Source organism: Sceloporus undulatus, chromosome 2 (assembly GCF_019175285.1).
Source record: "Sceloporus undulatus isolate JIND9_A2432 ecotype Alabama chromosome 2, SceUnd_v1.1, whole genome shotgun sequence".
NCBI classification, from domain to species: Eukaryota; Metazoa; Chordata; class Lepidosauria; order Squamata; family Phrynosomatidae; genus Sceloporus; species Sceloporus undulatus.
Window position 1 is genome coordinate 258892338 of NC_056523.1, and position 288358 is coordinate 259180695.

Below are 288358 nucleotides of genomic sequence, written 5' to 3' on the forward strand. Positions count from 1 at the left end.
GAGGAGGTAGGGAGAATGAGATGCAAAGGGGAAAGGGAAGCTGTTACTTAACCTGAAGGCACCTTTTAATGCTACAATCCTGTCAAGCTTGGTATCCCATTAATGTGTATGTGTGCGCACGCATGTATGCACATCTACACACACACATTGCACTGTGCATTTCTGCTGGGAGGGATGAGTACCTTAGAAAATTATTCCTAGAGGCATCATCAGATTATTGTTGGAAGGGAGGGTATGGAATTCTACATTTTAGCAAGAACCTCTTTCATCCAGTTCACTTTTGGATTTAAAATTGGTAAGCCAAAGAATAAACTGTCAACAGGGGTATATTTTGCAAATGTTTCCCATTATACGGTAAGAAAAGCAGGTAGAACTAGAAGAGATTAAAGGGCAGGACTGTCCTAAGACTTTCTGCTGCCTGTGGCAAAGAATAAACCCCATCAAAGTGCACAGTAACCATAGGCCAGACAAATTATTGAGTTACTTGAGACAGGCACTATCACCAGTACTATTTCATGGAACTGCAAATAGAATTAAAATAAATTAAAGAATTAACTGTTTGTTGTCCCTTCCTGACACTCATAATCTGCTGCCTATGGAGTGTGCATTTCACTGCTAAATGTTATGTTAGGGTTGTTCTGGTTACCTCCCACCCTTGCTACTGTATCTTAGTTTGGACACAAAGTGAAGATCTTTTTATTCACTCTGCCTTTTTAATAAATAAATAAATAAATAAATAATCATATTTTAATTGAAGGGCTTATCTCATTCTGCTTTTATTTAGGGATGTACACATCTTTCAATCTCAATTTTGTGGAGTTTCTCCCAAATCCCACTTGCATTTTTGTCCTGTACTTTTTTGTGAGACTGCATTTTCTTCCTATGCTGAAATTCGGAGAATTTATTTTAGGAATGTTCCTAATTAGTTTTTGGGGGGTTTTTTTGGTCAAAATTTGCCTCTTTTTGGTCAATGGGCTAAAGCCTTTTTGGTCAATGGGCTAAAGCCTTTTCTCAATGGGCAAAAGCCTTTTTCTACCCCTCTGGGTGTTTATACCACAGTTTTAAAAAACCCATTGATAAAAAAGGTCCTTTATAGTTATTTTCTCATACACTCCTCGGCCTTATCTTTCCCTCTGTTTGTTAGCTAAAAGTTTTTTTTTAGAAGAATCAGTACTGGGAGGATGGCTAAGGAGGGTGGGAGACATTCAGTACTGGACTGAAGCACTTTGTTGACAGTAGACGATACAGTAAAGCTTGGCCTGGGAAAGAATGAGATTTAGTCGATCCTACTATAGCTATATGTGCTTGCCTACAGCAGGCAAGGGATTCTGGAGCACTTGCCTCCAGAATCCCTTATTGAACATGCATGGCCAGCAAAACATAGAGAAAAGGGGAAAGGAGATGAACCTTTGTCACCAGCTCCTCCCAGTATGTTAAAGCAACATAGATTTATGAGTTTGACCATCGAAATAGAAACCAGAAGGGGGAGTCTGGTGAAATTGCAGATTCAGGGATTCCACAGGAAGCAGCCATAGCAATTAAAGTGGAATAATGGCAGTATAACAGCGTAGTGTGATACTGTCCACTGTTGATGCTGGGAGGCAGAGTCAAGCTCATTTCCTAATTCCACAAAATGCTATAACAGTGTAGGGCAATACTGTATGTAGTGTGTGGGCTTGCATTGTACTGCTTCAGTACTCCCTGACTCCACATCTGCCTCCATTTTTGCAGCCATTATGGTGGAAGGCCCACATCAAACTTGAATATTAGCCAAAGGTTCTCACTTGCAAACAACTTCACTGGCCACCACTTTATTTGCCATTGTCATTGATTACAGATGTGCTGTGTGATAGAGCTGAAAGCAGGGAGTATTTTTAATGTGAGGGAGGCTCAACATTGCCAGGCAGTTTGTGATTAATCTTTTCAGCTTGCAGGTACTTGCAGGGGGAAGGCGAAATACTTTTCTCATCCAGTATCATTCAAACTTCCTTAAAGCAGAAGACTCTTACAAGCACAATGTATACTTAGAAATGCCCTCCATGTATCCAGTGTACCTTATTGCTAAGTAAGGGTGCATAAGCTAGATTGCAGGCCGCCTTTATTATTCACCAGAGGGTTCAAAAACAGTCACTCTCTCAATACAGGTATATCTCAGTTAACAAAGTAGATGTGTTCCTGGCCATCACTTTTTTAACAGCGTCTTTGGTAACAGAAGCAGCAATGATAGGGCAGGAATAGGGATAGGTTCCTGCACCACAGAAAGGAAGAGCAGTTCAACATTTTTCAGCATATTTTTCATTTGAAAATAACATACACATGTGAAATTAAACTCTCAAGCATTACATAGGCCTTATGCATAAGTAAACAAAAACATTTTTTAATCTTATTGAGACCGCTTGAACACTTCTTCCAAAATGCATCCAGGAATGACTTTTGCTTTCACCAGCTCCGCTATATTTTTATTATTTCTGATTTGCTGGCAAAACATACAGGTATATGCTTTTTAAAAATATGAGTGGGGTACCTTGAGGTAGGCTGGTCTTCCATTTTCTTTGTGTTTACACATGCTCAGTGAGAGATTCTGGAGGCTGAAGCTTTTTACTTTACCTCTTGTAGGCAGGTACACAGTTGAACACAGCTACAGTAAGACTGGCTAGAGCAAAAGCTTTATTGCAGAGACAGTGCTGTAACCTGCCACCATTTGTCCAGTCCTTCTTCATCTGCCCCTTGCTCCTGCTGCTGCTAAAAAAAAACCTTCCCACTAAACAAGGGACCAGGAGGAAAAGGAAGGCTGGACAAGTATAACAATGCTTTGTAGAAAGGAGATTCTTTTAGAGGCTTTAGTGCTTGATCATACAGTACATTCTGATTAAGGAGGAGATTGTTGAGGAGGTTCATCTACATAGTTGTTGAGGAGGGTCATCTATACATAGCTTGGGTTGTTATATCGTTTTAAGGGTTTTAAACAATTTTATCTTTTAACTTATTTTTATTCTTTAATAAGCAATCTATTTTAGTATTGTAATAATTTAATTCTGTTTTAATGTATCACTTTTCTATGTTTTTAATTGTATTGTTCTTTTAAAGTTGTGAGCTGCTCTGGGTCCCAGTTCTGGAAAAAGAGTGGGATATAAATCATCATACATATACATACATAGGAGATTTGATGCAATGTTGCCAGGTCATTTCAGGATGGCTCATCCCCTCAGTCTAGACTCATGGAATTCAGGCCCCCCCTGCTCCACCTGTTGTGGGGTCAATGGCTAAAAGTTATACATCATTTAGCCAATCCTATAATACTTCTGTATGGGTAAATCAGTTGCACTTAAGGTTCATGGGAGCCAGCATGGCGTAGTGATTTGAGTGTTGGACAACAGCTCTGGAGACCAGAGTTCGAATCCCAGCTTGGCCATGTAAACCACTTAGTTACCCTGGACAATTCACACTCTCTGAGCCTCAGAGGATGGCCATGGCAAAACCCCTCTGAAGAAACTAGCCAAGAAAACCCCATGATAGGGTCACATTAGAGTCACCATAAGTCAGAAATGACTTGAAAGCATACAGCAACAAAGACTTATGTAGGGTTGTGCTGTAAGACATTTTTTCTCTTGCAGGATGGTGGTGTAGGCAATAGAAGAATCTACTGGATATTCTTTGGATTGATCACTTACGAATATATGTAAGAATTTGAGAAAGTTTTCTTTTGGGCTGCAGGATTAAGCAAGTCGCTAGGTGGCAGGAGTGTAATATAAATTAAACCATGTTGCAACCCTCAAAGTCTTGTTTTAATCTTTTCCCAGTTTCCATTAGATGGCAGCAATGCAAACCACTTCAGATCTGCCAATAATGGCCTTAAAGTCAAAAAGGATTTTATCCCTACTGTCAAACACATAGAAAGAAGCTCTGTTAAGAAACGTTCATTATTGGCTTCTTTCCTGGAAACTACAGAACTTTTGCTTTTGGGTCTCCACCCACCAACCTCAGTAATGTATACAAATACATTTCTTTTTTTATGTTGCCTGCAGTCCATTTTAAAGTAAATGTACTAAAGCTGAAGGAGAAAATCAGTTAAGCAGTTATTTTTAGTAGTATTAATACTCTATAGTGTGAAATATATACTGCTTAAAATTCCATGAGATATTTTATAGATGAAAAAAGAAAAGCTTTCAAGGATTGTGACCTGATTTCTACACTGCTGCATAATATAGTGGCACCATTAGTTGCTTAGCTCTAAAAGTATTATTTAATTGTAAATTGTTCTTACTGTCTTTCAGTTTGGATCTGCTCCAATTTCTGCAGTGGAATTCCAATTTCTGTTCCACATTTGTTCCTCTGCTTTATTTAATATGTCAGGATAGAGTGGCAAACAAAACACTACACTTTGCTGGTAAATACCTCAAGAAGTCTTGATGACACAACCAGAGATAATGTATTTGAAGTATAGGGATTTGGAAACCGTGACTCTATCAACATTCTCCTTAAAGAATGATCCCTTGTGTAATTACAATCAAATTCCCTAAGACTATTGGGTGTTTCCCACAACAAGAAATGTACCAGAGGTCAGTCCCACAAGGAATATCCAGAGTCAAAGTGTTGTTGTGTCTGTATGCATGCTGAACACACATAACAAAACTCAGTGGAAGCCAAATGAGTTGCAATTTTCATTGCTAAGGCATGGAGCAAATATTGTGTCCACCCATAAGCAATGCCCATCTTCTCTCAAGTGCTCACCCCAACTTTATTAAACAGCATTCTCTGAAGATGCCAGCCACAGATGCTGGTGAAAATTCAGGAATAAACTCCTCTAGAACATGGCCACATAGCCTGAAAAAACCCACAAAAACTAGTTTCCTCTTGCATCTTTTACTCGTCTAATCTTTCTGATGGAGACAGGGAAAAAATGTGGTTTTATAAGACTTTGCCTATATTTTTGTCAGAGAAACATACATACGTGTGCACATGTGTGCATACAGACACACACAATGCCTTGAATCCTATGCTGAGACAAAGATGAGATATTAAATAAAATGACATGACAAAAATACCTATTTGGCTTTAGAAATTCCCCTGTGGTATTGATCTCTGACCCATTTCAATAACACCTAGTTCACCTTATTGGAGTGATTGCAGTTGTGCATATCACAGCATCCAAGTGTGTGGCCTTCCCATCTGAGCTGGCCTGGAGCTCTTCACAGATTGTAGAGTTTGAATTTTCTTGGATTACATGAGTGGTGTTGTAGTTGTGACCATACAAATCAGATTAATGTGCTCTAAAGTAGAGGATCTAAATCACAGGCAATAATCTATCAATTGCTGTTAGCCAAGATAGCAAGGGAAAACCTCCATAAGGGCGTAATATGGCACTGAATACCTGTTGCTGGGGAACAAACTATGGGTTGACTATTGTTCTCATATTCTTATTGTGGACTTGGCCACCATGGCAAATAGGATAGTGAGCTAGATGGTTCTGGTTCAGCACAGCTCATCTGTTGTTCTTAATATAAGAATTCTCAGTTTTCTGGTTTATTTATTTTTAGAATTTCTTCAGGAGAATAGTTTTCAAATTTAGGTTCTCAACTGTTGAGTTTCAGCTTTCAGAATCCCTGAGCATTGTCTATGTGGGCTGGGGCTTCAGGGAACTGAAGTCCAACTTCTGATTAAACAAACAATTGCAGAGACACATGATGCCTTGTTGTTATTACTGCAGTACAGATTCTGCTGCAGGCTATCATTGAGGAGAATAAATTGTTGAATAACATGCATTATAAAGTTTCTGAGTAGCTTGCCATCTTCCATTGAGGTGTAATTTCAAGGTCATTATTGTCCTGGAATGTCTTGCTACTGATTTCAATTATGGGGTATAGAACTGAAATAAGTATACTTGAACAATTGAGTGTGTGGTGTGTGTGATGTTCTTAGACAGCTGAAGAGCAAACAATAGAGCTGGGCAAGTTTCCACTGAAATCAAGAGGACTAAATCAAGACTGACATATCCTGTTGGTCTGAGTGGGAGCTGAGTTCAACTAACAAAGGACCTGAACAGACAAGCCAAAATAATGATGCTTCGGGTCACTTTGGAGGTATGCTGTTTAAATGACACATACATCTTAAGAGTCCAGAAGCTGCACCAAAACTGCACTCCAGTCCTTAGGACTGGAGCATGGCTTTGGCACAGCTTCAGGCCTCTTAGGACACATGCATCATTTAAATAGCATACCTCCCAAATGACCCGAAGCAACTTTATTTTGGTCTGTCTGTTCAGGCCCTTTGTTAGTTGAACTCAGCTCCCACTCAGACCAACAGGATATGTCAGTCTTGTTAATAGGCTAGAATCCTGGTGTTTTGCTCGTGTGCAAGTTCCCTTAAAGAGACAATGGGAATTTTTGTCCAATATAAGATGTTTGTATTCAGTTCAAAGTTGCAGAAGCAGAGGTAAACATGTGCTGCCATTGATCATGAAGATGTACTTAGCGATGTAGGTGCACATTTGGTTACATGTATGCAAATTCAGTTGCAAAACATTACCATTCTGCACAAGATTTGATGCCTAACTCTACATGGGGAGCTTTATGTTACCCAACTTTGATGCAGGAACTTGGCCATTTTATTTCAACCTTACTGTACCATATCCCCAAACATTTATTGGCTGAATTTGGCTGTATCAGGTAAACAGAATGCAAACAGTTGCTGTAACTATTGTGATGCAAACCAGCAATACCAGAAAAAGCATGATTAGACAACACCTGGAGCGTTTTCTTTCTCGCTCTTTCTTTTTCAGCAAGGTATCATATCCTGGAGTGTAAATGTCTTCCATCCAGTAGTGGATATCATTTGGATTTTCCTATAAGAAAATTAATGTAGTTTACTGATGTTTACTGACAAATGAATTACAACCACCTTGGACTCATCTCAGATGCATAGATGTGCCCAATAACACAAACCAGGCCCTCCACTGCCTTCTACCTCTGCTTATTAGCATGAGTAAAGCAGACTTGTTTTGTACTGAAAGAGACCCAGAGACCATGGCTGCTGTATTAAGGCCAGAGTCATCCTTTATCAGAAATGACAAAAAACTGATAATTCCCAATATCCCCAGACCCAGAACCATTTCACCCCCTTATGTTCTCCTTTCTTCTGAACCTCTTGCTTATATTTGAGTTTGTACAAGTACTCAACTGAACCAACAATACAATAACAATACAACAATAAAGTCCCGAATTCATATGTTTAGCTGATAGTCCAGTGGGACTTCCTTCCCCTTTTCTCTGTATTCTTCAAAACTTGCTTCAGTGAATTTCCCATTACAGTAGAGCAGCTTTTAAGGCTACACTAAGAGCCCAAGGAAATGAGGAACCATTACTCTTCCCTCCCAGTTCAATTGACAGAAGCAAATCCACCAGCAAAATAACCCCATTGGATCCTGGCCATTCTTTCTGGTGGAAAATATTCTTCTCTAATGGTAAATTTAGGCTGTACCTTTAGATAGTGAGCCAGGGTAGAGTTTAGGGAATGCCTGTCATAGTCTTGAACAGTCCAAGATGGATTATTTTTCCTTTCCTGCAAGGTATCATCAGTAAAGACATCATTGTACAGAGGATTACTCTTGATGGTTGTTTTCAAGGTGACAGGTGTAATGTGTTTTCCAAGGGCTCTGTCAATCATTGCTGGATGGAGCTCACTGAGATGCACAACGGGCTGTTCATGTACATTTTTCTTTTCTTTCTGTGGGTTATATGATATAAAGAAAGCTGTCATCTACATTCATCTCAAAAAAGATTCCCTCTCCCACAGCCTTGAAACCCTTCACATTAATAATAAGCCAATTCTTGGAGCATTGAAAAATGCCTCCTGGGGGAAGCAGCATCATTGCTTCATGTAATATGGTCACATTATTGTAAAAAATATGACTGGTTCTTTAACAAGCTTGTCACAGGAAAGCCTTGACTGTGATTCAATGACTGTTCATAGCATTCTGATTAGAATTTGGCTGAAGACAAAGTAACTTGATGCCAAAACAAATGTTTTAAAGCAATAATTTACCTGTATTGGAAAGCCCCAAATCTCTAAACAGGCAATAATATTTCCTTGTTCATCACCACATTAACTATATAGAATGGGTCACTATTACTTCCATTTTTCACTCATCAAAATAGAAGCTAAATATAGCTGTCTCAGCAGTATTCCGTGTCACATTGACTGAGGACCCTTTCATACTATACAATTATAGCACTATGATTCCACTTTAACTGCTGTGGCTGCATCCTATGGAATTCTGGGGTTTGCAGTTTGATGTGAAGCAATGGTTGCTCATGGAATTCAGATTAGAATTAAAGTTCTGTGACTAACAATTCTAAATACCACCTGCTAAAATGCAAACCCCAGGATTCCATAGGAGGTATCCACAGCAATTAAAGTGGAATCATACTGCTATAATAGTGCAGTGTGAAGGGGCCCTGGGTCAGGTTCCCATTTCTTAATTTCCAGATTCAGTTAACACAGTATGCTGCATTTCACAACAGACAGTATGTATCCTAGCAATAGCAGCTTCATTTATATACCGCTTCGTACCACCTAAGCAGTCTCTAAGCAGTTTACAACTGTAATCTAATTGCCCCCAACAAACTGAGTACTCATTTTAACGAGCTCAGAAGAATGCAAGCCCAAGTTGAGCCTGAGCCCTTGGCTGGTATTGAACTCGCAACCTTGTGGTTTGTGAGTGAGTGACTGCAATACAGGCATTTAACCACTGTGCCACAAGGGCTCCTCTGTGAAGAAGCCCTAAGTAAAGAGTAACAAATATAGGCTAAGAGAAGACAAGGTGGGTCTTTTGCAAAGCAGAAAAGAATGAAGCAAGATAAACCTGCCAAAAACAGTACTGGGAGAATGAGTGATAAAGCTGTACCTAATGATGGATTCATTTCCCAAACTGTTGTCTGCACCTTGTCTCTCATACAGTGGAGGCTGTTGGCTCTGATTAAATGAGTGAATCCACACTGGGATTTAGTCAAAATGTTAATGGAGCTGTTCAGTGTGCTGAGATGATTTGTAAGATGGGGTCTTGGATACCTCCTTTAAATTTTTGACTAAAGCCACGAGCAGATTCCTCTTCTTCCCCAACACCAGAGTCACTGGCATCCATTGATCCCAACTTGAAGAATTACGGAGCACAGAAAGCATGGAGAGAGAAATGTCAATTGATGTCACTAACGTCAAAGAAACCTAGGTCATTGCTGACACCAGTAGAGCCTGCTGTTACTGCTGTCCATATCCAACCCACTCCCCCACCTACCCCGATACAGCTGGGTTCCTTAGAGAGACAGGATTTGCTTTCTGGGACAAACCTGCATGGCCCAGGCACTGAACTTACTCTTGGTGCTGGGCTCATTGTCTGATTGCCATCCCAGTGACTAGATTCCAGGGATAACAGAAGAATCAGCACCTGGGAAAGTCCATTCTAAGACAGGGTTTCTAAACCAGGGATTCTGCAAGAGATCCCTAGGCATTCCATGAGAAAATGTAACTGTAAAAAAAAAGATAAATGTTTTTGAATAGCAGATATGATATTTTTTATGCCGGGGTTTCCAAAGACCTGAAAAAGTATTTCAAGATTTCCTCCAGGGTGAAAAGGTCAAGAAAAAATTGTTCTATGTACTAGAATCCTCAGAACCTCCAAGTCAGCACAGCCCTTCTAGCTAGGGGATTCTGGGGGTTGTTGTCCCAAAAAGTAAGTATTTCATGTTCTGCAAATAATCTAGAATTGTTGTTGATGATGATATTATGGTAACCATTTGTCACACCTACTCAGAGATTAATTCATACTTTCTGGAAGGGGGGACAGGAGGTGTTTGACTTAATTATTTTTTATCATGCAAACAATGTATCAGTGGGTGGTGGCAAGAATGAATGAAGGAAGGAAGGAAGGAAGGAAGGAAGGAAGGAAGGAAGGAAAGAATATCTCCTCTTGCCAACTATTCTTGTGCACTGCAAATGAAGAAAGATTTAGTTTTTCATTAGGATGGTTTTGGTCTTAGTCGTGCTTTATGGTACATCCATTAAACTCAATAAGATGTCTGTTATTATCAATGCGTCATTGATTTCAATGGGACCATTCTGAGTGTGGCAAGAGAACTGTATCATTTGATCCATGTCTAGTCTAAGCATCTAAAGCAGAAAACATATATTTCGCATATTGCATGTAAACATGTATTCTGTTAATTGCCTTCAAGTCGATCTCAACCCATGGTGACCCTGTGGATGAGGCATCTCCAAGACTCCCTGTCCTCCACTGTTCTGCTGAGTTCCTGCAAAATCATACCCGTGACCTCCCTAATAGAGTCCATCCATCTAGCATGCAGCCTTCCTCTCTTTCTACTTCTCTCCACATTTCTTAGCATTGTTTTGTGTCTGAAGTATGTCAGCCTCAGTTTTATCATCTTGGATTCCAAACAGATTTCTGGCTTGATCTGCCCAAGGACTAGTGTCAGTTTCATAACCAGATCAACCTCATGGCCACAAACAGTTTTTTGTAGTCATGTTACATATGACAATAGACCCTTCATTCTCTTCTCCCTCCTTTTGCCTGTAGTAGGAAATGAAATCTCAGAGAGAAAATATTTACAAAGATTTTTCAATGCTTAGTTCATGGTTCAAAAGCAGTGTGGGCACACACAGTGAGGTCAGAGAGAGAGGATGCATTTGCTAATGAACAGCACTTCTCGGGGCAAGTCAGATGAAGGAGTAAGTGAGCCATAAATAAGACAAGGCAAATGCACAGACTCCAAAGGCATATAGGCACGCATCTATCTATAATTACCCTCAATGAGTGCTGGAGGGGGAATCGATTTGCAGTGCCCGCCAGCTCCAATTTTAGCTCCTGTCAGTTTCCATATGTCATTCCTGTGACATGACATATCCGTTGGTTATACTGTCTTGCATGTCATATTTGTGGCTAGAATTAGGCCCCTTTTGCTCAACCCCCCCTCCCCTTTTTTTCTATTACAACTACACCAGCATTTTGAATGGTCTCTTCATGGTGTCTTCATTCCATTTTACTATGAAATTAAAATTCTTCAGTGATGCTAATGATGTTTCAAGCTTGATGGTTGGCTGGGGAAAAGAAAAAACTACTTTACCAGCAATGTTCGTTTTGAATGTGTGTAGAGATGGTAAAAAGGGAGGAGGGGGATTGGATCATGTCTAAGGGGCTACAGATACAGCCCCGAAGGGGTGGCCTGGAGCCGCCCCTGTTACAACCAGATTGTGGCCAGGGCAATCCCATGCTGTGGCCCCAATCTGGCCTTTGCAGGGTGCAAAAAGGAGCTGCAAAAGCGGCTTCTTTTTGTGCCCTGCAAAGGGTGTGATAGCCACGTTGCTGCTGCTTGGTGGCGATCCTTCGGCCCTGCATTGTCTGTACGCAGTGCTGGAGGAGTGCCTTGGTGCTGTGGGCCATGCAGTGCGGTGCACGGTATCATGCTGCCCTGGGAATGGAGCCAGGACATGCATCATGGAGGCGCCACAACCCAAGCCAGCTGAAAATCCCAGTCTGCACAGCCCCTAATTTAGCAATGTCTTGGTCCCATTGGAATCAATGGGATTTATATTATGCCACGAATATTTTTCCATTAATGTCGGTGGGTCTAAAGCATGATTAACTTGGGGACTCTCCAGACTGCCCCAAAAGGGTGGGCTGGAGGTGCCCAGTTTTCCTCCAGAGGAATGCCACAGCAGTCAAACTGTGCAGCATCCCTCCGGACCAAAGAGAACCCGGAAAAAAAGGGTTCTTATTGGCGTGTGCGGACAACATCATCAGTGCGCCATTGGTGCACTGTGACACGTTCATGACGCAAGCACGGCACGTGGAGGTGCAGATGTGGTGGTCCGCGGAGGTGCGGATGTGGTGCCCTGCTTGCGTCATGGACATGTGGCCCGTATGGTGGGATGTTGGCATGATGGTGGCGGCGGCACGTTGTAGGGTTCTGGAGCATGCAGTTGCTGCGCGCTCCAGAACCCTAGAATCAGCATGGCCATGCTGCTTCTCGGCTGTCTGTCTCGGGCCTTAGTTTGGATTCAACCTGGTGTGATTTGAATGTGATCAGTGTATACAGTGTAAGGTAGTGGTGGCAGTGGTGGAGGAAGATGCAAAGCTTATTGAAATTTATTCTGTGTGATGACATGAAAGTATTTTTAGGTAACCTATGTTCTTCCAATAAGGAGTAACCTTAGCTTAGTGAGAGAGAACATGCCTTGTATCCAGATGGTCACAGGTTCAATCCCTACCATCTTTATTTAGCAGGGGATGGAATTAAAAATATCAGTAGTGGGTGCAAGGAAAGAACTGTCTTTCACCAGGATTGTAGAGAACTTACTGTTGTGAGTCACAGTAGAGAATTTTGCCCTAACTGGACAAATAGTCTGGATTGGTATAAAGAAATATCAGGCTTGTGATCTTCCTGAGACAACTTGCCTGGCTGTATTTAGAAATGGAATGCTGGACTAGATGGATCAACAAGGCTATTCTTCTCTTAATGAATTTAAAGCTAGGGCCAGTCCAATCACTTTGTGGGTTTATTTGCCCAAAATGTTCATTGTAATCATCACTTAACATGGTTAAGTTGTAGTATCCCATATGTTTAAATCCCTATTTATCTCAATACCACAAAACAACATTTTTGAAGCATATCCATGGACCAGTGCAGCTGTGCACCCAATCTAATATAGCCAAAATTAAAGTGAGTTCACAAGGAATATAATCATCCTCACCTGCAATGGTTATGGGAATTGAACTATAATCTCTACAAGGTTTGGGGACCTACCTACAAAACAAGTTTATGCATACTCTGTGCCACTTTTTCCTTTTTTTTTAAAAAAAAAAAATCAAGTTGGTAGACTGGAAACATAAATGGAAAACTGGTGAAAGGATTTATATTACATTTAGTCTGCACTGGGACTATTAGATAGACAAAGCAAGTAAGTAACTATTTATGGAAGCCAGATGTTAAAACAGGGTGTTCAAGCAAGGAAGGGAGAGAGGAAGTTTGTTTCTATCACAAAATTCTCCACCTGGACTTCTGGCTATTTACCATTAAAGGGAAAGCCTGCAGGCAATTATTTGTTTGAATATGAGGATCAGATATCCTATCTGCCAGTGCAATGTCTGGATCTGCTTTGTGCAGTGCATCTGTATGTTCATCCAGACTGCTCTCACAAACCAAGCCTACACATTCTCCTGGAATGAAGTGCCTATATGTAATTGAACTGTTCAGTATTTAGGAATACAACCTTATTTGTTTGTACAGCCAGCCTCCCATATCCATGGATTCTTTATCCACTGATTCAACCACCCACAATTTGATATAAATGCCAAAAAGCAAACCTTGATTTTGCCATTTTATATAACGGACACTATTTTACTGTGCTATTGTATGTAATGGCATTGGAGCATCCACAGATTTTGATATCCTACAGCGATCTACTGTCTTTTCTAGTGAGTCATGTCTTTTCATGATGTGTCTGAAGTACGACAGTCTCAGTTTAGTCATCTTACTTCTAGGGAGAATTCAGGCTTGATTTGCTCTAACTCATTTATTTGTATTTTTGCAGTCTGGGGTATTCATGTTTGAAGATGTAAGTCCCCAAGCGGATTCTGGCAGTTATTGTTATGCTGCTAAACTTGCTTTGCCATCTCTCTCATGTCCTTGACACTGTTCATTTGTCTGTGTATTGATTCAGTAAACTAAAATAATCTTTTAATATTGTACTCATAACAGGAATGATTCACATCTGTGTTTGGTTATTGGTTGTTGCAGTTTTTAGGGATTAGAGGAAATTGGGAAGGACTAGGCTTTCAGTGAAAAAAAAATTACCAGATTTTATCCCTGACATCTCCAGGCAGAGTTGAAAATGGCTCCTGTCTGAAGTCCCAGAGACTGAATTCTTGTCACTTTAAGCAATGCTGAACCTGGAGGCCAAATGCTTTAAACTTGATCTATGCCTGCTTGATCTATGCCTAAACAAACCACAGACTCCAGGATTTATATGCTAGAACTCAGGCTATTAAAGTGGAATAGCAACATGATAACTGTGTACTGTGAACAGGCTCTGGGTTGTTCTGCCCATGTGTATCAAAATGATAAGGCAGATTTGACAACTGTACCTGGGAGTGGGGAGCTGTGTGTTAAGAGGAAGGCTCTTCCTCCATGAATTAATGAGAAAGAAGGAAAGAGGGAACAGTAATATTGGCAGTTGGGACTGGTCAGTGGGGAGAGGCATTCAGCCTGCGAGAGAAGGTAGTAGATGCTGCCTTAAGTCTATCCTTGCTATATATTCATCCAAGTGATGTACTACTCTGTAAGTGACCACAGTGTTAGTATAGTATGGGTACAGGTTGTAACAAGTTTCTTTTCTTCCTGAATATATACCATATTGATCCTTGTTTTTACAACTTGAAAACCTACCTTTGTATCTAAGTGTAAACAAGCCTCATTCTGAATGTTCAGATAATCCTGTGATGTAATTTTAGGTATTGCTGTCTTGCAGACCTTTCCCATGGTGTTTGATATTATTTACCTTACTTGCTTTGTCTGGACATTAAGCATTAGGGGCAGTACCAGTTCCACTAATTGAACAGACCTTGAGTGCATTGGGCATGCCGCATCAGCAGACTAGCTATCTCTGGATTGGAGCATCCATGGCTTCCTATGATGATTATTTAATAGTGTGTGCTTGCAGTTGTGCTGATATGGACCCACACATGTTGCTGCCCAATAATAATATGGGGCTGGAGCATCTGTGTTTTTCCCAATCTGCTGAGATTCAGTTTCACCACCCATGTATGGGGAAAAACAGGTGGCAACAAAGATACATCCAAGTCAGCATGTCCACCAAGCACACACCACCACTGAATAATATGGGGTGTAGTAAGCCACAGACTCCCCAATTTATAGATAGATAGCCTGCCAATATGGCCATTGTATGCGTTGTCATGGGGAAGTGGTACACGGCTTGAGTCCAAGTTATTTGAAGGACTGTATCTCTCTTTATGAGCCCCTTAGAGCTCTAATATCATCTGGAGAGGCCTTTGATGTGGTTTGATAATGTAGAAGGAGGATATTAAGGAAAGTTTAAAAGGTCCATCGTATTATTGAGGTTCTAATGTTAATCAGATCCTGGCACTGTTGAGTCTTCATGAAGAATGTCTTTCCAGAATGTTTGATGTTGTGGTGGAGGTTAAATCTGATGCCAGGTATTGTTGATGCCATCAACTGCATTATTTCTACAGTGTAGATGCACCCTTAATGCAGTTTGAAACCACTTTAACTGTCATGACTCCATCCTAGGGAATCTTGGGATTTGTAATTCATTGTGGCACTAGAGCTCTGACAGAGAAGGCTCAATGTTTTATAAAACTACAAATCCCATAATTCCATAGCATTGTGCCATGGCAATTAAAGTGGTGTCAAACTGCATTATTTCTGCAGAGCAGACTAGATCTGTGTTCTCCAGATGACCTTCAATATTCTCTTAATATCCCTCCTGCTAAATCAACCAATGAACCAACAGCTAGACAGAGACCAAAAAGGATAAAGAGATCTAGGTTGCATAAAAAAGACTTATTGAAAAGGAGCTTCTTTGTCACAGGTTTTGGTAACTGAAATATGGCTGTAGTGACAAATCCATTTCTGCTGTGGGATAATTACAGATTAAACTACCTCAGGGCTTATATAGTAAACTAGAAGGAGAAAAGGCAAGGGGGGATGGTATTTTTAAAAGGCCTCTGTTCCATTAAAGAACCTGAACATTAAACTTTTTCCCTGTTAAACTAATATCACTGTCAGGCTATCTGACCTCAAGTGTGGTGTAGACCTGAGAAAAATGGTTGCAAATTTAACTTGTGTTATAAAGTCTGTGGACCATCTGCAATGTTAAGAGGAGAACTGCTTACTTCTTAGAAGTTTCATGAATATGAACTAGGTTAATCAAAATTACCCTGGGCCAACTAGTGGCAATATGCTGTTGAACAAGAAGTTGTCAGGATTATATCATTTGCAGCAGGACTCAGTGTCCATCTTAACTGCTGCTCACATATCTATATAACTGAATCAGGATCAAAATGTCTAAGAGTGTGTTTTAGCAAAGAGATCAAAGAAAAGGCTCTCAAGTGGGACAAGCATTGTTTTCACATACATGCGAAAAGGATTTGGCATGTTTTAATTGATTTTTTTGTCTGATATTTGGTAGAATGAGATATAGATAAAGTGAGGAAGTCTACCCAAAAGTAGATAAGCATAATTAATCTAAAAACAACAGTTGGTCTGAGATGCAAGTTACTTCTCATCTTAGCCTCTGAATACTGGAAATAAATGCAAACACTGCTAGGTTGAGGAAAGACCTCTGTAAGCAAAGAAGGAAGGGCACATTAATATGAATGATTTCTCTGTCATGTTCCTGACAGGCTCACATGCACAGGAGTGAGATACCATGGCCTAAGAGGCAACTGTTTGTTAAAATAAAATGAATTCCAGGGCAGAGAATTTAGGTTAGTCTCAAGGGTTAATGACTTCAGGAACCTGGAGGTCACTCACATCTCTTTTGAAATGGAACACCCCTCTCCTACTCTGGCATTAACTAACCCTTCACCTCATTAGCCCTTGCCGTGCTTAAACAAAACATGCTATTCAGCTATGATTGGCTGTGTACAGTGCGCACATCCTGTCTGGTTCAGTTCTTGTAATCTATTCCATTTGAGATTTTAAAATGAAAGTAGGATAATTTTCAATACGAAATCCCATGCATATTTATTTTAATTTTACAGAAATTAATCAGACTTACTCCTTACCAAATATGACTAGCATCAAGGCATAACATTTTTGGTACTCTTTCAGAAATCCTTACATTCACTGAGGAATGTGTTTCTGTTTTATTTTACATTTTAATAGTACATTCTCCCAGAAGTCTCTTTGGACTTTAAAGCACAAGATAAATTTGTTGCTTTTTAATGGATCTCTAGCCATTTAAAACTGTGTGGCTGGGCTGGACAAAGTAGAAAACCTCTGAATTCATTTGGGGGGGGGGGGCAGACATACAGACAGACCCCCCCCCCCCCCCCCCCCAGGAATGAAACCTGCCAAGAAAACCCTGTGATAGCCATAAGTCAGAAACAATTTGAAGGCACACAACAACAACAACAACAACAACAAGCATACCCAGCTTATTGTAACCATCATGAATTGTGAGAGAAATCTTAATTTCTGAATGCTGGGAATAAAGGATCCTGGCACATGGGCTTGAAGTGTTTGTATATTTCAAAGGAGATGAATAAGTGTACAATTCAAGGAAATGATTCTTTAGTTATTTCTCTCCTCCTCAGTTCATTATTATAATCACCTCTTCATTAATTTGATAATGCCCATTAAACTATCTTTCCATCTCAGACAATAACCCCGTAAATAGCAATATTTATAATGACTGTTAATGATTATTTTGAAATGGTAGCACAGGATTAACAGTAGCAACCCAACAGTCTTCAGCTGCATATTTTCATGTCTTTCAGTTTGCTTCCTTTGGATTGATTGTAAGTTTGTTGGGCAGACATTCAAATTACAATGCCATACATAAAGGCTGGCAATCCTCTGACCCACCAAGTGTTGTCGGACTGTATATGCCATAACCCATAGCCACCATAGGCAATGATAAGGAATGCTGGGATGTGCTGTCTCACAACAGTTGGAGGGCTGCATGGCTCCCACCACTGCCATTTACTAATAGGTACCCAAAACATTTTATACATCATGCCAGCTACAAAAATACAGCTATTGAACATGTTAGTCAAAAGTGCACGTGTGATACTGATCAAATAACCCTCTTGGAAATTGCTAAAATATAAAGCTTCAGAACTTGGGGGAAAATTCTGTAATAACTATAACAGCAACATATTCTATGGAATTAGTGGTGAGCCAAACTGCTTACCTGTGAATAGACTCTATTATGCCATTGCTGTTCTCCAGGAAAATGTGTTTCTGGAAAATTTGCCAGCCAGGTTTGTAAAAAGATTGAGGTTTTTGCTAAGGACTTTACATCTAGCTGGAGGAATTTATCAGGGTGGTTATTATTTGGCAATGCAGAGAGATCCATGTTTCCCTCCTACATTCTCTGCTGTTCCTGAGAGCAGCTACTCTTTTCTTGTATAATTAATTAAGTGAACAACGATACTGATACTGCCTTTCTCTTACCTGAAACCATAGCTGATGCTGTTTGATGTCAGACAGGCTCATTTCCTATTGTCTGCATATACTGTAAAAAGGATCAGCTTAGCTGCTTCCTTTAAAGCATTAACTTCTGTTTTCAAAAGCAGGTTTGAAGTGCAGGAAAAGCTATGTGTGTGCCCATTAATTGTGACTGGGAATCCTGAGGCATTTGAAAGCACAACAACAGACCTCTATATTTGCATTTGGTGTTTCAAAGGAGGCAACTTTGAGGACAATCAAAAGCTGTACATTTCATTAGGAACTACAGAATGAGTTTTTTTGTAGCAGACAAATATTTTGTAGCAAAAATATTAATATGGTTTACCATAAATATATAGAATATATGTGTGTGTGTGTGTGTGTGTGTGTGTGTGTGTGTGTGTGTGTTATATTATATTGCTACAGAAAACTTCTCATTCTGGAGTCTCTAATCTGAAAATAAAGCTGGAAAAGGAAAGGAAAAAGAAAGAAACAAGGCGAATTGGAGTGTATGGAAAATATTGGAAATAGAAGGTAATATAGTAATCAAGTGAGAAGGTAAGGGGAGAAGAAAGGTAAAATAGCTAAAAAAAACAAATAACAACCCGACACCTAGGGTGGGAAGTCAGGGGAGGGTAAGGAAGAAAGAGGGAAGGAAGGGAGGAAAGAGAGAAGAAAAAGGGGGAAAAGGAAGGGGGAGCACCGAAGGCATTGATGTTTCTTCTCTCTCTCTCTCTCTCTCTCTTTCTTTTTTAGATATTTTAGTTTTTGTTATTATAGATATTTTAATTTATTTTACATAACGGTTTAAGTTCAAGGGACATATCTGGGGGTAAAAAGATTATTGAGGAAGAGGGAAAAGAATAGGGACAGAGAATGGGGAAAGAGAAGTAGTGGAATAAGAGGACAGAAAGAGGGAGAAAAAAGTCAGAGGTAGAGAAAAGCAGGATATAGAGAGAAGGATAAAGCAAGTGAAAGAGGGTAAAGATAAAATGAGAACGTAAGAGGAAGTAGAAGAGAGGACAGAAGAAGGGAAACAAAAGCAGGAGAAAAGATACTGGTGGGAGGGGAGTCATTCACACTAGTGTTTTTGTAGCGAGGAGATCCAAGGAGATTCGATGATGCTATTCCGAACCAAAGTTCACACTATGTTTGCCATGATCTCTTTGTGGCAATTTAACCCTGTTGATGTTCACATTGTATTGATTTAAAATAGAGCCGCCATATCGAATGCATCCAATCGTTCTTGTTTTTTTAAATAAAACTGTCAATAAAATGATATGCATCTGCGTCATTCTATTTCTACTGTCATTGTTGGTAACGTGACTCTACATCAGGACATGGGGAGATTCTGAAGTCCGGGGGGGGGGGGGGGGGTTCCAGGAAAAGGATGGAGGGATGGAAAGAAGGGGGCCAAACAACACCCTCTATTTACTCCCCCTGCCAATCCCTGGCTGGGAATCACAGGAGCCTTCCTCCGTGGGCCTAGTCAGGAGAAAGAGAAGGGGGGATGAGATGGCTACAGGAGGATTTTTGGCCAGGAAACCCCCTGCTCCATCCCTCTGGTGCCTGGCTGCAGCTTCCAGGAATTCAGTTGCAGAGAGGAGCCCAGCTAAGAGGCTGTTGCTTCTCCCTAGCCTGTCTCAGCTTCAGAGGATGGCGATGGCAACCCCCCCCCCCCCCGGAACAACACTTGCCAAAAAACCACTGCCATAGGTTCGCCTTGGGAGGGGAGTCACACTATCTCAGCTTCAGAAGATGGCAATGGCAAGCCCCTCTGAAGAACCCTTGCCAAGAACCCCTTGGCAGACCCTCCTTGAAGCCATGCAAATGTCAAACTTAAAAAAAAAACAACCCACAAGCTGCACCATGTTCCTAAACTTTGTCGACGTCTGGTCATCAGGCATTGGTGCAAGTAAAGGGGACTAATTCACTGGCAGAAGGGGAAAACAGCTGCACGGTGGTTTAAAGGGACCACTTGACAGCTTTGGAAATTTAAATCCTCTGGATTTAAAGAGCTGGTATTTTCACCTACCAACCAAGAGCACAGAGAGGAGAAAAACAATGGCAGTTTACCACCAAGCCAAGACTGTGGGATGAGATGGATATGTTCTGCCACTCTGTCCTCCCCTCTGCCCATTACCTATCCTGGGTGCCCCGAATGGAATCAGAAGTGTGTTCTCATTGGCGGCTCCTTAAAAAAACAAAACTGGTGCTTTTGACAAGACACAGAAAATGCCTTGGTATAAAAAACACTGGGTTAAGGGGGATTTGTGACCCCTTGAAATTCGGGTCAGGAAAACCTGGCACAAGTATGAACGATCGCCTTTTAAAACAGTTTGCAAACCGGATTATAATGTGGTGTGAATGGGTCAAAAGAGAAAAATAAAGTAAGTGAAAGAAGGTACAGAGAAAGTGAGAAAGTAAGAGGAAGTAGAAGAGAGTAGAAGGAAGGGTGTAAAGAAAGGCAAATAGGAATAGACGAGAGGGAAATAAAGAAGTATTAAAGGGAGAGGGTAGGAAGGAGTAAAATGATAGAATTGCTGCCTGCTTTTTTTTATCAAATTCTATCATGTATTATTTTATATGTATTTTGCTATTATTCTGTAGAATGTATGCCATTGGCAGGTTTATTTTTATCTATTTTATTGATTGTGTGTACAGTGCTGTGCAAATCTACAGTGCTATATAAATAAAGTATAATAATAATAATAATAATAATAATAATAATAATAATAGAAGAAGAGTAAAAGAGATGTAGAAAGAAAGAGAGAGGGAAAAATAAAATTTTAAAAGAAAGTGTGAAAAGAATTAAGGTTTAAGATGGGGATATATTGGAAAGGGAAATTAAGAAGGTAGTAATAAAGGAGGGAGAGGGAAAAGAATTATAAGGAATTAAAGACAGAAAGAAAAAGAATGGATAGTAAAAATTATTAAGAATTTAAAATAGATTAGTAAATGAAACAAGGGTATAAGAGATGAAATAAGGTTGGTTTGAATAAATGTAAAAAGTTTACCACTAATCTGTTAAAGGATACAAGGAAAGAAGAAAATAAAGAACAATTGGAAGAACTGGAAAGCATGTAAGAGACAAGCATAGCAACACTATACAGAAAAGAAGAAATGAACTGGATACGGCTATGTAATAGAGAACATAACGAGCTGATATGTGATATGTAGAAATGTAAATAATGGTGGGAAAAAGTGTTGAATAAAAATAATAATTCTGTAGTCTCTAATGGAATTTACAGCTTTTGATTGTCCTCAAATGCACTTCCATCTTTATTACAGTGAGAAAATTCTGTCTAGCAATATACCCACTGTGTTAGTATGGCTCATGGTACATATTGTGTTAACATGCCTCATGAACAACATAGAACTAAAGATAAAGATGCCTTATTTGAAATGAGATGGAGACTTCTGAATTAAAGGTATAGGTAGAAGCTTTCACACTACACAATTACAGAGTTATTATTCTACTTCGATTGCCATAGCTACACTGACAAGATCCTGAATCACAAGTTACAGTGTGTAACTTTCTGATTTATGTTGCTGACATGATATACATTATATTAAAGAGTTGTGGTGATGTGCAATGGGGCATCACCCAAGATATCCTGTTGGGCATTGGGGGCTCCCATTGCACAGTGGGACACCATGAAACATGGAGCCATTTTTCTGGATAGATGCAGGGCACTATCATTTTCCATTGCCATCTGTTCTGGATTACCAGTTCCCCACAGCTCTGTTGTGGGGAGCAATGTCCTCTCTTCCTCTGGTATCATTATGCATGGCATCCTTTGTTGCAACATGACTTACTTTTGTGCATCACAACCACTGCACAATAACCATGATACTCACTCTGATTGTAAAATAGTGACACAGCTACAACCATGCTCCACTCCTGGGAATAAGGGCATTGCACAATCCTACAGCTCTGGAGTGTGCAATCCTGAGTAGGTTTATTATATTGTAAATTCCCAATAGGATGACACTCCACCAACACAAGAAAACAGAAACACACATATAAGCAGAGGAGTTTATAGAATATAGATATATTTATTAAAGGTGTAAAAATCAAATGACACATGTACAATATTTTCTCATAAGGAAAATGTTGTCTTGTTCACGTTTCACAAACCTGTAAAACTGTATTTTTATAAAGATCTTTTTAAAAAAAACCAAGGAATTTAACACACAATTATTTTCTAAAAAAATTTTTTTTTATTTTAAAAAAACCTGAAAATTTAGTTCAATTTATGGTACACATTAGGTTTCTCCTCTCTGGTAAATCTCCTCTCTGATAAACCAAGAGAATACACATGAGCACAGACAGCTAGACTTGTATCTCTTGCTTAAAATACTTAAACACAAATGACATATTAAAACAGTACTGAGTTCTTTCATAGGATGTTACAAGTTCTAGAACGGTGTTTCTCTACACTACATTAAACAGTGCAACAGAGATTCAGTGTAAATCTTTACAGTGTTTAATTGATTCAATACTTGTGTTCAAGTATATGTTCATGCACATGATTAAAATCCCTACTTTGCCATTTTGTCTATTTTTGTTCATAAAAGTTTCTAAGTTACAGTAGATCATTTCCTACAGTATGTTTCCAAGGGCACAGAGAAACCCTATAAACATGAGGTGTCTCAGCAGCCCCAAGACGAATTCATATGGAGAATATGATGTAGCCTCTCTTTGGAGACGGCTTCCCAGAACATAAGAAAAGCCACAATGGATAAGATCAAAAGTCTATAAAATCATTTGATTCACACAGGAGCTGACCAGTTGCCTATGGGAAGCTCACAAGCCAGACAAGACTGCAACACTTCCTTGTGAACTGAGATCCCCAGAAGCTATATACAAAACTGAATGAAGTCTACAGTATTGTATATGTATGGTGACTAATAGCCACCTTTGTACATTTGTCCAAAAACCTGTAAAACATGTTCAATGTGGCAGTGATAATAACCACTTTGGGGGGCAGCAAACAGTTTCCTAAGATGAAACTCATTGAGTGAAAAATGTGCTGCTGTGGTTATGAAAACTGATACTGGGAAGCTGTGGCAACATCCAGATATGTTCTATGTCAAATTTTATATTTATCATGCAAATACATCTCAGGGGTAAGTTTGGAATGTCCAATAAAGTCCTTAGTAAAATAAGAATTGATTTCCTAATACATTCTGTAATATAACCTGTTCAATGTTGTTAGCTTAACTCACCCCAAAACTTGTTGTAAAGATATCTGAAGTCTGACTTTGAGCACCAAATATATGACTTTGAGCACCAAAAAATCACAATAAAATAAAGTGAATTTTATTTTTGGATACAGAAAAATTAGTCACCTAAACAAAAAATAAATTCAGGGTAGCTTGATGGCTTCTTATCAGGAACAATGCAGGGAACATTTATGGGAGATGAAGTAACATTCATTTTAAGTGATCCCATCTAGCACAACTAACCATGAACTTGCTACTTCTTTCTCTTTGGGGCTTGGAAGTGGGAAAAGAATTTACTGTACTGAATATAAACATTTAAAATAGTAATTTAAAAAAACTTCTGTTAAATGTATCCAAAATAATTCATATAAAAATTAACCATGGAAACTCTGAGCATAACATGAAATAAAAAGTCTTGGCAGGCAAAAATAAATTAATTTGATTAAATTATATGTAATCTGATAATATTTGGTCTGAAGAAGCGTGCTTGGGTGTGTGTTTATAAATAATGTGACTGTGAAGAGCTGACAGCTAACCAGAATGCCTGCCAGGCGTCAACTCTTTTGCTGCATTTTTTGCGCATAAAAGTCCCTGCATGTCTCACAGCAACGTTGATACCATCTCATGTCCTGACAGAGGTTCTTCTCCCGTATCACTCGGCAGTATACAGGCCACTGGTCTCCCAGACATTTGAACGTTAAGGCAGCTGCAACATAATACAAAATCAAAGAGACATTAAAGACCACTTAATGGTCTTTAAAAAGCATTTAATATGTTCAGATTCATACCGTGGATGTCTCCATTGAGGTACAGCACATAAATTAGCCATCAAATGTGCAATGAAAATGAAACCAAAATGCATTCCTGAGAATAAGAATCCTTGTGTTCAAGCGGGATTCAGGAAAGGAAGCAGCACTAGGGACTACATTGCAAACATATGATGGCTAATGGAGCACACCAGGGAATTCCAAAAGAACATCAGCATGTGCTTTTTAGACTATAACAAAGCCTTTGACTGCATAGATTATGAAAGGCTATCAAATGCCCTTAAAGACATGGAAGTGCCAACATGTCTGACAGTCCTGATGAGCAATCTTTACTCAGGACCAGAAGCTATTGTCAGAACAAAACACAGAGAAACAGGACTCATTGGAAAAGGCAATAATGCTGGGAAAGGTGGAGGGAAGTAGGAAAAGAGAAAGGCCTTCTTGCTGTAAAATACCCCACTCGTCATTCACATTGACTAATGAATTGATTCAAAAACTGACCTTTTTCAGCGGGTTACTGATCACATCATAGGAAATCGATTCCAATCCACCTCATGTTCACACTTGCGCTGAATCAATTTATTGCAAAAGACGCAGAAAAAAATAAGCATCAAAAAGACGGATGTTAAATGGGTCTAGCATAGGGGGCCCCTCGCCAAACTGCTTCAGTGATTCAGCTCAAGTGCAAACAAGGGTCATTTAAACCAGTTTATAATGCAGTGGGAATGAGGCCTCTGAGGCAAACTTTATTTGAATTCCATGCAACTATCAAAGATCTGGGACACTGCTTGCAGATGAGGTTGCATATGGTCTAGGAAGCTGTGCAAGGTTAGATGGTTCTGGAGTATAAGCCTAACATTTCTTACCCACAGCATGAGCTAAAGTGAAAGAAATTCATTGTGGCTCCATAACTCTGATCATAGGATAGCTAGGAAACATAGCTATTACATGAGGAATGGCAAGACATGATTGGAATGACAATTTATTGTGTAATGCTTACCTAATCTAGGAGATGTAATAGTGTTCACATTAATTTTTTCATTGCAGGGTTGCAGGTGGCAGGGTCTGTAGGCTGCAGGCTTTTCAGAGGAGAAACATTCATTACCATGCCTTCCTGTGATCTTGTGCATGCACTGGATTACTCGTGACTGCATACCTTTGCCACAGGTGATAGAACACTGCAAAGAATGTAAGAGAGACACAAAACTAAATCTTTTTATGCCCTTAAAACCAGATTTCTTTCAAATTGGATATTATGAAATTGGGAAATAAACACTCACTAATTGTTGTTGCTGCTTGTGACAGATTCCCTATTTGAGGTTCTAACCCTTTGGCACCTACTACTCACTCTTCCCTATTACCCTTAAAAAACCCATTCTGGGTCTGGTACTTGGGCCCCAAGATGACATTTATAACACATAAACTGATTGTTGAGTTCAGTGTGGCAGTGTGTGTCTGGTCCTCCTTATTAATGGTTAAATCAAAATAACAATGTACAATGTACAGATTCCTTTCCCTATAGCGCCCCCCCCACACACACACCACATTCCAAAGATGGCTTTGCTCAAGCTGGCCAAGCTCCTATCATCACACAGGTGCTGTTGTTAATATAGTGTGATCAATGTACAGAGCACTATACAAAAATCAACTAAAAATACCAATCTCTACCAAAGACACATGTCTAATAAAATCAGAAAGTGATATAAGGACAAAGATGAGTGCACTAATCTCAAATCAAATTACTGTATAGCATTCCAAATATGACAGATTATACCATACCACCTACACCATTCTTGATATGTCTGTGATTCTATATCCCTCTCCCTCTCTCTTGAATGAAGTTCTAGATTAATAGCTAAAGAAAGAAAAATTCTTAAAGCTTTCACGTACTTTTTGAATGGCCCAGGTATAACCCTCAGTCAAAAACTGATCTGAAGGTTTATGTAAAAATGACTTGTGAAGAACTATATACATGTATGTCTTTGGGAGAAAGCCTGCAAACCCTGGAATGGTTTCCAGAGTGTTGCTATTGGCATTCCTCCATTCAGACAAACATTGCTCCCTCCAATAGCAAATTCAGATGGTGAATGCCAATAAGACTTTAGCCAAAAAGGGGCCACTGTAAAGCAAGAGGGAAGTATCAACAGGCTGAGGGAAATCCCAAGGTTTGCAGGAGTATCTAAAGATCTTCAGTAAAAATCCTGAAGCAGCAACAAAACTACAGTACATCCCAAGAAGAACTGATCATACTTGGAAGTCAAAGTATACCATGTAGAACATCATATACCTAAGTATTTTAAAATGTTGATCCATTGATAAATGGCACGAATTTAGTGATTTTATGGAAAAAACATATGATGCTTTTGAACCATTGCATATGATCAGCTATATTACAATATGTTCACAATAATTTGTATATTACTCCAAAAATAATATAATTCTAGTGCTTTTAAGGAAAAAGTACATAATTTGTCATCTATGCTACTGCACTTTTTAGTGTACTTTTTCAATGATCTAAGAATTTATTCTGGTTTGTGATTAGCATTCATCCCATGGAAACCTTGTAAATCACAGACCAACAGCCACAGTCACTGACAGTCTCAGTCAGGTTTTGTAAGCTCAGGGCCACAACTCCTTTGATTGAATCAATCCATCTGTAATTATTATTATCTGTAATGTGCTCCTCTTCTTTTCCTACTGCCTTCCACTTTGTTAAACATTGTTATTTTCTAATGAGTCATGGTATCTCACGATCTGTCCTAAGTACAATAGCCACAGTGTTGCCATTCTAGTGAGAGATCAGACTTGATTTGTTGTAGGATCCATTTATTTATCTTTTTGGTAGCCCGTGGTATCCAACACCACATTTCAGCATTCTTCATTGTCCAGCTTTTCCAACCATAGATTAAAATTGAAAATAATATGGCCTGAAAAATCCTGGCTTTAGTATCCAATGATGTATTTTTACACTTGAAGCTATTGCCCAATTCCTTCCAAGTCCTAGATTTCTTCTGATTTTTTGACTCCATTTTGATTAATGACTGAGCTATAGTATAGAAAATGTTTAACTACATTAGTGTCTTCACCATCCACTTTAGAATTATGTAAATCATCTGTGGTCATTTTTTTGTTTTCTTATGTGCTTTTGCACATTCTTCCTTAACTGTCATCAGAAATCATTCCTTTCTTCTGCAAGTAAAATAGCTTTATCAGCACTATGTATGGTTTATTTCGTAGCAACAGCTGGATTAAGATTTTTGATTTTTATAAGAATGTCGAGAACCATTTCTACATTTCTAATTATTACTACCTACACAGAAAGAAAAGACAAAGATTGATAACACCCATCCAGCCTTCATCTTCAGAAAGTGCCACTTCAAGGCTCTCCAGCAGTTTTGAGGCATTGGCTCTCATTAACACAAGCTTTCCCTCTCTGCATCAGGAAATGTTGTGGTCTTCGCATCAACAAACTAGAGTTGAAGATTTATGTGACTAGGGCACTCCTGGATCCTAATTTTGTGGCTGCAGATTCCCCAGTCACCCCTAAAGCTCCCAAGTCTCCCTAAAGTAAAATAATCTTTTTGGTTAATTTTGGGATGATTTTTACCACCTCAAGCAATTCAAAATAGCACCAACCCCCTCACTTTAGTCACCCATCCACTCCCAGAAACCTCCCAAAAAAGCAACCCCACACAGCATGAAAGCATGCCCAGAATTGATGTTACAATTGTTGCACCTAAATGCAACAGTTCAGCCCTCATTGCCTATTCTTTGGTTAGAGCCTCTCCTTAGTCCTCTACTAACATTTTCTAACATTAGAAAGGAGACAATATGGTTTTTTTTAAAAAAAAACTAAAATAACTATCTCTGATGAACTATGTAGAAGATGAAAATGTAGTAATTTCTGTACTTTTGCAGAACGTTCTCTATATGCTCCACTGCACAACAACTGATGTAATGAATCCAGAAATGACTTCCCTCCAGAGGTCCAAGCAAGCAGTATATATGCAGTGTATATACTGTTGTTGTTACAAAATTATACATGAGTCACATTTTGACACATCTGGCAATTCCAAAAAGTGTGAGAATTAATTCATGTCTAAGTTTGAACTTATATGGGGACATGTACGACATTTCAATATATCTGCTTCTCATGTATTCTTGTGAAACATTCAGTTATGGTAATGTACCTATGTTCAATTCGACTGGAATGTAATCAATAACATTTTTAATGTAAAACAATTTAAGGACTTTGCTCCAAACATGACTTTACAACAAGCAGATGAAACATGAACCAATTTCAGTAAATTATATTTAGGCACAGAGTTAACCACGGGCAAAGCAGAATCAATTGTGCACATAGCATATTTCACTGTGCACTCCCCTTCTGAAGCATTTCACTTCTGAAGGACTTCAGCAAAATGTCTGTACAAAATACACTGATTTTGATTAAACATAAAATATTATAAATAGCCTGAGTTTTTTTCTGAAAAGGAAGGGCCAACATTTGTTCAAATTTCTGCAAGTGGAATGTAATCCTTTAAAATAATGTATTTTAAAAAATATCCAACACAGTCAAAATACAACAGTAAGTCCATCCATTCAGATTCCATATCAGGTAGTATCTTGGCTACATATTAGAGAACTTAACCAGAGTCTTGGGTAGGGTGTTGAAAATTTTGATAACTAAAAAAAGAATGCAATCCTAGGGTTGCTGTAAAATTGTTCAAACACCAAGTCATGTAGAGCATTCTGGATGCTACAAAACTGAATCCTGGATAAAGATATTTGAAAGCCATTAAAAAGAATAAGAGGTGGGTTTTTTTTAAAAAAAAATCTACATAATTCAAGTCAATGAACTGTAGGAATTATATCAAACAAACAAGACTTCAACTTGACACCCCAACATTTATCCAAGATTCTCTTTCCTCTACTTGCCAGACCCATATATTTTAAAGCCAATATACAGTCCTTAGACCAACAGCTGAGGAAGGTGCTGTAATGCCATAGCCACTTCCAGCTGGCCTCAGTAAGAAGTAAATTAAGGAAAAAATTGTCACTGGCAAAGAGCAACATTTAAACTGTGTACCCCAGCCAAGACAATAGGCAATCACTGCCAAGTTTGATAAAAATCTGCAGATGGAAGTACCAATCTGTAACAGTGTTAACAATATACATTGGACAACTTCTTCCAAGAACAAATGATCAGTTTGGTTGCAGTCCGCAAACCACTTGTTCCAGAATTATTACAGAGAGAACATAAGAGCACAAGAAGTGCCTTGCTGGATCTCACCAAAGGCCTTCTGAAACCAAACCAGAACAGAGCGTTAGAAGACTAGAGGTTACAAGTTTGCATGAAAGGATCTGACTTAGAAAAAAATAGAGAAGATCTAACAAGGTAGTATGCCTCCAGGTCCAAACTAGAAAAAATATAAATACAAGAAAAAAGAAAACTGAGGATTTTAAAATAGATATTGAGATTTTTTAATTCTTCTGTTTCCTGCTATATTCAAAGCTAAATAGCTACAAGCAGAATTAAGCTCTACTGCTGTAATCCACTATCAAAGACTGTGAAAATATGGGAAGGAAAGAATTTCTAGGCACTGGAAAGGATCTCCCACACAGGTTATTTTTTAGGCTCTTAGGATACTAAAGTTGTTGCTGAAATCATTTTTTCCTGAGTTTCAACTCTCATAGGGTGTTTCTGGCAAGATTTATTCAGTGGAGGTTTGCCCTTGCTTTCCTCTTAGGCTGAGAAAGTGTGACTTGACCCAGATCACCTGGGAATTTCCATGGCAGAGTGTGGATTCAGACCCTTGTATCCCACAGTTCTAGTCCAACACTGAAACCAAGATCCCAAATAACAAGATACTTAGTTCAGATTTAATTCAGTTTAGCAATTATGAAGACACAATTATGTCACATTACAATTATAATGAATGTTGAATAATACCATTCCTTTTGTGGTATAATTAGTTTTAGTTATCTTCATTGTTACATAGGTTGTGTGGACTCATTCCTTGTGTATTTGGTACCATGGCCCAATGGCAGTATTCATCTTACATTTCTACAATTAACTAATTACTCAAGTATTATTTAAGAAAACGAAAAATGTTTTCTTTAAAAAACATAAAGGTATAACAATACCTAATCAACAGTGACTTGAATGGTAATAGAGGGGCAAAGCAGATGGCCGAGAAAGCATGGTCTGATGCCACTTCGGCTGCAAGCAAATTGAGTCCATGGCGATTGCATGGCCCATTCCGAAAGTGGGCCACTGCAGCTGTACCTAAGCCACATGGCCAGGAACCGGATTATCCTTTTATCCTTTTTGCTTCAGTCTAAAGGACTGGAGCACAACCTCAGCACAGCTTCTGGCCATGTTGGAAATGTGTGTTATATAAACGACACAGCCGGAAGCAACTTCTTTTAGCCCATGTGTTTAGGGCCTAAAGTAATTAGGTTTTTAAAGATCTTTTTCTAAGTTCTGTTTCTGCTCAAAATCTTTTCACAGATTAAAAAAGGCTGAACATCATCCTTTCCACAAATAATCTGGGAGAAACATGGGGAATTTCTCTTTCACATCCTCTGTTTCATTTTTTTAAAAAAATCCTTCTGAAGAAGTACATCATAGTTAAAATTAAAAACACACCCATGCACCACATTTCCTTATTTTATACTCTGTAGAGGATCATTTCAAGAAGCACTATGAGCTGTCTAGGTTTCAGAAAAATCAGATAAAATGTTAAAAAATTGGAAGCAGCAGAGGTTTTTCTTCCCCTTTCTCCACTGCTTTTTCAGGCATTTCCAACCCATTTTTGATGATGAGATAAAGAAATGTCAAAAAAACTAAACCTATTCCGTTCGTTTCTAGTAATCTGTTACCAAATATGGATGGCAACATTACAATCTGCTCTCAGTGTTAAGGTTAGCATAGAATCATAGAGTTGGAAGAGACCACAAGGGCCATCCAGTCCAACCCCCTGCCATGCAGGAAATCCAAATCAAAGCATCCCCAGCAGATGGCCATCCAGCCTCCGTTTGAAGACCTCCAAGGAGGGAGACTCCACTACACTCCGAGGGAGTTGGTTCCACTGTCGAACAGCCCTTACTGTCAGGAAGTTCCTCCTAATGTTGAGGTGGAATCTCTTTTCCTGCAGCTTGCATCCAGCATGATTTTTAAATTCTGGAGCCATCATGCAAATCATGAAATGATAGTCTGTCACTGGGACAACAATGACAGCATCTTCCTTCCAGCTCCTGCTACCTTTCCTGAGTCCTTCAGCATTCATATGATCAATATTTACTTTTACTCAATATTTATTATGACATAATTGGAATTAACAAAGGCATATTGGACTTGCTTACCTGCTGCCAGGTACTTCTTTATAGCTGGCTAGTTTCCTTTTTTAATCAAAAATTTTAAATGGGTTACATGGCATTTAAAAAGTTCAAGCTATAGCACTAGTATAATGAGATGTGAAGATATGAGATCTTTGCAGTGAAAATATGAGATCTTTGTGGGACCTGTCTATATAATTAATTTAAGCATCTAATAAATAGGTCTCATGTTCACAGCTGGAAAATTAACCTTCTGATCATACAAAAAAGAAGATGGGTTGTCTTTCCATTCTAAAAATGTCTATTTCTCAAGCTCACCAACTTCCCCACATTTGGGCCAAATATTGAATAAAAAACTGTACATGTAAAATGGAAGTAGCCTTCTGATCTCTTCTGTGTCTGAAATTCAGTCAACAATCAGAAGGCCTGGCCTGCTACAGGAACACCAATTGGGCTCCATTGCCGTTGCCCATTCAGTAATATTTTAAATTTGCTTTGTAGTTAAATGGAATGTTTTATACTGTTGTTTCAGCTATGTGTATTTTTTAAGTTTTTATCTTTTAAACTGTTGTGAGGTGTAGGATAGGAGTTAGGAGGGCTTTGAACATTGCTTGAAAAGTGATGATCATATATTTTTAATAATACTTACATATATAGTTTTCAGGCTTTTTGGGATATAAGTATCTCCCCATACGAACCTGCTAGAGCCCTAAGATCTTCCGGGGAAGGCTTTATCTCAGTCCTCCCACCATCACAGGCTCACCTGGTGAGGACACGAAAGAGAGCCTTCTTGGTAGCTGCTCCTGCCCTCTGGAATGCCCTTCCACAAGAAGCAAGGCTGGCCTCCTCCCTGCTTGCCTTTTGTTGGCAAGCAAAAATAACTTTATTCAGGCAGGCTTTAGATTTATAATCATGGGGTAAGTTGAGAGTTTGTTACATAGTTTTGGAGCATCATGATTTTAGTGGGGTTTTAATGTCCATAATTTTATGTTGTTTTTAGATTATATTTTAAATTGTTTTATTGTAATATGTTTTTAGAATTTTTATTTGTGAGCCACCTTGGGTCCCTTTCAGGGAGAAAGGAGGGATGGAAATCAAATAAATAAATAAAATTTAGGGGCCTTCTCTTCTACTGAAGATTTTTTGACCTTAAAGTATTAATTTCATTTCAATACATGTATCATATTCCAGTTTTCTCTTAGCCTTCATAAATTACAATACACTTATTGTACTAATGTTTACTTTCAGTATCATCTAATGAATTAGCTAACCATTTTGGGGGCAAAATCAGCTTTCAGTTAAACAATTCTTCACACTTACATAAACTTCCATTTGCATTTAAAGGTTAAATATTTCTTGTAGCAACCATATGTTTCTTGTATTTGTTTTACACTCTTCTCCTTCATATGTTTATCCAGAAATCCCCTTGGTTTCAATTAGGCTCCAAAACTAAATCTAATGCTTTTTTTTTCAAGCTGTTTCTTATTCTTTCAAAGTCTATTTAGAATTGTAGATTCTCAAAAATTCCCCACAAGCCCAAAGAGTATGCTTTTACTGCAAATATATCATTCCTATCTATACTTTGTCATTAAAATTGGCTCTGAAAATTCAGGATATATCCTTTTAGCAGCTGGATGCCTCTTTGAACTTGTTCTGCCAGCTGTTTCATTGCCACAAGATGTGATACTTTATCTTGCTTTGATCAGCCTCTTCAGAAACCTCCTTATTGCTGTAGTTAAATCAAGGCCTGGTTATAACTCCAGGTATGTGGCTACATACAACATGCTGATATAGATTACACAAAGTTGTGTTTTTAAAGCATCAGTATCCTATGTTCAAAACTGCTGAATAACTGGGCAAATAAAGAACTGCTCAAGTCTAAACATATGTCTTTTATATGCTCATCCTATTAGGATGCTTATTTTTAACTCTATTCCTGCATGGTAAAACATCTTTCTATCTCTATATTTCCTTTTAAAACTTACAATATTCTGTTCTCTTTTTAAAGTGTTGCTGTTGTGTTGTGTGCCTTTCAGTCATTTCCCACTTATGGAGGCCCTTAGGTGAACTTATCACAGGGGTTTCAAGGCTTAAAGGGTTTGGGGTTTTGTTTGTTTTGTTTTGTTTTGTTTTTTTGGCAATACTTGTTCAGAGGGGGTTTGCCCTTGCTTCCCTCTAAGGCTGAGAAAGTGTGTCTTGTCCAAGGTCACCCAGTGGGTTTCCATGGCAGATCAGGAATTTGAACCCTGGTCTCCAAGTGTCCTAGTCCAACACTCAAACCACCACACCACACTGGATCCACACTTTCTTAAGTACTTTGATTTAAGAAAATTATGCTATTGCAGCACACAAATTTTATTGCACTGGTTTCTCTTCATAGCATGTTCTACAGTATTTCATATCAAGAACATCAATACATGAGGTGTATCTATGGGATATGTTGCTGTGTGCATTGAAGTCCTTTCTGACGCATAGCAACCCTAAGGTGACCTTACCATGGGTTTTCTTTGCAGAATTTATTCAGAGGGGGTTTGCATCCCTTTCCCAGAGGCTGAGAGAGTGCGACTTGCCCAGGGTCAGCCAGTGAGTTCCCCGTGGCTGAACAGGGATTCAAACCCTGTTTTCTATAGTCAAATTCTTAAACTATAACACACTAGTTCTCTATCTATAAGAGGTGCCCATAAATAAGAGTTTCTTAATGGTCAACTGATATTTTAGGTTACTGTAATATTAGAAATTTTGGGAGTGAAGGAAAGTTTCATTGGATAGCAGAATTCTGATTTGGGTGGACAATGCCTTCCAACTCCCCCCCACCACCACATACACACACACACACACACACACACACACACACACACACACAGAGCAGTATTCCTGATAATATTCTCTTCTGGTCCTCACAAGGAACTTGTGTACAGCTATTGTACAGTATCAGGCAATAGCCTATGTCATGAACTGGCCCTCTGGATTAGGGGTATGGCTCCATCATAGCATCTTTTCTTCTATTGCTTCACAATATCCAGCATGTGGAGAAATTACATTTTTGACTGGCTATGCTGACTAAGGTGTTCTGGAAATTGTATTAATAAATACCAGAATTTTGGCTAGTTCTGACAACAGGAAAAAAAATATGTTTGATTTTTGTAGCCTAATCTGTGGTCTGAGAAACTGGACTTCCTTCTTGACAGTTCTGCCCCTCCCCAAGTAGATGAATAAAGCTTATCTGTTGTGCCCCAGGAAGAAAGTTCAACTCAGTGTTGTCTAGGCAACATTGGGATGCTTTTCTCTCTTTCCACACTGCATCCCATCCCGGCCACACAGAACTAGAAAATAACTAAAAGTCCCTGTATTACTGAGCAATCATCAAGTAAATCCCTGTCTTCCTGTGATACACTGCAACGAACCCCAGCACACTACCTTATCTCCTTATCTTCCAGAATTGTTCTGAGATACACTAGATAGCACTAAAAGATGGGAAACATTGCCTTCCTAATACCCTGAGAATATATATAGTTGACAGTTCCTGTCTTTATGCACTGCGACTATGGAATATGGAACAGCCATGGAGTATTTTTGAGAGATGGGGGGTATTTTAAAACCGAACTGAAGTCTAGAAACGGTATGTTTCTTAAGTACTACTACACAGAAAAAAATGACAAAAGAACTGACAGAAAAAAGCTTTGTTCATCAACTGGATAAAAACTTGCATGGCTACTTGGAACACAATGTAATGCATAGCCTATAATAAGGGTGGGTAACTGGAAGACTAACGGGATGCATGAAGACCTTGGAGGGTCACACCTGCTCTTGCAATATATTCCTCAAACATCCCCTATGGGACATGAGGGCACTTCCTGAGCACCTAGAGGACATTTTAAAATAAAACAAATTTATTTTGAAAAAATTCACAAAATGTCATTTTTACACTTGGGAGTTTCTGAAGGGCCCCAAACATGTGTAAATGCCCTCTACACCACCTAGACATCATTTGGGAGCATTTTTGCAAAAGGGAAAAAAAGTGACCCAGGGAGATCATGAGAGGTTACACTTTACCCACCCCTGGCCTAGATGTTGTTTCACTATAACATGTCTTATGTTACCTTACCCACCCAGTACTTGCTGTGCTTCCATCTGGGTAGGAGCAGCAATAGTCTAGAAAACAGGGCTGACATGCACTTCAGAAAGAAGGGGGGGGGGGAAGAGTACACAAGCTAATTGGTTCTGGAAATTGTATCAACTAGAGATCTTTCCACTTCCCGTTAGCACAAATGACATGCTTCCACTTCCATTTATAGGCTTAGGTGGGAATTTCAACTCTCACTGTTCTGTTTTCTGTCAAAAGCAAAATACCATCTTCCTTCCTTGAGGGGATTGTGTTAGGAAATGTGTTCCTGCTAGATAAATTGAGACTCACAATGCATAAGCATCATTCTGGTTTTACCTTGTAGAATATTGCATCCCAACTGCAACAGATACTAATTCAGTTTTCCTGAGGTAACATTCCTCAAGCTTTATTGTAGACATTTTAAGATAATATTATCATATGGTGCACAATATAAATGTTTGTGTCTCTAAGCAAAGTGCACCACTACAATACATATTTTTTCTACTGAAAAATACAAAATTTCACTCAATAGGTCTCTGTAAAAAGAGGGAGTAGTTACATCTCCAAGGACAGATGATTACAAAATAAAAAAATCTGAGTTTTACCTGCAAAATAGCAAATTTAGGGCAAAGTTTTGAACTATATAGGCGGGATACAGACGGGCAAAAAGGGGTGTGTTCATGATGTCATGAAGGTATAGCCTTCAGACGGCCCTTAACTGAATGCCGCCATGAACACGCTCCCCGCACGCCCCAAGCGGAAAGAAGCGGCATTAAAAAGGTGTTGCTTTTCCCCGCTTCTTTTCTATATAGTGCGCAGCTGCGCATCTCAGTCTGTAAGCTGCTGCACCGGTACGCCAGAATTGCTACACCGCTAATTTAAGTTGCCCATTTAAAAGCTCCGTGTCTGCTGCGTCGCATAATGAGTCGGGGTCCTGGAACATGCGCAGTTTGCAGTCAGGCTTTAATTGCAGCGTCAGCTGCCATGCAGGTGTGGAAGCTGCAGCACAGCTGCAGCGCATTTTAAGACTCGTAACCCTAACCCTAACCCTAGAGCAACATGTACGCATGCGCTGCTAGAATCTTGGAAAGTTTGGAATTTAAAGTGCACCCCTACACACATTCCTGCGCCATTTTCACCTAACAATAAAAAAACGCTAAAACTTTAAATATTTACATATGTACAAGGGAGGTGATGGGGGATGGCAGGGGGACAGCGGTGGCAGCGGCAACAGCTGTGGCTCTGCATTGCAGATTCAGCAAGAGCGCAGGGACCAAAGGAGAGGAGGCATCCATGATGCTGGTGACACTGGCAACGTGCAAGCGGACAAGGATGCCAACACCAGCTGATCACTAGCTGGCAGGAGACCACCTTTGTTCTTGGCCAGGGCGGGGGGGAAAAGTTTAAAGGGGCTTGGGTGCTTTAAATGTGCACATATGCTTTCTGCCGCCGGTGCTGAGCGCCGCAGCTGCGCATCCGCCAGCCGGCAAAAGGAAAAAAAGCCCCGTTTTTGGCCGCCCGTGCAGAAGCTGCCTCTCTCTTTGCAGCATCCTGCAAGGCGGCGGTATGGAAACTGCGGGTCAGAAACAGCCCCAGGTGAGGCGTCTTCACTGCCCCCCATGTGGAAGCCCCATACACCTGAGCCACGCCCCCGGGGCGGGCGGTCTGGAGGCTCCGTATTCAGCAGAATACACCTCCAAGACGTCTTCCCCTGCCCGTCTGTATCCCGCCCTAGTGTTCAAATTGCCATTGTCTGGGGTGCCTGGCAGAGGTGGGAATCGGGGGCACTGCGCTCCAGTGGTTCCGGTCCTACCTCTCCGGGAGGTCCCAGATGGTGCAGCTGGGAGACGTGTGCTCCGACGAGAGGCCCCTTAAAACTGGGGTCCCTCAAGGGGCCATTCTGTCTCCCATGCTATTTAACATTTACATGAAACCGCTGGGAGAGATCATCTGGAGACATGGGGCGCGGGGTTATCAGTACGCTGATGACACCCAAATCATTTTCTCTATGTCTCCGACTGATGCAGTGACTGGGGATGGTGTCTCTCCTCTCATGGCCTGTCTTGAGTCAGTAATGGGCTGGATAAGGGAAAACCGACTCAAATTGAATCCAGAGAAAACGGAGGTACTAGTGATAGGTTCCCCTGGTCCAGGAATGGCGGTGGCTCCACCTGTCCTGAACGGGGTCACGCTCCCTGTGAAGGACTCCGTGCGCAGTCTGGGCGTGCTTCTTGACTCGTCGCTTCACCTGACTGCCCAGGTGAATGCGACGGTCAAGAGCACCTGTCATCAGCTTCGGCTGATTCGCCAACTGCGCCCATACCTGGCCCAGAGGGACCTAGAAACTGTTGTACATGCTCTGGTAACTTCGAGACTGGATTTCTGCAATGTACTCTACATGGGGCAACCCTTATACCAAACTCGGAAGCTACAATTGGTGCAGAACATGGCAGCCCGGCTGGTCACTGGTGCCCCCAGGACCAGCCATATAACACCGGTTTTAAGGGATCTCCATTGGCTGCCCATTCGCTTCCGAGCCCAATATAAGGTGTTGGTAATTACCTATAAAGCCCTAAATGGCTTGGGCCCAGGATACCTAAAGGACCGCCTCTCCCCGTACATTCCGCCTCGCACCCTCAGAACGTCTGGGCAGCAGCTACTGAAGGTGCCTGGGGCCAGGTTAGTCTCCACGACTCGGAGGACGTTCTCCATAGCTGCCCCAGCCCTTTGGAACGCGCTGCCCACTGAGCTCCGCTCGTCCACTACCCTGGCCCAATTTAGGAAGGATCTCAAAACCTTCCTATTCCAGCAGGCATTCCCCGAATAAATATCCTGTGGGCCTCCCTCCTCTTTCGTGGCCAAGAGGCTGGGCTATGGGGCTTTTTACTGCTGTCTTGTTTTAACTGTGTTTTAATTGTGTATGATTGTTTTAACCTGTTGTGAGCCGCCCTGATCGTAGGAAGGGCGGCATATAAATAAAATTTTATTATTATTATTATTATGAGCAGTATTCACTAATAAGAGACCGTTCTGTCCAACTGAAAACCAGTCTACACTGATTACACAATCATTTCTACTGAAATTACTGATTTAAGCATTGAAAGGTCCAGAGTTGAAAAACTAGTGTTACGTTGTCAATTAAAAAAAAAAAGAATGACAGACTTGTTTGGGAAATGAAAGGCATAATATATTGGTAAGCTACAAGGGTGCTGGGCAGAAGAGCCCAGAACTTGAAACCTAAGTGCTAGAGTCTACTAAACACAAAGGGTGCTCTAAAATGATGCGTAAATATTCAGAACCCATTTGTGGGCTGCACATTTGAAAGACATTTCTCCAAACTGGGTGGGAGTTTGCACTGCTGAAATGCACCTCTCACATCTTGCTATGATGGCCAGAACTGCTTCTGTAATTTAACTAATTATCTCACTGCTGACATATTCCCAGCCCCATCTGCAGACTGCTTCCAGGTCACTTACTTCTGCTGTCCCTCCATCCCTTTTTTCCTACAACTGAAGCAAATGATAGTAAGCCTATCTGGAGTGGAGCCATGTATAGCAACTGCCGCCACTACCATATATAGTACAAAGATGAAACTTTAAAAACAAAAACTAAATGTTTGGGAAATAATATCTTCTTGAAACACAGAATTTACCCCATTTTGAACCTGAATTCACTCCCCTTGAGCTGTGTCCATTTGGTAAGCTGTACTCAATAAAAATGGTAGCCAGTATGATCAGAAACCTTTGCCCAGTAGGCATTGTGCGTACAATGTGTCTGATTTGAAAATATGCTTGCTGTGATAAAAAAAAATGTACTGTCTTTGTTATCTGCATAAGATACTATGAAGAACAAATTACAGAAATTATTTTCTGATTTTGCCTTCTCACTTATGGAAGCCTTCATTTCATTTAGAAATGATTTCTAGAAATCATTCTACGCTATATACTCCACTATAGATATAGTACTGTGTGGTTGTCTCTGCCTCTTATGACACAACACTTGTTGCTTTCCTCAGACATTTTTAGTTAATGCATATGCTGTATCTTTTATTCTGAAATGCTTTCTTTTACACTAAAATCACATATATTTAAGGAAGATAATGAGTTTTATCCAAATCACACTAAGAAATCTTTGGCCGGAACAAGTTATCCTATTCTAACATGAACAAGAGAGTCAGTGTGGTGTAATGGTCTGAACGTTGGGCTAAGGGTCGGAATCTCTGCTCAGCCATGAAAATCTACTTGGTGAGCTTGGACAAGTCACATGCTCTCAGCCTCAGTGGATGTTAAAGGCAAACTGCCTCTGAACATATGTTGCCAAGAAAACAACCTTAGGGGTTTCATAAGTCAGAGACAACTTAAAAGTATACAGTGACAACAACAGCAATAACTAGATGAACAGCTCACACTCATCTGATTACACCACCAGGTCACACACAATTCACTCATTCATCTTCTCCAGAAACAGTGACCTAACTCATTGCTAAAACCAGGTTGTGTTACCAGTTTAAAAACTATTAAAATGGTGGCAATGTCATAAGTTTCAATTAGATTCAGTGAGATAATGTCAGTTAGATTTGTGGAATTCTGTTCCCAGAATTTAAAAGGGCTAATTGTTTTTTTATTAGAAACCAAAGAACTAAACCAAGGCTACTTACCTTGTCAATACAGCAAATTTCAAATTTCTCTTCTGAGGGTTTGTTATATTATTATTATTATTATTATTATTATTATTATTATTATTATTATTATTATTATCCTTTATTTATGAAGCGCTGTAAATTTACACAGTGCTGTACATACAATCTTTTTAATTAGACGGTTCCCTGCCCTTGGGCTTACAATCTAAAACATGGAGTTCTGAACACAGAAGCCACCATGTTATGGATCTCTGCGTCCCCCTCCACTCCTGCTGAGCTGGATGGGACCCCTTGAGACCACCCTTTTTATCTAAATAAACCTTGCTGATGCCACCACCAGATAAATTAGCTTCTCCGCCCTTAGCAACATATCAGGACTTTGCTGGGGAATTCCACAGATGTTTTCCTTTGCCAGCTTAGGAAAGAACTAGGCAAGCAAAAGGCACATGAAAAGGAGTGCAAGAGGCAGAGTACTGTAAAAAAAAAAAACCACCTTATTCTAAACAATGAGTTCTAGAGCAAAAAGCATATTACTAAATTCTCTCAGCCTCAGGGGAAGGCAATGGCAAATCTCCTTTAAACAAATCTTGCGAAGATAACTCCATGATAAATTCACCTTAGGGTTATTGTAAGTCAGACATGACTTGGAGGCACACAACAACAACAACAACAGCAACAACAACAATGTGACTTCAGGTTGCCTTTTGCTTTACAGTGACCCCATGAATCTTATATGAAAATCTTAGGGAAGAAATACTCAGAGGTCATTTGCCATTGCTTTCTTTTGCCTATATATTTATATTCAGCAGCTTTCACTGATAATTTGAATAATGAATGTGGAATCATTCCCATCTTTCCTATTTTTTCCTATAATGGCTCTAGCTTGTGTTAGGTAATTATGCTGCAACAGAATAAGAGTTTTCAGATTCAAAATGTAAGAAATGCACCTTCTTATTCTCATGGCATATCTTTAATGGTGTGTGTGTGTGTGCGTGTGTGCTGGCCACAGAATTTCTGATAAATATTTTACTTTATTTTACAATATTTTCCTTTGCAGGAAAGGTCATTTGGTGACCCTCTTTCTCTTTTATTGCACTTGGGAAACAAGGAAGCAATTTAATCCTCAGCAATCCTCTTGTACTGACAGCTTTGTTTTCAAAGTTCTCCACTCTAATGGCTCTCTTTAGACCACACTTCTTGTTCAGTGACTCCCCAGGTGACTGTCAATTGTCAGGATGCATTTAGGCTCATATATTCAATGTTCTCCTTTGACACTAGCCTTAGGGATCTGGCATGCACAGAAAGTATGGTGCTGTGAAGCTGCTGGAATTGTGAAGAGAATAATACACTTTACAATTCTCTCAAAAGCATGGAAATGCAAGTAAGCTGCTTAAAAAGTCCACCAACTGATAAGCAATTTACTATTGTCTCCTATGTTCTTAGCCCTTCTAAGTGATTTTCCTAAACTACAAAGCCATGCATACTTCCTATTTCTACTGAAACCAGTTGTATCTGATTCTGAAGAAACTTATTAGGATCTGGATGTAAGACTTGTATATACATACAGAAAACCACATACACAGTGCTTAGCACTACAAAGGAGTATAGAAAGGTAAGTATTGCTATATCTATAAAATGTACCACCTATTAGGCTAGAAAGAATTTCATATTGCCTTAGCTTTCAACAGCTTCTAGCTGGTGAATTTATGTTCTCCCTGCTATTTATTACCTATAGGGTGTGCACAGGTCTTTGAATAAGAATCAGTAATTTCTTGGAGTTTCTTTAATAGAATCTCAAAAGTATTCACAAAGCAAAGTTGGTAATTGGATTTGCCTGTAATTTGGGAGTTGCACTGATTAGTAAATAGGTATGTAGTTGTTAGATAACTCACTGGAGATAACTATTTGTTTCTATTTAATTCCTTTTTTGAAAAGTGAAAGTAAAGTCAAGTTATCCTCAGGGCTTCTGTGAATCACATTCTCAATTTTTTGTACCTATGCAGAGCCCCTCAGAAATGTGTAGCGCTCAAGTGGTGTTCAGTGAAGGACTGAGGATCCTCTCCTTTTTGTGTCCCACAGTGACAGCAACTCAAGTTCTCTAGATACGGTTTTATAAGGCTTTATCACTTTTTCCTGTTTCTTCCTAATCTTCCACTTTGTTGGTAATGTTAATATTCTTATTTTGTTTTTCTCTTCATATGAGCCCATTTATTTATCGATCTGTCCATCCCATCATACCTTTAGGCTCATGGTACGAGTAATCTTCTCCTGACCCTTGGTCTCCAGACCCTTCATTTAAAAGTGTGTTGAATATTGTAATAAAATTCTCCAATGAGATAGCCACCTCTGTTGTCTCTTTTGTTTAGGGGAGCACCACTTCATGGAATAATGCAAACATTAACAGCATTTTATGAAGTGAGGACTTTGGAACTGTTTGTGTAGAATGGTGCTCTCTGGTGTGAAGGGGTCTACTTTCTGAAGGGATCTGGCTTCTGTCATTCACTGAAGAAACAAAGTTTCTGTCAATATCTTTCACTGTATTTCTCTGACACTACGATGATTTTATCCACCATTACTTTGACATTGGCACAGACCAGGCTTCAGCCACAGCTGTTCCCTTGACACTAAAACAGAGATTAGACCCTAAGTAAAGAAGGTCTAAATCTCCACATTGCACAAAGAGGAGGAGGAGGAGGAGGAGGAGGAGGAGGAGGAGGAAAGACATGGACAGGGAAGCTGAATCCAGATTGGCCCAACCACACTCTTCAGGCAAACTCCCACTACCACCTCAGCACTGACTTCATGCCCAACTGCCAAACCAGTGCAACAGTGAACAGTATTGACTATGCCTGACATCAGACTGATACATTAGTGATTCAAGATTCCAGCTCAGACATTGTCCTCACCAGTTCTGATTTTTCAGTATCTGCAACATATACTTGAATTGCTCTCTGATGGTGTATGATTTGTTGCTTTCTTTTCAGATGACAAGCTACTGACTTCTTCATTCCACTGGTTTGGTTGCAGCTCTTTCTCAATGGTTAGGTTTAATCAAACCCGTAGAGGACAGCAGTTTGTGTGATTTGACTGAAGATAGTTCAAAATATCAGATACAGGTAAGCCAGAGTGACATAGTGGTTCGAGTACTGGACTATGACTCTGGACACCATGGTTTGATTTCCCACTCAGACATTAAACCTACTAGGTGACCTTGGGCAAGTCACATGCTCTTAACCTCAGGAAATAGCAAACTTCATTTGAACAAATCTTGCAAAGAAAACCCCATGATAGGTTCACCTTAGGGTTGTCATTAGTAGGAAATGACTTGATAACAACAAACCTGTTCTTACACTATAGTTGCAATTTAAAAGTGGTATAACTACAACTTTTAAGTTGCCCTTTTATGTTTATGTTTTATGTTTATGTTTTATGTTTATTTTTACAAATTAGGGGTTGGGATGTACTCATGATTTTTAAAAAAATACTTCCTTTCTACATGCAATGTGAATTGTTGCTGTAACAGGAAAGTGTGGGCTAAATCATTTATTAGTCCTACATGGAATAAACCAATTGATATGAGTGGGATTTGAATTAGTTGTGATTAACAAGTTTGGTTTTTTTGGAATAGGTCTATTCTAGATGGAAGTAACATTATAGCCTTTTGGCTGAAGAGCAGATATAAGTAAATAAATAAATCAATTAGATTTATCTCTATAGTGTCAAATAACAATCTTTGTGTGTCCCCCATTTACACACCTATCCATTTTTGAACTGACAATCTTAGCAATTAGTAGAGCATCACCATCACCATCAGCACTATAGAAAACATTTACTTCTGAGAAAAAAATGAGGGGCTTTGAACTACAACTATAACCAAATACTTTTACAAGTAACATTCCACATTATGGATTTGTCTACTATTATCCCCACATATTTCCCTCCTGCTGTCTGTCACCAATGCAATTGCCATTCTTAATTTCATGCACATAAATCCACATATAAATGGGCTTAAAATTGCTACTATATGTAAACTGACACGGTAGCATCATTTATAGGAAGTGACAACAGCAGGGACCACACAAGTCCAGAGGGAACGGATGCCTCCAGTTTATTCACTTATTGTTCACCCCTTGATGCAGCCTCTTTACTGAATAATCTGTTTCATGTTGATTCCTGTCCTTTCCACTCAGATCAAAAAATTTTGTCCCCTTTTAAAAGAAAATCTCAAATTCTTATTATTCTGAATATGATAAAGCATTCAACTTTGAGCTCTTTGCCATTCTTTCTATTCTTAACTTCCTTTTGTTTAAGTAAATCTATTTTCTATCCTGCTTGTATGTAAATTGTACCAACTACCAAATGCTTTCCCACATATTCCTCACTGCAACCATTATGACAGGAGAAAAGCAGGGATTAAAATCAGAGCTAGAAACTATTCAAGACCAGCAAATATAATGTCAGTGTTTTAATGAAACTGACAGGACCATGGAACGTAAGAAACTTGAGTTTCTTCTTTTGTAACCTTTTATCCTTTTCCGTCTATACAGAAATCACAAACAATGGAAAACATTATCTAGGTTATACTTACCTGGAGCATTTTAATCAAAATTGACCCTCGTTTTGTTATAATTATTTATACTATGTTTTACTAATCCCTTAGTACCAATTTAAAATGATGGCTTAGAAGCTCCTTATAAACATGGTAAGCCTCTTGTTTCAGTAAGAACAAAAAAAAAAAGGCATTTGCATTTCTTAAACTATGCTTTGGCACAAGTTTGAAAATAACTTGGCTTGTCTCAAAGAAACAGCCTCCTATCAATGTCAAGAATAATCCTCAAGAGCAAAAACAATGGACACCAGATTGAGGGAAGTCAGTAATCAGTGAGCAAAGTTTTGCAATTCTCACTTTTTACCTAACTTTAATTATATTACAATATAATCCATGGCATAAGTTTGTTATGTACTAGTTTGGACGTAGAACCACATATCCAGCTAGGAAATCCAAGTGCAGACAAAGCTGAATTTATTTTTCTACAATACATATTATTTTGGTATAAATCTGGGAAAATCTCAACTGTATGAGCCACAATTTTATGAGATATCAGTACAGGTTTACCCAGTGTTTAGTTAATAATTCATCGAACTGCAACTGTGAAAGTGATACACAGTATTAGAAAATGCTTCAGATAACTTTTTATTAATTATTTTTGTTAATTATAAACTTTCATTTAATGCTTTCATTTAATTAAAACAAAACATGAAGAGGTCAAACAGAAAGCACGGTAGGAATATGGACATTACCACTCCCTTTCTGAACCACTCAGATCTGGATCAGCTGAAATACATGCACCAGAATCAAATGCTCCCATGATTTGGCACAACTAATTCTAACATGATCCGGTCAATAATAAACACAGTAAAAAAAAATGCTGGGCCTCTTCCTGAGCTAGCACCAGTCATTCAAAAACCAAAGCCCTTTGAACACTGCACAATTCCCCAATCAACTTTAAAACAGCCATATCCAAGAACAGTACCCAATTACACATATACAGCTCATAGCCCACCACCCTCCCTGGAGTACCTGAACACATGAAGTAAGGCATGGGACTATTCCTGCTGTTTTTAGAGCTGACATCCTTGCTCTCACATACTAGTATATAGTCCACCTTTTTGCTATTAAAAGGAGAGGGCATTCCGGCATTACACACACACTCAACTATCTGTCACCTACTTTCTTCTGGACCACACCTGCTCCAACAACTATCACAATTTTATTCCACTGTTCTGTTTAAACTGCATTGGTCTTGGCCTTTAATGGAAACTACCATTCAGTAACTGACAACATTTTGTAAGTTTAACTTAACTGTCAGTATAAAATATAATTTTTCAAGCATGTTGCACCTTAGACCAGTCGCCCATTCTCCAAACATAGCATTTAGAATAGTCTTCACAGTCTTCTGCTTCTCTGGGCCTTGTAGACAAAACACATTTCTTCCGAGGATTGGTACACCTCACAGTCCGGTGTCGTACACCTTTTCCACATTTTACAGAACACTGTTGAGAAATACTAGAAATGAAACAAGGTATGTACACACTACCTATATTGATGTTTCCTACAGGCAATACTAATTTTTATCATCTTGAAAGCACAATGAAATGGACAAAGTACACATATACAGGGTTTACCAAATAATATTCAATGTAGCAACTCTGCCAAACAAAGTTTACAATGCCTGGATCAAAGAAACCTGCATTGTGAGGTCTGAAAAACGCTTCTGGAAACAGGAAGTCCTATCTAATCAGAGGCTGGTTTACTTAAAGTCAGACCTTTCTGATCTCTCCTATAAATGACACAGTCCATGTAACTGCAAGAGGATACATTTTTATTTTGTTTTGTATAAATTGTTTTTTATATACAGTGAGCCCGCGCCATACGCAGGCTCATTATAGGTGGCTTTCAGCATACGTTAAAACTGCCCGACAGTAAAAACAATGGTGTGTTAGCCCGCAGTGCGCACATACAGCTGTGTGGTGAGCCCAAGCCTCATTCTATCCAATGGGGCTTGAGCACACACGCTTTTTGCTTTACACGGGGGGGGGGGGGGGGGTCCAGAATGGATCCCCATGTAAAGCAAGAGAGGACTGTACGTACACTGGAAACCTGGAATCCACTGGAAGAAAAATTCTAAATGAAATATGAAAAGAAATAAATGGCATGCCAAACAATGCATATACTGCACCTCTGACCACACTCCAGCCTCCCACACTGTCATGCAGTCCTGGCCTTCACAGCGCTGTGCTGACGTGGGTTTGGGGACAACACAGTCTCTCTCCCGGGCTCTGATCAAGGTTCCATTTCTTAGTTGCTGAGTGCAAGCTACTTGTCTATTCTGGGTTCCCTTCCCGCATGTCCTTGAACATGGTGTCCATTCTGTCATCATCCATCTACATAAAAACCAGGGGAGAAAAAACCTAATCAAGGGCTGGCATCTTGTTGATGCTTTACACATGTGTAAGCTCCTTTTATACATGTGGATGTACCTTTTCAACTGACATGTTATCTCTGCACTTAGTTGAAGGTTATGAAAGCAGTGTTTCATATGGAGTGCCATTGTACATCATAATGCAGTGCATATAGCATATCAAATAGTGTGCACCAATTGCATCGTCATACATTGTGCATTCATGTGCAATGCACATTTGGTTGTTCAGTATCACAATTCTGTAACATGGTGGAGCACAGCAACTGATTAATACTTCGATGAGTGTAACATTACACTATTTCTCTAAAGTTTCTTCCCAGTCAGTTAATTCAATATTAACTCCTCAAAATAATTTCTAGTCTAGTTTGATTTTAAAATAAATTTTAACCCTTTGCAGAGATGGCAGTCTTCTTTACTACAGTACCTCCTGAATGTTACCAAAGCAGAGCCTCTATGACCTCAGTCTAGCACTAGAAATTTGACTTGATGATCTAATATTAACAGAATTGATTGGAACTGCTGGTTAGTTTTCACTTGTGACAATTTGCTTCTAAAAGCAAAATTTCCACATACATGAATATAAGACCTCTGACAGTGGCTCGAAACATGTAAAATAATATCTATGACTGCTGTTGATATATATAGCAAAATGTAATGATAACAACACTAAGAAATTACTTATCAGCATTCATATTATTTTTCTATTTTAATGACTATATTATTTTTTAAATAAAAGACATCATTATTTTTATTCCATAGCATTAAACAACAAACAAATTATTTATGTCAATTCTATAAATGACAGTAGCAAATAACAGAGAGAACTGATGACCAATTAAAGACTCACAGGCCACAATTACCCACATCCTATATCCTCACATAATCTTCTGGGTTGTGGTGCCTAGTACTTCCTCCCAATGCCAAAGGACAGGACATGCCAGAGACTTCTGTGTTATTTCAAAAGCCTCTGTGGCATCCTGTCATTTCATTTGGTGAGTCCACCAGATCAGAAATTGCCACTTCATATCTGTCTGAATCTCCATTATTTGACTTATATCACCTTGTCTGGCATGGCTGTTCATTGCACTTTCGAATTTGTGGTTCAGGTTTTGTTAAATATTTGCATTTCTTGTTGTCCACAAAACTGATATTCTTATTCATAATCTTTGTGCAAGACACTGTTGTCTTTCTTTCTCCTGGTAAGACACAAAACAAAGATTTATCGAAATAAAGGAAACTTATGATTCTTAGGCAACTGTTTTCATTAAAATAATGGCCAGGAGCCAAAGAACTACTTCATGCATGGTTAGCTCTTCTTCCTTTGAACAGCAGACCCTCTTGTGATATCACAAACTTCCTTTGAAAGTTGCTCCAGTTTCAAGAGTGATTTGCCATGGAACATAGGGGGCTGTCTTTAGAGAAACACAAACCCCCTTGGCACAGGGAACTAGCTCTGTAATTCTTTGACTCCAGTCACTGCCTTCAATGTTTTTTGAACTGACAGAAGAAAATAAAGATCTAACTGAAAAATTAGACTCCAGCACATAAATTTACCCTCCCCCAAAAATATTTAAAAGAAACACGTATTCTAAAATAAGCTCAGAAATGGACTTCACTGTTTCTCTCCAAATAGAATTTCAAAACAAGGAATCAATTTAGAATGAAATAAACTCAACATAAACACCGTTACTCTCTCATATTACTTAGTGATGTATAATAAATTCTGCAAAAGTTGTCTTTTGTTTTTCCCCCTAGAAACTGCTAAAAAGTGAGTTTTTAAAAAACAATCATCTCTTTAAGACTAGCTTTGTTAAAACATTTGAAGCACAGTTTGGGATAAAAATGCATGATTTCTAAACTCTTTGGAAAAAGCATCAACCATTACATTAATTACCACAGAGAAAAATGCTAATTTGTCAAGGCAATCAAAACCATTACCTATACAACCATGTAAAAGCAGCTATTCTGGAATAAATGTGTTATACTGTTGTTGACTTAGGAAAAGAAGGCATACTTCTGCAATACCATGCTAAATGGGGCTCTGGAAATATAAGATACAAAATGTTTGGGAAACCTACTGAAAATGATAATGTGCTAAAATGATCTTAAGCAGCTGTACCGCAAAAGATCAGATTAATCACAATTGTATGACAACTAAAGAAGAGCACTGTTTTATATATGCACATGGATCACTGCAAAAGGAAAAGGGAAGGCAGTATGTTTAAGATTCATTATCTTGTGTGTCCCCAAACAGAAAAGAGATAACACATTATACCTAAATAGACAAATTATAGAAGAACAAGGACAAGTTGAAATGCTTTCCTCCATTTTGTCAATCTATTTGCAGGGAGTGAGGGTTAGTGGTCAACAGTTGTGGGAGAATTTCAATGTTGGGGGCAAACTTCCACTGGGAACTTTCTGCTCCTCTCAGAAAATGAAAACCGCAGATGTCTCTAGACAATGCAGCTTCAGGGCTCTTCTAGGAGAAAATGGCATCCACTGAGAAGAGCTCCAGTGCGGTTGCAACTGTTATAAAGAGAACAGTGACCACATACATATGCATGTGAGGGTACACACAACTGACCTTACTTAAGTTGGATAAATTCACAATGCTATGGTATCCCAGAACAATGCCTCTAATATATCAGAACCAAAGGACTCAGGTATGGGCTGTATGTAAAATAAAGCACTATATTCATAAAACCCCACACATATTTAAGGGATATTGAATCTCAGCTAAAAGTTTTGGTTGAGAGATATTTATTTATTTATTTTATATGCCACTTTTCTCCCTGAGTGGGACCCAAGGTGATTTACAGCAGGAAACAAAACAAAATCCACAATGCAGTCTTTAAAAACAATGAAAACAGTCCCAACTGAAACAATATAAAATCATTTAAAACATATAAAAATATAAAATTAAAACTTCCTAATAAAAAAGCCTCCCTGGAGTGGTTATACAGTATATTAAAAGCCTGCTGAAACAAAACAAAGTTTTGTTTTGTTTTCTGCTGGTGAAAGCAAAACAGCCCAGCCTAGCCTTTCACAGGAAGGAGTTCCGGAGGGTGTGAGCAGACACTGAGAAGGCTGTCTCTTGTGTCTTCACCAAGCGAACCTGGGATGGTGACAGGACCAAGAGAAAGCCTTCCCCTTTCAGATAGTATGGGCCAGATCTGTATAGCACTTTATAGGTCATGACCAGAACTTTAAATTGTACCTGGAAAGGAAGTGGTAGTCAGTGACATTGTTTCAACAAGGGATTCGTATGCTCTCTTTAATCACTTATCTTTCGACAAATCAAATTTCTTCTTTAATAAGACCTGTATTGTCACTGCCAGACAATGCATCTGCCTGTATTGCCTAGCAGTGAAAAAATACAAAGTGAATTAACTAACTGAATAAAATGTTTAAGGTAATAAAATGTTTTCTATGACAACGGTATTGGCACTACAGTGACATTAACTACAGCAACAGTAGATGTGCAGAAGCAACAACAACAAACATTCAAATATTAAAGCAAGAAATAATTTATGTATGCCTCAGATTGTAAAGCACTATTACCTCCTCCACATACAGCATCACAGTCTTCCCAACCTGAGTGTGTCCACATAAAAAGTGGTTCAGATACTTTTGAGCTCTGATTCTCAGGGATGGGGTCCAAGGGAATAGTGTATTCATAGTGTAGCCCATAATTTTGATCTTGAAAAAGGAGGACCTGTAATATATAAAGAAATAAAAGCTAGGGATCACGATGCATGGACACAAACAAGGAAAAATATGGCGGGAGGGCAGTATAGCTTTGCAACAGAGCACATACTTGATATGCATAACATCTCAGTTTCAATCAGAGTCAAAAGGATTTCTGGGAGCAGATCTAAAATGACTAATGTCCCCAAGAGCCACTCTCAGCAACAGTAAAAAGTATTAGGTCAGAAAGACCTACGGTCTTAATCACAGTAAGGTCACTTCATCTGTTCACATCGGCACAAGAGAAAAATACTTGTGCTGCTCACCATTTGATCCAAGGTGGAGAGAAGCTATTCCACCTTCAACAAAAAATATTTAAAAGATGTATTCAGTACCTCATATATAAAAACAAAGGGCTAATACTTCTGTGTATATGTATATGTAACACAGCTAGTACTACATATAGACAAAAGTTCAATATTTGAGAAGGGCTACTATTATACATCATTCTATATAAACCATAGTCAGCTTCTTGTTTATTGTAACAACATCTGAAAGGAGAAAGAAATTCATTGATATTTCTTTAATTAATTTTCAGGAAAAGTGAGAAACCATTTGTAATGTATGGGCACTCCAAAAGCACTTAGCCATTCCATAGCAATGTAGAGCTTTAGTCATGTGGCTACATCCTGGTATAATCATTTAATTGTAAGAATACATCTTAGGTATATTGTAGTTTTTCAACAATTTAAACATCCAATGATCTACAGTTTTAGAAATGTATTTTAGAAATACATTTGAATTATACACTAAATTTAATTCATGACTGAAGTCTTGCTACACTCCAATCTAAACTGTGGGTCAGCACTTGGTATTTCACAGGAAGGTTCCTACTAATTAATTACCTTTTCCAAATTTCATTTTTTTCCAGCTGTTTTGTACTCTGCTACTATGCTGTTATTTGCACAGATGTATCATCTCTCTGCGTGGAGTTATATTAATTTAAATGTAAGAAAATGAAGGAAGAAGCTTTTGAAAGGGGTTTTCTCCAAAGATGTTCTGTAATTTCACATTAACATGATAGTATTGAGACCTTTTCATTCTTTCAAGCTAGAATTTAAGCTTATCTGGAGTTGCGAAGGAAACATTTCATAAACTACTATATGTGAAGATAGATCAATATGCTGTTTCATCAGTATATTTATTATACTTCATAGTATAAAATAGTTTCAAATTATTATCCATGTTACCATACCAGTAAATGTAAAGGTGATGTGGTTGGACCTTTAGCAGAAATTTTCTCCCACAGACCTCTCCTCACATAATGGACAGTGGTACCAGCAATGTTGAATGTTCCAGAATGTTCTATCTTCCAGTCACTATTAATAGACTGTTTGCTGGCATCTCGAAGAGCTGCAGATAGATAGATAGATAGATAGATAGATAGATAGATAGATAGGAGAAAAGAAAAGAACTGGATCCAATAATAATAATAATAATAATAATAATAATAATAATAATAATAATAATACAGTTGTCCCTCCATATTCACTAGGATTAGGGGAATAAGACCCCCGTGAATATGGAAAAATCGCAAATAACAAAAACACTGTTTTTCCCTGAGAGGACACTTCTCTAGGAATCTCTAGGTCCTCAAGTGGAACTCTGTGGTCCATGTCCAACATACACTGACCATAGAATGGCGCTGGAGTAGCTACAAATGGTCTTTCAGTGCAACTTTTAGTTAAAGTTGACCACAGAGTTGCACTGGAGGACCTAGACAGTCCTAGAGAGAACATATTAATGAAATCCGCGAATAATCAAATCTGCAAATATCAAAGCCGCAAATATGGAGGGATGACTGTAATTTTTATTTATATTTTCCGCCTCTCCCTGAGGATCAAGGCAGGATTCCAGCAATAAAGAGCTGGGAGGAGCTGTATTCGGGTGGCAGATTCAGCAGCAAAAAAAACTTCTGATAATATCAGGATACTACCTGAATTCAGCTTTAAACAGGATAGAGGTAAATCAATTTAACAACCAATGCGATAAGCCTCCAGGATTCTATTGCATTAAGCCATCCCAGTTAAAGCAGTGTCAAACTGCATTATTTCCATAGTGCAGATGCAGCCAATGTATGAATATACAATATAGACAGTACAATGGATTTATTGCTTGTTTTACATAAAATTTCCTGAGCATACACTCTCCTTTTCTTTAGGTCTCCACTCCATTTACCCTTCAGTTAGAAGCCTGATTCCCAGGTCATTTCCTGTTTTGCAGCTTTTGTTCAACTAGTCTGCTCCCAAGAACAATGCCCCATTTTTTCCTTTGATTTCAGCCGGCCAGACAAAGTTACCCCTGTTCTGAGGACCTTGTTAAGTATTATTCCCAGCAAATTTACAGTTTTACAAACCGTCTGGCAATTCCCAAGTAGTGGGAATGTTTGTGAATTCTGGTGTTAGACAATTCATTGCCAAGACTTTGATATAGTACAGATGAGACAAAGTGATTATTAGACAAAACCAGGCTTTTAACAGCCATGATAATCTGTTCAGAACTCTACAAAGTGAAAAGGACAGGTAAAGGAGATCATTATTATGGGACTGGGAACCGTCACTTTCTGGCTGTCAGCTTCCCACAGTCACTTTGATGGTTATGGCTGAAAACAAAACCCTTTCATATTTATTTATTTATTTACATCTGAAGAGTTTGAGATGTCTTATAATAAATCAATTTAAAACAATAAACAATAAAAATAAAATATTAAAACAGATTAAATGTATTATGGAGTTGTAGTGTGTGTGTAATGTGCTGTGCTGTATTTTTCAAATGTTCAATCTTTAATGAAACTATGTTGTAAATGTAGTTTAAGTGTTTTTAACAGTTGTAATAATACTGATATCTAATTTGGAATCAATGTTTTAGCTTTTTTTGTTTTTTAAACTATTGTAAGCTGCCATGGACCCCATTTTTTTGGGGGGGGACAGGATATAAGTTTAACAATAAATAAATATCAATTAAAAACCAGACAATTTAAAAACCTGTTTAAACCATTTTAAGTAATGTAACCATAGGGCATGCATACCCTGGATAAAATCGAGTTACACCATAAGACTTTAATAAAAAGCCAAGTTTTTACTTGACACCAAAATGATCCCAACATTGGTGTCAATTGGGCCTCCAGGGGAGGGAATTCCACAACTGGGGTATCATAGTACAGAAGGTCCTCTCATATAGAGTGGAGACATATGTCCTCACACAGTATTTCCCCTACTGGTGAGATACAGAGGGCCCTTCCAGAAGATCTCAATACTTTGGCAGGCATATACAGACATATATGCTCCCTCAAGTAGTGAGGTCCCAAGCCCTTTAGGTTTTAAATGTTGTCACCACCAGCATGAATTCAGGCCAGAAGCATATTGGCAACCAGTGCAATTTCTTCAGAACTGTTGTTATACGATTTCGGTATGGCACTGCAATGAGCAGTCTACATGTTGCATTTTATGCCAGCTACAATTTCTGGGTCATCTTCAAGGGCAGCCTCATACAGAGTGCATTGCACTAAATTGTGGAATTACCAGTGCATGGATGACTGTGACTAAGTTAGCCATGCACAGGAAAGGATGTAGCACACTGAGTTATGAAGTCTATCTGGGCATCCAGTGACTAGGATAGTTCTAGTACTCCAAGACTATGCACATGCTCCTTCGGAGGAGTGCAACCCAGTCCAGGGCAGGTAACCTACCCAATTCCCCAATCCAACAGCCTCTATCTCATTAGGATTCAGCTTCAGTTTATTGGCCCTCATCCTCATCTCAGCACTGCTCCAGGACCGCCACAGCCCCAGCTGACTCAGATGATAAGGAGAAATAGAGCTACAAATCATCCGGATATTGATGGCATCCAACTCTTAGATGAAAGTTGGTTTCTACTAAAATAGCTCTTAAGCTTCTAAGTATCAATCATTTCAGCTCTCTTCAATTACCAATCCTGGGAGCTAATAACCCAAGTTTCCAACCATCAGTCTAAACCTCTAATAAACACATTTTAACACCGTCTGAAGAAACTGCAGCATCTGACTGCTTACTAAAATTGTTCAGAATATATTTGGCCATCTGCAGTTAAATTGGCTTGATGTATAAGCCTGCAAATGTATGATTTACCTTTGCTTCAAATGTGTTTTGCATATACATATATTTCTCAACATTCCTAACTATGTTCTCCTCCCAAATAGACATTACTTTGAGCTTTCAGGCCTGAAATATTTTTTTCCAGATGACTCTCCTCAACTAGGCCTAATCAAACCTCACAAGCATTTAATGAGGTCAGATTAGATATACTACAAGGAACTGATATGATGTGATTTTTCATGTACTCTTCAGGATTTTTCATATTTTTTTCATTTGTCTTGTGATTTTAGAATACCTCAGGCCCTTAATCAGGTATATGAAATCATATAGTCTTAAAGCCATCTTCTGGACAGGGTTGTCCTAAACATTCTTTCTAACTAAAATTCCATGCTTGGCATCCGTGATGTGAAAGTGCTTCAACTGCTCAGTCCTTGCCCAAATTTCTTCATAAAGTTGTATGTTAATATGAGTCATTCCTGGCAATCAACTGCTGTCCTATCCATATTTGTACTGTTTTGTTATGTTTCTATGGGAAACAATGGCAACAGCACCATCAGCTGGCAGCAATACAACTACTTTATCCAACAATCACGCATGCTATTAAGGCACAGTACAATGAACAGTGCAAAATGCTCTATAACAACCTTGCAGCATCCAATAATGTTACAGTTCTGACAGCTGTATTTTGCTGTTGCAATATCTCAGCACTTTAAATATTCTGTTTAACAGTTGAATATAAATGCATGGTTCTCCACACAATGTGCAAGCATACAAAAGCATACTTGATTTGCTGTCACAGTATTTTCTATTGCCTTTAGTTGTCAAAGTGAGACCCAGGCAAAACAATTTCCAGCAATCAAGTTACCAGCTGAGGTTCTGAACTTTAAAGAGTTAAAGCTAGCACATCAGATAATTCTAAGAAAGGTTTCTCTTGGCTATAGCTTAAATATGCAGACACATAAGCAAAACTATGCCTAGTAGTACCCAAAGTGGTAAGTCTGATTTTTCAGGGAACATGCTATGCATATTAAGGAAGATCAAAGAAGAAAATAAAAAGGCAGGCTTAATGCTGAACATAAAACAAAAATAATGACCACAAGGACCTTCACAAGTTCAATCTATACAATAAAGAAATAGAAATCGTAAAAGAATTCCCATACCTGGGATCAAACATTGATAGAAATGGGGACTGCAATCAGGAAATCAGAAGAAGATTAAGAATGGGGAGGGTGGCTATGAAAGAACTAGAAAAGATTCTAAAATGCAGAGCTATACAACTGAGCACAAAAGTTAGAATCATACAAGCCATCGTATCCCCTATTACCATGTATGATTGTGAGAGCTGGACAATTAAGAAAGATGATAGGGAGAAAATCAATTCATTTGAGATGTGGTGCTGGAGAAGAGTAGTGAGAATCCCATGGACAACCAAAAGGACAAACAAATGAGTCCTAGAGCAGATCAAGCTGGAAAGCTCCCTGGAAGCCAAGATGACAAAACTGAGGCTGTCATACTTCGAACACATCACGAGAAGGAAGGATTCATTGGAAAGTCAATAAATGCTGGGAAAGTGGAGGAAGTAGGAAGGCAACATGCTAGATGGACAGACTATTAAGGAGGTCACGAGTTTTATGGAGTTGCAGGAATTAAGCAAAGCAGTGGAGGACGGAGGCTCTTGGAGATGTCTCATCCATAGGGTCACCATCAGTCAAGATCGATTCGAGGACAGTTAACAACAATAACAATGCTATGCCACCTTCGATAACATGCTATGCCACCACTTCTGCATACACCCTAAAAATCAACAAGTCTCTTATTCTGTTTCAACTTGTACAGCCGGCCCTTCTTATACATGGATTTTTTTATACACAGATTCAAGCACCCATGGTTTGAAAATGTTCAAAAAGAGTATAAATTTCAAATATCAAATCTTGATTTTCCATTTTTTATAAGGGACACCATTTTGCTATGTCATTATATCTAATGGGACTTGAGCATCCACGGATTTTGTTATCCACGGAGGATCTTGGAACCAAACCCCAGCATATAACAAGGGTCCACTGTATCTTTTCAGCTATATCTAGTTTATTCCTCTTGGACTGGAGAAAAATAAATAAATTCTTTGCCACTTTATGCCAACACTGCAGACTCGAACAGCTTTTCAAGACAGAATTTCACATGATTTACAAAAATATGAACATTTCTTTATATCAGCCATACACACAAAGAGCTTTGAGTGCTTAACTCTTAAAATTCTGAGTTTCAATCCTGTTCGTAGTACTGATTTGGTTTCTTACATGAGTCATGAGGTTTCTCGCATTTTTATAGCTTTATTTACCCACAGACAGTCAAAATTAAAACCTATGTCCCCATGACAATATTTGTCATATGAAAGGATGCAAGCATTTTTTAAAAAATAACATTTTTTATTTTTATTTATTAAAATAAATCTCTCCTGCCCTATATACAAAAAGATTTCAGGGCAGTGTACAAGTAAAATCAATGCAAACAATGTAAAGCAAATAAAAATAATTTGAATAGAATAAAAAAAATATAAAATACAAGTTTATAAAATGCAAGTTTAAAATGTAAAGTCGAAGGCTTTTATGGCCGGCATCCATAGTTTTTTGTGCGTTTTTTGGGCTATGTGGCCATGTTGTAGCAGAGTTTCTTTCTGACGTTTCGCCAGCGTCTGTGGCTGGCATCTTCAGAGAAGTTTAAAAATATATTTAAAATATTAAAAAATACTTTTAAAATCATGTGCATTAGCATTTTGAGATAAATCAATGTGACCAAAAAACTTTAATAAATATTTGCATCAGTAGTTATTTTAAGAGTGACCTGTTAGTAACATGGTGCTAACACATTCATTTTTACAAGTATTTTTCTACACTTATATTTTAGATATAAGAAGTAAATGTTACTGCAACACAAAAAGTAACAATACTACAGGCTGTAACTATTGGTGTAATACATCTGTAAACAACAGTGTGTGTGTGTGTGTGTGTGTGTGTGTGTGTGTGTCTGTGTCTGTGTCTGTGTTTATACTCTGCATGTATATTGTTTTTGGTTGTAGTTGAGTGATTTTTTTCCCCAGACTGTGCTGGAAGTTGGCCTTCCCCAAATATAATTACTGGCTAATAGTAACATAATTTCACAAAAATGACACCATTATGTTCTCAGTTACCTCAAAGGTAATATGCTACAATATCGGTACCGGAAATGTTTAACTTCCTAGGAGTGTTTTTTTCTTTACCATCTAGATGGCAGGCATATACAACATGGTCCTTTCCACTGAATTTGGCAGGTGGAGAGAATGTTTGTTCTTTTTTGGAGCATTTACAAAAATATGGAAATTTCTGCATTTTCAAAACTGGAAAAAAAATCCAATGTTTACAGACATTCAAGTGGAAGGGAAAGCAGAATTGACAAATTTCTTCGAAGCCAAGACAATAATGAGGTAACTAAAGCATGTGGCATTGTGATCATGTGAAGAACTGTGTTTTCTAGTGTCTTATTTAAAGCCCCCCCCCTTTTTTTTTACTATTTATATCTCACTTTATATCCAAGGTTTTCTAGATGTTTGAAAACCAACCAAATTCCAGAGCACAAGCCTCAATTTACACTCATGGTCCAAAATCCAATTGAGTTCTGGAAAAACAGAAGGATCTTGTGGTGATATTACACTGGATCACCCAGCACGTACCCTATGAAGAACTGCCCTGTTTTATTTTGTTTTCTAATGCTTGGCTCTATTCAGCCTTTACACCATGGGGCAGGGAGGGGGCTTGTGAAAATACCTCTCTGAAAGGCATAAGAGATGTATCAAACCACTTCCTCCATAGTGCCTTGGCTCCAGTGATTGAACAGAACCAGGCATTAAAGAACCAGGTGGCTCTCAACAGAGACGGCCCCTGCCAGGATGCATGTGCCAGATGGCTACCTCCTACTCTGGCAGCAGCTTGTAAGTACAGTGAATGGCTGGAGCAATCTGCTGCCATACACCATCACTGCTGCTACTCATGGACAGAGGTGTTGCGAGACTTCCCTGCACAAGTTACCTGACTATCAAATCATTTGCAAAATGATCCGTTAAGCAATTTGACAGCATAGGGATCCAGACCCTAGCTAACATACCCATTTGGAATTCAAACTCAGAAGCAAATCTAGGAGTACAGCCAATTAGCCCATCTAGTATACGTTGGAGATTACCGCACTGCGTTCTGAGAACATTCCGTGTCGTAACGTGATGAGAACATTCCTGGAACGGATATTACCGCATTAGCAAACTAGAACGTGATCAGAACATGATGAGAACGCATTTTACCGCACAGCAATTCCTTTTTCTTGAAACCGTTCCCAGAACATATTCCACCGAGGTCCATTCAAGCCGAGAGAAATCCATTCTCTCATTCCTCCGTCTCCTGATTGGCTGAAAGAATGACAGGCAGGCAGGCGAGCGACTGCAGTGAGGGAAGGTGTGTGTGTGAGAGAGAGGGGGGGGAAAGAAGGAGGGAGGGAAGGGAGGGAGGGAAGGAGGAGGAGCTCCATGCAAGTCTCATCAAGCCGAAGGAAAGCAAGTTGCCGGGGAGGGACTGGGCCAAGGGCAGAGCCCCGGCAGCCATAGCAGCTCTTTAAACCGGTTAGAAAAGAAGAGTCCTCTGCTGTCATCCCAATTCCCCTTTTGGGCAGCTTGACACCCTTATGCCTCCTGTGTGTGCACGCATGTAATGTGTGCCTTCATAGAATCATAGAATCATAGAGTTGGAAGAGACCACAAGGGCCATCCAGTCCAACCCCCTGCCATGCAGGAAATCACAATCAAAGCATCCCCAACAGATGGCCATCCAGCCTCCGTTTGAAGACCTCCAAGGAAGGAGACTCCACTACACTCCGGGGGAATTTGTTCCACTGTCGAACAGCCTTTACTGTCCTAATGTTGAGGTGGAATCTCTTTTCCTGTAGCTTGTCTCCATTGCTCTGGGTCCTAGTCTCTGGAGCAGCAGAAAACAAGCTTGCTCCCTCCTCAATATGACATCCCTTCAAATATTTAAACAGGGCTATCATATCACCTCTTAATCTTCTCTTCTCCAGGCTAAACATCCCCAGTTCCCTAAGTCGTTCCTCGTAGGGCATGGTTTCCAGACTTTTCACCATTTTAGTCGCCCTCCTTTGGACACGCTCCAGTTTCTCAATGTCCATTTTGAATTGTGGTGCCCAGAACTGGACACAATATTCCAGGTGGGGCCTGTGAGCTTTCCTCCCCGCTTTAATTCTTGTCTGGCTCTTTGCAATGGAATTCTGGGAGTTGTTTGCTTGCTTTTGTGTGGTGCTCCAAACAGAGGAGCTTTTGTGGGTTCCTTCCTGGAAGGAAGAAGGAGAAGGACCTGGGCATCCCTGCCATCCCTGCCTCCTGCAGGCTGCCAGCACAGGAGCCCCGCTGGACATGACACCAGAGCCCCCCCCCCACAGAAGCAGCCAGACCCTCTCCCTCTTGCTCTCTGCCCTGGCCTCCTGTTTCCCTCTCTCTTTCTCTTTCGCTCCTTTCCTCTTCTCTCCCTTGTCCCAACTTTCCTCCCTTCCCTCCCTCCTTCTTTCCCCCCTCACACACACACACACACAAACACACACCTTCCCTCACTGCAATCGCTCGCCTGCCTGCCTCCCTGCCTGTCATTCTTTCAGCCAATCAGGAGATGGAGGAATGAGAGAACGGATTTGAGAACGGATAAGAATACTGCACAGACCTCTGTTGGAACGTTCTCATCACGTTACAGCTCACTGGGAACACATTCAATCCGTACCCTCCTGGAACACATGTAGAACACATTTAGAATGTTCTCAGAACCCGATTGGAACACAGACGTGCTGTATTCTTAAATGTGTTTCGTTCTCATCACGTTCTGAGAACGTTCTCAGAACGCAGTGCAGTAATCTCCTCTATCCCAATGGTTCCTAGAGATTATTGAATCGTAACTCTCAGAAGTGCTAGCCAGCATGACAAGCAATCAAGGCTTCTGGGAGTTGTACTCCAACAACATCTAGGGACCCAGACATTGGCATGACAAACAGGGCTTCTGGAAGTTGCAGTTCAACAACATCTAGGGATCCACATTTAGGTACCACAGTGATTGGAGAGGAAATGTGCTAAGAGCTATCTGATGATACATCTGGCCACTTTCACCTGATCTCTGTTAAATCGGTGTCCTCCTTTTAATAATAGATTTAATGCTAAATTAACAAAGCATAATATGCCTCCCAGTTTTTATACTTTCATACTGAGCATGTATATATTTCCTTGGAAGTAAGCCCCACCAATTTCAAGGAGACTTACACCCAAGTTAAGCATCCAAAGGTTGGGAGACTTTATGACTAAAAAGGACTAACTGCCTTGTATCACCTTTCAGATTTCTGTCTACTACTTTGGCAAGCCTAGATCCTTCTAAATATTTCCACAAGGCATAAGCAAATATCAATTGAGCATGACAAGCCTTCAAACTCATAATTTTGGATATTTTCCAAAATGTGCTTTCAGTTGCTGTCAGTTGTGCCTATTTTGTCAGTGCTCAGAACTAAACTGGGAGCTTAGACTTTGCCTGCCAGTTTTTCCCCTCCAATATTTAGTTGATCCTGTAACAGATTATAAGAGACAGCAAACCCCATAGAGATTCCCTTGTTTCCATGTTTTACAAAACAATTTGAAACCCTCATAAAAAGATCCTATAAGACTACATATAGTTGTATGACTTTTGAATCAATTACTACAAAATTTTCAAAATAACTGCTAATAAATTGCAAAGAATGGGCTGAAGCAAGCTGGCCAAAAGGAGCGGCTACAGGCTGCCCTGGCCCGGGACAACAGCAACCTGTTTGCAAAGTGGGCAGCCACCATGGCCCCAAACAGTCAGCTGGCAGGAGCTGATTTAATTCGCTCCTTTTGCTGGTGGCTTCAGGTCCCAGTGCCTCTGGGGGAAGATATAATAGATTGTGTAATTGTTAATGGTTTGTTGTCCAGGTATTATCATTTTATTATTATTTGGGATTAAAATCTTGAGTTAAGTCTTGGGGGGGGGGTCTGCAGCAACAAAATATATTTAAAGGGAGTCCCTGCTAAATAAAAGGTTTAAGAATCACTGTACTGAAGGATTGTGTGACATTATCGAATCATTTATCTCCACTATCTCTTCAGTCACTTGTGAGACTACCAAGATTTTGTTTTGCTGTTCATTTTAATCTGTTCTTGATATAATATTTTATTGTTACTAGTATAGTTTCCATTGTTACTTTTAAAAGATAAGCCATTTTGGTAATAAAAATCAATACTTGTTTAAAATCAGTAATTGTTTAAAACCTTATTTTTTATGCTAAGATCACTGCATTGAGTACAAATGCCCCAGTTAACTCTGAATAGGTTAGTGTTAATTAACATCAGTGCTGAGGAGGGAGTGCCAGACTCTTTCCATGCTTGCTAGTCTGTCTGTCTGTCTGTCTGTCTGTCTGTCTGTCTGTCTGTCTGTCTGTCCGTCCGTCCGTCCGTCCGTCCGTCCGTCCGTCCGTCCGTCCTTCCTTCCTTCCTTCCTTCCTTCCTTCCTTCCTTCCTTGGAGCCCTGGTGGTGCAGAGGTTAAATGTCTGTACTGCAGCCACTCACTCACAAGCCACAAGGTTGTGAGTTCAATACCAGCCAGGGGCTCCAGGTCAACTCAGCCTGGCATCCTTCTGCAGGTCACTAAAGTGAGTACCCAGCTTGTTGGGGGCAATTAGCTTACACTTTGTAAACTGTTTAGTACATTGGTAAGCAGTATAGAAATATACTTGTTACTTGCTGTCCTTTCCTTCCCCATCTCAGTCTCTTTCTCTCCTGATCAAGAAGGAGAAAAAGAGGAGTTGAAGCGTTAAGTGTGAGGAGGGGAGAGAGAGAGAGAGAGAGAGAGAGAGAGAGAGAGAGAGAAGGGCAAAGTCTATCTGGATGTCAGCTCTATTGTTTGCTCAGTCCACCTTCCTGCTATGGAATGGCCACATTACAGGCAACACTCAGGCCCAGCCACCCAGAGCCTGTTATGTGGTCTCTCTGTTGGGGGGGGTGAGGTGGTCTGAGCAGCTTCGAAGCCTTCACAGATCCCCTGTGAGGACACTGTGGTCTCCTGGTGGTCCCTTGGCAAAAAGTTAAGAACCACTTCTTTAAGACACTGCAACTGAGAGAGCACTGGTGAGATTTATGCCTCAGACTGCATGTTAGATTTGTCAATGAGCAAAGCCCAATTTTCCTTATACATATCAGATACATGACATCTGGCTTTCTTCTGCTTATTTTTAATATTCAGATTCAGCCAAATCACTTTAGACTATGTGACCCAATTGGATCAATCTGATCCAATCCAGAGTTGGTTCAAATCTGAATTAGCCCTGTTTAGTTCTGAAGTTGGGATTTGGCTGAGAAAGTCAGCAAGGACCAATCTCTCAGATCTGTTCTTTGAACTCGGTAAGAGAAAGCCAAGTTGAAGCAAATTAAATATGGATTTTAACATCACACACTATCTTTTTAAAACAGTAGTTGTTGAGGATCTCAACAATATTGGGGCTACAGCAGGCAAAAAGTTTAGTAAGGAGAGCCTTTGGGAGGGGGGGTTCTTGAGTAATTTTCATGTTATTTGTTCTGATTAATCTAAATCTGTCTTGACTGGAGTTATTTATTATCAACAGGATTTGTATACAACCCATTTTGGTGTTTATAAATCTAGTTATGAGTGTTGTCTAAGCACTGTAGTATTTTTCTAACACCAGCCGTGGAAGCCCAAATGGCAAATGTGAGTTCCTTAACACTTCCTTGCTTTTCAAGCCCACCTAAGTCTAAGCAAATCCGTTTCCCTTCACAGGTTTTGCACTAACCTCCCATAAATCCCAGTCACAATGAGCAATGGTCAGGGATTAGGAAATAAAAATGTAAGTACAAGCTACAATTAGTGCTAATATTTATCTAAAGATTATTAGTAACCTAAACAGAAAAATTACACTGTGGTAGCCAAACGAAATTTATGTCCAGCAATAACACAATATCTGCAAGAATATGTTAAGACACCAAATGTTTCTAACCAGCATTCTCTCCCACCCCATTTTTTTTGGCCACAGTTGTGACAGAAATAGCAGCTATGTAGGTAGTATTTAAATCAGAAGAAAAATTTGCACTGACATCACAATGTAATCACACATGCTTAACTCCAATTTCTGTTGGAATGACAAAGAGGAAAATCGTTATCTATGCTGGACCTCAGCAATTTGAAAAAAAATACACATGACATTTAACAACATCTTAAAGACATTAGGGTGCTGCATGGGTCCTTTGATTTGGTCTGTTGCCTTGTTCAGTGATTCTGATCTTTACTCAATTTAGGGCCAAAATAGATGGCCATAAAGGGGAAGCTTGACACCACCTCTTTGATCACCAGATCGGGCCATGGCAACCACACGCTGCAGCCCTGATCCAGCATTTTTCCAGCCCAAAAGAAGTGGCAAAATGCCACTCTCCTTTTTGCAGTGGAAAAAAAGCTGCCCTTTCTGCCTCCGCTGTGGCTTTTTGGCACTCCTGCAACATGCAGTGTCTAAACACCATGTGGGCTGCAGGGCAGCATGACACTGGCTTGAGGACGGCATCGGGGCATGTGTCATCCGTATACCATGCCCCCATGCTACCGGGAAGCTGTTGTATTGTGCCGGTCTCTGCCGGCCCTTAGTCCACATTGATCCAGAACCCAAATTCAAACTGAGATTTGGGAATCCAGTTCACCAATCCTCTTTCACTGACTTGCATTGAGAAATGAAATATTGATGTAATTTTTAAAAAAATTCACACATTCACATAATATTTACAGACACCGTTGTTTCTTAAATGGGCATTACCCAGCCCTCAACAGATAAGTCCAGGGATTTTGGGGCTGGGCAGCTGTAAAATGTGATTTTTTAAAAAAGTATTTTAAAAACTGCTTCTGACTGCTTAATCTCAGTCATTCTTTTTCTACTGAATTTGCTATGGCACTGTTACCCTAGATCTGTTACCCTAGCATCAGTCAACTAAATATGTTAAAGTGTAACTAAGACAGATAATGATAATGAAACTACTATGTACATGACGTGAGGGTACAAACTGGAGAAGGAGTGGTGATGACATCATGGTTTATTTATTACCAGCAGTCCAACTAGTGAAATCTCCTGCTCTCCCTCTCTCCAGGAATTTGGTGATATGGGCGTCAAGTGGGAACTTTCCTACAATGCCCTGCTCTCCTCCTCTGCCTCTGTGCACACAATACTCTTATGTTCCTGTATTATCAGGCTGAACACAATGACTGGGCTTCTCCCACTTATTTTTGACACCTGGATATCTGGATCAGTATGAAATGTTGGCCTATGGCTGAAATGAACTACGCCATTCCATTTCATTCTGAAACTCACAGAAAGTTATTCAAATAAACATAATTCTACTTTGTTATTTGGCCAAATCAACTAAACAGTTTTGCTTATGCCCTATTCTAGATTTTGAGAGTGACTAGCCTGATGGATTATGGGACTTTCCTCCAGGTATTTTTGTATGAGGTTCGCGAGGAAATGGAATAATGTATTTGCTTGTATTCCGGTCCAAAGTAATAAAGGTACTTATTGTCCTTAAATTACTCAGCAAAAGGTGAATTTTAACAGAAGAATGTCCATTAATTCCTTCCTGTCAGACATCAGAATTTAAATGGATTGACATAAAGTGAAGGACTAACTAGGCAGATCTCACTTATTCCCCTTAGAAGCATGCAAAGCAATAGAACAGAAATCATGTGCTGGATCCAGACTTAGCCATGCTTAAAGAAGACCACACTGAAATCAATGGAACTGAAGTTGTTATTGAATTAACACTAATTTCAATTGATGCATTCTAAGTTTGGGTCCCATACCATATTTTGAAAAATTCAGTTTATATGAGAAGTCGAAGGCTTTCATGGCCAGCATCCATGGTTTTTTGTGGGTTTTTCGGGCTATGTGGCACCAAACAGCACCGAAAAATCCCACAACTTGGTTCCAATATGTGGATGACACTTTCACCATTTGGAGCCTTGGAGAAAAAAAAGAAAGAAAAAAGACCTGGCTGTGTTCCTGAAGCATCTGAACAACATCCACTCCAACATCCAATTCACTAAGGAAAAAGAAAAGCCATTTTTGGATGTCCTAGTCATCCACAAACCAAACCAACATTTGGGTCCCACAGTATACAGAAAACTCACACATTCAGACTGATACCTGCACAAGAACTCCAACCATCACCCAGGACAAAAAAGAAGCACAATCAAAACACTGGTAGACCGAGCAAAACGCATCTGCGACCCCACTTCTTGGAAGATGAACTGAAGCATCTGGACCAATGGTTATTCCAGCTCAGACATCAGACAGCCCAGGAAAAGCCAGAGGAGTGAAGACAAGCAGCCACCCAAAGGGAAGGTATTTTTACCATACATCAAAGGAGTCACAGACAGAATAGGCAAAGTGGTGAGGAAGCACAACCTTCAAATGGTTTACAAACCGACGAAGAAAATCCAGCAAATGCTTCACTCAGCCAAGGACCAGAGAGACCCTCTCACAACCACAGGGGTTTACCGCATACCATACAGCTGCGGACAAGTCTACATAGGGACCACCAAACGCAGTGTGCAAACAAGAATCAAGGGACACGAGGGACACTGCAGACTGGGCCAGCCAGAAAAATCAGCAGTAGCAGAACATGCCACAAACCATCCTGGGCATAAAATACTGTTTGAAAACACTGAAGTTCTGGACCATGCCAACCACTACCAGGATGCACAGGGAAGCCATTGAAATCCACAAACATCTGGATAATTTCAGCCGGAAAGAAGAAACCCTTAAAGTGAACAAAATTTGGCTACCAGTCCTGAGGAATAGCAAAATAAGGACTCAGCAAATGCAAATGGAAAAACTATTCAGAGTCAGGGGCTTTCCCAGCAGATAATGATCACCAATTAACAGACACTAATCCTCTTTTGCATTAGCCTCCCAGCCTGAGGCCAGCCATCAGCACAGAACAATACACATGCAAACCACTCCTGCATTCCCAGGCTCACACAGTATACATACACCCAACTTTTTCCAGGCAAAGCATTCTCTGAAGATGCCAGCAACAGATGCAGGCAAAACATCAGGAAGAAAATCTTCTAGAACATGGCCACATAGCCCGAAAAACCCACAAAAACCCATCAGTTTATATGTTTAAGACTCAAAATAGAACAGATAATCACAAATCAGTGTTAAATCCTCTGGTGTTAGTATGTCTTTGGGTGTCTTTGGGTATAGATTGTGAGGGAAAAGTCACATATAATCCACTCAAGTATTGCAAACACACACACACACACACACACACACATCTCCAACCTCTAAAATTTACTTATTTTAGGGTGACGATCATGGCAGGCATCCTGTTAGTTATAATGGTGTATGTTAGATGTACAGCTGTACTGAGCAGTGCAGTTCTACGGTGAGTGGAGCAATAAAGAATTATGTGACCAGCCCCTTCCCAGAAGGAAACCAATGGTGTGAGTATACAAATTCTTCACACCAATATGTACAGGGCTGAACAAGAAGTAAAAGCAGTTTGCATGAGACTGTTGAGTGACACTGAGATGATAAGTGAACTGCAGTTTATTCCAGAATCTGCTTTTGATCTACTGAGAATAAAATAAAGCCTTATTGACTATCCCTCTGTCCATCTAGTTATTTATTTTGTCAACAGCATATTAAAATTATAGCAAGAATACAACTTACCTAAGTAGCTGTGAGCTGGCTTTTCTTCCACAACTTTGATTCTTCTTGCTCCTGCAGGTATCACCAAAGCTTCTACATAACCTAATTATAAGAAGAAATATTATAGAAATACATGACCAATAAACACAGGACATTTTTAAAATGGAATTACAAGATTCATGTACTGTTTCATTAACAAGTAGATTTAATGAAGTCCTGAAATGCTTGACCCTTAGTGCCTAACCATCTTTGGATTGTCCTTCTGGTACATAGTTGTACAATGTTCTCCCCTTGGGCACCTGATTGGTGCCAATCTTGGTATCATTTCAGAGCCAAGTCAAGGTGGCTTTTTATTAAGGCCTTCAGGCCTCACTGATTTTATCCAGGCTGCAAATGTGCTACAGTTTCAACTATTTTAAATTGTTTTAACTTGATTTTAAATTATCTGTTTTGTAACTGATGAATGGTTTATTATATTTTTAATCTTTTAAAACTATTGTTGTTGTATATTGTTTTAAATTGATTTTATTATAAGCTCCCCTAAGATTTTCAAATATGAATATTTTAATAAAAAACAAACAAACTGGAACCACCCAATAGTATCTAACTGAAAGTCACAGCTTCAGTTAGCTGTTCCAAGAGCTAACTTTGGCGCGTTATAGACAGGCCTAAGCGGTGCCGTCGTGGCGCGTGAATACGCGCGAGGGGCGGCACTTCCGGATGCGCCTTGCCCCTCGCGCGTATTCCTTACGTCAAGTTGGCAGCGCCCTATACAGATGGGCGTGGCCATCTTGACGTAACGGACGCTGTGCGTCCGGACGTCCAAACCCGGAAGAGATGTCGCGAGTGCACACTTTGGCATTTGCAACGTCTCTTCCGGGTTGCCGGAAGGAGCGCGATTTTCACGCTCCTTTTTTACAGCGCGAGGGAGTCACGTGGTTTGGCTGCAGCGGCTTCCCCACACTGCAACCGGCAGCAGCCCAAGACCGCCCCTTTTGGGCGGTCTGTAACGGGCCTTTGTGGAGAATAAAAGGAAGGGAAATATTAATTTTTATTGATTTTAAAAATGAATCTGTACTGCCATTCTTCTTTATCTAGTTTAATTATGTTTCTTTGTTACATTAATAGTCTACCTTTTCTTCAATGGGTTCAAGGAAGAGTACATGGTTCTCTTTCTTCTCCTTCTATTCACATACTAACTTCACAAAACAGGTCAGGCCGAGACTTGTCTAACATGGCTCAATGGGTACTGGAACATAAAAACTTTGAAGTCTCCATCCAACACTTTGACCAATGTCCAAACAGGGGACCTAGTCATACTATATAATTATAGCACTATATTTTAAATGTCAAGGCAACATCCTAATGAATACTGGAGTTTTTAGTGTGGGGAGGCACTTAAGCTCTCTGGCTGAGGATTCTCATTAGCCTTCCCTATACTGCAAATCCCAGGATTCCATAGGATGTTGCCATGGCAGTCAAAGTGGAATCATAATGGTATAACTATGTAATATGAAAGGGTTTTGGGTCTCACCAATTAAGTTATTCATTTCCCCAAAGGATTTCCATGCACTTTCTTTCCCATACTTAGACAGGGATCTCTTTTTGCCAGTGCTTGAGAGAAAGGAGAGGAGAATTGCTGAAATATTACATCTGGGCAGCTGCTTGGGCTGCAGCCTGTGCCAGCTATGCTACCAGCTGAGAATACCCTACTGTCTAGCTACACATCCTGACAGCCAATATAAGGTGGACTGGAATATATATTTCTCTGTGGTCTATGCCTGAGAATAAGCCAAACTCTTGATATGAGTGAAAACTGTTAGTATTACAAAGATCTGTGCTCAGTCACCAAGACTGGAGTAGTCACCATATGGAGTGGTGGTTGACTAATAAGCCTAGCCTGAATCAGTGGGCAGCTCCAAGAGTTTTAAATGCTATTTTGTCTAAAACAGTTGTTCTTCCTGGATTCCACCCCTCACTGCCGCCCCATCCACTGTAGATATCAAACACAAGCCATTAAGTAAAAACGAAGAACATTTTAGATCTCTTCTGTGTGTGTTCCAACAAAATTGTTGAACACTGATCATTTACTTATAATGTGCTTCTGATTTCAACTAAACATTATTTTTGCCACATTATAGTTTAAGAGGCTTATGGTATCTAATTTGAGTAACAAGGGATTTTTTTCCTATGCTAAATATTACATACTTTATTCTAACCAAACAAGTAAAGTATTCTGCACATTTAAATAATGTAATTCTGCAAATTTAAATAAGTGACATCCAAGGGATGCATAAATTGTGTTCTCACTGATCTCATTCATAAATTTCACACGGTTTACTTAAGCTTATACATATATTTTGATTCTCTCCAAGAGGAGGCCACACACATCCAATGTGTCAATGAGAGAACATAATACCCACGTGCATTTGATACTGAGAATGGATCAGGCTAACATTCCAACATCAACAAAAGATTTTAGAGATAAACTTCTTATGTTTACTTTTCTCAAGAGTGGGCAGGGGGCAAGGAAATGGGACGCTGAGGTTTCCTTCCTGACTCATCAGAAATGACTTGGCAAATTCTGAGCAGCCATATCCAAAATAAACAAATACATAGGCATGCATTTTATATACAGTGGTCTACAGATAAATGAACATAACAGAGTAAGACATGCCTTCAAACATTTCTTTAAGCAGAAACCACAGCAGTGACACAGATTCAGTAAAAAAAAAAATAGTGCTTTATCATTAGGACTTTAGATAAGCACTGTGTTGCAAATGTTCATAGAGTAATGCATGCTTAATTCCTAAAGAAATGAATGGGATTTGTATCTGTGTAACTAAGTATATATAATAGCCAAAATATTTTTATAGACCTTTTGAGTTAATTCCACTGAGTAATATGTACAGGGAACTGCTCAACAAGCTATTTCTGAAATTTGGTGGTGGCATTATAAGCACATTGGCTACTGTGCTAAAACAGACCAAAAAAGACTGGATATTCAAATATATGCAGTCCTTTCTGTACTGGTAAATGAGTTTGCTAGATCACAGTTAGCTTGTTTAATATAGGATGTACACTGGGAAACACAAATGTAGTGGTTTGCATTTCAGGTATTATAACAAAGAAATATTTCCTTGCATTATTTTATGTAAAGGCTAATACCCACTTAGAAAGACTTTGAGTGGAAACATGGCTGCCCTTTTTAGTTACAGAGTGACAAATAAATAATCTTTGAGAATGGTGAAAGGATGCTATTGGTTGAACACAGAAAAGAAGGCAGAATACAATGGGCTCTTGGTATCCACTGCCAGATATTGTAATGGCAGTAAACCTTGGGTGCCTGATATGGTAGAAGATCATACAAGGCAAAAAGTGGTTTTGACAGAGTCCAGGAAATGAAATCAAAGCTGAGACTTAGAAGCACCAGATGATTATTTTGATGAGGAAAACTGGTAATATTTAGACTGCTTAAATGGGTGCCTCTGCTGAGAAGCCAAAGGTTGAGAAGAGGTAATGGAGGAATAAAATGCAGACTTAGACTGTTGGAAGGACAATTATGATGATTGCTTATAACAGAAATGGCAGGAATGTGAAAGTTGCAGGTGTATTGAACTCTAAAGCCCATATTCCTTGCAGTTGTATGAGCCTTAAACAGATGCTCCATGGCTTCATCAGTTTTGGAGTGGAACAATCCCTGACCAGTAAATCCTCTATATGACTTCTTGTGACTTCAGCAGAATGAAGTCAGGCATATCTGTGAAAGGCCACGGCTCTCTAGATAACCTTCTCAGCACAATCAGCTACATGGTGAGCTGACTGAATTAGCTTTGCAGCTAGGCTGTGCACCTCCTGTTGAAAAAGCATAGCAATGTGTCTGGCCTTCAAGAAAGTAAGGAATGAATGAAAGAGTATTTCCCAATAGAAATTGCTGGTACTGGTCATGCAGGCCTCCATATTTGCAACTCTCACAGCCAAGGCATAAAAAAAAAAGAACTGATGGCCAAACACATCTAGGCATATGCCCTCTCAATCAGCAGGTGGAACAGGTACTCCTCAAACTCTTCATTTGGGAAGCTTCAACTACTATTGAGGGGGGACAGAGTGAGTGAATTTCTTCTGCATTTGATATGTTGCCCACACACCATGAAGTACAGTGGGCCCTTGGTATCTGCTGGGATTTGGCTCCAGGATCCCCATGGATACCAAAATTCATGGATGCTCAAGTCCCATTAAAGACAATGGCATAGCAAAATGGTGTCACTTGTATAAAATGGAAAATCAAGGTTTGCTATTTGGAATTTATAGTTTTGGGGGGAATATTTTCAAGCTGGAATCTGTGGATAAAGAAATCTGTGGATAAGGAGAGTGAAAGTTGAAGAAGTGTCAGTATTAGAAGTTGAACTGTACTAGCAGCTCATGGTATCTCAAAGGCTGGCACAGTACAGTTGTCAATACTGATTGTCACCACTACAAAAACCATCAGCAATATCAGAGGTAAGACTTGAGGCAAAGTGAATTACAGGATGAGACATGATGATAATCAGACTAAGAAGGTTGGTCATGAGATGGTCAGGAAGAGGCACATCAGATGCTCCTTGGACATAAGGTGCTCCTCGGACATAAGGTGCTCCTCGGGTTGTGTAGGATTGGACCAAGAATACTCTTTGGAGTGGGTAATGTTGGATGAATGGCTTTCTTGGGAGTGAGAGCACTTGGATTAATGATGCTCTGTGAACTGAGAATTCTTTTTGGATTGAAGACATGGGCAGAAGTAAGTCTTTTGCTTTAGACTTATGCTTGTCCTTAATATTCTTTCCTTCTTTTGGCCAGCCTCTACAAGAAGAATGATCAAGGTGAATGGGATCTAGCATGCTACCTGGACTTAAAAGGAGAAGGTGGTGTCCTATCCCCTGCTACTAGAATGGAAGTAGCCTGAAGGTGTGTCTGAAGCCATACCAAGGATGTTGGTACCAAAGGCATCAAAGATGGCACTGAGGAAGACTGCACTGATGCATTGAAAAATCAGTTGAAGACTTTGTGGACAAAGGGTGCTTCATGTTCTTGGACTAAGGACTCTTGCTGATGTTTGAAGACACTGAATAAAGAGCCTTATTCAATGCTGCCTGACCTGCTGCTCGTACAGACTGCTCCTAACAATGCAATTTAGACTGGAAAGCCCTATTTTGGAGGGCTTAAGAACTAAATCCATGGCAAATACTGTACTGCTGCAGAATGTGAGACTCACTAAGACAGTACAAACATAAAGAATGATGATGAGAAAGGGATACTTTCCAGCCAGAAGTAGTACAAAGACTAAGAAGAGAGGTTGAGGGCATGGTGGTGGTAACAGGCTGAAGCCCTGAAGTAAAAAAAAATAACTTTTTAATGGCCATGGTTGAGAAGAAAGAAGGAAAAGAACAAAGACAGAATAAAAATAAAACAAAAGGAATAAAAATAGCAAGGCTGATACTGAGTACAGTGCGCCCTCATCATACGTGGGCACACTGTATGCGCTTTTCAGCACACACTGAAAGCCGTGCGGGAGCGCACAGGGTGCGAGGGGCGGTGCATCCCATTGTGACTAATGGGGTGCATGCCCATGGCATATGTGCGCTGCTGGGCCGCCACGCTGCTGTATACACGAGTCCCATTCATTTAAATGGGGCTTGAGCATGCACGGTATTTGCTTTACACGGTGATGTCTGGAACGGCTCCCCCGCATAAAGCAAGGGCGGACTGTAGTGAGAAATAATCAATTGATGTTGTCGTTACTTGGCTCTAGAACTTTGGCATGAAAAGCATGGGCCAAATAAGGTGGCTTCCAGCTGCTTTGGGCACGTGACATTTACAGTGTGCCCTCCCCTTATGCAGGGATCCATTCCAGATCCCTCCATGTAAGGGGAAATCCACGTGTGCTGGAGCCCCATTGGAAGTAATGAGGCTTGTGCCTGTGGTGCATGACAGTGCCGTGGCGCACAGCCCATTAGTTCTTCCAGGGTGCACGACAGGCTCTTCTGGTGCAGTTTGCTGTACATGACGCACACACTTAAAGTGGCCAAAAGCTGCTTTGAGGCCATGCTAAGTAGCGGAAAAAGCCAGCCCAAAATGGAGTGGATATGATTCGCTCTTGCCAACAGCTGGTTTGGGACTGCAGTGGCAGTCTGCTTTGGAAGTGGGCCACACAGTTGCTGTGGTCCTGGCCGAATCGCTGCGGGAAAGGGCTCTGGCCACTCCTTCTGAGCTTGTGCTTCAGCCTTTAGCTATTTCTCTGCAGGCACAAAACTATTTGTGTGAGGCATATCACTGCCCCTTTCCGCCCATCTGTCCAGCCCCTATAAAAACTAATACAAAACTAAAAACATAAAATTAAACTGCAGTATTAAATGAAATGAAAAAGCAGTACAATTAAAACAAAACAACACGCACTTAAAAGCTTCTCCTATAAAAACTTTATTTTAAAATCTTTGTAAGAATGAAAAAGTATTTGCTGGTGAAGGAGGGAATCATTTTAACCTCCCAACGATGGGAGTTCCAGAGCATCAGGGCAGCTGTAGAGAAGGCCCCTTCATGTGGCTCCTCTAGCTGTGCTTGTGAAGCTGGTAATAGTGAAAGAAAGACCTTTCCTGAAGAGCCCAGGCCTAAGTTTGAGAGCCTAAAGGGCCTAACATTTCCTTCAGTGTTTCCTCTCCCCAACAATACAGTCAGCCCTCTGCATCCACAGATTCAATACTGAAAATATTCCCTCAAAAATGGGACCTGAGCATCCATTGATTCTGGTATCCACAGGAGGCCTTGGAACCAAACCTCAGTGGATACCAAGAGCCCATTGTATTCATTCATTTATTTTTAAAAAATCATTCCATGGATGTAGCAGAAAATATCAAATCCACCTGTTGTAGTTTATAGGCCCAATCCATAAGCATCTTGGGGAAACAAGGAAGCCTTTTGATTCTGTAGACCAAAGATCCCATATTGCCCATTTCAACCTTAGAACCAGATGAAACACTTCCACCATTACCTCTATGCCTGCAGAGCTTTCTACAGGCATACAGGACAGTTACCACTGTGGTAGTGCCTCCCTGCCAACAGAGAAGCAAAATGAGTGTCCCAGAAAATACTGAACTGTTATATAAAATGATATTTGACTATGAAATATAATATTTATTGATTGATCAAAGATACATGTTTTGGAACAGTCTGTATATGTTTAGACTTCTTTTTAGTGTGTTTTTAAAAAAGTTTTCACTTCTATTAACTGACAGGTATCAGAATTTCTACAACTGTTCAACTCAGCTAGATTATTTAAATGTCAAATTCATGCTAAATGCAAGTATTTATCAATATATGTTTAATAATTTCTTTTTGGATATAGGATTTTCTTTCTTACCTTTCACTGAGATCCTAATGTTAGCAAATTGCTAATCTAGACAAATATTTATGTTCAAGTATAGTAAATAAACCCAGATATTATATATCAAAAAGTATACACTGAGGTTTACTACATACTTACTCTCATCTGTTCTTAATTACCCAGATCTCAGCCCTAAGAACTTTGAAAATGGGTAAAAGTACAGTGATTTTCCCTATAATCATTAAATGTTATGAATGTTATGCTATAATTTAATCAACATAAGAAACAGAAGATTGTTAAACAATTTAACTGCAGCAAAAATATTCAAATCACAAACAGACTTTGCAAAGACTTATTCAATTAAAAGGTGGTTTACCTGCTCCTCGTGTATGATTAAAATCTCCTTTAACAACTCTACATGATTTCCCATCTCCATTGCAGACACCGCAGTGATCTTCCCATGCCAAAGACCCCAATATGCCATCACATCCAAACTTCTAAGGTAAAAAGGAAACATCACATTCTTCTGAAAGCTCTGCTATCCAACTTGCAATGAAACAGAGATTATCATTACAGTAACTTGGCTTCCGGAGAAAATCACCACCAGGTGTTGTTCATGAGAAAGTACAATGAACTGTGGATGTATAGTAGTTATCTCTCCTAATTTTAGTAGAGTATTATTTTATTTTATTTCATACCCAAGGGAACAGTGGCCTGGGTTGCTGCCATATTACAGAATTAATGCAGTTTGACACTGCTTTGATTGACATGACTCAGTACTATGGAATCCTATAACTATAATAACTGTAATTCTCTCTTTACTGAAAGAAAAGTTACTATTTTCTTATCTTCTTCTCCAGTACATCTATAAACCCGTAGTTTAGCATTTCAATATAGACATGATTTCACTGGCAGGCCCCAAGTATTTCAAAATCATTGTCATAGCTATTTCTTCATACATTTCACAATAGAAATGCTACTAAGTGGAATACTTTTAAGAGACTGTCTGCACCACTTGTTTTTAATATGATATGCCATTTAACATACTAGAAACAGCTGGTGCAGCACACACTTTATCCTTGTCCCTTGGAGAAATCCAGTGATGCACCACTTTTCTTCCTGTCAAGTAAATTGAGTGGAATGACACAACACAATGTTATAATTAAACCCTTCAGGTGGCGTGCTGCCATATATTATCTAGGATAAATTTATTCAAGAGTAAGTACAGCAATAAATACAACAATAAACTCTACTGCACAGAGGGACTGAAAGAATATTTTAAAATATTCCAAAAATGTATATCTTGAGTGTCGGCAATTACGCTCAAGGTGAAATCTAAAGAATCTTTGCAGTTCAGGACTTGTGCAGAAAGTGCTGTAATTCAGGACTTATTCTGCAGAAAATTCATATATGGCTTTTTGTGTGGAAAACAGAATTTGCTGTGCAGGAAACAAAATTTTCCATGTAGAAAATAGTATTTGTGCACAGAAACACTTGCATATTTTGTGCAGAATAAATGCCAAATTATGTATGTAGAGTCACTAAAAATTGCTCAGGTTTTAAAGCCTTCCTTACAGTGTGAAGAGAATTGTTAACATAATTCCTTCCTTCCTTTGAGAATGAAATTCAGAAAAAAGTGCATCCCTAGAAGCAGATACCCAAAGTTTTTTTTTTTAAGGAAAAGGTTAATTACAACATTACAGTTACAAGGTATGGTGGTTCAGTCTTAAGCAAAATTTAAATGAAAGTGCATGTCATGGTTAAGTCACGTCTGCACTATGGCAAAGGCAAGCTGGTAAAACATGGTGTAGATAAAGTTCAGTTCCTTCTTACTATGGTATAAAAGACTGAGAATCTACTTGATCTGTGTTGTTTCTTCTTTCCTGCCCATGCACAGAATCAGTTATTTCTTTTCCAGTTTGTGTAACAGCTATCCAAACAAGAAAACTGTGGTTCTACATTTCCTCTAAACAAAAATTTGAAGCTTGTTCCAAATCCTGATTTGGAGGGTTAGTACAAATCATAATTTACCAGTATAACACTAAACTACAATTTGCAGCAACGCTGAAAATTCTGAGGGATCAAACTAAAAAGGACATGTGATTGACCCTTGTGTGCTTATTTTCTTTCATTAAATATCGCTCCTGCTGTGGCTTTTTATTGCCAGTGGTCATGTTCTCCCAAGGCACAAAGCAGCCAAAATGACTCCAATCCAGAGTGGAACTAGTATGGAGGCAAAAGGACAACACCTTGGTCAGAAACTGATTACCACTTTCTCTTGTAGCATGCTATGCCAATGTAGCTTCTGAGAGAAGAACCTTCCTGTTTCTGGAGAATATTGCTTGGGGAACTGAGCTCTGGTGTGTTTCTATGTTTTCTTCAGTCCTGGCTCCTCACTTGCCCTCTGATCCTGATTACTTTGGATCTAAACTACAGATCTATCCTTTGATCCTGACTGAACCTTCATCTAGATTCCTAGTTCTTGACTTCTGTCTCATTTCAGTCTGTTCCCTGTGGCTCCTTCTTGAAAATTCTCTTTTGTCATGTCATAGTTCCATGGTCACCACCTCCATATACAGAGAGAGCTGTGGTTATGTAAAGTGGGAGGGGGGACCCAAACGAACAATCACATGATTAACATTATCTCTAAATTTTGCTATGAGAATCCAAGAGAAAAAAGACATGAGCAAAAGCCTAAGCCTGTATGATATGATATTTCTCATTGGATTCTCATGAGCTTTATTAAATGTTAGGGCACATACTACTGGAATGTTCTTCTCTTTAAAGCCCTAAATGGCTTGGGCCCAGGGTACTTAGAGGACCGCCTCTCTCCGTACAATCCGCCCCGCACACTCAGATCAACTGGGCAGCAATTGCTAAGGGTTCCAGAGGCCAGATTAGTTGCCACTACTAGGAGGGCCTTTTCCATCTCGGCCCTCAGCCTCTGGAACGCGCTGCCCTTTGAGCTCCGCTCGGCCGCCTCCCTTACCCAGTTTAGGAAGGGGTTAAAAACATTCCTATTTGAGCAGGCTTACCCCTGACTTCCTGACCCCTGAAGTATTCTCTCCTTGCCCCCTTTGTCAGCATGTCAAGCTGGCATGAATTGTGGTTTTTATTGTTTTTATTGTACAAGGTTTTAATGTTATATTTCTTGTGATTTTATATTGTTATGTGGAATGTGGGAAACCGCCTTGGTCTGAGAAAGGCGGTATATAAATAAAATTTTACTTACTTACTTACTTTAAATGCAGAGAAATAGTATGATAGCATTTTTGTTTAGCTCTCATTAATTTTAGTATCTGTACATAGGATAATTTTCTAGTGGTTTGTCACTAAAGTCATATAATGTTTATGGTGAATGTCATAAAATGTTGCTGACCATTTTAAATAACATTTTTAAATGCATGTGTTGAGAAAAATGTATTTCCATATTATGTTGGGGGAGTTCTAGGCTGAGAAACTGACAAGAAAATTCTGAAACACTAAAATTCACAAAACAGTCTCAAAATCTATAAGGCCTGCTCCCAAACAGAAGTCTTTTACTTGTTTGCCTCATACATTTTTGAAACATAGACATAAATTTTATATTCCATACTAAAACGACAGCAAAAACTGCCAGTGGCCAACTGTATTGTTAAAACATCTTAAATGGATAGGGAAGAGGGGGCGAGGGGAGAGTTTCTCAATAAAATAAATGTAATCTGAAACGAAATAACCAAACCAATGGAAAATAAATTAAAGGGAAAGAGTCCCAGAAATAGATTAAAGGGCCTATAAAAGTCAAGGGAAGAGTAAAAACTCCACAGACAAAACCTATTCATTGTGCTCTTGTTTGCCTGAGATCAAAAGACAATCAGGAAGGATGATGACAGGCTTCATCAATGCATGCAAATGTAGTGCAGATTCCCACTCAAGGGAATGTGATAAGATCGTTAACTTTGTTCTTTGCTCTAGAATGTCCTAAAAGGGTTTGGGGGTGGTTTTTTGTTTTTGTTTTTTTGCACAGGTGCAGAGCCGATGTGTGCTTGTTCATGGACCATAAAAGAGCATATAATTGGTATTGGTTTTCCTCCATCCCACCATGAAAGACAGAATAAGTTTAAAGAAGGGCCAAACATATCTAAAGCAGGAATGAGAATTATGCAGCCCTCAAGATAATGTTGGATGACAGATATCAGAATTCATCCCCTTTGGCTATGCTGCTTAGGGCTGCTGGGACTTCAAGTCCAACAACATCTGGAGGGCCACATAAATCACACCTCTGATCAAAAGATTAGGAGAAGCACTGCACAATAAATAGATATTAAAAGTTGTCTTTGAAAAGGTTGATTTACCTGACATCTCCCATTTGCACATATATCCAGTTCCTGATGGCCACATGAAGTTCCATCCATAACTTTCTCTGTTACTAGTATTGGCTGATCTTTTCCATTTGGAGAGCAAAACAATGCACAAGGTTTTTCTATACAAATAAGTGAAAAAACATGTCAGCTTGATAAAAACCTTTTCACAGAAGCAAATTTCTCCCATAAAGAGCTGGTGTGGTGTAGTGGTTTGAGCACTGGACTACGACCCTGGAGACCAGGCTTCGATTTCCAGTTCAGTCATGAAACCCACAGGGTGACCATAGGCAAGTCACACTCTCTCAGCCCTAGACGGAGGCAAAGGCAACCCCTCTCTTAAGAAACTTGCCAAGAAAGCACAACGATAGATTTGTCTTAAGGTTGCAAAAAGTCAGAAATGGCTTGAAGGCACACAACAGCAACAACAACAAGATGTTAAAAATAATATTGGTACTATATTCAAGATAGGCATTATGAACACATTCCAGAAGGAATTTTGCAGATATAAGCCTCATTAAAATAAATGAGAGTTATACAAAGCTGCAAAGTGCTTGTCGTTATAGTAGGCTGTGCACAAGGAAAGCTCCCCCTTCAAGTGGGCATCATAATAAAACTTTTTCATGTTCCTGCTGAGAGTCCAGTGCTTGTGTATGTGTCTTCAAGTGGCCTGTCAATTTATGGTGACCCCATGAATTTCATAGGGTTTTCCTAGGCAAGGAATACTCAAGAATGATTTTGTCAGTTCCTTCCTTTGAAATGCAGCCTTTGTAGTTGCTGTTGCGTGTTTTCAAGTCATTTGTGATTTATAGTGACCCTAAAACAATGTTAGGAGTGAATGTAGTGTAGTGGTTTAAATGTTAGACTATGAACAACTCTAGGGAACAGAATTCGAATCCTCCCTCAGCCATAAAAACTCACTGCATGACCTTGGGCAAATCACACGTTCTATGCCTGTGGGGAAGGCAGCAACAAACCCCCTCTGAATAGATCTTACCAAGAAAAACCCATGCTAGATTCCCATTAGAGTCACCATACATTGGAAATGATTAAAAGACACACACCAATGTGACCCTATCATGGGATTTTTCTGGCAACATTTGTTCAGCGTTAATATATGTATACATACAATTCATACGTACATATACAGTTAGCATATATAGATGAACACAACACCTAGCGTGGACAATCAAGGGATTTCAGGGAGTATTTTTGTTAGTTTTCTGAATGCACTCTCTCTTGAAATCAGCCAGTGCCTGTACATATTGTGGAAATGAAAATATTTTGAAAAGGTTTGGGCATACTCAGAATGAGGGGGAAGAAACACTATTTAGAAACAAAAGAAGGTTAGAATAGAGTGGCCACTGACATCAGCTAGCAGTCCCTTTTCCCAGCCTCTAACTTTGAAAGAGCAGGATGACTTCAGTCAGAGGTTTGCCAGAAGAAGAAACAGTTGAACCTTTACCATCCTCTGTGCTGTAGCCTCAATGAAAAGAGGCAACAACCAGTCCCATGACACATTCATCCAGTCTTCCTCTGACCTGTTTAATGAGTCAGGAACCAGGGTTTTGAGCACATGCAATGGTTCTCAGCTCCCCAATGTAACCCTTAAGAATAATTTTTTAAACTGCTGATCCATCACAGTGACACCACAATTGCTGGAATATGCACTATTCTTACCTTCATCTATCACAGCCTGCCAGTGCTGCACATGTTTCTGATAGGATGGCCTCACACTGAAGACCTGACACTGCCAGTCCCTGAATGCAGGTACTCCAGGAGGACAAGAGGGATTCTCACATATTTTATATTGTATTCTAGAACCATGGCATTCTCCCCCATCATGAACTGGACTAGAGAAGACAAATATAAAAATAGTCACCTATTTGCAGAGGACTCAATTGAAATGACACATTTTATCCATACAATGTTTTATACATTGGTTGTTAGAACAAGAAGTAACTAATGATTGCCCCAGATATCCTGCTTTTAAGGAGAAAACAAAAGCATTAAAAGAGATGCTTGCATAAAGTAGCTATTGCAATAAGAGGAACAGATGGTCATCATCTCAAGATAATAATGCCATGGGAACATCACTGCCCTAAACAAGAGATGGGTAAAATGATATATAATTGTTGAGTCTCCTCTCACCTTTGCTTCTTCTAACACCAAACAAATTATTAATGAGGAAAACCTTAGACCTGAACTATTCTTCCAACATCTGAACATACAGTACTGTAGCGATCTGCACATGAACTATTACTGCACACTGACTGGCCAGTGCTGCATTATAGACTATGGATACCATCCTGATGGTAGATTATGAGGCATAGGCCCCATACAAACAGGCCAAAATAAAGCTGCTTTGGGTCACTTTGGGGGTATGCTGTTTAAATGATGCATGCGTCCTAAGAGTCTGAAAGACATGCCAAAACCACACGCCTTCAGATTTATGCCATCACAAGTCACAAGTTTTTTGTCATTGTGGACCAACACCCATCCCCAAAAACACCTTGTAAGCAGTACAACTCCCCAAAATGGCCATTTCCAGGTTGTCAGAGAACTGTGTGTGTGTGTTTGTGTATGTTAATCCAGCGTATCCAGCTATTTTCCTGTAGGCAGATACATTCAAGGATGTAATCTTCAGGAGCTTGCCAAGGACCCCCAAGGTCCTTGAGAATGGCTGTCACAGCACAGATGGGTAGTGTGAAAAGTCCCCAAGATATGGACATCTAGTTAGGGATATGTTTAAAGGATGGGGATAAGCAAAATAGGGTTGCCCTGTTTCTGGCCTGGTCACAGTTGAAGAGCCAGCAGCAAAAACAATTATCTTTGTCATGAATCCAAACACAGAGTAAGACATTTCATAAGGGTTTTGTTGTACAAATGATTGGAACTTTCGTCATGCTAAAATGTGTAACACAGAGGTTAAGAGACTGAGCTATGAGTCTGGTTTGAATCTTGCCTCCACCATTAATTGTCTAAGTGGCCTTTGGCAAATCATATTCTCTATACCTCAGTCCAGCCATCTGCAGTAATAATACTGACATCTTAAAATGTTCTAAAAATTTCAACTATGGATTAAAAAGTGATTTAAAAAAAAATATTGTATATTCCAATATACTGAAAAATGTTGTAGGGTTCCCATTTCATTGGTCTATATGTGAATGGTAAAGCCATACATGTGGTATGTGTATGGCAGAGGCAGTGGATTTAGCAGGGAGGCACCCCATCCTGTACTGGGAGGAAATGGCAACCACTTCTCTGGAATCATGGGGCTCTTGGGGCTGTAAGTCTTAATGATATGTATCTATGCAAACCTGGCTTGAAAATGCTGTATTAGTAAGTATGCTACAGGACAAATGGTATAAGCTTTTGTTGTTTTTACCCAGAGCATCTACGTTGTCGACTGCTGATTCCAGTGTTGCAGGTTCTGCTACAAGTACTCCATGTGCTCCACTCTGCCTCCATGTGTCCAGGGAAAGACGTCTTACTGGTACATTCTCCAGCCTTACACCACTATTGTAAAAGTTGGGTTTTAGGTTAACAGATTTGGGGCAAATTTGAGCAAAATTCATTTGCCCTCTGTATTTTCACAAATAAGCCTCTTCCTTAGAAATATCACATAGATGATTATTTGAGCTCCAATTCAGCATGTATTCATATACACAGTTCATCTTGAACTCCAAATCAGCATGTACTCATATATATAGTTCACTGCTCAGCACTTAGAGGAGTGAATCCAAAAGAAAGGGTACATTTTGGTTTGCTTCTCTTGACAGTCCCAAAGACACTAAACAGACTTAACAATCCACAGTTTCCACAACTATCTCTGCTCCCCTGGTGTTGATGGAAGTACAGATAGAAGTATGGACTATAACAACTGGGCTAGTTGTACATCTTGTTCCTTTCTTACTTCAAATCTCCTATTTTGAAACACCTGCTAATAATTTACAACATTGCTTATCCCTAAATTCTAGACCTTATAAAAGCCAGGGGGGTAGAATGTAGTCTGTACCAGTAGATCTCTGGGTGATGTAAAATAGATTAGCAAAGATGTCTAGCTCCCAACTTTTTAACAATGGCAACAATAAAATTACTCCCCCTACTTACCTTCACTGAATTTATAGCACTGAAATGAAGATAGCTTGGAGAAATCTGACATAAACCTCTATGTCGAAAGACTGTGAGTTCAGATCTGGTACCAAGAACAAATTCATGAGCTCTGAATGCATTAGCTCTACATATTTCCTTTGCATCTGACTCTGGCTGGTTGATCCAGAGTCATAGTTAAAAAAACAAGATAGACTCCACAGATCTGAAGGCTGCCCAAAGGGACTCTCCCATTTCAGGACCATCTTGTATTCTTTTGTTGCCTTGTCATGGATCCAGCACAAGTATCACAAGACGGCAATGGATATATATTTTTTTTCTTGTTTGCAGGATATAGCCTTTAAATTTTTACTAACCTTTATTAAATATTAAATATTAGTTTTTTTTACAGATTGTAATAGTATTTGTATTAGTTGTATTATCTTGTAGTATTTTATTGTTGTGATCCCGCCTCGATCTTTGCAAAGCCGGGAAATATAAATAAACTATTATATTATTATTATTATTATTATATCTTTTATTAATGGCATCAAGCCTTCAAAGGAGAGGTTTTAGAGCAAAAACAATGGGTCCAGAAATGATAGGTTATTGCTGCAGGAAGCACAGCCCTCTTACTGGTGGTAGACAAGTGCTCCTGCACAGAACTGGAACAATGGGAATGTACTGAGTATTTACTATAGGGCCTGAACAGACAGGCCAAAATAAAGCTGCTTCAGGTCACTTTGGAGGTATACTGTTTAAATGATACCTGCATCCTAAGAGGCCAGAAGCCATGCCAAAGCCATGCTCCAGTTCTAAGCAGCTTTGGAGCAGCTTCATGTGTCATTTAAACAGCATATCTCCAAAGTGATCCAAAGCAGCTTTATTTTCGTCTGTCTCTCAACATTTTCCAGACTGTTTGTGAATAAGGAAACGGTGGGGGACAACAATTTTACTGAACATCTCCAAAAAGTTAAAGAAAAGAAAAATTATCCAGCCATTTCTTGATCTTTTGCCATTTATGTAAGTTGTAGCAGCTGAACCTGTTTCCTCCCAAAATTTGATTATTCTTTGTGCTGCTACTGCAAGTGGCAACAGAAGCAACTGTGCCAGAAGCCCAACCACCTGTTTATATCCTCCACAATATTCCACATCTAGCATTGATACAAGGTATTGTGAGAGAGGCAAAGCAACCCTCATCCATAAAATCATGGTGGGGGGGGAATGGAAAACATTCTGCAAAAAGTGTCCTTTTTCTGGGAATAAGGACAAAAGATGTCAGAATTAGGACCGTTTCACACTACAAAACTATAATGTTTGGTTCCACTTTAATTGTCTTGGTTCTATACTATGGAATCCTGCAACTGTTAGTTTAGAGACAGGCATTCAGAATTCTCAGTCAAAGAGCTCTAGTGCCTCACCAAATTACAGACCCCAGGATACAGTTGTGAAGTGTAAAGGTGACCATTTTCTTAGGGGGGAAAAGAATTCTGAGAAATGATGGACCAGTTCTATCTGTCATTATTCAGCACCCAACGCCTTACACATATTTTGAGGCATGAGTGCTGGGAGAAAGCGAGCTGTAAAGTGAATGAATTAATATAAAAGATTGTGGATATATATAGTTTCTAATACAGATATTTCTCTTGTACAAATCTTACATCAGGTCTATGGGTGCAATCTTCTGTCCTACTTTGCGGGAAATATGGGGCCAAATATGTGTTTAAGCCCAGACATAAAACTTTAATGGACTATGTTTGTTTGTTTGTTTTTTAAAGAACGTGTTGAAGTGAGTTACATATAATGCATATAGGCTCCAACTATCATTATGTTGCAACATTGCACATGGGTCTATTTCTCAAGGTATTAGGTTCACTACTTACATATCTTAAGTAGTGTAAACTTCTGAGTTTACAACAGCAACTGTGTTGGCCATACAAGAATGCAAGATACCATATATTGTTGTGTATAAATCGACCTCATATATAAGTCAAGGGCACATTTGAGGGCCAAAGTTATGAATTGTGCTTTGGACTTCAGCTCCCAGAAGCTCCAGCCAGCTTGGCCAATAGTCAGGAATTCTAGGAGCTGAAATCCAAAACACCTTCAGGACCAAAGTTTGGGAACCACTGCTCTGCAAAGAGGCTTATGCAGTAATCCCCTATTAAAAATGGTTGCCACTACTCCACATCACCTCAAGAGCCCAAAATAGCAGGAGTGCCACATTGTTCAGGCTTCCTCATAGTGCTGCTGAATGCTGCTTGGGCAGGAAAAAAAGTGAGGAAAGAGGGAGGGAGGGCTGCCTGTCTTTCCCTGGTTTGGATAAGAGGTGTAATGTGGTGGCAGCACAAGTTCCATACTCTGCCACACCGAGAGGTTTCTCGCCTCTGCCTCTTGTCACTTCGTGCTGGGTCCCTATTTCATCACTAACCCATATATAAATTGACTCAGGTTTTGGAGGCTGATTTTTATCAAAAAGTTTTGACTCATACATAGATACATTAACTAAACTGTAGAGACTCAGACATTTCAATCACCCTACCTTGGAAAGCCACAAAGATAAAACTAGGCACACTACTTACTTCTATTTGGATCTATGTGCTGTCTGCCCTTTTGTTTGCACTGAAAACATATCTGGATTTTCTACTTATCATCCCTTTTACTTTATGACTGCACATAAGCACATGCACAGCTTGGGCAAAATTCACAAATATTTCTTGTTAAAAGATTTTTATGCAACTTTTTAAAAGTAAGTTTTAATAAAACTGGCCAATAATTCAATAAGAATAATATGATGTTTTGAGTATTCCTAATGGGCACTGGAGAATCATTTGTTAACCTAAGTTTTTAAACATATTTGTACTAAAAGATATACAAGTGCAAAATCCATCAGAAAGAGACATTACATGAATTTATAACATTCTCAGAGAAGCTCTGTGATGAGAATGCAATGAACTGATTACTATAATCCAGAAACACAGTATTTTTTAATTGACAGATACAAAAAAAACCTATTGATTTTAATAGTTTTGGATTTCATACAATATTATTTACTTCACTTAGTTCCTTTTTCTTTCTGAAAGTAAGAATTTCACCTCTTGGATGTGCTTTACAAGGGAATGGGAAAATAAAGTACTAGTTTTCATCCTGCACCATGACTATAAATCAAAATTTTATACTGCTATAAAATATAGTTATATCCCACTGTCATGTGGGAATAAATGAAATTAAATCATGAATAAAGAAAGTGGAATGAAATGTATGCACAGAAAAGGGACAACCATTTTCTTATAATCTAATATGGAGTTCTAAAACTGTTCATTTCATTATAGTCTCCTCTCTCTAAGGGTGAAGCCACACTGCAGAATTAAAGCAGTTTGACACCATGTAATTGCTATGACTCTATCCTACAGAATCCTGGGATTTATAGTTTTACAAGGTATTTGGCCTGGTTTGTCAGAGAGCTCTGATGCCTCCCAAACTACAAATCCCAAGATTCTGCAGAACAGAGTAATGGAAGTTAAAATGATGTCAAACTGCTTTAATTCTGCCGAGTGGATTCAGTCTAAGAACATAATTCTAAAAAAAATATATTAACAAATGCTCACAGAGATACAAGAACCCCTGAATCTGTGCATATTAATCATGGATGCAATATTTAAAGAACCTAACTTTGCATTAGGATTACTACATTTAAAAAGCAAACAAACCATGATATATATTGAAGGGTAGAATTAAGATCACAATAAAACCAGAAAAATAAAGAAAACCTGATTCACAATGTCCACGTGTTAAGACTACATTGTGTTAACAGTATACCTTTCCAGTGTCACAATCCGTTCCATCCATTGGTGGATCCAGCTTAGTTTTACATTCCTTCTCCCCTTCCACCTTACACCACAGGCCAGTGCAAATAACATGCTGGAAAGAAACAGATGCTAATAATGGAAAAGCTAATATATAAATATTCTTTATCCGTTTCACAAGGAATTTACTGGTTTTAAAATATGCTACATAGATAGTGATATATAGATAGAGACAGTGATATACATAATTACTACATTGTATATGTTGTTGTATGCCTTTACGTCATTTCTGACTTATGGTGACCCTAAGAATTGTGAAATTCTTGTCAAAACTTGTTCAGAGGGGGGTTTGTCTTTGCCTTCCTCTGAGGCTGAGTGTGATGTAAATCAAAGTCACCCAGTGGGTTTCCATGGCTGACCAGTGAATCAAATCATGGTATCCAAAGTGTCAGGTTAACAGTCAAAATACTACAGCATGCTGGCATTGTATACAGAATTCTAAAAATACCTTGCTGAGGCAAAATAAAATATACAACATTTTATGTCCTAAAGTTATATGGCTTCCTGAGGATTCCTGATGCTTTGCCTGATCAACAGACTTTTTAGATAATATTAATTCCCTGGAACATATCTACTGAAATATGAGGTACAAGTCTTTATTTATTTTGCAGAAATGCCCAGGTCCATGCATCAGCTTCTTTCGGGGCAAAGAAAGAACTTCTAATAATCCATTTACAAATGGTGCTGTACAATCCCCCCCCCCCAATCTATCTCCTTGAAAGTGAAAAAGTATGTGTGAAGGGTTTCATTTTATGCATTTTTCCTCAAATCTTGTTTGATTGCATTGTGAATTGGGGGGGGGGGGGGACTAGGTATCTGAAATCACCTGAAGGTGACATTTTACATATTTATCTGATTTACAGGCTACCTTTCTCCTTAAACTGGTAGCGAAGGTGGCTTTCAACAAGTTAAAAAGGAACAGATGAAAGCATACAAATATATTAAAATATCATTTAAAAGTTATAAATTTAAACAGTTAAATTAAAAGGAATTTAAAATGCAGCAATAAGGAAAGTACAACAACCATTTCCCTCATCAGAAGCCCCTTCCTCAGAAATTAATCAATTGCCCAAAATCTGCCAGGACAGAAAGGCCTTTGCCATATGGGCAAAGGACAACAGTCTTAATTAGTGGAGACCCACTAAGTGAATGAGACTTGGGACAATACTTAATTGCAGCTATTAGATTTAGCTCAGATTGTCTGGTCAGTCACAACTACTAATATTCAACTAATTGTATAATCTCATTTAGGAAAACTTATTCAATTCTGGGTCCACTATGAAAAGCAAGAAAATGTTTTATTTAAGTCTTACATTTGAATACAATGGGACTATCTGATAAATTAAAATATTTCTTTGTAGAAGATTAAGAATTATCCATGGATATATTCATACATACTATGTGTCCACATGCTGTATACCCAATGCAGCTAGGATTACACACAAAGATAAAGGCTAGAGGATGTTCTGGTGCTAACTTTCCTCTTCCCATTTGTTTCAGCACATTCATCCCTCCACATTTGCAGCTTTGACTTTTTCAGATTTGATTATTCACAGATTTTATTAACATGTTCTCTCTAAGAATATCTAGAGCCTCTCCAGTGAAATGCTATGATTGACTTTAACCAAAAGTTTCACTGAAGGACCTAGGAATTCCTACAGAGAACACTCCACTAAGCATTTGTACCTCCTCCAGCACAGTTCTATGGTCAATGTCTGGCAGATGTTGACCATAGTTTTGCACTGGAGAACCTAGAGATTCCTGGAGAAATGTTCTCTCAGATAAAAACATAGTGTTTTTGTTATTTGTGGGTTTTCCACATTCACGGGAGTCCTGTGCCCCTAACTCCAGCAAATGTGGAGGGACAAGTGTACTACTAATCTTAACCTTCTGATCTAAAGTTGTGATACTAGATAAAACATTTGATACCTTTCCTGATAATTTTACCCTCAGTCTTGTCCTCACAAATCAGAAATATTTCCCTTGTGACAGAAATTCATTTTTTCTCTCTTAAAAATAAGAAAAGAATGGGGCTGAGGCATTAGAGGTGGAGGAAGAAATGTCAAATCTTCATTCAGGAAATATGAAACCATCTTCTTGTCATATAACACCTGACCTTTATAAACTGAAAAATGTAAGACAGGATGGAAACAATCTGTGATAGCTTTAGAATCAACCAGTATTTTCTTAATTCTTCAATCCCTCACTCTTCATGCTCTATTATAGAATACGAAAGGTTTAAATTAGGTTTATTACGCGATAAATTGAGATAAATCATTCTTTTCACCTGCATTTCTTGGCAAAATGAAGCTGTTGGTCCGAAGAGGATCTGACACTGCTCATCTGCAGTGTATGTCATCCCTGGCAGTTTTGAAGGAATAATCACAGAATTGAGGCTCTGGGGATTTGTCTGAAGCAAGCAGTTACTGGCCTTTGACCTGGAAATATACAAAGGTTTAGAAGATAGTGAATGGTAATAAAGATGGTAGTATGATGTAGATTAGTATGTAGATTAGTATGATGTAGAATACAATTTTAAATTAGTTTAAAGGTTGTTCTGACAAACTGAGAATATGAACTTCTGTAATACACAAGTCATTTCAAAATAAGCAGCTTAATTAAGGGGTAGAAAATAAAAATGGGACTAAACAAAGAACATGTAAAGGAAGTCCCCCCTCCCTAATTAAAGATAATTAACATTTGTCCATGTTCACACCTGCATTTAATTTCCATTTTATTGCACACAGTCAGCCTAAGCCAGTTTTGGAAGATGTATGAACAACCCTGAATACTGGATCCACAATTCTGCCAAAGGGTTTGTGCATACAATATTGTGAGGATCTTCCTTAACAGGAAAATGTGATAGACCAAGCTCTGACATTCTAAAAACAATCTCGTTGTCTTCTCAGTTTCACTGTTTGCATTTTCAGCAGAAGACCAAAGAAAGTATATATTTTGAAATACACAAAGGATGTTTATCATAGAATCATAGAGTTGGAAGAGACCACTAGGGCCATCCAGTCCAACCCCCTGCCATGCAGGAAATCCAAATCAAAGCATCCCTGACAGATGGCCATCCAGCCTCTGTTTAAAGACCTCCAAGGAAGGAGACTCTATCACCCTCCGAGGGAGTGCATTCCACTGTCGAACAGCCCTTACTGTCAGGAAGTTCCTCCTAATGTTCAGGTGGAATCTCTTTTCCTGTAGCTTGCATCCATTGTTCCGGGTCCTGTTCTCTGGAGCAGCAGAAAACAAGCTTGCTCCCTCTTCAATATGACATCCCTTCAAATATTTAAACAGGGCGATCATATCACCTCTTAACCTTCTTTTCTCCAGGCTAAACATCCCCAGCTCCCTAAGTCGTTCCTCATAGGGCATGGTTTCCAGACCCTTCACCATTTTTGTCGCCCTCCTTTGGACACGCTCCAGTTTCTCAATGTCCTTTCTGAATTGTGGCGCCCAGAACTGGACACAATATTCTAGGTGGGGCCTGACCAGAGCAGAATACAGTGGCACTATTACTTCTCTTGATCTAGACACTATACTTCTATTGATGCAGCCTAAAATAGCATTGGCCTTTTTAGCTGCCGCATCACACTGTTGACTCATGTTCAACTTGTGGTCTACTTGGACTCCTAGATCCCTTTCACACGTAGTTTCATTCAGCCAGGTGTCACCCATCCAATTTATGTTGGTTAGTTGTTCTGTGTAGCCAGGGAGAGATTTATTATTATTATTAAACACTACCAATCAGCATTACCTTGACATTATCAACCCCAAATTTACCAGTTTCCTGCACTTATTTCATCCAGATTCTGGTAGGATGTACTTCAAAGAAGAAAAAAAAAAAGCCTTTTATTAAATTCTTCTGCTGTAGATCCCCAGCAGACCTAGACAATCTTTATTTTGTGTCTCTGATCCTTTGAGACTGAGTGCTCTGATTTCATGCAGGGCAAAAGAAAATTTATCCTATTTTTTTTTTAAAAAAAAACACGTTTCCCCTTACTCCATTTTGTTAAGCTACTAAAAAGGATCCAAAAAGTTACACAGTCATCTAATTTTAAGTGCATATACAAATCACTCCTTATACGCTACTGCATATCTGTTTATGATTTGTAATACATCCAGGAGGTATATATAAAAATATTATTAAAAATGTGTTTTCTTTTGAAAATTATTAAACCAAAAGTTTTCTATTCTTGAAATACAAAATATAAATATTAAAAATACAGATGCTGAAAACAGGCACTTGAAATATAATGTACAGTCAACCCTCCTCATTTGCAGCTTTGACTTTTGCAGATTTGATTATTATACTAATGCTTCTCGGGGCCCATTGGCCCAGCGAGAAGGTTTTGCTGGCCTCTCACCTTAAGTCACCTGTTGACTTAAGGTAACTCTATGAATTTCATAGGGTTTTCTTAAGCAAGGTGTATTCAAGAGGTGGTTCTGCCAGTTTCTTCCACCAAAATAAAGCCTACAGCACCAATGTTCATTGGCACGCTCTCATCCAAGTACTAACCAGGGCTGCAACCTAGTGCCTTTAGGATTTGTGTGTGATTGTGTGTGTATGGGCATACACACACATATACATACATAGTTGTTGGGTCTTCTAGGGCTCTCGTGGTTTCCATGGTTGAGTGAAGAATCAAACCCTTATTTCCATTGTCCAATGCTCAAACCACTGTACCACGCTGTCTCAGATACATATACACACATATATAGTTGTGTGTTAAGTTAACAAATGGTGTTCCACTTCACTACCACTTCTTGTTTGCTTAGGGGCAAAAGTTTACCCTATACTGAATCAGATAATTTGCCCATCTAGATCAATACAGTCTACACTGATTTGAAGCAGTTGTCCAGGGCTTCAGACTAGTATCACCCAACTCCATCTGTGTTATGTAATCTACAGTTTGGTCAACAGAATAGGTCTTAACAAACTGAATGTACAACATTTTAAAGTGTTGCATGTAAGAGAAAAGGAAATACTGGATTTACCACATGTCCAGAAACGACCAAGAAATTACATTGATCTGGAACTGAATTTGCTTTTGTTGTTTTGTACTCAAGCCTTCAAATATTATCTTCAGTACATGAAGATTTTAAGGTTATAATAACAACTCACAGAGATCTGCTGAAGTTTACAGATGGCATTAGAATCTTTCAAGGTATGATCTTTTGTACCTTTGTTTCTTCCCTACTTTGTCACTTTATTAAATATTTCTGTCATCCTTCCCTTGTCATAGAGGATGCTAGAGAATTGTGAAAAGAAGATGAAATACAATTCTTATAGCAGGCAACCTAGGAATTTATCATGAATAGTCCCATAATTGAGAGCCCTCTTGGTGTAGTGGTTTTAGTATTCGACTATGGAGACCAGGGTTTGAATCCCCACTCAGTCATGGAAACCCTCTGGGTGACGAGTCACACTCTCTTAGCCTCAGAGCAAGGCAAAGGCAAACCCCTTTTGAACAAATCGTGCCAAGAAACTCCAAATTGAATTTACTCAATAATAACAAACTCGCATGACTAAGTCATAGTGAAACATCTGCTTTTCAAAATATCTCTGAACTATTCAAATCAATTAACTATTTGAAAAATATTACTAGCAATATGGAAATCTGTGAAAATATAGGTTATAGAAGATACAATGGGCCCTTGGTATTTGCTGGGGTTTGGCTCCAGGTCCCCCGAGTGGATTCCAAACTCCGCAGATGCCCAAGTTCCATTATATACAATGGCAGAGTAAGATGGTATCTCTTATATAAAATAGAAAAAAAAATCCAGGTTTCCTTTTTGGACTTTATATATCCTTCGAATAGTTTCAAGCCATAGATAACTGAATCTATGTGGATAAAGAATCCATGGATATGGAGGGCCAACTGTACCAGCAATATGGAAAGCTGAGAAGATACAGATTTTAAAACTTCTACGTTGCTTTAATGAACATTGGCTGCTAATGTTGCCCTGGTGAGTTGTGGGTAACTTTTAATACAAGTTTTCAAATTCTGACACAGAAGTTGCTACAAAGTGTTGAAAACCAGGCATATTTAACATTTATAGTCTTCAGAGAAAATAACTGAACATATGAAATAGATGACATTAGGCAATTCCACTTCTTGAATGAATTACCTGAGAAATCTTTCCAGATCTTCCCTGCTGCACCGGGACCATGAAACATCTCCAAGATTCTGCCCTTTGATCCATTCTCCAGACATGATATGGAGACCATCTGCACAAGATGGGTGGTCATTGTCATGATTTATTCCCATGCTAAAAATGTGAAAGTATTAAAAATAGAGCTTACTTCAAGTGCAAAAATGAGTAGGAAGACTTTTTAAAGAGTTCACTGAAAGGCAGTGTTTTCTTTGTTTTTCATTTTATAGAAATTATTCCAACTAACAATTAAAATATAGACTTTGGCTTCAAACTGACGGGCCAAAAGAACCTCAGCGGGACAGTGCCAACACCGTTCATGCAGCAGCCATGGCAGTCGCATGCACCTAGCCCCAATCCAGGCCACCGCCATGTTCCTGAATCAGGCTGTGGGAAGGAGCGGATTCTTCCCACTCCTTTATGTCCTGGGTCTTTGGCGATGGCTCTTTGTTGTTTTCCCCATTTCCTACCATGTTCGGGTCATGTGCCATCTAAATGCTACGCTCCAAATGCAACTGGAAACCATGTCATTTGGCCCATCTGTTTCGGGCCTATGACAAATAGGAGTTACATGGTTGGTGATTACAGTTTGAATATGAAGCTAATAAGACATGCATGTCTCACTATTTCATCTTCATTCCTGTCAACTCTGTTGTTCATCCTCACTGTGGCAGAGAAACAGCCTCTTTCCACTGCCAGGAAAATGCTGAAGAGCCACCATGGACCTGAGAAGCCTCAAAGTTTTACCCTCAACTTATCCACGGGTCATATTAAAATCCATAACTTTGGACTCAAAATTTGCCCTCTACTTATAGATGAGATCGACTTATAGTCGAGTATATACAGTAAACAGACTAAAACATATTAGATAATTTAAGAAGTTAAAAGAGGCTAAAATAATTAAACAATTTTAAAAATATGTGTAGTACATTTTTGAGAAATCAGTTCCACCTGAAAGGGTTTAATTTTAAAAAAAATCCTTTTGACCTGGTGCTGTAATGAAGCCAGAGTCGACACTCTTCAAACCTCCAAGGGGAAGACATTCCACAACTGATGTGCCAGAACAGTGAAGACCCTCTCCCACATGCTCCCACAGAGTATTTTCCCCATTAACATGAAACTGAAGAAGGACCTCCAGCAGACCTCAATCCTCTGACATTTAGGGCTTTGCATATTATCACAAGAAACTTGAATCCAGTCCAGTCCAGAACTATATTGGCAACAAGAGCAATTCCTTAAAGACCAGAGTTACAAGACTTCTATAAAGTATCAGCTATCCTGATATTATGTTTTGCCCTAGCTGTAGAGTCCAAGTCTATCTTCAAGGACAGACCCACATACAGCATATTACACCAGTCTAATAAGCAATTTACCAGTGCATGATCTGCTATAGCCCAGTTATCCTTGTCCAGAAAAGGGCACAGCTGGCAGACCAGTCAAAGCTAGAACCAAGCCACAGATTCTGCTTCTAACATGATTTTGCTTGTTATTATTTTTGTTTTTGTTGTTATTATTATTCCTTACTTGCCTCTCCCCATGGTGTGAGGTGGGGAACAACAATAGACCAACAAACACACAACATCAGCTAAAAACACACATCAATTGAAAAGAACAAACAAGATGCAATTACAATTTTAAAATAATTTGGATAGGCTTGCTGGAAAAGACTGGTCTATAATGCTGTTTTAAATTCAAACAACATATTCAGCTGTCAACACTCTTCTGGCAGGTTGCTCCACAGTCTAAAGGTGGCTGAAGAAAAGGTCCTCTGGGTGAAAGTTGCCAACATAGTCCTGGCTGACTGGAATAAATGTCACCTCAAGGACCTGAGTGTACAGGATGGATAACACGGAAGGAGGTGATCCCATAAGTAACCTGGACTCAAATTATGTAGGGCTTTGAAGGTAATAACCAATACTTTATATCTTGCCCAGAAACTACTTGGCAGCCAGTGGAGTGATTTTAATATTGGTATATGATCACTCTTGTATGTCCCAGTAACCAACTTAGCTGCTGTGTTTTGAGCTGAAGTTTATGAACTTGATACAGAGGTAGCCCAACGTACAACACATTGCAAAAGTCCAGCATTGACTCCAACTCATGGCAACCCTGCAAATGAGACACCTCCAAGTCCCTCTGTCCTCTACTGATCTGCTTAGGTCCTGTAAATTCAGACTCATGTGGGAGGCGTAATTAAGTCTATCCATTTGGCATGTGGTCTTCCTTTCTTTCTACTGCCATCTACCTTTCTTAGCATTATTGTCTTTTCTAATGAGTTGTGCCTTTTCTTGATGTGGCCAAAGTATGACAGCCTCAATTTGATCACATTGGCTTCAAAGGACAGTTCAGGCTTGATCTCTTCTAGGACCCTGATGGATGACAGATGCTGGAACAGACTCGATGGCCCCTTTTTCTAGTAAGGTGGAGACTTCATCAAGTAGGTTGTTTGAAGGGGGGGAGATAATGTGAAACACTCCAGTTGGGGGGTATTCCCCAAATTCAATGTCATATCCCCTCTGGATGATGTTGGGGACTCAGAAGTTGGTGGTTATAGCAGACCTGGCAGAATATAAGTAAGCCAGTCTGTTGCCAAAGGGTGCAAGGGGCTTGAGAAATAACAGGATCGAGGAGCTAAAGACACCTCATCCCCTAGTCCCCACATCTTTTTAATGGAAGATCAGTATTTTGAGGAGGAAGGCTACAGTTTACCTGAAGAAGTCGATGATTGGGAAGTATATTTGGACCTCCTAGCAGGGGAAGGGCTGTAACACCCTGTCCATATGAATAGCAATAGCAAAGCACTTCACATTTCTGTACCACTTCATAGTGAACTAAGCACTCTCTAAGTGATTTACAATGTGTAAACCAAGATCTCTGCAAACCGTATTAAGGTCTCTGCAAACCATAACAGAGTTTAGAAGAACCTTGATATGTTGAGGGCATACCGTATTTCCTCACAGTCATCCTCCTCTTTAGTGAAAATTCTAACTTCACATCCATCTCATTAAAGAGGTCAGAGGGCATGTCTTCTATGGTAAGTCTATCTTCAGTCTTCAGACCCAAGGTATGTAGGTACGTAGCCATGCATGTCTCCTTAGGGCGATGGAACCAACCGTAATCTTCACTGTACAATCGACTACATGGCAGGCAGAATGGATTTGTTGACCTGCCAGAGAATGTGCTTCATCCTGCAAAGACCTGGCCAAACATTTTTCCTCATCAGGGAGTTTTTCCAGAGAGCCAAAAGCCTTTCCCATAAATTTTGCTGGTATGCCCCCATGCAGGCTACATAGTTGGCTATGTGGAAACTTAAAGTGGAGGCAGAATAAAAATGTTTTTGCCATAAGATTGTTTACAATCCTTGCAGGTGTTGAGGACAAATAATGAACAGACTTCATCTGAGACATCTCAACAACAACTGAATTCAGTCTTGGGTGTTTGAAAAGCCAGTTCGAGTCTGTACAAGTACAAGCACCAAGTCCAGCAGTGCTGTTTTATGGTGCTTCACGTGAATGTCAAGTGCATTTGCCATTTGTAGGACTTGTTCAGAGAATGCCTGTATACCATCAGTTGGTGCTGACTATTTGTGCTCTATCAGCCAATGGGATGGGAGACCGGCCTCCAAGTCCCATTCAGATGAAGTCAATTCAGATTCTACCAAACCTGCTTCTGAACAAGGAGGGGACAAAAAAGATGAAGTGGCTCAGGAAATGGTTTCTCCTTTAGAGACTGGTGGTGAGGTGGAACCAGTGAAGGCTATTTTTGTGAAGTGCTTGAACTCTGTACTTGAAGAAAAGGAGTGGTCTGCATCGATACTGATGGCTGTTGGGTTAATGAAACAGGCATGGATTGTACCACAGTGGATCTTGTAAGTAACACATGTAGTGATGGTAAGGGACATTGCAGTTATAGGTAGCCAGTACAAGGTAGTGTCCACTGTCATTGTCATACAAAATCTCCACAGGATCATGCCTTTATTGTGGAAACCATTGAGTGCGGTGTCTTGTACAGGAATCATGTTGATAATGGTCACAGGAATTATCCTGGAATCTCTTGTCAGACTTGAAACCATGGCTCAAAGGAGATCTAGCATGGTACTATGGAGTGGGAGATTTGGAACAGGATGTAGCAGAGTAATGATACAGGACATGGCAAGGATAAGAAGGGGGTCCTCAGCATGAAAAGCTGCGGCAACCCTGCACGCCTCTGAGGAAAGTTAGTGATTTCACCCTCTGAAGCAGAGCCCACTTGAAGCTCAACAACCTGCAAGGATACTGCAGAGGAGGGAAGTTTTGTGACTGATGCAAACTGCTGGTCGGTAGGGACCTGCTCGGCCAGAGCTGAAGCTGCTTGATGCACCTTGGGATGAGTGTCCTTCTCCATCAGTGTGTTTCTTTTTCTTTTTCCTCTTTTTATCAGCGTGACATGAGGCAGAAGACTCTGTCCAGTTCCCTACATAGGTCATCAACTAAGGGAACCAGATCATTCTCTCTCCCATAGCCAGATCTGAAGCCAGATTGGAATGGATCTAGATAATCTGTTTCATCCAGAAACCTCTGGAGCTGGGAGGCCACCACTCAGTCCAGAACCTTGCCAAAGAATGGAATATTGGAGACTGGCTGGTAGTTAACCAGAATGATGAGATCCAGGGAGGTCTTTTTCAGTAATGGTCTCACCACAGCCTCTTTTAGGCAGCATGGAAATCTGCCTTGCTGCAGTGAAGCATTCATCACCTCCCTTACCCAGTTGGCCAGCCCCCCTCTAGCTGCTTTCAAAAGCCAGGAAGGGCGAGTATCCAGTATGCATGTGGTGACTCTCACTTCTCCAAGGATCCTGTCCACATCCTATGCTGCACAAATTGAAACTTATCCAACAATGCAGGACAAACAGGCACCAAGATTACATCCATTGGACCTGTATCAACTACAATATCCAAGTCAGAGTGAATCCAAGTGATTTTGTCTGCAAAGTCTCTTGCAAATTCTTTACAGTGTTGAGTGGTCTTTGTTTCCTTCTTGGGAGCCAGAATGGAAAAGACCCCGGAACACTCGAAACAGCTCTGCTAGATGACACAATGCAGACACAATGATGGAGAAGTATAATTTCTTCGCTGCCACCATCATTCCTTTCTTTGTGCTATCTGTTCTTTTTCCAAGTGATTTTAGTGATTGATATTGCCAGTTTGGCTTTTTTTTTTAAGTGAAATGTTGTATTATTTATACTACTCATCTAAACTATGTATGTGCCTTCAGGTAACCTGTTAACCTATGGCAACCCTATGAATTTTGTAGGGCTTTCTTTCCTCTCAAATACAGCTTACAGCACCTGGTATTCATTGGTAGTCTCTCATCCAAGTACTAACGCGAGCGGACCCTGCTTAGCTTCTAAGATGAGATGTGATCTGGTGCCTTTAGGTTATTTATGTGGGTTCTGAAATGAATTATTGGGGTTATATGATGTTTTGAAATTATTTGGTGATAAAGGATCTATTTTCCTGATATGTATTTTTATTTTTGTATTGCTGTTCTCATGTTTTGAGTACTTTTACATATATTTATGAAGAAAAGCATTATTCCAATAAAAGGGATGGAAGGGTGGATGGTTGTTGCTGCTGTGTGTAAGCTGATTAGTAGTGATAAATATAGGGTACTGTGTGTGGGCAGTAGGGGGAGGGCTGTAAGGAAGTAATCCAACTTTAAACAGAGGCTGAATGGCCATCTGTCGGGAATGCTTTGATTGTGGGTTCCTGCATTGCAGGGGGTTGGACTGGATGGCCTTTGCAGTCTCTTCCAGTTCTATTATTCTATGATTCTAATTTCCAAATGCTTGTAGTGAAAGTTCTGAAAGGGACCTGGTAGAGGCAGAAATATGTTTTCTGGACTGAAAGGATACCATATGACAGTCGCAAGATGATAATGATGATGATAATGTTATTTGTTATCCCGCCTCTCCAACAGGATCGAAGCAGCTTACAATCACAATACAATTCATACAATATAAATAAATCCCACGAGTCCCTCCTTCCTTACTTATACCAACATAATAATAATACCAACATAATGATAATAAAATATAAGTTAAATCATTAAAACACTTAATTAAAAACTACTTAATTAAACTTAATGATGCAGGAATTAAAGCTTTTTACTCCCTCATTTCCAGGGAGTAAGTTCTGTCAGACAAATTCACAAAAAGGCAGAGAGAGGAAAGGTGATGAATTACTGATGGGAATTAATTGTCTTAGCATTATTAGACTGCTGCCCAGCAGATTGTCGTCTTTTAAAACTGAGCGATTTCCCCCCCCCCCCCAGAAACATCCATCCCAAAAACATTGCTTAAACCAGACCTTAGAGAAGGATATTCTAGAAATAATTGCAGATACAACAAAGAAAAGATTAACAATGAGGTGTTACAAACCGCCGTTTTGCGGCAGTCTCCCGGCGCTGCTGTTTGCTCCGCGAGGGAGCCGCCGCAGAAAAACCGCGCAGCTCCCTTACGGAGCAAAAAAGAAGCTCCAAAATGGAGCTTCTTCTGGCAGTGCGCTAATGACGCCGCGAGGCGCCAATGGCGCACTCGCGACGTCATTAGAGCCGCGTGACGTGCGGACGCACAGCGTCCGTTACGTCAAGATGGCGCCGGCTGTGTGGAATGGCCGCCGCCATTTGTTACGGACAGTCCCAAGTGGCAGTTTGTAACCCGCCCACATAACCAAGATGTTACCATTAGGGAAAACAGTATGAAAAGGGATCTTGTAGCACCTTTAAGACTAACTTAACAGTTAATTTATATGTTCTAGACAAAGTAGAAAAAGTTGTAGCATAAGCTATTGTAGACTTGGTTCTGCATTCACAAAGGAAAAAGTTAGGGCAAAATTTTATACTCACTGATGATGGTAATCACCACCAAAGCAGAAACAAAGGCTAAAATCATATATTTACCCAGCTAAGAATGGACTTGTTGGTCTACGTCTAGACCAGGGGTAGGCAACCGTTTTGAGCCGGGGGCCGGGTTGCTGTCCCTCAGACAACTGGGGGGCCGAAGCCAAAAAATAAATAAGTAAATAATTTTTTAAAAAATTAAATAAATAAATAAACCGAGACAAATGTAGGACACAATTTTCAAATGGAGGATACTTTTTTTAAAAAAATGGAGGACACGCAAAAAAATTGCTGATTTTTAAAAATATGTTAATATAAATGCATGTTTCAGAGGCTTCTATAGACAATTGCCCTCCTTGCCTGCCGCTTGCCCCCCCCCTTGCCCGCCTCCTCCTGATAGGCCAAAGGCTCCACGCCCTCACATGAGAGGCCAAAGGCTCCGGCGGCAATCGGCGGCAGGACCGGACTGGGGCCGGTCCCAAGGCCTTGCTGGGCCGCATCCGGCCCGCGGGCCGCAGGTTGCCTACCCCTGGTCTAGACTGTTACATATTGATGTTTCATTCTTCAGTCCCATTTTGTTTATGTTTTCACAGTCATCTGCTATTTTTAAAAAAATAATCCACACAAAATTTTGCTTTTAATTATGCATTAGTATGTATAGTATTTATTAGTATTCATTTATGTATTTACTTTGAACGCATTTATTTATGTACCTATTTTTGAATGCATATTTTTCTGAAATATAGATTTCTAAAATTATCTCAGAAGGTACATTTTAATTCTATATGTTTTGTGAGCCAAAAGTCCAGGAAAGGTTTGAATATTAATCAAAAATGTGAGATAAGTCAGCTTTTATCAGAATTTGCAAATTCATATCAATCCTTCATATACTTGCCTTAGAAAGCCACTGAATAAAATTTGCTTTGGTGTACACAAAGATTGCCGTACATCCTCACATAGGTATCAAAAGAAAGAAACAGGTTTGGACAGAAATGCAACTATTACCTGTACTAAGTAGTAATTATTTGGGGGCTGGGATGAAACAGGAGGTGAAATGTCAGAACCTCATTTTAAACAGCAATTTAGTTGTTAAATGAAGAAGACTGAAACTGGCCCAGAGTTAAAAACATCTGTTCAAAAGGTCAACGAAAGTGGAAAATGCTATTGAATCCCAGTTGTCTTGTATTTCTTTGTGTCATCTGTCAGAATCAAATGTGTGAATATTTGTGGCTGACTGGAGAGAACTATATAACTAACTGAAGATTTATAGAGGAATTGTACAAATGATGACCCCACAACTACTCGCTGTATAATTCCAAGCAATATAATTGTTTTTGCTTTGTATTTACTCTCCAGCAGTTTACATGTTCTAGACAGAGTTAAATACACCTGAAAAACCAGATGTTGAATATGCATTGGGAATGTGCAGCTAGATCATGAGTTATTCTAAGTTGCAACATTCACATTTTATAAATCAGCTATACCCTACTTTGAATATAGCGACTCAGCCATCAACATTTATTCCTTGGTAATCTCAGAGTCTGGCCATGGCTTGGGGTTGTCCTTTAAGACTGTGGGAAATTGATCTGTCCAGATTTGCTGCATGATTATTAGCATTAAAGTTTTAGGAGTCATTCTAATCCTCATCAGTGGATCAAGCTTCCAAGATGCTTCCAGGCTTATTTTAAGATGAAGTCTCAAACAATCTGAGGTCACTATTCCCACATCAATCCTTCTAAACATAAAGATTTTTTCAGGGCTCCTTGTTGAAGAGTTCACATGTAAATGTGATTCAGGTTGTAACTAGCTGATGCAGGGCTTTCTCTCTTGTGCACCTCAATTGCAGGTATCGCGGCTCAATCTGGCCAGCAATTGGACACATTTCTTAGGAGCATTAACAAATGTTTAGAAGATTTCAAAACAAACAAACCAATAGTCCACCAAGGTTTTACAGTGGGTTGCCGGCAATTAATGCTTCTTGTTTTCTTGATTTCACTGCTTATAATGCTTTATGTACTGTTTTTTATTTTTTTAAAAAAAATCTCAGTTTGAAAAGCTGGCTACTGGAATCTTTTCATACTTGATTTTTCCAACTGATAGATGGTAAGTTACAATTAATTTATTATATTAGTGATAGGGACCTACATAAATTTTGCTATGGATTTCAACAAATATCACCAAATTATTTTGCTGTAAATTGTGCAATTCTGCATGTTATAGAAAACATTCAGAGGTAGCTATGTTAACCATTTAACAAATACAAACAAAAATCCATCAGTGATACCTTTATTGGCCAATCAAAATGCACAATATCCAACATAGTCAATGGTAAAAAAAATGCTGGAAACTGCTGTCTGGTGACACAGAACCATAGAATTAAAAGGCACCCCAAGGACCATCATCCATCTCCCTCCCAGTATAGGAATCAATCACCGCAGCACCCCAAGAAACCAATTTCTAACTTCATTTAAAAATTTCCAACAACACAGAATCCAACATCTTCCAGGGTAGTCTCTTCCATTGTTGAATAGCTCTTAGCAGCAGGCAGTACTTCCTACTGGTTAGTAGGAAACTCCTTTCTTGCAAATTGAAATTTTGGTTCAGGTCTTATACGCTAGAGTAGCAGAAAACAAGTTCACCTCATCTATGTATTTCCACATTTCCTTCATAACACAAAAGCAGGGACAGAGGGCACTTTCAGGTAAGAATTAATAGACAATATTGATAGCTTATTTCTCTATCCTGGCATAAAACCTGGGTTTACAACTAGAACTAGAAAATATAAAACTAGAACTAGATAACAGAACTACAGTGTGCCCATGCCGTAAGCAAGTACACTATATGTGGCTTTAAGCTTACGCTGAAGCCGCGCATCAGTAAAACATATGACACGTGCGCCTGTGGTGTGCGCACAATATGACATGTGCCCCATTGTTTTCAATGGGGCACGAGCATACATGGAATTCCCTTTACGCAGGAAGATCCAGAACGGATCTGCCATGTAAGGGAAGGGCCCACTGTACAATTAGAAAATCTGATCCTTCTTTTCCACCTTTCTAACTAGATGTATGAGTTCTACTGACAATTAAATATTTCAAGCTTTCCTGAGCCAGATAACTGACTTTTTTTCTCTTGCTTTCTATTTACCATATATACTCGTGTATAAGTCAACTTCGGGTACAAATAAGGGAAAAATTTTAGGGCCAAAATCATGGATTTTAATATGACCTGTGGATAAGCTGAGTATAAAACTTAGAGGTATGTAACAAATGATGTAAAGGACAATACACAGGAAAACACCACTTCCCTCCCTCCTCCTCCTTCTCTGGACCTCTCCCAACCACCTAGCACCACTTCCCTCTAGTTTCATCCTTTCTAAATCTGATGTTAAAACTTTCTCCCCTGCATCCTCTTTTTCTCTCTCTGGATCTCTTCTGATCACCTAAAACCATTTCGTTCCAGTTCCTTCCTTTCTGTATCTAATGTTAAAATCTTCTCTTCTCTCCCCCCTCATCCTCCTTTCCCCACTCTGGACCTCTCCCTACACCTAACACCACTTCTCTCTAGTTCCTTTCTTTCTGAATACATACACACACAGTTTTATTCTAATAGCCTATACTACAAATTTCAGTGAGTTTATAGTTCATTTTTTTAGAACAAAAACTAAGTGTTTTATATATAATTGAGTAATTATTTTACTCAGAAATCAGATATTAGATTATTCACTGCTATCACAACTAAACTGAGCAGAATGTGTGAAGAAACAATTTTTTAAGTATTTGCACATTAATAGTCAATCTCTTGTGTGAAACAAACAGAACTTAATTTGAATTTATTCTCAGGATTACTGTATACCAATATCAAGTTTACACACAGAGAGAGAATGACATTCTTTTGGTTACATCTGACTAGACTTGGTCCATTCAATTGTTAAAGACATAAATAAAACCAACTGATTCAGTAAGCCTACTCTAATTAGGACTAACAATAGATCTTAGGCCATACACATAGAAAATTTCATCTACTTACTTGTGTCCCATTTCATGAGCAATAGTAAATGCAAGATTCAGGCCATTGTCCTCTGCAATAATACATTTTCGTTTGTCACTGCACATCCCATTCAGATAAGCTATACCTAAAAAAAAAAAAAAACCAAGCACAATTAAACACTATGTTTCCCACATTCTAGGGCTTAGCTCTGGCACTCAAATGGACTAAAAAGACCTGAAATGAGCAGAACAATCTTTGACTTAGAAGCAAGAAACGAGTCGGGAAATCTATTCATACTAGCTACTTTTAGTCAGTTGAAAGACAGATCAAGGAACAGAAATTCAGCCTGTGCTGGATGAGGTAACACTACCCCTAAAGACACATGTCTGCAGCTTTGGTGCATTTCTGGATTCATTCCTGAGCCTGGGAGCTCAGGTTTCAGCAATAGCCAGGAGTACATTTGCACAGTTCATAGAATCATAGAATTGTAGAGTTGGAAGAGACCACAAGGGCCATCCAGTCAAAGCATCCCCGACAGAAGGCATCCAGCCTCTGTTTAAAGACCTCCAAGGAAGGAGACTCCACTGCACTCTGAGGGAGTTTGTTCGAACAGCCCTTACTGTCAGGATGTTCCTCCTAATGTTGAGATTGAATCTCTTTTCCTGTAGCTTGCATCCATTGTTGCGGGTCTTGTTCTCTGGAGCAGCAGAAAACAAGCTTGTTCCCTCCTCAATATGACACTTCTTCAAGTATTTAAACAGGGCTATCATATCACCTCTTAACCATCTCTTCTCCAGGATAAACATCTCCATCTCCAACGCTTGTGAGCCAGCTGCACCTATTCCTTCAGACATCAAACCTGGGTATGGTGACACATGCTTAGGAGTTTAGCTCACAGCTAATAAACCTGATTTACCTCTTCTGAATTACATTTGAATTCAGGATACATTCGGATATTGGCCGCCAATGCAACCAGCTGGGTGAATCCCGGGTAACTTGCAGCTAGAATCCGAGCTCAGCCAGTTGATTTGCAAAGTTGAGAGCTTCCCAGTATTGAAAAGAGGCCACCTGAGCTCAGATTCTAGCTGGATGTTACCTGGGATTCACCCAGCTGGCTGCGTCAGCAGCAAAGTGAGTGCGATAATATCTGGATGTATTCTGAATTTGAATGTAACTCAGAAGAGGTAAATCAGGTTTGTTAGTTGTGCACTCAACTCTTTTGTTACATTCTGTAACATGCTCTGTGCAGGGCTTCCTTTGAAGAGTGTTCAGAACTTTAGCTGCCCAAAAGAGCTCAAAAGAGATGTAGCCAGATTGTTAACTGGGTTTGGCGACACCTTCACTGACTGCCCAGCTATCTCTGGGCAGAATGCAAGTGCTGAACTCAAAGAGTTAAAAAAGGACAGTCTGTCCCATAGCATTAGTTTAGCATGATTATATGGATTAAATTGTAGCTAATATTGTATGGTAAGTCATCTTAGCAGCAGAAATCTCAGGGAATATCGTCCCTTTCATCCCTGCATGAACAGAACCTAAAGAAGTTTAATTTCTAAAAGAAATTCAAAGAATTCTAAAAGAATGTTTAAGTATGTTAACTCCAAATTTCCCAAGGAGTCTTTTAGTTCACCATGCATATCCTGCACTGACTGTATGTGGGTTATCCATATTTTTCTATTTCTTATTTGGAGCCAGCATGTTCTTAAAAGGTCATAATGTCCTTTTGGAACACTAGGTGAAGTTCCCACAAGAAAAGAAACAAAGACCCAAAGGCATGTGGAAAATCCAGGTTAGGACCCAAACAAGGCTAAGTGGGTGTATTAATCACGCCTTCTTTCCCTCAAGTCCTCTGCAACTTCTCTTGCAACAAGAGACAAAGGAGATCTCATTGCATCAAGATAGTAAGCCAGTTCTCTATGCCAACCCCCTGCTGTACTTCCAGCCAGCCTCCCTGTCCACTCACTCTGAGGTAGGCTAATTTTCAGGTGTAAATATCACTTCCAAGAACCTAGCCTCTGAGCACACAGTATACATACAGTTGTGCCTGGGTGCATTCCATGTGTGATCTGTGTCATCCTCAGACCTCAGTCTGAACCACACCCACTTTTTGCGGTCTATTTTTTGGACAGGTAAATATCACCCTTTTGAACCCCTCAAATTCCACTATCCCATTTTTATATTTCTGTTTTGGTTAGTTCTGAATGCTGTGCATGTTTGAATTACTAGAATGCGGGTGTGTGATTGCATTTTCCATTTTTATAAATAAAACCCTCTTAATTCACCCAAACCTGGTGCCAATGGTACCAAAGGTTGCCCAGCCCCTTGCAAAGCTAATTTCCCCAATGTTTAAGGTAATATTGACATACTTAGCAGGGAGACACCCCCCACACACAAACACACACACATACACCTTTCTTTGGGTAACAAGTAGTATTTGTATTAGGTTATATTTGCCAGTTATTTATTCAAGTCAGGATATATGGCTGATGATACAAACTCATGTCCGGAAAATACACATGACATCTGCATCCTTTAGAATTGTAATCAGGATGGCTGAGGTCACCATATACATCTCCAAACAGCAGAATTATTTTTTCTGAAAGTACATTTGAGCTACATTGTAGTGCATACAATATCTGTGGCATAACAGTAATCTTACATATATTAACTTTACATATTATAGCACTCCAATTACTTAAGTTGAACTATGTCTGCCTATCCAAATCCAGACATATTTCAGGAAGCAATGCCGTCTGGTTCTGGCATTGTCCTGTTCATACAGTGGAAATCCTAAACCCTGGTTCTGGAGTGAGCAGTACACACAAAATCCATCATGTTCTGCAACAGTTCAGTGGTATAACACCCTTAACATGATTTTAAGAACATTACCTGTTACTCCAGATCTTTCAAGATCTGGAACTTTTTGGACTTGCACCATGGCAGCTGTCTGTACAGATGTCTCACTGAGATACTCAGCATGTCTGACACTGCCATAGGTCATTCACTCTGAGGTTAGACTAAGGCACCCAGCCATGTGATCACTGCTGGATATTTATTTTAACCTTAGAAGCAAGCAATCCATGTGGTGGCAGACATGCAGGATGCCTGAGCAAAGAGGCACTGCAGCACGGGAACAGAGCACCAGGTAATGGGGGAGATTGGGGAAAATGTGGGACCAGGACACTCAAAAATGCCCCCCCCCCCAAAATATCCTGGCCCATACAGAAAAGCTGGAGATAAATAAAACCTACTTTGGTCAAGTTAATTAATGTCAGTATTTTGGAGCTTATTTAACATCAACATTGAATAATGAAATTTCTGTATCATTCATATGCTTAATATTATCTTTCCTGGATTGGGAATAACTGGAAGTCTTCATAAAAGAAAATTTTGAAAAGAGCATGACTCAAAAATCTTTTGACAAAAACTATGAAAGTATAGGAATCAATATGTCTGAGTATGTTTTATACCAATTATCCTTAACTATCTGTTTTTGTTGCAGAGGAGGCAAGGAGGTATTAATTATTTGTAGACAAGTTGATCTGAACCTTACAACCAGGTAAGTGACAAGATGGGGAAAGAGAAAGGTTTAATAATTGATACCTGCATCTTGATAGAAACTAATACTGCAAAATCTCTTTTAGGATGGCCTTGTTTACTACAAAGTGCTAAAAAGGCAGAATAGAAGGCAATAACAAAAAGTGATGTGGCCAAGGACACAACAGGACTCAACCAAAATGGAAGTCGAGCAGTAGCCATGCTCAAAAATGAAAAGAATGTCCAAAGCTGTACTACGCATATTATAGAAACACTGAATGTGAGAATCATGAGTCAAATGAAGCTATTTTGTAGAGACTGCTCTTCAGATGTGATAAGTAAAACCATATGATCACCCACTTGCTCCTTCCTAAATGTGTCTGACCCCTGTATAAATGAGGGGAAGTAAAAGCTGGAGATCATCCAGTAAAATCATGAAGAAAAGTAAAGGAGATGCAAAAAAGATGGTCTTTATTTGCTAAAAAGTCTGTTTGGGCCTACAAATGGTCTTTAGGCCTTCTTCAGGGGGCTATATAAAAATCACCAAAAATTACACATAAATATGTGTTATCCATTTACATAAGAACATTAATATATTGTTGTACATTCCTTTACAGCCCATACATTTCCACTTCAAATCAAAGTCATAGAAATTTTTGAGCCAGGAAATCCAAAACCACTTAGTGAGAAAATGAAAGCACATGTATAAAAGCCGAAGGTTTTCTTGTAAGTAGATGCTAGAAAAAACAGAGATAACGTTCAAAGGCAGGTGGGTGTTATGTGGGCTAAAGAGAAAGGGGCTGTGAAAACTCTGAAAGGTTATGTTAAGAATGTGAGGATTTTGTTAGAGTGCGAGGTAGTCAACTTCCTTATTTAAGTTCTGAAGGATTTTTAAAATACAGATTTTAAGATTTCCAACTTCAGAAGATGTTTACAATAGTGGGAGATAGTTCACATTCATTCACACCTGAAGGCGATAAACAATTTTCTGTCTCCTTTTCAGCAGTAGAGTTCATTTTCTCTATTGCCCAAAAACTGAAGTCTGCTGTAGAATGATTTTGTTCCAAGAGGGACTTACCAGGAGAGCACTTGTTTTTCTGGTTTTTTTTTTTAATATATATTACAGAGATGTACCTAAGATATACATTTCTTAGGAGGCCTGGTTAGTTTTCCTACATTTGCACTGCACAATATGAACAAAATAATTGTTGTATGGTAAAATAGTGCCAAGTATGTCTTTTCTTTGGTTTATCTGCTACATGAATTCTATTATCTTGGACTGGTGTTCTGTGGGTCTGGTTACACCTATCAGAGTATTATGTGATGTCTGTTTGTATTCCTTGAATGTACTTTGCACTAGATGTCAAAACATCCCTTTAGCAAATAAGGACTGTTTAGCATCCTGTGACATGTCTCCCTTTTCTTCAGGTAAGTTTTAGTGAGCATACTTTTGTTGACATAGGGGTGAAACAGACTGCCCCAAAAGGGCAGATTGGGGCTGCCTGGCACCACTCACCCCGGCACCTTGAATATTTAAAAAAAAAAAATCTAAAAGGCAAACCTTGATTTTGTCATTTTGTATAAGGGGCACTATTTTACATAATGGGACTTCAACATCCACAGATTTTGCTATCTACAGGGGAAGGCTGTCCTTGAACCAAATCCCAACAGTTACCAAGGGCCTACTGTACTTCAGGTTTCCTTTCAAAAGATTTCTTTGAAACACATACTTCTGGATCTATTTACATTTCCCCCTCCCCTGAGGGCTGATTTGATTGTGAGATAGCATTTCATTGTAGGAGCTGCACGCTGAAGGACTAAGACCATTTCATTATTGGCATGTAGACTCTCAGTATGATTGCCCAGACTCACATTCACACAAACAATTTCTCCCCAGCATTCAGTTTTAATGAACAAATACTTCCCTCTTCCCCACTGCTTCAGAATTTCTGGCAATTTTACCTTTCTAGCTATATGCAATCTAGACACCATGATCAAACAAAAATGTATAAATAGCTAAATGTCAAAAGCATACCTATGACCCCATATTTCAAAACTCTGGATAATCAGCTTCTGTTAGTTTTGTACAGAAATTAAACAAGTTTAAGGACAACATTTCTTACCACAGCTATTCCCATGGGACAGACCAATAATCTTCCCTCAATATAACATAACAATAAATGCACATGGCAAAACGCAGATAGAGAAAGTTTCTAGTTCATTGGAGATGGGGGCAGGGAGACACAATAATTTACAGAGCAACATCTGTACTGTCTACAGCCACTTCCCCCACGTTCCTGGTAAGACATTTCACTTTAATATTTAGTGCCTGACATTTTTCATTGTTTTAAAAACTGCCGTCATTTAAGTACTATGTTCTCTGCTCTTATAGAGGAATTAAGAAAAATGAAATGGACTGCTACTTATTACTAAACACCAAAGAGTTCAGTAAGAAATCAGCGAAATGGTTCTGTCATTTCAAAATTTCCTGATTTACTGTTTTGGAAGAGGTTACATTTCTGGAATCTAAATGAATGCAAAATATCAAAGAAAATCAATGTAGTGTTACTTTATTTCCTATTAAGCAAAGTTGACCTTGTGCTCAAAAGCCACATCAAACGCTAGCTACTGAATGTAGATCAGCCAACTACCACTTGTGAACTAGTTTCAAGTCTTGTCCTTTGTTATTAATTTCATGTGTTAAGAAACAGAAACTGGCTTCAAGTGAGCAGCTGTTCCTATTTAGCCATCACAGCATTAGGTAAAAGAAAGGTTTTCTTTAAATATACATATATGTTCTCTGCTTCTTCCTGTGGCTTATTAACACAGCTGGAATGGTTCCAAGGTTAAATCCACTAAAAGGGGAGGGGGCAGGGTTGAACAATTGATCTTTTGTAATTATCTTTCCCCAGTCAATCCCATGGATTTTCTACAAAATCCGCTCTACAAAACTGAAAATTAACACTTTCCCCCTGAAATATCCCTGCTTGAAACCAGTGGCAGGTTTCCATTGACAGTTTTTACAAAAATTGTGAGGGGAAGAGAAAGCTGAAAGTACTCATGGTTTCTGAAGCCAGAATACAGAACAGGACTAAAGATACAACCAGGTATCTACATTTACTCAAAAGTAGCCTTTAATGAGTTCAGTGGAAATTGAACCCAGATGTGTGATACGACTACACCCTTAATATATGAAATTTCACTAAATATATTAACTGAAAGTTGTATCTAAGTACAAGAATAAACCATTTGGTCAGCCTACAAAATTCAGATCCTATTGCTACAAAATACATCTTTTGGTTTTGAGCATTAGTAAAGGCATAGCCCCTATAGTGTAAAAACTGACACGTACAGCATTACGTATCCCTGCTAGCTGAGATCTTTTTTGTTAAGATACTGTCCCCTCTAACATTCTGTTTAATGCAAGGATAGGGAAAGTGTGACAGGTGGGCCTACATGGCCCTAACCTTTTTATTTTTTGGCTGCCCAAGCCTCTAGGAAGTCCCAAAGCTACATGTCAATCTTTTTAAAAAGTTTTCTTTTCAAAAAAGTTCCAAAATATGCCACCAAATTGCCTCAGAATGTGGTTGACCTTATATCAAACCCCACCACACCTACTCAAACCCCTTTTTAAAAATCTCACTAAAAGTCACACTGGAAATGACATCACTTCTCAACAAGGTCACCACAAATGCAGTGTAGTAGCCCAGCAGGGATCTTAAGAGGCAAAAATTGGCTGCTGCAACTGAAACAGGCATCCACTCCCTAAGTTTAACACAACATTTGCTTCTGGTAACTCAGGCAAGCTGCTGCCTACATAACCGGACTCAGTGTGAAAAAATAGATTTCGTTGGCACAGCAGTCATTATAACTGGAAATAAATTAATCTCAAAAATCAGTGAGTGGGAGAATCCACTCCAGCTTTTAGCTAAGACTTTAAACCATATATGAACCCTATCCCTAAAATAGGTTCACCACCTTGGATAGCTCCTTTCAAATCTTGACTAAAGCCAAGAACTCATCTGCTCCTGAGAGCTGGAACCCATAGAAAAGAGGATGCTTTGTGTTAAAAACCAAAAATCTTGTAATAAATTTACCCCATTGGGCCTGGAAAAAATTAAACATTAAACAAGACTAAAGAAGATAGTGCTCTGAATGTCAAAGAAAAGGGGAAAGTGTATATTGTAAACAAAAAGCAGACAGGTCTATGAGAATAAAGATTAGGAACATTCTGTAAAACTTGCTGGTGAAAGCAGTCTCATTTGGTGAATTGAAGCAAGTTACGTTTGAGTGAGTAATGAAGTATGATGGATGGTGAAGCAGAATATATTTGCAGCATACATTAGGAAGAGACCCCATGTTCAAGATTTTGGGGCAAACAAAACAAAAGAGAGAGGTAGATCTTGTTAATATGAAGAATTTGGGCTAAATTTCAAGGCTGGACTGCTTATCCAAAAACAGAATCCACTTTAAGTGGTGGTGAAGGACAATCACCTCACCCTCACAACCCAAAAACCCTGCTTCAAGGGGCTGCGGAACCTTGCACAGCTAGATTTTAGGCAGCCCTGAGGGCTGTGGGGTAGAAGGGAAAGGTCAAAAACTGTGATGATAATGTGAACATTACAGTGGAGCATTCAGAGCACCTGAAAATGGAAAGGATGTTTGTTGGGAAGAAGGAGGAGATACAAAAGACTCAGTAAGAGCTGGGGGAAAGAATATGGGATGACATGCCACAAGCAGAAGCTGTCACAACACTCTGAGAACTTGTTCAGAAACAACAGAGAAGTCACTAGAATCAAAAACAGTTTTTCAGATGGCATTAATTTTTGGCTAATTAAATGCACACAGAATGCAGCATTAACTGTATTGGACTGATTTTTATGAAGTCTGAAAATACATTTTTTTTAAAGTTTATTGGTTAAAAACAAACATAACAAACATAACAAACATAACAAAACATAAATAAACATAAACCGTATCATACTATCCATCACATATATATTACAACTATACATACAGTTACTACAACATACTACATTTAAAAACCCTTCCCCTCCCTCAAATCAAAGACAGCTGTCTATTATGTACTTTCCTTATTGACTTAACATTTACTTTATACTTGATCAGAAAAAAAAGAAAAGAAAAGAAGGAAGAAAATTAATATATATATAATATATATTATATATATATATTATATATATATATCTTCTTTGCACACTTCTCATCACCTAGTATTATTATTTTTTGTGTAGAATCTGTCCACTGACTAAACGTTGACTTATAAGTTTATATCAGTGAGCACCTTGTATATATCCAGAACTCACGTTACATTTTACTTTCTACTCAAATCCCCTTATACAGATCTATTTTGGTGCTTTCTTTATTTGTTCTTCACAGTGATTTATAATAGGTGCCCAGATACCCTCCCATCTCAATTCATCTCCACCTTGCAATGTATTTGTGAGTTTATCAGATTGAAACATATCAAATATTTTCATGTACCAGTCCTTTAACAGTAAAGCCTCTTTCCTTTCCATTTTTTTGCAATTACCATTCTTGCGGCTGTAATCATGTAAAAAATAATTTTACCATAGTCCTTTTCTAATTTTGAGTCATTTACCATCCCCAACAGGAAAAATTTAGGCTCGAATTTTATTTTTGTATTCAGAAGCACCTCCAATTCCTTATGAATTTGGTGCCAGAAACTGTTTATTTTTTTACACTCCCACCACATATGAATATAATTTGCATTTTTATCTTTGCAATTCCAGCATTCTTTCCTGTTATTTTTGTCTATCCTGCTTAACTTTTCAGGCGTTATATACCATCTATATTGTAATTTTAAATAATTTTCTTTTACTTCTGTGCTCAATGTATATTTCAGCCTAACCTTCCAATTTCTCTCCCATTCTTCCATCATGATTGGTGTTTTGAGGACCTGTGCCCATTTTACCATGAATTGCTTAACCGTTTCATCTTCTGTTTCCAATTTTAATAACAATTTATATAATTTGGAGATAATCTGTGTTGTATCGTCCGTCATTAATCTTCCAAATATTGTATCCTCTTTTTCTATTTGGTATTTTTTATTATCCAGGTTGAATCACTCTACAATTTGTCTATACAAAAACCAATTTACGTTAAAACCTTCTTCTATCATTTCCTCCATTGTTTTTACTTTCAGAAGCCCATTTTCTAACTTCAATAAATCTTTATATCTTACCCAGTCTGTGTCCTTCATCCTTTCTCTTCTAAAAAAGGCTTCGTTTATTGAGGCCCAGACGGGAATTTTAGTTACAAAATAAGGTTTGTATTTTTGCCAGATTCTTAGTAATGATTTCCTGATAAAGTGATCGTTAAAGTTTTTGTTTATTTTGATTTGGTCGTATAGTAAATAACCGTGCCAACCTACCACATTGTCGAAACCTTCCAATTGTAGAATTTTTTCTTTTTTAAGCTGGACCCAGTCTCTAATCCACTCAAGACAACACGCATGATAGTATAATCTATAATTTGGCAACCCTACTCCTCCTCTCTCTCTACTGTCCTGTAATATTTTGAGTTTGATTCTTGATCTCTTTTTATCCCATATAAATTTGGTTATCTCTTTATCCCATTGTTTGAACGGACTATCATTTGTTATGATGGGCAAATTTTGGAATAGAAATAATAATTTAGGAGTGATACACATTTGTATTGCAGCTATTTTCCCTAGCCAAGAAATTTGCAGTTTCCCCCAATTTTTTAAATCCTTTTTAATAGTGTTCCATAAGGGTATATAATTGTTTTTGAATAAATCTGAATTTTTTCTGGTAATGTTAATCCCCAAATATTTAACTTTATTTTTGATTTCAAAGTTGGAAATAGATTTAATTTTTTCACACTCTTTCTGATCTATGTTTAAGGGTAATATAATCGATTTTTCTCGGTTAATCTTTAAACCCGCATATCTACCATATTCATCTATTGTGTTTAGCAATTGTGAGATATCATCCACAGGGTCTGATAAGATAATCGCCAAATCATCTGCATATGCTAAAACTTTGTATTCAAAACTCTTGATCTTTATTCCCTTAATTTTATTATCCCGTCTAATTTTGTTATTTAAGATTTCTAATGCCGTAATAAATAATAAGGGGGATAATGGACAGCCTTGCCTGGTCCCTTTCTCTATCTGGATACTTTTAGTTTTTTCACCGTTAATCAATATTTTGGCATTTTGGTCTTTATAGATTTCCTTTATCCATTTTACATAATTTTCTCCTAATTCCATTTTCTTTAGTACTGTTAACATAAAGTCCCAATGCAAATTGTCGAAAGCTTTTTGAGCGTCTAATAGTATTACGGCCACATGTTTGTCAGGTCTTTTTTCACAATATTCGATTAGGTTTATAAGAGTTCTTATATTATCTTTGATTTGCCTTTTTGGTAAAAACCCACATTGATCTCTATCAAACCAATCTTTCAATATACTTTTTAATCTTAAAGCTAAAATTGATGTAAAAATTTTGTAGTCCACATTTAATAGTGCTATTGGCCTATAATTTTTTGGGTCATCCAATTGTTTATCTTGTTTAGGGATCAGCGTAATGTATGATGATTTCCATGTATCTGGTATTTTTCCAATTAAAATTCCATTTATGACTCTTTGTAAAGGGACCACTAAATTAGATGAGATATCAGAAATAATGGATGCGATTAAAAGTCTCAAAGCAAATAAATCTCCAGGTCCTGATGGTCTTACAGCCCTGTATTATCAAAAATACATTTTTATTGATTCATAAAAACTATAAACACATGCCATATTTAAAACAAAATTTTCTTTTCTTGGGATCATGAACTCATAAGTTAATCATAGTAACTATTACTGTTAAATATTATTTGAATTTAACATGTTTATTTCACATTTAATGGAATAATACAAGGCCTTTGACAGTAAACTGTGATATGCTGAACCATCAGACCTCACATCGAGTCTTCAATTTTCATACTTTCCCTCTGAATACATTTGAAATACTTTAAATCACTGAAACAGTAAATGTGATACATATTATAATCATATGTTTCTGTTTTCTTTTCTTTTTTTAGCGAAACAAAGTGTTTCTGAGATGCACATACTTCAGAACATGACATGGGGGAAATTAACTTTGACTTGCAGCTCCATTTCTAAGAAACTAATATTCATTTTCTTTCAGAACACCAAGTGTTTCCCATTAGGAAAAGAGGGGAAGAAGGGCAGGGCAAAAAGCTTTCTACATTGTTATTATTTAAGAGGTATAAAAATAATATATGCTACTTGAAACGTGTTCCATACTACGACGTTGACTGGAGGGGGGAAAAAGATGAGTCATTTGTCACTTACAGCACAATCCTAGCATATCTAGTCTAAAGTTCCATTGAGTTGAATAAGATTTACTCCAAAATATACTGGTATAGACTGCAAATTAAAAACATGTTGATGTAGAGCCATCATAAGAATGAATAGCCAAATTCTCAAAAAGGAACATAGGATAAGTTACAGAGTAAACATATACACAAAGCATCTCTAGTGATATAATGACATTTTCATTGCAATGTTCGACTGCTAGGTCTAAATAGAGTAAGACCACTGATTTTATGGGATTTATATTAGTGCTGAATTATCATTCACCTATGGAATTAGTAAATCTACTTTGGTTGGGACTAACAATTTATACCATTGTCTGAAGTTCATGCATCTGAGGGTGCATCCACCTTGTAGAAATAATGCAGCCTGACACAATTTTAATCCTACAGAATCCTGGAATTTGTAGTTTTGTAAGGCACTAGACTCTTTGTCAGAGAAGGCTAAAGAGCTTGTAAAACTACAAATCCCAGGAAGAGAAGTAAAAGATCCTCAATACCTAATTGATTTTTCCCCTGAGGCATGGTTATGTGAGATAACATCATGTTCTATCAGGCACAACTTGTTCAGCTGCCATCGTCCATTTCCCTGGGTGTGGACAGGGGAGGTATCACCTAATGGTGGGTTACAGCCAGAGGGACTGGCATCACAACTGGGAAAGAGAAAAGGGGCGGTTTCCTGCTCACCCAGCAGCCACACCTGACCCTAAGAGGGTCCTCCAGAGGCTGCAGCTCCCCTTAGTAGTGACAGCTGCTGGGAGGGTGGTGTCTTCGGGGTTCAGCATGGCTGCAGCCATATCAAACCCTTAAGACCTTTCCAGGTGGGGGGAGCAGCCACACTGGAACTTGAATGGGCACTCCGGAGACTGTAGACAACAGTCTGGGTAGAAGGTCAGCCAGGGGAGAGGACAAGACCATGTTAGTCTGAAAGTCAGTATGCAAAGGAATCTTGTAGCACCTTTAAGCACCTTTGAGACTAATCTTTCTTCTGAAAGAATGAATGAGCTTTCATAGACTTGAGCCTACCTCCTCAGATGCATAAGGTGGATGGAGAGTCTAGAGACAGACCTATATAAGCCAGTTGTGTGTGAGACATTTATCTTACCAAAATGTATGCTTTCATTTCAAGTTATTCTCCCTTGCTCTGCAATATAATTGGTGAATTTTATAAGAAACTTGGAGAAATTCTATCAGACTTTCCAATTAATTCAATTCCTGAAATTTTTGCTTTTTGTTTCAGGGGCTGGTCCTTTCCCTTCTTCTTCTTCTTACTCTCTGTCAAAAGTGAAGGGGATGGATGTTTTTTGTTTTGCAATTGTTTCTATAGGGACTTGCCCAGCATAAGCAGAATGTCTCTCAATTTTGAATCCTGAAAGAGGTCTTAGGAGCCTCCTTCAGTGTCTGAACTGATGGCCTGGATTTGTCCTCCAAGCAAGCTTGAAGAGCAGCAGAAGGAGTCAGGCTCCTTCTGGGTGTACCAGTGTTGCTCCATGGCTAAAGAAGGGCATGAGCAGATAGTCAGCAAAGCCATACGAAATGGCTTATTCTTCTCTGCCAGGGCGGCAGTCTGAAGGTGTCCTTTCCACCCAGGAGCTTTAAGATGGGAAGCTCTGTTATGCCTTGCTTACTGTGTAGAGATCAGGTAATCAGAAATTGAGTCAACCATGTGCCCCTTGCCAAGGGAGAGGGCACAATATGCATAACCATCAGAAAATGGAATCTTAACCCCACATTCAAAACACTTCTTGAAGTCCTTGGAGAATGAAAGGATGAACTGATGAACTAAGAAAAGCCAAAACTCTGAGACTACCTCCGATCCTACCATGGCAGCAATGTCATTGTATGAAAAGTAACTGTATGTTGGCAGGAAAATGGCTTATGTGTGTGCAGGAAAGGGGATGGGCTATCATCAAAATGCAACTCGAGAACCTCCTGAAGATGTCCATGAAGGCACAAAATGACCCATATGTGCGAATCACAGAGACCATGGAGAATACATATTGGTTCTGATTTTTTCCCCATCACTCCATTTTTCTTCCATCATTTAGAAGGTAATTGGGGAGAAGCAACGACTCTTTTTTGAAAGAGGATTTTGTGTAATTATATTAGGATGCAGTAATCTGTAAAATTTGGAGGATTTCAAGCATATTCTTTATCCTGCCTGATATCATGTGGTGTGGGCAGGATTTCTTTCCCTCCTCATTCTCTCCCATGCAGAACATCATTTATGGGAGTCATCCAACTGTCCAGAAGTTTGAAGGAACCAAGACAATAGAAACTGATATGGGAAATTATCTCTTGCCTGTTTTAGTAATTCATGGGAACAGAAAAACAACAACACCCTACCCTGTGCCTGAAAAACCATGGCTAGTATTCAAAATTCGTGGAAAATAAACCACAACAGAAGATACACTGTTAGGATATTTTAAAAAGAACACCTGATAAGAACATGTACAATGCCCACCAAACCACAAGGCTTTTCACCAATCCAGATGGGACCTGAGTTTGATCACTTCCATGACCAAAAGAACTTCTATTTTTCATGGAATGAAATGCAGTGGAAAGTCCCCATGAATTTCACCAATTCCTTCTTTAATCCTCTATACCACCTCTCTTAGGTCTCCTGAAGCCACCCACTATCTCAAATAGAAAGAGATTTTGAGAGAATATAGGTGAGACAGAAGAAATTGTTTTTTTAAAAAAAATCTCTCTCTCTCTCTCTCTCTGTCTCCAACATCAACAAAACTCCACTGAGTGCAAGTTTGATCCAACCCAATGCCTTTAGTGAATCTGAATCCAGTATCAAACATTGCATATAATTAATTAGGTACCCATCTGAAAGAATGTAGAACAACACAGTATTTAAGAAACAAGTTGTGTAGTTTAAAAAAAAATCCAGGGATATCTATATAAATTAGAACATTGCACCTGAGGCTATTGAAACACTAAAAAATGAAGTGTTTAAACACCAGAGCAAAACATCTTACTTCATAAATCTCAGAGCCAGAAAACAAAGGTAAACATTCTGAAGCAGTACCATATGAGTGGCAAATTCAATAAAGTAATTGACAGCAGCATTAAATATCTATTTTATATATATTCTATATCTGCCCACTTGGAAGGCAGTCCCTTTATGTGGTTTACTCCCAGGTAAATGGGTATATGACTGTGTGCAGCCTCAAAGAACTAACTTAACACATACACACACTAACTGTTATACATAAATCCCTCTCATGTAGAAACAATTATTTTTCATGCATCACAGAAAGCTGGCTTTTAGGCCCTCCTCCATCATGAAAACTCCTGCAATTTTCTTTGGGAATCACTTCTGACAAGTGTTTTCTGACATGAAGTACAGCACAATTCTTACATAAGGATTTGTTTTATAAAACCTAAAAGGGCACATCTGAATGAGTGTGATTTTGTACACTCAGACATATACATTAATTTGTGAAAGGGGGCACACAAATATAGAAGATAGATAGATGGCGGAAAACTCGACTTCTATGAAACAAGACACTATATAGAGAACATCTTCCTATAAAGTGGCAATACATGCAGCAAAGAAAGCTTTCTTTTCTGCACATATTGCGTCTGTGAATTCACATTGAGCTGATATGTTCAGGGTGGTGAAAGGTCTAACTCAGGCACACTAACTCAGGCATGACCTTCAGTAGCTCACTATGATGCTTTTAATAACCATTTTGGAGATAAAATCTCTTACATAAGAGCCAACTTAAATGCCATCATTAGAGCAGAAGTCAATAATGAAGTGGCCACAGACTCTGTGAGTGAGATTACACTGGTTCAGTTTGAACTGGTGAGTACTGCTGATATGGACAAGCTGCTGGGGCAAGTAAGGAGGACAACTTGCTTTCTTGATCCCGGTCCCTCTTAGTTGGTAATCCAGGGAGGAGATGCAATTAAGCTTCAAATACAAAATATCATAATGGATTTCTCAGGGAGGGGAACTTTCCTTCTTGTTTAAATGAGGCAGACGTTAGGCCACTGCTGAAAAAGCCCTCCCTGGATCATCTAGACCTTAATAATTACAGACCAGTATAAAATCGTCCTTTTTTTGTCAAGGTGATTGAGAAGGCAGTTGCCTTCCAACTACAAGTGGTCTTGAATGACACATACTTCCTCAATCCATGTCAAACTGGCCTCAGAGCAGGTTATGGAGTTCAGACTGCTATGGTTGCCTTAGTGGATGATCTTTGCCTAAGTATTGACAGGGGGAGTGTGCCCTTGCTGGTGCTCTTGGACTTCTCAGCAGTGTTCAGTACCCTCAATCATGGTATCCTTCTGAGGGGGTTGAAAATCAGAGGCATTGTGTTGCAGTGGTTCTAATCCTACCTCTCAGGCAGGTTCCAGATGGAGGTGCCTGGGGATAGCTGCTCCTCAAAAAAGGAGCTATTATACAGCATACCATAAGGTGCCATTTTATCCCCAATGATAATCAACATCTACATGAAACAACTGGGAGAGGTCATCCAGAGGCATGGTGTGGGACACCCAAATATACTTCTCCATGCCTTCAAAAACAGGTTCAGCTAAAGATAGTGTGTCTCCTCTGAATGAATGCTTGGAAAAGGTAATGGGCTGAATGAAGAAAAACAAACTGAAACTGAATCCAGACAAGACAGAGCATCTTACTATCAAGGGTGCTAATCTGGGGCTGGAGGTGTGCCAACCAGTTCTGGATGGGGTCACACTGCACTGAAAGACCATGTTAGCAGTTTGGGAGTGCTCCTGAATCCATCTCTCCAAATGTCAGGTCAGATACATACGATGGTCAAGAGTGCTTGTTATCAGCTACGGCTGATATGCCAACACCCTTTCCTAAAATTGGAGGACCTAAAATAGTAGTGCATGTATTGGTAACCTCAAGGCTGGACTTCTGCACTGGGATATCTTTGTACCAAGACTAGAAACTCCAACTGGTTCAGAATATGTCAGCCAGACTTATTACAGGTACATCCAGGAATGTTCACATTATACCAATCTTAAAATAACTCCGCTGGCTGCCAGTTAGTTTCTGGGCAAAGTACAAAGTGTTAGTACTGTAATCACCTGTAAAGCCCTACATGGTTTGGGTCCATGATGGTGTTTAAAGCAGCATTAGAGACACATCTCCTCTGGCAGGCCTGCCCAGTCAATTTTAAATCATGACTTTTCATTTGTATATTTTAAAGAATGTGCACAGATATTTTAATGTTTTTACAGTACTGTATTTTAACTTGCTTTTATGTTCTCTCTCTCTCTCTTTCTTTATTATGTTTGTATTTTAACATGTTATACCTATTGGCCCATTGGGGGGGGGGGGGCAAAATATGCCATTAGATCACATGTTGTTAGGCAATCATGACACCAGAAAATGTAGGATCATTTGATTTTTGCCGAATTCTTATTCAGGCTAGATGGTACCAAAAATGGATAGGTCAAAAAATTAGGTGGCATAGTGGAGCCAGTATGGCATAGCAGATTTAGTGCTGGACTCAAGATGAAGACTGCAAACAAAATTAATCACTGGTATGTTTGTACGTATCAAATAACAACTAGGAATGTATACTGGAATAAAGAAACAACAGTGAAAATCCACTGAATTTTGTTTTTCATTCAATGTAGGTCCCTGAAATACTTAAATAAAGGCAAAACTCAGGGAGCATTTCTTCTACAAGTAGAGCAGTATTTTGTAGGGGTAGGTCCTCTTACACAATTTATTGTCTTCTCCCTAAAATTCATTTCTGCAGAATATATTCATACACTTAAAGAACATACAACATGCTTTGCCCTACCATAAATAATGGTAGGCTGAGGGCAGCAGTTTTCTTTTATGATTATTGGTCCTTCTGTTCTGTTACTTGGTTCTGTCATGATGCAATTACTAGTGCTATGAAATATTAACTGTTATGAAATATAAATTGACATGACCGCATAACAGCCCACTTGACAAACACAGCAAGTAGAATGAGACTCGCCTTTCATGATGCAACTGTATTCTTCAAGAAAATGCCCGTCTGGGCATCGACAGGGGAAGCGTGTCCCTGTTGGTGCTCTTGGACATCTCAGCAGCTTTCGATACCATAGACCATGGTATCCTTCTGGGGCACCTGGCAGAGGTGGGAATCGGGGGCACTGCGCTCCAGTGGTTCCGGTCCTACCTCTCTGGGAGGTCCCAGATGGTGCAGCTGGGAGACGTGTGCTCTGATGAGAGGCCCCTTAAAACTGGGGTCCCTCAAGGAGCCATTCTGTCTCCCATGCTATTTAACATTTACATGAAACCGCTGGGAGAGATCATCCGGAGACATGGGGCGCGGGGTTATCAGTACGCTGATGACACTCAAATAATTTTCTCTATGTCTCCGACTGATACAGTGACTGAGGATGGCGTCTCTCCTCTCGTGGCGTGCCTGGAGTCAGTAATGGGCTGGATGAGGGAAAACCGACTCAAGCTGAATCCAGAGAAAACGGAGGTACTTGTGATAGGTTCCCCTGGTCCGGGAATGGCGGTGGTTCCACCTGTCCTGAACGGGGTCACACTTCCTGTGAAGGACTCCGTGTGCAATCTGGGGGTGCTTCTTGACTCGTCGCTTCACCTGACTGCTCAGGTGAATGCGACGGTCAAGAACACCTGTTATCAGCTTCGGCTTATTCGCCAGCTGCGCCCATACCTGGCCCAGAGGGACCTTGAAACTGTGGTACACGCTCTGGTAACCTCGAGATTGGACTTCTGCAACGCACTCTACATGGGGCAACCCTTATACCAAACCCGGAAGCTACAATTGGTACAGAATATGGCAGCCAGGCTGGTCACTGGTATTTCCAGGGCCAGCCATATTACACAGGTGCTAAAAGATCTGCATTGGCTGCCTATTCGCTTCCGGGCACAATATAAGGTGTTGGTGATTACCTATAAAGCCCTAAATGGCTTGGGCCCAGGATACCTGAAGGACCGTCTCTTCCCATACATTCCGTCCCGCACCCTCAGAACATCTGGGCAGCAACTACTTAGGGTTCCAGGGGCTAGGCTTACCTCCACTACGAGGAAGTCATTTTCCATCGCCGCCCCGGCCCTTTGGAACACGCTGCCCACAGAGCTCCGCTCGGCCACCTCCCTGGCCCAATTTAGAAGGGATTTAAAAACCTTCCTTTTCCATGCAGCATTCCCCGATTAAAGTCCTAATAGGCCTCCCTTCCTCTTTAATGGCAAGGAGACTGGCTACGGGGTTTTTATTCTGTTTTTATTGTATTTGTATGTATGCTTTGTTTATTGTATTGTTTTTATCATGCTGTTAACCGCTCTGATCTTTGGAAGGGCGGTATAAAAATAAAATTTTTATTTATTATTATTATTTATATGAATAACAAAACCACATGAATACTCTAACTGTACAGATCTTTCTCGGATGTTTGGTAGAGGAATATGGAGAAATCCCAAAACTGCTGAGATTTTAATTAAGACTGTTTTCTTGGTGTGGTAAAGTGCACCTCAAAGATTCTCCTACTTCCTCAAGAAAAACTGTTTTTGTGCCAAGTGAATATATTTTACCTCCCTTTCTGAAGCTAAGCACTCCCATACAACAAATAGAACAGGGTAAGATGATTGGTTGCAATGACAAAGGGGCTTAACAGACGGCCCCTTTGGAGCAGCCTGCAGCTGTCCCTTTCCTCACCAGATTGGGGCCACAGCAACTACACGCCATGGACCTGATCTGGCCTTTCCACAGCGCAAAAAGAAGCTGCAAAATGTAGCTCCTTTTTGTGCTGCAGAAAGGGCACCCTAGCCACCGCATCGTCATCTTTTCAGTGCTCCTTTGGCTCAGCATGTTAAACGCTGCACCAATGGAGTACTGTGATACCCCTGCCGTGCAGTTAGGTGCACAATGTGATGCCAGTGTGGGGGTGACCAGCATGCGTATGCCACAACCCCACGCTGCCTCCATGACAGTGTATAACGCTGGACTAAAGAGGCTCAAAACAATCCACCCAATTCCATTACTTCTACTGCAAAGCAGCAAATACTGCATTTTTATATACTGCATATTTTAAATTAAGGGATACAACCCATGCAAGAAGTTGAACCATTTTTTTCCAAGGACATGGAGAAAAATGAGAAAAATATTTATTTTGTGATTAACCATGCAAGAATGAATGAAGTCAGTACTTGAATTCCTAACTGGTAGCCACCAGTAGAACACCAACTGTATCAGTTGAGGGAGCCTCAAAAGAACACCCATGCATTCCAATCCAGAATGCAAGTATTATTTCAGAAATAGTCTGAGCTCACATTTTGCTAACTTGGGAAAACATGGTGCTTGCTCCTTCCTCCCCTCCTCCACCATGGCTATTGAGCCCTTGTTTTCTTACTGGGGCCAGGATGATGTATTCCACAGCCCCTGAGGGGGGCTATGCAGTACCCACCCCCAAGAGTTTGTAAAAAATACTTACTTAGTTTTGATGCTTTCCTAACACCCCTCTGCTGCCCTCTTTTCCGTCACTGCCCCTTGGATGTTTCCACCCCCTGAAGGGGGTGGTACCACTCACTTTGGGAATCCCAGTTCTAAATGATCCTCCCTGCTTGCATCACGTAAAATGCTACTTCAAATCTATCAGCCTCATAAGGCTAGGCAGACAGAGATAAGGTCAAAAGAATTCTATTCAGTTGCATCTACCTTTGCCAACAAAGACACATCAAGTTCCAGAACTGGACTATTTTATGTATCATCCAGCAGAGCTGGCTCCAGGAGAGCTGTTTTCAGTTGTCAGGGGCCTCTTACATTCTAACCCCCAAGAAGGAAACAAAGACCACTTGACAGTTCTCTTTGAGGAATTCACAAGACACTTTGCAGACAAAATCACTCAGATTCACTCTTACTTGGATGCTGTAGTTGACACAGGTCAAGTGAATGTAATCATAGTGCCTGCTTGTCCAATATTATTGGGATAAGTGTGAATTTGTGCAGCCTGAGGATGTGGATACGATCCTTGGAGAAGTGAGGGTCACCACGTGCATACTTGATCCTTGCCCTTCCTGGCTCCTGAAATCAGCCAGAGGGAGACTGGCCAAGTGGGTAAGGCCAATTTCCATCCTTCCTAAAGGAGGCTGTGGTGAGGCCACTACTGAAAAAGACCTCCCTGGATCCCACCATTCTCAATAACTTTCGGCCAGTCTCTAACTTTCCATTATTGGGCCAGTGGTAGCCTCCCAGCTCCAGGGATTTCTGGATGAAACAGCTTATCTAGATCCATTCCAATCTAGTTTCAGGCCTGGCTATGGAACAGAGCCAGCTTTGGTCACCTTGGTGGATGACCTCCACAGGGAACTAGATAGGGAGACTGTGTCCCTGTTGGTCCTGCTAGATCTCTCAGCAGCTTTCAGTACTATCAACCATGAGAGCTCTAGCAGGATCAATAGGGATGGGACTTGGGGGCACTCCTATGCAGTGGGTCCAGTCTATTTTGGAGGGGCAGACTCAGAAGGTAGTGTTGGGGGACTCCTGTTCAACTCCTTGACTTTTGGCCTTGGGGTTCCACAGCATTCTGTTTTGTCCCCCGTGTTGTTTAAAATCTACATGAAACCACTGGGATAGGTCATCCGGAGTTTTGGGGGTGCCATGTCATCAGTATGCAGATGACACCCAACTCTATCTCTCCTTTCCATCTGACTCCAAGGAAGCCACCTCTGTGCTGAACCAGTGTCTCCTGTCAGTAATGGACTGGACGAGGGCAAACAAATTGAAGCTTAATCCAGACAAGACAGAGATGTTCCTGGTCAGTTGTAAGGCAGATCAGGAAATTGGGGCTGTGCCTGACCTGGATGGGGTTATATCCTCCTGAAATCTTAGGCTCACAGCTTGGGTGTGCTCTTGGACTCAACTCTGACCCTGGATGCCCAGGTTTCAGCAGTGGCTAGGAGCTCATTTGTACAATTAACTTTTTACTGTTTTAATTGGACTATTTTAATTATATATATTGAGCCTCCTTGTATCCCAACTTGGAAGAAAGGTGGGATAAAAATAAAATAATATAAAATAAATAAATAAATTTAAAACTTAGTTTTTTAAAAAGGCTGTTATCAACTATTCTTGTAATTGATTGGGACAGAATGGAAAGCTGTCAGTTTTCCAATTGGGGTCAAATTTGGAGTTCCCAACCCATCATGAAACTTGTGTGGGAAAAGAAACAGCTTAACTAAAGTTTTCTGTTCCCAGCACAATATAAACTGTGCACTTTTTCAGCACTGTGCAAGAATTTAAGAAACTACTCAGCTTTGCAGTAAAAGCATATGCAATCTTTTCACTATGCACAAAAAACTGCACAGTGCCACCCATTTACATTTATTTATATAGACCTTTGTGCATTTTGCACAAAATACAAACTAAATTGTTGTATCTCTATTCAAACAACATGGTGAAGGGTTCAATATCATGGTTGCAGCTTTTCCCAATTTAAATGTTGCATAACCTAAATGTTGTGCAGAAGGAAAACAAACTTGGGCTAATGTTCACTACAGTCACATGTGGGGTACTTTTGATTTTGTTTTTTGATGTAAAAATACAGTAAAAATGTAGAATAAAAACAAAAACGGCACAACAAAAATCTTACATAAAAAGGAGCAATCTTGCACAATAACAAGGATAATCAACCTTGCATGTCTTTTTGTATTTTTTACTGATCAAGAATTAAAGCAGTTCATCAGTTTTGCTTTTAAACTAGTTAAAAATATTCATCACATATATTAAGATTAACTTCGCAAATCTATTTACAGTGCTACATTTTAAAGGCTTTTGGAGTTAATATAATTTTTCTGGCCACTTACCAACAGTATCACATGGTTCATCTTTATGCACACAGAAATCCTTCCTAAAATTGGGAGGGGAAAAAAGACAAACACTTCAGAAAAAAATCTTGCTGTCAAAGCGCTAACAACTGTGGGGCCCATTTGCACATAATTTAACAGTGTAATAGTTTATAAATTACTTCCTTTTTTTAATGACAGTGAATTTAAATCCTGTAGCTTGAATCAATGTATATTCAGCATGTAAAAAACTCACACTTTTGCTTCTAAATCTACTGTGTATGTAATGTCAGCATTATAATTCTCTCATGTCATCTGAAATTCACTGTTTTGCCTGTTTCCCCATTGAAGCCTCAGAACATGGAACTGAACACCTTCTCCTTTTTTTTAAGTATCACCATCTTCCTTTCTCTCTTTGTCATTTTCTGTATATAAAATTTTACATATATACATAGACCCTGTCTTTGTATGGTTAAAAATTAAAACTCAAGGAATGTAGATGTAGATGCAAGAAAATGAAAAATAATCCAAGCAATAAAATGGACTAAACAAACAGAAAATCCCACAGAGTATCACAAAACACCATAAAATTCTGTACAAATTCTGCAGTTCCTTGCTTAGAGCATCATTCATACTTACAGATTCATATAAATAAGTTAATAATAATAACTTCTCATTTTTGTTTTATAAAGAGAAGGCAATGCTTAATAGGTATAGTCATTCCTTGGATACTGAATGAACAATATATTTAGGTATAATGCCAGATGGACAGACTCAATCACAGAGGCCATGAGCATACATCTGCAAGACTTAAGTAGAGAAGTGGAGGATAGGGGATCTTGGACATTTCTCATCCACAGGATTGCCATGAGTGAAGATCAACTCAAGGGAAGTTATAAACAATCATATATTGCACACAGTAAAAGAATAAGTTGAAAACATATATTTTGAACCAAGTACACTGATTCCTCTATAAAATATTGGTTTTGGCATAGAAAATGCATGCAGAAAAAACTACACATTTTTCTGCACAAAAATCCATGTGTTTATCCAAATGCAAGGCTGGTATCATGTTCAGCAGTTACAATATCATAAGCTAGGGTCAGTGTTACTGGGTGTATGATGTTGTAACTGCAGTGGATTTATATTTGCATTTTTACAATTGTGTCAGCACTGGCTGCCTGTTCTGATGGCACTTCATGCCCAGAAGCATGTTCCAGACATCATTTCTCCAAAGCCTTGAAAATGTTTTAGTTGGAGGACTACTAGGCTGTGAAGATAGGTTGTGGGGGGCATCATCAGTCATAACTATGACAATGGAGCACCATGATGTTGATGCCGGATGTTGGCCATATATATTTCTGCTGTTTGTGTAAAAGTTACACAGTCTGCCTCAGCACACAGACTTTTTTTTACAGAAAACCACATCTAGAATCACAGAATCATGGAGTTGGAAAAGACCACAAGGGCCACCCAGTCCATGGAATATACAGTCACAGCACTGCCAACAGATGGCCATTGAGCTTTGGTTTAAAATACTCCAAAGAAGGAGACTCCACCACACTCTGAGGCATCATGTTCCTGTTAAACAGCTTTTTCTGCATGTATTTGCTGCACAAAACCCAAACTATTTGCTTGAGAAGCAGTGTGTTTTTCTGCAGAAATCAGTGTACTTTGCACCACACATGTTTTCTGTCCCCAAATATGTTTTCTGAGCTGAGAAACTATGTTTATATTTGCACAAATGATTTTTCTCCAGTCTGAAGTGCGAAGAATCTTGAGGCTGTTCCCCTCCTCCTAAGTGAGGTTTAACCAGTGTTATGGCATCATTATTTCATTAAAGATGGCAATATTTACAAATATGCTTCACATTCCTTAGGAATATTGTCCATCCAAGTCTGGAAAAAGCCTGGAGTCTCAGGAACACATACCTGTTACTGATATTAATATCAACACATATTTCAAGAATAAGATAACAAATATTCAATATAAAACCACAAAAATGTAGTTTGTAAAAACTTCAAGATTTATATTTATAAAACCTAGTATGTTAGATTACATGCAGATTTTTGTTTTGGCTGAATTTTATCTTGGTTGCGATATTCTTCCAAATGTTTAATTATGAGAGTTTGGGGAAATAGAACTGTTATGTTTTGGCAAGAGTGAACTGTACTTGCATCCTGTTTGCATTGAAAGAAATGTAAAACACTCCCTAATTTCCAAGAATAAAGATATATTCCTTTGAGAATAGAATACCTAATAAAAGTTTGTGATACTCTAGATAAACCTATAAATGTTTCATTATTTATTTGTTTCCTCATTTCAACAGAGGAATGTCGGAGGATTGTAGCCTTTGCATCTTAAATATACATTGCATCACTACTGAAATAACTGTTCTTCAAATCCTTTGGTATTATGAGAAAATGCTGGAATCACTTTCAACTTTCTTAAAACCTCAGTAGACCAAGAGTACCAAACATAGTAGAAACCCTAAAAATATATTTAAATGTGTGTGCTAACATGCATTTCAAATTTCAGTTCCAAAATCTAATCATTACATTGACAGGATACAAGTGTATGTAACTAAATAGATAACTGCAATTGGAAGATATGATGCAAAAAGGAACAAAATGCCTCAAAAGCACGTCGGGCTTAACCATCCCTAGCTCTTCCCACCTTGCCCTCTCTTTTCACTTCATCTATCCAGCCCTAACCATTTCATTCTGTCATCCAAAGCTCACCTCCATCATGAGCAACCTTTTAGTTTCTTGACTCCTAACATTTCTACAAAAGAGGTTCAAGATATTGCTCTTTGAGATAGGTTGACTGATTTTCTTATAAATACATTTTCTAGTGCAGATGGTACACAAGTGCTGTAATGGAGCTCCATCTGACAGAAATCTGAGTAGCCTTGTGCATTCTTCCTCCACCTCCTCTTTCAAAGACAGCATCACTGGTTTTGTTATTTCCTGTCCCTAAATTTACAGCATATGGAGGATGCCAAATTCAGCAATGGATTCTTCTTAACTCCTAAGTCAGCATTTTCTGTCTCATAACTATCTTGAACCACTAAGTATTTATTATCAGCACATATGCCGGTAGTTTGACACTGCTTTAACAGCCCAAGCTCCGTTCTATGGAATCCTGGATTTACCATTTGTTGGGGCATCAGAAATCTCTGACAGGGAAGTCTAAATAGCTCAAAAACTACAAATCCCAGAATTCCCTAGCATTATGACAGACATAAAGATAGTAATGCTGAACAATAAAATTTCTTAAATAATAAATTAAAAATTATAGTCCTTTTTCAGTAAAATGCTAGACTCCTTTTTATAATCTATTTCATAAAATATTTGGAAATCTGAAGGCTACGTGTCTAGGCATGAGAGAGATATTAAACCTTAAATTTAGGATGATTCATAATTGCACATTACAGTTGCTACAGAAGCTATGCAACCCTGTGCATATTGCCTAATGGAAGACACTAGTCTTATATTAAGCATGTCTGGCTTGAAGCACAATGGTCATCATCAACTCTTCTTGTCCTAGATCCCACTTTATTCAGAAATTTGGATAATATAAAACAGAAAAGACACTGTCCAAGATTTTTATTGAAAACAACAAAACATGATTAAATAGAAAACATCTAATCACTTATCTGGGAATAAGCTCCACAAAAACTCAATCAGACCTACTTCTAAAACTGACTTATATAAGACTGCACTGTTAGCCTCACTGATTTAACATTATTTCACATTCACGTTCTTGAAATACTGAGATAAATTCAATGCATATCTTACCTAGAAGAAGCCCACTAAATTGTGTTCAAGGAAATTTGTTAGTTGTGACTAAAGCTACATCTCCACTGCAGAAATAAAACAGTTTGACACTGCTTTAACAGTCCAAGTTCCATTCTGTGGAATCCTGGGATTTGTCATTTTTGGGGCATCAAAGCACTCTGATAGGGAAAGCTAAATAGCTCAAAAATTACAAATCTAAGAATTCCATAATATGGAGCCATGGCTAATAAAGCAGGGCCAAACTGCACTATTTTTGAAGTATAGTCACATACCAACACATCCTTTTCATTTCAGTGCTGTTCCTTTAAGTATGACTAATGTTTGCTTTGGTCAGGGATTGTGATCATGGATCCCTTAACCCTAGCCAACACAGTCAATGATGAAGCATGCTAGGACTTGAAGTGCAACAACTTCTGGAGAATTGCATGACTCCTGCCCCTGCTTTAGGTTATGGTCTCAGCAATCCTTCTTTCTTTCTCTCATGAATACATAGTCATACACCAAGTTCCATTAATTTTTTTTCCAAAATTGAAACTATTGCTAGAGGGGAATTTGGGAGATTTTAATATCTATTTAAATTTTGCAAAGTTTTGCCTTAATTTATAGATTATTCCACTGTTTTGCTTCATTTAATAGTGTATCGAGTATTTCTCTAAAATAATCTCACCTGTGAAATCTGGAGCCCACAATAGGACTACACCTAAGTCTTCTCTACTATCAGGAAAAGCATATATCTTTCACAAGAGATTTACCAAGTTTAAAGAGGGAATAAGAGACCTTTATTCAAGCAGGAGTGCAGTATAATTTTTAAGAGATTTATGACAGATTTCTAAAGCTTAAATGAGGTGACTAATGGCAGAAAAGAATCTGAGGCAAGAATGGGCAACTATGACTCTGTCATTTCCATAAATTATACTTTACTCATAAATTTTTAAACCTATTAAATACAGCACTAGAAGAGGTCCTTGGGGCAATGCAAAAGTTAAATATCCAGCTACTCAAGATAAAGCTTACTATTATACAGGAACCTCTTTTAAAAGTACAAATAAAATACAGTAGGCAGTTAAGGTATGTAAAGAGGGACAACACAGCAAATGACAAAAAAATAACAGCAGAGGGAATTATATAAGAAACTTTGTACACTAATTTCATTTAGAAAATTTTTATAGAACTCAAGCCAACTATTCAAACTGTATTTTATACTTTTACTTCTATTAAAATTTATTCATACAGCAAGCAGCAATTACAAGTTAACATAATAAGAAATATTAACAAGCCAAAAATTAGAGTAACTTATTACAGCATTTTAAATCAATCTGAAATTATCTCTAGGCTACTGTATGGGTCCACCTGTGTAAGTTGCTGCAGGATGGGCTTTCTGGCTGCTAGAGTCCTGTTGCCAAAGTCTTTGCAGGACTAGGTCTAAGCTGCCAGAGTCCTGGGAAGGGCCAGGGCTAGCCAACAAGCACAGCCAGCTGTATTCATGCATGACAGCTGGAGTAGCTGAAGGTACATTCATTTAAAAGTTGCATTTGCCTTTCCACAGCAACATAGTCTTTTGTGCTGCATGTAGTTGTTGCAGAGTATTTTGTCTTGTTAACATATTTAACTTTTGCATTGCCCCAAGGACCTCTTCTAGTGCTGTATTTAATAGGTTTAAAAATTTATGAGTAAAGTATAATTTATGGAAATGACAGAGTATTTTGTCTTGTTAACCTTACTGTGTTTAGATCTGGTCTGCTTCTTGACTCTGCCTCGTATTGAAACACTTCAGTTTCAGCTCCTGATATTTTATCTCATGAGTTAGAGGTTTTGCTTTACACAGACTCCCATTAGGTGGTGTTGCATAAGATATTACAAATGTATTACAAAATGACAAGGATCTGAGCCAGTTCTTTTTTTTTAAAAAAAATAAATAAATGTTGTACAGTGGACCCGTGTTATACGCTGGAGTTTGCTTCCAAGATCCCCTGTGAATAACAAAATCCGTGGATGTTCAAGTCCCATTAAATATAATGACATAGCAAAATGGTGTCCCTTATAAAAATTGGAAAATCAAGGTTTGATATTTGAAATTTATACTTTTTTTGAACATTTTCAAACCGTGGATGCTTGAAACCATGTATAAAACATCCGTGTATAAGAAGGGCTGACTGTACAAGATCCTTTGGAAGACCTGTTACAAGTCACCTCTGAGGAAAAGTTACAGTATATTAAATTGTCTTCTATCTAAGTTTTTCAGTTATGTTCCCTTTTATATCTGCTTTCTTTCTTTATTTTTGCTTTAGAAATTTCCATTACTGATTGACAACAAGACTGTCTGCATCAAGCTCACTATCCTTAGTATAAGAAAATTAATACTTGTACTTCACCTGGTGATTAATATGGCTGCATCGACTGGTGACACATCTTCACCCCAGCTTGTTGACATCTCTAAATGGATGTCATTTTTCTTACCAAATTCTTCATGTTGCCATTTGCAAAAACTCTCCAGCATTTTTTCACCATGATGTCCAATATACATATCTGTCTGAAAAAATGCAATATTTAGTTTAGATGGAGGTATCTGCATAGCATATAATAAAATGTTCCCAAAAATATAGTAACAGAGAACTTATCTCTATATAGTATTTTAGAAAAATCCAGTTGCTATATACCACTATATTATGTACAGTGCGCACTTGCTTTACGCGGAGGATCCATTCCGGACTCCCCCGCGTAAAGCAAATACTGAGCATGCTCAAGCCTTATTTAAATGAATGGGGCTCGTGTATGTGGTGGCGTGGTGGTGCGGCAGTGCATGGGTGCACACCCCATTAATCCAAATGGGACGCGTCACCCCTTGCACCCCGCGCGTTCCCGCATGGCTTTCAGTGTAAGCTGAAAGCCACATATGACGTGGGCGCACTGTACCTTCAAGTCATTTCTGACTTATGACAACCTAAAGGCAAAGCTATCATGGAGTTTTCTTGGAAAGCTTTGTTCAGAGGATTGCCTTCTCCTGAGGTTGAAAGCATGTGACTTGCTCAAGGTCACCCAACAGATTTCATAGCCAAGATGGGAATCAAACCCTGGTCTCCAGAGTCGTAGTCCAATATTCAAATCACAGTGCCACACTGGCTCACACCACTATACACCAATATCTTGGTATATTTTTTCAAAAAAATATTTTCCATGACAATGCTTTCCTTCATACCTCAGTAAAAATAAAATGTTTGATTGTCGACATATTTTTCATTACTTCAGGCAATTTCCACAAATAGGTCTGAATTGTTTTTGAGGTAAATTACATATTTCAAACAAGTGGAGAGATTAATGTGCATGTCCATTATCATTAACTTTAAAATAATATGATTGGAAATCCATTGTACATTTATGCAATAATGCTGTTTGTTTCAAAAATAAACATATTCATTATCTTACTAGCATTGCCTTACTAATTCCACACCTGATACTGAACTATCACACAAAGCCTACTCAGAACTGAAAACATAATTTATGTTCTCAAAGGTATGCACAGTTCAGAACGTAATGGTGGTCTGTAAAATAATTTACACAAAGAAGAACAAAATTTGGGCATGAGGCAGAATTAGAATATTATAGCAAGGCAATTTAAGTAGGGCTATACCAAACATTCATAGCAATAATAATAATAATAATAATAATAATAATAATAATAATAATAATAATAATAATAATATTTGTATCCCGCCTCTCCCTATTTGAGGATCGAAGCGGGGAACAGCAAATCAATAACAGTAACATAAACAATAAATAAACAATTAAAAAAGCATAGCCATCTTTACCATTGTCATAGCCAAGCCCTCACACATGACCTTACTTATTACCATCACTAGCCCATGATCTGAGCAGGGTTAAGCACCTTGGCACAGCACACCTCAGACAATGTGCTGACAGTGCTTGTCACAATGCCTTGGAGTATTTTCATGATTATAACTCACACAATTTCTTTATTTCAAATCCAGAGAGCCAGAACAGACTAGCTCTAAAAGCTGACTTCCTAATGTTTTGGGGGTGCGGCATTTATATGCCACAAACCTCCAAGACATCTTGAAGCCACCCAGCTATTTACATATGGGCAGCTTCAAGAACCTCTGGCGCCCCAGCGTTTATATGCTATACGCTGCTGGAGTGCCTTGCAACCAGCTTCAAGCTGCTGTAGGGTGTAAAAGCTGGCTTTCCTGCTCATTTTTCAGGCAGCTTCAAGGCGGATTGGGGCCGTGGCATGCGGTTGCTGGGGCCACAATCCACCTTAGGAAGGGGGGTCCAAGCTGCCCTTTCTGGCCATCTATTTCGGCCCATAGTCTTTCTAAGAAAAAGTCTAATTTCTCTCCATTGTGACACCAATGGGAAAAAATGAAGTTAATTTAGAAATGAAGCACTATTGACACCAGGACCCATGGTGGCACAGTGGTTAAATGCTAGTACTGCAACCACAAGTTTTTAAGTTCATTCCCAGGGCTCCAAGATTCGGCCTTCATAGATTGGTAAAATTAGTACCCAGCTTGTTGGGGGCAATTGGCTTACAGATTGTAAACCACTTCAAGAGTGCTGCGTTCACTATGAAATGGTAAAGAAATGTAAATGCTAAATGCTGTTGACAACCCTGGTACCAAGAAGAAAGTGTACTGGGAACAGCACTTGGCAAGAACTTTTTGCCTAAATCACTGAATTATTAACTCACTGGGTGTCTTTCCTTTTTAATTTCTAAGTATTGATGGCTCTGCCTCTGACAGATTCTAGAAGACAGAAAGACCTAGAAAGAAGGAGGAGGAGGATTGAAAGAAATCCATCACGTGGTTCCATTACTCGGCAACAAAACCCAGCAGTAGAATAGCTGGGAAGCAACTGAAAAAATGGAGAGCAATTGAAAAATAATGTATGGGCATAAAAAGTTCTGGTATGGAAAACAAAAAGGTGGGAAATTGATTTATTCCAAAGCAAGCATTTCAAGTACTTGTTGAGAACCAAAGAGAGTGCAGTCACACTTTTTCTTGTTTAGAGGCACTCCCCAATCACTAAAAGTAGAGGGGTGCTTTCTGCTGCTTAATGTACTTCTTCTTATTATTATTATTATTATTATTATTAAGCTTTATTTATATAGTGCTGTAAATTTACACAGCACTGTACTTACATACTTCCCCTTTTGTCTCTGCCCTAATTATATCAGCAAGTGCTGCATATTCCTTGTAAGTATTGTTTACTGCACATCCTTTATATGTACTGTTTACTCTAAAATCTTTACATGGAAAAGATAAATGCAGTACTTTCTTACTGGAGTCTCATGAAGCAGAACAAGCTTAGTCACTCGAAGGTTCACTTGAACTCCAAGGCTCTTGTGTTGGAAAAGGTTAAACACCTAAAAACAAGAAGGAAAGAATAAAAGACTTAAAATACTTCTAGAAAATTTAAAATCATAGGTTGATAAGAACAGAAACATATAATTTTGTGATCTGATAAGTTACAGTGTGATCCTGCAGGAGCTCACATAAATACTGAATTTCTGTATGTTTGGAACAGTTTCCTCATTTATTTGGTAGCTATCTAATTTGTATATGCACATTATGGGCCCAAACCAGGCCAAAATAAAGCTGCTTTGGACCACTTTGGAAGTATTCTTTTTAAATGGTGCATGTGTCCTAAGAGGCCAGAAGCCACACCAAAGCCACACTCCAATCCTAAGGACTGAAGTGCAGGTTTGGCACAACTTCTGGCCTCTTAAGATGCATGTGTCATTTAAACAGCATACCTCCAAATTGACCCGAAGCAGCTTTACTTTGGCCTGTCTTTTCAGGCCTATATTTCTTTGTCAAAATTACACCATGTTCACATTACACCACACAAAGTTCTGTTTTTTTGGTGTGGGGAAGGGATGTTTCCAACTATACAAGGACTATCAAAACAAACGAACATTATGAAGCAGCAGTGGGGAAAAGACAAGCTGATATAGCTTAAAATCTACCTGTGTCAAATGTCGCTGACAAGGGTTGAAAAGGATATCCCTGTGAGAATGACACACTGAGATATCAATTCTATCATAAAAGTTAGTGGTAGTTAGTAATAATAATTAATAATTTGTTTTATTTATATACCGCTATTCCAAAGATCATAGCGGTGAACAGCAAGTAAGCTAATTAGCAAGTAAGCTAATTTGCCCCCCAACAGTCTGGGTACTCATTTTAGCGACCTCGGAAGGATGCAAGCCTGAGTCAAGCTTGGGCCCTTTTGCTGGTCTTGAACTCGCAACCTTGTGGTTTTGAGTGAATGGCTGCAGTACAGGCATTTAACCACTGCGCCACCAGGGCTCCTGGTGTCAATTTATTCTCTTACTGGTAAGTTCCAAATTTCCTTACCATGTTTAGAATTGTTAGAATAAATCTTCTTGCTGCATCTGCTCCATGATATGAAACCATAGCTGGATCTGCAACGACTACAGTCTCCACATTATATTCTTGAGGTAATTTATAGGAATATCTCTTTCCTCGTCCACTCTCTGGTCCCCTTTGACCTTTGGCTCTTCTTTTCTCTGCAATAGAAACAGGAAACAAACATATGAACATACAAAGCTGCCATATACCAACCACTGTTTCATCTAGATCAGTATTATCTAAACAGATGGGCACCTCTCCAAAGTTTTAGGATGGAGCCTCTTCCTTGAAACCCCACACCCTACTGGGTACTGAATCTAGAATCTTCTGCATACAGAGCAGAACAGACACTTAATGTATACTCTAGAATTCAAAAATATAGCCATGTTAATATGTAGAATCAGTATATAGAGACATCTTGTAGCACCTTCGAGACTAAGTGAAAGAAAGAAGTTGGCAGCATGAGCTTTCGCAGACTTCAGTCTACAGTCACCCTTCTTATACACAGATTTTTAATACATGGATTCAAGCATCCATGGTTTGAAAATGTTCAAAAAAAGTATACATTTCAAATATCAAACCTTGACTTTCCATTTTTTATAAGGGACATCATTTTGCTATGTCATTATATTTAATGAGACTTGAGCATCCACGGATTTTGTTATCCACGGGGGATCGTGGAACCAAACCCCAAGAGTCCACTGTACTTTCTCAGATGCATTTAGTGGAGTGGAAACCAGGGGCAGACATATAGTACCATTGGTTTGTGAGAATGTCAATTCAAATTCACAATCATTTGTGTATGAAATGAAGTAGCAAATCCAGTTTTAATTATGTTCATTAGTGAACAAAGACATTGGGAACTGGCCAATGTGTATGGAAATGAAGAGGCAAGACTAGTTTGGCTTTGGAAACTAACCTGTAGATGGGAAGAATAGATGAGTGTAGAATGCCCCCCACCCCGAGGATGGGTTCACAGTGTTGAAATGTGTGTAGTGAGTCAGGAAACCATTATCCCTGTTCAGTCCATTGCTAAGCGACTGTTGTTTATAGATGAATTCCAATTCTGCTGTTTCTCTTTCCAATGAGGAGATAGACTGAACTCTACAAAAGCTCATACTGCCAACTTCTTTTCTTTCAGTTAGTCTCAAAGGTGCTACAAAACCTCTCTACATACTGATTCTACAGATTAACACAGCTGTATCTTTGAATTCTAATCCTTACTAGTGGTTGTAGGAGTACAGATATCTACACACAGAATCTTAAGACACCTAATTTAAGATTAAACAGCATGTTATTTGACAGAAGCACTAGCAATTTATGTGCATCTTTCTTAAAAAAACCCTTCCCTTCTGAAATCTAATTCCTCCCTCCAACAATCTGAATCTCCTTTGCTGGTTCCCCAGATAAGACGACTTCAGCGAGGCCTTCTGTGATTAAGTAAGGGAGAGAGACATTCTCCAAACTTCCCTTCTCACATGCTGAGGATGCCAAAACAATGAGGTCAGATGATGATGTAAAGGAGTAGCAGACACTACATTTAGCTTCCCTTTCATGCCTTCCCTTCTGCTTGGAATGGTAGTATGGTCTATAAAGGTCCTTCCTGGGCACCAGTTCATTTCATACCTCTGAAAAAGTAGATCTAGTCTATGAAAACTCATGCTACAAATTCTTTCACACAGTCTCAAAGGTGCTGCAAGATCCCTTTGCATAAGCACATGTAAATTTCACACAGAATAAGTCCTGATTTATGAATATGCATTGAAAACTATACTTTTTGAAAACTTTCTTACAGCAGGAAAAAAATTGTTACAATTACCTGTTGCTTCTTTTGAGAAGAAATTTTGTGAAGTATTAACATTAATTGTGAGCAGCTCAACCCAAAACTTACTTTGCAGCCAAGACTGAAATAAATTGCTACTCCTGAACCTGTGCCCTTAATCAACGTCCACCTCCTACCCACAAAGTGGAACTGTCAAAAGAGTTGCTTTCATCATGATGTCCTGTCTTTGGCTGAACTGGAAGCCTGTGATATGCACCATTCTTACTCTCCTAGAGCTCTATGATATTGGAGAATATTGTCTGCACCATAGTCATCACTGAATTTCAGAAGAAATTACAGTTGAGGATAGGTTCAAGGAGAGCCACTGCAGACACACACCTTCCCATCGCTAAGAGGTTGCTTTTATATTATAGAAAAAAATCCAGTACATCTTTACACTAGAATTGGCTTCCCAGCTCATTCTAATCAACATTTGTTTTTAAAAAGACACAATTTAATACAACTTATGTGTTACTTTACATATTTAGAAGCATGCATATGCACATACTACAGCAATGGTTCCCAGACTTGAGTCCCCAGATGTTTATGAACCTCAGCTCTCAGTAGTCTTGGCCACTGCCTCTGCAGACAAGAGCTTTTGAGAGCTGTAGTCCAACAACAGAACCATTACAGCACAGGACCATAACTGCTTGATGCAATCACAACTCTGCATTTCCATGTCCTCAATGTATGACATCAAATAAAATAACATGGAAAGCCGCTTCGCATATTGCAGGTACATAGCATCTATAGTTGGTATACTCTACATTTGTATGTGGATTCTGAAGCAGTCACCTTTATTTTCCTTTTGTATGTAAAAAACAATCAGACAACAACAATTTCTTTCAAAAAAACAGTTAAATGTATTTATATACATGAATATGAACAGGATTTTTTTCAGAATGGAGAAAAAGTTATTAATGAAATATAATGCAATCCTTTCTCAGTTTTCCTTCTCTGAATTCTGAAGGCGTAAAAGAATCAGAATTAGTTTTTTGTGGGTTTTTCAGGCTATGTGGCCATGTTCTAGAAGAGTTTATTCAGAGAGATTATCTGAAGATGCCAGCCACAGATGCTGACGAAACGTCAGGAATAAACTCTTCTAGAACATGGCCACATAGCCTGAAAAAACCACAAAAAACTATGGATGCTGGCCATGAAAGCCTTTGAGAATCAGAATTGTGTTTTAATTTACTAAAAAAGAGAGGTGAGGAGAGAGAATGCTGGTTAAGCCTAATAAATATATTTTTGTGATAAAAGACCGGTGAAAATACTTTTGCTACATTCTTTCTTTGACTCCACTGATGGTGGTGTATCTGGTATACTTGCACTGTTGTTGCTGTTTTCGAAAATATTTTTCAACAAAAGGTTATTATGTACACAACTGTCACATTTAATAGTTTTCTTTCATTTCAGGAGATTATTCATTCCAGCAACATTCTCTGTTCAAAATTGCTCTATTTCCCCATGGTCTCTCAGTGGGAATTCCTGCAAACTGAATAACCTCTTTAAGTGCAACCAAAGCATATAGAGTAAGTGCAATGCCAGACCACACAGACGAGAGAGAAAAACAAGGAAGGTTGTGTTTGTGCAGGAGGAGGGGGGAGGCATACAGAACAAAACAATAAAAAACAATAAAAGTTCCTAATGATACCTTACTGCAGTGTTCCACATGTTATTATGAGTCAAACAAATGAAGAAATGTAAAACGACTATTTACTTTTGGTAAAAAGAATGAAAGGGCAAACATTTTTAAATTTCCTAAGGCGAGGTTTCAGAGACAAGTCAATGTAATTTGTTTATAGCTATCCCTATCAATTTGAAAACCTAGGAGAGGAAGAGAAAATTTGATTTCATCTTTTTATCCCCAGAATTTCATCCACAATGAAGGTAGTGCTAAGGAAGATAAAGTACATAGCTTGCTATCAGCTTCATTTAGATCACATTTCAAAACCAACAATAAGAGCACTTAAAATGATTGCATTTTCCATGGTTGAGACTGACTTGTAAACTTTATATTTTACTTATAAGTCTAATCACCTTTATTCTGTTTAGCCTGCAGAGGCTGTCAACAAGATAAGTATCAGCAACCCAGCTATCCAACTAGCACAATCTTCTTAATTAACTTTAAAAAAAGAAGTGAGCACTGCTCAGTTTGTCTTTACTGGCAAACACAGCATTCAAGCTTCAAAAAAGAAAAGCAGACAAGAACAAAGAAAACCAAAAAGACATTAGTGGTCATAGCAGAAGAGACAGAAATTTCATCTAAAAGGGACTTGGGAGCATTATTTGTGGCTTGCCTTTTAAGAATCCAAGCACATCACATCTAAACATATTTGCTCCTTTCTGTGTAGCAGGGTTCCTGTCCACTGATTTTAAATGGAGACAGCAGTCCCATACACTTGGAAGCAATCCTCACTCATTTCACTGAAAATTAATTTCAAGTGAAGTATGCCTGGTGTGACACCCCTATCTACTATCTATCTCTCCTAATGACAATTACTTCAATTGAAAGTCTACAGGATAGAGGTATTTGCCACTTTAACTACTTGCTCAGGCAATTTAACAGTCACCAAAGGTGAAGATTTACAAAGAGTGCCTATTGCATCAAAGATATTTTAATGGAGTTTACATTACCAGTAAGAACACCACAGTACTGACTATGAGAAGTGGGCTTTTCAGTGGCTCTCTCATGTATGGACCTTTTACGTCTGTATACCCGATGTGCATGACCTGTCACAGCCAATGTGTGATTGAGTGGTTCAATAAATATGAAGTCGTCATTCATCTGCAAAAAACCCATCTGCAGGGGAAAACAAAAGCAACAGATATGGTATATTACTTAATGCATGGCTCCATCATGCCATGTACAGAATGAATTGAAATAAAGCCTTAATATATCCTAAGAATTGCTGCAACAGCAAGTTAATATTAATGATAATGCTGCACCTACCCTTTTCGGAAAGTTGCTTCTCCTGCTTACCCTGGTGTTTTTCTTTCAAAACACTAAAATGTCATTTATAGTGCTCCCTCCACATTTGCTGGGGTGAGAGGTGAAGGGCCCCCATGAATGTGGAAAAACCACAAATAAAAAAACATTCCCTTTACCTGAGAGAGTATCTCTCTAGGAATCTCCAGGTCCTCCAGTACAACTCTATAGCCAATATCTGCCAGAAGTAGATCATAGAATCATGTTGTGGGACCAAGCCAAAGCCAGTTTGATGGCACATAACAAAAACATCAAGGGGTGATGCAGTACAAACAATGGCATCACTGGAGAGGTGCAGGAGATGAGTAACACACCAGGTAACACCTCAGAAGAGTGCAACCCCACCTCCCTGCCATATGCTCATGGGTAGAGCAGCATGTGGCAGTGAAGCCCTGTCCCCACACCAGGTGACATCCTGTGTAGTTAAACCACTGAGCACGGGTGCTTTTTTTCCTCCAAGAAGGTTGGTAACGTAAATGTGAGCAATGTGTTCTGAAATTCACATAGTGCTAGCAGAAAGAGATGTCAGATGTTTCAGTTTGAAATGCACTTGGTTTTCATACAAATAAATTATGTCTGTATAGGAGGAAAGGTAAAGTATATTTGATACTGAAAAAGAAATTAACCCCCTAGTTGAATATCCAACTGATCAAGTAGGTTATGACTCGTTTTGTTTTGCTTTGTTAGTTGCCAGAGGACTCTCTGTCTTCCCTCTCCAACTGACATAGCTACTTCTCTGGAATATGCAATTTTAAATTAACTAAAATAATGAAAGTAATTTTTAGCCAAGATAGTCCCTAACCAATTCTTAGATAAGATTAATATACCAAACTATATTATACTAGAGCTAAAGAAGTTACTTGGACAACAACTCCCAGAATTCTCCAGCCAGTATGGCCTGCAGTTCTCATGTTGGCTGGAGGGTTTGGGCAGTTATAGTCAAGAATTCAACTTCCAAGATCAGCACTGCACTTCTGGTACTTCCCTAATACAACATGTACATTTGTAAAATACAGTTTAAAACAATAACCAGAAGTTTTATCAAAAAAGTTATTTACATACACTCCCATCATTAATTATAATACAAATGTAGTAAGATATTTGTTGGATTACACCAAAGACCTGTCTAAGCCAGAATCTGGCTACCAATAGTGGCCAGATATTTCTAGAGAACTATAAACAGAATAGGAAGCACTAATCCTTTCCTATTGTTTGCCCCAGCTATCTTCCTTCCCCTCACCCATCTGAAACCTGATATTCAGAGACATACTGCATCTTGATACAAAGACACTATTGTGCTATTATGGCTAGTATCCATTATAAGTCTATTGTCCATGAATTTGTTTAACGAACTTGAACAGTAATGCAACCAGTGACCAATATATTTGCTAAGCTGACAACTAACAAATGCCAAAATCCTGTCAAATTCTGGCTTTTTGTTTTATGGAAGTGTGATCGTTTTGTGGCAGCAAGTCCTATACTTTGTGTTAACAAGCACATTCTTTTGTCTACTTTGTATCTACAACTGTTCTTAATTGGACTGGCCTACCCTTTCACAACTTCCAGTTTAAAGAAAGAAAGAGGGCAATGTCCTCTTGATCCATTTTCTCTACAACATACATAAGTTCATAAACTCCTGTCATATCCCCACCATCATTTTTCTTCTTACTTAAAAAAAACAACAACAGCTGGTGCTTCATCTTTCCACAAAAGGAAGATTCTCAACTCTTAGGAGGAGGGGGTACCTTGTTTATTTCTACTGCTTTTCACCTTTATTTGTTTGTTACTACTTGCCCTTCATCAAAAAGGCTTCCAGAGTGGCTTACAAATTGTTAATTTGACAGTTCCCTACCCTCAGACTGCATCTATACTGCAAAATTAATGCAGTTTGACACTACTTTAAATGCCATGGTTCAATGCTATAGAGCAGGGGTAGGCAACCGTTTTGAGCCGGGGGCCGGGTTGTTGTCCCTCAGACAATTGGGGGGGCCGAAGCCAAAAAATAAATAATTAATTTCAAAAAAATTAAATAAATAAATAAACTGGGACAAATGTAGGACAACATTTTCAAATGGTGGACACTTTTTTTAAAAAAGTGGAGGACACGCAATAAAATTTGCTGATTTTTTTAAAAATGTTAATATAAATGCATGTTTCTGAGGCATCTATAGACAATTGCCGGTCCCAAGGCCTTGCCGGGCCGCATCCGGCCCACGGGCCGCAGGTTGCCTACCCCTGCTATGGAGTTCTGGGATTTGTAAATATTGAGATGTTTACTTTTCTCTGTCTGAGCTGTGGTGTCACAACAAATGACATGTCCCAGGATTCCATAAATTGGAGCCGTGACAGTTAAAGTAGTGTTAAACTGCATTAATTGTGCAGCCTGGGAGCAGCCTCTGACTTACATTCCAAATAAGACCAACATACAATGAAAAAGGAATGGCAGTGGGGGAAGGAAATACATCCAGCAGATATTGCCTTTTCTTTCCCTCAAAGGCCACAGTAGTGGCGGTTGGGATGGAGGGAGGCCTTTTCAAATCTTCTGGGCTGAGGCAGGAGATGGGCCTGCCAACTCATCTGTATTGCACAGTGCTGAGCTTTCACATGGAAAGTTCAGTTTGAAATCGCTGCTCAACCAGGAACTTCACTGGGTGGCCTTGGACAAATCACTATAACTCAGCCTCAGAGTGTAACTTCAGAAAAATAATTGCAAAGCCTTGAGTGCTTTAAAATGATAAACAATAATGGAGATAAAAAGAAACTCTTCATTTTGAGTAAGGAGCATGTATCCAAGTGTTAACATAAATGTGTTTAATGGACAACGAGAAATAACTTTTGCTGCCTTAAGAAAATACTACATCTAGTGACATCTCAACAAGCAGGGGAAACAGGTTTCCTTTAAAATGATTCAGCCCATTCAAGGTCAAAGGTGGGATACAGATTGAATAAATAAATAAATAAATAAATTGAAATGATAAGGGGAGGGGGTCTCTTTGTCATTTAAATTTTGTCCTGATAATCATTTCTACCAACCCCAAATATGTGGCAAGTACTTGGGTCGGTAACGATCAGGACCAGTGATAAAGAAATGGCACTCTGGAAATGTTCGGGCTCTTTTGTTCTTTTTCATTAGTTCTCATGGTTTATGCACCTTAACAAAATTGAGATACAGAACTCAAACTCACCAAACCCTACCACAAAATAAGTACAGTACCCATTTTAATAACTTTAGGAAGGGAGGAAACATATCATCTTCCTCCCTCAATCATTTCCCTCTCTCACATAACTTTTTGTATATTATTCTTTTTGGCATACAGCAAGCAAAGAGATTCCGTTGCTGAAGCATGCATGGCGAAGCCATTTTCTGAATAATAGGATATCCCGTTATTCAAAAAATGGCTTCTCCTGGCATCTCCGCACATGCTTCAGCAATGGAAAGAAAGCAGGAAACCTCAATTATGTTTTAGAACTGTGGTGGATGATCCCACCTTCAGCATCTCTGCAACAGTTCAGCAATATTTTGGCAACATATGTCCCTCCGTGTGATAAGAGCCTTAGTGACAGTAAACAAATACATGAATTTAAGACTGTTTTTAAACAAACATATAGCTATTTAGAAAAAATATATATACAAAACATCATAATAAAAACTAAAACCAGACAGAAAAATATTAAATAGCAGAGGCCAGTGATATTTTAAGCAGTACTTAGCTTAATGAGAGCCAGAGTAGCATCATGGTTTGAATGTTGGAATGTCACTCTGGAGACCAATTCCTAGCTTGGCCATTAAATACACTGGGTGATCTTGGGCAAGTCACACTCTCTCAGCTTCAGGGGAAGGCAATGGCAAACCTCTGCATAAAATTTGCCAAGAAAGCCCCATCATCGGTACACCTTAGGGTCACCATAATTTGTAAATTACTTGAAAGCATACAAGAACAAACTCAGCCTAATAAAATGGGAAATCATTAAATAAACCAGCATTAGAAAAGCATCAATCAAGTTAAAGCTGTGAAAGAACAACAGTTAACAAAAATTGTGAACATTTTCAGTGTCCATTTAAACATCTGTAATGATGCAGCTGGTGAAATTCCAATTAGAAGACAGTGCTACAAATGTGAGGCTACTTAAGCCTCTTTCCCTTGTGGCCACTATCCTTACTGCTTTCACACAACAGCATGCAAGCCAGATTTCAGAAGTGACTATTAATACACAGAAAAGCTGATGTAAGTATAGGCAATTCTTCAAATAATTCATCCCAATCCATTTAAAGGCAGAGGTGGGCAACGTCCAGGGACCAGGGGCAAGAATTTCTGCACTTCAGGGGTTGTACAAATTGCCCCCCCCCCCAAAAAAAAAGTGTTCCAAAGCCAAAACCAGAAGTCCCTTTCTAGTTTTGAAAAACAGGTGGAGGTTTTAACATTAAATAGTATTGGAAGGCCCTGTAACATATTCAAAAGGTGAATAACATTTCCAAGAGGGGGAATTGACCCTTTTTCAAAGAAAAGGCCCTTTTTGAGGTGGGGGGGGGTAGTCCAGGGACATAAAAACAGACTTCAAGCAACAGTATTTAATTTAGCCTACTTTCATTTCCAAACAAGGGCTGAAAATGTATCAGTATAGATATGACTAATGAGACAACTTATTTGTTTGACATCATCTAGCTAGCTAAGGGACCTAAAGCAAGAATCAGTGGTGTTTTGCACATTGTTATCTTGTGCCATTTTGTTAATATCAGTAATATAATACAACATTTTATTTTATTTTTATTTATAAAATTTAAGAATTTGTGATTTAGAATATTTTTACTGGCTCCATTTGTCCCTTCAGAGGCTGCAATATCATAACAATAGCAAGTACATTTCTATACTGCTTATCGGTGAGCTAGCACTCCCTAAGGGGTTTATAGTGTCTAAGACAACTGCCCTCAACAAGTTGGGTACTCATTTTACTGGCCCAAGAAAGGATGGAATGCTGAGTTGACCCTGGAGTCCTGCAGGATCAAACTCACAATCTTGTGGCAGCAGTACTGGCTTTTAACCACTGTGCCACTAGGGCTCCTTAGAAGTCAACACGTAGTAGAAACAAGTAACTTCCTGTTTGAAGCATGACCTATTTCTTTCTAAAATTCTGAAGAATTCAGCCAACCATACAAAGCCTTTGATGACTCTCACTACAGCAGGGGGTGGCCCTTGGTTCAACCCACAGGAGCCACTCAGTAGCCCCTCAAAGACCCCAGACCTTCCCATTTTATAAAAATCAGGCTTGTTTGGGGATGTTTAGCTAGCTGGGAATGTGGCCCACCAAGTGGGCACGGGAAGTGAAAATAGTCCTTGTCCTGCTTGCAGTTGCCCATTCCTGCACTAGAGGATGATCAACAATACCAAAGAATTAGATCAAGACAACCATTGTGTATGAAACTGGGCATTGCAACTTTCAATATATTGCTTTGATTGTACTTGTCTGAACATTGTCATTTGCAATTATTCTGAAATTTGCAGATATTTTTCACTGAACAATTAGTCTGTTAACCTGGAAGACGGCCAGTCACAATAGCAGATGAGGCAGGACGAAAAAAGAAAAGAATAAGTACTCCCACTCATTCTAAGAAAAGCAGTGGTTCCTTTATATTAAAAAATATTTATCTACAAGCCCATTCCCCCTTTCCCTCCTTTTGCTTGGTCTAGTTGGATTTCTTATAGCAGCATCTGCACTGGGAAGATGGTGAAGAAGCCCTGGAATAACACAAACTTTTGAGGCCAGATTCCAACAGCATGTCTGCAGTGAATTATGCAATAAATGAGGTAAAAAAGGAATGGAATTGTTTTCTAGCAAATGTTACTGTAGTTGTGTGTGCCTGGCTACAACAGGCAAGATAAACAGTAGCTACTTTCAGAATCCCTTACTAAGCCTGTGTGAGTAGCAAAACATTAAAAAGGGGAGCAGATAATCCTAGCTCACCACTTTCACCTGCATATTTAAAAACATAGATCTGTTATATTGGCCACCAAAATGAAAATAATAAGAAAAGTGGAGGCTGGTGAAAGGAGAAATAAAACATCCCTGGTTACATTTTGGGAGAAGTTTTCAGGTGGTCTCTAAAATATTTTCGCTTATGTATGCAAGGCTCACCCGACTTCACATGTGCATATTACTAGTTTTGACCAAAGCATTTGCTGAAACATGTTAAACTATTTCCCTTTTTTATAGTCTTCTAGGAATCTATTTCTTCTTGCCTTTTTATTTTTACCTCTGTTACCAAATTTTCTGTCAAAGAAGTAATGTCCAGGAACACACCAACTTTGTTAACAGAAGTATAGCTGTATAAAAAAGGATTCTACCATTCTCTGTATGAGGAACACTCTGGAGTTTATCATACAAGGGGAATTGGAAGTATAATCTGATGGCAATCTGAACACAATCATAATAATTGTTTTTTATTTATATACCGCTATTCCAAAGATCATAGCAGTTAACAGCAAGTAAGCTAATTAGCAAGTAAGCTAATTTGCCCCCAACAGTCTGGGTACTCATTTTAGCAACCTCGGAAGGATGCAAGCCTGAGTTGGGCTTGGGCCCTTTTGCTGGTCTTGAACTCGCAACGTTGTGGTCTTGAGTGAATGGCTGCAGTACAGGCATTTAACCACTGCGCCACCAGGGCGCAGTTTAACGTTATTGCGTGATAACCCACTACACGCAAATTCGGGCAATGGGAAGTCAGTCCGAACGCAATCATGTGGTTTCACATTATTGCATGATAGACTGCCACACGCAAATTTGGACAATGGCATGCTATTTTTGGGCAATGAGAAGCCAGTTCAAACACAATGAGCATTCACGTAACTGTGCGAAACTAGCAACTTTAAGTGAATGCATTCTGGCCTCACTTTCTTTTCATTCGAATTTAAGAGAAATTCCTCCCATTTGATAAACTCCTCTTACTGCCCCACTGCTATTTTTCTTCATTTATTTAATCCTGAAACTTTGGACATAGCTTTGAGCCCCTCAATTTATATTAATAAATTATTATTAGTAATAGTATTAATGTTCCTGCTGAAAGATTTTCTAATAAGCTAACGTGGTTCCCTACATTCCCTACAGCTGCTTTGGTTGTTTTATTACGGAAAAGCAGGATATAAATAAAAGTTTTATTCTATTTATTTATTTTATTTATTTTTCTTTCACCAGTGGACTCTCTGTTACCTACCCCACTGACAAACAGCTTAACAGGCATAATAGTTAACTGTACTTTTCTCTCACATTGAGGAAATTTTGCATTACAAATTCTGGGAATTGAGTTTCCCCTAGGCTACAAAAGCTTCTCTGAAAATTTTATGATGCTCTGAGCTCAACTGGACTTGGAATGAGAAGAATGGAAATGTACTGAAATGCTTTCATTAAACATCTGATCAACAACCTCAGTTACCTCACTATTGAAAGATGAGGCACAGATTTAAACAATAAGTACTAAATACAAAACTAAAATGCACATTTTTAAACAAAATTTTTTTATAATAAGGCATTATGTTACACTGATCATTACAAGGTTAAACTATCCAGTTTTTTGTACACATGTATATATTCTAACTTGTCTTGGTTTTCATTCTGTTCAAGAGATACTGTATACTAGAAACCAACAGAACTTTTTAAATTAAGTGTTGTTGGTTTCTAGTATAGATCTTGAACAGAATAAAAACCAAGACAAATTAGAATATAACCCCACATGCCTCTAGTACAAGTCTTTGGCCAAAATGTAATTCCAAGAATTGCATACATCTGCTGCTTTGGAAAGAAAATGAAATTGTTGGACATTAGCTAATCTCAAAATTGATAAAAATTTGCCAGTCTATATACATACTCTTCAGGGATGCAGTGACTCAGTGGTTAATATGATGACTCTGATGAATGCAAGATCAACAGGTCGACAGATCGAGGCCCAGGTGCCACATGATGAAGTGAGCATCCTTCAATAGTCCCAGCTTCTGCCTACCTGGCAGTTCGAAAGCATGTAAAAGTGCAAATAAACAAATAGGTAGCACTTTGGTGGGAAGGTAACAGGGTTCTGTGCAGTTGTCCTCGACAATGGTGGCTCTTCAGCTTAGTAATGGAGATGAGTGCCACCCCCATACAGTAGTCAGACACAACCACAACCTTATCCAAGGGGAAACCTTTACCTTTATATATGCTCACTCTACTGTCTGTCTGTCTTTGCTGAGAGAGGCTACAAGTGTCCCTCATGAAACTTTTATCAGTGTTGACTGCCCTCAGATCAACTTCAACCTCTGGTGACCCTGTGAATGAATCGTCTCCAAGACACTATCCTCAATAACCCTGCCCAGTTCCTGCAGATTTAGGGCCATGTCCTCTCTGATTGAATCTATCCACCTGGTGCTTGGTCTTCTGCTCTCTATCTCCCATTTTAAGAACTAGCTCTGCAAAACTCATTTTAATGTACAAACCATTTAAAAATTGTTTTGCAAAGTAATTGTACTAATAATATGTATTTGATACATAATAATGCTTTCTGAAGTTTTAATTTATAGTTGTTAGAGTAAAGACAAAGTATAGGCAAAGTATTAGTAAAATGTATATACAGTGGTACCCCGGGATACGAATGCGCCGCCTTACGAAATTTCCGGGTTACGAAAAAAATCAATTAAAAAAACTGTTCCGGGTTACGAAGGTTATTTCGGGTTACGAAGGAAATTTTTGGTGCTTTTCGGCGCTTTTTCGTACCAAATCGCGGCTTTCGCTATTAGCGCCTATGGGTTTTCGGCTTGCGAAAGCTTTTCGGGTTACGAAAGCGGCGGCGGAACGAATTAATTTCGTAACCCAGGGTACCTCTGTACTGAATATGTGTTCCAAACCCATATATTGCCATTTTTTTATTTATACCAAGTTATTAATACAATATACATTTAATTTTCTTCTTAATATATATAAATGCTATAAAATGCAGAATTTATATAACAGTGTGGATTTTCATCTATTAAACTTACTCCAGAACAGAAAATAACAGTTTTAGCTCTGTGTATTATTTTATGTTTCTTCTGCCATATAGAACTGAATAGTGCCAAATAAGAAAGACTGTGACGTTGTCTTTTCTGACGTTCTCTTATTTGAACCAAATAACAGTGATTTATATGGATTTATATGGATTAACAGTACAATATCATGATGGACTCATTGTTTGAAATCAAAGTATAATCTACTTACCTAGTGCTTTAAAAATGCAAATAAACTGTGCAATGACAAGGATCCAGAAAAGGCCCAGACTTAATCACATAGTGGGGAAAGAGTGGATTTTAGTTATTTCCTTCACCAGGAGTTGTGCCCACTTTGTGGAGATAGCTGGGCTCACCACATTCTGTAGCCACAAAAGGTGGCTGAAAAATGCACAGCTTTGGAATTGAACACAAGATACCCATTAACTGGTACAAGAAATATGTGGGAAATATAGGTCACACTCTAGCCAAAGTTAAGTTGTTGTTTTTTTTAAAACCTATTAATTTCAAAAGGGAGGGAGTTTGGTGTGGATTTAAATCTTTTTCAGCGAAATTGTAAGACCTTAAAACTGCTTTCTTTGGCTAGAATCGTGGTCACAGTCAGAAGGGTGGAGTAGCATCAGGCAACAACAAGATCAAGAGAGTAGTGGAAGACACAATCCATCTGAAATAATTTTATTTAAAATATTGGCATCAGTGTTACATTTAGCTCTTATGAATTCAGTCTGAAGGCTACATTGCAGTTAATGATTTGAACACAAAAATTAAATTATTAACCTAGAACTCGCTTCACTGATATCTTCAACAGAATTGTACAACTGAAACAGCCTGAGTCATGAAGTCATGGATCCATGAGTAGAGAAGCATACAAAGTTTCAAACAGTTTTTTATAATATTGTTGCTCAGTATGTTGTATGCATTTCCATAGACTTCTTTAAATAATTAAAATATTTTAAAAAAACAGCTAAAAGGTTTATACCAAGGCCTTGCTTTTTTCTACACTGATGCTATGTTTATTCTTTCCATAGATACTCCTTTTAAAACAATTCATTCTTTTAAAAATGTTTAACTTTAATTTAACATATGTTAAGGCTGGTTTACAGAAAAAGTTATTCTTTTCACAGGACTATTTCTTAAACAGTTTATTTTTAAGTAGGCTCAACTGTATACTTTCTTGCCAGGGATTACTCAAGGGTGTCATTTAAATTTTGCTATAACAAAATCATGTTGAGAGACTGGAAAAAATCCAACATATAAAAATCACAAAGATCACCTTGAACCCATGATAGGTTGTCCACCAAAAATAATAAAATAAAATAACACATTTAAATCATCTACCATGTTGAGATAGTAATTACTACTGCATTCTATGGCACATTCCAAAATACTAAAGGCTACACAGATATAATTACATATGGTGCAAGCCAAATTTCATAGTTAATAACTTGGCTTGGTTTTGCAAAATAACATTCAGAAACAATTATTACCCCACATATAGAATTCCAGCCTGCAGAAAGCATGACAGATTTATATTCTGCTTTTTTTCCTTTTCTTTAATTCAGAGACATGTATTTGGGTGCGTTCCAGTCTGAGGTAACTGAATGCAATATAATGAGAACATTGAATCCACTTAGGGAGGATTTGCAAGACATGATTACAATGAGTACCATTTCCAGCATTTCTGAAGGTAATACTACTAATCTGGATATTAATTTTCTTTGTGAAACAATACATGTATTGCATAATCTAAGATCCCCAACAGTGAAATATTTGACCCTCTATCAAGGCAGGAGTCCTGAAAAATTCTGGTGGCATAAGAAAAAACAAAGATTTACTGTGGTATAGGTTAAATCTCTCTTAGGACTGGAAGTGTTTTGGATTTCAGATTTTAGAATATTTGCATATACATAATAAGATATCTTGGAGATGAGACTCAAGTCTAAACATGAATTTCATTTATGTTTTGTATAAGCCTTATGCACATAACCTGAAGGTAATTTTATATACAATATTTTTAATAGTTTGGAGTATGAACCAAAGTTTATGTACACTGAACCATCAGAAAGCAAAGATGCCACTATCTCAGCCACCCATATGGGCAATTTTGGATTTTGAAATGTTGCGGATTTTGGAATTCCAGATAAGGGAGATTCAACCTGTAAAAGATTTCACAAACCAGAGTCAACTTAGCTGGATGTAGAAAATGGTTCTAGAAAACAAATCATTTACCACAATGAATATGTTAACTCCTTAACATTTTTATTGTGATTTAACATGCTAGAAGAATAAACTGTGTCAGGCTGGACATGATGAAAATATGTCTGCTGGCCAAAGTGTCTGGAATGGGGTATTCTATAGGCAGGGGAAGGTCTGGCTTGTGATCCACTGAATTCAAAGCCACTTTGGTCCCACATGATACCCTATAAACCTGTCAGCTATGCCAGCCTGGAGCTGCCATACTGAAAAATAGAAACACACAGCTGCCTCATCACTACACCTTCCACCTTGGCCAGCAATTGTTATGTGGCTGTAAACCCAGAATTCCACTCTTACTGGAAATACACATCCACAGTTGTCAGAGGGAAATAGAACTGGTGAATTGTTGTATTTCAGGGTGTTGTTTAAGCATTGACATTCCCATTTTCCTATTTAGATTCCCCAACATGCACACCTTGTTCCACTCAATCCATGCTACATTCCCGATGTCAACAGAAATATTTTCATTCCACAAGTCCAACAATTAAAATTAGAATGGTTTCTTTTTTCCATGCATTTCCTCAGTGGCTATATCATCTGTGGTAGCATGATGGCAGCAATGTAAATTTGGATGTCTTCTCTTTCTCCAAATCTTCCCTCCCCTACTTTCCCCAATTTCTCACATTAAGTTACAGTAGATTGATTTCCAGTATCTATTGACAAGGGTTGTGTGAACAATGGCATAGATCACATACTTATTAATCCATTTCAATTTTTATAGAAACTTCCACCATATGTGTGAGAGAGGGGAGTATATCTTTCTTAAAAGCCCCAATTTTGTGTTTCCTATAGCTTATTGTTATTGCTGGGTGCCTTCAAATACTGTTTGCACAATCTCTATAAAGTAGCCACTTTCATCGTTTTAAAATTCATATTAGTGTACAGTATTAGTAACCATTTAATGCAGAGACCCATAGCATCTTGTGTAGGGTGATAGTATCCTCATCCAAAAAAGTTTTGCCAATACTGTGAAAGCAGTGGTGCTTGACAGGGACAACAGTGAAAGATGTGCCCTCTTCCACACCATGGACCAAAAGTACCTGATACCAGGTGACAGGTGGTAGAGGAGGCTGAGTAGGTCATGGTTTAAGGGGTGGAGGATCATCAAGAGAGTCATGGGGCAGGGGGAGCCAATGTAGGTCCAACAACACATTTTAAAAAACCTGAAAAGCAACTATTGTTGATAGCGGTGCATCAAGAAAACAAGGAAGTATCCTGAGTAGATTGTCCCATAGTAACCTAGAGAGGAGAGAGCCAGTGTGGCATAGTGGTTTGAGTGTTGTACTGTGACTCTGGAGACCAGGGTTCGAATCCCCATTCAGCCATGGAAACTCACTGGGTAACCTTGGGCAAGTCACACTTTTTCAGCCTCAGAGGATGGCAATGACAAACACCCAAGAAAACCTTGTGATAGGGTCGCCATACGTTGGAACCAACTTCACAGCAAACAACACACACAACCTATAGAGAAAACAGCTAATGAAAAGGAAGGAAGCCATATGAGAAACATATATATTGGAAAAAACACTGATCTGAGTGACCTGTCATTTTTACTTATAAGAAAAAAACTGCAAAAACCTTTTCCTCACTAGTAAGATAGTAAGATATGTTCAGTCAGTCTCATGTTTACAATAATTTTTGTACAATTTGCATAAACTACAGAAACTGCATAGCTAAATTACAATAGCTGCTATTTTATTGAATGATCTTTTGAAAATCAGAAGCATCTGTCTTTTAAATTAATTAACCAGCTGCTGTGTGTTTCCTGTGTATGCAAGCATTGCTTCAAAGGAACAGTAGCCAGTTTTGCAAATAGACATTTTGTGCAAAATTCAGAAACTTGGACCAAAAAGCACCCATCTTTTTCTCACACTGGAAATGACAAGCCTTGCAGGGAATAATAAACCTTATAGCCTGTCTCAGGGGTGAAGCAGACAGAGCAAAAGGAACAGCCAGAGGTTGCTCTGGCCCTGATTGCTCTGGGACCATGGTGACCAGTTGCCATGGTCCTGAGTTGGCCACTGCTGAATTCCCAAACAGGCTGCCAGTGGGAGAGACATTTTCCTGCTACTTTTTTGGGCCACTTTGGGCCTCCTTAAACAGCCTCAGAGCAACTTCCAGATGGTTTGGGGTATGTATTGTTTGAAAGCCATACCCCCAAAGTGCCTGGGAGGCATTTTATTTGGCCCACATGTTTTGTGGCCTCAGTGTACTGTTTATCTTGCTCTACTGGGACCAGATAATTTAGCAAGTTTTCTTCACAACAGTAGCAACTTCTACTTTGGATTGCTCTGAAAGGCTGTAAACCTATGTTCATCTACTTGAGTGAGTCTCTAACACTTGTAATATATGTAAGTAAACATGCAGAAGATAGCAATGAAAATGCAACATTCAAGAAAATGTCTACAAATGTTCAAATACCACAGACAGCAGTAGAGGTTTTAGCTGTGAATTCCATTAGCATTATCCAAAGAAATGAAATGAAATGACATAAAAAGGAACATAATATATCTTTCTGAAAAGAGTTATCTATAGATAATACATGCATAAGTAATCAGTTTGGTACTTCTGAAACTAAAACTTTTACATTTCAAGAGAGTTCCTACCAACAAAAAATCAAGTCTCTTACTTCTAGCTGAATGGAAAAACTGCATCCGTTTCCTCTTCCTATGGGGTCTGTTCTCAGGAGACCTGAGATCAGATTTTTCATTGTAATTGGCATTACAAATGGTTGAAACCACTTGTAATAAACTGATCTCATACAATATTAACAACTTTAAAGTAAATAAAATTCAAGTTACAACTTTAAGTACTTTAATTACAAGGCAATCTTTTAGAATTCTAGATCCATGGTTGTAGGGGGAAACTTCTCATTTAGTAACTCTTTCTAAATAATTGTTCCCAAAGTATACAAATTATAATTACAGCATACCTGAAGTAGATACATTAATAAAAAGATTTTCAAGATTTCTCTTTTAGAAGAATAAAGTAACATTTCTATAGGGAATGAGAATTTGAATTAATTAGTAGTATAAATTTTAGTCTGCCTTTTAGTTTAGGATTATTACATGACTGGTGAGAATATTATTATAAAAAGTATTTGATCTCCTGAGTATTGCTGGGATATACAGCCAGCCCTCTGTATACATGGATTCTTTAGCCACAGATTCAACAATCTATGGTGTGTGTGTGTGTATTTCAAAAAGCAACCCCCGCTTTTGCCATGTTATAAAAGGGACACCATTTTACTACACCACTGTATTTTATGGGACTTGACACAGCGGGTCTTGGAACCAAACACCAGTGCATACCAGGGGCCCACTGTACACAGGCCTAAATCCATTCATTAGTCTCAGCTGCAGAACAGTAAGTCAACAATTCTGTAAATCCAACTGATTTAATGGGTCTACTCTATTTGACATTAGCAGCTGGATTTATTTGTGGAAATGGCTTTTAATGATGTACTGCTTTTATTTGTCTTTTTAAATATGTTTTTAATTTTTTTATATTTATTTTTACAGGTATTCTTTTTCATTTTCATCAATTTCCATGAGACCCAGGGCTGTGGAAAAGAAAGGATATACATAAATAAAATCATAACAATAATCAAGTATAAAAAATGGACATCACTTATTCCATTGAAAAGCTTCAGCAATGAACACAAAGCTAACAACATGCTGAGGGTCCTGCCATCTTATTCCACCAAACATTTCCAGTGTTTTTCAATACCAGCTAGGCTATCTAAATCAAGTGATCAGTCCCTCTTCCATTATCTCATACTTACACACCCCTTTCCCCCTACACCTTATGCTATAGACTTCCATAATGTGTGAGTTAATAGTCATTACACCAATCCAGCTGAAGCAAGGAACAAGTGATACTTTGGGGGAAACTCCAGTGCAACACTGTCTAATAATGCTTCTTAAACAAATACTTCAAAGCTTTAGTACTGATTTTGTTACTCAAAAAGCAGAGGGACTTGGTGACAGCATCTCCTTAGTATTTGGAGGAATTTATTAGCTCAAAGGAGGCCTAAAAGAAATGTGTAACTTAAGGGGATCTTTCTGAAAAATGAATACCAGTACTAACTGCAGAGAGTCGAATGTTGATGAATAAAAGAGTTTTATTTAGAAATGTGCAAAGGTGCATACAAACAAACAAATCCAATACAACTTGATAACAATACAGAACTAACAGGAAAAAAAGCTGTGAAAGGTTAGATAGCAAGAAATCAAGAGTTAAAGTCCTGTTCTGAAGAGGGGGTTACATGGAAAATGGATTGGGACTCAGACAGTATCTGAGGGAGACACAGTCAATGACAGAGGATCACACAGGATCCATGAGCAAACTAGAGCACAAACTGTGTTTGAAATAATTGTCAAAACAGACTGCAGAAATAATCCAGTTTGAGACTGCTTTAACTGCCCTGTCTCAGTGCTAGTGAATCCTGGGAACTGTAGTTTATTGTGGCACCAGAGTTCTCTGCTAGAAAAGGCTAGGTGTCTCACAAAACTACAGTTCCTAGAATTCCCTAGCAATGAGCCAGGGCAGTCAAAGTGGTCTCGAACTGAATTATTTCTGCAGTCTGTTTTGGATTTCCTAGCCTTGTGGGGTGCTCTCCTGCATTGTAACAAAGACCTGATGGTCTTCCTAGGGAATCACCAATAGAACTTCAGAGTGACATACCACTGATTGGATTTGACACAATCCCTGAATGTTTGGATAGGAATGGATAAATAGAGACACAGCCCTGGATGAGAAGGAAATATGGTCTTTAACTGCTTTGTGATGGGACTCAATTTATATTGCAAGAGTATATGTGGAAAGTTTGGGAGAAGATGGGGTGATCATCAAACCCATTTAACCTTTATTTAGTACTATCTAAGTCTTCCATATGTCTTTGGATCAGCACGTCTTCCTAACAGTGGTCATCATGACCTCTTAAAAACATTATTAACTCTAGATATCAAAATATGAAAATATGAAACTTTATATTCCAGCTAGTGCAGTGATGGTGAACCTTTTTGGGCCCGAGTGCCCCAACTAAAAGATTTTCTGGCACAGGGTCTTACCAGATGCCCTGGGCAGGACTTTTGCCCTCTGGGGGCAGGACTTCCAAGGTGGGACCTCTTCCCTCATGTTTTTTCTGGCCTCTGGCTGTCTCTGGAAAGGCAGCCAGAGGCCGGGAAAGCTCCGGGAAGAGGAGGAACAGGTGCACGTCTGTTGCTCCTTCTCTCCACCGGGTGCCAGGCCAAATGGCATCGCGTGCCATCGGTTTGCCATCATGGAACTAGTGGGATTCAGGATATGCTAACAATCTCCAAACAATTATTTTGATATCCAGTGTTTTCTACATAGAAAGATGTTCTGTTGTTTTGCTACAGTATTATCTCAAGATAACATTTTGCATATCTCAGTTCAATAGCAACCGTATGTTATGCTAAAAGAGTCGGGGTATAGTGTCCTCACAACGCATGCACGAATCTGCCCCCAAGGACACCCTGACACCTCTTGCCACTCCACACGGCACATGGCATCATGGCACACTTCCGGCACTGCGTCGAGCCCCGTAGATTACTTTGGATACAGTGGGCCCTACGTATCTGAGGGGGTTTGGTTCCAGGACCCCCCAAGAATACCAAAATCCATGGACGCTCAAATCCCATTATATACAATAACATAGCAAAATGGTTTCTTTATATAAAATGGCAAAATCAAGGTTTGCTTTTTGGAATTTGTATATATTTTATACCACATTTTCAAACTGTGGATGCTTGAATCCATTGATAAAAAGTCTGTGGATATGGAGGACTGACTGTACTATGCTTGACTACTCATGCAAGCAATACCTTGGAATGGTAAATTCAGGTGCAAAGTTTATACCCTGAACCACAATAAGAGTAAACAGGCAAAGAACATTATACCTCAGTTTCTGCTGCACTGCAGTCTAACCAGCTAGTGACATGCAATGCTAAGCCAAAAAAATTGGCTTAATAAGCCTGGATAGTAATTAATTAATTAATTAATTGGTTTATTTTAGTTAGAGACAAAAAAGAAATGGGAGAAAACAGACCTTTGTAGAGAGAGCAAAGTTATGCCAAGAAAACACAAGAGAATATTTAGTGTGAATATTTGGTGTGGTTTGACTGTTTTACCAGAGAAAATATAATTTTAATAGCTCCATTTCATACTGTGATGAGCACAACGCAGGCCCATAATGAATGACTTCACAGAATGTGTTGGAGATATGCAAAAAACAAACAACCTATTACAGACTTCAGTAAACAGATAAAATAACTTGAATCCACTAATAAAATGGGAAATCTTTTTCCAGTAATGAAAACTGGATAAAAGATCCACATGCCACATCTGAATACAAGGCTAGTCAGATAACTTGTTATGTGGAAACATTTCTGAGTATGGTAAATGCTGCTCAGTGCCAGCTTTAAGCCGCCCTGGCCCTTAGTAAGCCAAGGGTGTTTTTTGAGGGTTTTTTGGCTTTTTGTTTTTAACTGGCTTAACTTTGTGTGCAAACTTGGCTGACAGAATTGTCTGGACTGTGTATCACTATCTGACCACTTGCAAGACCACTTGACTCTTCTAATTGCTAGTACATTCTATAATCATTTAAATGCAATGCAAAATACTTATTTGTCTTTCTATAGTCCCTGTCTTGTAGGGTATATTTTGCTAAACCTTTTATTATTATTATTTTATTCCCCCCCCCCCCTTTACTAGGATGTTCAAAGCCAGGCACATGGCTAAGGCTATGAAAAAGCAAGAGAAGGTGTGACATCAGCGTGCACAGTACAAGAAGCTTAGAGGTGGGAGTTCAGATCGACATAAGCCTTTTCTGCCTCTCTGTCAGCCTCTTTTGCAAATTTGCCCTCCATTTACATATCATCAGTTTTGTCCACAGCACACACAAAAAACTTGAGAGACTTAACTACATGAACTTTAAATTACCCCAGCTTCAATGTCACTATGGACCAATTCAAACATTTGTATTCATCACCTGAAAACCTCATCATTGTCATCATGGTCATCACCATCATCATAACCATCACTATCATCAATTGATAACATGAATATACCATTTGGTTTAAACACATAAGCAGAACCTTCGTATCATTTAATGTCACAATACATCTCAGTAGAATCTGTTCATGTATTCGGCTCCAAACTTCAAATAGAAAAATACAACTCTAAGTAGAGAAAATGAGGAAACAAAGGAGAATATTCACATGCCTAGAATAACCAAATGATCAGTCACTAACCTGCCAGTTGTCAGGAATATCATACATATGAAATACTTATCCCTTTTTGCTATCACAGAAGTGCATTTGTATGCGTATGTCTTCTTCCATCCCTAATCACATCTGAGATGGAAGTTGAAGAAAGTAATGATGAAGCACCACTTAATCTCAGTTAGAAGCATGTCCATGCAACAAAAATATCTCTAACTACCTTAAGAAGAAGTCAATCCAAAAGGTAAGCCATATATTACCCCACAAAGATTTAAATAATTTCACATATACATACTGGGAAGCCAGTCCCATCAACTTTTGACAAGTAATTTAACACCTAGAGGAAAGTAATATTTTTGAACACACTCTTAACAGTACTTGAAGTAACTCTGTTGTTCATGCTAGTTACACTGAAAATTCCTTATCTAAGAAAACCCTAAGAAAAATTCTTCAGATCGCCATAAGTTGACAGGCGACTTAAAGGCATATATACACACAATAAGCTATTTATTTAATTCATCACTGACTGCTACGCCACATTGAATATAGAGAATAACATTCCTTTCAAAGTTTCATATCAGGCTAGGTATTAAATTCTATTGTGGAAAATACTTTGTACAATGTAACTTATCAAACTGCTGTTGTAGCAGTAAAAAAGAGCCAAAACCTGCTCTAGTCAGTATATATAGTCACATTTGCATGATTCAGTATATCATGCCCTTGTTCCTAGATTTATGATGCAGAAATCCATGAACTCTCATTTTAGCAATGTTTATGTCAATGTCTTACAGCTCTTGCATTAAACAGCACTGCATGCCTATTTTACAAGATCCACATTTCATTCTTACTCCCTTAGAGAAAATATCTAAGTCTTAAACTTTACAGTCTTTGCACTATGTGTACTAGAATACTAAATATAATATAGCAGATACCATGGAATTCCAGTTTTCAAAAGTTAAAAAACATCAGAATTTTTAATATTTAAATCAGACTTTAAAAATTATTAACATGATCATATGGGATACATTTTTTAAAAAAAACAGTTTAAAATTAAACCTTTCTTAATACCATTATGTTAATACAGTACAAAAAACGCATCCCTTAATAATAATATATATAATAAATTTTTATTTGTAGTTTCCCGCTTCTCCCAATGGATCGAAGTGGGATCACAACCAAAAAATCTCCCTGCAATAACAATTATATCTAAAATACATATTAAAAAACACTATGTTATCTAAAAATTATATCACCACAAATAGTAAAACATCAATTAAAATATGCTATTATGACCAGAAGTGGAGTTTTCTTCAGTTTTTTATAGAAGGTCAGTCTCGATTCCATATCCCGCCCTGAAGCCAGTTTGAAATGGGTCCAGATAATCAGTTTCATCCAAGACAGCTTGGAGTTGGAAGGCGACTGCCCTCTCGATGATTTTGCCCAAGAATGGTAAGAGGGAGATCGGTCTATAGTTGTTTTTCAACAGAGGATCTAGGGAAGGGTTTTTTCAGAAGCGGTTTCACTACCGCTTGTTTTAATATAGATGGAAATACCCCCTCCCAAAAGAATGCATTTATTATGAGTTGTAGTGATGTTTTATTGCATCTCCTCCCTGAACGGTCAGCCAGGATGGGCAAGGATCGAGAAGGCATGTCGTCTTCCTTACACTTCCAAGGAGCTCATCCACTACATCGGTATTTACAAACTCAAAATGATCCAGTTTAATACAGTCCACAGAGTCACTGGATACCTCTCTTATTGATTCTGTTATAATGCCGGCATCAAGATCAGCCCTTATCTGAGAGATTTTGGCCTGTTAGGACGCCAAATAAAGCTGCTTCGAGTCACAGTGGAGGTATGGTGTTTCAATGATGCATGCGTTCTAAGAGTCCAGAAGCCACACCAAGCCAACCTCCAGTCTTAGGGCTGGAGCGTGGCTTTGGTGCGACTTCTGGACTCTTAGGACGCATGCATCATTGAAACACGATACGTCCACTGTGACTCGAAGCAGCTTTATTTTGGCTGTTGTAACAGGCATTATTCTACAAAGTCATTGAAAGCATCACAGCAGGCCTTAGTTGGTTCTAGTAAAGGGTTCAGGGTGGGAGGCAGCTGGGTTAACTCTTTAACCACCCTTAACAGCTCTGCTAGACGAGACTCCGCCAATGCAATACGTGCAGCATAGAACAAATTCTTTGCTGCATTGATTGCCACACCATAAGAATCCAATGAATTCTTATGGAGTGTCTTGTCAGATAAATGCTGATGTTTCTGCCAGTGGCACTCTAGTCGTTACACAGCTCGCTTCATTTGCTGAAGTTCTTCCGTATACCAAGATTTTTTATTAGGAGCGGGCTGGAAAGGGCGCTTGGGAGCAATAGTGTCTATAGCCCTGGTGAGATTGTTGTTCCAGGTATTAACCAGCGCTTCGACAGAATCGCCATTGTTCCCAACCATAAAACCCTCTAGGGCTTCTTGGAACCTTTTGGGTTCCGTCAGCCTTCGAGGGCGGACGATTTTAATGGGTCCTCCACCCCCAAGGGAGATTTGGGTTGTGGCTTTCAGGCCCACTTTGACCAGAAAATGATCAATCCATGACAGGGTGGAGGTATAATTTACCTCTGCCCAAGGATGTTCCAGGTCTGTGCTAAAGATCACATTGAGTGTATTACCGAGACTAATTGGGACAGGCCCATGGTAGTCATGGAATCCGTGAACTCCTGAGCTGCACCTGTCAGATCTGATAAAACCGAGCCCACTGGATTGAAAAATAGACTATGCACAGCAGCATTTTACTTTCATGGCTTAGCATTAGAAAAGCAGGTCATTATATTTTATTTAGCATTGTGTCAAGTACCAGGTACTGTAGGCTATACTTCAGAGGAAGGAACTGGCAAAATCACCTGTGAATATTCCTTGCCCAAGAAAACTCTATTGAGATTATCACACATGAGCTTACTATGGTTAAAACACTGGTAAAACACTCCAGAAGTGCGAAGGTGTGATAGCTGGTCATGTTTTTGAAGCGTCCCGTTCACCTCGCCTGTCCTCAAACCATTTTCTTCATATCAGCTGTTGCCGTTATTGAAATAGTTAATTAATTGTGCCTTCTCATGAGGTGGGCAAAGTACGACAGCCTCAATGTGATCATCTTGGCTTCTAGCAAGATTTCAGGCTTGATCTATTCTAGCAGCCATTTGTTTGTCCTCTGAGACATCCATGCTACCCTCAGCACTCTTCTGCAGCACCACATCTCAAGCTGATTTTCTTTCTGTCAGCTTTCTTCACTGTCCTGCTCTCATATCCTGGTAATGGGGGATACAGTGGGCCCTCCCCTTATGCAGGTGATCCGTTCTGGACCCACCCCTCGTGTAAAGGCAAATCCACATATGCTTGCACCCCATAGGAAACAATGAGGTGCATGCACACAGCAGTGCAGCGGTGCGTGCGCCACAGGCACATGCACCATTGTTTATATTGTTTTGCAGCTTCCGTATGGTGTGGGCACACTGGATAATGGCATGTACAACTTTCACTTTAGTGATGTTGCATGTCTTTACACTTTGTCTAGTTCTTTCATGGCTGCCCTTCCCATTCCTAGTCTTCTTCTTATTTCTTGACTGCAATCTGATCAGTGTTTGATCCAAGATATGGGAAATCTTTAACTATTTCAATTTATTTAACTAGTTAAAAGTTAATAGTTGGTGAAATCAAAAGTCTCCCTGAATGCATGTTGGCAGTTGTTTAAAATGTCTTTGTTTACTGATACAAGGGTTATCTGACCCAGTTGTTTCACTTCACATGTTCATATGGTTAGTTTTGAAGAGCAAGTTTGCCAAAGTATGTTGAATTGCTCTTCTTTCTTATGGTTTAAGCACCTGTCCCTATTATATTCCTGTTACTTCAGCCTCTGGCCACAAAATTTCTTTAACAGAATATGTTGACAGTTGAACATATTACAGTAACATTAACTGAAGTCTACACGTCCTTTAGTAAAACCTTGATTTGCCCTATGTTTGCTCCCCAGGAGTGAGAGCAATATCCCTGTGAATGGGACTTGTTCTGGCTGAACCAAATATAATTAATTTCAAGCATGTTTAACTGAGGTACTAGAAGATGGACTTTAGCCTCTCTGGAGGGCAAGAGGAGTGTGCATATTTGCCAGGGAACTGCAACTCAATCACAGTCAGCTCAAGGAATGGATTAGTAAATTTAAGGATAAACCACAATTTTCAAGAACATGCAGAGGTACACATTTGGCTGCTGGTTATGCTGTGTAATAGTTCTCAAAGAAGGATGTCATTGTTGACTAGCCATAGTTCCAGTATCTGTCTTCTCCCAAGAGGTGCCCCAGTCAAATAGTACTAGCCTGACTTGACCCAGCTCTGCTTTGAAGATCTGGTGAAATTCCAAGATAGCTCAGCTGAGGTAATTAAATAAGCACATGCAGTTGCTGGAAAACAGTTACATTTTAAAAAGCAATGAAGTCACTTAACAAATTGGATTTGGGCACATTTCTACATTTTTTGATATTAAACTCATTCAGAAAATAAAATTTGACTTAAGTATTGGTGGACCCAAGAAAAACTACGTAATACACAGAATGCATCCAAACATTCTTTTTTTTTCATTCAACTACATGCAAATAAATGAGGCATTAGCACCTTAAAGGTTGTGAAATATAAATAATGCCATAAATGTAGAACTCTATAAATACTTTGCGAAACAATTTTAATGTTCTTTCCTCTCTTTTCTAGCACTTTTGTAAATGTAAAACAGACCTGCTAGTCTTATTCTTTAAGCAAAGTTATAAGAAAGTTTGCATTTTTATTTCATTCTTTAAAGATTTTCTTCTAATTTCATATTTATAAATTGCAATTTTAAAAGTCCAACATGGTAGCTGAGAATTAAACAGCTAAAAACCTTGTCATCTCTCTGTGTGGGAACTTCACGATAGAAAACTACCAAAAGAAGTCCTAGTGTGAATGTAACATTTTAGGCATGCATCTCTGAATGGCATTCTTATTAGTTAGAACAATTTGTAAGAATATTTTCAATGGCTTGCAAAGCATTCAGATTAACGAATAAATTATGTTCCTTACTTATTAAAAACAAAACAAGGACACCTTTTATTACCAACTTCAGATGTCAAGGAGTTTTTCATGTAATAATTTATATTCTACATTTATTAGTGAATAATACTTTCGGAATATATTGGCTACTTTGCAGAATAATTTAATTTTTTTTAAAAAAAATCTCTTTTCAAAGGAACCTAGCAATGTAATTATTCCATCTCCAGTTATCTGTAGCCTGGACACACAAGACCGGATTCTGATATTAAGGAAGACTTTGAGTACAACACCAAAATAATGTTGCTCTTCAGAGTCCACCAAAAAATGGCCATTGGAAAGTGATGTTGCATCATTTCCTGTCACCATTTTGCAAAGGACTCTGACAAAAAGGCAGGTATGTGTGAAGGTGAAGTGTTCTGGAGGTTATTTTTGCATAATCATTGGTTGGGTTTTCTGTGTGGTTTTTGCCAGATTTTCTCTGTAGTGATAATTGCCTGAAAATTGTGACAAAAATATTTTAAAATTTGGAGAATTGGGAGTCTTTGGGGGATCAGGTTCAGCAGTGACAAAAGTAGGTTCCAGAGGACACATGCAGCCCACAGGCTGCAAATTACCCATCTCTGATCAGGGTGGACTGCACACTGAAGGAATATGGGCACTGTGTTTCAAAAAGGAGCCTTTCTAAGTTCTGGGGTGGGGGGTGTAGGTCTGGAGCCTATATGTGTAAAAACTGAGACTTTCACCTGAGTCTCTTCTACAAAAAGAAACAAAACTTTCCAGCTTGTTTGCAAAAATATCAAGGGGACCTTGTCTATGGCTTTACTGAAATCAAGATATGCTACATAAACAACTACTAAGCTTGTAATTCTGTTGAAAAAAGAGATAAGAATAATCATGTTGAAACTACATTGGCTTTTAATGATCACAACATTCTTTTCTAAGTGCTTACAGAGTCTGATTAATGATATACTTTAGAATTATTCTTGGTACTGATATCAGGCTGACTGGGTCCTCTTTTTTTCCTCCCTTTTTGAAGGTGGAGACAACCTCTACTCTCCACCAGTCTGCTGAGACTTCTGTTCTCCAGGAATTCTCAAAGATTCTGCTGTATAACTCCAGGAGAACACAGCCTTCCCCATCCAAGGAATCCACCACTTCCATTCCATTAACCAGATCATTATTGTTGGTTAGGATCAGATATAAAATAGGTGATCCCCTAGCTGACTCTTTCACCCTTTGGACAACAAAATTATCTGCAAGATAAGGAAGAAATTTGTTGGAACTTATATTCTTGATAGATATTGATATATATTAAGACAGTTGAAATCTCCCATTAATATTAATATAGTTAAGAAATATTAAGATAGTTGAAATCTCCCATTACTACTGCATCTCTCCTTTCTGAATGTTTGGTCCTATGTTCCAGGAAAGCATCATCCAAGTCCTCAGACTGTCTTCAGGGTCTGTAGTAGACTCACAAAGTGACATCCCTGTTGTTTCTGCCCCCTTTATTATTACCCAGATGTTTTCAACCTAACTTCCATAATATAAACAACAGATCTCTTCACAGGTGTAAAACATATTTGACATATAATGCTGTTCCTCCTCCTTTCCTGCTTGGTCTACTGCTCTGAAATAGGTTACACCCTTCTGTTACTACATTCCAATCATGAAACTCATCCCACCAGGTTTCAGTGGTGCCTATTATATCATATTTGCCTTGCTGTGTTAAAGAGTTCAAGTTCATCTTGTTTATTTCCCATGCTCTATGTCAGTGATGGCGAATCTATGGCATGCATATCATGGGTGGCACGTGACACCATTTTGCCTGGCATGGGTCAGGGAGGAGGAGGAACAGGTGCACTCACGCCTGTTGCTCCTCCTCCCTGCCTTCTCCCCACTTCCAGCTGCCTCTTGGAGAGAGCTGGAAGCTGGAAAATGGCACTGGGGAGAAGGAGCCACAGGCGTACACCTCTACGAAAAATTCCTGTTTGCCCACACAAAATAGTTCCTCTTCTCCAATAAATGAAACATAAGCAGATGAGAAGTTTGTGCACTGTTTAGCCACTCCTACGTACAGCTGGAAGAATTAGGCAGCATAAACTAGCATGCTGTTCAAAAATGATAAGCCAAGAAACCTTGCCTAATTGTTGCATCTGAACCATGCATCATTATCATTATTATTATTAAAATATATATAGATTCCAAAATCTTTAAAATATATCCAAAACACTTCTGGTCCCAAGCATTTTGGATAAGGGATACTTAACCTGTACTGTGCTTTCACTTTACAGAAAGGATAACTAAATTTCAGGTCTCCATCAGACTATATCTTCAGAGTTGTTCCCTGAGTTCTGTTTTCTGTTTCCATCTGACATTTCCATTGATGTCCTCCTACCTAGACATTTTCTTCTGACAGTAAATCTGATAGTGCCTGTCTAAACATCTCTATCTACAGTTTAAACAAATGATAAATTAAAGAAAACAGAGAAAAGCCTTTTGAACTCTGTGACCTTTTAGTGACAGAGATATTCCCACTCATCACCATGCCCATATGAACATGCCCTTGGAGATTTAGTTTAATCACAAAAACACACACACAAAGAAAGCTATATGCCAATGTTGTATAACAGTTACATTGCTTCTGAGAAACATAATAGAAATGTAATTCCTGTCAAATCTCGGGTGGGAAGTTCCAGCAGCCCTAGAAGATATAGCAAATATGGTAAATAATGCTAGGAGCTACAGTTCAAACACGATTCTCATCCTATATTAAATTATCACCAGTTAAAGAAACAACTTTAATTTAAAAGAAAAGAGGGAAATCTGTATTAATACAATAGGGTTTATGTGTGCCTGTCTGAATTAGCAATACTTCCAACATGATAAAGTAACTAGCACATATACTAGTGATTTACTGAAGATTTGCCTCTCAGGGTTATTTTATTTTTAAAATGAATTGAGTTTAATTAATATTTCTGTAGCCTGTAGTTATGTGAAGTCACTATGTATCAGATACTAGGCTTCTACGGAATATGATACTTACTTCTAAGGAGTAAGAAGACTCCTTGGAAATAAGTGGTGCCTCACAAGTATGTGTCCCCTCAAGTACAAGAAGTCTTGAGGTCTGGTCCTAATAAGTGCACCTGATTTAAAAGAGATAACTGGGGAAGGCTATTAAAACTTTCACAACGCATGTTCTCCTTCTCCTTGGAAACCCACTGGGTGACCTTGGGCAAGTCACACCTCCCAATCTTAGAGACAGGCAAGGCAAAGCCACACTGAACAAATTCTGCCAACAAAACACTGTGACATGTTCACCTTAGGATTGTGGTAAGTCAGAAATGACTTGAACGTGTGCTACAACAACCTTCACTATTCCTGTCATGCATGTCCTTCCTCACCACCAGAAAAATGTTTAGAGTTGAGAATATTGGGAGCTTATTCATCCAGTTTGGAGAAGGAAAAAAACAGAAGTTAAGAAAGTGACATTTTCTCGCTTTAAATGAGATTAGTTGCCAGCTAAAACCACATGGATGAATTTTGTTGGTGACATACTTTGGCATAACCTGGGGCTTCACTACTTTTGAAGATGTTGCAGAAGAAGGTATTCAAGACTTGCTTACACTAGTCTTACGAAAGCTTTTTTTTCCAAGCACTGGAGTGCACCTACATGGGCATTTAGTGCCTGCCAAGAGCATCTGCCTAGAGGACAGCAGCTGTCACCTCCTGGAACTCCAGCAAACATGGAGTTCCAGGAAGGTGATGTCTGCTATTTTCTTGGCTGCAGAAGTACAACCAGATGCTTCCCAGAGGACTTTGGCCCTCCCCCAGCTCCTTATGTTTGAAGAATCTTCACTATGATCCCATAAGCAGCATACAAAGGAAAGATATTTGACAGCATAGAAGAAGTTATGAGTACATACCAAATATAGCAATGTAACTGACAATTAGAAACTACTCTGAACCTTTCCTACAGAAAAAGCAACAAATGTTTAAATTAGTTGTAGGTTATTCTTGACATGTAAAAATGCAAGGAAGCACTAGCCACTACTCCTATACAGCTATAAAGAAATGTAGCAATCTCACCATTTCACATAGTTGTTTTTTGTTGTTTTAAAGGAGAAAGAGAGATGTAAATCCTATTAGGAGATATCTAGGCTGGCAGGGGTGGATGAAAAAAAGAGACGTGATGAAAATAATGCAGATATGATTTATTTGAATATATTTAAGTATTCTCACAGGACATCAGTCCAGAATAACAACCCTGTTGTGGTGAGATACCAAAGTATTTCCAATCATTGTCCCTTCAGGCTGCGAGGAAAGCCTTCCTCTTTGCAAGACTGAACATCCATCCGTCTTGTGTTACTAAGGGGAGATATATGAAAATTCCATTTGCTAACCGTTTATGTTTTTGTGAAGCATCCCCAGATACCCTACAACATATTGTCTTTCTTTGCCCATTGTATCAAAAAACCGAGAAAGAAATTGATAATGAAACTGATGGAAATGAATTACTGTGTAATGGATATAACTCTAGTGCATTTATTGGAGGATTGTAATGAGCAGATTACACGATTGATGTCAAATTTTCTAATGGAGGCAACAAAAATTTGGTACAATTTGAACAGCTGTAGTGCATAGAATAACTTGTATAAGGAAGAAATTTTAAAGTATCTATGTAAATAATTTTAGTTATAATTTTAATTGTGTATTATGTTTTTGAGATGCCTAATAAAGGTGGTGGTGATGATGATGATGATGATGATGATGATGATGATGATGATGATGATGAACAACAAAGAATATTAGTCACTCCTAATGAGTTTCACACAGTATGTTATGATTTAATTATGTCCGCATTGTATCCACAATCTGGAAAATATGGACAGCTATACCTAACATATACTTTTGTAAACCTGGCAGTCACATTTGAGAAACTTAAACAAGGATCTGTTAATGCATCTTCCTCCAACCCCAAAGAATTTTGAATGTAAACAAGAAAACTGAACTCAGTTTTAAACTCAACATATCTATCCAATTTTACTTTATAAGTCCTATCAAAGCTGGCAAGACAAGAAGATTTAACAGGAATAAACTAATCCAAACCCCACAAATGCTGGCAAGCAGTTTTCAGTGTTCTTCAGCTGAAATATTTTTTTGAAATGAAAGCCAACTGTGTCTTCATAGCTGCAGCACTGTTCCATAGATTATAGCTAGCCAACCTCAAAGAGCAGGATGTGCTCATTTGAGATGTCACTGGATCTCTTCAGCATCATAGCCACTGTTAACAGCATCCCTGTTCATATTTTATAGGGTTCTGCAAGCATGCACATTAATAAAAGGTTAGGGGGAGAAAGAATAATTCCTTTGTTTTACATAATTCCAGAATTTTACATCATCCCAGCTGCCAGTACTGCATCCACCCATCCCAAAATATCCTGGGATTTTGATTCATTACAGAAACCACTGCTGCTATCACTGTGTCAGATTCTAACTTTCATTTGGTATCATCTAGGATTAAATCTGCTGAAGTTATCCCAGTAGTTAAATGCCAGTATCAAACATGTGTTTACATGATCAAAGCTTCAGAGGTTATTTCAAGCCTCACATGGCACAGACAGTTAGACAAAATGAATTACTATGCTAGTCTCCTCACCACAGAATTCTGAGACCACTCTGGCCCTATACAGAATGGCCTTAAAGGCCAGACTGTGGGTGGAGTCGGGGCACATGCCCTGAATCTGCCCCCAGGGCACCATGATGCCGTACCTGCTCCAGATAGTAAGTAGCATCATGGTATGCCTCCGGCACTGCATCCAGATCACACAGCACCAAAGGGGCACCATACAGCTATGCCACCATGGCCATGACACCCTTTGGATGGCGCAAAAAGGAGCCATTTTTGTGGCTCCTTTTTGCGCCCTGGATCAGAGCTGTGGTGTGAGGTTACTGTGGCCCCAATCCAGTCAGGAAAGGTCTGTAGAGCCCCTCTGAGAACTAGTTTGAACATAATGGTAAAGAATGGTTAAATATTACATGTACTATCATTTAGGTTGTGTGCTCCTATTCCTCTCTCCTCTTTCACTGGAAGTACAAGAAGAATGGAAACTTTTTCTACTTTCAACTAAGCAGGACTTCTCATTATAGCCATATTATGTGCTCTGGTTAGTAATATCTATGTTTTATTGAAACAAACCAGAATCATTAACCACAACTTGAAGTCTGCTTCTTTCAAACTCCATAGTTACCACAAATCATGTCTATCCAAGTTTTGATTGTCATTTGAAAAAGGAAAGAAGAGTGCTAATCTCTTCCCTACTAGAAGAAGAGAAGCAGATGCAGCAGTCTCATGAATATCATGGTTAGCATTGTATTGAAAAACATGAGGTCTAACCAGGTTCTCCAGAAGCCAGTCTCCAGTACTCATCTCCTGGACTACCATCAATGTGGTTCCAGAAGAGAGGAACTTGAGCTTCTGAGCCTTATTTGATTTGGCCCCAACCAAATCAACACATATGAGATCTTTAACACCCTTGATGTCAATCCAGTTTATGCAGGCTGAATGTTGGCATCCTGCCTGCAGTTCTGCTTCCTCTTCCTGACTTCTGCCTAGAGGTGCAACCACTTCCTGCCTCTTATTCTGATCTCCCTTTGGTTCCTGCATCTCTTCCTTGTCGCTGTCTTGTAAGTCAGTGTCCCTCCTGGCTCTGACTTTGAACTTGTCTCCAGTCTCATCTGTCTATCCTACAGTAGGCCATAAGGCCATCTACAACAGTATCTATTACCCTTCTGATCCTTCTTAGTCTGCATTTAACCTTGACCTCTCCTGCACTCCATTTTACAGTTAATCCAAGGCACACCATTTGACACATTGTCATCTTCCAGCTTCTTATACTTTAAAAAGAAACCCTGAAAAACAGACTTGTCAAGTTGCAGTTGGAGCATTTGGAGGGAATACGCCTGTATAACACCTTTCCCTAACAGTTCTTCCCATTACAGAGTGCATCGTAGCTGCTTTTTGAGTAGTATGAGGAGGATAGGTTTGATGAGATAAGCATTCAGTGGTGGAAGGGTTAGTCATCCCCATTTTCAGTTCTACAGTACTTGTAATCTCCCAAAAGTATGATGTATTAACCAATAGCAACAATAATAGTAGTAGTAGAAATAGAAATAAAACACAAGTTACATTTCACATCTATTCTGAAACTAAGGTTGAAAACAGATGGCCCTAAAGGGGTGGAAATACAGTAGATTTCCCAGAAAGACAAGCAATTTGCTATTTTTCTATTTAATTAATTTTATTAATTTAGTCCTCCTCAGTGTCACACCTTTGTGCACCTGACTGGGACCATAGTAACCACATGCTGGAGCCCCGATCTGCATTTTTCAGCCCCAATCCAACGTTTTCTGCTCCTTTTTGGACCAGAAAAGAGGCACTCTTTTTGCTGCCGCCGCTGTGACTCTTCTATGCTCAAACAGCATGTGGTGTCTTGTCACTGCACCGCAGGAATGCCCCAATGCTGCCTGCCATCTGGCTGGGCAGGCAGCATGACGCCAAATTGGGCACAGAGTCACGATGTGCGGCATGTAGTCACCATGCCCCCACACTGCTGGGGAGCCGGCTCAAATTGTCAGTCTGTTCAGCCCCTGTGCCTCCAAAAGATGGGAGTTTTAATGTAAAGACACATTTCTGACATGTACTCCAAACTAATGCGAAACTGGACTTGGAGAAACAGAGTCCACTGGGGAAACATTGGTCTAAGAGGGTGTAAACAAGTAGCCAGTAACTCTGGGGAAATGAAAAGAATTAAAAATGCAGTGGAAACTAATAAAAGGCATGCAGCTAAAACACTATGTTGCCCTGATGATCACAAGGACTGATGTCAACTAGTATGTTAACTCATGGTGTCACTTCTACCATTGACCTCCTCTCCTATCTGGCGATAGAGTGCTACAGTGGAAGTGTTAGAGTGGTGGTCATATTGTCACCCCACTTACTGTGTCACCCGATGAGTCCTTCAGCTCTCATACTCCCATAGTAATGCCTCTGGAACAAGACTGGCAAGGGTGAGAAGATTCTCAACCAGATACTCAGTGGCTGCTCCCAGGGTGACCAGATAGCAAAGGGACCAAGATTGGTTGTTTTGAATATGCAGTAAAACAGTAGACCTAATGTCAAGAAATATTGGAGGGGGGCGGTGCCAGGATTGTTAGCAAGGTGGAAGGGGGGCTGTAGCCCAAAAACATTTGGAGACCACTGGTCTAAAGATTGAACACCAGAAGCTAAGGACAAGCATGAAAGACTGCCTGTCACCTTCACCTGTGAGATTCCAGAGCAGGGCTTGCACAAGATATATTGCTGCTCTATGCAGAATTCAAGATAGCAGCCCACATTCCATGTAAAACAAGCCAACTAACTGGCAACTGAGTCTTAGGGCTCAAACAGACAGGCCAAAATAAAGCTGTTTCAGGTCACTTTGGAGGTATGTGGTTTAAACGACACACACGTCTTAAGAGGCCAGAAGCTGCACCAAAGCTGTGCTCCAGTCCTTAGGACTGGAGTGTGGCTTTGGTGCGGCTTCCGACCTCTTAACATGTGTGTGTCATTTAAATAGCATACCTCCAAAGTGACCCGAAGCAGCTTTATTTTGGCCTGTCTGTTTGGGCCTTTAGTTTAATAACAGTGATAAAAAGATATCATCTAGAGCACTTTAAGGTGCTAACTTAAGGCCACGTGCTAGAAGTATGGCACACTCACTTTTATAGCAATAGCAAGTACATTTCTAAACCACTTATCAGTGCACTTAAGCACTCCCTAAGGGGTTTACAAAGTGTAAGCTAATTGCCCCCAACAATCTGGGTACTCATTTTATCAACCTCGGAAGGATGCAAACCTGAGTCGAGCTTCAGCCCTTTTACTGGTATTGAACTCACAAACTTATGGTTTGTGAGTGGCTGCAATACAGACATTTAACTATTGTGCCACCAGGGCACTTTTCTGTTGTCTAACATCTTTTCCACTGTTTCCTTACCTCTAACACCTAGCATCTCCTGCTTGTAGTGGCTAGCTCAATTTGCCTAATAGCAAGGTCAGCCCTGTTCAAATTACATGTGGCTGGCCCCAGGAAACAGGAGACTACAAAGATGTTTGATCATCATATTGTTCCTAAGAACAGGATCAAGCTGAAATCCTAGTCAATGCCTCTTGGAGTGTTGTTGTCTATTACAGATGGGAGCACTGATAAGTAAAGGACAGGAGACTTCTGATATATTCAGGATGCCCTGAGAGCTTCCACTGTAGGGCAAACTCACAAATGAAGTACATAAATAAATATCATCACATGATGTCACTACAGAAATGTATTGCTAGGCAGGAGATGTCTATGAACAGCACACCAAAATCACCACCACTATCATCATATATTTTGAATAACGACTTTAGGCATGCTTGATACTGTTTCCCTATGTTCAGATAGATGCAGCCTATGTCAAAACTGTCTTGATTGCCTATGATTGTGTAATTGTGAAACTAGCAATTACAGAAAGCACAGTTTAAATTTAAAAAATGAGGATATGGATTACATGATTGTAATTAAAAGAGTACAGATGGTTCTGAAAACAGATGGAGAAAATAACAAAGTTGAGTTAAACTAGAGAAAGAATGGGATTTTAAAAAGCAAGACAGATAAGGGAACAGCCAGGAACAAAAGAGGTAAGACAAAATCAAGGAGATTCAAAAGATTCATGGGAAGAAATCTCTCTCTTTTTTGTTTTTGTTTTTTGTAGAAGGAAAGTAAAATACAAGTGGAGAGTGGGGTGGAAACATGGTAGAGAATATACCAGTGCTATAATCCTTACCAAACCACCACAAGTGCTGAAGGAAGCGAAGGAGCCAGGGTAATGTAGCACAGACCCACTGTAGTAACACGATCTCTCTGTGTGGGTCTTGGAAGAGTATGGAAGACTCCTCCTCTCACTCTTTAGTCTTTCTTCCACAGCAAAGCCTGGTGCCAGGAAGCGACTGTCCCTCTTGAGCAGCAGATAGAGCTCCTGAGCAAAAGCTGGTATCCTCAGCAGCACTTCATCCACATCCTCTGGAGAAGAAGATAGAGATGGGGAAGGTGGTAGCTGAGAAGTAGCATTAGATCCCTGAGGAAGAGGAGACCAGTGATAGAACTCCTGAGATTCATATTCATCCTCGGAAACCTCATCTTCTGAGGTCTCCCCAACTGGCTGCAGCTGCCTATCAGATGAGGAAGAAACTGAGCGGACCTCACGAGAGCTGCCCACCACCTGAGTGGATGCAGAGGTAGCACTAATATTGCTGCTAATGTTTCCACAGTTTCCATCAGTGCTGCAGCTGCCTCCTTCACCACTGCCTCCAGCGGGTTCCTGCTGGTCCCTCCTCCATAATGCTGGGTAAACAATCTCCCACTCCTCAGTGTCTCCTAGAGGTTGCAGGCCTACAAGTAAAACAAAACAAAGCAAACAGATTGGAGCTTAAACATAAGGTATGCAGTGATTGATCTGATACATTGATTGCTGTAAATGACATATCAGCAAGGATACAAGACTTAAGATATATCAATCTAATATTAATTGCTCATTTATTTATATCGCTGCTGCCCAGCTACAATCAAAGCCTCCTTGAATCCCATTTTGGGAGAAAGCTGGGATATCAATCCACTAAATAAATAAATCTGCCTAATCCATGCCACAGTTTACAAATCCATTTAAAACTAAAAACAGTTTCTGTTTAAACTGTGGGTTTTTAAAACAAAATAGTTTTAATTTTAAATTAGACCTTAGCTACTTCTGTTCCCTCAGAAGTAGCTAAATTCTAATTTAAAAGAAAAATAAATTTCTGCATATTCTTCTATAGATCGTAATGTCTCATTTTGCAATACAATATCCTCACTGCACAGGAAAGCTGTAACTCATTCTGCAGTAAGCATGCAATCTGCTATACAGAAATACAGAAGATAGAGAAAGAATTTCTATATATTCCATTGTCTGATGTCCATAAAAAAACAACAGTGATAAACAAGTGATACAATTTATCAAATATCAGGTTTGAATGGTTGGCGTTGATCCATATGAAAAAAAATTCTCAAGAGTTCTGCCTCTTGAACACGGGACAGTAAGAAAGCATCTGGATGAGGGAGGGAAGTTGACTTGACCAATTACTTCTGTAAAAAAATAATCAAAAAAACTTGTTGTATGCAAAATGTAAAAGATACATTACATACCTTCAGCCTCCTCTTTTCAGTTTTTCATGTTGCTGTGTGCCTTCAAGGCATTTCTGATTTATGGCAACCCTAAGGTGAACTTATCACAGGGTTTTCTTGGCAAGATTTTTTCAGAGGGAGGTTTGCTATGCCTTCCTCTGAGGCTGAGAAAGTGTGACTTCTGCAGACTCACTCAGTGGATTTCTCTGGACCAAGAGGATTTGAACTCTAACTCAAAATGTTGGCCTTAGGGTCACCATAAGTCAAAAATAATTTGGAGGTACAAAACAACAACAACAAACATCCAGAGACCTAGTACAACACTCAAAAGACTATACCACATGTGCTCCTTTTATAAAAGAATTTATGGAGACATTATGGATGGCCATCTGTTGGGGATGGTGTGATTGAGAATTCCTGCATGGCAGAGTGGGGTTAGACTGGATGGCCCTCGGGGTCTCTTCCAACTCTATGATTTTATGATATTGCCCTATAGCATTTCATTACAGAAAGCAATGAAACAGCAAAAGCTTTCACTGTACTAAAAAGAAGACCCACTGGACATTGGCAGGTGAGAAAGAGCATAACTTTCAAGGACAGGATGCCCACAGTAGACTGCAGTTCCATGGTTATTTCCTCAGTGACTGGAGAAATAATTGAACACGTGCAAAGTGTTATTACAGCCTGTCTTTGGTAAACACTGATTCCTTATTCATGAATTCAACCATCCACTGCTTGTAAATGTTCAAAAATATATACACATTTGAAAAAGCAAACCTGAAAAAACTTGATTTTTGCCAATTTATGTGAGGAACATTTTTACTACCCCATTGTATTTAACTGGACTTGAGCATCCGTGGATTTTGGTATCCATAGGAGCCTTGGAACCAAACCCCACCAGATACCAATCCTTCCGTTAGGGCAGGGGTTCCTGAGGGCTTTGTGGCCACTCCAGGAAAATGAAAGAAATAAAAATGGAATGAAATTAAAGAATAAGAATATATTCTTCTTATACATACATTACCTTGTAAGATATAAGGTAGGCCTCTTAGGGGCTCTGGCATAGAAATAAGGGCTCCATGAGTCAAAAACATTGGGAACCCCTGCGCTAGAGTATACCTGTGGTTACATGGACCAGGGATTCTGAAAAGCCCCAACATTGGCATCCTTGTATAGCACCTGCCTTGAAAGGAGTCTGTTTTGAAATCCTTTGAGTGAGCCGAACCGACCTACCTATTCTACACAATTTTTCTTCACACATTGTCCACTCCTCAGGCTCCTCAGGCTCCCCACAAACCACAGGGAAATTGGACGTATAATCCAATGGCAATCCGAACGCAATCATGGGGTTTCACATTATTGTGTGATAGACTACCACATGCAAATTCAGGCAATGGCATGCTATTTTCAGGCAAATGCAATTCGCATTCATGTAAGTTCACTGAAGTAGCGAATTCAGGTAAATGCATTCTGGCCCCATTTTCTTTTCATTCGAAATTAAGAGAAATTCCTCACGTGTGCTAAAGTCCAAGGGATGCATCCTCACTGGAGAAATAATCCAGTCTGACACTTCTTTAACTTCCCTGGCTCAGTGCTGTAGGATTCTGGGAACTGCAGTTGGCTGTGGCACCAGAGCTTTGGTGGGGTCAAACTGGGTTATTTCTCCAGTGAGGATGAGGTGACCATCTGAAAATCTGGAGGGAGCTAAGATTTTACACACACACACACACACACACACACAATATCAATGTGTGCGTGTACAGTCAACCTTTCATTTTCCTGGACTTGGAATCCGCATCCCTCACCTGTTTGCAGGTGGCCATTAGAGGGGGACAAAGGAGGGGCTGCACTGCCATTCAAGCCAATGGAGCTTGAATATTGGAAAGTTTCCGTTTTTGCAGGGGGTCTGGAATGGATCCCCGGTGAAAATGGAGGGGCAACTATTCTGTATATGCTTATATATAGATGTGTCTACATATATGTGTGTGTGTGTGTGTTTCTGTATTTATTCAATATATATATATACACACACACACAGTATATATTGTACTGTCTATTCTCCTCTACGGGCCTGAAACATGGGTCACCTATCGCCAACACGTACGACTCTTTGAACGCTTTCATCAGCGCTGTTTATGCACAATTCTAAATACACACTGGACTGAGTATGTGACAAATGTTGCTGTCCTTGAGCAAGCAGGGATCACCAGCATTGAGGCCATGCTATTGAGGACGCAGCTGCGCTGGGCAGGACACGTTTCTAGGATGAGGGACCATCGCCTCCCCAAAATAGTATTCTATGGTGAACTTGCCACAGGAACTTGCCCCAAAGATGAGATACAAGGATTCCCCGAAACAACACCTCAGGCTCGGCCAAATTGATCACTTCACCAACAATGGTCCGTCCTGAGCTTTCTGCAACTGGACCTGTTTGTCCCAGATTGGCCTTTTTAGTCATCAGCGCACTTGTAGAAAGCGCAGGATGCGTCCTTCCTGAATCTTCGTTCGCAAAGTAAAGCCAGAGAGAGAGAGAGAGAGAGAGAGAGAGAGAGAGATGCGCACACGCACACACACACATAATATGGATCCATATATAATATCTATGGAAGCAATATGAATTAGACTATATATCTCTAGCCTTGAAGGCAAGGCCAAGAGGGCCAGGGGAGGGTCGGGGGCGTGGAGCTCTCCTTACCTGAGGCGACCCCATTTGACAGGAAGCCCAGCTGGCAGAGGAGCAGGAGGAGGCGGAGGAGGCGCATCCCGGCGCTGCGGAGGGGACCCAGGGCCAGTCCGGCTGCCCTCCCGCTCCTCCTCCCGGGGGCCTTTGGGCCGGGCTTCTTCCAGACGACTCTTGTTGCCAAACTTTGGGCGCCCCGGCGTTTGCCCAGGCGCCTTGGGCTTTGGCTTCCTGGCAGCCGGGGGCAGGGTCTCCGAGGCTTTGAGCCGCTGGGCGAAGGGGCTCCCGGGAGGCGCAGGATGAAGGAGAGCCCGAGCCTGAGGCCGGAGGAGGGAAGGGGAAGGGAGGCCAAGGGCCCCTGTTTCCCGCCCTCCGACCTGGATGCGGGAGACGCGCGACTGATAGTCCGGAGCAAGAAGCCCTGGCGCCCAAAGCGAAGGCCAAGCGAAAGAGAGAAGGGAGGGAGGAAAGAAAGGAGGAAAGAAGGGGAGACGGAGAGTGGGGGCAGCAGGAGCCCGTCTCAGGGAGGCCAGGGCAGCGCTGGTGGCCCCTCCGCCCCCTCCCTCTCTCTCTCCAGGCAGCAGCAGCAGCAGCAGCGGAGGGTCCCTGCCGGCAGCAGCGCTCTCTGTGTCCCTCTGCTGCCCTTCTCTCCCTGGGTGGGAAAGGGGCGGAGGAGGAGGGCTACCAGGGAACGAGCGGGCTCCCCAAACTCCGGACGACGGCCCCTGATTGGCTGCTTCTGACGTTTGGGTTGGACTCGGCTTCGCCTTCTCTCCCTCCCCTCAGAGAGAGAGAGGCTTCTGACAGGCAGCTGGAGGGACCCACAGGTAGGGCTCCGCAGAAGTTGCCGCCAGAAGTGCCCTGGCCTTTCCCTCCAGAGAAGGGGGACCAGGCGCCCTCCCTTTTCCAGGGCATGCCCTGCATTTCATGGGATCCCAGAGATGGAAGAGACCCCCCGCCCCAGGGCCACCCAGTCCAGCCACTCTTTGAAGACCTCTAAGGAAGGAGACTCCACTACACTCCAAGGAAATGTGTTCCACTGGCGAACAGCCCTGACTCTCAGGAAGTTCCTCCTAATGTTGAGGTGGAATCTCTTTTCCTGGAGCTTGTATCCATTGCTCTGGGTCCTAGTCCCAAAACAAGCTTGCTCCCTCCTCAATATGACATCTCTTCAAATATTTAAACAGAGCTATCATACCACCTCTTAACCTTCTTTTCTCCAGGCTAAACATCCCCAGCTCCCTAAGGGGTTCCTCATAGGGCATGCTTTCCAGACCCTTCACCATTTTAGTCACCTTCCTTTGGACACACTCCAGTTTCTCAATGTCCTTTTTGAATTGTGGTGGCCAGAACTGGACACAATATTCCAGGTGGGGCCTGACCAGAGCAGAACAGAGTGGCACTATTACTTCCCTTGATCTAGACACTGTACTTCTATTGATGCAACCTAAAATTGCATTGGCCTTTTTAGCTGCCGCATCACACTGTTCACTCATGTTCAACTTGTGGTCTACTTGGACTCCTAGATCCCTTTCACACGTAGTTTCATTCAGCCAGGTGTCCCCCATCCTATATCTATGCATTTCATTTTTCCGCCCTAAGTGCAGTACCTTACATTTCTCCCTGTTGAAGTTCATTTTGTTAGCTGTGGCCCAGCTTTCTAGTCTATTCAGGTCATTTTGAATGTTGATCCTGTCCTCTGGAGTATTAGCTATTCCTCCTAATTTGGTGTCATCTGCAAATTTGATAAGTATTCCCACAATTCTTCATCCAAGTCACTGATGAAGATGTTGAATAGCGCTGGGCCCAGGACAGAGCCCTGTGGGACTCCACTGGTTACTTCTCTCCAGGATGAAAAGGAGCCATTGTTGAACCCCTTTGGGTTCAGCCAGTCAACCAATTACAAATCCATGTAACAATTACATTGTCTAGCCCACAGTTTACAAGCTTGTTTGCAAGAATATCATGGGGAACCTTGTCAAAGCCCTTGCTGAATTCAATTTCAACCTTCTGTCCAAGAGGAATTCCACAGTGTTCTCCATTTTGAGCTTGACTAAGAAGCATGAATTTACATTTCTATGAGTGTTTTGAGCTTTGGTCATGTCCTCTATTTTCCTTGAATTTTGCGGTGCCTTGTCCTCCTTTGCAGTTAGGACGCCTGGTCACTCTGGGCATAGGAGCACCACTCACTGTGTTTTTTGGCAATTGCTTCTGGAGATAAACATTTCTTTCTGCACAATGGGAAAACAAAACAGGTTTTCCCATCAAGAAGACCCAAAGTCACTGGTAAACAGAGACCCACTGTATATAAACACATGCACATCTCCCTCTTGTTCCTTGTGAATAGAAAAGACGATGACAAAAAAAATCGTAAGTAATTAGTTAGGATACAAAGAATAGGGAGGGAAAGAATAAGTAACTTAAAGATCCCTCTACCTGGTTGCCAGTAGAGTTATTATAGGTTTTGAAAGCTTTTCTCATAATCCATTTGCTCCTAAGATAACATATCCACAAAACCCTGTATATGTGCCTTTTGGCATTCATTTCATACTTTGACACGCTAATGTTTACAGGTTGTTCATTAACATAAATATGCATGATAAAATACACTCTGCGTGCAAATTTAATAAAGGGAATGCAAGGGAAACTATAAGAAAAGAGATTCCATCTCAACATTAGGAAGAACTTCCTGACAGTAAGAGCTGTTCAGCAGTGGAACTTCCTTGGAAAGTGTGGAGTCTCCTTCTTTGGAGGTCCTTAAACTGGATGGCCATTTGTTTCAGGTGCATTGATTGTGAGTTCCTGCATGGCGGGGGTTGGACTGGATGGCCCTTGTGGTCTCTTCCAACTCTATGATTCCATTCTATTCTATGCAGAATTGCAAATAACGATCTTAAGTTCCAGGGCTAGGGAATGTTTGGCTCTGTTGTTGAATTCTGCTCCCTCAGTTCAAAGAACTCTGGCCAATGGAATAGTGGTGGGAGTTGTACTTCAACCATATCTGTGAAGCTGAAAGTTCTCCTTTCATGTGCTCTCCAAAGTTTACATTAATACAAGACCTATCTTGTTGAAGAGGTGGGAGAGAAATAATATTATTACAAAATAGCATAGCAAGTGCAGGGATGATTCTGGTTGTGTGGGCCAGTAGGTGGCAGGCTGCAGAAGTAGCCCCTCATCACATTTGCCTGGAATTCATCTTTGATATAAGCCTTCGTGCATATATTTGAGTAGGATACTGTATTCAGTCCATTTAATGCATGATACAGGTAAGAGAAATGGGGACTACGCCAAGCGGACAAGATGGGGAAGGCAGTAGAAATATCTCAGGATCTGATGGCTTGAAAGTGAGCCCAGGGCCAGCCAGTGTTACCAATGTTTTTATATTTCTCGGAGTATCTTTAATTGTCAATTGTTTTTGATACCCCCTGTTAAATTGATTAATTCTACTAAAGTAATAATCATAGACTATTAAGAGCTGGAAGAAGTGACAAGGGTCATTTAGTTCAACCCTTTGCCATTCAGCAATACACAGCTCTCCTGGAAGGTGCCCATCTATTCCATGACTGAAATGTTCTTACACTAAATAAGTTCTTTCAAATGTTTAGGTTTCATTTAAATTCTAGTTCTAGATGGTTTTAGTTCTAAGTGTAGAAGCAGAAAACAAGCTCATTCCATCTTCTTTATGACATCCTTTCAAATATTTAAAAGTGATTATTGTGCCACCTCTCAATCTGCTGTGAATACTTGATTCACGACCCTGGACTGCTTCTTAGCTCTGCTACCATGCTACTCCTGGTCAGACTCTCTTCTAATCTCTAGTCTATGACTTTGTCTTCTTTGTACCCAGATACCTCCTGTTCCTTTGGCTTCTGAACTTCTGGCACTCTGCCTGCTGGTGCAGTGTGAGAGCGGGACATAGGCAGGGTGTGAGTGGTTATGCAGGATTTTTCATCAACTTTCAGTACCAGGAATCCTGGTATCTTTCTGGGTTGCCTCTCTGGGATGGCACTTGGGGCCACTGTTTTATAGCGGTTCTGGTCAATCTTGGAGGGGTGGACTCAGAGGGTGGTACTGTGGGATGCCTGTCCAATACCCTGGCCATTGGTCCGTAGGGTACCTCAGGGCTTGGTTCTATACACCACGTTTTAATATGTACATGAAACCCCTGAAAGAAATAATCCAGAGTTTTTGAGTCTGGTGTCACCAGTGCACTGATGACACCCAATTCTAGCTCCCTTTTCCACCTAATTTCAAGGAAGTTGTTGCTATACTAAGCAAGTGTCTACTCTTCGTCAGTCATAAAGCAGATCAGGGAATAGGGATTCACCTTGTGCTAGATAGGGCTAAACGTGCCCTGAAATCTCAGGTTCACAGCTTGGGCACACTTTTGGTCTGAGCCTGGATGTCCAGATTTTGGTGGTGACTGTAGGAAAACTTGGTATCTCTTAAAGAGAACCATTCTCTATTAAAGATACCCCACAGGCCATGCCTTGATTTTTATCCCAGTTGGATTACTGTGACACATGTGTGAATGAATGCCTTTGAAAACTTCAGAAACTTCGGTGGGTGCAAAATACAGCAGTCAGGCTGCTGCCTAGAGCTGGTTACAGAGAACATTTAACTGCCAGGCTGAAACAGCTTCACTGACTATTGGTTTGTTTCTGGACACAATTTAAAATACTGGTTTTGACTTTTAAATCCCTGCGTGCCTTGCGTCTAGACTATCTATAAGGCCATATCTCTCAATAGGAGCTGACTCAAGTTTTAAGATCTTCAAGAAAGTGCTTTCTCTCAGTCCACTATCACAAGTATCAAGGACACAGTGAAGATGTGAGAGGGAGCTGTATCAGTGGCTGGTTCAAGGCTATGGAACTCTCTCTCCATATGAAGTTCAGATTCCCCCTCCCCCCCTCTGATTTCCAAGGGCACGCAAAGACCTCATTAATTAGGCAAGCCTTTGGTTCTTAATTCTTGTGGCAATCATGTTTGAAAGTGATGTGCTGTGCTTTTTTAATCTCTTTATCTTTTTAATTGTGTTTTAAAGTGATTTTAACCATGTGCTTTTAAAATAAATTACTTGTGTAATTTTTTTGAACACATATATATATATATATTTAAAGATGAATTTTGTTTTAAATTATTGTAAGCAGTTTTGGGTTCTATGCCAGTTGAAGGGAATTAAATGAATGAATCAAAAAACAAGCTCCTTTACCTCCGAGAGCAACTCCAGGACATATCCTGTCAAGGAGTGAATTTGGGCAAGTTGCTAGAGGAGGCAAGAGTTCTAGTTGTGGGGTGAAAATGACTGTGTGTTCCCCCCCCTTCCCACAAAGACTTACTTGAAGGACACTGAGGGAAGCAGTGAACCTTCAGAGCCTGAAAGGGAAAAAAAATCACTAGGGCACAAACCCAATGTTGGGAAATCTGCACCAGCTTAAATACAAATGTGCATGTATATATTTGGTTCACATTAATTCTGCTCCTATGTACTAATTTTGCCCATAGTTACATATTTGGTTCACACTAATTCTGTGCATACAGAAATAAATGGGAGTTACTTCTCAAAAAATATCACATAGAGGATTTCACTCCAGAAATTATATTCAAAATTGAGATGAGAAAAGATGTTACATTTCAAAACAAAGTGAACTGGCACACTAAAATAGGAACTCTACCATGTATGCCAAAAAGCATGTATGTCCTTGGTACATCTGAGAAAGCACATTGTTACCATGCACATACTTTCTGTTTGTACAGTACAGTAGTGGTTAATAATCTACCCAAACTTTGGATAAAATAAATCTCTTCATCTTAAAGATAGCAAATGACGTTTTTGTACTATGTAGCAAAAAGGAGTCATTAAATGGGTAGTAAAACTATTCATTAAACTGTGAACATCAGAGAGATAAATACTCCCACCTAGACGACAGGTTTTGTTTTTGTTTTTAAGAAAACCAACCTTTCTTGTTTTAACTGTTTGATATATTAAAGGGGATTATTACATTTTAAAGGGGAGACAGAGCTAGCTAGTTTTTAAAAAAGAAGGCATTTCCTCAGTAATTAATGGTTACAAAAATATATTTTAAAAGCTATTAAAGCACTGACAATTTAAATAAAAGCCCATCCACCAAACCTTGCTCTTAATTTAACAACAACAACAAAAAGCATGTTTAAACAACAGAGAAGTGAAATGTTGCTTGAGGCTTTGGTCTCTGATCTCTGTTGCAATAAACCTTTAAAATATATAAGGGTGTGTTATATCAAGTGCAGTAACTCTTTAAAAATGTTAATGAAAAAAATTGCCATAATGCATTTTCCTAGTGGATTTAATATTACCAGTTCTCAATGCAAGCACACTGTAAATTATGCTTTTGCAAATAAGAGGAGAATTTAAAATAAGGAGACACTTTTTTGTACATCTCGTACAGACATAGAATAATGATTATTAATTTTATTATTCATTTATTACATTTGTATCCCTGTCTTAGATAAGACTCCACATAGTCCACATTTTCTCTGCAAAAACCATGTGAAGCAGATTATGATAATAAATAATCTAGTCCAAAGTGACCAAGTAAGCTTCTCAGAGATTTGAATCTAGGTTCTAGTTCATATTCTAATGATTAATGTCTAAACAATATCCATAGAAACCATATAGAGCAATTATATGTACATTTATTCAAAATTAAGTTTCAGCATGTTCTGTGGTACATAGCCCCAGGTGTAGATAGAATTTCACCATTAATGGTAAAGGAGTGAAATTCAAACTACTACAGAAATAGTGAGAAAATAGTGTCAAATCTTTACAGTTTGCAGTGAGAGAAAATTGAGTTTATAAAATGAACTGGAAAATGGCTATAAAATGTGAGGCATTGTTATATGTGTGTATCTTTATAAGATATTTATTCAAACAACAAAAATGATTTATCATGACAAATATGACAATCAGCAGAAAGATTAAAGAAAATATCGTGTAAAAGGAGACAGAAACATGTTGGTCCAAAGTTCACTATAGAGGTACAGTCGATTGTATTTTTGAAAGGTTTTCAATGATTATTTCCTGTCGCATGCTGTCCTGTGAGAAAGGCTACTAGGGAAAAATAAACATATCCATCTTTGACAGGCTATGAGACAAATGTCACCAAACCTAAATGACTTGTCCTAAGAAAATACTGGTGCTTTTGGCCTTAAAAAAAGTTTAATAGTGGTGCAGTAATCCACCCCATGCTCTCCTTGGATTGCCTACTTGGATTTCCAAATAGCTTTTTATAAAGTCCCATACCAAAAACCTCACTGATGGATTTTTGTTTATAAATGTCCTTTGGTGAGTCTCCCATAGACAACAAGCTTGGCACTGTGTGAACAGAATGTTGGACAACATAGATATTTTATTTGATATAACATGGCTATTCTTATGTTCCTAATAAGGACTGTAGAAAAAAAATCATTAGGACAGTGTTTGTAATGCTCCTCTCTGTCCCTTCTTGATAAATTTTACCCACTTTTGTAAAGAAAAGAGCTGCACCCTGCTCTTTCAAAGTAAGCCTGGTTAAACCAAGAATCTCAACATTGTGTGCAAGTGCAGACATTTCTCCCTATATACAGATGCTTGTGCATTTTTTATTTATTCTGTATGTTTCATTGGTTCTCCATGATGTGAATGAGCATGCATATGTGAAGCAGCTCTCTGGTCTATCAAGGTTAGTCTCTCATGAGGCATTACTAAACCTAAGAGAATTTTTACTGAGACTAAGGTAAGCTCAGAATGACAAAAAAAGTGGTTCATCTACTTCCAAAACAAAGCCAGTTAAGCTTTAAAAGAAACAAAGAAACCTTGCATTAATTTACTGACTTTATTTGATGTTTTCGGGGGGGGGGGCTGTTTTAATAGCAGATATAAAACTATAAAGGAAGTGCTCTTTAAGACTCTTTAAGTTTATTTTTGGGAAACAAATGTTATTAAACAGAACTCCTACTGATTTCATTAGTTCTAACAAAGAGGTTGGTCATAGGTTACTACCAGTGGATGGCTTACCACCTGGTGACAGTTGCCAGTATGAGATTAGTATGTTTTAGGTAAATCCCCTCTGAACAAACCTTGCCAAGAAAATCCCATGATAGATTCACCTTAGGGTAGCCATAAGTCAGAAATTACTTGAAGGTACACAACAACAACAAGCGTGTAGGGGGAAGGCAAAGAGGGAAGGGCACAGGAAGGGATCCACAACAGTTCTTTATTATGATTATTTCACACAGACAAGAAGATTTTCCCATGTAAAATACAGTAACATCAGACTGCAACATAAAATAATCATGTCACCTGGCTCAGGAACCAATTTAAATTGCTTGGGCAAACAAATACATTTTGATTGGGCACCAAATGAATATGAAGTTAGTGCAAGTCACATGTCCAGATGGAGGGTGTTCCACAATTAGGGTACCACTGCAAGGCACTATTTGTTCCTTTGTTGTCACAGTGTATTTTAGGCACTTAAAGTAAACCCTTCGATAAGAATTGGGGGGGGGGTCTTGCTTACTAATGCATAGGTTCATCAAAACAGAATGTAACTAACCCTATAGAAGATATTACAGTGATTCTGAAAAAGCTGCACTGGCTTTTTCAATCCTAATTCGTGGTGCTAGTGTCTTTAAGTCCCCAAACACCATGAAATCAAGTGTCTTCAGGATGCATCCCCCTGTATCAACCAGTCTATGACTTAGGATTGATGGGGGGGGAGTATCTTCTAGTACGACGTATGTTGTATCCGTCAAGAAGAGAGCAGCAACCACTAGCATCTGGTGGCTTGCGTGTTGATGGGAATGGCAAGTCTAGTCTTGGGTTCATCCCAGTTGTTATAGAAACTATCCAAGGTGCTAAACAGTATCCACAAAAATCTATCTAGCACCTTGGATGTCTCCTTTAAATGTTGGGGTAAAGCCAGGAGCTGATCTTCCATACTGACTAATATGCGAATCACCAACTATTACAAGCCGCCATCTACAGATAGCACTCTCCATGGAGGCAAAACTAGTTCAAACACTGAAATGATATCAGCATCACCTTAAATGTCTTCCCTACCTCCCAGTTAGACTATTGAAAAGCACTGTACATGGTTCTCCCATTGAAAATCGGTACCATTTTTGTGGGGCATTCATTCCAGACCCCCCTCTATGAAAATGGGGGCTCACACATATTCAAGCCCCATAAATTTGAATGGGGCACACGTCCATGGGAAAGAACAGAGGTCGCCCCTCCATGAGTACTCAAGGTCGCAGATCCCAAATCCATGAGTTAGGAAGGGCGACTGTACACCACCTGTCTAACAGGATGCATTATTGGTTACTGATTTTTTACATACCCAAAAGACTGAATTAAGACTGAACCACATTTAGTGTAGAACTCCAATCAGTGCAGTGTAAATTATTCATAACTACCTTAATGCAAAAGAACTTTGCATCACCTTTGAGACTTATTGTGAAATAAATTGTAGCATGAGTTTTCATAAATTCAATCTGCATCTTCAGACATCTGAGGAAGTAGACTGAGTCTAGGAAAACTCATGCTACAACTTCTTTTGCACAGTAAGTCTCAAAGGTGCTGCAAGATCTCTTTGCATAGTGATATTCCAGACTAACACAGCTATGTCTTTGATGACTACTTAAGTCTCATTTAATTCATTGTGTCTACTCTAAGTCTGGCAATGCCTGGATCCCACCCACTGTCTTTTGAATGTGTTTTTCCAACAGAGAGTTGAAGCATTTGTCATGTTAAATCCAGCTCACCGACCACTCTGCTTCCATTACTTGCTATTGTGGCAAGATAGTTTGGAGACCATTATGCTAAGAACCACTGACAGCTTTTTTGGCAACCCATTATGTGTTATTTTATTGCCATTGATAGTAAATCTACCACTGAAAGCAAGGCTTTAGTTCCACTTTATCACAAGGCTGGCCTCAGCCAGGAAGTCTGGTGACCCTTTAATGAGGTACTAAGAGTCATACACTATGTGAAATACTAATCAGGGACAGGACACATGGCAAGATACAGATCATCAGCTCACTTTTTTTTACCATGTAAAAATATGACTTGATGCAGATGCAGAACAAGCTTAACTTCATTTATCTGACTATCCTTTGGCACAGCTAATATGAATAATTTTGCCCTGCAATCAGTTTCCTAAAAATGCTGATCTAATATCACCATCAGTCTTGTTTACAAAATATACATTTCTTTAAAAATCTTTACATTTCCCCTTCTCATTCAAGTTGTTAATTACTTTATCATATTCTGAATTAAGTTAATGGATTATTCTCTTGAAGAGTAGAAGCATGGAAGGTACATTTCTTTCACATTGCCAAAACTCTAGTGAAATTATTATCAGATCAGTTGAAGAAATTTCTGCCAGTTAGAATTATGCTCGCTAATTTAGGACAACATATCATGTGTCTGCACAGATTATAAACAGAGGCACTTGTCTTTTGATTCCTAGAAAGCCTTGGAAATAAATAGGCCATGCAAAATTCAAGTTGAACTTTATGCTGTTTAAGAATTCAGTCAAATATGAATAGAAGCATTTGTTTTTCCTGTTGAAGGCAGAAATGTTTCATCATACCATAGAAATTTTTGCTCTCTTTCTGTAGATCTGAACAGTTAATCTTCAATGGGAGTTAATGCAGTTAGACTGTAATACTATACAGCTGCTAACATGCTCAACCTAGAGGGCTTGTACAAAGTACTATGAATTCAGAAAGTTTCTTTAGTAAAACTTGATTTATAGCAAATCAGACAATAATGCCTAAGTTCAGCAGTGGATTCCTAAAACCTATCGGGCAAGGTAGCTGTCAAAACTATCATGTCTTTAATGTTTCATTTTTAAAGTGTTTGCATTTCTGATTCATGATGAAGTAATTGTAAATATGCAGTGTTAAACCTCACGATAGTGTGACCCTGTTACAAGGCTCTCAGACTTGTGCAGTGAAGTTTAAATAACACAGTGGGATTTTCTCTTTGTAAATAACCTATAAGCCAATTCCCAAAGTCATACTGTGAAGTTAATCTAGGTCTTTGTGGGTGGTAGATGTGAGATTTTTCAAAACCTTGACAGCCCACTATTTTTGTACTATATCTGGAGAGCCGAACTGAAAATACTGTTTCAAATAACTATAGCCAAATATCTGTGAATGACAAGATTTGTCTCTATTTACATCAATGAGCCCCAAGTTATTCCCATTAAAAAGTACAATTTTTTTCAACTCATATCAACTGAACTGTTGGATTGAATTTTTTTCTAGCCATTAATGTGTTTCTTGTTGTTTATTTAATTAATTAACTGAATAGACCAATTAATTAATTCCTCTATTAAAACCCATACTGGTTCTGCAGAGGTTGGCAATGATCCAGAAAGGGTTGCCGTAATTGTCCACTATTACCAGGGACAAAATGTAGGACAAATTCGAGACCAAACTGTAGGACAACTGCAGGACAAAACTCAGCCCAAAATGTAGGACATTTAAGGCCCTCCATTTTTCTTCAATGTCCTACATTTTGGGCTGAGTTTTGTCCTGCAGTTGTCCTACAGTTTGGTCTACAATTTGTTCCACATTTTGTCCCTGGTAATAGTGGACAATTAAGGCAACCTACTGATGATGCTTGCTGCATTGCAATCAAACTGCTCACCATTATGGAAATATTCTTAAATTCAATATTTATGGTGGAATAATTCTGTTGGAGTGATTGCCACTAGAAAAGAAAGAAACTTTTTCATTAAGACTATGGAAGAAAACCTTAACCTTCTTTCATTGACATCTGTAAAACTGAGTTCAAAGGTTCCCCCATGCTGGCTGGGATTGCAAGAGTTCTGCACATTGTACAACAATGTTTTGCATTTCAGAACCATTTCTATGAAATATTTCTATGAAAACCATTAATCTTTTGCACGGATTATATTGGCTGCTATTCAGTATTCTAGTTTAAAATTCAGAATCTGAATTTTGGATCTGTAAGTGATCTATATTCAGCAGGACTGTAGACTTCTTGCTGTTAACTTGCATAAATTCTGCCCCAGTCCACCTTCAGAGCCAGCTGCTGGGTTAAGCAAAGGAGATCCATTCCACAGGCAATTGGGGTGCAAGAAGGATGACATTTTCTTCCCTCCTGTCAACAAATGAGGTTGTGATAAGGACTCAACTCAGGGGTCCCGTTTCTGACAGGCTCACTCATTGGTGGGATGGGGTGGTGTGATGGTGACACCATGGCACTGCCAAAATCTCTCAAAACCTTTCACTCCTTTTTACTGTGTGCCACTGCTGCCACCACTTATGCAGGAGTGAGGCTCACTTAGCCAACTACAGTGTGCCCTTGCTATCCATGGGGAATCTATTCCAAATCCCCCCATGGACAGTAAAAAAATGTGAGGCCTTAAGTCCCATTCTTCTCAATGGACGTGTGTGCCCACTCACGCCACTGCATTCACAAGCACCCATTCAGAAAACTGAGGCTTGCCATCCACAGGAGCTCAAACTGCAGATGACAAGCCCACGTTTGGCACAGTGCACTATATTTTTCTTGGATGGCAACAGAATGGGTTTTTTTATCCCACTGCTGCCACTAATATGTGACAACCACCTCCCTAGCTGCCACCAAATTGCATGACAAGACCCTTAAACTTGGACCCCTCGCTTGAGTGACTCCCACGCTTTTCTTTTACCTCTGGGCCACTCTATGGGAAGACAGGGCACTCACTATTTTGAGTGTTCTGAGCAATAAAAGTATTACTAATCCCTGGTAGCATTTGGTTTATAGTTTTTTACAATACCTCAAGTGACCACTATAAGTACCAAAACAAAGGAAATCTTTATTTACAAGATAGGTGGTTACAGTATCTCTCTTCTGGTGGATATTCAGAGTTGATACGGTGTTTTTGTGCTTAAACAATTAAAAAGTATAATAATTTCTTTTACTGTATTTTCCAAGTGGTTCTTTTATTCCTGGCTCACACAGAACCGTTAGCCTTTCTCTGTCCTATTTAACCTTTCCAGTAAATTGTGACTCCCCTAGTCACTCTTAATCTTACAGTTTGAACTCTCTTAGTTCCAGCCTGCCCCCTTCAGCAGTGTATCTTAGCCACTTTGGCTGTCAAAACCCCTCAGAGCATAATAGACCTCTAACAAAGAGCTCTGCCTCTATCTGGTCCCTATCTAATTCTCTGCCTAATTCACCAAACTCCTATCTTCATGTTTATACTTGCTCCTGGGAGTAGCCCTCACCTTTTCTTGGATAAGCTCCTATTTGCTTTTGCCAGGCTCACTCTGATTGGATGTTGCCAACATGTCAATCTGCCTTTTCTCCACAGGTGGAAACATCAAAATTTCACAAAAATATCTTACATTCCATGTCAGCTGACCATTTTCTCAGCCGGTTTCCTCCACATATCAAAACATCATTTCTAGCTGAGAACAAGCAAATATGCAGATACTCTTTTACACACACAATGAAGACCTAACATTGAGAGACTGTCACATTTATGGAAATACTACATCAATGGAGATTGCTCTTTTAAAAACAAAAACTCTTCCCTTACTTTCTTTTTTTTAAGGTTGCAGTGCTCAAATGTTCATGGGTGAGAAATAACAAAAGACATTCAAGCAAAGTTCTTAAAGACGTAAGTTCTTTCTTTATCGTTTTACTCCATCCACTTTCATTAACCTGCACTTCCTGTATCCTGCAAGCCCCAACAACAGATGAAAATCAGCTAAATGAAAAACTAAAAATGTCATGGTGTTACTTCCAGAAAACTGGAAATGTGTTAACTAGTGTAGGTGTAGTTTTGCATTTCAGAACTCTGGAGACTAGAGTTTGAATCTCTGCTTGGCTATGGAAACCCACTGGGTGAGCTTCGGTAAGTCACACATTCTCAGCCTCAGAGGTTTGCAATGGCAAACCTCTAAACAAAGCTTTCCATGAAACCTCTGATTCACCTTAGGGTCTCCATAAGTCAGATATAACATCAAGGCACACAACAACCACTGAAAATGTTCCAATTCCGCTCATTGGTGGTACACAGGGTACAAAAATTAAGTTGCCCACCACAGCCCTACATGAGCACACACGCACACATACACAGTATTCAATTTTAACTTTGCTTGAAGTTAAATGTGGTAAAAACTCTAAAGACAAGATGATATGAAGCTCTTCACAAAATAAGACTGGGTATTTTATGACTACATTTAATCTACAATCTAACATATCTGCATATGCCTTCATGTGGCTCAGATGCAGGTTCTATCATTATCATTTATCAGTTTTCATTATCTAAAGCTTCCTTAAATGTTCCTTTCACATGGAGGATTTAATGGTTTTGCCCACTCTCTGGTTGCTTTCTTGCTTCAGAAATGGTTATGTTCGTAAATATATAAATCATCTTATTCATAATTGGTGTAAAATGATATAATTGAAAGTCTGGAGAACTTTTCTTTAAAAAAACACCCTGGTGAACTGAGATTAACTGTTTTAATTCATTTTTTTGTAAAATGGCTGGTACAATGAGTGCTTGTTTGTATGCACATACACATACACATAGACACAAATTATAATTTTTGAAGACTACAAATACAATAGATATCATGTCTGCAGACATGTTCTGCTCATTTTCAAGTTTGTGTTGTTTTAAATGAAAATGGAATCAAGCCATTAATTTGCATTTCATATCTATCTAGTTTTTCCTTATGCTTTAGGACACAACTGGAAATTAGGCAAACATTCGAGCCTTATTAAAACTTGTTAAAACAACTCACCCCAGTAAAGTCATTGTGCTGGGATGGAATTTCCTCAGCATAGTCTTTGCCTGTTTATTTAATATCTTATTAAGCTGAACTTAGTCTTAGTCAACAAAACATATTGAAATTATTATTATTATTATTATTATTATTATTATTATTATTAATCTTTATTTATAAAGCGCTGTAAATTTAAACAGCACTGTATATAAAAACTTTTAGTTAGACAATTCCCTGCCCTCAGGCTTACAATCTAAAAAGACATGACACAAAAGGAGAAGGGAGTGGTGACGGGGAAGGGGATGAGGTCCAGCAGTTCTTCTCTACCTCCAAGGCCTGGACCAAGGCATATGGACTGGAGGGAGGACTTGGCTTCTTCAACATTATTCAACAGTAACACATATTCCATCTAAATGCTGGGTTATAAGAAGCATTTATTTCACAGGTAAGTTCTTTTACAGATAAGGATTTTTTTTAAAAAAAAAGTGTTAATGAAAATACTTTCTGGATTGTTCTTAATGTAGTTTCACCTAATACTAGTTAGTAATTTCTGGGTCAGCCAGAAAAATAAGCAAATAACAGGCTCTTCCTCACCTCCTCTGACATGTCCGGAACATAAATCCTCTTGGCGACTCCTAAGCTAGCCGACGTGACCTGCCCACTTCCAGATAATGGCATCCACATTAGGATCATAGAGGCTGAGTTGATCAACATTCTGATATCAAAGAGGGATCAGTTTAGGTATGCTCAGGGCTAACAGTGGACTAGTTAACAGAGGGCTAGCAAACAGAGGGCTAGAAGAACAGAGTTTGCAAGTCTGGTGGTAGAAACATTTTCACCACACTTTATAATGTTTTTCTTCATCCACCAAAATGTCATCCATAAAAAGCCACCATTTTTACTACTTTGGGTCTAGGATAAGTAGGGAATAACATGCCCTACATATTTAGTTGTCACAATATACAGTATTTTGGGGGGCAAAGAAAGCTGGTACATATTGCCTGTTTGCAAAATATCGGCTATTTTGAACTGAAACAAAGTATGCACAGATGATTACTTGTTAGAGAAAACTGGTTAAGTCAATTTTCTTACAAGTGAATTTTCTGATTATAGACTTAATGTGGAACACATTTCATCTTCAAAAGCTCCTTGCTAACATTGAATAATTAATCTAGGGCACTAAATGCCTGTCATCGGGCTGTTAACTGATGTTTCCTAGCTTTGGTTCTCCATAATTACAGCATACCTTTCCCTGCCAATCTTCTTTCTGTTGCTAAACTTCAATTAAATGGAAGATCATCTCTCTCCTGTGCTTTCATTCTTGCCTAGCCCATAGAGCTAGAGGGCATGGACTGAGAGGCAGACACAAGAACATCCTGGTAGGAAGCCAGCAAATGAAGTTATTTCCATTTAGCCTCAAGTAAAAAAATAAAAATAAAAATCTGGGACTTACAAAAAGACTTCAGAGGGAATACCTTCACTTCCACAGAGTGATGGCAAAACCTTATGGCAGACAGTGTGGCTGTATTACCTATTTATTTACTTTAGGATCACTTGCTCCAGAAGAAGTATTGCTAGTGCTGGGCTTCTCCTCGTAGTATGGCTATACTCAGTTCACATTTGCAAGTAGAAAATACACAGTGGTGATGCCAAATATGAATGATGCACTCATGTATATCTGCAGCTTTCCCTTTCCTTATACAGAAGTAGTGATAGTGGAGAGGCATGATCAGCATCTTACTTGCAGGCATTTAGAAGAGAAAAGTGCGACAAATATTGTATGCCTTTACCATTCACATTTAATATTATCAGTGTCTGTTTTGGACTCAGCTGGAGTGTGTTCTTGAGCAAAATTGTAATACAGAGCACATTTTCAACAATGGGTGGGTATTGGCATTTGTTCAAGGAAGAAAGAAATTATTACTTAAGTTTCAACCAGTTTAAACCTATGCATTTTCCCCTGCAAGGCAATCTAGTTTTAATTGATCAGACATTAATGACCCAGTAAGGAGATTTCTGTTATAGATTTTAAAATGCTTTCAGAAGCTCTAACAATGTAAAGCTGGATATAAGGTCAGAATGCACAGGGAAGCCATTGAAATCCACAAACAACTTCAACAGGAAAGAAGAAACCCTTAAAGCAAATAAAGTTTGGCTACCAGTCCTGAAGAACACCAAAACCAGGACTCAGCAAATACAAATGAGAAACCACTCAGGGTCAGAGGCTTTCCCAGCAAACAATGATCACCAATTTTAGAGATGTCTCATCCAAAGGGTTGCCATGAGTCAGGATCAACTCAAAGATGATTAACAACAACAACAAACAAATAACTGAAGGTTGGGATAAAGCAGACCAGCACAGAATGACTAAATCCTCTGTTTTTGTAGAGAATGTAGCTGTGTCAGGATATCAACCCAACTTGAGTAAGCACACTGAGAGACTTCATCTATTCCTAGACAGGGAGCTCATAAAACTACTTTCACTGTTCCTGGTGATCTGCCACCATTAAAAAAAAAAAGAACACCAGCTTTCCAGCTATCTTTGTCATCTTTCTTAGCCCCTTCAAAGAAGGATTTCACAAAATTAAGATTTCAGCAACTGCAAACTGACTTCCTGGAGGGTAGATACTGTATCTTCACAGTCCTGTAATTAACAAACTGCAGGTATGCATTTCTGATAATTGCTACACAGAGGACTTAGTGCCTTATCTGTTGTACTGTCTGTTATATACTGCTCCTAGAGGATATCTATTGTCACACTTACTGCTGGTACAGGCCAGCAAAAAGAGCTGGTTTCAGGGTGGCATGGGGGCACGGCATCCACACACTGCATGCCCTGACTCTGCCCCCAAGCTGGCATCATGCCCCTGCCCAACCAGATGGCAGGCAGCATTGGGACGCTCCTGTGGCGTGGCGATTAGACACCGCACACCACAGAAATGCAGAAGAACCGCTGGTGCAGTGAAAGGGGTGGTTTTTTTCCATCCCCAAAAAGGAGCAGCATTTTGCAGCTTCTTTTTTGACAGGAAAAATGCCAGATCAGGGCCACAGCATGCCGCAATTTGGTGTTCAAAGGACCAGCTAGAAGCGCTCCTTTTGGGCAGTCTGCTTCCCCCCCTTAGTTTCACAATGCTGCTACTGGCCAACTCAGACTATAGTAACATTATCTGATGAGAAACAGTATATTTCTTATTGTGTTGTATTTTTTGCAATTACAGAAAGGAAAATCGGAATGAAAACTCTCAATCAGTTGGTATCTGATAATGAAATGTCATTTTGAAAGGTTTGTATGGAAAATCATGTTTCCTTCTAGAAATTCTAAATTGTTCTTAAACTTTTAATTCTTCCTAAACCTGTTATATGATCTATATTAGGATTTAACCTCTGCCATGTAATATAATATATTATGTATTTGCCTACATTAATAGTTACTTCTCTGTATTGTATTTCACTATGCATGTTTAAAGTGGCCTATAGCTATAAGGAATAAAACTTTGGACTTGTACTTGTACATAGCACAGTTGTTGTTGTTGTTGATCACGCAACCCATTTTGCTATGGTGCTGTGAATTGGGAGCTGTGATATTTATCTAGGCTCCTTGAAATGTTACCTTTCAATTCCTGAAAAGCTCTGCTGACTTATATTTGTGAACCATTGTAATAGAGAGACTGGGGGGGGGCACTCTCTATTCCTGCATGACAAATGTAATTTAGAGATAAGATTACACTGAAAGGTGATGAGTGACAAGCTTCTGCATTTGACATGGCATTAAACTCCATTTACTTTACTTGTCATCTTGGGTAGTCTGATCAAGCTTTTCAATCCTACTTCACGTTCTGCTAATACTGTATACTTAATAATTTGTACATCATATCAAATGTTCTCCAGAAGTACCAACTTAAATCTAAAGTTTCACAGACATACATATCACCTATAGACTAGTGAGAGTGGTGGATCAATTTGTTGATAGATGAGACTAATGTCTTTCATCAGACCTTCAATACTTCCTGCTGTTTATATTAATTTTAAATGTTTAAATGTTATATACACTGTCTAATTAATTTGAGATATTCTTATTCTTGATTGTGAAATTAGGGCTATTGTAGTGAGGAAATAGTGTATAAATGTACATTTGATTAAGGAACTAACAAACAGCAATAGTTTTCTAAAACCTCAGCATCTTAATAGATTATGAGCTTTAAGCTACATATCTTCCTGAAGAACTGCTTCAATAGCTACAAAAGGTTTTAGAGAGGGAAAAAAGGAAGACATATTTGCACAATTTTAGATGTTTAAGAAAAAATAATATTATGTCAAAAATCTGCCAAAAGCATTCCTATAGATCTAATCCCTACATATTTGATCCTCCTTTTTCAGTTTCTAATGCAGATCAGGCTACCTTTTCTTTTCCGCTACTGTAGAAACTGATAGAACCATTTTCTTGAATATGATGGTTATTTTAGATGTTTGTGATATTTATATAGCTAAAAGTGGACCTAATTCCTGTAGAATTGGAACTGACATCAAAACAATTTCATTTTGAATGTCATTCCATATTACCAAATTCCCTAGCTCAACTGGCTGTGCTCCAGTCAGTTCTAATTTCTAGCAGTACAGATGCTATCCCTGTCTGAAATCGGGTTACATATATAAGATGCAAATGCTCTGTCCTTACATGCAGGAATACATGATTGCTTATGAACACTCTTTATAATCCAAATAAATCAGACGGAATTCTGATCTAGCTCAGATCTAGACCATTCACAAAATTTACTGGACTGACTTCATTGATTTACCTCACCTACTACAGTTCTTCCAGTGTCTAGTGACTTGTCTATGGAGATTATCCGATGGGGGGAAAGCATACTCCAAGCAGAATCGTGTGATTGTGATAAAGATTTTCAGACACATCACATTCATTGAGGACTTATCTCATGAAGACTGGGGAATATTCCAGCAACAAACCATTCCCGATGAAGTCCCGGGAATGGTTTGTTGCTGGAGCATTCCTGGATCTTCATGGGATAAGTCCTGGATGAGCATGATGTCGTCTGAAATTTTTCAGCATGATCATGTGATTATGTTGGGAGTATGCCTTTTACTCCTGACTTTTTTCCCCCATCTGATAATTTCCTATATTTAGAAATTAAGTTAATTTCCTTATTGTACTGTAAGATAAACCAATGACATACTCACATACTGTTTTATGTAAGTACAAGTTTGGCCATTTGGAGGCTTAACATAATAATAATAATAATAATTAATAATAATTAATCAATAATAATAGCTTTATTTATATACCGCCTTCTACAAATCAGGGCGGTGCACAAACATTCCAAGTAAAAAACATAAAACACATAACAAATTATACATTCAATTAAAACAATAAAACGTTCAGCCAGCTTGCCATTGCTGACGAATAGAAGAGGGGGGGTATTCGGGGCTCACCAAGGGTTGCTTGCTTGAATAAGAGAGTCTTCAGCCCCTTTTTAAACTGGGCCAGGGGGTGGCTGAGCGGAGCAAACAAAGCTGTGCCTGTCCACTTAAAAGGGAGTCCCATTCCTGCCACAGAGAGGAGAGGAGAGAAGTGCTGGGCAGCCATTTGAGTGGGGAGAGTGTGCTTGGTGCTGAGGGGTGGAGCTTCTGTGATCACTGGGGGGGTGGTGCTAGCAGACTACCTCTATTAACTCCTCCCAGAGTCTTTCCAGAGCAGTTCCTGCCACAGACAAGGAGGAGAGAAAGTAGCAGGGTGGCCATTTTGATTTGCCTAAAGTCACCCAGTGAATTTCTATGGTGAAGTGGGAGGCTAGAGTGCTAATCCCAGCTCGCCATCCTGTTCTCAAAAGTCTTCTCAGCTATTACTATCCCTCTATGTATACATTTTACCCCTTTCCTTCCTTTACCCACCGGCCCCAGGAATGTGTTGTTTTCTTTTTAATTGTTTTTCCCCGGGCTGAAGAATCCTGTTATGTGCTTGGACACAGCTTTGACATATAAGGGGACTGGACTGCATGACCCTTGGGGATCCCTTTATTTCTCCATAGACAAGCATGCAAAATATTACTTTAGCACTTTTATTATTATTTATTATTATTTATAACTCGCTCTTCAGCCAAAAGGCTACCAGAGCAGTTACAAATTGTTAATTAGACTTTCCCCTCAGGCTTACATCTAAAGAGACAAGAGACAAAGAGAAGGGATGCGAGTGGGGAAGGGGGAAAGTTCAGCAGATCTTCATTCTCCCACTTCACCATAGAGAATTCACTGGGTGACCTTGGCCAAATCACATGCTCTCAGCTTCAACTCCAACTCCTAGGTATTCCTTCATAGTAGAAGAGGGGGGGGTGGATGACCCTTGGGAATCCCTTCGAGTGCTAGGTTTTATCCATGGCGAATTCCTGCCATTGCCACACCCACCCACCCTTCTTCTCTTTTGTGAGGGTCACAGACTCAGAGGCAGGGCATGGCCAACTCTCTCTCTGCACCTCTTCCATGGTGATGCTAAGGTCACACATATATATATAATAATATATAATAATATATAATAATAATAATATTGGCAAGGGAGTGCAGAATATCCATGAATGAGAGAGTATGACTTACCCAATGTCATCTTGTGAAATTTACATGGCTGAGCTAGGATTAGCACTCTAGCCTCCCAATTCACCATAGAAATTCACTGGGTGACTTTAGGCAGTCAATGCTCTCAGCTTCAACTGCAACTTCTAGGTATTCCTTTATGGTAGAAGGGGGGTTGGATGACCCCTGGAATCCCTTCGAATACTAGGTTTTATCCATACCGAATTCCTGCCATTGCACCCCACCCTGCCCCCTTCTTCTCTTCAGAGCAGTCCGGCCAGAGAGATGAGAAGGAGAGGAGCTGCTTGGCAGCCATTTTGAGACCGTGTGCTTGAGACCGTGTGCTCGTGCTGAAGGGGCGGAGCTTCTGTGAGTCACATCTGTGAGTCACAAGGGCGAGCTAGCAGACTAGCTTTATATACCAACTGCCAGGCCTTCCAGAGCAGTCCGGCAGCGAGAGAGGGAGGAGAGGAGCTGCTTGGCAGCCATTTTGAGACATTTTAGTTTTCTTTAACTCAAAAACTCTACTCAAGTGGCATCAGGTTAGAATCAGATATTGAAATATAACCTTGCCTTTAGTATCAGATAGCAGTCAGGACATCCTTTAAAGTGTTTCCCAGTAGATTGACTGTTATTCATTACTAAAGACTTTGCAGTATGGACAACGAGGGATCTGCTATAGTCACCTGCAACTCTTGTGGATGTTTCTCTTCTTGCCTACAGAAGTCGGGAACTTACATGCACCAAGTGCAAGTTGGTAGCACTCTTGGAGGAGAAGTGCAGCAGCTGGAGTCAAGAGTAGCTACACTTCAGCATATTAGGGACAAGAGGATTTCCTGGACACAATAGAACTAACGATCTTGGATGTACAGCAGAGGAAGATTCTAGGGTGGAAGAGGTCACTTGCCATACACAGGAGGCAGACCGCTGGAGGATGTCAAAAAAAGAAGTAAGCCAAGAAGGGATTGTTCTGGGAGCTTGCAGCTAGAGAATCGATTCGAAGCTCTTTCCCTTATCAAGGAGGATGAAGAAGAGCAGCATGAACAAACTTCAGGGACCGAGCAGGGGAGCCTGAGGTCCACCCGAGGGAACAGTCGCTGCTAAGCTCGGGGGAGCGTGTTGTGTAGTGGGGGACTCCTTGCTGAGGGGTACAGAAGCAGTGATATGTAGGCCTGACAAGATGTCTCGAGAGGTGTGTTGTCTTCCAGGTGCAAAGATCCGTGATGTGACAGAGAGGCTGACAAACTGGTCAAGCCTACTGACCAATACCCCTTCCTTTTGGTCCACGTGGGAACTAATGATACTGCAAGACACAGCCTTCAGAACATCAAAAAGGGATTACGAGCGCTTGGTAGGAAGCTGAAAGGAATGGACGTACAGGTTGTCATCTCGTCTCTTCTGCCAGTTGAAGGGCAGGTCCAGGAAGGGAGAGGAAATAGCGGATGTGAACAAATGGTCGCAGATGGTGCCGCCGAGAGGATTGGTCTTTGATCATGGGCTGCGGTTCCATGAGAGGAGGCATTCTTGCAACCGACGGGTTGCATCTCACGCCAGTTGGAAGAATGTTTTTGCCAACAGTCTCAAGAACTGATCAGGAGGGCTTTTAACTGAGTTCCGAGGGGAAGGGAGACAATATTAAGGAAGGCGAAAGGGATGGCGAAAATAGTCAAACTGACACATAGAGGAAACAAGAAAAAAAAGTGCAAGGACCCAACAGTGGGAGGCAAAAAAACTTGCACAGGCAGCATAAAAGGGACCCATGCTGCAATGTCTCTACCATAATGCACAGAGCATGGGGAAATAAGCAAGATGAACTCGAACTCCTAGTACAACAAAGCAAATATGATATAATAGGCATCACTGAAACCTGGTGGGATGAGTCTCATGATTGGAATGTGGAAATAGAGGGGTATAACCTTTTAAGAAAAATAGGCCAAACAAGAAAGGGAGGAATAGCACTATATGTCAGAGATATTTACACCAGTTAAGAGATCCAGGACATCAATCATGGAAGCCAGGTGGAGAGATCGGGAATTAAAGGGGAGGGAAACAAAAAGGATGTTACGTGTGGGGTCTACTACAGACCCCCAAGTCAGACTGAGGAATTAGATGATATCTTTCTAGAACAGATGACCACACAGTCAGAAAAGCGAGATTGTAGTAGTGATGGGCGACTTCAACTATCCTGATATTTGTTGGAAGTCAAACTCAAACAAATCCTCAAGGCCTAGCAAATTCCTCACTTGCCTGGAAGACAATTTCATGGTCCAAAGGTGGAAGAGGCAAAAGGGGGTCAGCTATTTTAGATCTGATCCTAACCAACAAGGATGACTTGGTTAATGGGGGGTGCAAGTGGTGGGATCATTAGGTGGAAGTGACCATGTTCTCTGGAGTTTGTAATACAGTGGAAAGGAGAAGCCAGGCATAGTCAGACACGCCTCCTAGACTTTAGGAGAGCGGATTTCAGTAAACTTGGAAGTATTGAGGGCAATTCCATGGTCAGAAATACTAAAAGATAAAGGAGTTCAGGACGGAGATGGGACTTCTCAAAAGGGAGATACTGAAGGCACAATTTCAAACAGTTCCAGTGAGAGAAAGAAAAAGAGGGTCTCAAGAAACCAGGATGGATGACTAAGGAACTTTCAACCGAGCTAGTTTGAAACGGAACATGTATAAGAAAGGAAAAGGGGGGAAATCACAAAAAAGAATTCAAAGAAATAGCAGCTGTGTAGGGGTGTAAAGTCAGAAAAGCTAAAGCGCAGAATGAACTCCGGCTTTCTATAGAGGTTAAGAACAATAAAAAGGGCTTTTTTGGATATGTCCGCAGCAAAAGGAAGAAGAAGAAATGGTAGGCCACTGCGTGGAGAGATGGCAAAATGCTAACAGAAGACAGAGAAAAGGCAGAATTACTAAACACCTTCTTTGCCTCAGTCTTCTCAGAAAAGGCAAAGGGTGCTCAACCTGAGGATAATGGAGCAGAGGACAGAATAGAGGAATTTCAGCACAGAATAAGTAAAGGAGACGTAGGGAATACCTTATTAATCTAAATGAATTTAAGTCTCCGAGGACCAGATGAACTCCATCCAAGGGTTATTAAAAGAACTGGCAAATGTAATATCGGAGCCATTGGCAATAATCTTTGAAAACTCCTGGAAAACAGGAGAGATCCCAGCAGGACTGGAGGAGGGCAAACGTTGTCCCCATCTTCAAAAAGGGTAAAAAGAGGATCCCAACAATTATCGTCGTTAGTCTGACATCAGTACTAGGAAGATTCTGGAGCAGATAATTAAACAGAGAGTCTGTGAAATCTAGAAGGCAATGCCTATAATCACAAAAAGTCAACATGGGTTTCAGAGAACAAGTCATGCCAGACAAACCTAATCTTTTCTTTGAATAAAATTACCAGCTTGGTAGATGAAGGGATGCTGTGGATATAGTATATCTTGATTTCAGTACGGCCTTTGACAAAGTTCCCCATGACATTCTTGCAAACAAGCTCGTAAAATGTGGGTAGACAAAGGAACTGTTAAATGGATCTGTAATTGGTTGACCGGCCGAACCCAAAGGGTGCTCAACAATGGCTCCTTTTCATCCTGGAGAAAAGTGACCAGTGGGGTCCCACAGGGCTCTGTCCTGGGCCCAGTGTATTCAACATCTTTATCAATGACCTGGATGACAGAATTGGGAGCATACTTATCAAATTGCAGATGATACCAAAATTAGGGGGAATAGCTAATACCCCCAGAGGACAGGATCAAGATTCAAAATGACCTGAATAGACTAGAAAGCTGGGCCAAAGCTAACAAAATGAAATTCACACGAAGAAAATGTAAGGTATTGCACTTAGGGTGGGGAAAAAATAAAATGCACAGTATAGGATTGGGTGACACCTGGCTGAATGAAACTACGTGTGAAAGGGATCTAGGAGTCCAAGTAGACCACAAGTGAACATGAGTGAACAGTGTGTTGCGGCAGCTAAAAAAGCCCATGCTATTTTAGGCTGCATCAATAGAAGTATAGTGTCTAGATCAAGAGGAAGTAATAGTGCCACTGTATTCTGCTTGGTCAGGCCCCACCTAGAATATTGTGTCCAGTTCTGGGCGCCACAATTCAGAAAGGACATTGAGAAGAAACTGGAGCGTGTCCAAAGGAGGGCCACAAAAATGGTGAAGGTCTGGAAAACCATGCCCTATGAGGAAGACTTAGGGAGCTGGGATGTTTAGCCTGGAGAAAAGAAGGTTAAGAGGTGATATGATCGCCCTGTTTAAATATTTGGAAGGGATGTCATATTGAAGAGGGAGCAAGCTTGTTTTCTGCTGCTCCAAGAACAGGACCCGGAACAATGGATGCAAGCTACAGGAAAAAGAGTTCCACTGAACTTTGAGGAGGAACTTCCTGACAGTAAGGGCTGTTCGACAATGGAATGCACTCCCTCGGAGGGTGATAGAGTCTCCTTCCTTGGAGGTCTTTAAACAGAGGTGGATGGCCATCTGTCCGGTTGCTGACTTTGATTTCCTGCATGGCATGGACTGGATGGCCCTAGTGGTCTCTTCCAACTCTATGATTCTATGATTCTATGATTCTATGATTCTGTGAGGGTCATAGCCTCAGAGGCAGGGCATGGCCAACTCTCTCTCCCCAGCTCTCTCAAGCTGATGCTAAGGCAAACCTACTTTTATTTTGAGATATATATACATTGGCAAGTTCAGAATATCCATGAATGAGAGAGTGTGATGTATCCAAAAAGGGGGTTGGATGAGATGACCCTTGGGAATCCCTTCCAATGCTAGGATTTCACCACCCCCACCCTTCTTCTTCTCTTCTGTGAGAATTTGAATGGCATAGCATTACATAAAGGGGAGAAGGTCTTATCCACCACCACCTACACACAAAATGCTCTCCCCTTTTGTTCTCTTTTGTTTTTCAAAGCAAAGCTGTGGTCAAAGATGGGGAGGACATCACCCTGACAAAGGAATAGCCTCTGGTAAAACCCAGTATGAATGGTAGCTTTTCTTATGCAAAATACACAAATCCTGGCCATCGAATTGTGAGCTGAAAGGTACCATCTCTTCACTTCATTTGGAAATGATTAAAAATCAAAATTCTTACTCATTGACCAAGAAGTGCTCAGAATTTCTTCTCTTTAAAATGCTTTTGAAATTTTCGAATAATAGGTATTTCTACCAGTTTTCGAATTTTGAAGAATATTCTTTATATCACTAGTTGGTAGCACTCTTGGAGGAGAAAGTCCAGGAGCTGGAGTCCAGAGAAGCTACAGTTCAGCATATTAGGGAGCAAGAGGATTTCCTGGACAGAACGGAACAAACGGTTTTGGACGGGGACCACACAGAGGAAGTTGCTGGGGCGGAGGAGGTCACTTCACATACACAGGAGGCAGACAGCTGGAGAAATGTCAGACAGAGAACTAGGCCAACAAGGGATTGTTCTGGAAGCTTCAGCTAGAGAATTGATTTGAAGCTCTTACCCTTATCAAGGAGGATGAGGAAGAGCAGCATGGACAGACTTCAGGGACAGAGCAGAGGGAACCACCAGAGGGAACAATCACTGCCAAGCCTCAGAGCAGGCATGTGGTCATAGTGGGGGACTCCTTGCTGAGGGGTACAGGAGCAGTGATTTGTAGGCCTGACAAGATGTCTCAGGAGGTGTGCTGTCTCCCTGGGGCAAGGATTTGTGATGTGACAGACAGACTGACAAGACTGGTCAAGCCTACTGACCAATACCCCTTCTTTTTGGTCCATATTGGAACCAATGATACTGCAAGACACAGCCTTCAAAACATCAGAAGGGATTACGAGGCTCTTGGTAGGAAGCTGAAAGAAATGAGTGCACAAGTTGTCATCTCATCTCTTCTACCAGTTGAAGGGCATGGTCCAGGAAAGGAGAGGTAAATAGTAGATGTAAACAACTGGCTCTGCGGATGGTGCCACCGAGAATGATTTGGATTCTTTGATCATGGGCTTCTGGCAATGGATGGGCTGCATCTCATGCCAATTGAAATAAATGTTTTTGCCAACAGTCTCAAGAATTTGATGAGGAGGGCTTTAAACTGAGTTTCGTGGGGGAGGGAGACAATATTATAGAAGGCGAAAGGGATAGAGAAAATAGTCAAACTGACATAAAGGAAACAAGACAAATAGTGCAAGGACCCAACAGTGGGAGGCAAAAAAACCTTGCACAGACAGCAAATAAAGAGGACCCATGCTCTGCAATGTCTCTACACTAATGCACAAAGCATGGGAAATAAGCAAGATGAACTCAAACTCCTAGTATAAAAAAGCAAATATGACATAATAGGCATCACTGAAACCTGGTGGGATGAGTCTCAGAACTGGAATGTAGAAATAGAGGGGTATAACCTTTTTAAGAGAAATAGGCCAAACAGGAAAGGAGGAAGAATAGCACTATATATCAGAGATATTTACACTAGAGATCCAGGACATCAATACTGGAACCCAGGTCGAGAGCATCTGGATAAAAATTAAAGGGGAGGGAAACAACAGGGATGTTATTGTGGGAGTCTACTACAGACTCCCCCCCCCTCAGACAGATGGAGGAATTGGATGATGCCTTTCCAGAACAGATGACTACACACTCAGAAAGCAGATATGTAGTAGTGATGGGTGACTTCAACTATCCTGATGTTTGCTGGAATTCAAACTCAGCCAAATCCTCAAGGTCTAGCAAATTCCTCACTTGCCTCAAAGACAATTTCATTTTCTAAAAGGTGGAAAGGCAAAAAAAGGGGGTCAGCTATTTTAGATCTGATCCTAACCAACAAGGATGACTTGGTGAATGGGGTGCAAGTGGTGGGATCATTAGGTGGAAGTGACCATGTTCTCCTGGAGTTTGTTATACAGTGGAAAGGAGAAGCCAGGCATAGTCAGAAATGCATTCTAGACCTTAAGAGAGCTGATTTCAGTAAACTTAGAGAAATGCTGGGGGTGATCCCATGGTCAGGAATTCTAAAAGATAAGGGAGCTCAGATTGGATGGGAGATACTGAAGGCACAATTTCAAACAGTTCCAGTGAGGAAGAAAAATGGGAGGTGTCTCAAGAAACCAGGATGGATGACTAAAGAACATGTACTGTATAAGAAATGGAAAAATGGGGAAATCACCAAAAAGGGGGAATTCAAACAAATAGTTAGCCTGTGTAGGGGTAAAGTCAGAAAAGCTAATGTGCAGAATGAACTAAGGCTTGTTAGAGAGCTTAAGAACAATAAAAAGGGCTTTTTTGGATATGTCCACAGCAAAAGGAAGAAGTAAACAGTAGGGCCACTGCATGGAGAAGAAGGCAAAATGCTAACAGAAGATAGCGAAAAGGCAGAATTACTCAACACCTTCTTTGCCTCTGTGTTCTCAGAAAAGGCAAAGGGTGCTCAACCTGAGGATAATGGAGCAGAGGACAGAATAGAGGAATTTCAGCACAGAATAAGCAAAGAGATAGTACAGGAATACCTTGCTAATCTAAATGAATATAAGTGTCCAGGACCAGCTGAACTACATCCAAGAGTATTAAAAGGACTGGCAAATCTAATATTGGAGCCATTGGCAATAATATTTGAGAACTCCTGGAGAACAGGAAAAGTCCCAGCAGACTGGAGGAGGGCAAACGTTGTCCCCATCTTCAAAAAGGGGTGGGGGGGGAGAGGATCCCAACAATTACTGTCTTGTCTGACATCAGTACCAGGAAAGATTCTAGAGCAGATGATTAAATAGAGAGTCTGTGAACATTTAGAAGGCAATTCTATAATCACTAAGAGTCAACATGGCTTTCAGAAAAACAAGTCATGCCAGACAAATCTGATCTCTTTCTTTGATAAAATTACCACTTTGGTAGATGAAGGGAATGCTGTGGATATAGTACACCTTGATTTCAGTAAGGCCTTTAACAAATTTTCCCATGACATTCTTGCAAACAAGCTCGTAAAATGTGGGCTAAACAAGGTAACTGTTACATGGATTTGTAATTGGTTGACCGGCCGAACCCAAAGGGTGCTCAACAATGGCTCCTTTTCATCCTGGAGGGAAGCGACCAGTGGGGTCCCACAGGGCTCTGTCCTGGGCCCAATGCTATTCAACATCTTAATCAATGACCTGGAGGACAGAATTGGGAGCACACTTATCAAATTTGCAGATGACCCCAAATTAGGAGGAGTAGCTAATACTGTAGAGGACAGGCTCAAAATTCAAAACAACCTGAATAGACTAGAAAGCTGGGCCAAAGCTAACAAAATGAAATTCAACACAAAGAAATGTAAGGTACTGCACTTAGGGCGGAAAAATGAAATGTACAAATATAGGATGGGGGACACCTGGCTGAAAGAGACTACATGTGAAAGGGATCTAGGAGTCCAAGTAGACCACAAATTGAACATGAGTCAACAGTGCAATGCGGCAGCTAACAAGGCCAATGCGATTTTAGGCTGCATCAATAGAAGTATAGTGTCTAGATCAGGGGTAGGCAACCTTTTTGAGCCGGGGGCCAAGTTGTTGTCCCTCAGACAACTGGCGGGCTGAAGCCAAAAAATACATAATTAAATAATTTTTTAAAATTTTAAATAAATAAATAAACCGGGACAAATGTAGGACAACATTTTCAAATGGTGGACACTTTTTTTAAAAAAGTGGAGGACACACAAAAAAAATTGCTGATTTTTTAAAAAATGTTAATATAAATGCATGTTTCTGAGGAGTCTATAGACAATTGCCCCCCCTTGCCCCTGCGTGCGAGAGGCCAAAGGCCCTGGTGGCAATCGGCGGCAGGACCGGGCTGGGGCCGGTCCCAAGGCCTCACCGGGCCACATCCGGCCCGCGGGCCGCAGGTTGCCTACCCCTGGTCTAGATCAAGGGAAGTAATAGTGCCACTTAACTAAACATTTCATAGCCTTTGGTACGTTGAGCTCTGTCACACAGGGAAAATAGTTGGTTCATATTACTGCAGACCACTGCCTTAAATTCTGATTTTCTAGGATGTAATATCAAATTCAACACACCCTCTGGCAGTTTTGGGTCAGAGTATACATGTGTGCTTACACATTTCTGGACAACTAAAGCATAACCTCCCAAATTTTACAGGTGAAAACTGGAACATGTGGTCAAGGAACATCAGAGTGTGGTTGAGATAGCAAAAGTTATAAATGAGGGACAACCTAGGAGAGGCTGCAGCAATTTTCTTTTTCCTGATAATACTGGGAGCCTCTCTTCCCCCTCCCTGATGGACTAATTGAGTGCAGACTACTTGAGCACTTTGAACTCTTTTTGAAGCAACTTAAGTAAGCTGTGGACAAAAAGGAAAAGTGAGAGGGGAAAAGAAAAACTGGAATGTACCTGAAAAAGTGGGGATTAATTTAATCTTGTCCTTTCCTGTCCTAAACTCAATAGTCTTGTGGATTTAAATAGATCAGAACTTCCAGAATGCACCAGGCTCATCACCCAAGCTGTGAGACCAAAAATGTAACATTGGGCTCACTGGATTCTTGGGTCATAAGGGTTCAGAGTTGAGCCTGATGCCATTCAGGCCTTACACGGAGAATGTATAGTGCTCCATTTATTCTAATCGCAATGTAGTGGGATACTTTTAAAGAAAATTTTGAACATATAGTGATAGGTGATTGTAATTTGTGTGTAAAGCACATGGATTCTAAGGCACGTGTGGATTACTTTACTCCTAAATCTCACAAACCAGGACATTTTGAAGAAGATGCAATGTCCTCAGAACTGGGAATATGACAGCACTGGTGCCAACAATGATTAAATTCAAGTTTTATAAAAGAAGACATTGTGATAGCTGTACAAGCACAGTACAGCATGCCACATTGGATATATTCTTGCATTGCTACCCTTTATCATAACACTGACACCTTCACATGACTTTTTAGGAAAGGCCTGCCTGTTACTAGGAAGATTTCTCTTGGAAACATTTTAAATTCAATTGTCAGTTGCGAATCAAGTAAACCCACTGAATTGATGGAATTTTCATAATTTACAAAACCCATGAATTGACTCATCATTCATCTACTCTTACCTGCACCTGAGTTAAATGCAATATGACACAAATAGAAATCCTTTAAGGCAACAGAACTTTCCCTGCTCCTCCCCTCCTTTCATGCCAACTCCTCATGCCCTACACAGTTTCCCAGCTCCACAGAATAGATTTTGAGAGAGTGAAGGGCCTGCAGGAGAATGAGGATAATCCAGATGTTTGCCTAATATTCAGAAGAGTTAGCAGTGCAATTTGCAGTGGTAAGTGTTTGGGTTATAGAGATGATTGCACTACTGAGCTGCATATTTTTAAGAGTACTGGCCAGAGCTTGGACATGTTACTTGTGTGGACTACAGCTCACAGAATCCCACTGCCAGCATGGCTAAGGGATTTGGGCAGATGTAGTACAAGCAAGCTGTATTTTCAAACTCTATTCCTGTAACATTGTTCAAAGAAAGCTTTCTACAGTGAATGTAGTTACATCTGTTAGTATGCCTTGTTCTACATGACTAATTATCATGTGAGAACACCGTCTTCTTTTGCATCTGGTCACCCAAAATGTAACACTCCAGAATGTCAAAAGCATAAAGCAAGTTCAGTATGTAATGCAAGAAAAGAGAGTTCAGAACAATTATTAAATATATGGACAGAGTTCCAAATCACACAAGCCTCTGGATCACAAAGTAAACTAATCCCCAAATTAGGGCAGTCAATTCTGTTCCCACTTGTCCTCATTATTGGTTGGGAAACCAGCCTAAACTATTATTCAAACATCTTTAAACCTTTTTAACCCAATACGTGAAATGCATCCATCTGCTTATTTAAACATATTTAAAATGAAATAGTAATCATACATATATCTGCTCAATTTAGTGGAACATACTGCCAAGTTAAATGTGTGCATATATTCCAACATTTCAGAAATAAAAACCAGGTCTCATATAGCCAAGCAACATCAGTGTTGTGGTCAAAAGGGTATTGCTGAGCTAATCACTTGGGCAAATAAGCCGGTTTACTTCCTCCAGGTTCAGTTCTGGATCTGAGATAAACCCGGATGTTATTATACCTAAATTGCCACAGATCTAGCTGCAATACTGCCACTCGGATGCATCCCGGGTCGAAGCCTTGCTCAGCCAGCCAATTTTTGAAGTTGGAAACTCCCCGACTTTGAAAAAGTGCTGGCTGAGCAAGGCTTCGACCCAGGATGCATCTGGGAGGTGGCATCTTGGCTAGATCAGTGGCGATTTAGGTATGATGACATCTGGGGGCATCCCAGATCCAGAACTGAAGTCAGAAGAGGTAAACCGTCTTATTTGCCCAAGCAATAAGCTCCAACAAGAGGGCAAATGTTGTTAGTAAGGATGAACACACAAAACTACTATTTTAAAGAACACACAAAACTACTCTTTGAGAAAGCCTGGAAATAGAAAGAAAAACCAACAAGTCAATGCATACAGTTATCTTTGTGTAGTGTATAGGCTTGCACACAGCATGATTTTAAAAGAAATGTAATCCTGTATAATGCGTGAATCAAAATCATAACACAATTTTTCAGACCAGCTCACAATTACACCCTTTTCTCTGATCCAATGTGTGAACTGTACATTAATAGCCACTCCCTCCAGTGTAGATTAAGTAGAATCTCATAGCATAACACTATGTGGACACTTTGAGGCAATCATGGCTTCTCAGTCTAGTCTACTTCAAAGGGCCGTTTTCAGAATAAAAATAGTGAGAAAAGTAATGTGCAACATGTTTAGCTCCAGGAGTAAATTTAATGTAATTCATTAAGAAAGATATACAGTCAGCCCTCCACATCCATGGATTCCTTAGCCACAGATTCAACCATCCACAGTTAGAATATATTCAAAATATTCATAAATATATATAAATAAATATATAAATATAAATATATACATTCCAAAAAGCAAACCTTAATCTTTCCATTTTATACACATTATTGTGCCATTGTATTTAATGAGACTTGAGCACCCACAGATTTTGGTATCCACAGGGAGTCTTAGAACCAAACTCCATGCATTGCCATACAGAAATACATGCATTCAAAGTGGCTTTTCAAAGTACCTCAGGCTACAGTCGTCTACACATTTACCTAGGAGTCAGTCCCATCAAACTCATTTGGACTTATACCTGAGTAGATACAGTATATGATTGCATTATTAATACAAATAATATGGAAGTATGATACCATTGCCTAGTCAGCCATGGAGCTCAGTCTTTTAATTGTTGATAAACAAACATTATCAATCATGGCTTGAGGCACCTGACCTTTTTCAGTCCTGGGCAGGGATTTCTTCCAACAGGAGGACCTCTAATACTTGATCTTATAATTCCCATGAGCTACTCTAGCCATCAGCATTCAACACTTCTAAGATTGGATATCAGAGTGAATACTGAAAGACACTCTAGCCTCAACACTCAGTGGACAATTCTTCTGAGACCAGGTCCTAGATTGCTGGTGTGGAACAGATGTGAATGGGTACAAAGGTCTCCATGTACACTTGGCCCTCTTTATGCACGGATCCAACAATCCATGGCTTGAAAAAAATCCCAAAAGTAAACCTTGACTTTGCCATTTTCTATAAGGCGCATCATTTTACTATGCCATTGCTGTTACCAGTTATGCTCCATAAATATGAATATTAGAGACATAAGATAGGGACGCTGTCTTCTGCCAGAGTCTGCACAAAATTGTTACGAAAGCATAGTAGACAGGTAGGGCTGATAATGGCCTGGATCTTTGTCCATCTTGGGGGGGGAAGTCATGCTTTTTTCTAAAGTGCAAACTGGAAATTCCCTCATTTCACCCTTCTGCTGACAAGGAAATGGTTTCTTGATGAAAGCAATCTGTGTTTAACTGTCTTGTCTTCCTCCACTGAAATGGGGGGGGGGGGGGGGCTGCCAAACTGGCTCAGACTGGTACACCTCCCCATAGTGAGGTATTGTGCACCTTGTAAAGAAATTGAGCAATCTATCTGGATTAGAAAGAGAGTAAATATTTATATTTGATTGGATTTGTCTTGTCCAGATGGATAGATTCAGTCAAAGAGGACACAGCCCTAATGCTGCAAGAATTGAGCAGGCCTGTTAAGAGTGTCTTGGAGAGGCCTCATTCACAGGGTCACCAGAGGCTGAAGTCAACTTCAGGTCAGTTAACAACACCAACAACTAACTGAGTCATGTTTTGCCCCACCCAGAGGTATTCCCTTAATTTTTAGGAGAAAGTGCCCAAATTAGGAAGAGGCTAAATACAGAGACAATCAGAGAGTCTGGAGATTATTTCACAGCTAAATAAAGTGTCTTACCGCTGCCAAATTCAATCTTCATTCAGGCTGCACACTGGTGTTATCACACAGCTTTTCTCCTCAAAACTGCTGCCCCAGTACAGCCCAGCTCCAATGCAGATCTTTGAACTAGCTTTGGTGGTCATTTTTCAAAGTCAGAAAGATCCAACATGCATTGGAGCTGGGCTGTACTTGGATGGTGATTTTGAGGAGAAAAGCTGTGTAATAATATCAGCGTGCAGCCTGAATGAAGATTGAATTCGGCAGTGGTAAGACACTTTATTTAGCTGTGCGATAATCTCCTCTCTCTCTTAGACCTGCTTTCCTGCATCTCTCTTTGGTACTTGCTTCCCTAGTGGAGCCTTGGTGCACAGTGGTTAAATACTAGCACAGCAGCCAAAATGTTGTGAGTTTGATCCCACAGGTCTCCAGACTGACCCAGCCTTCCATGCTTTCGTAGGTCAGTAAAATGAGCACCCAGCTTGTTGGGGGCAATTGACTAACACACTGTAAACTGCTTAGAGAGTGCTTTGCACTATAAATCAGTATAGAAATGTTAGTGCTATTGCTATTTCTCTGCTCTTCAACAACCCATGACTCCACAAAAGAGGATGAGAAAATCCATATGTGTATTTTAGTCTATAGTCCCTTAAAGTTTCCTCTACCCTCCTTAGTTTGGTTAGGAGAAGGGTTTTTAGCTTGCATGCTGTTTTCCCCTCTTTTACTTTGAGAAACAACTTGAATTGAATATAGATTGTTCTGTTGCTTTCTGCAACAGAAATGATTATTTTTGCTGCAAAATCATCTTGTCCTATCTAATTCTCCCTTGGAGTCACTCTGGTTAATTGTCTGGTTTTAAAACCTTCAGCCAGAGAGTTAGTGCTTGGAAGAGCTACCCTGGGACCAAACCAGTAAAACCAGTTCATATCTTGTAACATTGTATATAATGGGACTTGAGCATCCACAGATTTTGTTATCCATAGGGGATCCTGGGACCAAACTCCAGCAGATAGCAAGGGCCCACTTTACAGTAAAATGTGCAGTAAAATGGGTATTAGAATTCATGAGGATTTTATGAATTCTAAAAAAAAAATTAAAATCCCCTCCCAGTTTTTAGGGGTGTGGAAGGCAAAAATGGGGGGGGGCTCCAGTGTCTTTCAAAGAGCTAATGTGGCCTTCTGAGCTTTGCCAGTGGCCCAGTTATGTTCTGAGTAAATGTCCATAGGATTGGACATTTAGCTATGAGGAAATGATTATTCCAACTTAGCTGATATATCTATTTAGAATAAAGATATATGGTTGGCCCTCTGTATCCACAGATTCTGTATCCAAACATTCCGTATTTAACCATCCATGCTTGAAATACACATACTCTCTCTCTCTCTCTCTCTCTCTCTCTCTCTCTCCCCGAAAAAACAAACCTTGATTTTTACCATTTTATACAAGGGACATCATTTTACTATGCCATTGTATTTAATGGGAAATGAGCATCCATCAATTGTGCTATCAATGGGAGATCATGGAACCAAACCCTAACAGCAAGAGCCCACTGTAGATTTCTAAAGCACTTTGTAGAATAAACCCAAAATAGTAAGTAATAAAGAAAATCCCTTATATTTTCATTAGGATGATCTCACCTTTTGTAAATCTAAAATTCCATAGGTAAATATTTAAAAGACCACCATGTTCAGTCTGCACTCAGTTTGTTCCTCCACAAAATTATTCGTGTAACTGAAATAGTCCTCATAGGCATAGCTAATTCCAAGATTTCCCATGTTTCTAAAAACCATTTTCGATGTCTGTTGCCTGAAGAGAGAAAGCCCTAGCCTTTCATTTCTATTTTCAAAATTATTGCTTGCTTAAATTAAAAACGATGTTATTTCCCCTCAGAGAAAGACCCATATTCATCTCCCCCTCCCCATTAAAGCTACTTTCCAAAAATATTTCCCTGGTGCTTTATTTTTCTATCTTGATGGTAATTAATCCTGACATTTATCACATTTAGGTAAATTGGTGAAACAGTATCCATGTAAACCCTCAACAGCAGCACCGTATGTAATATATTTTGTAGATTTCCAGTGAGAGTTACAGTCAGATGTTTGGATTTCTATATTTGAAAGTTTGAACAGAGGATTCCAGCTGTGAGATACCAGGAACAATCCAGCTGCACAGCTTTAATAGGGAGAAGGATGTTTGTAAGAGCTGCCCATTCTTTCTTTCAATCAATTACCATAGCAAATTACTGGATCTCTGCCAGAAAAGGACACAAAAGCTCAATGTGCTGCATTGTTTTGGATTTCGTAAACTGTTATATTTGAAGCCTGCCCTAGATAAACCCCAGATGGGGAGAAAAGAAAGTACAGGCGGCTGTCACCACTTTTGTTTTGCCCAAATAATAGCAACAAGAAAATGTTTTAACGACTGTAATGTTTTTTGAATGATACTTGAGGACTGAAGGTCCAAGCATCTTTGAAATCAATGGCAGTGCTACCATTGACTTCAAAGGACTTTAGACTTTTCTCTCTTATAACAGGTAGAGCATGAGCACAGTGGCTAATATATGTCAGATGTGACCCAGAGAAGAAACAATATCAAGGAAACGTACAGGAAACATATCCATTCTTTCTCCAGCAATTCTATAGAAACCCAGCCAGCAAGGATATCAGTCATTGCCAGCTGAGTTAGTGGTTTTACGGTGTGAACATCTGTCTACTATGAAATTAAAATCGCCCACTTCTTTCACATAAACCAGTGAGCAGTACCTATCAGAAAAATACTGGCCCATACATTCTAAGATGCATCTAGATGCATCTAATAAACATTTTCTTTCTTTCTCTTTTAGTGACAATTTGCCTGAAGCAGAGCTTGGAAAAGAATCCCTTTCCAGGATTCTGAGAGTTGTTGTCCATAAAATGTTTCCATACTGTAGGTACTGCTACTGTAATTATGTTGTCTATCGTGGTATGCTATAACTGTTGGCTTTTAAAAAAACAAGGACAAGATCCTACACTGGGAGATGTACACTTATCAAATAGGGAATTTCTGCATTGTTACACCTCCCAATTTGTCACTGTAATGTGCCATCAAGTCAGTTTTGACTTAAAGAAATCCTATGAATGAGAGACCACTGGTCATCAACTTTCTTCCTCTGGTTTTGCATACTCCGGGCTTTGACTGAATCAGTCTACCTGTAGTATGGTCTCCCTCTTTTCCTACTGTCTTCCACTTTACTAAACAATATTACCATTAGTTTTTTGTGGGTTTTTCAGGCTATGTGGCCATGTTCTAGAAGAGTTTATTCCTGACATTTCACCAGCATCTGTGGCTGGCATTTTCAGAGAATGCTGGCATGGAAGAGATTTGGGTATGTATGTATATGTATGTGTGTATACACACACACACACACACACACACACACACACACACACACACACACACTGTGCGATCCTGGATAGGGAAGAGTGATTTCCATGTTAATCTGTGTATTGTTCTATTATTGATAGTGAGTACCATTGGATCCCCCACATATGACTTGGCCAAGTTTCTCGCCACACAATTACAAAGCCATATAGGCTAACCCCCCCCCCTCACTACATCAAGGATTCAGCTCACTTCATAGGAAAAATCAACAACCTCAAACTTAAACCCAGAGACATACTAATCAGCTTTGATGTGGTCTCCTTGTTCACCAAAGTCCCCGTAATTGACACCTTGGCACTCATCCGACAAGTTTTTCCAGAAGACATCACAGTTCTCACCACAAGCTATTTCCAGAGGGGCAATGGACTTCATGAGCAGAGAGATGGGGTAGCAATGGGAAGCCCTCTGAGCCCTGTGATAGCAAACTTTTACATGAAACACTTTGAAAAGCAAACCCTGGAAATAGCGCCAAAAAGCCTACAACATGGTGCTGATATGTGGATGACACTTTTACCATTTGGAGCCAAAAGATCTGGCTGCATTTCTGAACCATCTGAACAATATCCACCTAACATCCAATTCACAATGGAAAAAGAAAAGGAAGGAACACTGTCATTCTTGGATGTCCTAGTCATCCGCAAACCAAACCAACGTTTCAGCCACACAGTATACAGAAAACTTACACACAGAGATACCTGCACAAGAACTCCAACCATCATCCAGGACAAAAAAGAAGCACAATAAAAACACTGGTAGACCGGGCAAAATGGATCTGTGAACCCCACCTTCTTGGAAGATGAACTGAAGCACCTAGACCGGGCTCTACAGGTTAATGTTATTCCAGCTCAGACATCAGAAGGGCTGCCAGACCCAAAAAAAAAAAAAAAACCAGAGGAGTGAAGGCAAGCAACCACCAAAGGGAAGGTATTTTTGCCATACATTAAAGGAGTCACAGACAGAATAGAGAAACTGGTGAGAAAACACAACTTTCAAATGGTTTACAAACCAATGAAGAAAATCCATCAAATGCTTCATTCAGCCAAGGACCAGAGAGACCCTCTCACAGCTGCAGGAGATTACCGCATACCATGCAGCTGCAGACAAGTCTACATAGGGACCACCAAACGCAGTGTTCAAACACAAATCAAGGAACATGAGAGACACTGCAGACTGAGTCAGCCAGAAAAATCAGCAGTAGCAGAACATGTTATAAACCATCCTGAGAACAAACTGCTGTTTGAAAATACTAAAATTCTGGACCATTGCAACAACTATCAGGTCAGAATGCACAGGGAAGCCATTGAAATACACAAACACCTGGACAACTTCAACAGGAAAGAAGAAACTCTTAAAGTGGACAACGTTTGGTTACCAGTCCTGAAAAACAGCAAAATGAGGACTCAGTAAATGCAAATGAAAAACCACCCAGGGTCAGGGGTTTTCCCAGCAGACACTAATCCTCTTTGCATATCCTCCATCCTGAGGCCTTGCCATCAACAACAGAACAATACACAGATTAACATGGAAATCACCCCCCCCTACCCAGGTCACACAGTATACACACACACACACATTCTCTTCCATGCCAGCATTCTCTCAAGATGCCAGCCACAGATGCTGGCGAAACATCAGGAATAAACTCTTCTAGAACATGGCCACATAGCCCAAAAACACACAAAAAACTATGGATGCCGACCATGAAAGCCTTCAACTTCACATTATTACCTTTCCCAGTAAGTCACATAATCTCATGGTATGTATAAAGAACAACAGACTCAGTTTAGTTATCTTTGCTTTTAATGGAGAGTTCAGGCTTGATTTCCTCTAAGACCTATTTATTTGTCTTTTTAGAAGTCCATCATATCTATAAAACTCTTCTACAGCACATGTCAAAAGAGTTGATTTCATTCCTGTCAGCTTTCTTCACTCTCCACCTCTCATAATTATCCATAGAATCTGACTTTGGTATTGATATGTCTCTACACTTGATAATCTTATGGAGTTCTTCCATTACTGCCTTCCCAAGTCTTGATCTTCTTCTGATTTCTTTACTACAGTCTGCATTTTGATTACCGACTGAGCCAAAGTATAGGAATTCTTTGTCTATTTCAATATCTTTGTTACCCATTGAAAGTAGTATTAATTTTGTCTTCTTAATATTCAACTGTAACCCTGAGTTGCCCTTTCATTTTTAACTTTCGTCAGTAGTCATTCCAAGGACTTTATCACACCAGCCTACTGTCCCACTACTATTACACTAGTTTAAAAATGGAAGCATACTGGTTTTGCATAATTTCTTATCACACTTTCCCCCACGTTATTGCTTTGAGGATCCACAGTAGTGGGATCTACTTTCCACACTGCTAAAGATCACCTTCTGGGACGAAGGGTGGGAATGTACACTCACGATTGCCAAATGCCTCCTGTTCCAGGTTACTCTGTGAATGTGCACATAGCAGCTGGCTTCAGAAACATGTTGGTGGAAACAATAATTAATTCTCCTCCTCCTGAAGAGCAGTGCTGCTGTATACACATTTACACAACAGCCCTGTATATCAGCAGGGAGGGGGACAAACAATTATGGCTGCCAACCACCTCCCGAAGCAGGCTGCTGTGTGGATGTACACACAGCAGCCAGCTTCAAGAAGCTGTTCATGGCTGTGATCACTGCTTGGGGGAGGGGGAAGAGAGGGAGAGAAGTAGAATCTCACCCACTCACACCATGTGATTGCCTGAGAAGCAGAACTGCAGCAGAAGGGACCTATCACATGAAGGCAGTAATAGAATAGCAGTGAGATTGAGAGCCTATTGATGGGTTTGGCCTGTCAATTAAAAGGTGTGCTACAGCATGGAATGCAAGGCAGCAGCTAGATGTACATGATATTATGTGATAAGTACCACCTAAAGATACTTTTATCCTGTTAAAATTCCACTTTTATAGCCTTGTGTGATGAACTCCCAAGTCTAAGATTATTTTCTGTAAGTAATATCATGGTATCTGCATATTTTCACTTGTTGATGTTCCTTTCCCCAGTTCTCAGACCTAATTCTAATCCTCCATGGTACTCTGAATCTAATCCTGCGTTCTACATATATTCTGCATAAAAATTAAACAGGGTGATAGAATTCAGCCTTGTCTGACCCCTTCGTCAATAAGAAACTACTCTGTTTCTCCATATTGTGTCCTGACAGTGGCCTCTTATCCAGAGCACAGGTTACAGTAAAATCACATATTGTGGCACTTCCATTTCTTCAAAGGTGAACCTTAATTTCTTATGAGCTACACAATGAAAGGTTTTGCTCTAATCTATAATGTGAAGGTTGGTTTTCTTAAATTCTTTGATGTGTTCTATTATCCAATATCTGATTGTGATATAATCCATATTTGACATCTGGCATTACTCACTTCATACACGGTAAAAGCCTTTTTTGTAAAATCTTGGGCATCACTTTGCTTGAATGGGAGATCTGTGCAATAGTCCAATGGTTGCTACATTCCCTGGTACATTTCCTGGTAACTGAAATGTGTATTGAGCATTTCCAGTCTTTTATTATTTTGTTTCTCCTATTTGTTGGTACATTTTTGTTAGAATTGGAATAAAGTCTGCCTCTGTAGCCTGAAACAGCTCTATTGGCATGCCATCTTCACCTGGTGATTTATTTCAAGTGTTTTTAAAGCCTTTTCCACTTTACTTTCTAAGATCATGGGTTCATCATCAAATGGTTCTTCCTTGAAGAAATCTGTTATTGTTTTGTCTCTTTCATAAATTTCCTCAGTCTATTGCTTCCACCATCTTTTTATTTTGCCCTGCTCATGTAATGTGATTCCCTCTTGGTCACAGAGCATTGCTATTCTTGTTTTGAATTTCCTTTTATTTTCATGGATCCTGTGGATCTCTTGTTCTAAGGTTTAAAGACTCTTGTTCTACGCTTTTTTGTTGTTATCTTCTTCTATTTCTTTGCATTGATTTTTATGATAGTTCTCTTTGTCCCTCTGCACAAGTTGCTGAACAATTGCATTCAGGATTCTGACCTTGTTTCTGTCACCATTTACTTTTGCTTCTGATCTCTTCATAACCATCTAAAGAGTTTCATTTTTCTTTCTTTTTTGAAAAGTATTTCTTATACTGTCTTTTTCAGTCTCCCTGGCAATGTCCCTGGTTTCAGTCCAGAGTTTTTCTGATTTCCTATCAGCTCTGCTTAGTTGTGCTAATCTGTTTATACATGAACTTTAAATTATACAGGAATGTTTTTCAAGTTGTATTTTGGAATAATGATTGATTTAGTGTTCTTCTTTACCTTGACCCAAAAAGGGCAAGCAATCAAGAAGGAGGCCCACCAAGAAAAAAGGGGGTCAATGGAAGACATTTTGTACAAGGATCCCTCCCAAATGAAGAAGTGGCACCGATGACCTGGCCCAATCTAGATTATTAATGCTGAGAGGCATTTATGTTTTCCTTGTTCATTCCCTTGTATTTCCTGCATTTCAATAGAAATCCTTATGAACCATGATTTAGGAAATATAAAGTTTCATTACTGTTAAAGAAACTTACTATATAAGAACATGTTTTGAAAACTACATACAAAGTTCTATATCATGCTCAGTATCTCATATTGAGTATCAATATTTTGATACATGAGATCTATGAAGAAGCATAGTTCAAAATGCTTATACTTCTTTCTTTCTTTCTTTCTCTTGATTTCTAATGCCTTTACATTTGTCTAAGCATCTTTTAAAAAACTTTTCTATATAAACAGCAAATACTTCAAGGAACACATGCTGTCTTTTTGCTATGTTTTTCTCTGTACCAACTGTGGCATATTTATTCCATGGCATGTGATATGATCTTGATCATAAGAGTCTGGACTTGGCTTGACTCCCACTTTGAACCAACGTATGTTAAGTGAATTACTTTACTAACTTACAATTCATGATGACAGTGAAACATAAAACTGGTTTAAAAACAACAGCCTCTTTCTACTGCCTATGTTCATCAGCCTTCAAATACTTGATTTACAGTGTCTTCCATCCTCATATCCATGGGCCATTCTTGTTTAAATTGCAGAAGTATTTTAAAAACAGAACCCAAGGGTAGCAAAAAACAAAACAAAAAAAATCATATTCCTTTCTGTTTTGATCTTCTGAAGACATGTGGATAAAAAGGCCTACACTGTCTTTAACTTCCCATCTCTTTCTGTTCCAGTTGCATAGCATGCTCTATACAGTTCAAATTATTAATAGTGCCTTCTCTTGAATCACTAGCTCATTTTTTCCCCCATAAAGGATCAATGCAATTTAAACACTGCATGTTAAGATCTCTCTTCTCATCACTACAGTCCCAATTGCCATCTAAATTTTGAGGCGTTGACAGACTTTATGGAATAATATCCAGAACAATCTTGCTTCCCAATTCAAAAAAGAAATGGAATTATTGAGATGAGGACAAATTGTGAGGAATTTGCCAGTTTAGCATAGCTGGATGGGAGTTTCTGGAGGTTGTACTCCTACACACTGCAAGAGCACCAGTCCAGGGAAAGTTGGCTCAGCACACCCAGGTGGATACAGCTTCATTACTTGTTATACTATGCAAATAGATGGATCAATAATATTGGTTATACATTCTTCTTGTGCCCATCTGATAGACTATTTTATTTATGACCATACCCAGCAGATACAGTACTTTCAGCCTTTTAACAGCTTCTGGTGAAAACTGAAGGAGGCAGGTTTGTTGTTGTTTTCCCCCAGAGCTAGGATATAATGAATAAGAATTTCTCATTTGTTTTACTGTTGTGTTGCCTTGTGTATGTGACTTCAAGTCACCTGTCGACTTATGGTCACCCCATGAATTTCATAGAGTTTTTATAGGCAAGGGAAACCCAAGAGGCAGTTGCCATTGGGTCACTGGCATATTTTGTCACTGACATTTTTATTTCATGTAATAATAATAATAATAATAATAATAATAATAATAATATTTATTTGTATCCCACCCCTCTGAGAACAATTGGGGCGGCTAATAAAGTTAAAAATACAAAACTTATAAAATCCCTGGTACCCTCCCCTCCTTAAAAAAAGTATTAAATTCAATTCAATATTTTAAAAAACAGAACAAAAAATAACAAAAAACAAACAAATATACAAGTTAAAAACTGACCAGAAGGTCAACAACATCATACCAACAAGCAACCAGTCGAAGCAGCAGTATTTTTCCCAGACCTTTTCTAAGGCCGGGTTCTCTATTCTGGGAAGGCCTGCCGGAAGAGATCCGTCTTAACAGCCTTTTTAAGGCTGTCTAAGGATGTAAGTAGACAGATCTCATCTGGCAGACCGTTCCACAGTCTGGGGGCAACGATGGAAAATGTCCTCTGGGAGGTAGTCGAAAGCCTAGATTTTTGTGGCTGAAGTAGGCCTCTCCCAGAGGAGCGGAGTGCGCGGGGAGGATTGTAGGGGAGAAGGCGCTCCCGGAGATAGCTTGGACCCAAGCCATTTAGGGCTTTTAATTGATAAAGATTATGTTGCAACAGAGGAAATACAGGTCGATAGGAAAATGGACATATTGAGAGAGAGAGAGAGAGAGAGAGAGAGAGAGACAGACAGAGACAGAGAGACAGAGAGAGAGATTGAGCTAAACATTAAAACAGCACAGAGATCATGTTTACCCAGCAAACAATCCCATTGTTTTAGATTGGGTTGACTTGTCCATAATAATACACTTAAATGTACACAAGACTGCAATCTGATCCAATGATTTTCCCTGAGTTTAATTATGCTTGTTCCCAGGTATATGTGTACAAAGTATAGCCCTCTGACTAATTGTATTAGAGTCCATTTAAACATCTCATTACAATGAGGGCTTATGCCCCACTGAAAAGCAAATGATCTTGCCTGTCATCTCAGGCAACAAGTATATTAGAAATGTGCCTAAGGCCTAAATAACACATACTTAGCATGCATGACATCAGTGGGCTCTTACAGTAATGTTAGCTGTGTGATGCAGCAGTTAGATTTACCCCCATGTTCATGTGAGAAATGGAAAGAGAGGATATGGACCCAGTGATGTTACTGAAATGTATTTTTAGCTGTCATTCCAATGGTGCTAACAGAATGCATATTAAAATGTCCATAGTTCATGAAAATTTGCACAAAGACACCACAGAGGAATAATCAAACACAATCTGGCTTTGTTTATATGAGAGATATTAAGCTGTATTTTCCAAGAAGGAATGGCATTCCCTCTGGATATACATTGTGATCACAGAGTCATGATTAATGGATGTGGAGGATATGAGTGGAGATTAGCTTCAAGGGAGGGTCATAAAGAGTATTCATGTTAAAGATGACTATGCTAAGGGCTGACTTTTCTAACTCTGTTTTTAAAACCAGTCTGATGAACTGAGAACTGATGTAAGTGGATAGTTACAGAAATTCCACCCTTGATTGTGTATTACTCCTCTCTCTCTCTCTCTCTCTCTCTCTCTCTCTCTCTCTGGAATAGGTGCAGCTTACAGTTTGCATTATTTCATTTTGTTTCAAAATTTCATAACTGATTAATGCCCCCCCCCCACACACACACAACAAATTAAGATGAACATCAAAATCTATTTCATGCCATTTGCTTCAAAAAGAAAACCTAGAATTATTCAGATAACATTATCCTGTTGGGTGACACTAGGTTACAGGATAAAGATCAAATGTAGCCTTTGCATTCTTCAAGAGCTTCATAAAGACAGATTCAGGCCAGTGCATATGATAAGTGCAATCAAATTGACTGGCATACTAGCATTCAAGTGGCTGGCCAATGGAAATCTGACAAGATCAAAGAAGGGAACGCATATATTCTGTGGAATGTGCGTAGCCACCTAATGTATACTGCCATCCAATTCTACCACTAAGTAAAATAAGGCAATTAGTTCCTGGAAATTATCATACCTAAATTGCTGCCTAACTAGCCGGGATGCTGCCACCCGGATGCATCTTGGGTTGAAGCCTCGCTCAGCCAGCACTTTTTTAAAGTTGGGGAGCTTCTGACTTCAAAAACTGGCTGGCTGAGTGAGGCTTAGACCCAAGATGTAGGTATGATAATGTCCAGGGGCATCCCAGATCCAGAATTCAAACTGGAAGAGGTAACCCGTCTTATTTGTTAATGGGATAAGGTCCTTAGTATCTCTCCAAAAAACTTCCTCAAAACCTTCCAAACATCTAACAGGTGAGGCATCCGAATGAAATTCCATCTCCAGTGCAAGAAGCCATATCCAGCTTGGCATCAGTCACTTTAGGTGCTCCTGAGAAGCTTCTGCCATATGTACCAAACAATTAAAAAAAAAACTTTTTAGAGAGAAATCTAGGTCTGGAAGATAAAAACCACAATCCCTTTCCACTCCTCCCTCCCACCTTTCTGCAAAAGTAAATTCATAGATACTTACAAAACATTCAGATATAGGGTACAGATAAACATATTCACTGTGCAATGCTATAGCAAATGCCCCTAGAGCACCAAAGAATATGAAGGAAGGCCAGTAACCAAAAGCGAACAAAAATTCTGTGCACATATTTGCCAGTTAATATCTGAAACATGATCCTAAGCATGATTATCAAGAATAAAATCTCACTGAATTCAATATGCACCTTTCCCCATAGAGTGTTCAGATTACTGCTATAGGACTATTTCCTCTATATACTATTAAACAATATTTTTCTGTTAAAATGAAGCTTACAAGGCAAATGTACTAAAAATAGTAAGATCTACTGATTGCATTTTGTCTGTAACTGAGAGGTAAGGAATCATCTTCATCTATTGCTGTGAAAGTGAAATCATAACTTATAGTTACTTGGGACAAAGTCCTATTGAAGGCAATGTCTCACTGCCTAAATATGCATAAAACTGCAGTGTTCATTGAAATCATATTGTCTGTAATCATTAATGACCTTTTAAATTTATTGTAAGTGGGATTGCTGTCATATTCTACCAACTCCAAATTTTTGTATGTGTCTACTTTTGATGTGTATAGCTGCGATGTTTACATGTCTGGAAATCTGAATGAATTTAGTAGCCTTTCCAAGCTTATAAGTACTGTATTTAGAGGGGAAATCTTTGCCTTTAAACTTAACTGTTTGAGCCTGTGAATGCAGTTCGTTCTGTTTCTTTAATACTATACCAAGAATTCAAGTGGAATGGTATTTCTCTCTCTCTCCCTCTCTTCCCCCCATTTCTTTCTTCTTTTTTAAATCAAATGATCATCCATATATATGATACAATGGAAGGAACTTTTTATATTTTTGATACATGTACATGAATATCTAGGCTAAATTTCTAGATATTATATTCATTCACACACACACACACACACTGTTGCCATGAGCTGAAGTCAACTTGAAAGTAGTTAACAACAACAATATTCACTATATAGAATCTGTACAACAGAAGTAAGCTTGCTTGCTTGCTTGCTTGCTTGGTGATTTGAATCATGCCTTTCCAAACTAAAATGTACTGAAATAACCTCAGAACTAAAAACTGTAAACCATAAATTCATAAACTCTTCCCACTTGATTTATGGTCTATATGATGAAATAAAGCAGCCACAAGAGCCAAGAGGGAGGGGCAACGTCTGCTATTTAAAAGACATCTGCCCTCACTTGAGGGAAGCAGGTTTTGCTGCCGCTTCATATCTTTGGTTGCTCAGCTTTACTTTTCTCTATATTAGTATGGCTGAGACTCCAAGGGAGAAAAGTAAATCAAGGAAGTTCAAAACCTCCCTCTATACATACTTCTTGCCCTTTACCTCACTTCTTGAAGGATATGGATGCTGCCTTCCTCATATCGATGGTGCACGCCCTCATCCTGAATTTACAGACTGGAATACAAGCAAAGGAATTCATCCCAACCAAACAAGGTGCTTCTTTGTTAAAAGTAATAGACAATACAAAATGGAAAGGGAGTGCAGCAGATGATCTAATGCAGAGTTCATCAAGTTGAATTTCATGTATTTGCTTTCCAAGCCAACACCCCTCTGTAGCTTGGACACAGACCCTAATGGATGCACTTCAAATTAACAGTAAGCATCTAAAGCTGTGTGGGCTAAATAATATCTCACAGGACTTTGTCATAGCCAAGGTTAGTTAAGGCTCCCAAAAATGTTAAATGGAATCATTGCTTTCAAGTTTCAGAAGATTGTCAAGGTTAAAAAGTTTCTATTTACTTTAGCGTTCTGTCTTCCAAGGAGCTAATGAGTGCTTCAGATAGACAAAATCTGTTTATTCCCACCTGGCAACTAATAAACAATACAAGTGAAAGATATGTTTTCCACTGAGTTTCATACCATTTGCTCTTGCAGTTATATTATTGGCTTGTTCAAAGGAAAAAAATAGTAGCTTGAGCTCATAATATATTAGGCAAAATGTCAAGAAGATTAGGGCACATGGTGGAGCAACTTGGATGGAAAACATACATTGATGGCAAAGAATCATTCATGCCAGAAATCTAAGAAATCATACTGGAAACCATGCCTGCCTTCTATCATCCGTCTCAGCCATAGATTCTCCTAGCAGATTTGCTTTCTAGAGATGCTTAATGCCATTTTTAAAAAAGACACAAATTATCTTAGTCCTATCAACCTAGAAAATGAATATCCCTGTTGTATCCAAAGTACACTCCCCAGAATTCCATAGCATTGAGCAATGGCACTAAAAGTGATGTCAAACCGGATTATTTCTGCAGGGCCAATGGAGCCTTAGTTAAGTATACATAAGATACTTAAACTAAGTAAAAGTATATTTAACTAAGGCCCGGAACAGATGGGCCATGCTGGTGCCAATTCTAGGTTTAGGGACTGTGCACCAACCACACGGTCCCTAACACTAGCACAGAGCAGCGGCGGACTAATGGTGGTGTACCATGTACACAGGTGCCACCATTTTGACGTAAGTGACGCACAGCATATACACATAGCTGTGTGTCGCTTACATTACGAATGTGCTATTGGTGCACTCATGATGTCCACTCAGCGCCATAAAAAGAACCCGGTTTTTCTGGGTTCTTTTTACTCTGGAGGGAAGCCGCGGCTTCCCTCTGGAGAGAAATTGGCCGCCGGTAGGCCACCCTTTTGGGGCAGTCTGTCCTGGGCCTAAGTATACAGCTACTAAGTAGCTGATGTAGAATAATGGCTGCAGTTCTCTTGGGGGAAACAGTATCCAACAGTAAGGCAGTAGGCTACTCCTTCATCCACCCCGACACAACACTGGGAGGGTGGCAGGGAGATGTGAATGAGGCTTCTTCCTGGCTCCGCTACTTCTGATATAATGCAATGGGTGGGGGGGGGGGGAAGCTTGGTAAGTATCAGGAAGGCTGTTGATAGCCTTTCATGATCCTCTCTTGGCTACTCCCCCACCTGCCCCCATTTGACATCAGGAGACTGGGTGGAGGAAACCAAGTGAGTATTTGTGGGAGGCTATAGCCTTCCACGTTCCTCTCTTGGCTCCTCTCCTTCGTTACATGGAGGGGGGAGCCAGGCAAGGATCAGAGATGCTATAGCCTCACCACCTATATTCTGATAACTGATTCATGGTGATACAGATGTGGTCATTGTGTGCCAGCTATTCAGACACATCCTGAAATGACTAGCCTCTTTGCTGAGGTGCTTTCCCCTACCCACATAGCCTGAGGAAACAGGAAATAGTTAAATATGGGGGGGGGGCATGGTGGACATACGAGATTATCAGATGGGGGACGGGACATCTTTGTCCCATCCTTTTCTCATCCTTATGATGCGAATAGAAAAAGATTTTCAGACAACATTGCACTTATCCTGTCAGTGTCCTGTCATTAAACTGCAATTGACTGCAATCGCATGAAAGACTTTCACAGGACATCATGCTTATCCTGTCATTGTCCTATCATTGAAGTAGAATTCTCCATCCTTGCCCTTCATTTTGTATTAACAGAATAATGTGTTAATGCATTTCCACTTCACTGACAGTTTAATGATAGGATCAGCACAAATGTGTGAATGTCTTTCACACAATCGCTGTCACAGACGGGATAAGGATGGCTTTGCTCCCATCCTCCATCTAATAATCTCCATAATCCCCATGATCATTCAAAGCGCAAATGAAAAAGGAAGTTCAGGTAGATTCTTCTTATCAACAGCTTTGGACACTCCAAAAGCTCCTTTCTCATTTTCCCCCTCTAGTATTAAGATATTCTTTCTGTTCCTACACAATACAGAAAATACAAAAAGTTTGAAATACTTAAAACACAGACATAAAAAAAACACACACACAGACACACCAAGAATCACCATTACCACCACAGTATTACAATGGTAGCTGCTATCTAATGCTGCTGAGAAAAAGACAAGAACAACAGCCTAGATTGTGAGTGAGTATTCAGGAAAATTATGGGAACAGCTGAGTTATGGAACAAGTTGTCTAGGAAGATCTCTGGAGGCTTTTAGGGAGAGGCTGGATAAACACTGTCAGAAATAATTTAAGACAAAGGAATCCTGCTACATTGCAGGTGGGTTGGCTACTTCATGACCCTGGATGCATCTTCTAGACTTATAGTTCTGGAATTTCAAAATCAAGGCAAACTCAAAACATTATATAAAAATGTAACAACCATGTGGCATTCAGATGCTCTGTAAGTAATGTAATTATGAACCAATGCAAGTTGCCATTATGGAAAGCCTTGTTTCTAACAAATGGAACGATTATTATCCAGCAGTATTCTTGAATGAAAGTATGCATCTACATACTCCTCTGTGACAATAATTCCCAAACATTGAGGAAATCCCTGGTGTGCTATTTTTTTCTAGGCATGGAGATTTTTAATGAAAACATTCTACCAAGCACTAATCCATCTAGAGTTTGAAGTGGTATAACCCAGGCAAGAGATTATATTTCTTCATCTTTTTTAAAAAATAATTGCCCATGTTATTTCTGTACTTCAAGGTCCCCCCCAATCTTTTGTCTTCATATAACTGTTAATCTATTTTTCATCTTACTTCCCCCCTTATTTTTTCTCCTTTTCACCATATTATTAACCCTTAGTGTCTTAACTTGCTTGTTGATGACCTTTGTTGCAATCCTTTCCAAATTGGTTTGCACTGTTTTCATTCAATTGAAACTGCAGTTACTAATATTGCCATCAATTCTATCTTGCAGTCAAGCCTGAAGGTGCATCTACACTGTAGAAATAATGCAGTTTGACACCAGTTTGAGTGTTATAGCTCCATCCTATGGAATATTGGGATTTGTAGTTTTACAAGGTCTTTTGCTTTCTCTGTCCAAGAGTGCTGGTGCCACACAAAACTACAAATCTCAGGATTCTGTAGGATGCAGTCCTCATGACAGTTAAAGTGGTATCAAACTGTATTACTTCTACAGTGTAGATGTACAGTGTAGAGTCTAGTATTTAGATCTTTCTTTGACTTTTGAAAAAAACTAGCCTCCCTCCCTCCCTTCCTTCTTAGAGTTTTTGGTTTTTCAGATACTGTTGTCTCAGTCCCAATGGATACACTGGATCAACACATTGGTGGATTCTTGTAGTCCATCCTGTCAGTATCCTTTCTGTTTCTGACTGTTCCTTTCCCTTTCCCTTTTCCAATCACTGCAAAGTACTTCCATCCTCACATTCTAGTAGCAATGGACAGAACATTCAAAAATATTTCAAAAAGTGTTGAAAAACATGTTTTTGAAATGTCAAGAAACACTGACAAGAAGAATTCAGGACTGTCAAGAATCTTTGCATTTCAGGGCTGATTCTGTGTAAAATTCTCACATGGTTGTTATGCATAGAAAACAGCATTCTATTTTGTCACAGAAATATCCCATGCACAGGAAAATGGTGTCAAACTGTTATTTCTACAGTGCAGATGAGGTTCCAGACACAAACAAACCCATGCCCACTTTATGGAGCTCATACACTTTATTTATTTATTTTTCACCTGAAGTTTGTATGCTAACAGAAAGTGATTGACTGGCAAGTACACAAGTTACAAAGCTTAGAATACATCAGTAAATGATCCAGCAAAGCAGAGAGTAAGTGCCTCCTTTGCAAAAGAAAAACCACATGCAGATGCAATTACTTTGCACCCGTAACCAAGATGGGGATGAGGAAATGTAAAACATTTGCTAACAGCACAAGATGCTACATTATATATTAGCTAGGCTTTCTATAATCTGTGGCTTGGAGGCAATTAAATGAGCCAGACAAACATTCGGTCATAATATTCCAGTCTAAGGCAACGTGGGCACATGGTTTTACTTTGTGAGACTGTGAATAGAGAAAATTAAATTAAAATTAAATTAGATCTGACAGTAGCCTCATTTTGGGGGGAATTGGACCCCTAGCAAGGCCTGTGTGGTCCAGAAAGAGGAGGTTTTAAGCATTTTCCAGAATTCCCTAATCCTGATTAGACGCTTTGTGTCCTTAAATCTACTTTTACTTCCTGTAATTTGCCCCCTCTCCCTTTTTTTGCTTTTCAAGACTTCTTCCTGTTTGAAAGGTTACACCATGTGAAAAAAATAAAAGCAATTTCATGGGGCCTGTGAAGCCAATCATAACAGATCCTGACCATTCTAGTGCTTTATGCTTCAAACATAAAAGAGTACAAATGAAATCTATGCAAAATACTAAAACCAAAACAAAGAAATCATAGGTGCTACAGAAATATTTTGACAACCAACGTGGTACAGTGGAAGTGTTGTCAGGGCCAGCTCAAGATATGGGACCCTTTCACTCTACATTACAATTCCATTATAAATGCCATAACAACGTTCTATGAAAACCTGGGGGTTGAAGTTTGGTCAAGCACTACAGGTCTCTGGCTGAGAATTCTAAACATCTGTCATTAAACTGCAAATCCCAAGTTTCCATAGAATGGAACCATGGCAGTTAAAGTAGAATCATAGTGTTGTAATTGATAGTGTGAAAGGGCCCAGGTTGTTTCCTGAGGCAGAATCTCAAATTATTCTCCCACCCATCAAAGTCAAGATTCAAAGTATGACAAAACAGTAAAAGCCAGGAGCTTCTATGTCAGGGGTGTGATGAATCTACCCTTGGTTCTCTACAAAAATTTAAATGAGCTATCTAGGCGGTTGATCTCTATCCATAAATAAGGTTCAGTGCTTTTGGACAGCTCTTCCATTAATACCTGCAATAGAACCGAAAGAGGATTCATTGCACCCCTAATATGGAAGATATAAACCAGCATGGACCCAAAGCCTGACAAGTTAGTTTTAGAGCAGGAACTGGAATTTTGCTCAAGTACATTTTCCCATCTCTAGCAGCTTACACATCCTTTGCTTCATGACTTCATAACAAGAACATCATTAGAGGATGATGTATTCTCCCTCTGGTTCTTGAATGCTGCCAATTCTGATTTGTATCTAGTTTTTATTATTATCCCTGTATCAGGAGAAAATCAGGATGATATTTATTATTGTTGTTGTTGTTGTTGTTAAATTATTATTATGCTTAGAAACTGGCATATGTAACATGATAAAGCACATCAATGGTAAATGGGGACATCTATCATACTGGACAATAAACGAGTGAACTGCTGCTCTCATGGGTTATATTATTAGATGGTACAGACATTAAATACTGTAATTGTCACCCTCTTCCCATGCCTGAGCAATGTGGAGCTCTAGGGTAAGCATGTATGGAATAAGATTGGAGGCTTATGGTGTCCTTGCAGTTATTTTTTTGTGAGAAAAAAGCAGAATAGAAATAAATCATCATCATCATCATCACCATCATCACCATCATCATCATTATATCAGTTCTCTTTGTCCCTACAAACAAGTCACTGAACAGTTGTATTCAGTGTTATGATTCTATTTCTGACATCTTTTACTTTTGCTTCTCATTTCTTTTTCAACTCCTTGGACAGTTTGATCTGTCATCCATTGAGTTTTCTCTTTCTTTTTGGTGGTAGAAAGTGCCTTTTTGCATTCCTCCTTGACAGTGTCCCTGGCTTCAGTCCCGAGTTCTTCTGTCTCCTGATCAATCAGGCTTAACAGTGCAAATCTATTTTTGACATCATCTTTATATTCTACAGGGATATTCTTCAGATTGTATTTTGGTACAATAGTTGGTTTAATGTTCTTCTTTAGCTTTGCTCCAGTTTTTGGTATTAGCAGTTCGGGATCTGTTTTTGCAGAGACAATGGAGCTTCTCCAACTTCTGCCTCCAATTATGTACTGTATTTGATGTGTATATTGGCGTTCGGGTGATGTCCATGTATACACTTGCTTCACTGGTTGTTAGAGAAATGTGTTGCATTCAGTCAGTAGCTCAGTTGCTCCATTTCTTAGGACATATTTTTCTACAATCTTTGAATCTTCTGTTTCCTATTTTTGCTTTCCAATCACCTAGGATTAACAAAAAGTCCTGATTTGGTATGTGATCAATTTCCTCCTGGACTCCAAAGTAAAATCTTTCATTTTCTTCTTTTTCTCCCTCTGTAGTGGTTTGAGTGCTGGACTGTGTCTCTGGAAACCAGGGTTCAAATCCCTGCTTGAACATGACAACCCACTGGGTGAACTTGGACAAGTCACACTCTCTCAGTTTCAGAGGCTGGCAATGGCAAACTGTCTCTGAAGAAACATGCTTATGATAGCTTCGTCTTTAGGGTTGTCATAAGTCAAAAATGACTTGGAGGCACACAACAACAACAAAGTTGGAGTAGAAACTTTAGTGGTTATTTTGATGGGTTTTCCTGAAATCTTATTGATACAATTCAGTAAGACTTCACATTATATCCTTTGACTGCTTTTGTTACATCTCTCCTTAATGTTACCCCATTTCTTCTTAGATTTTCATTTCTTAAGTAAAAAAAAAAAAACTGTGTAATTGTCTGGCTCAAAATGTCCCATTCCTGCCCACTTTAGCTCACTCATCAGAAATATTGCAATGTTTATAGAGTGTGTTTCTTGTTTTACAATGCCTAATTTCTCGTGATGCATGCTTCTTACATTCCACATTTCTATAATATGTGCTGTGCAGCTTCAGACTTTCCTTTCACTTCTATGTACAGTTTGCCCTTTCTTTACACAGGGGATCTGTTCCGGACTCCCCCACGTAAAACAAATATCGCCTATGCTTGAGCCCCATTTAAATGAATGGGGCTCATGCACGCAGAGGTGTGGTGGTGTGGTGGTGCACGGGCACCATGGACGCACACCCCATTTGTCCCTATGGGATGCGCCTCCCCTTCTCCCTGCGCAGCTTTCAGCATATGCTGAAAGTTGCATAAAGCACACCCGGGTATGACGTTGGCACACTGTACATCAACAGCTTGAGGCCATTTGTGCCATTAGCCACAGTGCCCTCTGTAGTTGTCTTCTGATGTGCCTCAGTAGCTAATTGAGTGCCATCTGACTTGGGAGTTTCATATTAATGATAAAAGACAATCAAATGGGAATTATTACTTCCTTCTGCACAGTACTAACACATGCTATGGTGTTAGCTATGGTGCCACTGCCATTGTCTCTGAGAAATCTTCCACCAGTGTCACCCCGCACTACTACTGCTGCTGCCCAGTAGAAGTTTGGTACTTTTTGTCTGGCTCCTCAGCAAAAGCCTGTCTGATTTTGAAGATCCTACCAGCAGCACTGCTGCTGTCAGCATAGCCTCTTGCCTCACAGGGGCACTCAATCCCACCACCAAAAAAGGTAGTGTCTTTGATGGGTAGTGTCCACCAGTGGTACTGCCATTAGTAAGGCCATTTTGCTGGTTATCAAATGCGGGGGGTTTGGTCTGACACATGATCTTTCTGCTCCCACTGGATTAAAAAAAAAGTGATTTGGGAGAGCCAAAATGATGTAATTATTTGAGCTACAGCTACAGCTGTGTAGACCAGGGTACAAATCCCCACTCGGCCATGGAAACCCCCAGATGAACTTGAATACATGACACTCTCATAGGAGATTATCAGATGGGAGCAAACAAGTGGCTTGCTTCCATCCTTAAACCGTGCTGAGACCTCTCCTTTATCTTCCACTTTGCCACACTCACATCATCTCTTTCACTGAGTTCCAGCATTTTAAAGGAATGCAGACAAGCACCACAGACAAAAGGCAGACAGTCTGGTGCAGCATTTTGGACCTGGTGAAATTTCCAAACAGTTTCCAAATGATGTTTAACATCAAATCACCACAGTAATCCAGCTGGGAGAGCCAACGTGGTGCAATGGTTTAAGTGATGGACTGCCTTTTTGGAGCCTATGCTTTGAATTCCCTCTCAGCCATGGAAACCTGCTGGGTGACCTTGAGCAAATCATACTGTCTTAGCCTCAGAGGATGGCAAAGGCAACCCTGAACAAATCTTGCCAAGAAAACCTGGATATAGGTTTACCTTAGATTCTTAAGTCAGAAATGACTTGAAGACACACAACAACAACAACAACACAAATGGGATGCAATCAAGATGTGTATCAGCATAGCCACATATGAAATTTCCAGAAACAGGTGCAGCTAATTCACTAGTTTTTACTGCAAACATATTCCTACCCCCTGTTGAATCCCAGGGCTGAGTCCAATAGAACACCTAGCTGCAATTCTGAATGTTAAAGGAAACTATAGCCCTATCCAGCATAAGGCGAAACCCTCTTCTGATCTACCTTTTTTGACTCACTAGGACCAATCTGTCTTATCTGGATTGAGCTTCAGTTTGTTCATCTTCATTCAACCCATTACTGACAGCAAACACTGGCTTAGCAGTGAAACAGCTTCCTTGGAATTAGATGGAAAGGAGTGATAGGGAGACTAAACTGAGTCCTGAGGGACCCAACAGACCAATGCTCAGAATGTCAAACAGAAATCCTTCAACACCACCTTCTGAGTTTGTCCCTTCGAGAAAGACTGGAGCCACTGTAAAAGCAATGCCCCCAAGTCTCATCCTAAATAGGATGTTATAAGTAAACAGTTTCCCATTCTGCTTAGGGCAGGAGTGATTGACACTGTTACTTTTAACCTTATGGTATGCATTTGGCTGCAAAATCAGACCACTTTTTGATTTTAACAAGTTGTATTTCGAAATGAAGTTAAAATAAAGGTAATAACATGAGGGTACAACAATAGGAGAATGAGGAAACCCACAAGTTGAAATTTCCATGAGGCAAGTACAGCAGTCTGAGAAGATGTAAGTGTTAAAAGGTTGGCTATATAATCCGTGTAGCTAAATAAGAACTAGAAAATGTATATAAGCATATTAAAATTTGATCAGGTGCTTGACAGTCTTCAGATGCTTGACTGGGATTAAACAAAAAAATCAAGTGTCATAAAAACTTTTTTAAAATGTGGATTCCTTGGTCAGTTGCACTTTCTGAGTTGGTTTCTACCTAACTGAATTTTTTATCAGTTGGCTGTTGTTTTGACCACAGCATTTATTTGCTTGCTTGTTATATGAGATATTTTTAAATTGTCTTTCAGGATTGATCATCCTGCCAGGACCCTTTCAATAGTTAGTAAACCACCAATGATACAAAAACATTAAAACGTAAGATTACACAGAAAAATAGCTGAACAAAAATCAATAAATCAAATGCAACTGCCAGATAAAAATCAGAGCAGTGAAGGATAAAATAAAGAGCAGCAGATAAAACAAAGACAGCATCACAAATCAATCAATGTATGACTTGACTTAAAGCTGTACCATTATCAAACAGAGCTCACAGTAATTTCCCCACAAAAACCACTCCTCTTTCTCCACAACTTTTTTATATCAGCAATTTAGTGAATGTGTGTAAGGACTTTATCACACCAACCTTCTGTCCTACCACAACCTCACTAGTTGAAGAATGGGAGCATATCAGTTTGGCATCATTTCATATCATACTTTCCCCATGACAGCACTTTGGCGATCCATGTCTGTGTGACCTGTTTTATGCACTGCCAAATGCCACCTTCCAGGAGGAAGGGTGGAAATGAATGATCACAGATGCCAACTACCACCCAATAGTAATAGCAACAGCAAGTACATTTCTATACCACTTATCAGTGCACTTAAGCACTCCCTAAGTGGTTTACAAAGTGTACCCTACAATCTGGGTACTCATTTTAGCAACTTTGGAAGGATGCAAGCCTGAGTCAAGCTTGAGCCCCCTTGGCTGCGATTGGACTTGCAATGTTATGGTTTGTGAGCGAGTGGCTACAGTACAGGCATTTAACTACTGCACCATCAGGGCTCCTGTTGTGTGAATGTGTACCTAGCTTTGGGAAGCTGTTGGCATCTGTGATCGTTGAGAGAGGCAGAGAGGTGATGGGAAGAAGAGTTAAATCCTGCCCATTCACACCATGTGACTGACTGACAAGTGGAACTGCAGCGGAAGGGACCTATTGCATGAAGGCAGTAATAGAATTGCAGCGAGGCTGACATCCTTTTGATGGGTTTCACCTGTTAGTTAAAAGACACACAACAGTAACAAACTGAATGCAAGGCAGCAGCAGGACAGGCACGACATTGTGTGATATTTACCGGCCAAAGATGAGTTTATCTTGTTAAAATTTATAGCCTCATGTGATAAAATCCTTTGTCAAAAATCTTTGATCTAGAGGATCTAATATTGGTCAGATCATCCAAAACTCTACCAATAAATTTGGATTGAGCTTCTGTCCACTGCATGTTAGATTAAGTAGTGATGAATCAACACAGTGCTTCTTTGCATCAAAAAAAAATCCAGAGTTTAGAAGCACTGAAGCCAAAAATACAGATTTTACCATAGATGAATTTATCACTTAAAATAGCAGCTCTGCATTTTTTTTTCTTTCCTGGCTATGAGAAGTAAAATATAAGATGCAATATGGTACCTTTGAATTTCCCAGTTTTTATTCATAGCAGTTTTACTGGCTGCTGCTTGTCACATCATGCAGAAAGGATGGAGGGAGAGAGGAAGAGATGCAGAGTTTTTGTTTTCAACAGTAGTGTCCACATTTCCAGGTAGATCTAGGGAACATCTACACTGTAGAAATAATACTGTTGGACATCACTGTGAGTGCTGTAGCTCATCCTATGAAATTCTGAAATTTGTAGTTTTACAAGGTCATTAGTCTTCTCTGCCAAAGAGTACTAATGTTGCACAAAACTACAAATTCCAGGATTCTGTAGGATAGATCTACGGCAATTAAAGTGGTGTCAACCTGCATTATTTCTACAGTGGCAATGCACCCCTAATTTTGGCAATAGCAATAGCAAGTATATTTTTATACTGCTTATCAATATACTTAGTGGTTTACAAAGTTATTTGTAACCTAATTACCCCCAACAAGCTGGTTATTCATTTTAGCAACCTACTGAAGGATGCCAGGCTGAGTCAACCCAGAGCTCCTGGCTGGTATTTGGACTCACAATCTTATGGTTTGTGAGTGAGTGGCTGCAGTACAGGCATTTAACCACTTCTAGAACATGGCCACATAATCCAAAACACCCACAGAAAACTATGGATTCCGGCCATGAAAGCCTTCGACTTCACATTTAACCACTGCTCCACCAGGGCTCCATCTTACTTATGAAGATCAGTTAAATCACACTCTGAATACTTTGTTGTTCACCTCTGGGCTACCACAATTCAGGATGGATGCCCACAAATTGTGAAATATGTAGGCAAGAAAAACAACATAATAAAAATACTGGTGGGCAGGACTGTAAGAAAGAACTTGGAAAGTCATTGCTGTTTTTTTTTTTTAAATTACCATTGCAGTTCCAAAGCCCTAAAGTAACATTACCATTATCATTATAACTAATAAATAATCATTCTTTATCTCCCTGTTTCCAAAAAAAATAAGTGGTTACTTTTAGTTAGGTTTTAAAATATGATGCCATAAGCTGTTGACCTGTGGTACAAGTAAACTCTATTTCCATCTATCCACACCCATGGCCATACTGCCACTGTGGACAGAAGCAGGAGACACCATATGAGCCAGCACTTCAATCATGTGATATTCCTCCTCCACCTATTAGTGAGTCCACATCCATGCAGCACTAACATTAAACATTACAGTTATACTGTAAAAGGAGTTCAGTTATCTCTTGTTTAATTATAATAATTAATAAAAGTAGTTATCACTACGTTAATAGAAAAAGTGGACTATAAATAGCGAGTTGTTTGTAACTAGTTACATACACTGGTCAAAGGAACTGGGTATGTTGAAACAAAGGCCATATGTATTCTTAAAAAAACCAGTGAAGAAGCTAAACAGAAAAATGTGGACTGTGTTGGGGAAAAAAGGTTAAATTAAAAACTTCCTGGTGTTGGCAATAACTGGATAACATCCCTTTGTGGAACTCCAGAGAATGGAGAGTTGCAGCAGTGATGATTACCAGTTTGGAGACAAGTTCCAACTGGTGGTTCTCACTTTGGATAAGGAGACAGCATGGAGATCACCCACAAGGGTCCAAGAGAACCTCACCAAGCTTGCAGGGACTATAGCAGTCAATTAGCAGTGAAGGGAGGGTGGGAGAACATGAGACAATTCTATCTGCTCATTCCACTGCATGCAAGGCTTTATAGACACTAAGAGGCTGTGCAGACAGCCCCGAAGGGGTGGCCTCCAGCTGCCCCTTTTGCAATCAGATCAGGGCTGTGACAACTGCACACCTTTACAGGCAATCGGTGGCAACCAATCTGGCCTCTGCTGGGTGCAAAAAGGAGCCACAAAAAGCAGCTGTGGCTTTACGACGCTCCTTTGCTGCTGTGTCATGCAGACACAGCACCAGAGGAGTGCCGTAATGCTGTGCGCCATATAGAGTGGCACATAGCATCATGCCACCCTGGGGGCGGAGCTGGGGCATGCATCATATGGCCAGTATGCACAGCCTCTAAGTCAAGAACCACACTTTCTTTCTTTAAAAAAAACCAAACTATTTCTGTAATTAGTATACACTGGTGCCTCGGGATACGAAATGATCGGATTACGAAATTTCCGGGATACGAAAAAGTTGGATTGGCAAAAACTGTTTCGGGTTACGAAATATTTTTCGGGTTACGAAATTCATTTCGGCGCGAAATTCAAATGTTGCAAAGTGCAGCTATAGGCTTTCCAGTGCTAACGGAAAGCCTTTTCGGGTTACGAAATTTTCGGGTTACGAAAGGAATGGCGGAACGAATTAATTTCGTAACCCGAGGCACCAGTGTACAGTCCAATCAACTAGATTTATTGGACAAAAAAAAAATCTTCGACAGCAGTGTCATCAATGGCTAGGTGAGTTTCCTATATTAATGTGAGAAATCTTGAAGTTTATTTCCAAGAAATTCTATGATTGCAGATTGAAATCAGAAAGTCTAAAAAATTGGGTGAAGGGGGGGAAAAGATGATGTTCTTATGTGGACAAAGGTTATCGTTACATGAAATGACAAAGTAACTTTTAAAGCTGAAAAACTTTGCAAGTAAAACTGGACTAGAGAAAGAAACTGTTTTGAGAAAACGGAATTGCTTTGCCTGGGGGAAGTATCTAATTAAAAGCAATCTGAATAATAAGAGAGACTGGGCCCTGTCTTTGCTACATTGTATGAGGAGGTGCTCTTTATAGGCCAAAATTTGGTTTAATAGAAGAATGACAAAGATACAACCCCTGAAGAATGATAATGTCTGAATAGGTGTGGCAAGAGATACTGGAGGAATATAAATTGATGAAAAATGGCCTTAAGAATTTATTGTTGCACTTAAGAATGAACGTTAGATTGATGGATGACATGAGCAAAGTTGGGCAATTGGAGAATGCAGACAGGGAACTGGAGGAAGCAATGGGAGCTGGAATGAAAGATCAGGACAAAGGAGTCAGCTTACAATGTGAAGAGATAATTATAGGTAGATGTTTGCAGCCACACTGGGAGATCTGGAGGTGATCTTGGAAGAGCTGAGGAAGAATGTTGGTGACATCTGAAACAATGCAGATCGAAGGAGTGGCACTGAGTGTGGAGAGGGCAGAAACATGTTGGGAAAGGGGTTGGGATGAATAATGGTGACATTTGATTTTTAATTTTTTTTTTAATGCTTCAAACATGCCTCAAAGATAGGACTTTGTCCTATTTATCTTCCTACTGGAAAGTCATATGCAGCGGGCCCTTCCCTTATGCAAGGGATCCATTCCAGACCCCCTGCAAACAATAGGGCATGTGCTTGTGGTGCAGGGCAGTGCACACCATTTCTTTGTCACACAGCTTCAGTGTAAGCTCAAAGCCGCGTATAGTGCACCCATGTATGGCGCAGACGCACTGTATTTACAAAACATACCATCCGATAGTGATCAAATCTGTTTGATTCTTAGTCATGTCCTCTCACATTCCATGAAGCCAGTGGGAAAAAGCCATTTGTTCTTTCATATATGTGTCTTTAAAAATTCATGAAACATGAAAATTGCTGAATTACCTTTCAGTTCACAGATTACTCTGGGAGGTTGTGATCAGATCAGTCCATATAGGAATTTGCAAAGATCGGATTCCTCAAATGTTCCTCCAATAGACTCCTTAGTGGAAAAAGTAAGATCCAATAAATTGTAATGTGTAGTTGGAAGTATATTTTTTATGGATTGGATATAAGGAATGAATAAGCTGGAAGCAAATAATGATGGCACACACAACTGCATTAGATGCATTAGTATCTGATGTGAACACTAAAGGTTACCATGACCTTGCTGTATTTTAAAGGAAATTGAACAATGGGCAATAGGAGTACTAATTACTAAAGCTGTCATCCAAAACAGATTTGAAGTTTGTCCTTTATATACTCAGCACTTTCATTCTTCTTTTTTAAAAAGAAAGAAAGAAAAAGAAAGAACTCTATGACTCTTTCTTACTACTCCTGCGTTCATCTGTCACTTGCCAAATCTTTGAAATATTCCAGACTTGTCCCTGTTTTCTGTTTTGGCTCCTCTCCATTACTTTCTACTAGCAGCTTTTAATAAATGATATACGATGTTTTGTACCTTGCTGAAAAACCTGGGTGTTTCATAAGCAGAGTTTCCTGAACTGTAGCATCCTTAATGCTTTAAATTAGGCATTACAATACAGCTCTTTAAATTAAATCATATGAGAATTTCTAACCAAATGTTATTAACATCCTTTGGCAGCACAGACTGCATTGTTTTTATGCACATAAGTAATAGGGCTCAATGGCATACAAGTAACGAGAAGCAATGGGTTATTTTCTATGACAGTTTGCAAGTCCAGATTTAATTTCATATATATCCCATGACTTGGTGCAGATGAATTAGTATAATTGTTACAGAATGGTCACAGTAAATAAAACAAAGTACATTTTCTTTATACTAGGCATGTTGGTGCCACCACATTTTGCATGACATCTGAGCTGGGGGGTAAACCAAGGCCTATCTACATGAAATTTTGGGGATGGTGGAGGTTTTATTTTGTCACGATTCTCTTCAGGAACAACAATAAATTCCAATAAATGTGGCCTTTTGTTTGAAAGTTTGTCTCTATTACTCCAACAATGACAATGAGTGCTGCTGTCACAGTCATAACCATATGTGTGAAAGTTCACCAAATCCTTCGATAACTCCTCTGCAAATCCCAATGCAAAATGGTGAAAGCCTTTTTGTATATGAATACAGTTGGCCCTTCTTATACACAGATTTTTTTACACACGGATTCAAGCATCCACGGTTTGAAAATGTTCAAAAAAAGTATAAGTTTCAAATATCAAACCTAGATTTTCCATTTTTTATAAGGGACACCATTTTGCTATGTCATATTTAATGGGACTTGAGCATACATGGATTTTGTTATACACGGGGGATCTTGGAACCAAACCCTAGAGTGTATAACAAGGGTCCACTGTATTACATATTCATAATAATAACCATAATATTGTATGAAACTCCCAGGAAAATGTGACCACATCCAACACATAAATGCACCAGAAAATCAGTGGGTCATCAGTGAGTGGCTTCCCAATGAAATATAATGTGCTCTCACAGAGGTGTTCTCATCTGAAATGTGCATAATTTCTGCTATCAGGTTAATGGGTCACCTGCACAAATCTGTGGCTTAATCATTGGCGGGAATCTACACACTATGTTGCTATGCAGCCACAGAAGTTATGAAGCTGTGTAGTGAATCCTGGCCAGATCCTCCACCAGTGGTGCCATTAGGGGGATGCAGACTGTACCAGGTTACACCTTAAGAGTGGGTGATACTACTGCTTTCCAAACATCTTGCCTTTGAGCAGAAACAGGCTGTGGCATTCACCTGTGTCCCAATAAATTACCGAAGAGATGGTGTGAGTGGGGTGAGGCTCAGTAAGGGGAAGAGAAAGGCGAGGCCCCAGACATTTAATTTTTTTTCAAATTTCAAAAAATTAATTTCCCCACTTACATCCCCATTTACCTGTCAGCAGCTACTGTAATTGATAAGAATGTCCAACATTTCCATTCCCTTATGCGAACTATCTCCATTGTGACAAATAGAAAGAAGAATCCCTGTTGCAACCCCCATCACCCTGACAGTGGAAACTGCTCACACAAAGAAAGGGAGGTGAGAATACCATTCAGATACTTATTGAATGACAGGGGAACAAATCCCTATAGTGACTGCTTACTGGTAAGGAGGGACTGGGACTTGGTTGCATATCCCCTAAATGAGGGGGTAGGTACGTAGAAGCAGTTGCAAATGTATAATTTTCAGATATGCATTCCTAACTAGCCAATAGTATCCTGGCAATTCTTTCTTGCCAGCTCCTGTTTCTACATATTTCTTGTCCTTCTAATTTCTACATATTCTTGTCACAGGCTGCATCTAGACTGCAGAATTAATGCAGTTTGATGCTGCTTTTACTGCCATGGCTAAATGCTATGGAGTTCTGGAAACTGTAGCTCTGTGAGATATTTAGCTTTCTCTGTCAAAGAGCTCTGGTTCCACAACAAACTACAAATGTAGGATTCCATAGCACTGAGCCATGGCAGTTAAAGCAGTGTCAAACTGCATTAATTCTGCAGTGTGGCAGCAGCAATAGTGAGTAAAATTTACTTTGTAAAGGGAAGTGATTCAATCACTCCAGCATAATTGCAGCCTGTGGAGGAGCTGAATACGCCAAGATGTAAAAACTGCATGGAAAGCAGCTTCCTTAGCAGAATAAAAACCTTGCCTGAATCCTCCCTGACAATAATAGGGATTTTGGCCATAGGCCTTTGCTTGATCAACAGAGCAGAACTTTCTGCTTGCTACACTTCTAGATAAGCCTCTGGCCTCAGCAACCCCTGAGGGTGCACAACATACATTTCTAGTTTTGATTTGAGTTTGACTGATCCAAGGACCCTAACCCTTGGTAGGTTTCAGTGCATCTTGAACTGTGCAATTGTGATTTTTCAATGGCCCCTAACCAATTTCCATTTTTGAAATACAGCTGTTGCAGATCAGCTGCTGGCAAAGTCACTTTCAATTCAACACTGAAATTGTCCCTGTGCAGGCAAGTCTCAATTGAGTGCAAGGCGTTTGAATGAAATTGTGGCCTTTTCAGTCTACTGCTTAAATCCCTAGAGACTACTTCTTTATTTGTCTGCCAATATTATGCTTCAAATGGAGAGAGATTGGATGTTATCCATTCCCTGATGGCATGGTTAAGAGGTGTTTCACGTACACAATTAAACAGAGAACCTGAACAACAGACAAGTCTCAAGATAATGGCAAAAGGTGGGGATGGGGGTAGGGAAATGTTGTGAAGGCCAACTTAGCAGGTGCATTGATGACTTAATAGAGATAAGTTCAAAGCTGGAACTGGATTCAATCCATGGAACATTTTAAAGCCAGAAGGGCCATTTAGAGGTGGATCTGAAAGCTCATAATACAAGAAAGTAAGGGAATGTTCTGAAAGATCATCCTGATATGGCCATATTTGCTAAAAGGAAAATTGTCCAGCACACCCCTCTGGAGCCTCTGAAATTAAGATAACAAGGATTTATGAATGCTATAAAAGAAGTAACTGCAATCAGCAAGATAAGGAATGAATAATACAGTGGTGAGGATTTGTTGGATAGGGTCAACATGAGGGCAAATTCTGGCTATTGTATAAGCAAGAAAAACCTGGATCAAGCAGTCCATACTGATACATTTTATTTTAACCTTTGAATGAAGAATCTTAATAGGGATCAAAATTTATCATTCATTTTTTACACATACTCAAGAGAAAGGAATAGCGAAATAGTGCCTTATTGGTGACTATTTCTTTTTCAGCAAGTCTCCTCTATGATTCAGTGCTAATGTCTGAATGCATAAAAATATGACAGGAGAAGACTGTAAATGAGGATTTTGTTTCATAGACCAATTTAGTTATTCTCACCAGGATAAACACAGATCTCAGATCCCCAGCCAGATCTCAGTGTCCTGATGGATAACTACAATAGTCTCTATTCCTTACAATTTTTGAACTTGTTAATGGGAGATGCTGGGTGTGATGCTGGGTGCTTCATTCCAACAAGAAATAGAGGAAAATCCCTGAAATAATCTTTCAAGTAATTTAAAAAATAAGTGCTTGATAAACACTTGATAAAAACGTATCAAGTAATTTTTAAAATAATAGTTGTGTGTCCAGTCCACAAATCTGTTTTATTTGTGGTACTGGATTTGAGGCATCATCTATATGGAAATAACTGTAAGAAAGCATGTATGTTTTTATGGAAAAAATTAAGAAAAAAATAGTTGTGTGTCCAGTCCTAGCTTTTGTAATCCCATAGAAACAAATGGACATACACAATTTAATCAATGAACCAAGAACACACATTCAGATTAGAAGATGGTGAAATATTGATAAGAGGAATTAAATTTCAGTGAATTCCAGTGTAACTGAATACAAATAATAGAACATAGAAGCATGTTACACAATAATGGTAAGGCCTGGTCTCCATGATATCATAATTTTTTCCTCCATCCATATCCCCTCTGTTCTGTATGGCTCCAATGGCTGCTCCCTGAATCTGTGCATCCCCTCCCTCTTCTCAAAAGCCCATCCTTCTTGTATTGGGCAGACATAGCAGTAGCTATTAAAAGCAACCAATATATAGACAGGTGAAAGCAGGTAGAAAAACCCTTGCCTCTGTTGGCCAAAAGGACAAGCCATCTATGGTTCTATGATATTATCATCCTTGTGTACCCCCAAAGTGGCTCCCCTAAAGGGGTGACCCAGTTGGCAAGAAAGAGCAGAATCCCACTGGTGAAAGGTTCTTTTAAACATAATGGAAGAAATAGTCACTTTCCAAAGACACTGTGTCTCTGACCTCAAGATGGTTATCCCTGAACAATAGATCTTTAAAACAAAGGCCAAAATCAGGACAAAAACTCACCAAGATGTCCAAGTCTGTTTCCTGTCACTTTAGCAGGAACAAAGGCTGGTTTTAGTACACTACATGTGTCTAATCAATGTAAGATTCTCATTTGTTACCATCCAACTACTATTTCTTAGTAAAATCATTATTAACTCTGTGTATATTTTACATTCCAATGCCTCCTCAGATCCAACAGATTACAATCCCCCATCTAATAATAATCTGCCAAACAAGACAACACTTCATTAATTTTATGAAGATAGATCTATAGATCACAAAAGGTTATGGCAAGTAAAAATGTTAATACTATATTTGAGGTGTCCCAAGACATTTTCCTCTATGAATTCTAATGTGATAGGTATATTCAGCACGCCCGCTCCTTACACAAGCACACCATACGCAGTTTCCGGTTTATGTGGAAGCCACACTGTAATACCTTGAATGGTGCATGTGGCCACTGTGCGCGCATGCCACACCACCACATGCACAAGCCCCATTCACTATAATGGTGCTTGAGCATAGGCGGAATTCCCCTTATGCAGGGGGAGGGTCCAGAACGGATCCCCCACATAAGGCGAGGTTCCACTGTATTGATTTATGTACACATGCAGCCACCTGAAAAATCTAGCCAATAAGATGAGAGCACTTTAAGATGTTAAAGATGATCATGCATCACTGAGCAACACTTGAATCATTACCTTCTAGTGAATACGTATGAGAGGTTTAATTTCTTAAAAAGTTTGTGTAGCTAATATGGCATTACAGCGCCAAGACTCAATGCATTAGGAGCCAGATCTAACCACATCGGTTTGGCCTAGTGTTGGATTCCACCCACTGGGAACACAGATAGAGTTTCAATCAGTCTGTCCTGAGTTGATGACATTTGGAAGTTCAAGCATGCCAATATTAATACTTCATGTTCTACGTCTTCCATTTTAATCATCAAGCCAGGAGTTTTCCTTCCAAAGGAAACAACAAACTCATGTCTTTATACTAATGAAACCTCTCTAATTGTATCTTGATAGCAACATGCAAAACTAGAATTTTGTTTCCCCTCACTTTAGATTTTTATTTTTGTTATTCTTACAGAATTATATAAATATTCCTCCAGATTCTTTCATCAGACTATCTGAGATGCTTAATTCTTCTGAGCAACATTTGTGTGGCAGTTGGATTTGCTGGCGTGTAGGTGTGGCATCAGAGATTAGCTGAAGCATTTGGAAATTACTACACGTGGCTTTTAAACCATGATTACAACTGGAAAGAAAGTGGCTTTGGCAATACTTATCACATGCTGCCATCTCCGACCCATAGCTGCTGTGTCCCCAAAGCATGGTTAGGTTGCCCTTTTTAATTGACAGGAGAAACCCGTCAATTGGCTCACATTTGTGCTAGTCCCCAGATGTGAAATCCCACTGCTGGGGCATTTGTGATATTGGCAGTCATGTGTCAGTGTCCCCTTTTCTCCTGCCTCCTCCCCCTTATTCCCAAGCAGGCTGATAGCCTTTGGGTTTTTTTTTCTGTTTCTTTTCTATCCTTTTTTTTTTTTTTAAACTTGAATCACAGTAGCAAAGCTCCAGGATTACTGACTTCTACCTTGCCATGCATCATTGTCTTTTCTATTGAATCATGGAGGCCTGTTTAAATAGGAAGGTCTTGGCTTTCCCATGGACGGAGAGCAGGGAGCACCCATCCAAGCCTTCTTTTTCAAAGAGTTCCATAGCCTCGAAGCAGCCATTCAGAAGGCTGTCTCCAGATCGTCACTAAACATGCCTAGTGTCTTGGTATGGCCAAGACAAAGACCTCCCCCAAAGATCTTAAGACTTGGGCAGACATGTATAGGGAGATACCTTCTATTAGATAACCTGGATCTACGTCGATTCTGGGAGTTATTGTCAAAAAAGTAACTTTTCCAAATCCTCTGGAAAGTAATTCAGCGGAAATTGACCATGGCCTCTTGGAGTAAATACGCACTTTCTATTTTTATTTTAGTGTGTTCATTGCAGCCACCATCATTTTGCATGAGGCAAGTAAAGCTATGTCTCTGGGGTTCTGCATCTGACATAAATTCTCACAACTGAGTCAAGACCATTCATTCCCTCCATAAATGTTTGTGTTACTATTTTACCACAAGTCAAAACCAGTCAACTCCAGATGAGCTGAATGTAAATCCTGATGAGTAAATCTTAAGTGGAACAGCAAAAAAATAAAATTAAAATTAAACAAACACGCACACACACACAAAAAAAAAACCCTTGGTTCTCATTGATGCTCCTTCTGCCTATTTCTCCTCACTCCCACCTAGTATTATTCTAATCTTGTCTACAATCTGCCTTGCTGCTGCACATGCTATGTGATAAGTCTGACAACGGTCATGTCTTTTCTGGCCCAGCATCAAAGAGAAATTCTCCTGCCCCAGATTAGAATTACTGTTTTACAGATACGCTGAAGAAAAACTAGGTCAACTGCCAGGAGCCACTGGCCACAGAAAATAAAGTGAAAACTGGGGGCGCATATTCGCTGTCACGGTGCTAACTAAAACAGTTGTTTCCTGCCTCCAATATGTGATCTGCCATTTTGTTTGTTTAAGTGTCCTTTGAAGCTGGCTTTGGGGTTATCACCTTTCTCTGGCAGCTCTCCTGTGTCTTTAACAAGTGGCATGACAGGCAGAAATGAAGGAGATGAAGGCATCACATCACTGCTTATCTGTAGTAGGAAAAACTTCACATGGTGACTTTTTCACTGTCACACAAATGTTAATGGGATAGGGGCCCTACAGAGGTATGTGGTAAAACACAGGATAACCTTGCTCTATGCTTTCTTTGTATTTGCTAATCTTTCATTCTTTGGTGCAAATAGTTGAGTGTTGGACTGGGTGATCAGGGTTCGAATCCCTGTTCAGCCATGAAAACTCACTAGCTGATCCGAGATGAGTCACACTGTCTCATCCCTGCAAATCTTAAATGAATAATTCTTGCCAAGGAAATGATAGGGTCACTGGAGTAGACTTGAAGGCAAAAATATTTTTAAAAATGGCACAAAATGCTTATGTTTTTGTGCAAAAGAATTTATGTGCAGAAGTGCAAATACAGGGTGACAACTGTGTAGAAAATTTGGTTTTCTCACCGCAAGGAGAAAAATGCAGACGTCAATCATCCTTCCTTAAAAGGAAAAATAGTTGAATATTTTCATCCCAGCAGTTGTTGTTATTGTTGTGTGACTTCAAATCATTTCTGACTCATGGCGACTCTAATGTGAACCTGTCACAGGGTTTTCTTGGCAGAATTTGTTCTGAGGAAGGTTTACCCTTGACCTCCTCTGAGAGTGAGAGAATGTAGCTTGCTTGCTGAATGTCACCATGTGGCTGAATATTTTTTTTCCTATTAGCAAAGGGTATCTCAGTTTTGAAATTTTTGGTCAGGGGTGATAACAGTTCCAGAAATAGAAGTGTTTTCTTCAGAAGGATACCTTCTGAAAAAAGGATACCTAAACATTACTATGACGTAGGAATTATATGTCATTTGACTGTAACCAGTACTTATACAGATGTACACACGTTCTCTTAAATTACCTCTCACATAATGTCAATTTCTGTTACTAATCTCTGTTTGATGTTTATGTGATTTCTTGGACCCACTGAAATTGTTCTTAAACTGAACATCAGTTTTAACTAGAAAGTCATGGTTAGATTCTTCAAAGTCTGACCTTAATAATTCAGATTTTTGTCATCAACCTTTATATGATGAAGACTATTGTAAGATTTTGTATTGGGTAGCATCTGGCATGTTTGTGTTACTGCTTTGGAAATTTATCCTGGACAGAGATTCATATCAGAAACCTTGGCTAGCATATATGCAAACATATGTAAACACATCTGTGAGTCTTAGAAAATAGCTATGAACAAATAAAACCTGGGAATCTGAGAATTGTTTAAAAGCATGTACATGGACCACAAATTAAGCTTCCTTACTTTTGAATATTTGACATTAATTAAATCTCAGATTAATATGGCAGTATTATTATTATAAAACTCCTTTGCCTTAAAACAGGAGTTTGCAAAATGTACTTTCCAGATGTTGGTCTACAATACCCACAATTCCTTACTGTGGTGGGGAAAGCTGATGGAAGTTGCCATCTGAAAATATCTAGAAGACTGAACTTCTCTCATGTCCTTAAACCATTGCTTGATACAGAAATGTTCTCCTGATCTTTACACAGTGGCATCTACAATTTATGGTGCATTTTATTTTAAGATGTTGACTGCCCTGGCTAAAAGGCCAGTTCAGAGGGATATATATATATATTACTAATGCAAAGTCTGTTGCAGAATTTTTTTTTACAAAGAGCCTCATGATAAAGACTAATAGAATTTAATATGGAATGGGTTTATCTGGATTATAGTCCACTATAGTCCATACTATTCAACATTTACATGAAACCGCTGGGTGAGATCATCCGGAGACACGGGGCGCAGTGTTATCAGTATGCTGATGACACCCAGATAGTCTTCTCTGTGCCTCCGACTGCTGCAGTGACCAGGGAGGGCATCTCTCCTCTGGATGCCTGTCTGGAGTCAGTAATGGGCTGGATGAGGGAAAACTGACTCAGTTTGAATCCAGAGAAAACGGAAGTGCTCGTGATAGGTTCTCCTGGCACGGGAATGGTTGTTTGTCCACCTGTCCTGAACGGGATCACACTCCCCGTGAAGGACTCAGTTCGCAGTCTGGGGGTGCTTCTGGACTTGTCGCTCCATCTTACATCTCAGGTGGATGTGACGGTCACGAGCACTTGTTATCAGCTTAGGCTGATACGCCAGCTGCGACCCTACCTGGGCCGGAGGGACCTTGAAACGGTAGTACATGCTCTGGTAACCTCTTGTTTGGATTTCTGTAATGTGCTCTACATGGGGCAACCCTTGTACCATACTCAGAAGCTTCAGTTGGTTCAAAACATGGCGGCGAGACTGGTCACTGGCTCTTCCAGGACCAGTCACATAACACCAATTTTGAAAGATCTCCATTGGCTACCTATTCGCTTCCGGGCACAATACAAGGTGTTGGTTATTACCTATAAAGCCCTATATGGCTTGGGCCCAGGGTACTTGGAGGACCACCTCTCCCCATACATTCCGTCCCGCACACTCAGATCTGCTGGGAAGCAATTGTTATGTGTCCCAAAGGCAAGATATTCTACCACCACTCAGAGGGCCTTTTCTATCTCGGGCCCCATCCTCTGGAACTCGCTTCCGGATGAGCTCCACTCGGCCACCTCCCTGGACCACTTCAAAAAGGGGCTTAAAACTTTTTTGTTCCAGCAGGCTTACCCCTAACATTCCATGTTGCCCCCTTCTCTCTCCTCATTGTTTTTGCAATTTTGTGCTAGTTGGAAAACTTTTTAGCTGTATTTTAATTGTTGTAAGATGTTGTAAGATTTTGTATTTTCTGTATTTTAATTTTGTTGTATATTGATTGTATTGTGTTTTTGGCTGGTGTGACCCGCCTTGATCCCAGGAAAGGCGGGCTATAAATAAAGTTTTTATTTTTTTATTTATTTACTTCATCAGGTGCATGAATGTTACCCAGAATTTCAAGGATCTATATAGTATGCATGTTTGGATGGTGACAGTGCAGTCACAAGGAAATTAAATGCAAAAAATGGTGATAGAGGGCTCCTCCAGCTGTAGCAAATGTGTCGGGACGGGAGACTACTAGAAGTTGTGGTATTTGTTGCTGTAGGGTTTTTTTTTGGGGGGGGGGATGAGTTAACATCCAAATGAAGTTTTTGTTATCATTGACCATTTCTGGGAAATTACTAGCATTCCCTGCAGCTTCTTGTGCATTTTAAAAAAAAGTCTGAGAGATATGAGAACAAAGCAGTATGGGTGCATCCCAGGTTTGTGTATGTGTATGTGTGTGTATGCATATGTGATTCCCCCTAATTATGTGTATGGTCAAGGCCTACATGGTTTGCATTCTTGTTGAAATTCTGCTTCAGTATCGGCTACTTTTGTTTCAAAGTGAATAGTGGGAAAAGAAAAGTCAGGAGAGTTGTCATTAATTTTGTTTTCTTACTCTTCTTCTCATGCTTTTCTTTTTTAAAAAAAAATATAACATCATAGTGCACGAGTGCATTAATGGAAAGGTACTTTTGCACTATAATAGCATAACTTCAAGAAAATTTGCATATCAGAGCATAGGGCCACAACCCAACTAAGGACCGAAAGAGCGCCAGATCAGGGCCCCGGCAACTGCATGCCACAGCCCCAATCCAGCATTTTTCGGGCAAAAAAAGGAGCAGCAAAATGTCACTCTTTTTCGGGCCAGAAAAGAGGCAATCTTTTTGCCACTGCCCTGGCTCTTATGTGCTCCTGCAATGTGTGGCGCTTGGTCGCTGTACCACAGGAATGGCCAAATACTGCCCACCATCTGGTCAGGCAAGCAGCATGAGGCCAGATTGGGGGTAGAGTGAGGGCATGTGGTCATCACGTCACCACGCTGCTGGGAAACCAGCTCAAATTGCCAGTCTGCTCAGCCCTTAAATTCAATACACCACACACTAGGAAGAGCCTTAGAATAGATCCAAAAAATCACAACATTTAGCAACACGTCATCCCTCCCCTCCAAAAAAATAGTCTGGAAAAGGGTTCGCTGACACACACAACTACTACTGCTCCTAAACTATGGAACGGCCTGCCGGAGGAGATCTGTCACATTTCCACTCTGACAGCTTTTAAGAAAGCACTCAAGACGGATCTCTTCCGGCAGGCCTTTCCAACTTAGTTACCCTCCCCAGATACAGAGATATTGTCCCCTCATTTGTCTATTTTCCCCACCTATGTTTCTGCCTTTTTAAATGCTTTTAATGTTTTTTAATGTTTTTTATACTATCATTGTTTAATTCTGTTTTAGTACTGGGTAGGTCTAGGGTTTGATTTTTAACTTCATTGTAATTGATGTATTTTATTGTTGTAACCCGCCCGGATTCTTCGTGATTGGGTGGGCTATAAATAAATCTTTATTATTATATTATTATTAAAATGGAGACAGAGACAAACAAAAAGTGATAACTCATTGAAACTCAAGGAGCTATATTGCGGGATCTCATACTTCAATTTGGAAGAGACCAGGGACTTTGTCCTGCAGAGCTGCAACATTAGGTTGTTGCAACAAAAACAGTAGCCTTCTAGGAACTTAAAGACTAACAAGTTACAGTTAGCACAGTTTTTCATTTGACTGTAATCCATTAACACTTATGTCCACTAGGACTTATTAGTCTTTAAATTCCTACAAGCTTTCCCCCCTGTTTTTGTTTAATATACGTTTATAGGCAGCAATGTTAGCCTGCTCTTTGTAGTACAATTATTACATGGAAACCATATGTGATAATCTACACTGTCCAATCACTGGATTATAAAAAAAACACCTGCCCATTGTACTTTTGCTTTGTATGCTCTATGCTTTTCATGACTTTTCTGAGGATGCAACCATCATCATCATCTGTGGCTGAAGATGGCAGCCACAGATGCTGGCAAAACCTCAGGAAGAAACTCTGCTAGAACATGGCCCCTTAACCCAAAAAACCCACAAAAAACAGTCATTATCATCATTATTGTTATTTTCTTATATCCCACCTTTCTCCCAATACAGGAACTCAAGGCCTCACCTGGTACATGCAGCATGTTTACAATATCTCTGCATGCTGTAGAAATTCAACACAGTTTATCAGCTTTATGTACAGTGCCTGGCAGAAGTATTCACAGCCATACCCATTTTGACTTTTCTACATCTTGTCCTACAACCTGGAAGTGAAATGAATTTAATTGGTGTTGATATACACAAGATCCTCAACATTGTGAAGGTGCAACATGTTTTTATAGTGGCATAAAATTAAGCAAACAAATGCAAACTAGCACTTGTTGGTTGCCTAAGTATTTAACCCCTTTGCCCTGGCAAACCTAAAGAAGCTTTGGCACAACTCACTGCTTCCAAAAGTCACATAAATTGTTGAATGGAACTGACCCTTGCAGTTCCAGTGCCACATGATTTCAGATAAAATGCACCTGTTTCTGGAAGGCTTCAGAGTTTGGTGGAGGGAATATTGAAATGAGCACTGCCATAATTCTGATAGAAAGTACTGTACAAAGCACAAGTACAGATTAAGATAGGGTTATTTTAAAAAAAAAACCAAACTATTTGTCAAAGGAGCAACCAAATGGCTAATGGGAAGCTGGAGGGATCCATGGCTGAGATGAGAGAAAACATGCATCTATCACCAGGACTTTTCACAAAACTGGATTTTATGGAAGCCTGTGAAGAGGACAGCCTTTTCTGAAACAAGCCCAAAACAAAACCTGTTCGGAGTTTACAAAAGGGCACGTGGGAGACACAGCAAATATCTGGGAAGGCCAGGGTGGCATCATTATGTTGTGAGAGTATTTTTCTTCAGGAGAGACAAAGAAACTAGTTTGAATCAAGGGCAAGATTAATGGTACCAAATAGAGCATCATTTTCTAGAAGAAAACCTGTGTTAGTCTGCAAGAATAGAGGTTGGTGGAGGTTATCCTTTCAGCAGAATAATCACAAAGCAACTTGGGAGTGTTTTAAACACATGAACCTGAATGTTTTAAAATGGCCCAGTGAAAGTCCAGACTCCAGACCTACTGAGAATGTGTGGCAAAACTTAGAATGATAAACTCATTAGTTGGAAGAATGATAGAATCATAAGGGCCATCCACTCCAACTCCCCGCCATGAAGGAAGACAGAATTAAAGCACTACTGAAAGATGGCCATCCAGCCTCTCATTAAAACCTCCAAAGAAGGAGACGCCACCACACTCCAATATTCCACTGCCAAACAGTTCTTACTGTCAAGGTTCTTTCTAATGTTGAGGTGGAATCTTTTTTCTGTAGTTTGAGTCCATTGCTCCATATCCTAGTTTCTGGAGCAGCAGAAAACAAGTTTGCTCCATCCTCAATATGACATCCCTTCAAATATTTAAACATGACTATCATGTCACCTCTTAACCTTCTCTTCCCTAATCCAAACATATCCAGCTCCCTAAGCTTCTCTTTATAGGGCATGGTTTCCAAACCTTTCCAGGTGAAATCTGACCAAAGCAGAATAGAGTGGTACTTCCTTTGATCCAGACACTATATTCCTATTGATGCGGCTTCAAATCTCATTAGGTTTTTTAGTTTCCACATGACACTGTTGGCACACTGTTGACTTGTTAAAGGGCAGTTCCCCAACAGTGATATCGCTGGAGCAGTTTTCTCCAAGAGGAATGGACAGTAATGGTGGGATCTACATGCATAATGTTGGTAGAGAGTTACCCAAGAAGACTCACAATTCTAATTGCTGCCAAAGATTCATCCTCCAAATACTGACACAGAGTGCTTGTGAATACTTATGGAATAACTGTCAGTTTGGTTTTATTTATTTAACATTTCTGCCATTTAAAAAAAAATCAACAGTGTTGAGTATATTGTGTACATCAAGCGGTAACAATGCCAATTAAATCCATTTCAGCTATAGTCTGTAACACAACAAAATTTGGGAAAGTTAAAGGGGAATGAATATGTCTGGACCATACTAAGGCCACACATAGATGCAATTTCAAGTTGTTCCTGCATGAAAATCAAAGCATTTAAAGTGAATCCTTTTGTGTGTTGTGCTTGTGTGGAAGAATATTATCTGACACGTTATTCTTAAGTTTTCCATACTCCTGCACTAGAAGTCAACAATTCAGTAGAAGCTGTTATTTAATCCCAACACAAATATCTGTGTGTTTACTTGAAAGGTTTTTTTAAAAAAATTGAATTAATGGGGTACATATTGAGTCTCCGTGCATAGAATTGTGGCTTTATATATGTATGTATGTATGTATGTATTTTTACTTTTCACAGTCTGGGGCCAACATGGCAACAAGTGCTTATTTTAACAGGCACCTTTAATCCTGCATGATTTTCAAAAGAGGAAAGCTTTCCAAGAAGAAAAGGAAACGTACAGGCTGAAAATTATGATCATGTTAGTAACAGGAAAGCATAGCTATCTGAGTTACTTCCCACCCCCCATCCTATAGGAGAAATGCCAGCCGTGTGATGAGTGCCTTTTTCAACCCATCCTAATTTAGAGTAGAAATGTGTCCAACCCACATGCATAACATTATTGTAATAACTGGGAATAGCAAAGGTATACTTGACACTGAGAGAAGTGTCTACCATAAATACTATCCCTTCAAGATGAAACAGTCACTCCATTGTAATCCTGCCATAATATTAGTGTAATGTGCATTTAATTGCACAGTATTACTTTCCTGCAAGAGAAATTAGCCAAATTACTAAGCCAAGCACACTAGACAAATAGGCAAATGTTCCACTTGGCAGTATCAAGGCCAGAATAATTGAGTAAAGTACTAATTGAGAGGAACTCAGTGTTCCATAGCTTTCCTTGTAGAATATATGTAAAATTTATCTGCAAAATCTCCACAGGAGATGGATAAGGTCTCTAACCATCAAAGACTTGGAATGTTCTAGCTGTAGTTGTAGTAGTTGTTGTTAAATTTATGTCATAATCCTGTGGCTTCTCACACAACAGCCCAGGGGGTATCTCCCCATCTGAGATAAAAGAACTTCTACTTCAGAGAAGGGGATTTGAGTATGTATCCCACCCTACCATCCATGGAAGGTTTTTCAGCTGCCATATATCCACTGGCAGAGTTTTGAAAAATGAGATGAAGAATGGGAAGACTGGGAACAGGGCATTGCTGGGTGGGACAAAGTCCTCTTGGTCCCTGGTTGCTTTGCAATTTAGGGATCCCACAGGCTACTGGGGTATGTGTGTGTCAGAATGAGGGCATTGCCCCCAAATAAGAATCCTGTCCTTAAATGATTTTTTTTTCTTCATTCCGCAAGTTTCTAGCATTGCAGTAACTTAAAACTTCAGTTGTACAATTAGAGATACAGTTTAAGGTATCCAAAGAAAATAAGCAAATGAAGTTATCACAGGAATGTGAACACAGCAAATGTAAGAGTTCCAGGTGAAGGATTTTCAATGTCTCACCCTCTGCAATGCTAGAAATTTTAGAATGGAAGGAAAATACTGCTATGGGCCAGAATTCGTATCTGGGAGGCAATGCCCTCATTTCATCCTCCTCCTTGGGCTACACCTCTGGGCTCTCAGCCCCACTGTGGGGCTTTTACTGTTCCCAATAGTCATCCATCTCACTTCTCAAAAAGAGGGCCAGATGTCAGGGAGGAAAATGATCCTCTTCCCTCACTTCTGTCCTGTTGGCAGTGGTCCAGTGGGCCATTGGATACAAGAAAGCTTGACTGCAGGTGTTAAGAGCCATTTATAACAAGCTAAGGTGAGGGAAAGGGCAAAGACAGAGGCTGCATCTACACTGCAAAATTAATGTAGTTTGACACCACTTCAACTATCATGGCTCAATATTATGGAATTCTGGAATCTGTAGTTCTGTGAGATATTTAGCATACTTTGTCAGAGAGCTCTGGTACCACAACAAATTACAAATCCAGCAGCCCTGACTGTTTAAACAGTGCAAAACTGCATTAATTCAGCAGTGTGGTGGTTTAACCCCCCCCCCACACACACACACACACAAATGACCAATATTAGTGGTCAGTAAATAAAATTAAGCAATAAAAGAGTTTCTTTTTTTAAAAAAAAAAAAGCCTGTCCAAAGAGGAATGCCTGGAAGAACATACATAAAAATGACCTGAAACTGAAGAAGTGGAAGAAATGGCAGAAAGTATCATCTGGATTTCATGGGATGACAACATACAGTTGGTCTAGAAACTGGATTTCCTTTTCCAACATGTTTCCAAGGTCATGCTTCTTATTGTTACTACAAAAAGTAAAAGTAGACTTGTAGGGCATCAGGAAGAAAAATCAAGACCTTTTATTGGGACAATAATATTAGTGGACCAAAATTACAGAGTAGGCTAGCTCTCCAAAATTCTTTACCAGTAAGAGGGTAACTGTGTCTGTAGGATGGGTTTCTGTCCCAGAGTAAAGAAGAACCATGTGGGCTAAGTGAAAGGGCATGATTTTTTTCCATGCTAGCACAGCAGATCATTAGGATGGAGTGAGATTAACATGGAAAGGGATCCTGTCATCAGCAGTTCTTGTTTACAGATATTACCAGAACAGTATGGGATGCACAGAGAGGTGTTTTTGGGTTTTTTTGGTCACTATCCATCCCTTTATTGTGCCATAAGTTCCCTCTGCCTTCTCTTCCAGAAGTCTAATTCAGCTATGAGAATATCTACAATAAACTACAGCAATAGAGGATATTCCTATTTTTCTATTAACTTTCTCCCTACAACCCCATTCGAGAGGCCAACACAGGGCAATGGTTTTGGAGTAAACAACACAGAGATCAACAGTGTGCCCATGCTTACAGGAAAAACATCTTACTTAATAGTCCTTTCAAATATACATGCCAGTGCTCTTTCTCCAGTGTTCTCATAAAGTTAACTGAGATTTTGCTGACTCCTTTTTCTTGATACTCTTAAATAATCACACCACCTCTGCTATTTTAAATGCATCTGCTTGAAAATAAATTTTACTCATTCCCAGTGCAGTTTCTGAACAGGATTCTCCATAAATTTATTTCCTTTATAGAAAGTGGGCAATGGCCAACTGAAAAAGAGCAAGAGCCTTATGACAAGCCCAACCTTAATCTGGAAGGTTTTGAACCTAGTCTTTTGCAAATAGGCTGACATCATCTTGTCATTGCAACAACATTTTTTTCCCAGTGCATCTTTACAACAGACAAGGAATGAACTCCATTGTGCATTCTGGTAGTCAAAGAGGTGGTGAGACATGCCCGACTTGTTCTATAAATTGCAGACATCACGTGCAGTGCATTTCCAAATTAAGGAGGTTTGCATCTCTTAACTTTGTTACAAATTCAACCCATCATCAGTGGTGTCACAAGATGGTGGTGGTGGTGGCGGCGGCGGCTCACACTGAGTGACACCCCAGGAGAGAGGTGACACCTGGTCAAACCCTCCTCCTGCTGGGGGTGGTGATTTTTTAAATTAGTGTATAACAGCGTTCCAGAATTATGGAAATGTGATTTAGTAAGTAGAAAAAAGTAACAAAAAAAGAGGGGGGAAGGGGAGAAAAAGAAAACAAGCTGCCTGAAAATAGTGAGTGCAAGAAGGTAAGGAGACAGATACCACATGATTGTTTAGTATCAGGACTATGGGCAGACTGTCACATCACACCAGTAGAGCAATGGGATGGCAGCACAATTGGCTGCTTATTGACAGGTTTCCCCATCCATGAAAGGGTGGCCAACAGCAATGGACTGGAAGTAATGTCATGTAATAGGTACTGCCAAAGGCACTATTCTCTTGCTACAATAGCAATGTAAAACCCCATGTGATAAACCCTATGCTTTATGCTGTGCAACAATTACTGGATAGACACATGGGCCAAGTAAGATAAAGCTTCAGACCTCTTCTCCAGAGAAATGCTTTCCACAGAGCGAAAGCATGAACACCTGAAACAGTCTTCAAGTGAGTAGGAAGACTGCAACCATTGTCACATTTAATTATTTATTTTTGTCTCAGCAAATAAATGACAATGGTGCCATTATCCAGCCATTTACTTTGAACCACAGCATGTTTGCTTCTTTCCAGGATTGCAGATTGCACTGCATTATCTCCTCAAATCCTTGTCCCAGACCTTTGGAAGATTAGATCAATGTGCTCCATAATTAATTGCATACTCTCTTAAGGAATATACTTCTCCATTAGTACAACTTGTACAGAAAACAAAAGCATTCTTATCTTGGACAGACTCTTCCCTCCCCCCCCCCCCCCCCCCCACAGTTTTTTTTTTTTTTTTTTGTCTGTTCCTTCCATACACTCTTGTGTTTGTTTATTACTTCTTTATTGAGAGTTGGTGGTGTTCCTGATGTTGCACAGGCCTAAAGAAAGACAGTTATAGCTTTATAACATTCTTTTTGTTTTATTTGATCAATTCATTTTTTTTTAAGGCAGCCATTACTTCAGTATCAAAACTGTTAGAGGGTTCACCCTCTTCTCTCTCTTTCTCTTTTACTAGTCTAACAGTTTTTCCATGTCTACTTTGTCCTTTTATTAAACAACAGTTGCTTGGCCTTAGTTAGTCTCAAATGCTTCCATGACAGGCAGGGTTCTCTCTGTTTTTCTACATGTCCATTCCCTGCCCACACTGTTCTTGTACAACTTTTCACTGATACCTTAGACTTCAGACTCACTCCAAATGACCTCATGCAACATCTGTAGCTGTGCCAGATTAGAGGACATGGGAAAAATTGTTTGAACTATGTTCTGGGGCTCAAAACTCTTTGGAACCATACAGCAATGTCCCTCAACTCTGCCTGAACAGACACAGCTACACAAAAGTGGATAGAGAGAGATGACCAGAGAGAGAAAGAGAGAAAGAAAGACAGGTGTTCAGACAATTCTCCCCATTCCACAGAATACTACAGAATGTCTGATTCTTCTGCAGTTTGGTATGCTTCTGCATAAGATTCTTCAGGTACCCAAGAAAATGCAAAGAAGTTTAAACAAAATATGATCTTATTATAGCAGGTTTAGGATCAAAAACAAGGGTATCACTAGGGGGGTGTGAGGGTGTGGACAACATACAAGTGACACCCTAAGTGGATTGACACCACTGGTCCCAAATATCTTCCTTATAGCAGAAACAGGCTGTGGTGTTTGCCTGAAGCTTTTTAAAATGCTAAAGAAATAGTGTGAGTAGAGGGGGGGAGGCTCAGTGGGAGGAGAAAGGAGAGTCCCTAGGTTTTAATTTTAAAAAACAAATCAGTTTTAAAAAAATGTTTTAAAATTATTTTAAATTTTTCTTTAAAAACATCACATCTTACAAACATCACTTTAACTACATGAAACTATGCAAACTATGCAAACGTAAATGCATTTAGACTGTACATATGATATTGTAATTTAAAGATATGATTACTGTAATTGCTAGCTTTTTATGTCACAACTATTGCCTTTACATTCAGTGATATACGGGAATTACAATTTATGAATAACATTAGTACAAAAAACATTAGTAAGGATTGTGTACATTACTAAGGATTGTGTACTTTTGAAAATGATTGTGGCATGGAAGGAGATCAATGGCCGGGGGGGGGGGGGGGGGGTGATACTACAAGTTACTCCACTGGGTGACATCAACCCTAGTGGTAACACTGATCAAACATGTGCTTTGCTTATTTCCTACCAGAATCTCATTATGCTTTTCTGAACAGGTCTAGCTTTTGTGGAAAAGGAGAGCTTGAACTGTTCTAGTATAATTTTTTACAGTAAGAGTTGTATGGAATGGATTGCCTCAGAGGGTGGTGGACTTTGATGGGATTTAAACAGAGTTTGAATGGGCAACTTACAGGACTGCTTTAGTTCTGTGTTCCTGTATGGCAGAGGTTGGATTAGATGGCCTTTGCAACACCATCCAGCTCTAAGATCCTATTACTTCCAGAATTAGCAGCAGTAAAACATAGGTCGAGAGCATGAGCAAGCGAGAGCAGTTGCTTTCACACAGGGACGTAGCTGGGGGGGGGGGGGGTCTTGGGGTCCGGACCCTCCCCCTCCATTAGAAAAATGAATGGTGTGTGCTGCTGCACTGCCGCACCCAAGCCCCATTATAATGGTGGCACTTAGTCTGGACCCCCCCCTTCCTAAAATCCTAGCTACATCCCTGTTTCACAGCCCCCTTGTCAGCTTCCCAAATGTCCAGAATTTGAACACTATGATTCCACTGCAACTGCCATGGTTCCATCCAGTGGTATCCTAAGGCAGGGGTGCACTCCTCCAAGTACCTAGAGTAAGGGGTGCAATTGCAGCTCCTCTCTCCTCTCTCTCTCTTAGTGAGGCACCAGAAAAGAGAAGGAAGGCATGACTGGGAGGAACGTGAGCTCAGCAGAAGACACATTCTACATCAAGTCAAGCCTATGTCTTCCTTCCCTCCCCTTGGAATTTCCTTGAGTAAGACAGAAAAGGAGGGAGGAAATGGGAGTGGGGTGATGGTGGATGCTGCTCCCTTTTGAAAATGAAAGCATTCCCACTCACAGGAGAACCCTGCTAGACTGTTGTCCCAAAATGAAAAGGAGAAGAAGAGGGAGGAGTTATTTATATTTTAGCTTGAACATATGTGCATATCAACCCACTTCCTCAAATGCAATGATTTACAAAAGCTCATGGTTAAATACATATTAGTTAGTTTTCAAGGGGCTGTAAACCCCTTCCTTTCCTCCCTCTTTTCTCATTTCATTTGTCTTCAAATGCACGTTATGACTTTCCATCTTCAAGCCCTTTCCTTTTCTGCAAAATGGCAAGTCCAGTGGATATTTTAACGGGAGAGGGGCATTATCCAAGGCGTATCATGTAGGGTTCCCATATAACTGGATTACCTAGATCAAAGTCATAGTCTAGGCATGGTACCTGGTACCAGTTAGGACCATTAGCTGGCCTGGATCCTAAGCTTTCTTTTTTTTAGTTCATCTTTATTATGGTCATAGACCAGCACAAACTTTCCTTTAAAAAAAAAACAAGTAAGTCTCTAGCCCATCTGGAAGCAAAGATAGACTGTTGAAAAGTAGGGCCCTCCAGTCTCAAGGGGATCGAGCTTGCTTTTGTTACTCAGTGCCAAAGGTCTCCCGGGTAAATGTTGAATTTGGTAGAGGGTCTGTGCTATAAGAGCTGTAAGCATACAGAACACAGTGCAAAGACTTGGCAACCATTACAGGGTTTCCAGAAAAATATACATTACACTTTATTGTATTTTCCCCAGGCTTTTTCAGAGTTGAACTGTATGTTCCCAGATGTAAAGGAGATGAGAGAACTTCAGATGGAGGATGGATAGATAGATAGATAGATAGATAGATAGATAGATAGATAGATAGAGGGAGAGAGCGAGCTCCCTGTGGAAGGATAGAGATGTAGTATGGGTTTCAGTTTTGTTATAAGTAATTTCAAATAATAAATGAAGTTTTTTGAGAAGGACTAATTCTACATTTCCTTGCCTTTGGCATACGGTATATTCTTTTGAGACCTTTTTTCAGATACATGAACCCATGTCAAATGGGTCTTTAAAGTAAATATAACTTGTATATTTGTATTTATCAGGATGCCATGCCATTCCCTAATGCAATGTATTGCACAGCAGGGAAACATCACCTGCGAGGAGGAAAGAGGTGTAGGATTGGAGAAATCTATTTTTGAAAGCGGAAATAAAATATGGGAGAGTAGTGTTAATGGGCAAACAGGTGTGCTGCACTGGAGTGTTACTTGCTTTAAACACGTGTGCTTTCTTACCCAAAAGAAAACAAACTTATCAGGGATTTAGTTGTTTAGCTTTTGCTGGAAAAATAACAAGAGTCTTGTGGTAGTTTAAAAATTAACAGATTTAATTTGATAATATCTTTCATTGATGGCACTGCCCCCAGCTGTCCTACTGATTAATGTGGGAATGGAGGTACAATGCCCAGCAGATTCATCAGCCACGCAAGAGTAGGTGAAAGAGGTGCCACAAGCTTCAAAAATCCCACAGAAACTACCTTTTTTCAACCAATTCCAGGTAAAGCATCCAGAAAAAATGGCCAGGGATGTCAACTTTTCAAGAAGCCAAGGGAATCAAATTTGATGCCACAATTGCTCAGGAATCATTTTGTGCTACCCATTTCAGGCAAAAATCTGTGTTCTGCAAAATAACCCACAAACCAACATTTCATACAGCCATGCTTATGAAATTAACTAGTGCAGAAAAATAAATGAGAGTGATGCAACAAGCAAGAAAAATAATAAGAATCAGAGCCAAACTTCTGTATTCTAAAACTTGGCTCAAAATGCCAGCTTTCCAGGAAACTATGACCGGGCACAAGGAGGGGGTTCCTAGGGAATTTTTGTGACTTTTTGTATCATACCCATCTAAATTGGGGGGGGGGTAAATTCATAGCTGTGACTTGATACATCTCACTCATCTTTTATAGAATATACATGTTGTATATAAATTAAACCGATAAGGTAATAAAGTGCAAAGTTGCAAAAATTAAAAATAGACTACATAACTGGAAGCAGAAGATTGAGAAGCTCCATTCTTTCTGCCAAAACAAGAACCAGAAGCAAATTGTGGCACCGATCATGAACTGTTGATATAAAAAATTGAGTAAAACTAAAATTAAAACCTGTTTTGTTCAAGACTGTTTTAACTGATTAAACAGAAACTATTTAATATATTTTAATATTTTTAAAATTTTCTAATTGTATATTGATTTAAGTTGGGGTATTTTTTGTTTTGTTTTATTTTTTGTAAGCTACCTTGAAGTCTTCAGATAAAAGGCAGGATGTAAATATTTTAATAAATAAGCATGTGGTGGCTCAAGTAGTTAAGATGCTGACTGTTGACTGCAAGATTGGCAGGTTGACAGTTCGAGGCCTGGGTGCAGCATGATGAGGTGAACTTCCATCACTAGTCCCAGCTTCTACCAACCTAGCAGTTCAAAAGCACGTAAAAGTGCAAGGAGATAAATAGGTTCTACTTCAGTGGGAAGGTAACAGCGTTCTGTGCAGTCATGCTGGCCACATGGCCATGGAGTCACCTTTGACAATGCTGGTTCTTCGGCTTAGTAATGGAGATGAGCACTACCCCCTATGGTCGGACACGACTTGACAACCTTGTCAATGAGGAATACCTTTACCTTAAATAAACAAATAAACATGGAGGTTGTTGTGAAGGCTTGTTCCAACCATTTCAAAACACTTTGATACACTGACGTCAAATGAATGCAGAGGCCAATAACAATTTTTTCCTATTCCTTATTATCACCAGAGACTTTTATTCATCTGCCAAGAAAGAAGAGATTCAGTGGGAACCCTATCCCATGGCGTTAAAACAGCTACTTACCTTTCCCGAATTCAGTGCTAATTCAAGGGGCAGCCATATCCTTTTCAAAAATGAAAGCTTCCAAATTCTAAAATTGGCCGCCAAAGCAGCTTAGACAATCCAGGTTGCATCCAGGATGGACTCGGGTTGTGATTCAGCAGCAATATCTGTGTGATAGGACATGGCTGCCTTCCAAATTAGCACTGAATTCGGGAAAGGTAAACCACTGTTTTAACCCCATACGGCAGGGTCCTCAGTCTGCTCGCATTTCTCCAAATGTATCCATACTGCACAAATAAAGCAGTTTGACACTTCTTTAACTGCCATGACTCTGTGTTATAAAATTCTGGGATTTGTAGTTTTATGAGCTATTTAGCCTTCCCTGTCAGAGAATTCTGGTGTAGTTTGCCCCACCAAACTACAAATCCCATAAATCCATAGCACTGAGCCATGGAAGTTAAAGTGATGTCAAACTGCCTTATTTCTGCAGCATGACAGCAGCCTGCTTTACCTCAAAGCGGTTCTGAATGAACAATATATTAGCCATTCTACACATCTCATGTGATTTTTAACAGCATGAAACCAAAGACTGATAAAAAGCATTTTTAGTAAGTGCTCCACCTTGTCACTGGTATACATTTATATAGGAAGATACTTCCTTCCATGAGAGGTCCTGTTGGACTCCCCCATATCGGCCTTGTTCCCACTACGTTTAAATCAGGATCAGGACCCGGATTAAACAGGCATGGTTCTCACTGAATCTGATTTTAGAAATCGATTCAGAAAAGGGGGCCATACTTTTTGACCATTTTTGACCATTTAACTCACGTCAAAAAGATACTGGTAAATGGGGTGTTTTTTTGGGCTGAATCGGTTAATTTGGAAATAAATCAATTTTGGGAACTAGGCGGATTCGAATCAGAATCAAAGTCATAATATCTGAACAATGCCTTCAAATTGCTAGTGTGAAGGGTATCCTCACACCCTCACCATCTGGAAACTGCCACTACCAGAGTGACAAAAATGCACCAAGACATTTTCATCCCTCCCAGAAAAAGCTGCCTTCTTAAATAGCTGCTTAGGATGGAGAATAGCATCAGGTACCTGTTCTGAAGGGAGAGGCTGAAGGCTGTTGGAACGAAAAGGGGTAGTGAATACCTGAACTCTCCAGCTCTTCCTCTCAGCAAGTAAATACAGTAGCTTGCTATTTTTTTCCAGGCCATGAAAAGATTGCAAACCTGTAATGGAAATATGGCCGTATATCCAGCAATTAATGTGAAGCATGACAGTCACGGCTCAGCTACAAAATGAGGAAAAGAGGGGATGCAAGGAAGCAATGCCATGTAGTTCTCTATCTGCTCTCTAAAATAATGAACAGCACTTTTCTTAGCCTTCAGGGATGTTGGCTTTTTTAAAGAGAGAGAGAGAGAGAATGAGAGAGAGAAAAAACACAGCCACAGTAGCAGGCATGGCCAAATGCATCAGGCAGATGTGGCTGGAGAACCTACCTGAAATGCCAGCTGGATTTGTACTAGCATTCTTGGAGAGTCTGAAGCACAAATGGCTGCTTTGTATTTAATATTTGTCATTTCCTGATTGTGCAGCATTACTTACAGGACCTTCACTGTCCATTCTGCCATGCCCTCTTGAAAGATGTCTCTCCTCAGCTCCTTTCAACTCCCCTCTCCCTTTACTTTCAAATGGATATTTCACTAAATAAAACCAAAATAATAAGTTGTATTCTTTAAAACATTTGGCTGCAGTCCCCCAGTTCTTAACCAAAGGCAGACAGCAATTCAGTGTAAAGAGTGTAGGCAAATGGTTAACACATTTTAAGATACATTTTTGGCAAAAAACAAAAATTTGTGAAAGTGTGTGTGTGTGTGTGTTTAAAAATATTTTTGTAGTTTCAATGAGGCTGTTTGGGAACATAATACCCACTCATATGATCCATTCTACTAGCATAGTAAAATGTATTTACAATTTGTAGGGCAATTCTGTTTTTGAAAATGAAATGAGAAGACAATGTTGCCAATAAATTACACACACACACATCCCTAAAAAGACATCCAGGAAGTTTCCATTAATGGATGAGCCTTGCCTCCTGTGTGCCATTAATCACATACTTTGAGTTGTATTTATTTTGTAGCTAGCTCATTTGAGATTTCTGTTGCTAATATGCGTGGAACCCAATACCTTTTGAAATCAGAGATTAAATTCTCAAATGCTGCAACAGGCCATTAGTACAAATGTATTCTACCTATTATTAAAGTGTATTGTGGCAGTGTGTTTGTGTGTGTGAGAAAGAGAAAGAAAGTGAGAGAGAGAGTAAAACTTGCTGCACGCAGCCCTGGCACAGTGGGTCTTTTTTTGCACAGAGCCATTAGCGGCAATGGGGCTTGCTGTCCTCAGATGCTTAAATCTGCTGATGGCAAGCCTGTGGTTGGGAAGGGTGGGCTGAATACAAAAGTTAAAAAGGAATTAAATATTACTACTATTAAAAACATGCTAGAAAACAGTTAAAACACTTAAACATATTTAAAATGTGGTTTCAATAAAAATAAAATAAAATAAAAAGATTCGAAAACAGCACACCATTTACACACACACTAAATTTTTGTAATAATCCCAGTTCAAAAGCCTACCTAAATAAAAATATCTTCACCTGCTGGCGGAAAGAGAGAAGGGAGGGGGCCAGCCATGGAGCCATGAGGAGCAGCCATGGAGAAAGCTCTCTTTGGGTTCCTTACCAACCATGCCTGTGGGATTGCTGGTTTCTATAAGGAGATATAGATAGCCTTTCAGATAGCCTGAACACAAGCCATTTAAGGCTATAACAGTCAAAACCAGCACTTTGAATTCTGCTGAAAAATGGACTGGTAGCCAGTGTGGATGTTTTAACTGGAGAATCACAGGATCCCTGTAGCCAGATCTGGTTAACAACCTGGTTGCAGCATTTTAAACCTGCTGAAGTCTCTGAACCATTTCAAAAGGCAGTCCCACGCAGCATATTACAGTAATCCAAACAGAATGTATTCAAGGCATGTATTACCTTAGCCAGATCTGGCTTCTCAAGAAACAGGCACAGCTGGCACACTAGTTTTAAGTGTGCAAATGCACTCCTAGCCACTGCTGAAACCTGGACCTCTTGGCTCAGATCTGTATCCAGATGCACAACCAAACTGAAAACCTACAGTGCAGAAGAATCCATGAGCTGGTATCTCAAACCAATTCCTGGGCTGAGATGTATGTCTTTTCACCCTGTCTTCAGTTGGTGACTCTCAGGTGACTCTAAGTAGATTCCATAAATCTGTTTTAATGAACTGTGGACTATCTTTCCTGGCTAACACAGGGGTCTTGCAATTGGGGCAAAAATCACTGCAAGACTGCAGCAACTGGATGCTGTGATCTCAAGGCTGGCTGCAGCCAGGATTGGGCCACCTTAGGTGGCCTTGGTGTGCCTTCCTGGTGGTTTGGGGACATGCATTGTTTAAAGTTAGATTTTATTTTTATAAAACCAGGAATGAGGAGAGACAGGTAATAAAATCATCATCATCATCATCATCATCATCATCATCTTATTATTATTATTATTATTATTATTATTGAGATGTTTTTTTAAATCGCTAACTGAAGGGGAGTTTCGGATCTTTATGCTCCATTTCAGCTATTCACATTGACGCTGAGATCACCTTTCAGTCACCATAGTATTTACTAGTTGAAGTAGTAACAGATGGCTCACTTCAGTTAAGCATCCATAACAACAGGAGGCCATAGTGATGAAAAGTCCATTGTGAAAGAGCTTGTCACAACACATCACTCCACATCCCTCTTCTTAACCCTCATGGTCGGAAATCTCTGATCTGAGCCAAGCTTCACACAAACAGTTCCCCACATTACTCTGCTTTTACTATTTTTCTTTACAAACAACAGTCTTGTCATAAACCTTTGTATGAATCTAGCTCTATTCTGTGGAAGATAAGAACAGAATCTTACAGAATATTGATTCTAGTGTGAATACTTCAAGTCCAAAGGACTCTGAATTATATCAGACTCTTATAGAGCTAAGTCTTACAGAATAAAGATTCTAGCCTGAATAGTTGAAGTCCCAAAGAAAGGATGAATTTTCTTCCCAATTGCATATCCTTTTAAATCTGTCACTTATATTTGTAATCCATCAGAGTATAATTTAATATGATTTTTAAAATTTTATGTAACATTCTATCTCATACTTTTGTGGGAAAGGAATTCAAGATGCATTTCTATTGCCTTATAAATTGTTATATGAACAGTTTACAGATACAGCCTCATGTGTCAATGTGACATGGCTTAATCTGAGAATTACTAGTCTAGGAGTCACAGTTTATCCCAGGCAAGTGGCTCTGTGTCTTTCATCAATGGTAACTATACAATGACTCAGTAGTGTACATGTTTCAGTTTGGCACATGTTCTGGATGTAAAATCCCATAAAAAGACATCAATGTTTACTTTCTGAGGGGAGAGGAATGTCATGTTAGTCTGTTGCTGCCAAAAACAAAGCAGCAATAGGTTTATTGTTTTGTGGACTACACTTCACTTAATCAGATGATACATTGCCTAAATTGTCAGATTGCTACACATGTACACGGGTGGAAGTTAGCTGGTAAGGGATATAATCTGTGGGATTAGAGGGAAATGAAATGCAAAAAAGTGTAAACCATGTTAATAACATTAACAGTGGTAGTTAACAAATCAATATCTGAGTGGTAGCACAGACATCTTTGTATTCATGAACTGATTAGCAAATGCAGAGAGATAAAGACTGGAATTATTTTGGTGTCTTACATATACTTAAATTTGCCTATAGAAATGGTTGACATTTTTGTCTGATGTCAAACGTCAGCATTCATTTCAAGGTTGGGAAAGTGGGATTGTGAGTGCAGTGCTATTGTGCATGGAGATGTATATTGTTCATGGATGTGTGTATACCTTGTTCATGGACATATACTGCATGTCAATATACATGCACATTCAGCTTCAGTTTCATATTTCTTGTCTTGGTTCATTGGCACAATATTGTCATTCAATGCCGGCGTTATGTACTTCTATTAATGCATAACTCTGCATGTGGAGATTTACACTATGAAGATTATCAGATGGGAGCAAACTCCTGTTCTTAAAGCATGCTAATAGCACAATCAGGGGGAAGATGATCACACCCCACGTGCTTATCCTATCCTCCTGCCATCCAGAAAGCGTAATGGAGCCGTCATTGGATATCAATGGGAGTTCCATTAATGCTCAAGTGGTAAAGCATCCTTTCATGCTCACCCAGTGCCTGTTCCTCTGGGTGTACCACCAGTGCCAGTTCCTCCAGGTGTACCACCCCACCAAGTGGCACCCCCCATGTCCATGCATCCCTAGTGATGACACTGTTCAGAACTTTGTTTCTACTTAATTTTATTTATTTATTTTCAGAGTATTTATAACCTGCTTTTCAGCCACAAAGGCTCTCAGAGCATTTTACAGATCGCTAATTTGAAGTTCTCTGCCCTCAGGTTTACAATCTAAAAAGGAATGAGACAAAGGGAGAAGGGAATGGCAGTGGGCAAGGGGATCTGGGAATTCTAGTTTTGTGAGATGTTTAGCCTTCTCCATCAGTGAGATGATGCCACAACAAATTACAATACCCAGAATTCCATAGCATTGAGCCATGGCAGTTAAAGTGATGTCAAACTGGATTATTTCTGCAGTGTGGATGCAGCCAGAGTCACATTATAGCATTGTTAAGCAGTACATTTGATTGTGTTATAATCACTATGAACTGCAGATATTTAAACAGAAAGCTATATGTATCTGTCAGAATATGCAACAGCTTTCTAATGTTAAAATGTTTTTAAAAAAACAATTTGCACGCAATGGTGGTTATCAAAAGTAACCTGCTTCAAAGGCACTTATATAAAGATGTCAGCCAAGCGCTGTTTCGTTAATTTTGTCAGAGCCATGGGTTGGCTTCAGTTCAGTCATTACATAAACAGTTGGACAGTACAAGGTGACACTGACATTTTCTAATGGCAGGCCAAATAGATATTTCACAAACTAACATGAGAAATTTGCATGGAGTTCCATAAAAAGAAAACATGCACTTGAAATGTTTCCCACAAAATATAAGAAAGAGACGAAATATGCTCACTGTTCTTAAATCAGTGTGCTGCAACAAAAGGCAGTTAAAAATGATATATCAAAATTAACTTGTATCCTCATAATCTCTCAGAGTATTATGTTGCTGTGTAATTTAGCATTTCCAATCTTGGCAGAATGATATTCCTGCTCAACAATGAATACTAATGTTAATAAAATGCACTAAGCATCTGGGAATGTGCAAGCAAATTGCAGTGTATGGTTATTGTCACACAAACCAATATATAGAAAATATAATATATATTTAAAGAATTTATTTCCTTTCACAACAAGGATGGATAGATAGATAGATAGATAGATAGATAGATAGATAGATAGATAGATAGATACATCGATCTGAAAAATCTGAGCATAGGCAGGAATAACTTTGCTGACAGATTTGTACAGGAAACTTACATGTGACAGACCTGCTAAGGCAATAATAATAATAATAATAATAATAATAATAATAATAATAATAATTTTATTTATTTCAAGGATTTATATCCTGCCCTTCATCCACAATGGGAACATCATGTTTTCTGTCCCCTTTGCATTTGCCTGTGAGAAAGTACAAAAACTGACTTCTAGGCCACTTAAGACAGACCTTTGAAACCACTGGGACTACTGTATTTCAAGGACTGCCTTCTCTCAAATCAATTTGTCTATGTCTGCTGTTGAAGCTTTTATTCAGGTCCTCTTGACTTCTGTGATAAAGTGAATGACACATTGGGGTAGACTTATGGGTCCCTTCTAAGTGCTTCTGCCTGAATAAGAGCGAGAGCCCTTGAGGGCACCTCTCTTAACAAGCTGCCATCACCCATAGATTTTTATTCCAATGTGAAGTCGAAGACTTTCATGGTCAGCATCCATAGTTTTTTGTGGGTTTTTTGGGCTATGTGGCCATGTTCTAGAAGGATTTTTATTCCCCTTGCATAGTCATGCAGTGGGACATTACTGGGATTCCACTTGCACTTTCCACCTCTATACATCAGAGGTTTTTCTCCCCCCAACCCTGGTGATGAGATGAAACCAAGCAAAAGCATGTGAAAGGAGTGTGTGAAAGAAGAAGTACTTTACAGGAAATGGCTTTATTCTAAGTAAGAAATTACCATAGCAAAAGGATATCTCTGGCATGAAGGCAATTTCCTTCAGGCACATTTAGGAGTTCAAGTTACAGAATAAATTAGAATATTTTAGCCAAGATCACAAAAATAACAATAAGCCCTGATACAAGTTGATTAAATATTTCCTAGCTACTCACAATGCAGATGGGATTTGTTGTCCTTGATGTTCATGGGGATAGCTTGGGAGCTTGGATGCTTTTGTCCAGTCTCTATTGGATTTTGTCCAGTCTCTACCAACTGACCCGAAGTGGGTCAGGAGCCCCTGCACCCAAATGTCCCTTTGTTCTTTTTTATGAAATGGGATCTTTTAGCACCTTTGACACTTACTGTGTGAAAGAAGGTGCATCATAAGCTTTCATAGACTTGGCCTACTTCCTCAGATGCACAACTTCTTTTGCATAGTTAGTCTCAAAGGTGCTACAAGATCCCTTTGCATACTGATATTCCAGACTAACACATGTTGACTCTTTGTTATTCTTTGTTAGAGTCCCCTGCCTCATGGAACTTCCCTTGGAGCATCTTGAGGTTTATCCCAGACTGGTCATCTCATTGGACAGTTGTCTCTCATGACATGTGACTCTTTGTGATTCGGACACTCAGTAACCTCTGTTACTTAGAAAGACGATGACTCCCTCAAGTGTACTGCCCACATATTAGGAGAAGCCCAATTATTACACACATAGGGGGCTTCTTAGTGGTTATGCTCATTGTATCTGAAACATTGATACTATTCTCTGAGACCTTCCTCCAAATGTATTCAAAGCTTTTGTACAAAAGGGAAACAAAGTAGCTTGGTAGAAGTCAGAAAGCTGTACATGGGGTTGGCAGTTGCCCTGTGATTGTACAGATGAAGCGTAGCATGTTGTCATCATATCATTTGTACTCTGACATTAGACTCTGTGGGCTGCATACCCTTCCTATGAAATGCCCCATGTGATATTAGCTAAACAGGACCCAAAGGACTTGATCTGTGAAATCATGGGAAGACGCCCACTGATTTCAGAGGACAGTTGGATCAGGCATATTAAGTGCCAAACTCCAGCTGTTACTCTATATGTGAAGACAAAAATCATAGTGGTAAATTAACAGCTGAACATGATTTGCAAATGTGATTTCCATTCTTAAGCCAAATCCTTGTAAAGTTTTAATGTATATCTACTACGTGAAAAGAAACATGTTTAACAATAAATCTGCTATTACTATAAATGGTTGATGACATATTTCATACTGATAGGACTTTGTTGTGGGGAGAGATTGAACACCACTTATTTCAGCCACATGTTCTCATTCAATTGTTGTTTAGAGAATCAAGCAATATTTATCCAATGGATTAGAGTAGTTTTCATAACGGATTCCTAAACATGCTATGATGACGTGGAATACTAGCGCTAAATTATACATTAAATCCCCAACTACCAAACATTGATCAAATCCTTTAAAATACTTAAAGAAAAACCCTGGGAAATTAACAACAACTGTTCACAAGCACCCTAGGATGGTAAAGTGGCGAATATGCCAATTTAGCAATCAAAAGGGCTCATATTACCCCATTTCTGCACTGAATTGAGTCATCAAGATTGTGTTCAAATGTAAGTAGTTTAAAGAACACTAAGGAGAGTAAGCTGCTCGTGACTAAAGGAGGTTACCCTCCTGTTAAGAATGCTTCCAGTATACTCACCTGTGAGAAGAGGTATGACATAAGGGCCTTATCCTAATTATGTTTGCACAAGCAGAATTCTACAATACAGCCAAGGAGTTTGGTAAGTGAGTCCTTCCACTGGATGTTATCTGTGGATCTGTTGACCACTGCACAATAGGAATGTACCTCAGTGTAATCCAGTGTTCAGGCAGCATAGCGCACCCACCATGTAACTATGCTGGAGTAACTTTAAGATGCACAGTCCTTGAATCTTAGCCATTTCTACCCTGGCAGTATCAAGGAACTTGGGAAAGAAAGTTGTATATATCTTCCAATAAAGATTGTTTTTAAAAAGCAAAAGAATTCAGTGCTGGTGTAACAGAGAAGACAGAGGAATGAACAGGATTTTAATGAAGTCTGTGGAATAGGCTCCCTTGGAAGGTGGTAGACTCTGCTTTGTTGGAGGTTTTAAAACAGAGATTGGTTGCCCATCTCACAGGGATACTTGAGCAGTGCATTGCTGCACTGATAGAAGGTTGGAATATAGGTCCCTTAGGGTCCCTTCCAGTTCTGATTCTGTGATTCAAAACACTAAATGTGAGTTCTTAAGGGGGAGAAAGCAATGTATAAATTATAATTATCTAATAATTTGTCTACTGTTTGTTGAAGAAATGAGAAAGTGGAATTTTTCCAAAATATTACAGGTTTTGTTACAGTAAGAAAAGTATGTATGCCTTTGTGGGCGGGGCTGGCGTAGCAGGCTGCATGTTGCCCTAGGAAAAGGGGAAGTTCTGGCCCACGTGTGAAACAAACTTGCTGGAGTCGCATTTGCTGCAACAGTGTTCTTTAATTCACCAACAAAAATACTCTTCCTCTTTTCCCTTGTGCTCAACAAAACAAAGGCTAACAGGCCAACAAGTTTCAGTTTCTCAAGTCCCAGGACTTAACCCTTAACTCCTGAGCTTCCCAGCCTCGTTGTCTCCAGGGTCGTGGCTTTTCCGTCCGCCTGAGTGCTTCTCCAGCGGCTCCCAGTCAGCCTTGTCGTGGTCCTGGGGATGAGGGCCAAACTCCCACTTCTCCCCTTTAGGATCCCACCACTCGTCCTCCAGGTCCCTATTTGGTGGTCCCGCCCACTCCTCTTTGTCGGAGTAAGTAAAATCCCCTTCCGCCCGAGGGTTCCTTAACTCTACCTCTTTGTGAGGTCCACGCTTGCGGAAGCTGGGCCTGGCTTGGAGAGATACCGGGACCCCGTCCCTCCCAGGGCTCCTTTTTACCTGCACTGCCCCTCTCTCATCCACAGCTCCCCGGCCTCCTTTCCATGACGTCTTCCTCCTCCCGAGCACCACTCTCCCTTCTCTTTTATCCTCCCTTCAGGGATCCTTGGCTCCTCCCTCTCTAGCCCCGCCTCTTGGCTGGTTCCTTCCCCACCTGCCCACTTCCGCCCTCTCAGCTCTTCCTGCCTCAGGGTTCCCCTCACTACAGCCTTCAAGTCCCTGTCAACTTATGTAAACCTCATGAATCACATAGAAATTTCTTAGGCAAGGAATACTCAGAGGTGGTTTTGCCAGTTTGTTCTGAAATATAGCTGACAGCACCTGTTGGCAGTCTCCCATCCAGATACTAACAAGGGCTGACCTAGCTTAGCTTCGAAGATCAGACAGGATCTAGTGCCTTTAGGGTATTTGGGCCCATAGTAAGAAATACAGACCTTTTCTATTAATACATTTTGTGACCTAGGATGGTATTGAACTATCCAAAAATTTGTCTATGGTCCTTTCCAGATGGGCCTTACGTAACATCCTCGTCATGTGCTAGGGTTGCCACGAGGCGCTCCGCCCACATGAGGCCTAACCCTAGCACATGACGAGGACACAAACATGGCAGCCTCCCATCCACACGGGGGCTGCCATGATTACATCACACGTGTGCCACCTCTAAACAGAGCGGCACACGTGTGACACCCTTGCGCTGTCCCAGGCCACTTACGGCAGCCTAGGCACAGCGCTGGAAGGAGCTCCAAAACAGAGTTCCTTCTGGGGGAATGCCTCGTTCCCCCAGCCGCCAAATGGCTGTGGGAACAAAGCCAGGAGAAAGGGGCTGAATTCAGCCCCTTTCTCTCCTAGCTGTGGCTCCCAGGCGGCTCCCAGGGTGTCCTGGGGCATGAAACCCCAAGGACACCCCTTTTCAGCATTTTGTCGCTTCTCCCTGGTCCTGAAAAGCGCCAGATTGGGGCCTTTGTGCTGCTGCTGTGGCTGCCCTGGCCCCAATCCATGCTTCAATGGAGCGGCTGCAGGCCGCCCCAAAGGGGCGGTCTGTAGCCCGCCAATGTGTCTTATTTTGATGTGCTCAAAAGTTTCTACAATGATTTTAGGACTTTATTTTGCTCTGATATATCTCTAACCATCTCCAAAGGTTACAGTGCCAAAGAAATATATAATACTGTACAGTTTCAGAAGGAAGGGCAAGCATTTTATATTTAAAAAGTATAATCAGCCATACCTGTGGACTTTGCCACAACAGAAACCAATCAGTTAATTAGTATTACACTCAGTGCAGGTTACTGGATCACTAACTTACATTTTTTTCACTAACATAAATGGCACATATACCAAAAAGCTTGTTAACCAATTTGGGCTCTAGCAGGACAGAAAAACCTGCTATTTGACTCGAGAATCAGGACCACAGTAGAGCCTGGATAAGAATTTGCAAAATCTTCCACCAGTATGGCCACTGGACATGCTAGCTGGTGGTTTTGACATCCAAAAAAGTACTGTGTATACTTGACTATAAGTCAACCTCACGTTAAGTCGAGGGCAGATTTTAAAATTATGGATTTTGATATAGCCTGTGGATAAGTCAAGAGTAAAATTTATGGTCATGTAACAAAGGATTTAAAGGGTAAAGCAAAGGAAAACAGTGCCAAAGAACTTACAAAATTCCAGCAACCTTACCTGTTTGTACTTATACTAAAGGCTGGATGGAGAATAAAAAGGTCACTGCTTCCAGGGGATGGGTCCTCTTTTTTAAAAAAAAAAAGAGTTAAAGTATAGTATTTATATTGACCTGTGGGTAAGTCAACTCAGGTTTTTGGGGTCAATTTTTGACTAAAATTTCTAGACTTATACATGAGTATATACAGCAATATTTCCAAATTCAAGCCTACAGCACCTTTTTGAAATATGGGTGAGTTCTTTTGTTTAGAATGAATTAATCTTAACAAAACCAAGGTTGGCTCAGCAGATTGGTTGGGTTGGGGGATTAGCAGTCTGCCATTCTATACAATTCAGTGTTGAAGTGCATGTGTAGTTTATTTTTTGTTTTCCTCCCTTACTTTACTTATTGCTGTGTGCCCAAAGCCATTCGCATGGGGTGGGAAAAGGCATATCATTTGAACACCACCTGTTTACATTAAACATGTTCCATATATCACGCTTTTTCCTAGGTAACTAAAGTTTACCAAGCTGTGATATCATGGCATGGTTTTTCTAACAAACATTGATGCAGATCATTCCACTGGATGGTTTTGCTCAATTGCTAAGGACAGAGGCCACTATGAAGTAGTGGGAATCACCAAACCAGAATTAGCACAATGGCTCTTATGTTTAGGAATACATAACCAATGAGGAGTGGAGGGTCTTTTCTGATACCTATTTTCTCTTATGGACAAACATATCTAGTTCATCCACACTGCATCCTCCTTCTATCAATAGACCACTGTTTCCCAGCAAATTGGTGAGTATTTCTGAAGCTGTAATGCCCAGTTCTGGAATATAGGATCCTGAGCTGACAAATCCACTGACAAGAGCCCATATGGAGTTTTCCTTCTTAACAGCTGTTTGTTGTATGTACATTCAGTGACCCTGTTTTAATGTCTCATTCTTTCCCCAAGGCAGTTAAGATTCAAGTTTAGATTAAGCCTCAGAATTTTTCTAGGGCAAACAGTAAATAAATGTCCTCTTGTCAAACTATTAAGAGCCTAGTTAGCTTCAAAGTTTACAATGGAAAGAGAACGGAGACAAAAACTCATTGCTTCATTATTTATGTGCTTTGGTAAACATTATTTCACAGTCCTGTTACACAGTGATGTCATCACGGCTGTTCCCACTCTCAGGACCTTCCATTTCAAATCCCATGTAGTTGGAAAATAAAGAGCTGGCAGGCTGACCAAACACATAGACACACAGAGTTAGGAAAATCGTAAATAGATTCCAGGCATATGTAGCTAATTTCCACTTCATTCTTGATCCTGCTTAGAACTGAAACAGAATTCAACAAAATGCTGGAGTCTGAATGTTTTGAGGGTTTTTTAAAATTATTTTTTGGGGGGAAATGATGTTGAAATCTGAGCTGGGAATTCAACTTTTACCTTTCATGTGTAAAAGCTGACACTAAAAACTGAAAATCCCCCCCCCCATTGCTTAATGGATGGTTGAATGAATGAAGTTAATATAAAACATAAAATCTGTTGCAGGTTAACTGTCCAATGTTATGAAATGTTAACTGCTATGTGTGAGAAACTGTACTGATATCAATTTGAAAGATTCTCAGATATTTCAAATGACAATTGTAATACTACTCTACTACTTTTGTACTTTGAACTCAGTTTGCAGCAATTGGAGTAAGCTGAGGACAAAGAAGGGAAGTGTGAGGAAAGCTGAGAAACTGGGATATTATAAAATCTGCCAAAAAAGTGGGGCAACAGAAAATTAATCAAGACAGTCCCTGCCAAATTGGGACAGTTTGCATGGAGGGTATGCTCCTGCTCTCAACAGAGGCATCCTCTTCCTCTTGTGAGTCTTGAGTCTTATAGAAACCTACCTCTCATACTACTCAGTTGCCTGTAGACTACAAAACCTTCTTAAAAGCCACTCTCCTAAAAAAAAAAAAAAACCCATCACTTCTAAAGGTCTATTAGAATTTAAATGCTTTCACCTGTCAATGGAAGGAGAATAAGGAGCAGGGCATTCTAGAATTCCTAGGGAAGGCATTCCAGTTCCAATCTTCAAATATAAAAAACACTTTTTAATTATATTCAAGAGTCTTTACAATGTGTACTCCACACTCTCCAACATTTTACATATGAAATCTGGAACATGTATTGCCCAGTAAGGTCAGAGTGTGATCAAGAAAGCAAAAAGTATGAATGAGGAAGAACACACAAGCTAGAAGAGGTTGCAACTATTTGTTTTTACATGAAAATCCTGAGAAGGGCAAAATCCTACCCCTTCTTTTTCTCTCCCCCCAAGTTAATCACGTACACATTTGCAGCAATTAATTTCAGCTTGAGCAATTGATGTAAATGGGGGGGGGGGGGGAAAAGGGGGGAAAGGGAGAAGGGAAGAAACTAGGACATTTTGAAATCAGCTGAAAACGTGAAACAGTAGATTAATTGGGACTCTGCTGGCCAAATAAGGACAGTTGGAGGATATGATACTAAGGCCCTTCTGGCCTAGGCCTACCTGTTATTTCTTTGTACATGAAAGTCAAATTACTGTTCCAAACTTCATACAAATACTATTCATTGTGCCTTCAAGGCTTACTTATCCTTCAGTAGCAGCCAGTTCTGGTGAGACTCATTGGCAGTTTCTGAAGGCAAGTAAGGCTGCATCTGCACTGCAGAAATAATGCCATTTGACACTGCTTTAACTGCCATGGCTCAGTTATGGAATTCTGGGATTTTAAGTTTTGTGAGATATCAAAGAGCTGTCAAGGAGTTCTGGTGCCACAACAAACTAAAATCCCTAGATTTCATAGTACTGAGCCATGACAAAGTAGTGTCCAACTGCATTATTTCTGCAGTGTAGTGTTTGTCTGCTGTGCAGGCTCATGACACTTTGCCACTTGAAGAAAAACCCCACCTCCTATCTAGGGCCAATGCTTTACAGTTTCTCTATATCATTCTCTATATTATTCAGAGGCTAATTTCTGCCTTCATCTATTCCCTTCCCTCCATGGTGCCACATTAGGGATGCTAAAATTTGATCTGGTGTCCTTAGCTGAATCTTTAAGAGCTGTTTGAGCAACAGAAACTCAGCTGAAAAATATCAGAAAGTGGCACTTACTAAAAGGAAATATTTCTATCCAGTACATGTTGAGCATGCTGGGAGGGACCTCTATATCAAGCTTGGCAAAATCATTTCCTGCAACATTCAACAACTACTGCCAGTCATAGTGCTCAGTACAGGAATAGAATGGCCAGTGATCTGACTCTGCATATGGCAGTTTTATACTCTTGGTTGGGTTGATTGTTGTTGTGTTCAGAAGCTGAGGACTCCTGGAAATAAGAAACTGGGTTCATATCAACGTTAGCAAGCAGAGTTTGTATTCTGTGTTTCCATCCTTGGGATTCAGCAAACACATAGAGTGTCCTGTGTCCATGCCTTTGCCAGTTTGACATAAAGCCTGGGAAGGGTGCTTCCTTGCTTTCTTCAGTTGATTCTGAAAACCTGGCTTGGATCAAGGAATGAATGTACAACAAACATCACAGCTATTCTTTAGGAAATGCATGTTCAAATCTGAAATAAAAACAACATCTAGCAATAGCTCTCAGTTGAACAGTAACAGGAAACAAATTTGTGCTATTTTTTGCTTTCAACAAAACCTGGTAAATAACAATTAATGCAATAACTGTGCAAAAAATATTACACGGCCTTCATAAGCGGTAAAGTATTGAGTCTATCATATGTTGGAGTATCATTAAAATACACGACTCATTAGAATAGGTTATGATGCTTGGTAAAGTGGGAGACAACAGGAAAAGAGGAAGCCATTACAAGTGGATGGACTCAATCAAGGAACCCATGATCCTGAGTTTGCAAGGCCTGAGCAAGGCTGTTGATAGCAGGATGACTTGGAGTTACCACATGTCAAAGTCAGCTTGATGGCAATTAACAACAAACCAGCATTAGAAACATTCTGATTTCCTAATGTGTGACACTCCTTTGAATGAGCCATTGTTGACTGAGCTGCAGATTTTTTCCTCCTGACACTATTTCATCAGCAAGGTGAAAAGACTTTACTCTCATGCGCTAGGACAGGCCATTTCAGTCTTCCAGGGCCACAGTTTGTATCCAGATATAAGCTGATGAACAATGTTGACAGTCTGTGATACAAAGAAGAGTTGTGAACAATGTGTACCCAGTTCCAGCTGCTTGTCATGCAAATTCCTTTTTTTAACAGACAAAAAACAGACGGAACAAAAGTTACCCAACATATCTATTGCTTTTTGCTATTGTATGATCTATCACTCTCCCCACCACCACCACCACCACCACCACCACCACTTGTCCAAGCTAATGTAATTGATATAGATTAAATGGAGCAAAAATCACTTGTGTTGTCAACAGGATGGCTGCTTTTGGAAGGTGGTCATATGAAGTATCAGGGATTTTTTAAAAAATACAAGAGGAGTACATGGAAACCTGCTAATAACTGTGACCACAGTGCTAATTTTACATCTAACCTTCACTATATTGGGATTCCAATGGAGTCAGAAAAATACTCCACAACTCCCTCAATGCAAGTTTTTTGTCCTTGTGCATGAGCGTTTAAAAGGATGGAAAATTAACATATCAGCTATAGAACAAGCACAGGGATTCTTCTGCATTCTTGAAATTCAGTCCCACCAACTGTACACACATACACATATCACACACTGGTTTACATTTACAGAGCTCAGGACAGATTGTGCCTAAGTGAGTTCTCCACATTGCTTCCAAAAAGAGTGACCAATGGATTCTTTCACTTTTTGCTACATTATCCAAACACTCTCCCCCTCCCCCCCCCACCTTTCCTTGCACGGAGAGTGGCTCTGAAGCCAAACAGCTGGAAACCATGCAATGTGTATATATTACACTTCATACATTATTACTGCCATCTCTGTTAACACATTGCATACTTTTAACTAAATCCTCCTTCAGCTGACACTTGTTAGAGTCTGGGATCCACTATGATCAATGTTCTACTACCAAGATCTGTAAACGGGAACTGAATGTTGAAAGGTGTTTTTGGAGGCAAAATATTAGTTGCAATACTTTAAATACTGATCCACACATCCCACTTTGTGGAAAAGAAGGGAGATAAGTATTGTGGCATAAGGGTAATCCATATACTCGCAGGGGGAGAACCCAGTATTTAGAGCCATGGGTCAGCTGTCCTTAGAATAAGTGCAAAGTATAACTATATCATGAGATGAACTACAAGATATATGTAAATGTAACTCAAAGAAATTGTTTTGGAACCAAGGATTACTGATTCTCTTTTGAAGAAGGAAACAATGACTATTAAGAAAAACTGTTCAACAAGAACATGAAAGATGACCATTTTGTCCTGAAGCTGCAACTCACATTGATGGTTTAGGTTTTTTTTCTTTGTGAGCTACAGGATATTATGTATTCAGTATTCTATTCTTCTAAACATAAATGCCAGAACAATATTTCATGTTATCTTGTACATCTGAGAAACTCTTTCTGTTTTTTCTCACTACAATTGTACCATATTTGCCTGAACACAAAAGTCAGAAAGCATAATGTAAGCAAAGGGATCCTTTGCAACTATCTGAAAGATAAATGTTAATAGCATGAGCTTCCATAGACTTGAGTCTACTTCCTCAGATACATATGTTGCAGTGGAAAGCCTAGGGACAGACCTATATAGCAGTCTCTGTGTGAGCATCTCCATAGTAATGCAAAACTTTGTGGGTGAGGAGGTAAGGTGACAAGTTCAGTTTTAAGGATGGTCATTGGGGAACAAGGCAAGGATATTAACTAAAGCCAAGTTAGAAGATAACCATATGAATGAGTATTGGGATGTAGTGTGGGAGCCAAAAAGAAGATGTGATGAACTGGCCAAGAGAGCCCCCAGGAGGCTGTGGGGATGACTAGTGTTATAATGTGTGTAGTGTGCCAGGAAATCATTATTCAACCCACTCCTAATGGACTGCATTTTGTTGATATACTCCAATTCTGCTGTTTCTCTTTTCAATTTTCCTTTATAGTGTTGTTGTTGTTGTTGCTGTTGAAGAACCACTGTTCTGATGCCCAAGATGGAATGTGTAGAAAGACTGAAGTGTTCTGCAACTGGTTTTTGTATATTCACATATTTTGAATATTTTGTATTTTGTATATTCCCATAATGTATAAAATCATTAGTGACTTTAGGCTAATCATTTATCAGGCAGGGGATGAGACGTCCTTGACCCATCCTTTTCTTGTGCTTTTCCCATTCTCATAGTGCAATCACAAGAAGATTTTCATACAACGCTGCGCTTATCTGGACATTATCCCATCTAAAAAGTGTAATAGATCATGATCACATGAACAACTTTCAAACAACATTACACAGATCCCATCATTGCCCTGTCATTGAAGCAGCATTGCCCACAGTTTTGCATTAATGGGAGTTCACGTTAATGCAATGCTGCTTCAATGATGGGACAATAGCACTGTGATCTGAAAGACTTTCACATCCAGTCAAAGATGGGATAAGGACAGGGGAGCAATCTCTTCCTTATCCTGTCCCCATGTGATAATCTCCTTAGTGTCAGAAAAACTATGATTGGGAAGCCTTAGGGTCCATAAGTTGGAAATGACTTGAAGGCACAAAACAATAACTAACAACAACAAATATTATGCCACATAAACAAAAATACACTGCTGTTATTTTTAAAAAAAAGTGAACGGGAATCTCTAAAAAAATCAAAGTAGATGGAAGGTAGAATGGAATAGCATGGTGATAGTAAAGAAGAGAAATCTGCACCCCTTCCTTTCTGCCCAAATAAGTCATTCATTCCCTTCACTCATGGAGACTAAGTTCAAAAGAACTTCTGAAAACATCTGATGTCATATAATGGTAGCTGGTAACTCCACCATCCGTAGGATAGCAAATTTGGTCTGGATTTTAGTCTGAAACTATGGGGCTGTACAGACAGCCCGGTAAGGGGGCGGCTTTATGCAACCCCTGGAAGTGCTGGATTGGGGCCACAGTAACTGCATGCACAGCCTCATGACCCCAATCCTGCGTTTTTCCAGACAAAAGAGAAGCGGAAAAATGCCACTTCCCTTTGGTCCAGAAAAGGGGTGCCCTTGCGGATTCATGCCACCCGGCACCCCAACCCTACAGAGGAAAAAGGGGCAGCCCCTTTTTCCTCTGGATCATTGGTGCGGCCGTGTAGTGGCCACGCCAACGATTTGCTGCCAGGAAAAAGCTGTCTAGAGCAGCTTCTTCTTTGCAATGTCATAAGGGCTGTGATGCAGCCCTATGAAGCCACTTCCTCTGCGCAATGTGTAGACGAGAGGCCGCCATGATGATGGCAGTAACGTTCTAGTGGTTGCTGCGTGGTCCGGAACCCTAGAATCGGTGCTGCCATGCCGCTTCGTGCCCGTCTGTACTAGACCTGAAAGATGGTGTCTGACATGCTGAACGCTGTTCCTAAAATAGATTCAATATCCTTGAATGCTCCTTTAAAGATTGAACTAAAAACCAGACTGATTCACCACCCCATTGCCATAGAAGGCATCAGCAGCCATGATGTTCACAGTTACCTCAGAGATAAGGGCAGGTTTGGTATGTTGTACATCATGGGCAGTTGCAGATTGACATACACTATCTTGGGAAATGAAGCTTTCATCATCTAGATAGCATGGTAGCCATTAGACTACATTATTGCAAAGTGTTCCAACTCAATCTGCCTTTAAAGGTTTATTTGTTTGTTTATCAGCACACCTTTCTCTTACCATGGGAACCAAGGAAGCTTAAAACAAAGTACCGTACAGCTAAAATACCATGATAATTTTAAAAGTCTAAAAACAGATATATGATCTACCCTCCTAAAAATGGTACTAATTTAGAACTGATTTAGAACAGAACAAAACTATGAGAATAAAAGTATAACACTAACACCTCATGGAAAGATCCTTCTTCTGGATGATTAACTACATGAAATAACAACCAGTTAATCATTAAAAGCCAATATAAAAAAAGGCCTTAAGAAGATTAGAGTGGAGGTAAGTCTAGCCTCCTGTGAAAAAGTTCCTTAGCCAACAAGAGGAACCCCACATGTATTGTCAGCAGATGTGCTTGTGACAGTTGCGGGACCAAGAGAAGGCCCTCTCCTGGGGATCTTAAGATGCAGGCACATTCATATAGGGAGATATGGTCCTTCAGAGAAAATACAGCTAGTGTAGAATTCAGTATGCTGGCTTGTGAAAAGAGACCAGCTGACAGACTCAGATAATACCTGTTCTTAAGGAGTTGCATTGTTGATTCTATCAGCATTTCAGAAACAATACTATTTCATTTGTATGCTGATGTCAGTATGAGAGGAATTAATTTATGATCTGTTGCTGTTTCACACATTGGCAGATTATTTTGGCTGGGGTATTCCTTGAACCATTGTCGCCTTTGCCCATGCATTCAAGGATCTTGCCTGATAGGGAAGGTTATATTTTGAAATAAAAACATTCTTAATTCAGCATTTTCAGCCTCTCTCCATGAGGTCAAGGAGTGCTGACATAATATCCCCAAAGCGCCCTGGGAAATTAGAAAAAAATGGTGATGACAAGAGAATGGAAACAACTTGTAAGACAGAAAGATAAAAAGAATGAAAGGCTGTTTTGCAGAAGTAACCTCCAAGATTTGGACATCTAATTAAACACAAAATAATTCTCATCCAGAACCTTTGAAATTTTCTGTTTCTGAAAAAGAAAATATACAGATTTTTTTTGTTTTCTGTTTTATAATCCTTTAAATTGAAAACATCTGAAAGAAGTTTATGCAATATCATATGGAAGCCATTATGTGCCTCTTTAGTTTTCAGCTTATGTACCAAGTTCTGCACCACTTACATAAGATGTCAGAGGGAGAATTTCAAGAATAGAACCTGCTCACAAAATGAAATGAGCTGTAGAGCACTAAATATTATCTGGTAAAAATGTGGCAGTCTATGAAAATATGCCAGACCAGTACAGTAGAATCTCAGAATTATGAATCTTTCAATCTTGTTTGTAACTCTGCAATGTTGCAAGCAGTCTCTCTATATAGCTCAACTTAAAAACCATTCTTGAATAGTTATGGGAGAGTTTGACACACAGTGAGCCCCATTAAAAAATAAAAGGTCTAGCATGGGTACAAACAAATATCCCTGCCCCCAAGTTCTGCACTTTGAATAGATTATGTATATTATATATTAATTCACCAAACTTCGGGGACACATCTCATTGCTTACTAATCTGTCACATTTATTAGTTTCTTTATGTAATACATTTTAGTAATCAAATATAAAACAAGATTAAAACAATGTGATTAACAACAAAAAGCAAATTCATCATAAAGGGTAAATGAAATACGAACACCAATAAAAGATATAATCACATAAAAGAGTTAAAACCAGTTTACTAAGAAGTGAACTTCAGTATTCTTCCTCAATAGAGACTAATAATAAAATTATTTTCACACGTTGAGGCAAGCACACCCATTTCATCCTCTCCCTCCTTCTTGTTGCCACCTACTTGCCTTTAAAGAAATGTTCTTTGTGACTACAGGTTCTGTCTCTTTTATCCAGAACTCTGAAATCCTCCAAAAATCAAAACTTTTTTCATGGCTGGCTGAGATAGTGGCACATTTGCTTTCTGTTTGTTTGATGTGCACAAACTTTGTTTGATGTACAGAATTATGAAAGCATATTTTATAAATTTATCTTCAGGCTATGCATATAAACAAATGCAAGTATTCCAAAATTCATATATATATATATATATATATATATATATATATATATATATATATTCCAAAATCCCAATCCCAAACACTTCTATCCCAAACATTTTGGATAAAGGAGCCCCAGCCTGTATTTAAATAGCAGCACTGTTCCTATTAGATCTCTCCTATTGGCATAACACCCCCAGAAATATTTCTATACTGAAGTATTCTATACATCTGTTTAGTTAATATAATGTAACATTCACTACAGCTATATTGTATTCAAATGGCTGGGAAGGCAGAGAGGCTTCAGTTCCTTTTATAATCCACATTTAGAAGGCTAGAAGGGTCGTGATTTGGTTAAAATTAGGGAGAATCAAGAGGTACATCATATTGATTGAGGGTCTCTTGTCCATCTGTCCACCTCCATAATTTAAGCTCTGTGTGTGTGTGTTTACAAAGATGTATATATAACATCTTTGGAACAAGGAACACTTCTGAAAGCACCTTCTGTATATAAAATTCTACAGTACAAATATGTGTATTTTGGAAGGGTATGAAAGATACTTTACATTCCTATTCATTTGATCTTTTTTCTCTTTGAAACCATTAACAACAAAAAAGATTCACATGAATTGTGGGAGTGGGAGGATCACAAGAAGAGGATCAGAAGA

At 39.5% G+C, this 288358-nt stretch overlaps 2 protein-coding genes across 4 annotated transcripts; both read right to left on the reverse strand.

The window, feature by feature from the left end:
- Positions 1-6661: 6661 nt before the first annotated feature.
- Positions 6662-18129, reverse strand: MINAR2 (membrane integral NOTCH2 associated receptor 2). The gene is made up of 3 exons (XM_042447773.1): positions 17965-18129; positions 7477-7722; positions 6662-6841 (listed from the first exon to the last, which is right to left on the reverse strand). The coding sequence occupies exons 1-3, from the start codon at positions 18127-18129 to the stop codon at positions 6662-6664; spliced, it is 591 nt and encodes a 196-aa protein (XP_042303707.1).
- Positions 18130-22298: 4169 nt separating this feature from the next.
- ADAMTS19 (ADAM metallopeptidase with thrombospondin type 1 motif 19) lies at positions 22299-180262 on the reverse strand. Of its 3 annotated transcripts, none has more exons than XM_042453892.1 (23): positions 179798-180262; positions 175733-176337; positions 141964-142105; positions 137466-137638; positions 136388-136471; positions 133464-133621; positions 127313-127356; positions 104614-104719; positions 93683-93823; positions 89835-89985; positions 87501-87602; positions 82978-83108; positions 81270-81442; positions 79584-79711; positions 75626-75746; positions 67914-67994; positions 52228-52385; positions 50847-51000; positions 48346-48481; positions 47043-47247; positions 46204-46356; positions 25218-25395; positions 22299-24156 (listed from the first exon to the last, which is right to left on the reverse strand). In XM_042453892.1, the coding sequence occupies exons 1-23, from the start codon at positions 179862-179864 to the stop codon at positions 24005-24007; spliced, it is 3543 nt and encodes a 1180-aa protein (XP_042309826.1). In that variant the 5' UTR covers positions 179865-180262; the 3' UTR covers positions 22299-24004. The 3 variants fall into 3 exon arrangements, with proteins under 3 accessions (XP_042309826.1, XP_042309825.1, XP_042309827.1); XM_042453891.1 differs by having other exon boundaries at positions 141940-142105; XM_042453893.1 differs by lacking the exons at positions 141964-142105; positions 179798-180262 and having other exon boundaries at positions 175733-175843.
- Between the last annotated feature and the right edge of the window lie 108096 nt (positions 180263-288358).

Bases quoted from the DNA above. Each gene is read 5' to 3' on its own strand.
- MINAR2 (XM_042447773.1), bottom strand. From the start codon at position 18,129: ATGGATCTCTCTGCATTGCCAAATAATAACCACCCTGATAAATTCCTC. The intron at 7,723-17,964 runs GTAAGCAGTTTG...TATAACCCACAG, and splicing joins ATAATAGAGTCTATTCACAG to AAAGAAAAGAAAAATGTACA. The intron at 6,842-7,476 runs GTACAGCCTAAA...ATTTTCTTATAG, and splicing joins CCCTGGCTCACTATCTAAAG to GAAAATCCAAATGATATCCA.
- ADAMTS19 (XM_042453891.1), bottom strand. From the start codon at position 179,864: ATGCGCCTCCTCCGCCTCCTCCTGCTCCTCTGCCAGCTGGGCTTCCTG. The intron at 142,106-175,732 runs GTAAGGATTATA...TTTCCCCTGCAG, and splicing joins TCAGCACTTGTGGTGGTTTG to ATGGGTTTTTTGCAGATGAA. The intron at 51,001-52,227 runs GTATGGTAACAT...TATATATTACAG, and splicing joins CATCACCTTTACATTTACTG to GTCCTCCTTTTTCAAGATCA.